We start from the raw sequence: 243793 nt of genomic DNA, 5'->3' as shown, positions 1-243793 counted from the left end.
CTTTAACCTTAAACTAGCCACTATTGACCTCATCCCATTCCTAAGAGGTCTGTCAGGGGCCTGCATAAGTGCACTATCGTGCCTACCGTCCCTGTTCTACTGTCCCCATTTATTCGTACCTATTTCCTGTATCCTTACTCATGTTTATACTTATACCTATTATCTTGTAAGCGATTGACAAATCAAATAAATAAAAGAATAAATCAATAGAGAAATTTGGTAGAGAACAGAACAAATTCCCATCACCCCTAACTGACCGGGAGCGATGGGGGATTGTATGCCGAAGTCTCTGCTGGGCACCCCGTCGGCTCCAGCTCTTCCCTCGACGGAAGGGAGCGCGAATCCCGTTCAGGACTTAAGTTTGGCCGCTCGCGGGAAGGGACCGCAGGAAAACTTCGCGGAGGCGGGAGCGGGGAGGAGAGGAGGAGGAGGAGGAGGAGGAGGCTGGCTCTGGGGAAGCCACACGGGGGGCGGCGGCGGCGGCGGCCTCGGCGATCATGCAGAGAAGCTGCTCTTTGCACCAAGCTGTGGAGAAGGTGCGCCGAGGAGCCGCCTTGCCACGGCCGTCCCGAGCACAGCAGACTGGCCCACGCTGCAACCGCAGGCGCGGCGAGCGACCCAGCCGAGTCCAGCGTCTGCCCAACGCTCCGCGGCCGGCTCCACCTCCTCCTCTTCCTCCTCCTCCGCCGCCTCGGCCGCTACCCCCCTGACGAGCCCGGACGGGCGGTCCGAGCCCCTCTGCATGGATGTCAAGGCGGCGCCCAACGGGGTAGCCACCATCGAGGACCGAATCCTTCGAATCACCGGCTACTATGGCTACTACCCCGGGTACTCCAGCCAGAAAAGTAAGGTAGAAAGCGGCGCGCACTGCGCCGGGGGCCATCCGCGCGTGGGTGCTGCGCTGCGCTGCGCTGCGCTGGGTTGCGGGAGGGCTGGCCGGCTGAAGGCGGCACACTTCCCCTCTGCCCTCTCCGTTTCCTCTAGCCGGGAGGGTTATCGCTTCATCCAGGGGTCTCGCAGGAAACCTGCGCACAACTGAGCCGCTCGTTTTGGGTAGCAGCGAAACGTCCTCGCTTCCTTTTTTTTTTTTAACCCCCTCGTGGCCTGCGCGACTTTGCTGTCGCTCCTCCAGAGATGGGTCTTTGAATCAAATAACTAAAAAAAATAAAAACCGGGCAGCGGGTAGGGCAAGGGGGTGGGAGGGAGGGAGAGGGGGGGGGAAAGTGCGCTGGATTCCGGGGGTCGAGGGGGAAGCGGAGGACGGAGAGAGGAAGAAAGTGCGTCCCCTTTCCACGCTCCGCATCTTTGGCTGGGGAATGTCCACGCCTCGGGCTGCTTCGTGATTTGCCGTGGGTGGGCGGCTGTTTCTCCTCCCACCTCCTACGAAAATGGTGGGCTCGGAGAAGAAAGGGTCTTCTTGGTGCTTGCGTGGCGTGTGCGCGCGCGTTGGAAGGAGCCAAAGGGGCGACCGCGGGAAAGGAGCGCACTGGCTGCGCATCTGCACCGCGAAAGGTGCGGGGTTGCAGTTGCACGTGCGAGAGAGAGAGAGAGAGAGACGGAATCGCGCGCACGCTTGAGGATTGCTGCATCGAGCCTTGCCTGGCCTGCCTGTGAAGGGATGGGTGGGATCGCCAGCGGGATAAAAGCTGCAGTAATAAGCGTCCCGCGGCCTCCGTGCATGTGGGAATCCGGCTTCGGGTTCGCTGCGCTTCAAAGACGACTAAGCAGAGAAGGTGTCGCAAGAGAGGCTTAAAAACTACGAGGCACGGAGGGCATGGAGAGAGGGAGATGTTTCATATGATTAAAAAGGGATCGTAGAGGGATTCCAAGTAATGGTTTGCAGGAAGGGGCAACCGTGTGGTTATTGCCTTCTTTGGTGGATAACCTGTGTACCATTTTAAGTTTCCGAAATAAACTTTTAATAGCATGTTTCCCACGTTCAGGCGAAGTGATTCATAGAAGGAGAAAGGACAAGGTCCATTGGCCCCCTTGTTTGAAAACCCGTCTGAGTTTCAAACACAAAATGAAGTTGTCCCTACAAAGTATGCAAGCATGAGCAGCACATGGAGCAAACCGCCACTCTGTTTGATGGCTTGAAGGAAGACTGATTCACAGACGCTGAGAGCAGTTTATTTCTGACCGTTTGCCACTGGCTGTTAAATGGAACAAATCGCATGCAGAGGCAATAAGAGCCTTGGTCCTCCTTTCCCACCAGTTCTGCCAAGCCTTTTCTTGGATTGTGGCCAAAGTATTCATCTTATGTGGCTTCTTAAGTTTGCAGCAATGCAGCCTTCCTATGCATATTTCAAATATTTCCAGGTGGCCTGTTTGATTTAAGCATTTGTGCCACCCAATTTATAACTCAATGGGGCAAACATATCCAACGCACCTTCCTCCTCCTATTTTCCCACAACAACACTGGGAGGTGGGTTGGGGCTGAGAGAGAGTGACTGGCCTGAGGTCCACTAGCTCAGGGGTCTCCCCAGCCTTGGCTACTTTAAGACTTGTGGACCTCGGGAGTTAAAGTCCACAAGTCTTAAAGTGGCCAAGGTTGGAGACCCCTGCACTAGCTGGCTTTTATGGCTAAAGGCAGGATGTGAACTCACAACCTCCCGGTTTCTAGCCTAGTATCTTAACCACTAGACCAAATTGGCTATTAGTTGGGATGGGATTATTTGATGGTATGAAATGAAGCATTGTAGGGAATAAGGAAGAAGATTTTGATGGAAATAATGCAAAAACCACTTCCTACACAAAAAGGGCTGAAGCATTTTTAAAGTCCAGAGTAACATTCAGAGGCAGCTCAAGCAGACACTCCTAACACACACACACACACACCGATTCGCTGGCATATAATAAAGTGGGTTTAGCACAATCAGACTTGCAAGTCATTGTTACAGTCGGTCTCAACAAAGTCGTTTTAGCTTTCCTGTTGAGTTAATTTCCTGGACTCATCTACCTAGTGGTGCTGGCAGATATGATCAATACAGGTAGTCCTCAACTTATGACCACAATTCAGCTCAAAATGTATGTTGCTAAGTGAGAAATTTGTTAAGTGACTTTTGTCTCGTTTTACGACTTTTCTTGCCATATTTGTTAAGTGAATCACTGCTGTTGTTAAATTAGTAACACGGTTGTTAAGTGAATCTGGCTTCCCCTTTGACTTTGCTTTCAGAAGGTCACAAAAGGGACTGCAACCATCATAAATGAGAGTCAGTTGTCAAGCAACTGAATATAAAGCTCATGGGCATGCTGCGCCAGTCATAAGTTTGAAAAATGGTCATAAGTCACTTTTTTCAGTGTCGTAACTTTGAACGGTCACTAAATGAACTGTTGTAAGCTGGGGACTACCTGTATGCTGTTGATACTCAGCTGTATATCTCCACCACTGTCTGGCCACAAGTGTCATTGACTGGAGGCTGTTGATGGGGTGTGTGTGTCTGAATATGGATGAACAGTGTGCTGTCCCAGCCAGTCTATGGGAATTGGATAGTTACTTAGGAATTATGAGCTGTCCCCTTAAGGGAAGGCATCACGGTAAATGTAGTTAAAGGTATCCTGGGAAATGTAGTCCAGGTCACGTGGCCACATCTGTAATCCCAATTGATCACTAATTTGACCCTCGATGGGTTGGGGGAGTTTCCCTCACTTTTGCCTGAACTCTCTAACTCATGGCAGCTTCTTTCTATCGCTACGAGATGGGTTAGGAGATAACCATCTTTTACTATGATTTCAACTATGCAAGGAATTGGACATGAGATGCATCTCGACATAACTGTGAGTTACCTTGAGGATACCTAATATAATCCAATAAAAGAAACATTGTATGGAAGAGTTTGTAGAGTTATTCTATCTGTCTTTATATTCAGCAAGTGAATCAAAGGACAGAATAGTAGGGCTTCCTAATACTGGAGTTTTTTTCCCATCCTTAATTCTGGACAGAAACAACAGGACTAGCATGCATTTGGGGCATCTTAACTGGGCTATGGCTCCATTTTGAAGAATAGGTGGTAGCCATGACCCTTTTTTGCACAACTTCCATGTTGTGCACCAATTGTGCTCCTTCCTAGGTCAGGAGGCATCTGCGTGGTCACTCAGGCCTTGGTCACCTTTTGAATAGATTATTTCTATATGCTCTACATAGGGCTATCCTGAAAGAATATCTATGTTCTGACCCAAACCTTGTTCCAAGGAAACAAAGATGAAACAGAGGTAACAGAGCAAAACCTTTTAATGATTCTTTACGAATTCCGTTCCTTCACTAAAAGTCTGTTTCAGACTAATTGTCTCTGATAAGAACAAGCTTTGCCAAGGTTGTGCAAGCCTGCCAAGAACTCTAGATAAAGTTACTAAGAAATATTTCAAACACAAAGAGTCTCCAAACACCAACCAAGATATTCCAAACGTCCACCAGGCTTGAGTGCAAAAGCTTCTTTGCTTCCTGCAAAGAACTTCGGTTTCTCAGCTGGCTTTTATCTCTTAAGGGAGGGGCCATTACCTTGCAGCCTTACTCCTAAGTCACCCGTGCTGCTGCAGCTGCTCTTTCCTTCGAGCAGCCCTGCGTGCACGCACCCTGGGCACAGGCTTCCCGGGGACCTCTTCATCACTGCTGCCAACCTCCACAATCTCCAAAGGCGGCATTCCACTCCCTGATGGTCCTGGCCCCATCCCTGCATCACACACAGGCCCCTCATCTGAGTCCTCACTCTCCGAGACCTCGGCCATCCGCACCTGCTGCCAGAGAACTACAACAATCTACGACCTTCAGTTGGTCCAGAATGTAATGACAGAGGCAATTATGGATGGGTGGAGGTTACAACTGTGCAAACTGCACTTGTTTGCTGGTGGCAGAAAAGAGTTATTAAAGGACACGAAGATTTAATCTAGCCAAGCTGTGTCTGTGGGCCTTTTGCTAAATCTAGGCAAGGAGTTCAGTTAAGCTATCATGTGTTAGATCTCTGACATACTGCCGGGTCTCCCCTGGGAAGCCTGACACGAGAAGTAGCTGTCTTTATGATGGTGAAGGTTGGGGATAAAAATACTGACCTTGCAGTCCAGCGCTCCTCAGGTAGATGACTTGACAGCCTCCTGAAGCCTACGCAGGGCTGCTCCAGGTGGCAAAAGGCCTTCACTCTTGAAGCGGCTTCAGAGGACGGTCTTCTGCAGTCTCTGAAAACTTCACAAAAGCACGGCCAGTGTCCCCTTTCTCCTGTGATTTTTCTGAACTTTGGAGGCTGTATTAGAGCAGTCCTAATGTTTACACGGCCTCTGCAGCCTCTAAAAATTACGGCAGGTGTGCTTTTGAGAATAGTTGTTGTCAGGTGTTGGTGGACATTGGTGTGTCCTCCAAAGCATTGTGGCATGTCACTTTTGACAGATGGGTCCTAGGTTTGCCATCAATTGTAAGCAGTACTGAGCTAAACAGTCCAGATAAAATATCTATTCCTTTAACAGATCTGCAGCTCGAGGTTGAGCTCGGTGCTCTTTGATTTGGTGGTTTTTTTGCAGAGATGGGTATGTTTCCCCTTGCTGCTTCCTTGGTTGGGGTATTTGTTTCTGCTTGATTGTTTGTCTGGGGTTAATCCCTGCTTATCTGGGTGCTAGATGTTGGAGAAAAAATATATTCTGGTCCAGCCTCATCAAGGAATTGCATGGAAGTTTTACCCTTATAGGATTCAGGTTTCCATCCTGCATTTAGATTAGTGTTAGATCCTTCATCAGCAAGTGAATGACTGGGGCTTGCTTGTGTCTGTGTGTGTGCTTGTTTTCTAGAGGACTCTTCTATGAGCCAGAAGGCAAGCAAATGGTTTTGTTAAAATATAATATTTCTGCGTTGGAAACTTTCAATTAATGCTGGCGCCCAGTGGCAATCGGAGCAGGCCAGTCTATTGAGGACAGCAGCCCTTTATCTGATCAGGAAACATCAGATGAGCTGCTGCTGGTTGCTTTTTTTGGGTTGTATTTTTAAAGACAGAAACCCGCATGCGTCTAATGAAAAGAGATTTCTTTTTGTACGTTGTTGCGAAATGACCCAATGCAGCTTTTATTGTTTCAGCATGATTTTCTACTCGGGCACACACTGTGATAGCCCTGGGCATTAACCTTAAACATATGCCGATTTAAGTCACTTCCAGGGCAAAAACAGAACTTCATTTGGTCAGATGGGGGGTGGGAGGAATGAGGAGGGGGAAATTGCAAAAGATTGGGCTTCTTTTGTCTTTGTTTTTCAATGAGTATTTAAACTCTGTAGAAAGAAAAGAAAGGAACAGAACAGAATAACAGACTTGGAAGGGACCTTGGAGGTCTTCTAGCCCAACCCCCTGCTTAGGCAGGAACCCTATATCATTTCAGAAAAATGGTTGTCCAATGTCCGTTTAAAAACCTCCAGTGTTGGAGCATTTACAACTTCTGGAGGCAAGTTGTTCCACGGATTAATTGTTTTAACTGTCAGGAAATGTCTCCTTAGTTCTAAGTTGCTTCTCTCCTTGATTAGTTTCCACCCATTGCTTCTTGTTCTGCCCTCAGGTGCTTTGGAGAATAGCTTGACTCCCTCTTCTTTGTGGCAGCCCCTGAGATATTGGAACCCTGATATCATGTCACCGCTAGGCCTTCTTTTCATCAGACTAGACATATCCAATTCCAGCAACCGTTGTTTATATGTTTTAGCCTCCAGTCCCCTGATAATTCTCTGTATGATCAGTAAAGTTTGTTTTCAGTAAATTAAGCAAGGATGAAAAAAGGTAGTGTTGAAAGGAACTCAAACCTTTTTTGCCATTAAAACCTTTCCTTTGTTCCCTGTCATTCAAACTTGCAGCCGTTTCTGGAGCAAAAAGTTAGAAATGATATTTGTAGCAAAAGGTAACAGGCTTGAACCAAAGGTTAAAGTTGATAAAAGGTTCAACAGCCTATGCAGGTAATCATTCCATTCAGAATGCCAGAGATTCTTCCATTAATAAAAAGCAGGTCCTTTCCTCCACAAGATTGCTACCTGCATCTGTAATGCTAATTAAGTGGGAGACGGCAGCTCAGTGGGATGCCTACTACAGCATTCCCTTTAGGAGAACCGGTCAATTACACTTTGTAAGTATTCCTAGAAAGCGGGTTGTTTCTGCTTGCTTTCAAAGAACAAAGACAAGACATTTCCTCTAAAAGAAACTACCCAGGGAACTCCTGGCCACCTCCGAATGGCTGATCTGATTCTTTGTGTGTACTGTGCTTTCCGAAATAAAAATTGCCCCTTCAAGCAAGCTGTGCCAAGGAGCGAGGACACAAGTCGCAACCGCAAGGCTAGTGGTGGGCGGAGTGGGGGGGTGAGAAGACTATTATTCCTGTTATTCTCGCTGTGGGGATAGCGAGTGGGTGTTTGAGTGGGTGTTCTGTGTGTGGGCATGCGTGCGCGCTGATGCCGGGCGAGAGCTGCCTTTGGGGTTACAGAGCTGCCGCCTCTCGCCGAACTACCCGCGCCACATGCAAAAAAGTTCTCCGTGGGGAGGAAAGTGGACCCACGTCATGCCCTGGGTCTCTTCTCCCCCCAGCTGTCAGGTGCCTGCGCGATCAGCCCAGAGGAGCCCTGCCGCTTTAGCCCGCAGCTCAGAGGATCTCATGCAGGGGGACGAGGAAGAGCCTGAAAGCACCAGCTGAGGCTTCCGTGCAGGGAGGGGAAGTCGCTGGGGAAGACCTGGAGGGGAGGGGGAGGAAATGCCTTGTCATGCGTGCTGATGCCGGCAGCAGATCATTTTGTGATGCGGTACCGGCCGTGGCACAAAAAGGTTGGGGGCCACTGCTGTAAGGAATCCAGAAAGTATCCATGATATCAATCACTCTGAGACGTTATCTCTCCAATTGATTTATTAGAAACAGATCTGGCATGTCAAAAGCAATTTCCCAAGTGAAAGTTTTTTCCTGCATTACACAGAATCCACCTTCTCTCTTCCCTTCTCTCCTCCCACTTCTACACTTCATAAATCATGAGAACCAATTAACTGCAATTGGAAATTCTTAATACTATATACAGAATAACCTTGAACTTTTCAACTCCTCTAACTCTCTAAAAAAAATTGTGGCAGCTGAATTTCAAAGCTGACACAAGCATTCTTTCAAACCTGACTCTAAATGGACCTAATTTTCCTTCCAACAGTAGTGAAATGTCTATGTCTTTTTCAGATGGTGAAGGTGGCATTTAAGACTGGACTGTTGTTGTGGCAAATAGGCAAAAATCTATAGGAAACAATTATCTAAGGCAGCCTGAGAACCTCCTATTTTTCCCCCCTCCTCCTAACTTTGGGCCTTTAAAGTAGATTCTCAGAGTGCAAGAGGATGTAACTTCTAAAAAAAAGAAGTCTGCAGGAAAGAGCACAAATCTAGCAGTCACTTCCCAAAAACCTCTTTTAAACTGACCCACCTCTTTTAGATGTTCCATCTGAACAGAGACTTATCACCAGCTCATCCCAAACTCCAGACAAATTTGAGAAGGAATGGGCACAGAATTTGCCAATGTGTAATTCATGAAAAAGCTGCCCGAGCTTTTAAGCTTCCAGTTGCTGGAAAAATGGTCAACATTTCTCCTTTGCTAGAAGGAGAAGGCAGCTTGGTAATAGCGGGAGGATGGCAGCTTGGTAATAGCCCATCAATTTCAGGCAGAAAGTTCGACCTTCCATCTTGGCAGTCTCCGAACCGAATGGCTCTCAGTAGGGATATGCATAAAACAGACAGTAGGTTTTGTTTGAAACCTGGAATAAACCAGCATGTCCTGAGAGTTTTGCTGCACCATCTGTTTGGCCCCAGTAGAGCAGAAACAAAACAAATAGTATTTTAGCTGTCCTTAGTTTTGAAGGAAAAAAAAAATCAAGAGGATTGAAGCACCGAAGATGCCACCTAGTTTGGGTAATGAAACATATGCAAGAAAATCAAGCTCAGGGAGCACCAAAGACTCCTCATTTCAACCCTGAGCTACAAATATTCTCCTTTATTGATCTTAGTGGTTTTTTATTAGTTTTTTGGTAGGTTCCCTCCTCCTTCATTCTCCCCTCTTCCTCTCAACACTTCCCTGTATGGAGTATCATCCCTCTTCCCTCATCTTCTCTGCGTCTTCCTTCCCTTCCCTTTTTTCCCTTCATCCCCCAATGTGGTTGGGTTTTTCTCTCCTCCCCATGGAGCAACATTTTGTTCTATTCCAGACCAAAATAGCTCTTTTTGATGCTGTATCCAACAGTGTTTCTCAACATTGGCAGCTTGAAGATATGTGGACTTCAGCTCCCAGAATTCCCCAGCCAATTTGCAGTACATGCCAAAATATCCGAAGCCCTCATGTTTCACTTTGGGTATGAATCACCTAAAAGCAGCTGTTGCACGCTCAGACTGCAACTGTAACTGACCAATAAAGGAGACTATTTGTAGCTTAGAATTGAAACGAGGGGTCTTTGGCGCTCCCAGAGCTCGGTTGTTTTCTTGTAGATGTTTCATTACCCAAACTAGCTAACATCATCGGTGCTAGACAATTGTATCTGAAATACCTAAAAGTGTATCTTTCCTTAATCTGGATCAAGTTCTGCTGGAGATAGTGAGAGAAGCATGTTTTTCATCTGCGGAAGAAAGGTCTTCCTTTATATTGGCCCTCCTACCACTTTATTTTTTAACAGTTTCTCTGATAAAATATAGTGATAGATAATATATAATATCCATATGGTCATAGGTAGCTTAATCTTTTACTGAAAGTGTTTTCAAGGTTCTTGGCTTAAATAGACGGATATTTTTAAATATTTTTTATCGTTGAATATTTTACCTTGAATTTCTATAATTACATACTGTTAAAGCAAGTAAATAACTCAGTTGGTGGACCAGGGACTCACCAGATTTTCCACTTCGTAGGTCATCTGTTTTTCTCATTCTTCCTATGTCACTGCCAGTTTATACTCTGATACTGTGTCTGCCTGCGTAGTTAGATTCTGTTTTGGGTTTGAGATTTTTTGTTCCAGCATGTCCTACTTCTATATTTATACAGAATCTCATTTGTCATTTTGTTTCCTTTTTTCATATTTTAGATGAATTTGTTTGTCAACATGCCCTGCTTTGTTCTCATGATCTTATTGTTTGATGCCATCTTGGGTCACCTAAGTGCTTCTGCCTGATTTCAGATCATTGATAAATAATTAAGATATTGATACAGGGAAAATATCTTATTCCTGCTGATTGTAATATTCTGCTACTCCTGTTTGAATTAGTTATGGATCTGTTTCCTTAGGAACTTTGCAAAGAAATACAAATTCTACTGTGATATGCAGAGTGAATACAATTGTAATATATCCTAAGTCCCTAAGATGCCTTTCCAAAAGGCAACTGGATTTTCTTGTTTTTTCCCTTGAAAAATGTTTTGCTTCTCATCCAAGAAGCTTCTTCAGTGCAGAACTGAAGAAACTTCTTGGATGAGAAGTGAAACATTTTCAGTGAAAAAGCCAAGAAAGTCCACTTGTCTTTTGGAAAAGCTCCTTTGGGTCAACCTTGACCTGGATGATTGAGAATCTCCATAGATAAAAGTAGCCAAAGATTTTTCAAGGGGGACTTTTGTACATCCAACAAGTAGCAATTATGTTGATAGCATAAGAATCAATCCACAAACATTTTAACATGTGCACTAAAAGGTTATCTATATATTTACTTTGTACACTTCCAAATGCAGCTATAATTTAATAGACAAAGTAAAAATGGCAAAGAAAAGGAAGCAAAGATACCCAAACTATTGACAATATTATTTTGGGAAGAAAGATGCTCAGGTGGAATTAATCTGAGCAGGAATATAGGTGTTTTTGTCTTCTCATATCTTCTGAGGCCATCAAAACAGAGTTTTCTAGGTGACGTTTTCCAAGCAGATGAGTGGAATATGGAGTTGGATGGAGGAATGTAACTTACTGTACTTCCAGTGACATATCTAACTATGGACAGCATCAAAAAATTCTCAGCACCATTAAAGTCTTTTTTCTACATATTTTTTTTCAAAGAAGCATCAGGTGATTATTTTCTAAATTATAAGCACCATGAAAGAACTTGGAAATATGGGTTTCTTAGTCTCAAGGGATGAATAATTATGGAGAAAAAAGGAAAGCATAATTTTAAACCAGCATTTATCAACATGGTACACCTGGTTGGATTGTACTAAAGTTAACCATAGACCATGTGAACCAAAAATGATAAGATTTGTAATCCTAGATATCTGGAGGAGACTGCTGGGGAAGCAACTTTCTATTTTAATTGGAGATGGGTGATTGTCTTGAATGTTATTTTGAGAGATCATAAGTGAAATTCAAATTTGCACATTGAAATTCCAGAAGGCAGTCACCAGAAACAAATAATAGTCTCAGAGAAAAAAAAAACAATGCACACAGAGAAGCATTTTTCCTATTTCATTCAAAAGATTCAGGACATCTAGATTCCTGTAGCACTCTTTAAATAATGTCAATATTACCCTTTCTGTGACATGCAGCTTTTCTTCTAATCTTTTATTCCAGGAATAAAATATTTATTTTCCAGCAGTTTCATTAAGAAGAGTTTCACTGTTTTGACAGTTTTGACAGTTTTGTAACAAAACATTTCCTTTTCTTCTCACACTATTTTTTCAAAATCTAGTAAGTTCATTTGGTTATTCATTAATCAGTTGAATTGTTTTTAATCCACTAAAAAGTTCCAGTGATCATATCTTTAAAACATGACGTTTAAAAGAAGCCAGTACTATATTAAAAAATGAGGATGGGAACTGTTCTTTTTGTAAAACATGGTCATGCACCATTGAAAAAAAAATGTGATTAGTTCCCTCAATTTATGTTGATTTGATTGAATTAAATTAGCTTATACACTGGATAATGTTTCAGTGATTGGTTGGAATTTTGACAGACTTCAGCTAGACACTAGAAATTTGTCTTTTCTGTGTCCTATCATCTCACATTGCTTCTCTGATCCTCTGAAGCTGCTGAATTATTCAGTTCGGTGATGACTCTGTCTTGGATGCTTTGACTTTCTGAGGTGAAGTTAACAAGGAACATGACCATTTTAGTGGGGGAGATCTAGGTAACAGAATACTCATTGCCATACATGTTTCAAGAATAACGTGGTTTTCTTTTCGATCCTGGCTTAAAGAATCAAGCAGGGTTCTTCAGGGTTTGAATGAAATTGTTATTCAGTAGTTTGTTGCTGTTTTGTCTTCCTATCTCCTGGGTTCTTATTGTTTTATGATGTTATGTTCCAATCTCTTTTCATTTTTGGACAAGGGTTCATATCTCAAAACAGGAAATATTCAAGGCCAGCCAGTTTATCATGCTTGTTTCTACATTAATGAATGCAAAATCAATTTTCTTTCTTATCTTCATAATACAGGTAGTCCTTGATTTACAACATTTAGTACATTTAGTGACCCAAATTACAATGGAACGACAATGGAAATATATGATTTATGACTACAGGAATGCTGCAGCGGTCAGTCATAAGTGTGAAAAACATTCATAAGTCACTTTTTTCAGTGCCACTGTAATTTCGAATGGTCACTGAATGAACTGTTGTAAGTGGAGAACTACCTGTATTTATGTCTATCCAGCTTTAATATCTAGTTGAAAGAGAGCTGATCATTTCCCCAATTCATGCATGGTTTAATTAGGCTTTAGCATTAGGATTTTATTTCAAACCTTTGGCTGCAATCTGCTTTCCTAAAATTTAAAATGATTAATGCACATAAAAAAAAAAAGAAAATAAAGCAGAAGGAGCTTCAATCATGCCATCACAGAGGAAGGGGTCAATTTATTTTCCATAGCACCAGAGGGCAGGACAAGAAACAATGGTTGGAAACTAATTAAAGAGAGAGAAGCAACCTGGAATTAGGAGAAACTTCCTAACAGTGAGGACAACTTGCCTTCAGATATTGTAGGTACTTCATCACTGGAGGTTTTTAAGAAAAGACTGGACAGTCACCTGTGTGAAATAGTATAAGTTCTCCTCCTTGAGCAGTAGGCTGAACTAGAATACGTCCAAAATCTCTTTCAGATTTCTATTCTATTCTATTCTATTCTATTCTATTCTATTCTATTCTATTCTATTCTATTCTATTCTATTCTATTCTATTCTGTTCTTTCCTATTCTGTTCTTTTCTATTCTATTCTATTCTATTCTATTCTATTCTATTCTACTCTACTCTACTCTACTCTACTCTATTCTACTCTACTCTACTCTACCTACTCTATTCTTTCCTATCCTATCCTATTCTATTCTATTCTATTCTATTCTATTCTATTCTATTCTATTCTATTCTTTCCTATTCTATTCTATTCTACTCTACTCTACTCTACTCTACTCTACTCTACTCTATTCTACACTATTCTACACTATTCTTTCCTATTCTTTCCTATTCTATTCTATTCTATTCTATTCTATTCTATTCTATTCTATTCTATTCTATTCTATTCTATTCTATTCTATTCTATTCTTTCCTATTCTATTCTATTCTATTCTATTCTATTCTATTCTATTCTACTCTACTCTACTCTACTCTACTCTACTCTACTCTACTCTATTCTACTCTACTCTACTTTACTCTACTCTATTCTTTCCTATTCTATTCTACTCTACTCTACTCTACTCTACTCTACTCTACTCTACTCTATTCTATTCTATTCTATTCTATTCTATTCTATTCTATTCTACTCTACTCTACTCTACTCTACTCTACTCTACTCTACTCTATTCTTTTCTATTCTACTCTACTCTACTCTACTCTACTCTACTCTACTCTACTCTACTCTATTCCCTGCTGGCTGACTGCTAAATGACAGCAAAGAGTTTATGTTTTCCAATTTCTTTGCTACAGTTTTGTTGTCGTTTGCATATTTGTAATTCAGGCCTCATATTCAAAATAAAGCAAATCTAGCCAAGATTAAAACCAGCCAAGTTTAGTATGTTGCATGAAAATAACAGTTAGATCTTCAACAAGCCAGTGAAGCATGTTGATTGAAGCCAAGTTCAAAAGTTGGAGTCACTAATCTTTTATGTATAAAATTAATGGATGGAAGATTCAGGTTCAGTAAGTTGTTTCCTGTTCTTGCTCTGAGAAGCTTTTAATACCGATTTCTTTCCACTGCCTTGCTTTTCCTTTTCTCCTCTCTGCTTTGTATTATGGGTGCTGGACAAAGACTGTCCATGTATTTCATTTTGTCTTTCCTTCACGGTACAAGGCACTGGGAAGAAGAAGAAGAAATAGGAAATAGACATGAATCCCATAAACACAATCCACAGGGAACTCAGCAGCATCTCAATAAAACTGTTTTATAAGTTATTTTGGGAAGTTTCTCTTCTAAAGAGGAATTTCCTCCACATAGACAATTGCATGTTTACCCTGGTTCCCAGATATTCCATGCACTGCCTGAAATAAACTGGGATCTACAAACTAACAAATTTGCTAGTCTGTGATATGTGGTAGTGCAATCTGATCTCCAAAAAGCTAAGCAACTTGGTCCTGACTAGTATTTCGGCGAGAAACCCCTTGGAAGTTAATAGCTTAGGCTGAGAAGTTAAAAAAAAAAGTTCTTGGGGCCTATAATTTGATATTGCTGCCAAGAAAATTATATGGACACATACCTGAAAACACCTACAATTCTTTACTTCTTCAAAGAATATTTAGTATCTCTTCATTTGATGGCCTATACATCTAAATAAATAATGCTGCAATACTCTTATTATTCTTTGATTTATCTAGGATAGTAAGATGCCTTCAAGTGTCATGTTAATTTGTCAAAGGTACTTATTGGCTAATGGAACAACAACTGCTAAGAATTCAGACTAATGTTATAAGGATCTCTCTTTTTCTCTCTCTCTCCCTCCTTCCCTCCCTCCCTCCCTCCCTCTCTCTTTCTCTCTCTCTCACGCACACTCACACTCACACACTAGTTAAGCCACATTTTTTCCCTCTATCTGGAGCATTTAGGTTTGAGGTAAGTCATAACAAGCCTTTTGTTTTCTATTATTTAGCTTGCTACTTGCAGCTGGGACTTTTTGTGCTGATTTAGCAAATTGCTTGTGATAATGAGCCAAATGCATTACTTTTTAAAAAATATACAAAGTTTGCAGACGAAGGCTTTTGGGACACAAACCTCTCATGCACCAACCAGCAAACTCCAATGCAGAAAAGAGGTACACAGTACTGTATATCTCAAATAAAAGGGTGAATTTAGATCAGGAAGAATACATTTTCTAATCGGGAGCCTGGGAAAAGTCGGATGAACAACCCTTGTAAGGTACAGACCATCTGAGAGGTTGCAGAATTGCCCACCCAGTTCTGAATTCAAGCCACTTGACTTATGACCACAACTGGGGCAGGAATGTCTATCCCTAAGCCTGTGGTTAAGTGATAGGATTGTGACCAATTTTATGACCTTTTTGACATGGTCATTAAGCAAATCACATGTTTGCTTAGCAAATCTGGTTTCTCCCATTGACTTTGCTTGTTGGAAGCCCTCTGAGAAGGTCCCAAATGACTTTCACGTGACCTAGGATGTGGCAACCATTTTAAATGCATACCTGTTGCCAAGCGCTTAAATTTTGAAGGTGTGACTGACTACCTATGAGATGCTTGTCTATCTGAGGACTGGTGGTAAAGGATCAGGGAAAGCGAGGTCTACTCAAGAGGAGATTACCATGATCCTCCTCGTGGCTTGCAGGTGGGAGCTATGTATATAAGTTTGCAACTGCACAGTTAGAATTTGCAGGAGTCAATTTAGTGTTCACCTTGAAAGAGATTTATCTTTGCTGGCGTTCTTCCCATGGACTTTTCTTGGTTGTTTTCCTGGAGTTTATGATTAATTATCTTGGCTTGCTTCAGAACTCTCATCAATGCGGTTTGTTTTGGTTTTCTGTTTGCCTCATTATTTACTTTTGTGACTTTAAACTGTGCCTAATAAAACAGTGAAGTTAAGTTGAAGGCCTTACCGGACTTTAATATATGTTTTGGGTTTTGGGTATTTTGAGAGACTACGGGTCATCACAGCTGTATTGTAAATCATGTAGAGAGATGATTAACTGGGAAGGGAAATAGAACTATATCAAGGAAATAAATCTTTCCAAGAACAAGATGGGAGGGTGTCTTGTTGCTGTTTGAAGAGATGGGATATAAATAAATAAATTTGATGTGCTTCATTGTGAAAGGAGCTTTGTTGGACTCAATCCCTCTTTATTATAAGCAGTACATTATATGGACATAGATGATAAATTGGGGGCTAAGACTACATGAAATGCAAGAAATAATATATAAACTTTCTATGCACAGTGAAAATCATGCACAGTAAGCAGAATTTCCATTTGATACTCCAGTAATTAAAAGTTAATCTAATTCTCTAGCTGGCAAAGCAGAACTGAAGAAAATTGAGGCAAAAGTTGCACTGGGAACCTCTGAGCACAGCATCATTATTATGACAGGATGATGTTTGTTGTCCAAGAAAATTCTCTGTTCAAATAAGAACATTGTAATAGCGCTTCTTATCCATTGGTCGGCCTGAATGCTGATCGAGTAAAAAATATTTTGATGTTAAAAATGCTGTATAAAATTGCACAATAACCATGCAGAAAACTAGAGGTTGTTTGTTCTAGCGGTTCTTAATCCTAATTATGCTCAGCTAATTTGTAGTGTACCAGACCGGTTTGTTTCTTTGACGGTCTTCAGAAAAGATCCCCATTGAAAGAATTTAAGGTAGGTTGATTTCTAATGAAAAACATGTCTGGTCTACATGCTCTACCTACAGGAGACCCTAAGTTGTATTTAAGGAACATCTCAACGGCACATCTCATTATCTCCCAGCTCCACTGAGGAGGATGAAGCTTCCAACCATGGGAATGATGTATTTTAATTATGAGATACTGGTTTGTTAGCTATTGCTTCCATATTACCTTTTTACATTAAGGTGGATGATTTTTGGTTCTTCAGCCTCCTTTCAGTGCTTCTCTCCATGAGCCTCCTGACTGTGATGGTTGAAAATAAAAGGATTTCCCCCCAGCATTACTAAGTAAAAACATATGAAAAATATACTGTACGTGCTAAAACAGGTACAGGACAGTTAAAAAATAGCAAGGATCTCCCCAAAACCTAGTCCCAGCCTAATATGTGACACAGTCTTGCTTGCTTTGTGATCTTCACCCATCCCCTCATGTTTCAAAATGTTCGGCACTCTTGTTCAATACCATTTTAAAACCATCCAAGTTTGATGTCTTGTGTTAATTAAACTCCATAGATTAATAATGCACTATATAAATGAAACATTTTCCCACTGCTTAACTTCAGCGGTCAACTTTGAAGAGAGGCAAGAAAACTTTACTGTGTACAATTTCTCAAGAACGTGTATAATTTTATAGGCCCTTATCATGCCTCCTTTGAGTTGAAGGCATCAAAATATCTGAAGCTTTATTGGGATTTTCCATCCCTTTCATTATCCTTTGTTATCCATTTAAGTATCTTTTCTGGCTGTACAACCCGAGCTGTGCAACTATCCAGTTATATACTTTCCTAGTGAGGTTGTATTATTGAGCTGAACTAATGCTTTATTTTTAATTCCTTTTCTAATGATTCCCATATAGAATCTTTTGCACAATCTGATGGATGACCTTGAAATACTGGTAATGCATTGTTTAGATATTTATCTTTCATTTGAATGTAGAGAAATTTTTTTAAAAGTGACAATTTCCCAGGGTTTGTGGGAAATGTTTGAATTGGTATGCCAGCTTCATGAAATTTATGGAAGCCCTCTTATGTCATTTTTTTGGTTGATTTAGATTACATCTTATGATTGATCACTTTGTTGCTTGTATGTACACTGAGAGCTTTTGCACTGGAGACAAATTCCATGTATGTTCAATTGCACTTGGCCAATAAAGAACTATTCTGTCCTGTCCTGTCCTTTCCTGTTCTATTCTAAACCCTTTATGTTTGAGGAAATCATTTTGGATTTCTTCACTTTATGTTATTGAAGCTCTTCACTGTGTCCCTGTTAGCATCAGTGCCTTTTTTATCTCATTATGCAGTTCATTTGAGAACAGGCTAAAAAGCAATGGTCCGAATACACATTATTAAGCAATCTCACTGGGAAAGAAGTATCCTTTTATACTTATTGTTTGGTTCCTGTTTTTTTTTAACCAGTTACACATTCAATTACTGATTCTCTAACAAACATGTCTATTTAGAAAATCATCCTGCATCAGGTGACAGAAAAGTAATCAACAGGATATGCAAAATTTTCTGTTCCATGGGAGATATAAAATATTCCGTCTTTCTTTCAACTAAATTGGCTTTTTAAGGGTTGTCTGTCAGTTTTCGATAAATGGTTTGTGGTGATCTAGACATGATCTAAACCTGAAATGGACCCATTCCATTAGTTTTATAAAGGGATCCAGGATATTCCATGAAATGATAGGACAATGAACTTAACATCCAAATTTGTGGAGAGCACATACAATAATTAAATAGGAGGAAGATGGTGAGGAAGAGTCAACTGGGGTTTTCAGTCATAAATCCTGGCCCAATAAACAGAATCATAAGGCTGGAAAGGATCTTGGAGGTTTTTTAGTCCAACTTAATCCCCAAGGCAGGAGTCTTTATATCGTTCAAAACAAATGGTTGCCAATATTTTTTAAAAATCTTCAGTGGTAGAATACACACAACTAGGAGGCAAGTTGTTCCATTGTTTGATTGTTCTCATTGTCAGGAAATTCCTCCTTATTTCCAGGTTGGGTCTCCCTCTGATAAGCTTCTTATCCTGGCCTCAGCTGCTATGGAGAGTAAATTGGCACCCTCTTCCCTGTGAACAGCCTTTCAAGTGTTAGAAGACTACAGTCATATTTTCCCTAAGGCTAAGCCTTCTCTTCATTAGGCTAAACATAACCAGACTTCTTACTATCTTTGTTGCTCTTCTCTGCATTCTTTCTAGGGCCTCAGCATTTTTTTTGCATCATGGCGAGAACTGTATTCACCTCCGCAGACTGTAATCTATTAGAGTTTTATGATGCTAAATGAGTTCACAGATAAGTAGGTCATGGTTTATGTAAGTTGTTAACTGAATCATATGGTTGTTAAGTGAATTTGCTTTCCCCCATTGGCTTGTGGGAAGGTCTCAAATGGCAATCAAGTGACTTGGGATACAGCAACCATCATTCAATATACGTCCTGCCAAATGCCTAATTTTGACCACATGGTTGTGGGGATGCTACGATGGTCATTTGTTATAAGACACCTTTTTTTTTGGTGCTGTTGTGACTTTAAACGGCCGCTAAATGAATGATTTTAAGACAAGAACTAACATAATTGGGCATCATCAGCATATTAATGAAACCAAAACCCCTTACTGACCTTAGAGGTTTTATGTGGATATTAAAAAGAGGAATAAATAATTATGCTTTGCCGGCCTTTTCACCACAAGACAAGTTCTAATAAAGGCTGTCAGGGAATTTCTCCTTCCCAGCTTCCTTTTTGAGAATAAGGTCTGATATTGTGCGTATTCTAGAATGCATGACACTTTGCTGCAAGCTGTTCAAGTATAGAAGAAAGTGAAAGGTTGAAATGAAGGAAGAGAGCAGGATGGTTCAGCATAGAGGTTCCCTTAATGATACACACAGACACACACACACACACTGTGCTCAGTTCTTGCTTAATCAGAAGCAGTCTGTCATCCCAACCAACATGCTGAATCTTGGATCACCAGAGGTATTGCTCATGTTGCTTGTTTGCTGGCAACAACATGGAGGAAGAAGGGCAATTGGTGGGTCCTAGTTCCCTAACGGAAGGGAACACAACTGCAAAAAGGCAGGTGTGCCCTGGCTTTTCTTGCAGAATTTTCTTGCAGAACCACTAGTAGAAGAAATTTCTTGCAGAACCACTAGTAGAAGAAATATTTGGATTAGAAGTATCTTCACTGTACTTGTTTTCGGATATGCTGAATCCGAAGCATCTTTGCCCATTTTGGATTAATATATTGCACCGCTCTCCCACAAAATTAATGGCATATACCCCTTGTCCCCGTCCCCTCATTCCCTCCACTCTTCCCCAAAGAGAAAGCTTTTTTTTTAGAAATGTTTTTAAAGTGCTCACATCTGCCAACTTAACCAATATATTTAAAGGCTTCTGGTCCCGAAATAGGGTTAATAATAGAGGATGCTTGGAAGGGGCAGGCAGCTTTGTGGGAGATGGGCTGTTTAGAAATGTAAATAAATAAATAAATATACAATTTAGCAACCTTGTGATTTATTTGAAGAAGGGCTTTTTGGAAGTCTCTGAATGCTTCTCAGATTAAAAATGGTGACTTCCAATTGGTCCATCCTTGTACAAATGATTCACTCATAGATGATATTGCTCTATCTTACGTCTACATCCACATCCATGTCTGTCTGTCTATCTCTCTTTGTCTGTCTGTCTATCTCTGTCTGTCCGTGTCTGTCTTTCTGTCTATCCCTATCCCTGTCCCTATCCTTCCGTCCGTCTGTCCCCCCCTCTCTATCTCTATCTCTCTATCATTTAGATCAGGGGTGTCAAACTGGCGACTCATGGGCCGGATGCGTCACCCACAGGCCACGCCCACCCCAGCTCCACAAAGGGAAAAAACATCCCGAAACTTCATGTGATGGCAATGTGAGGCTGCGAGTTTGACACCCATAATCTACATCATCATCTAAAGCTTTCTTGGTAGCTTCCAATAAAAATATAAAATAGAGTCGAAACCAAAAATACCAGTAAGAATTAAACCTTTGTTTTTATTGGGTGGGGGGAGGTGAGAGCCTTTTTAAAAGGAGACATCTCCTAAATCTAAAGACACAGTGAGCCTGTTTCAGAGGCCTTGAGGTACCTAGAAAATTCCGTGTCCTGGGTGGTAGCTGGGGGTGATAGGATGGGGGTGATAGGATGGGTAGGCCTCTCGTGCAAAAGAAGGGACTCTTTCAGATGATTAGGAAGCACATTATAAAGTGTTGGAATACTTAGTGAGACAGGGAGAAGCATAATGTTTTGCCTTAATGAGGAAGTTTCTTGGAAATGCTGCATGAGAGATGCAGTTTATGAGAAAGGATAGCTCCAAATTAGCCACCACTGCTGAGAAATAGGACTCCTTTCTCAAGCTCCATCGTCAAGCTCCAGGCTAGGAAAAGCTACTTCTTTCATCTGGCTTTAACAGGGGACCACAAAATCTCTCTCATTACGAAGCTGAGTTACTAATTTTGTTTCTAATTCTGGGCAGTTCTGCAGGATAAACTCCCAGGGTTAGCCTATATCTCAGCATTGATGTGAGTCAGGCATTGCAGGGAAGAATTACAAAAATGCTGCATTCAAATATTCATGAGAATCACCAATGCTTATTTGAAACGATAAATCCACACATTTCTTTTGTGCTTACCTAACAGTTTCCTTATAGCATCCCATCTTTTGGTCTGGGCTTTATAAAGACAATAACTGCTCACATATATGCAGGGTTGGCATTACGTACACAAATGTGGGTTGCAGTATGAGAATAAAGACAAAATATTTCCACATTCTCAAGTTTTGATTTGCCCATATGTGCCATGGAGATTAGTTCATTTTAGTAGGGAATCACAAAGAACTCTGTTCTGACGACCTCCTCCTCCTCCTCCTCCTCCTCCTCCTCCTCCTCCTCCTCCTCCTCCCAGTTTCACCATGCTGGCTAATTTTAAAAAAACTAAACATGGTTGGGTAGGTATATCAGAAATTCCCAGGACTATGTACTAGACCAGCAGCCCCCAACCTTTTGGGCACCAGGGACCGGTTCCATGGAGGAAGGTTTTTCTGTGGACCAGAGGAGGTGTCGTTTTGCATGCTGCCTCTCTCCCGTGGATGGGGCTTTGCTTTTTTGCATGGACCGGTTGCCGGCATGCCATGGACCAATGCCAGTCCACGGATTGGTGGTTGGGGACCCCTGTATTAGACCAGGGCTCTCCAAACTTGGCAACTTTAAGAGTTGTGGACTTCAATTCTCTGAATTCCTCAGCTAACCATGCTGGCTGGGGAATTCTGGGAACTGAAGTTCACGAAGCTGCCAATTTTGGAGACTTCTGCACTAGACTGAAAATATTCTAGAAGAAAGCCATGGAAAACCACTTCTGAGGTTATGCTGAGAGAGCAGAGTCTATTTTATCTTTTCCTTTCCTTTTTGTACAGCATTTTATCAATACGGGAGCTACTAGGTACTATTAGCAGCTCTGGGTCTACATGAATAATCCAAATTGATTCATTTGTGGGAAAAGCTATATATTGATTATCCCCACCTGGTCTAAAGCAGTTTTTTTTATTATTAGCATAATCTGGATGAAGGAGACATGCTCCTATGCTTCAGAAGTATGACTGGACTTGGTGTTAAGCCAGTCAAGTAAAAGAAATTTGATCCTACTTTCCTTCTCAGGCTTTCCCCCTTCTATAAGAAGTTGATGGAAGAAATAACCATCTGGTTCAGTTCCAAGCCAGGAGAAAGACATTGGAAACATGGAGGCTGATTGGAAAGATGGTTTAATGATGAAGCAGAACCACATGTGATTCTGAGCAGCTGACCAAAATGGAGTTGAGAGTGAAAGGTTTTTATACATTTTGTTCAGCTTTGCACTTGAGCTTCTGTTCCTGTGCAAAAGCATGTATTCTATTGGCTATTGTCAGACTCCCATGGGGCCATATAGGGGTTATGTAGGGGTCATAGCTGGCTCTATAGGCAAAGTACAAATCCTAAGTGTTTGTCTGAGTTACGTTTGGTTGAAGTTTGGACTGCTGTGAGGGTGATGCAATGAAGGGGTTTGTGTTCTGAAAGGGTGTTGGGTAATTCCTATTATGGCTTAATGGCTTTCATCCTGTTTTGGCTCTTGGGTGAGGGTATTTCCTTATGATACTTGTCTTCTTTCAATAAGCTCTTTATCTCGTAAGTGCTGTGGGCTATTAAGGAAAGTGGGGGTTGCTTTCTGCCTCTAAAAACATGTTTCTCCATTTCTCCCTTCGGGAAATACAGTATAATAATCTGCCTTTTCTAATATTTCATTCTTTTAGGAGGGGTGGTGGCTTCCCATAGTGATGAGCATCTTTGAAGGGTCAAGTTGCATTTTTCTGCTGTTGTGTTGATTCTTGGTTTATCAAATACCTGAAATGAGCTTCCCAAGCGTGGTCTCCCTATCTCAGTTGGAACTGCAATTTTCAAGACAAACAGCCCTCGAATTACGGCCTCAATTGAGCCCAAAATTTCCATTATTAAGCAAGACCGTTGTTAAGTGAGCTTTGCCCCATTTTATATTTTTCTCACCGCAATTGTTAAGCAAAACACTGCAGTTGTTAGTAACACAGTTGTTAAATGAATCTCTGTTGCAAAAGGTCCCAAGACACTGCCACCATCAGAAACATAAACCAGTTTCCAAGCATCCAGTGGTGGTCCTGTGACCAGGGGGATGCTGCAATATTTGAAAGTGTGAAAAATGGACATACTGTAAGTCACTTTTTCCAAACAGCTTTGAACAATCACTAAACAAACTGTTGTAAATCAAGGACGATCTGTTTTCCCAGTCAGTGTGATCAAAGGCTACTGGACAATTGTGGACGTTACAATCCCAACACACCTACAGGGTGCCTTTGAGCGTACACTAAGTGATGGGTTTTAAAGTTTGGGGAATCTAATCTTATTAATTATTAAGTTTCTCCTCCGGAAATATTGAATTGCTAACTAGGGCATACAAAACCTTTGCTAGACCAATACTCGAATACAGATCATCTGTCTGGAATCCGTACTGTATATTGGACATTAATAAAATTGAGCGAGTCCAGAAGTATTTCACGAGAAGAGTACTACACTCCTCTCTCACAACAGAATACCCTATATCACCAAGCTTGAGATTTTGGGCTTGGACAAACTTGAACTATGGACTTAAGTGTAGTACACAAAATTATCTGCTACAATGTCCTACCAGTCAATGACTACTTCAGCTTCAAGCGCAACAATACAAGAGCACACAACAGATACAAACTCAATGTAAACCGCTCCAAACTTGATTGCAGAAAGTACGACTTCAGCAACAGAGTGGTCAATGCCCGGAATGCACTACCTGACTCTATTGTTACATCCTCTAACCCCCACTCCTTTAACCTCAAACTATCCACTATTGACCTCAGCCCATTCCTAAGGGGTCTGTAAGGGGTGTGCATAAGTGCACCATCGTGCCTCCCGTCCCTATCCTATTATCCCCATTTATTCGTACCCATTTCCTGTATTCTTACTCATGTTTATACTTATGCCTATTATCTTGTAAGCGATTGACAAATCAAATTAACAAACAAATAAAATAAAATAAATAAAATTTCAGATTAAGGGAGAGGAATGCTTGAATAGCAACCTTGCCAATAGTGGGAAATCACTACTCCCTTTTGTCGTTAATCCATTTCAGTGCAGATTCCCACCTCCCCCGTAGCTTTGGTCTGATAGCTTATTCATCTCTTTATTATTTATTTCCCTCCCACATCTCCAAACAAAACCCACATGCATGCTGATTTGATTCTGCATTGCCACAAAACAACAGCAGGAAGCTTTTTAGTTGCCATTTGATGATGCCATATGAAGTCTGACATCTCTGAAGAAAGTTACTATTTTAGTTTAAGGAGGTTTTTCCTCTTATCTATTCCTCCTCAACCCCCACCCCCTGCATTTCCTTTTCAAGACATCCAACATTTGCTGAAATGTCTTTCGGGTGGGATTATAGATGGTTAATCAAGATCTTTATTGGAGCTTTTCTAGTCAATCTTCACGATACCAATTCGTTAAATCTGATTGCAAGTAGCTTTAAAACACAAAACATTTTGCCACTTTGAATATCTAGATGGGTTTCCTTGGATGCCTGGAGTGTTGCAAAAGGAAGTATAGGTACCCGACTTACAACAGTTCATCCAATGACCCCTCGAAGTTATACGCCATGTGTGACATATGATCATTTTTCCACACTGACAACCCCCATGGACACATGATCAAAATTGAGGCACTTGGCAACTGACTCATATTTATGACAGTTACAGTGTCTGTTCTGACCCAAACCTGGTTCCAAGAGAGCAAACACAAGACAAAGGCAGCAGTATAATCTTTTTACGTTTCAGCTAAGAATCCTGTTTCCTCACAGATAAAAGGCTGCTTCCAACTAATTAGCTCCAACAAGAAAGAGTCTTGCCAAGTTTTTTCAAGTCTGACCAAAAAACAACAGGTAAGAAATAGTTTACAAGAGTCTTCAAGTACCAACTGTAAGGTCCATGAGGCTGAGTTCAAAACTTCTTTGCCTTCTGCAAAGAAGGTTAGTTTCACAGCTGGCTTTTATCTTCTTGAAGGAGGGGCCTTGCAGCCTTACTCCCAAGTCGCCTGTGCTGCTGTAACTGCTCTTTTCTGTGAGCAATCCTGTGCGCACATGCACTTGGCACAGGCTCCTCGGGAACGTCCTCATCACTGCTGCCAGCCTCCACAATCTCTGAAGGCAGCAGTCCACTCCCTAATGGTCCTGGCCCCTCATCTGAGTCCTCGCTCTCCTCAGCCGTCTGTACCTGCTGCCAGCTAACCACAACAGTGTCCCCAAGTCATGTGATCCCCTTTTTGACTTTCTGACAAAGCAAAGTCAATGGGAAAGCCAGATTCATTTAACAACTCTGTTACTAACTGCAGTGATTCACTTAACAACTGTAGAAAAAAAGATCGTAAAATGGGGCAAAATTCACTTAATAGCTGTCTTGCTTAGCAACATAAATTTTGGGCTCAACTGTGGTGATAAGTTGAGGACTACCTGTATTTACAATCTGATCAGGCCTTTGCATATTACCCACAGGATATGTTGTGAGGTCTTGTCCATTGCAACCAACCACCCTTCTTCATTTGGATAGGGCAGCCTTCTCCCATCCAGTCCCTCTGAAATATTTTTGACCCCAGATCCCATCAACCCTAATTGGTATGTCCAAAGGACATATTTTCCCTGCCTTATGGGGACACTGGCCTAGGTGAGGAGTGCCAGATCGGGGAAGATGGAAAGCAAAGCATTATGGCTCAATTATGTAAATCAAGTTGACAGCGAAAAATGACAGGGGATATGGTGTCAATATCATGCAAATGGGTGGAGGCTGGATTTCCACTGTTTTGTTTATTTGGGTTTTAAAAATACTTATTCATCTTAAAAGATGGTTGGAGGCTAAAACCACATGAAGAACAGTTGCAGGGATTGGGTATGTCTAATGTAATGAAAAGAAGGACTAGGGGTGACATTATATCATCCAGTATTTGAGTGGCTGCCACAAGGCAAAGCACCAAAGCAAGACAAGAAGCAATGGATGGAAACTAATCAAGAAGAGAGCCAACTTAGAACTAAAGGAGAAACTTTCTGAAAGTGGAAACAATAAACCAGTGAGACCGTTGTGGGTGCTTCATCACTGTTAGGAATAACATAGGTTACCTAACGTAGTTTGGGTAAAATAATATATATAGACTATGATAGTGAATTTAAGTGTGTGTCACTTTAACTCCAAAGCATGTAATTTTGGGTGCGGCTGTAAATCCCCATAAGAGGGAGCAAGAGAACTTGATTGATTGCTGGCTTACTGGATTGCTTGCAGACGATGATGGATTGTTAACTGCGTGTTCTCTGCTGTTGCTGAAGGAAAGAAGTTTGACTTCTTCATATCTCTAACTGCGAAGAGATATATTACTGGACTGATATTTATAAGTTTAATGACCTCTTTTTCGACACTGGACTTTGCAACTGAATAATCCCCGGATGGACTGAACTAGTGTATGATATATGGACTGTTTGACTATGCTATAAATCTTACTGGAATAAACTATTTAACTAGCACATTGTATCTGTTTTACTGAGTGTAAGCTACAATAACGTTTATCTCACATATTTGCCTGCCTGCCTGACTGCCGTGCAGGTTCTGCTAGGGTGTATATCCCTAACAATCACTGGAGGCTTTTAAGAAGAGACTGGACAGCCATTTGTCTGAAATGGAATAGGGTTTCCTGCTTGAGCAGAAGTTTGCCCAAGAAGCTCTCCAAGGTCTCTTCCAACTCTGTTATGCTGTTAAAGGTGTGTGATGACTGCAAGAATTTACATTTGGGTTTTTTCAGTTGGCTTGAGGGAATTGAGAGAAAATAGTGCCTTGGTTTTCTTGCAGTTTTCCTGTCAAATGAGACACGAGTTGCTGCGGACATGATTTCAGTCATTGGCTGAAGGGGCAATTTCAGAACTTGTTCAGAAGGGGAGATAGAAGCTACAAATGGTCTGTAGGCATGGATTGTCCACCCACAATATATATACAAGGGGCACATTTTCAAACCAGTGATACTGTATCTTCAATGAAAAGGAATCTGTAGTAGATTGTTTTTTAGCACTAATGGTCAAGAATCAATCAGATCGCGAAATCCATAGAGGAGGTGGAGTTGCTATCTTCTACAAAAAATCCCTAAATCTAAAAAAGAACCAAATTACATAGGAACTTATTCTTCCGGAGACCGTCTGCGAACTGTCCTCAAATACCACAACCTGTCCCTCAAACTGTCCTCAAATACCACAAAATTGTAAGCGATTGACAAATCAAATAAATAAATAAAATAAAATAAGAAACTTTGCCAACCGTGCGTATTTTGGTGGAGCCTTTTAATCTTGATTTGCTCCTGCATTTACCTTCCCCTTGAGAGTTTGTCTACATTAGTGCCCTTCTCCAAAACCTGTTCCTCCACTCCACAGTTCCTCTTCAACCAGAATTTAATTAGCTGTAGTCCCTTGGACAAGACAAGAAGACAAGAACTTTTGCAAGGAAAAGGAATTGGAAAGTCTGCCTTTTGTCTCCCCTGGCATTATTAAAACGGAGGGAATCTAAAAACTGGTCCCAAATATCATTTGTTGAAAAACCAAGGAAGCCAGTTTGTGAAGGGCGGGAGGAAGAGCAGCAATTAACTGATGAATAAACTCTCTCGTTGTGAACTGCTTGCTCAGCTCTAATGAACATTTCAGATTTCTATCCTGATGCCAGCGATCCATTAAACCAGGATAAATCACAAGTCCTATCCTGTCCACTATCCCTCCCCCCAGCTTTTTGTGCTGTAATTTGTTGAGGTTGCTTTTTGCTGGCACACAAGGAGAATCTATTTTGAACTCATCTGGTTTGCAGGTATCTGTCAAAATTCTGGATTTAACTAATTATTTTTTATTTGTTCAGTCATTCTGCCAAGCTTCATTTGCAAAACTGAAAGGAGTGGAAGGGAACCAGGTCATTCATATTTGCCCTTCCTTTAACTTGAGCTCTTTTCCTTTTTTGCTTCCTCCCTTCCCTTTCCTCCACCATCAGTGAGGGTTTATGGTAAAAATCAAATAGGTACCGCCTATATAGACGGAGAGGAAACATTTAAATTCCTGGATGGAAAGGATGGGGATTAAACATGGGCTTGGCAGGACTTGGGCAGGAATCCTCATGCCATCCCAGAAAATAGCTACCTAGCATAACCTTGTAAAGAAGGTATAATGTAAACTTTTGGAAGATGCTGAGAAAAGTTGACACCAGCAATATGTCTATGGAAGTTCTCAATCATCCAGGTCATGGTTGTCTGAAAAGTGCTTTGTTTTTTCCTCTCCAAAAGGCAACTGGATTTTCTTGTTATTTTTAAAAATGTTTAGTTTCTCCTCCAAGACTTCTGAAGAAACTTATTTGGTGTGAAGTGAAACATTTTCAAAGAAAAAAATATAAACCAAGATAGTCCAGTTGCATTTTGAAAAAAAAAGAGCACCTTTAGGACATCAGCAATATTACTAGTTTGACCTGCATAAATCAACTTATGATGTTGAGATGTGGCTGTTTCTATTCCATAGACAGAAGAGATATTGGACAGCCATTTGTCTGAATTGGTATAGGGTCTCTTGCTTGAGCAGTGGGTTGGGCTAGAAGACCTTCAAGTAGGTTATTCTGTTACTTCTGTTACCTCCCACATTGTTGAGTGGGAGAGGCTTGTTGGAAGAGTTTTCTCTCTCTTTCTAGCTGGTTAAGCAAGGAAGAAAGGATTTCTCTGGAAGGCGTCTCCCCTTGTGCTGATGAAGTAGGAGCTGATGAAGAAAAGAGAGAAAGCAGGTTGGATGGATAGAGCCAGAGACGAGCAAGCAAACCTTTTGCTGAAAAGCTGGAGGTCATACCCTATCCGCTTAATAGGTGGGCTATGCACTGGATTTTATTTCAGCACTGCTACAGGTGGTCCTTGAATTACAAAGTTATGATGGCACTGAAAAAAGTGATTAAAGTGGCATGAAAACCTCTTTGCCTATAAAGCAGTTGCTGCAGAGAACAGAAGATGTTATCTGGTCCCTTTTTTAATAATATGTGTACAGGGTCCCTTTAGTTTGTTTGAACACGGGGAAGCATTTCAAACCATCACATCCCACACTTTTGGTCTTAACTAGTGCAGATTTTCCATTCCTCATTCGCATGACACTTGAAAAGCTCACATACAAATGGTAATGAGCAGCTGAAATACATGAAAGCGGAAGGAACTGAAAATAAAACTGACAGAATCATCACCGTGCCTTTATACAAACCGGTGGTACAAACCAGTGGTGCAGTAACACTAGAAATACTATGTACAGTTCTGGTTTTGACACTTCAGAAAGGATGCTGCAGGGCTGGGAAGGATGCAGCAAAAGAAATCAAATGATAAGAGCAAATGAACAAACCATTTCACAGACAAATGACTGTCCAGCCCTTTTTAAAGAGTCTCCTGTGATGGAACACCCACAATTTCTTTTTTTTAAAAAAATAAAGTTTTATTTGGGTTTTCACACATACAAAATACAAGTAAAACATCTTTTTGAAAATAACACGGTCCCGGGTTGAACTTCTTTATACAGACACAAAACTCAATTTCATGCTCCTTTTTGTGTTCTATTCCATATCTTATACTATTCTACATTTTCTATATAGTTTTCCCCTCTTTTGATTTTCTTGATTTTAATTTGATTATCTCATCTCAATTCAAATCATTATATTTATACTTTTGTCTGTTCTGTTTCAATTTCATATTATCTTTTCTCATTAAACAAGTTTTCTCCTGTAGTTACTAATTGGAGTATGACACCTTTAGATCTTTTAATTACATCCATTCAACTCTTATTTAAACTTCAATATATACCTTAAGGTTATGACCTTCAATATAATACATAATACATAACTTCCAATCGAATTCTGCTTGGTACATTCTTATAATACACACTATATTCTTGAAAAAAAAAAGATTATAAATATATGTAATTATAAACCCTCATTCCATTCCAGTTCAGTTCTATCATTAATAATCATTAAAATCTTAACATCTTTAACACGTCTTTTCAATTAAATATCATACTTCCTTAAAAACACATATAATCTCCATAATTAATTTTTCCCTTATTTCTCTTCACATATGTTTTATAAATCATTAAATATACCTTTTATTACATTTATTTATTGATAAGCATTCCACTGAATTATGATAGCTATTTTATCAGACATTTTAATCATACATTGTTTCATATTTTCTAAAATTACTTCTGTTTCTAATATAACCATACTATCTTATGTACCTTTGCAGAATCCCCTTTTCCATTAAATTTTCACCCATTATCTCTAAATAGGCCCTGTTTCTCTGTATTTTGTTTCTGTCCTTTATGACTTCTTTTCCTTTCTTTCTTCCCTCTCATCTTCTCCCTCCCCTTTTTACCCCCTTGTCTCTCTATTTCTAATTCTCTCTTCTGCATTTCCCTCTTCTGTTGCTTTCTGATTCTGATTTTATACTTATTTTTCACTCTATTTTTTTTGGAATTGTTTTTCCCAATCTTAAACTTTCCATTCTCTTTCCCCCTTTTCCTTTTTTCCCCCCATCTAAGATTACTTGTTCATTAAAGATGGCTTCTTCTTTGTCGCAATCTTGTTTCTTGTTGTTTCTCATAATTCCAAATCTCCATTTCAAAAAACTGAAATACGAAGCCAAAAGAACCTCTCCCTTCTTGTGCATCTTCTTTGTACTTTTTAAGTTCCATTTTCAGTTCTTCTAAAAGTGGAGCCATTTAAAACAGTTTTAAACAATCACCCGATTGATTTTAGTCATTCAAAACAATAACCAAGAATCCAGAAATCATCAAGTAATCCAGATAGTCCCGAGTTATATCTTCTTATTTCTTTTTCGACTTTCTCTTCCTGGGGTTTTGGTTGCGATATTTCAGTTAGAATGTATCTTTTGGAAGTCTTGTTGAGATTTGGCTATAAGTTCTTTTTTAATTCCAGGTAGTCTCCTCCCTTCCAGATCCTGCCGTTTTATTCTTCCTCTCTCCTTTCCTGTTTTCAAAAGCTTTTAATTATCCAGAAATCTTTATTATCCCTTTGACTTTTTATTTTCAGCATTAAATGCCTATTGATGTCAAAGTGGATTTTTTTCCAATTTCTTACTTAAGTCTCTTAGTTGTCAGTACAGGAAAAGGAGAAAACCCCCCAAATCTTTTCCCTTTTTTCTCTCCTTCGCAGCTTAAAAATCTTCTTAGGGAACAATGTTATTGTTTTTTAATAGTTTCAATTCCAGGGTACCTTATTTGTTGCTTTTGCTATTTGACCCGGTCAACCAAAATTTTCTCCTCTTATCTTCCTCCTGCACATTCTTTTCCGGTCGAGTTCTTCTTTGTGGTGGCCATTTCTGACCACCGCTGCAACCGCCTTTGGGAAAGGGAGTAATGGCCAGCTGGAGAGGAGAGATGTGGCTCTCCTCAACCTTGCAGGCAGTCTCCCCCCTCTTCACCACCTCTATGGGTGGCTTAGCCCCGAAGCCAGCCAGCTTGGGGCGCTCCAGCGGCGAGCACGGATCGAAGCCTCACAGAGACGAGGTTTCGGTCTGTCGCTGAAGAAGCTCAAACCGAAAGCCGGAGCACCCACAATTTCTGTAGGCAAGTTGTTCTATTCATTTATTCGTTCCATTCCACTGGCAGGAAATTTCTCCTTAGTTCTAGGTTGCTTCTCTCCTTGATTTATTTCCACCCATTGCTTCTTGTCCTACCCTCAGGTGCTTTGGAGAATAGCTTGATTCCCTCTTTGTGGCAGCCCCTGAGATATTGGAACACGGTTATCATGTCACACCTAGTTCTTCTCACATACTACATGGTCAAAATCCACCTCTTTTTAATGGGTATGCACAAGGCTGAAACTAATGTCTTGGACTTTTCAGAGCCCCTCTATAGATGTCTCTAAATAAGAGAACAATCTTATTTAGTACCTGGATAGAAGAGTGGTGTGTATGAGAAAGAGAAAAGATTATGTTGGGATGAGCATCAGTATAATTTGTAATCTTTCCCACCTACCAGCTCCCCAGAATGAAGAAGAGAAATATTTTTAATTAATATCTTTATTTCACTTAGCTGGGCCTCTTGTATGGTTAAAAGTTCAGAAATCTATTTGTTTTAATCCTGTTTTCCCAAGCAGGCCTATAGTTTCAGTTTCAAATTTGTGATGCTGATGATACCAACAGAAGCCAAAGCTTCATCTCATAGCTGGCAGTGCTAAAAATAGAATTCTCCACAGAACTTACTTATTTCATGCTCTGAAGCACCAATCATGTTTGTTTGAAGCAGGAAAACATTATGAAGTTAGCACTTGGTGCTGCTCAGGCACACTTTGGAAATAATTTACCACAGGAAAACAAATAACACTCATGAGAAATTGTGGGCTCCTGGCATGAGCAGTAATATTTATCAGCTTGCATTCTTTAACTATGCAGGTGTTGCTGGCTGCCTTTGGTAATTGCTTCCTAACCTACATTTTAAAAAAGATTTCAAAAGGAGCTACTTCAGGAAATTGGTGCCCTAGGACATTTTTAGATGGGCTGTAGGAGGTTAGTGCTCTTCCTTTTTAAAAGCAGGATCCTGAGACTTTAAATGTCCCACATTGTTCCAAACATTGTGTAGATCAGGAAGACTATTCAATGTATATCTTTACAAGGAAGTACACCATGTCCTTGCCCTATGATGCTCCACTTAGATTGAGTTAGAGTTGTTCACAGAGCCACTTCAGCCTTTCCTTGGAAGAAATGTCTCCTTTTTTTCTCCTGATATTCAGCATTTGATCTAAAGCTCTTGTTTACTTGCAGGGAGATGCAGAGGTATAGATATTTCTGTCCAAACAATAGAAGCAGCACTGTATCAGTGTGATGCAAGATCTGCCCCTTCTTTCATGCATGTGATGTCATAGCACATATTATAAAGGTATTGTAGTTTAGTTTGGTGCTGCTTTCCTTATTCCTATCCCCCCATCTCTGGGTGTGATGAAGTTCATGGAATGGGAGCAACTTCCAATCCTGTACCAGCTTTCTTTTTAAGCTTGTGAGAATATGTTAGGAAGCATTGGAAATCCCTCCCTCCCTTCCTTCATTCTTTCCTCCCTCCCTCCCTTCCCCCTCCCCTTTCCAAGTGTCTGCTGCTGGGTGAGGAATGAGCAAGGAATTATGAGATTGTCTGGGAAACTGTCACAGAATGTTGAAAATGAAGAACATGTAACTGTAGCAGAATCTCATCAATGTAGCAGAAGTTGTCAGCCCTGTATTTTGGACACATTCTATAAGTTAGCACATCTGAAGCACCTTGGTTCAAAAACTGTTGCCCTATGATGCACCATTTCACCCTGTTAAAGATAATGACGAGAGCTTTAGTAGTATATAGATAAACTGGATGGATGTTATTAAAAACCAGTCCTTTTTATATCTTGTCTGTTGTTCACACCTTCCTCTGCTGGGTGAACTGCTTATATGACCTTGGGATAAAGACTGCAAGTGTGCTCGGTGCAAGCTAAACCGAAAGATACCAACAATAGTTTCCCATTGTTTAGAGCCCTTTCTGTATTGAGGATATTCTGTAACCTTGCAACTGAGGATGAAAAAAAAATCATTAAAAAGTGTATTATACTAAATCAGGTAATCTCCTTATATAATTTAGTATTTTCAGCTCTGCACTGATATGCTGCAGTTCTGCATGTGTTGTCAGGAGATGCTGGAAAATGAACTTAGCTTTTATGCAAAGAGCACAAACCGTACCATCCCTCTGATTCCCTCTCCACGTGAAAGTGAGCAGTGATGAAAATGAATACAAACACAGCATGTGTTACTTTCCTTCCCAGCGGTAGTTGGGGGGGGGGTAAAGAATGGGTACAGGAAGCACAGCTATATAAAGCACATCTCGCTGCATTCAGTGGTGGATGAGTTCATATAACATGCTAAACCTCATTTGCTTGATTATGTGCCATCAAATTGTTGTTGACTTTTGGTGACCACATTTTTCCCCATGCTGATCTATCCCTCACCTGCACCTTTAACTCTTCCAGTGATAGCTCCATTGTCATCGCAATTGAATGTATCCGACTCCTACCGTCAGTCTTCTGTCCATTCTGTGGTTTCCTGACCTGTATAGAAGTTTCTCATGAAGACAATGAGATTTTCTGGGATTCACATTTTTCTGAGCTCTTTCCAAAGCTTGACATGATCGACATAATCAAAGGCTTTTCTATCATCAATGGAGCATATAACAACTTCTTTTTGATATTCTTCAGCTTTCTCAATTATAGAAATAATGTCTTATGTCCCTTGGCCTTTTCTAAAGACAGACTGAACATCTGGCATCTCTTTTTTTGAGGAGGGCTCTAATCTGTGTGGATGACACCAAGCATTATTTTGCTAGCATGTGGAATTAAGAATATTGTAGAATAGTTTGCACATTCTGTTAACTCTCCTTTTTTTGGCAATGGGATGTATATTGACCTTTTCCAATCTATTGGTCACTGTATCATTCTTCAGATTTGCTGGCAAAGCTCACTTAGAACCTTGATTTTTTCCCCCTTTGTTGCTTGCCACATTTTAGTGGGTATTCCACCAGTTCCCATTGTTTTTCAACTTGGTAATGACCAGAGTTCTGATCCAGCTTCATCTTCCAGTACTAGAAGTGTAAGTAGGGAATATCTTCTAAGGTATCTTGGATATCTCTACTGTACAATATTTCAGTATACTCCTTCTATGCTTGATCGCCTTTGAGTCGATCACTTTGGGGTTACACCATCCTCCTGAGTTCAGACACCTTATTAATCTTAATTTTTAGTCCCTCTCCTCATATTGTCTGATGCAGTGGTGGGATTCAATTTTTTTTTACTATCGGTTCTGTGGGCATATATGTGAGCTGTGGGCATGGCGTGGCTTGGTGGGCATGGCAGGGGAAGGGTACTGTAAAATCTCTATTCCCACCCCACTCCAGGGGAAGGATACTGCAAAATTCCCATTCCCTCCCCACTCCTAGGGGAAGGTTAATGCAAAATCCCATTCCCTCCACACCTCACTAACCTGCTTTCCAGCTCCGTTCTCCTGTGCAGGGCAACCAAAGAAGACCCAGCCAATCATCTGGGACTTGGGAGGCAGAGAATATATGGGGGTGGGGCCAGAGAAGTAGTATTTACCTGTTCTCCAAACTACTCAAAATTTCTGCTACTGGTTCTCCAGAACTGGTCAGAACCTGCTTAATACCATCTCTGGTCTGATGTCTATTCAGTGCTTGAAGAACCAAAATAAACAACAAAAGGGACAAAGGACCACCTTGTCTTGTCCTGTTCTGAGTTTTAGGTGATTTAGTTAGACCACCATTAACCATAATTCAAGTCTTCTGAGATGTATATATCAACATGATTTAATGGTCTGGTCTCCTTGCAATGGATGGTAGCACCAGTTAATCTAATGTTAATCAAGGTGTAATCTGACCATGACAAGGAGGACATCAGAAGGTCCCCCAATTTTGGATTTTATAGCCACTGCTCCAACAGGGTCTATATATGACCATCGTCCTATGTAATGTTTTGGATGGCATGGAATGGGGCCATGGCCGCCATGGTGGTCATGAACTACTGAGCTTCCTCAATCCCCGTCCCTAGAGAAGGCAGATTTAAGTCCCTAATAAACAGGATCTCACATCTGGTAACCTGTGGATGACTATTGCGACACCTTCACTCTTGCCCCAAAGTCTTGACTGATGTAACAATTGAAATCCAGCAGGGCATATAAAGGGCCACTCTACCACTTCCAGCTCTATCCAGGCCTTGGTGAAACGTCATCAAGGATTAAATTGCAGATGAGGGAGGCCTTATTATAGACTGACCTGGCATTTAGAAGCAGTCGCTGAAAGCCAAGGCCCCTGAAGTTGTGCTGAGTGGGAACAGGGGCTGAGATCAAGGGCTTCAGATGTTTCCTAATGTTCTCCTTGAAAATGCTGGGTATATGTTCAAGTTCAGATTGTGGAAACTCAATGGCTTTCTTTTGTAGCTTAGCTTAGAGCATACACATGAGCAGTTTGTGATTTGTTCCACAGCTAGCACCTGTCTGTGTCTTTGATAACTATAATTGGGCTTCTCCACCTCCTTTTAGTAATGTTAAACCTTAATCATGGTTTAATAAAAATATGGCTATATTCATATATTCATGTGTCCAAATATCCCAATAAAGAAATCATATTACAGCTTAATGTGTAGGTTTACACAACATGCTGAGACATTATAATACACTATACCACAAGCTACCTAATCCTATTTTAGCCTAGTATGTGTGCTAATTTCTTCTATGATTCCTTCCTGGATAAGAAGAAACAGAACTAATCACTCTGTTTAATTGCTTTGCTTGCAAAGTTGAAACAATCTTTGCTTTTTGTTGTACAAAACTGTCTGGGGATGATAAATACCAGAAGATTAAAAGAATGTGTTCAGTCATATTAGGAAGGAAGCTTGTAAGGCACATCTAAACATTATGAAAGGAAGCAAATCTAACCCATTTGCGTGGAGAAAGAAACTGTTTATTTCCTGCTGCCTTAAACTTTCCTTCCCTTTATGGCTGATATAATAAATATATAAATCAAGAGCGTTGGAAGACTTTTGAAAGATCTTCCTCATTCATTCTTTCTCTCTTTTTAAAGGTCATTATTCATCATTATTCATTCTTTCTCTAACCTTTTAAAATTCAGTTTTGTTTTGACAACAAAATTTAGGAAGCCCTTGATGATTCTTATTTAGATAACTACTGTGGCTAAGTAATAAAAACAGTTATTTCCTTTGATACAAAAATTGCTTCTAATAGTTAATAAACTTTCAGTACAGTAATCCTTAGTCATTGGTTGAGTATAAGTAATTATTTCCATAGAACAGTGATTATATAATCACGAATAAAAATGCCCAGATGAAACTCATCAGATTGAGCAATGATCAACTGCAGCACAGTTCAGAACAATCTGAAACTATTTTCCCAGGGAAGTCTTCTAAGTAGGTTTTATGTACCCCAAACTGCATAATTTGTCCTTTGAACATTAATTACTTTATGACTTTGAGAGCCAGGTTTTCATTCTATAGAACTAAATCCAACATCCACTTATGACAGCCTACTACAGACTCCATAAATGTCATGGATTGGGTCCAGAAGGGTTATTTCAAAATAAAATGGCCTTCCATGAGCAGGAGTTCTAAAAATTATTATTCTTATTTCATGCGAAAATAAAATAAAAAGACATTTCACAATTTGTTGCACTGTTTCAAGAAGCCTCACAATACTTTGCTTAGCTAAGTACAGGTTCCGAAAACTTCTCTTTTCACAGAAGGAATTGAATTTTTGTTTTATTTGCATATGATGCATACTTGCACCTAATCCATGCTGTGCAACATGGTTTAGTAGACTTTGTGTAAATGTTGGAAGCAGAATGTCATTGCTAGATTTCCTACTAATTTTTCCTATTAAAATTTCCTACTAATTTTTCTAGATTAAACTTCATGATGAGATGATACTCAAAGGTATTCTTCTGAATATAGAACTTTTACAATCACAAGAAGACCTGTGTTAGATCTTCTAACTACTAAATTAGTTTCTTCCTACAGAGCCAGCAAGATACCTCTAAAGAAGCACACAAGTTAAGTAGGAAAGCAACAATCTCCCCAATAATTAGTTATTAGTGATACACTGCTTCTAAATAGTCCCAATGAAGAGCAGGCCTCCTCTGGTGATAGAGTATCTGCTTTGCAGTGCCGAAGGTCTCAGGTTCTATCCCACATTTCTGTATGTTTGGCTGAGAAAGAGTTTAGTCTGAAACTCTGGGCAGCTTGTGCCGTTCAATATGAACAAAGTTTGCACAATGATTTGGATCAATTAATTTGGATCAACTAATTTGGATCAAAAACAGCTTCCATGGAATACATCTGATTGAGTGGTCTACATTGCATCTTATTAAGGAAGCTTGGAAGGTTATTCTAGTTGGTGAGGATGAAGAATCAAGGCCATAGCTATTCCAATTTGAGATACCACAGGACTCGTCTTCTTGTTATTCACTATCTACATGAAAGCACTGGGAATGCCATCCAAAATTAAGTATCATCAATATGCAGATGATAAGTATATCACCCATCCATCCATCCATCCATCCATCCATCCATCCAGTGGTGGGATTCAAATTGCTTTACCACCGGTTTGGTGGGCATGGCTTGGTGGGCGTGTTTTGCCTGACGTTCACGCGCAGCTTTTCCTACACCAGCTGAGACCTGCAGCGCCAATCAGCTGAGAGGATAAAGAAGAGAAAAGCACAGGGGCGGGTGGAGGGGGCGATCCTGCACTTCTCTCTTAGTTTTCCTCTCAACTGATTGTGGAGGATTTTTTTTCTCCTCTCAGCTGATCTTCACCTTTTTTTTACTACCGGTTCAGCTGAACCGGTCTGAACCGGTAGCATACCACCACTCCGTCCGTCCGTCTGTCTGTCTGTCTGTCTATCATTTTCTACCCCAGACTAAGATGGAGGTCCTTACTTGGGTTTGGAAATGGTGAAGGACTGGATGTAACAAAACAAATCTGAGCTAAAGCTCGGCATAAAATAGGTACTGTTTCTGGGTAAACCATCTGTCTCTACTCTAGTTCTTTTAACTAGAATTTCTAAATCTTGTCAATCTGTTTTATTCTGTTAAGTATTTGGGCATTAGTGATGGTTCTAAATGGCCTTTCCCTATTATGATCTGTAGAACATGCTTTATCTACTCTATTTTTATTGTGTTTTTTTTTTTAAATTGTTGGGATTGCTTTCTTTCATTGTGAGTTAAAACTACCCAAATTCTCAGGAGTATCATATATTTGTCATATCAATAAATATATAACTTTGTTGCAGGAAATATTGTGTTTATTTTCTCTATCTAAAATGGAGAAACATTTTAGAAACTGTGCTCTTTCATGCTTGCATCATGATGTTACATTGCAAGTACATAAAGGGTGGAATTTGCATTGCAGTGTTGTGACCTGAACTTGCCTTCTTGGCCCACTGCAGACACTCTACCTTTTAATAAGAAAGACCTTACCTTTTAATAAGAAAGTTACAGGGCTAGCTCCCCTGGGGAATCTTTCTAGAAAGGCACCACTGGAGACTGAAAGCTGCTCCCTAACTGCATAATATTTACATAATGAGCAGCATTTTCAGCTAAAGTAAAAAAGGCCAAATGTCTTTGAAGGCTTGCTTACCTTAAATTGCTGAAAATGTGAGGCAATCAATTACCGGTATATACTGTTCCTTCTCAGTATATGCATGGAAGTATGGTTTCAAATGACAGCAGAATCAACCTTTCACATACTATTCTAAATAAAGAGGCTACTGTTTGTAGGAACACTAAAAATAAAAAAGAGGTCAGTTGACCCAGTCAGTCTCTTCCCTGGATCCTAAGCACGGTTTGTAATGCAGTGGCATCCACACCATCATACACAGCAGTTGCAATGTTGGCCTATATAAAATGATACTAATACTACTCTATAAAGCCTTGGTAAGATCACACCTAGAGTACTGCATCCAGTTTTGGTCCCCACACTATAAAAAAGATATTGAGACTCTAGAAAAAGTGCAGAGAAGAGCAACCAGGGTGATTAGGGGATTGGAGACTAAAACATGAAGAACGGTTACAGGAACTGGGCTTGGCTAGTCTAGTGAAGAGAAGGACCAGGGAAGACATGATAGCAGTCTTCCAATATTTGAGGGGCTGCCACAGAGAGGAGGGGGTCAAGCTATTTTCTAAAGCACCTGTAGGCCAGACAAGGAGTAATGGATGGAAACTGAACAAGGAATGATTTAACCTGGAAATAAGGAGAAACTTTCTGACAGTGAGAACAATCAACCAATGAAACAGCTTGGCCTCGGAAGTTGTGGGAGCGCATCACTTGAGACCTTCAAGAAGAGATTGGACTGCCATTTATCAGAAATGGTGTAGGGTCTCCCGCTTGGGCGGGGGGTTGGACTAGATGACCTACAAGGTCCCTTCCAACGCCGTTAACCTGTAATCTGATACCACAGTCATGCATTCTGATCTCTGATACAACTCTGTAAATTGCACCACGTGTACGATGGTGCCAGAAAACATAGAATAATAGAGTTGAAAGGAACCTTGGAGGTCTTCTAGTCCAACCCCCTGCTTGAACAGGGGACCCTATACCACCCCAGACAAATGGCTGTCCATTCTCTTCTTGAAAACCTCCAGTTCCACATCATACATGGGTCATCATTTACCTTCTCACAGATTGCCATGCTGAGTAATATCTTTTCAGTTAATTCTACCAGGTTAATTACATAGTGGGGGTGCCAAAATGTTAAAAGTACCATTATAACTCTAAGCCATTAAAATAATTACTAATAATTTAGAAAGCCAAAGATCCAGGATTCAGAGGTCTCCTTCCATTTCTGAGGTAAAATTATCCTTGCTGTTAACAACATAAATCCAATCATGCCTTTATTTTTAGAATTTTCATTTTCTCCTTTAATCAATGACAATTGTTATAATTTTGGTGTTGCTAGAACCAATGAAATACAGATTCCTCTAATTTTCTTAAAGATTGCATTTCAAAACTTTTAGGTACAATCTGATCTTATTTGCCTGAAGGTTCCAACATAAACTGACGAACAGAAACTTTTTGATATTTTTTTTGTTGGGTTTGTATATCAGAAACAACAATGTACAATGTTTCCTTTCTCTTTCTTTCTTTCTTTCTTTCTTTCTTTCTTTCTTTCTTTCTTTCTTTCTTTCTTTCTTTCTTTCTTTCTTTCTTTCTTTCTTTCTTTCCTTCCTTCCTTCCTTCCTTCCTTCCTTCCTTCCTTCCTTCCTTCCTTCCTTCCTTCCTTCCTTCCTTTTCCTTTCCTTTCCTTTCCTTTCCCTTTCCTTTCCTTCCTTCCCTCCCTCCCTCCCTCCCTCCCTCCCTCCCTCCCTCCCTCCTTCCTTGCTCTCTTCCCATCTTTCCTTTTTATTTTTCTTTCCTCTTTCCCTTTCTCCTTTCCTGTCCCTTCTTGGATGCTCAAATGCAAAAGGGGAAACATTTCTCCTTTTCTTTTGTTTTGTTTTTAGTTTGTTTTGCTAGTCCTCTGTCAGCGAAAATAGAGCCTGGGAGGGGCTGTGTGTGCCACCCTCGGTCCGCCTGGGCTGTGTGCCGTCTCCTTGAGCTCCGTTTTCACTGGCAAAAGCACTGCGGGCTGGTGATTTGCTGTTTTAGAGTGGCCCCATGGACCAGATCTAAACACCCCTATGCTAGAACATCAAGACCATCCTGTAGGACAGGGGTGTCCAACCTTGGCAACTTTAAGACTTGTGGACTTCAACTCCCAGAATTCCTCAGCCAGCTGGCTGAGGAATTCTGGGAGTTGAAGTCCAAAGTCTTAAAGTTGCCAAGGTTGAACACCTGCTGTAGGAGATGACCAGACTGAGCCTGAGGGCAGAGTCAAACATATCATCAGTCTGGAGTCCCCATGCCTTCGAATGGAGACCTAAGTCTACTCCTCTTCGAAGTCTGTTGATTCTTATTTGGCACCAATTCTCCTTGACTGTTAGTGGATCATGTTCTTGTACAGATAGTCCTCAACTTACAACTGTTCATGGAGTGTTCGAAATTCAACCGTTCAAAGTTACAACGGCACTGAAAAAAGTGACTTATGACCATTTTTCACACTTGACTATTGCAAGCATCCCCACAGTCACATGACCAAAATTCTTACGCTTGGCAACTGGCTCATATTTATGATGGTTGCAGTGTCCTGGAGTCATCTGATCCCCTTTTGTGACCTTCTGACAAGCAAACTCAATGGGGATGCCAGATTCACTTAACAACTGTGTTACTAAATTAGCTGCAGTGATTTACTTAACAACTGTGGCAAGAAAAGTCATAAAATGGGTCAAAGTTAACACTTAACAACTATCTTGCTTAGCAACAGAAATTTGGGGCTCAATTGTCATAAGTCGAGGAATACCTGTATACAGGTTGCATGGAGTAAATTCACAGTGCTTTTGAAATCTATCCTGGCTCCTGGTTTCTTGTGCCCGACACTTACTGTTTAATTAATGCATGTCTCAGTTGTTTATATTGCCAAACAGATATTATAGATAAGTCAAATTCAACAGATCATCTCTGAAAGCTTTAAAATAACCATTAGAAATTAAGTGCCTGAAAATGTTGGTCCCTTTTTAGCCCAAACTTTCCAGTAAAATAATCTTCCTTGCTATTTTCATATTTGGGTTATTCCACAGCATAATTTCCTCATGTGATGAGGCATCAAAATGTAACCACTTATCTATTAATAACCAAATATGCCTGCTCCTTTTTTAAGCTGCAAAGATCCCTACAGTATTTTGAATAGATGGATTCTAAAACTTGCAAAAAAATTCAGAAGTATTATATACTTGCTGTTCAAATAGACCCACAGAGGGGACTAATCATGAAAAGTTTTTTTACAATTATGCCAGAACTAAAGTTTACTGATTACCTTCCACATTGAGGTAAGAACCTGTGATTCAAACATTACCAGAAAAAATTTATGACTCCATCCTTCCTCACTTCTCTTTCCTTTTTGTTATTTTGTTTTATTTTAATATAGCTTTTAAAAAACAACCAAGAAAAAAGGCAAGAAAGAAAGCCACGTAAAACTGAGCAAGAATTTTCAAAGTCACCTTAGATTAATACTATATAAAACATGCTCATAACTGTTACTGGAATCAATTCAGTGACAAATATCAAAAACCAATATGTAAGAGTTATAAATCAGAATAGTTAATCAGTAGAAATGTCTATCAAATTTAAGAAGAGTTATAACAAAATGTTATAACAATGTTTGAAAACCTTTCTTTATGAGTAACTCACTTTTCAGATGTGATGCAAATCCATGTGCAGAATTATTATTTACTTATTAGACATTTATTCTGCCTTTATTACTGTATAGGCTGAGCACTGGTTCAGTGGTTAAGATGCTGGCTCAGGTGCTGGAAAGCTGGTAGCCCAGGTTTGAGACCCAAGCACCATGTTGACAGGGTAAGCTCCCATCCTCTCCTCAGCTCCTGCTAACCTAAAAGTTCAAAAGCATGCAAATGCAAATAGATAAATAGGTACCATTTTGATGGGAAAGTAACAGTGCTCCATGACTTCATGCTGGCCACATGACTGTGAAATAACTACAGAAAGCACTGGCTCTATGGCCTTGCAACAGAGGTGAGCACCTCCCCCTGTAGTTAGCAATGACTAGCAAAGTAAAATGCCCAGGGACTCTTTTATCTTTTTAAAAATTACTTTATAAGTAACTCAAGGTGGCGATAGTTAATACTTCTTTCACTCATACATTTTCCCTACAACAACAATTCTATGTGGTGAGTTGGGCTGAAAGAGAGTGACTGGCCCAAAGTCACCCAACTGGAGATGATGGATAGATAGATAGATGGATGGATGGACCAGAGGTGTTATTCAGCAGGTTCTGACCAGTTCTGGAGAACCGGTAGTGGAAATTTTGAGTAGTTCGGAGAACCAGCAAATATCACCTGTGACTGGAGACTTTACAGTATCCTTCCCCTGCCATGCCCACCAAGCCATGCCCACAGAACCGGTAGTAAAAAAAATTTGAATCCCACCACTGGGATGGACGGATAGACAGACAGACTCCATAAACTATTTCCAGGTTAAATTAAGTTCTATATCAAACTTTCTAAAAAATAGTTATTTTTGACATTGATGCATACTCTTTCACCTTAATCTGTCATTCTTCTAAAAAAAGCAATTGTGCGTAATTTCCAGTAAAAATCATATAATATCCTGGCAGCTGTTATATATAAAGCCATATACCACAAAAGGCTTTTCAATTGCAAAAATTGCTTCAACATTCACACAACACTCTAGACTAGGCTAAAAATATGTTGGGTGGTTTTTAATTCAGTGCATTATGGGAAACATAGCCATGTGTTGGCATGTAAAACCGACTATCTCAGTAATTTGTAATACATTTTGCTTAACACAGCATATAGTGTTAACACAGCAATTACATTTGGTAACTCGGTTTAGGATTCATCTGTTATACAAGCAGCCAGTGTAAAGAAATGTTTTTATAAATCTCATTATAGTGTTTACATTCCTTCTGATCAAAGGACTGAAATTTGTAAAAATGCAGGCCTTGTTTCACTGGAACAAGTATTGCTTTCCACCCCCTAAACTCTTGTCCATTGCAGTTTAGACTGGAAGCTGGGCATTTTGTTCTTTGATTGCATTTTTAAATAGCTTTGCATGGTATTGGCATCACTTAAGCATTTCTGGCAATAAATGCCTTTCACATTTTAAATTCTGCTCTGAGGTTGCCAACTTACTTTTTTTCTGCCAGGCTTCTGTTGTTGTTTTTTAATCAACTCAAAGGAGAAATTCACCTGATGGAGTAATGCCCGGGTTAATAAAAAACATACCTCTATGTATTTTGTTCTGTTTGTTGGCTTTTGTTAGGGATCAAATCATGCATCATTTCTGTGCTATATTAGCATACTCCAAACCCTGACACCTGATTGGTCTGCATGGACCGCAACCGGATTGGTTGACTCAGCGGCTGTGATTGGCGCGCTGGGAATCTACTGCGATTGGCCGAGCCGATCGTGGGAGATTCAAAGCGCTGCCATTGGCCGCCGAGCCGCGAGCAATCCCTATATGAAGGGTTGCCGCGGCTCCAATTTCCTTGTACTGAACTGGACACAAATAAAGAGCTGAAAGTTACTATGGTCTCGCGTCTCTCTGGGAACCGATCCATCCCGATCTAACAATTTCAAACATTTGCTCTCCTAAAGCACCTCATGAGTTACACTGAAGAAAATTTTATTCAAAACTATGACCGAAGCGTTTGGGAAGCAAAACAGAAAAGTTCAGCTTTTATTTTTGGAGTCTTAAAATTTGACAGAGAGGGCTCATCAGAAGGAAGATGGATATCCGTACCAAAAAATCAGATTTAGTGTTCTGTATTGAAAATTAAACCTTTCAAAATATGGCTGGGCAGGCATCTATAGGAACTTCATCTCAGTGCGCAAAATGTCCCTCTGACAGTCTGCAAAGATTGAGTGGTTTGGAGCAGTTTCATCTCAAGAGTTTATGCTGACCCTGAACCAAATTGACTGATGATGCCAACTTCCACCAATGTGAAGATTTGCATTTTTAGGGTGATTTGGAAGGAGGGGGCAGTGTGGTCATAAATCTCCCTCAACAGATCCACCAATGCATTCATTTCCTTCTGGTGCCCCCTGGTGATAACCTTCAGAGTCATCTTATCAGTTCAGATGGGAACATAGAAAGTTTCCCGTGGGAAGGATTTTTGCAATTAATTTCAAAGTCTTGGTTCAAGTCCTGAATCTTTAATCCATTTAAAACTTTCTAAAATCAATACTTTAATCATCCATTTGCTGTATATTCACAAAATCTTAAACTCGTAATCTTCATGGATGGAAGAAAAATGTATGCAGTGAATAAAATAAAACTTGCAGTTCTGAAGGTTCTCAATTTTTAAAAAGCAGTATAAAAATCCAAAGTAATTAAGAAGTGAAGTTTGAACATTGAGGCCATAAAGGCTATGTTTATGGCTATAAGTTCAGTGAAATCCCACAAATTCTAGCTGTTTGCAAACTGACAGCAAAAAACCTCAGCTCTTGCTGTCTACTTCATAACAAGCATCTGTCTAGAGTGCTGATGGCAATCTCAAAAAATTCTTCTTTCTCCAGAGAGATTTCAATGTTCTGGATCCAACATCCAGCTGCTGATTTCAGCCATAATGTCTTATACTCTCCATTTCCTAACCAGAAGCCTCCTAACCTATGATCTCCCTCAGAGTTCTGTCTTGTTTTCTGTGTTTTGTAATATCAAAATGAAAATACTCATGACCTCCCAGAGCATTAGAACTGGGTGGCGTCACTACAGAGACGACACATAGCTTTACTCCTCTCCTTTCTAATTCAGGGGAACTATCAGTAACCTTGAACAGTGCTAAACCCAAATAATGAGCTGAATGAGAGAAGAAGCTGAAATTGAATCCAGACAAGCTGGGGTGGTGTTAACAAGAAAGAAGTTGGAGTTGGGATTTAATTTCTATAAGGAATGTTATTCCCAAGAAAAATCAGATTTGCAGTTTGGAAGGACTCCTTGATCCCTTACCTTCACTGTGGAGGTAGTCCTCAACTTACAACAGTTCATTTAGTGATCATTCAAAGTTACAACAGCACTGAAAAAAGTGACTTGTGACCATTTTTCACAGTTACAACCTTTGCAGCTTCACCATGATCATGGGATCAAAATTCAGATATCTTGGCAACTGGTTCATATTTATGACCATTGCTGTGTCCCAAAGTTGTGTGATCCCCTTTTGTGACCTTCTGACAAGCAAAGTCAATAGAGAAGCCAGATTCACTTAACAACCGGGTTACTAGCTTATCAACTGCAGTGATTCACTTAACAACTGAGGCAAGAAAGGTCATAAAATGGGGCAAAACTCACTTAACAAATGTCTCACATAAACAACAGAAATTTTGGGCTCCATTGTGGTCATAAGTTGAGGACAATCTGTACCTGCATGTTTCGCAGTTGCAAGGAGCATGTTTGTACATTGCAGTTAGAATCCCTACTGAACTAGCCAGACTTTATCCACACCTTGACTACAACTTGTCTTGTGTCTGGAAGCTGCAGTTGGTTCTCTGACTAGTGCAATTTACAGGCATCATGTGGTTCCCACACTGAAACATCTGCACAAATGTCCAGTGGCATACTGGAGACAATTCAGAGTGTTCATACTGACCTTTAAAACCATACATAGCTTAGGGCCAGACTACCTGTCAGACTGTTTCTCCTATTAGTAACCTCCCTATCTACTTAGATCAGCAAGAGATCCTTTGGGAGAAATACTAGTACCTTTTGGCTGGTATGCTGGGAAAGGCCTATCCTTGTGTTCTCCCAGTACTCTCTAAGGAGATTTATTTGCTGATAGAGAGACAATATGTATAGACAATATGCATAGGGATATAATTTCCATAATAAAGAAGCAACAAACAAACAAGCCAAACTCCAGTTAGGATATTTAGCACATTGTACAAACAAAACAAATGGAAAGAAATTATTTTATAGGTTTATTACAACTTTCCTCCTTCTGTTCAGGGAATTAATATTTCAAGAAAAGTCTGCATTGCTGCTCTTTTGGGTAAATGTACAAGTACTATTCCTCCCCCACAACCCTCCAATCTTCTTTCTTTGCAGTTTAGATTGGAAGTCTGCCAGTTTGTCCTCTGACTACATTTTTTTAAACAGCTTTCAGCAGAACTGGCAACAACTAAGCTCTTCTGTCAATAAATACTTTTCACATTTAAAACTCTGCATGGAGATTGCCAACTTGGCTTTTTGGCAGGACCTCAGCATCTTCATAAATTCTGAGCAGAGGAGAAAGTTACTTGACTAGTAAGGCCCCAGATAAGTTCAAAAACCCTCTGGGTATTTGGCCCCATTTGTTGGCTTTTGCCACAGATCAAGTCATTTGAAATGTTTCCATCCCCCACTTCAAACTGATTAGGCCCCTTAAAATATGTGTATCTCAGGTAGAAGAAAATTTTATTCAGAAAGATGCCGTTTATGTCTGAGAAGAAAAACAGAAAGGTTATGTTTTTGTCCCTGGTTGCTTTTCTCCAAATAGTCTGGAAATCTGGCAGAAAGGTCTCAGCAGAAGAAAAGTTGAATTTACTTAGAATTGTTTATTTTACAAAATAAACAAGTACTGAAAATTCCACTTTTCAAAATATTTTTAAAAGAAATAAAGGTAGGCTGCATCTCTGATTAAATATATTCCAGTTTCTAAAATTCCCAACCAATGCCCCTTACAGTTGTTGAACTACAGCTAATATCCTTTTCATCATGGCTAGCCAGCTTGTTCCTTTAGATTTTGGCAGTCTGCAGGATAGCTTCATTTTTTTCCTTGTCAGAGGGTCTGTGTGCCATTACAGATGGAAATTTACAAAGGTGGTTTAAGGGGTCCTTGGTGCTCTCTAAGCTTGGTTGTTTTCTTGCAGACGTTTCATTACCGAAGCTAGGTAACATCATCAGTGCTTATAAAGGAGTGTGTCATCTTTTGTAACGGTGGTTTACATCCATTAAAAGAAGTACAAGCAAGGCAAACAGATAAAAGCACTATTGAAAAACTGAGTAAGCTTCTCCAACCAGTTGGGTTGCCTCATTCATCACTACCACATTGTGTTTGCTATTGATTAAGGGTGGTTTTATTCAATAGCCTCTGTCTAAACCAGAGGTCCCCAAACGTGGCAATTTTAAGACTTTTGGACTTCAACTCCCAGAATTCTGGGAGTTGAAATCCACAAGTCTTAAAGTTGACAGGTTTGGGGACCCCTGGTCTAAACTATCATGGAAAAGCATAACTGAAAATATTAAAGACAGTGAATAAATAGTTAAAAAGCCCAAATTAAAAGAACAAATATAATGTAAAGGTAAATGTGTTGGACTAGGTGTAGGGAGACTTTATACAGTGGTGTTCAGGTGTGGTTTCAAGGGGACCAATAAAGCAGCATTGTATATCATTGCAAACAAGTTCCATCTTTTCTGTATTGTGATATCACATGTGCACCTCCAAATGATGGAGCTGATGTCATGACAATGTGACATTGTTTTTATCATTGTGAGAAAAGCCTTCAATCTTGTAACTACTTCTAGTCCTATTTTCTGCTACAGAAGCTCCCAGGTGACTTAGACTTGGTGACTCTCACTGAGCCAAATCTATCTTACAAGATTACTTCAAAAGGATAATATCAGAGAAAGAAATATCGTTTTCTTGGCAATTATAGACAGAGGGGGCTTTGAGGGCTTCATAAACCCTAGGGATTAATATGACCTCTTAAAACTGAAAACTCTAAAGGTTTTTTATAGATAAAAATGTGTTCTGGATATAAGTCATTTTTTTGTTTAGTTTACATTTGAATTGGAACTTATTTAATTTTGGAGTTCTTAGTACTCTCATAGTTTGATTATTTGATTGTAGATGTTTTATTACCTAATTAGGTAATATCACCAGTGCGAGTGAGTATGTAGTTTGCTGCCTGTTTATATGCAGTAGATTGTCCTGCCAGCTATGGTGGGGATGTGGTTTCTTTCTTGGTGGTACCCTGAATATTTTCTGCCTGATTGTTTATCTGGTGTGCTGCTGGGGGAGAGGGATATGTTTCTTTCCCTCCTAGGTTTTTTAATTGTCTCTTTTAATTGATATGTAAATGTAGTTTATCTCTATGTGTCTGTTGATGGCTGATTTCTCTGAATGCTGGTTCCAGGAATTCTCTAGCTGTTTTGGGTTTGGCTTAGTCTAAGGTGTTAATAGTTTCCCAGTTGTTCATCTGTGGTTGAATCTGTCCATATGTTGTTTTATTTTGCATTTTTGAAGAAATAAACCATTCAAAACTGTTATCTTTTACAAAAGAGCACATCTCCAAATGTTACGAGAAAAACGTGCCCCCCTTGTATTGAAGAAACCTCTTCCTTCAAGTGCATATAGACATGACAGTATTTAAAAACATATATATTCATAAGAATTAAAATACATATTTGCAGAAACTATACATTAAGCAAAATTGCAACAGTAAGGGATCTGTTTTTGGAAATGCAAATGGAAACTTTTCTCTCCCCTCCCCAAAATTCTCCAATTAATACAGAAACGGGATGACTCAAACTTAAGGATGGAAAAATAAAAACTGAATTTGACAGATTCACAATGAATGAGAAATTGAAATAGACAGATTCCTCCATTTCTAGTTTAGCTTTCATACTTTATGCATGATTCTGTGCAAGTTTGTCAAAAGTACAAGCTGCCAATTTTACTTAAGTATATTCTTAAGTAGGTAATTTTAACATTACACTTTTAGCGCTTCCCAGCCTTGGGGCCACCGATTCCCATCATTTCAAGCAGCAGAACAATGACATTTCTGGTTGCAGATGGTGGGATGGTAGGCACAAATGAAGATCATGGTTATTACCTCTATTATATATAAGAGAGTCGTCGGAACAAAGAGCCTCTGGTTTGGGTTCAGTGACTTCCCAGATGAAAAACAGTTTGATCCAGAACAGCTTATTCTTTAAATTCATCACACTGGGTCTTGTGCAAACAATTGTTTCCTCCAGCAGAGCTGCCGGTTTACCTTAGACATCATATTTCAAAAATGTCTTGGCCAGACTCTGCGCAGCTTCCTTGGTGTGAAGTAACTTGACAGCTGGAGAGAATCATGTTGTGAGAAATGGCCAAAGCTGTTCCGCTTCAGATCCCAAGGCTATCAAGTTGGAATTCTTTTATTGATGTTCTCTCCCTCATTCAGAGTAAAGGAAATCTTTATAATGTATCTTTTCTTTTATATACACTGAGAGCATTTGCAACTAGACAAATTCCTTGTGTGTCCAATCACACTTGGCCAATAAAGAATTCTGTTATGTTCTGTTCTATTCTATTCTATTCTATTCTATTCTATTCTATTCTATTCTATTCTATTCTATTCTATTCTATTCTATTCTACTCTACTCTACTCTACTCTACTCTATTCTACTCTATTCTATTCTATTCTACTCTACTCTACTCTACTCTACTCTACTCTATACTCTACTCTACTCTACTCTATTCAAAGGGGAAAATATGCTGAAAATCTTTGTAATGTCTCAATTTTTTGCAGTTAGAATCTTCTTTTCTTAAAAACCCCCAATGAATATATCAATGATCCATTCTATTAAATTTTGTGCATAATAATAAATTGCATCCTGGTTATTGTGAGAAAAACTTTTCTTCTTTTGCTATTAGATTATGAGAAATAATATTTCTCTGGCTCTGATATATTCATTATTTATTTACCGTATTTATCAAATGTATTTGCCACCCATTTCTTGATTTAGACAACTCTAAGACAAAGGAGAAACAGTGATGTTAATCTGGATTGTAGTCATATTGATCTCCCCCCCCAAAAGTTTTCTTACAAATGCAGGATTCACTTTTTTTTCAGATCAACCAAATGTTGATCCATTGATTGCAACAGAAATTGATCTACTGGCTCATTGCTCAGATTTGAAGTCCTGGACTGAGAGAGTGACTGACCCAAAGTCACCCAGTTGGCTTTCACGCTGAAGGCAGGACTAGAATTCACAGTTTCCTGATTTCTAGCCTGGTGCCTTTACCACGAAACCAAATTAGCTTTCAAAAATGATTGTAATATATAATTTAGTAAAATATATATTGCAGAATACAGATAGTCCCCAAGTTATGACCACAACTGAGCCCAAAACCTCTGTTGTTGAGAGTTGTTAAGTTGAATTTTGCCTATTTTAGAATCTTTCTTGCCACACTTCTTAAATGAAACACTGCAGCTGTAAAGGTAGTGAATTTGGCTTCTCCATTGACTTTGCTTGTGAGAAGGTCACGAAAGGTGATCACATGACCCCAGGACATAGCAACCATCATAAATATAAGCCAGTTGCCAAGCACCTGAATTTTCATTATGTGACCATGGTGATGCTGTAAGGGTTGTAAGAATGAAAAACAGCCATAAGTCACTTTTTCCAGTGCTGTTGTAATTTTGAACAGCACTGGACTGTTAAATGAACTGTTATAAGTTGAGGACTACCTGTGCAGACATTTCTCCTTACCCCATCTAATACGAAATGGAAGATTCTGATAGAGACAGCCTTTAAAACAGATACAAGTGTTGCATCACAGTCTCAATTATCCTTATGTGGAAACTTTCCTTTGAAACATACAGGAGTCCTTGAAGTAGCACAACTTCTCAGTAAAATGTGCCTACTTGTTGTTTCATGGTTCACTCAACTTATATTTCCAGATGCTGCATTTTTAAGAATTTATTTGTCACGTGTGAAGTTCCAAAAAGGCTCAGCTACCTTTTGTGGCATTCTGTTCCCTAAAATAGTCTCCAAAGTAGTCACATTCTGGGAAGCAGGGCAGTACAAGAATAGCTACCTCCTCCAGTTTGAGCAATTTCAACGGTAAGCTGCTTCTGACCCTGTAGGCTTCAATAATCTATTTCAAAGCTATTTTAAATGAACTGGGTCAGTAGTGGGATACTACCAGTTCTGTGTGCGTGGCTTGGTGGGCATGGCAGGGGAAGGATACTGTAAACTCTCCAGTCAGAAGTGGTATTTGCTGGTTCTCCAAATTACTCAAAATTTCCCCTACCAGTTCTCCAGAACTGGTAGAACTCCAGAGGTGGTATTCAGAACCTGCTGAATACCACCTCTGATCTGGGTGAAGCAGATACAAGAAGACTTGGGTGGTAGAATCAAGGAAATATGATAGGTGAGAATTAGCAAGTTTAACTGCAGCTATTTATCTCAATTTTAGAATGCATTAAGTATCCTTCATAGTTTTCATTAGAGAACTTTTGACAATCAGGGACAAAACATGTGTGAATATTATTGGGAATGGGCAATTGCAGGTACTGTTGGATATATTCCCTCACTCAGCTTTGAGCCATGTCAGGACAAAATTTGCAGACAGGGGTCCCCTAAGGCCAAATTGTTTTCTCTGAAGAATTGGGGAGCGGGGTGGGTGGGGGTGGATGGGAAATGGAGAAAAGCGAAGTTTGAGAAACTATAATAATAGTTAACGCAAGAGAACCATGGACCAGATAGCAATGCAGCCTTTCTGTTGATTTTCCTTCTGTACTTATCAGCTGTTTGTGTGTGAAATGGAGTAGAGCTACAGACTTTGCAAATGAGCCTATTTTAATCCCAAATGGTTTCATAATTTAGAAATGAAAAAGGGAGATTCTCAGAGATTATGGGTGAGTTGCCAACCCTCATTGCATGTTTTAGTGGGAGATGTAACTTAAGGGATATAGATGTATTTTACATAGGTAACAGTACTATTTGTGTGTGTGTGTGTGTGTGTGTGTGTGTGTGTGTGTACTGAGGCTAAAAAAGATTTTGTTGTCTTTATAACATTGCTGATAAACTATTTTGCTTAATTGCACTGAAGTTTAGAGCTGTCACTGGAATGGCGATTTCATCCTAAAAGTGTCTCTCTCTTTTTAAATCTTCTCAGAATTTCCTTGGGTCAGGTCAGTGAAAAAAAATATGCATAAAATAAACGTATCATCTAAAAACTGCAAACTAGCCCATAATGAGATTGCTCGTTTTTATAGGATTTTGATAGCACAATTCATCTTTTTTTGCTTTCAATTTAAGTTGGCATCAAGATGCCTAATGCTGTCGCTCTCAGTTTGCCAAACAACAAGGGAGTAGGGTGGGTGAATTCCTAAGGAATTCCATCAAAATTTCATCAAATCTTCAAAATCCAGAAGACCTTGAAATAGTAGTACAGAAATAATAAAAATGACTTTTTTAAAATGCCGTCTATTGGTTGACTGGGTTTTGGCAGCCGAGATCTGGTGCCTTAGTAAAGGTCGGTATTTTGAATTATTCTCAAAAGTAGATCCAGAAAAAGTGAAGGTATCACAGAGGTAGGGCCCACAGGTGCATGAATATAATGTAAAGTAACATTGCTGTGGAAACATTCAGAGATGTCATACAAAAGAGTAATTCAGATACATTCATTTATTTTCGGGTTGTGATAATGGCTAGCAGTTTCAGTAAAGAGGATTGCACATTAATGGACAATGTATTGCTATGAAAACAGATGCTAGCATGACATGGGGAGTTAAGCTATTATCCATGGAATTTAGCAAACCGTTTTTCCCCACTAGAAATGACAGAATTACATAATAATTCAGCCCAAAACCAAACAAGGTCCTTGAGATCATCTTCTAGATCAGGGGTCTCTGGCTGGCTGGGAAATTCTGGGAGTTGAAGTCCTCCAGGCTTAAAGTTGCCAAGGTTGGAGACCCCTGTTCTAGATTAACAAGTTCTATTTTATATGATAAGCTTTATCATATATGCATTTTAATGGAGAAGTATAACCCATGGGTGTGGAAAACAGTAAGGAATAAAAGAGAAATGAAATTTGGAGCTGCAGTTAATATTAATTACCTACTGGGGGTGGCTACTCACACAACAATTTTAAAGGTTAAAATAGACATTTTTACATAAAGTAATTGTGGCTGAATTGCAGCCAACTATTGTTTTATTAAATGTTACTATCAACGGATAATTATCAATATTCTTACTCTCTTTCTCACAGCCATGTAATTAAATATATTGCTGTCTTAGACTAATGTTCCATGCATCTGGTAAAAAGGACAATAATCGTGAAAACATATGCTTTGTAAGTACATTTGTTTGATTCTAAAGGGTCATCAGATCATTAAACTGCTTTTGCTGCAATTTTCCTGTGGAATCCTGTACAGGTTTACAATGAATTAAGATTTATAATATTCAGCAGGATTTATTCTTTGGTAAATCTGCTATATTTATTTCTAAAGCAATAGTATATTGGCTTACAAAGTGATCTCTAGATTTAGAAATCCTAGTTTGCACAGAATAGCTGTAGGAGAGGTGGGGAGAGTTAAATGCGTCATCAGCTAAGAGTCATTGCATTCTTACCAGCACTCCAAGTCCAACCCCTCCTGAATTCTATTGACCCTTATCTGGAGCCAATTTAGTATTGGACTTTAGTTGACCAGATTCTTGTGTAAGGGCATGAATAAATCTTCTATGCTTCAACCTAACTGGTGCTCCTTATTTTTCATGCCTGACAGTAGCATGAGCATGAGCATGAGTAAAGCTGGACTTCCTGTACATATCTTTTTGGCCAAAATATGACAAAGCTGTACTGTTCTTAAGATAGCAGGGAATGCTACATGTGGTACAAGTGTAGCTAAAGATAATAACATATTATTTTAATTTAATCTATTTAGACTCTAATTTAGTCTAGTAAAATGTATTGAAAAACATGATGCGATTGACTAAAGCCATGCTAAGCTTTAGCCTATCTGGCATGTGTAAGATTGTGATTTGCAGTGCATTGACATGAGAAACATAATTAGGAACACTTGCAAAACATTTTCAGCCAATACTGAGATACTCAAGAATGGAATTTAAATCTATACTATAAAGTTAGAATCCAAGAGGAAAAACAGGGATAGAAAGGAAGTAATAAATGCTGTGGAAAATGTTTGAAAAATGGAAAGAAGTGGTGAAATTGGAAGCATTTGAAAATAAATATGTGGTTTGCTTATAAGTTGCTGTGTGGCTTGTTTAATGTGTGTGAAGATGTCATCTGAGCCTCCTGAAGTGTTTCCTTGTGCAAAGAGAAAAGTAGTAAGTGTGAACACAAAATCTACAGGGGTGATTCGTTCATGAAAGATGCCTGGGAAGGTGTCGGCCCAATTCTTCTCGAAAAGGAAGAAGAGGTGTTTAAATATAGGAGTCTCAACTTGGTTTTGAAGTAACATTTTTACTTCAATGAAACAAAAATTCAGTGACAAAAAACTAGAATTTAAATTTAGGCGGTAAATTAGTTTCTTTTATCTGATGTGCTCCAGAATTATTGGATTTTAAATTCCATTCCTCCCAGCCTGCCCCAAATGTCTGAAGAATACCAGACTAGGGGTGGCTGTTTTATATTCATGCAAGCGTCTTTGAGGCATGACTTGAGTATATGGAAAAATAATCAAGTAATTTATTTGTCTGACAGATTTAGTTTTTATTAAACAGTCTTCAGTTATTTTGGTATTGGAAAATCCGAACAATGGTGTAAGCAAGATTTATGGGTTTGTGCTAAGAAATGGAATGAATCCAGTCCAATGAAGTATTTATACTGACTTCTCTAACCTCTAGACATGTGTATACAGCCATGCCAGCTGGAGAAAACTATCCAGAGAATGCTAGGCACGAATATGATATTAAGTGGTATTGTTTATAGCTTAAAATATTTTTGTATTTCTTCTCCATCCTTTATTAACCATGCTTTATTCTTCAGAGGCACAACTCATGGCAATTAAAGTTGTGCGAAGCATTTCAAAGGCGCTCTAAAGAGATCTTTTTGGGGCAAGCAAAGTACTTCTTGATCCATTAAAACAGCTGTGTCTTTTGGAAGGCTTGGCATGGATGCTTTGAATATTAGGATTAGGATATTGGGATTCTAAGCAGAAGATATGTGCTCCTCATTAAGGGCAGACCCTAGCTTCTTGGATAAGAAGCAAAACATCTTCATGGAAAAACAAAATCCACTTGCATTTTGAAAATGCATCTTTTGGACAGCCATGAACTAGAATCTCCCTCGATATATACCAACAAGACCAAAATCATGAGTTAACAACCAGAGGCTACACATGGCACTCAATTCTTAATGTGTGACTTTCAATATTACCGTTGTAATGAAGGGGCAATTATCAATATTGAACAATTTGAGGTCATTCTTTGGGATTTTTTTTAGCAGCCTTAAGATTGCAAAGAGTAGCATGCTTCCAAAGATCTTCTACTCTTCCTTGATCCCTCTCCCTTCAAAGTTTATAAAAGAATGTTGCTTTTGCAATTCCTAGCACTTTGGAGGTGAGAATGGTAGTTGGCTGCTTCCAGAGACCTTCTACTTTTATTCCCTCCTAACTCCTCGCCCATAAAACCCCACATACACAGGAAAAAAAGGCTTAAAACATTTCCGCTGAGTCTCCTCAAGTGATATCACTATGCCACCAAATGGCTCTCTGCAGCTCTTCAGAAGGACAGAGGCTGAGTTGCATTACCCAGCTACTCAAAGATGTCAGGTGTGAAAGATTAGGTCCACATGTGAGGGTCCAATCAAACTGACTTATTGCTAATAATTTAATTATTTTAATTTATTAATAATCTAATTTATTGCCACCTAGAGTAACCCCACAGTGAGATAGGTGGCAAATAAAGTTAACAAACAAATAAATAACAGCAATAGCACTCAGACTTATATACAGTTTCACAGTGCTTTACTGCACTCTCTAAATGGTTTACAGAGCCAGCATATTGCCTTCAACTATCTGGGTCCTCATTTTACTGAGAAAGTCCAGAAATATTTCACAAGAAGAGTTCTCCACTCCTCTACTCGTTGTAGAATACCTTATGCCACCAGACTTGAAATTCTAGAACTAGAAAACCTTGAATTACGCCGTCTTCGGTCTGATTTAAGCATGGTATATAAAATCATACATTGCAATGTCCTACCTGTCAATGAATACTTCAGCTTCAACCATAACAACACAAGAGCACACAATAGATACAAACTCAAAGTTAACCGCACCAAACTTGATTGCAGGAAATACGACTTCAGCAACAGAGTGATCAATGTCTGGAATACTCTACCCGACTCTGTAGTCTCTTCCCCAAACCCCAAAAACTTTAACCTTAGACTGTCTACTATTGACCTCACCCCTTTCCTAAGAGGTCTGTAGGGGGCGTGCATAAGCGCACCATCGTGCCTACCGTCCCTGTCCTATTGTTTCTCTTATTCTTCTTTTATTTTTCTTATATGTACCCATTTCATGTATTTACAACTATGTATACACTTATACTTATTATCTTGTAAACAATTGGCAAATAAATAAATAAATAAATAAATAAATAAATCTTCTCAACTAACAGCACCTGCTTGGTGCTAAATGAGGCTCATCAGAATTCAAAGAGGGGGCGGGGTTGTGCACTTAGTTCTCTTGTATGTAGAAGTTTTAGGCTGTTCCCTCTTTTAACTTCACCTCCAGGTTCTGCCACTCCTACACAAGGTGTCCACTCCCAGTGTAAATGCAGTTTTCTCCCCTTATTCCTGTGAAACCCAAATTGGCTTCTGTCTTGCATGCCAGCTGGGGAGCTTTCCAACATGAGCAGCTCCTTGACAAGAAGAAAGCGAGCTGCTCAAACGAGGATGTAAGCTTTAGGAACTGCCATGCCCAGCAATCTGATCATATATGAACAACTTACCATTGACTTGCTGTTCCTCTTGTTCCTGCAGCTCTACTAGGTTTTTTTATCCAGAGCAGACATTCATTCTTATCTTCTCCATTTGAGAAGGGATAAAGGATGGGAAATGTTAGTATTGCGGGATGAATCTAGCGTCTTCAGGTATGGGCTTTGGTACAAATGTGCCAAAGTCTATTCTTCTTTGCTCTATAGAAATACTGGTGAAAGAGATTTAGAAGTAGGTAAGTATGTGTCCCACCATGAATATGAAATCCTCCTGTTTTTTCAGTCTCCAGAACCTTTTAAACAGCAAACTTGAGCTGTCCATCAAGGTATCAATGGTCTTGACTAAGCTAGGTAGGAGCCTGTACAAGGAGAAGGAGGAGGTGGCGGTGGCTAAAATATGACTCCACATACTAGAGGGAGTATGGGTCCCAAAGAATGTTGATGGACAGCATGTAACACTTGGTTACACATTTTGCATTCCTGTTGACAGACATTGATTACGTCTTAGTTTTCTTTTCCTTTTTTTTTTAGTTTCAGATGAGAATCTTACAATAATTTGTAAACATGCACATTTCCCATGACATTTTTAAATTCAGTTTACAATCCATTAAAAGAGAAGCATGACAGGCTCATTGGCAAGAACATGGGACTTACGTTTTCAAAACTCTGACCTATGGCCGGTTTCATAAAGGAAGAGATGTTCCTCTTTGCACATTTGAAGACAAATGTTTTTCTCCTTAAATAGTCACTGAGACTATTTAAGGTCATTGAGACTATTTATCTTACCAATTCTTGGTAAGATAAATTCACGCTGTGCTTTTTGGGGGGATACAGATAGACTTAGTATTAGGGCTGGAATTTCTGTCACTAGGTGAGGTGGTTGTTAAGTAAGTCACTCTCGATTTTAAAACTTTTTGCTGCGGTTGTTAAGAGAATTGTACAGTTGTTAAGTAAATCTGGCTTTCCCTCACAGTCTTTGCTTGTTGGAAGCCAGCTGCGATGGTTGGAAATAGTGATCACATGACCGTGAGATGCTGTGACTGTCATCAATGTGCAATGGTTGCCAAGTGCCCGAATCATGACCACGTGATCATGCAGTGGCGGATTAAGGCTCACTGATGCCCTAAGCACCGACAAATCTTGGTGGTCCCCTCCTTAGTACATACTGTACAAATGAAGCCAAGCTTAGGCTACATAAGAGTTTTCGTGGTGCCCCCTTTGAGCTTGGTACCCTAAGTACGTGCTTAGTCTGCTTAATGGTTAATATACCATTGACCATGAGGACACTAATGGTCAATAGTGCAAGGACCGGTCGTAGGTCCTAGGTATCCAGTGCCATCATGACTTCAAACTATTGCTAAATGAATGATCATAAGTCAAGGACTACCTGTACCATGTGATTTAGGCTCTCAGTTTGTAGGAGTAAAGGATGTTGTGCAGAAACCTAGGGGGAGGACAGAGTGACTTGTGGTCCAAGATATTGAGCGGAATGAAATGGAGAAGGATAGAAATACACAGATACAAATAATCAAACGCAGCAACTGAATTCACATATTACCTAAGCTTAATGAGATTTGCTTCATTTTGGTTCAGTTTATTGAAAGAATGGATCAATTATGTCTTATAAGACATGGTTTATATACAGTTTACAACTTAGCCTGTCAAACAAACAGAGGCAGTTGTGCTTTTGGTAAATCCTAGTTAAAATAGCTGAGCACATCATATGACCCAAGTCAGTTCAAATGTATCTATTTATCTGATTTATACACTGCCTCGATATACATCAAGACACATAACAAAATCAAATCAAGTCAGAATATACCAAATGGAATGGAATGGAATAGGTAAACAGGTTTTCAATTCAGTTGTTTAAAAACCAGCTCTTTTTAAGATTGTGGAAAGCAACTGTGGGCCTCTCTACGAAGAGCATTACAGAATGTTAGCATCTCAGAAGCTCCTCAGGCCTTTCTTACCCTCATTAGCAAAAAGAAGAGAATCACCTTGAGTGGAGTACATGGAAGAGCAAACTTAGGAGATGATGATCTGTAAAGTAATGAAAGATATCTTGCTGCTGTTCTCATGCCAAAATCTCTTCAAGTGCTTTAAAAACTACTCTTCCTTCTTAAAATGAGAATTCTTTAAACTGAATGTTAGAAACAGTGCTGAAGTAGCTGGTCATTGCCTTGCAGATGTTTTTAGACTTCCTAGTCAAGTCTACAGCTGTGGTATCCCCTGGAGTTTTTCACCCAAGTATTAACAGAACCTAATATTTCTTAGCTTCCTAAGTCAGCCAGGTGCTGCCATCTGCTGATACCTCTTTGTCCCTTTTCTTCTCAAATGGAAATCAAAAAGAATACAAAGGCAGGTGTGGCATTGTAGTGTATGTGGCTAATAGTCCACAAAGGATTTTGATATTAAAAGATTTTTACATTTATTTTAGGCCTGTGTCTAAGAGTATGGTCTTTATGTGGATTTATGATTGATTAAAAAAATAGAAAATTGACTGTCTACTATACTAAGAAAACTTAGACTGTCTACTATTGACCTCACCCCTTTCCTAAGAGGTCTGTAGGGGGCATGCATAAGCGCACCAACATGCCTACCGTCCCTGTCCTACTGTTTCTTTTATTTTTCTTATACGTACCCATTTCATGTATTCATAACTATGTATATACTTATACCTATTATCTTGTAAGCGATTGACAAATCAAATAAGAATAAATGGACAATTCTTTTAAGGAAAGGTAAAAATGAGATAATCTATTACAGCATTCCTTGTGATCTGTGTTTTTTTAATTTGTTCATAAATGGCAAAGGATTTGCGGTGAGCAGTGAGGCCAGCACATTTGCTAGTTACGCCAAATTATTTAAAACCACAGCAAGGAACTTAGGAATGATTTCTTCAAATTGTGTGAGTAGGAAAATATATTTCAACATTAGGTGCCATGAGTCAGATTGGCTGCATGGTCAAATGCTGATCATTTTGATTTGTTTACAGTAATAATAACTTGCAAGTCTCTTTCAAAGACATTCCAGCAATCTGTTCAATTCAGCCACTGATTTTACCCATTGTCTTCCCCTTGCATTTGTCTCAATATTGTCCAATACTATCACTTTTTTAAAAAAAAAATATCCAACTCATATTACACAATGGAAGTATGTGTGTTTCTGCTTGCTGATCATCGCCTCGAAGAAGCATTCATTTCTTACTTGTTGTGGGACTAATTGGTTCTCTTTGCAGACACAACCACAATTCAGAAATATCGGTCTTCTTTCTTTTATTTTTCTGTGTTCAGCTTCCACAATTTTATAAAAGTGCTGGGAAAACCATATTTTAATTTTTCTGATCTTTGTTGTCACTCAGATGTCCCTAGCTTCATGATCTCTTCTATGTTCCTGAAAGCCTTCTTCTTTTAAGTTAATATTCAGTTCTCCTGCACATTATCTATTTTATTGATTCTTGAGCCCAAGAAAAGAAAGCTATCAATCAGCTTCATTTCTCTTTTATTATATCGATAAAATCTTGATAATGTATAATATAAGTCAGTCAACAGGAGTGCTGATTTACCACCAGCTTTTAAATTACTTAGGTTGCTGAGGGCTTGGCAGCATAAGGAAACAACAGCAATGATTTAACACCCAGTCATCAATACGCCACTCAACAACTAAAAAGCCACATACAATAGGCACCATATAAACACCACACACAGAATAGTCCAAAGCACACACTCTGCTACAGAAAAGTCCCCTGAGGGTGGGCTTCAGCATGAGCCCGAAAGCTCTGAAGACGAAACCCCTGGTTCCAGTGATCGATCCAGGTTGGATCCTACAATATAAGGGTTTAACCCTAAACTGGATTTTTTACTTTCCATTTTTATTTCCTTAATGAATTCAGCTAAAAACACACACAGTGGTATCATCTGCATATCTCATGCTTTAATTTGTAATTTGGAGTCTAGTTCTCACGCTTTCCATTCCTGCCCTTCTTACTCGCCCTATACATTTTAACAGAGGCAATAGTAAAGCAATGCATAGGAGTGGGAAAAAAGGGAGGTGGTTGAAGCTATCTCCATTAATATGCTGTGGGTGGTCTGAACTGACAGTGACTGATTAGGAAAGAGGACTTGCATTACAGTGAGGAGGTAGATGAAACAGAGAACCTGTGTGCAGTTGCTGGAAAAAAATTGTTGGTCGTTTAGTAAGAAACAATAAAATTAAACTGTACAATTTGTAACACATTTGCTGTGCTGATGCAACATCAGTTGGAACATTGTGCAAGTTCTGGTTGCTGCTCATAAACAAGTTCTGGTTGCTGCTCATAAACTGGGAAAAAATGAGAGAGAAGAGCAAGCAAAGCTAAATTTAAAAAAATCTACCTATGAGTTAGGCTAGAGCCTTTTCAGGTGGGATAGAATCTTCTAAGTGGCCTAATGGGGATGAATCCAGTATATATCATACAAAGGGAGCCAATTCTGCATTGTGTGGAGAAAATACAGATAATCCCCAGATTACAAGTGTTCCCTTAGTGAACATTCAAAGTTACATGATAAGCCCTGAAACGACAAATCTTGCAGCACCAAGGCAGTTGTTCGCCTTTAGGTTGCAGGCCGAAATGGAGTTTCCAAGGGGCAGATCCTGGTGCTTGCTAACTTTGCAGCGGAAACGGAGATCTGAGATTCTGAGATCGTTTTTGCTTGCTTCCTAACATATTTTATCTATGATCTCCAACATGTAAGGTTTGGTCCTAGTAGGCTCCCTCCATGCCGGACTTCATGACTTATTCAAGATGTTTTTTAATTATAGATGCTATAATTAAAAGGAAAGCCAAAAGGTTGCAAAGCAGAACAGCAGCCTTCAGGGACATTTTTACTTCTCAGAAGATCTCTGGTCCATCCACCAGAAAAACAATGCAAAACAAAGCAGAGCAAAACAAGGGTGATAGGAAGCATCTTAGAAGATGGAGATCAACCTCAGAGCTATGTTGCAGGAGCCAATCTAGGTTAATCACCAGAACCAAAGATTTAGTCTTCCAAGCTTTTGGACTCATGCTGAATCGTCACTTACCTTGTGAAGATCTAGCAAGCAGTCTCCTCTCCAGCCTCTCAGCTATGTGTGCCCCTCCAATGCTCTGTTTGGGCCTCCACAGGCCTTCCCCGGCACATTGTGGACCAAAATGGAGCTTCTGATAGGCAGATCCATCCCTCTGACACTCCATTTCATTCTTGTGCAGGCCTCCCACAGCATGTTCCAGGATGAAATGGAGCTTCCGGGGGGCAGATCCATCTCTCGGTAGCTCCATTTCAGCCTCCAATGTGCTGGGGGAGGCCTGCGGAGGCCCGAAATGAGCTTCAGAGGCGTGGATCCGCCCCTCAGAAGCTCCATTTCAGTCTGCCACAGAGCAGTGGAGGGATGCACACAGCTGAGAGGCTGGAGAAGAGACTGCTTGCTAGATCTTCACAAGGTAAGTGACCTGGCACGGCAGGTTTGGTGGGTGGGGGAAAAGCAATTGTGGGGAGCATGAGGTATTTAAGTGGGTCAGGAAGGCCTTGGGTGGTCTTAGGCAGGTGGCCTGTTCCATCACTAGGGCCCCCCATGACCTTCCCCACCCTGCAATACCTCGTGTGCACTTAACAAGACTTGCATTCGATTAGCGAATGTGTAGGTGAGAGGAGGGAGTGATCCTGTCCAAGGTACAAGATTCATTCCCACGAATCCTCTGGTTACAAATGGAATGGGCAGGCTCCATTCCATTCGTAACTTGATGACTACCTGTAGATGAAAATTGAAAAGATTTCTTCCTCTCTCCCAATGCTAATCTTCCCACCTGGTGTTAGAAGTTAGGCTTGTGTAATGATGCAGAATTTAAGATGGTTATATGGAAATACCTCATACAATGCATGATTTATACAGTGGAAATTCGGGTCGCGACCATAATCTGTTCCAGGATTATGGTTGCAATCTGATTTAGTCATGACCTGAAGCACGACCATCTGTGCATGTGTGGACTCCCCCCCCAAAATTGGCGCCACAGGGAAAATTGCCGCAGCAGGGAAAATCGTTGTGGTGATTTTCGGGTTTTCTTGAACGCCACCCAAAGATCTATTTGTGACCGGAAGCAAAACAGAAGCAAAAACTCTGGCTGTCACCTAATTTGGTTGCAAACAGAAACATTCGTGACCTGAGGCTTCACTGTATTTGTAAGTTTTATTGTATTTATCACATTTCCCCCCTCCAATGGTATACAGATTCTCATCAGCTCACAAAAAAAATAAAAACCAACAGTAAAAAAATGGAGAAACATATATACCAAAAAGCATCTATCACCAGCCCCCGTAAGCCCCTTGGAAAGCTCCATTTTAAGAAGCTTCCAGGTAATAGTCAGAATTGGGGGCCAAGTGTACTTCCTGTGGGAGGATATTCCAGAGGCCCAAGTTCTGATAACAGAAGAACAAGAGATCTCCAATCTTCAGGCCCCCTTGATCTCCCAAGGATGAATGGCAACAAGCTGCTTTTCTCCGCATAATCGAGATGGGTTGGGTTGATTTCATGGAGAGATGCAGTCTTGAAAGTAACCTAGTGCCAAGTAACATAGTGCAAAGTTGACAATAGGATGTGTGAGAGAAGAGTCATTTATTGTGATGTGGTCCCATATTCCATTGTAGCTTCTGATGAACAGTTTATTCAGGTTTCACTATCCTTGAAAAAGCAACATGAGTTGTTTTAATGGACAGTCAATAGCCCATATCAGAGGTGGTTCAAAGACAGAATTTCCAAGATGGAGGAAAACCTCGACACTTCCAGATCTTTGTCCAACTCTTAGTCACTACATCTCACAGGTACCAATCATTTTCTCTATCAAGCCTCTTCTGTTTTTTCAAACCAACTTATTAGTTTATTTTGTTTATTTTTCAGGACGGGAAAGACAAATATTTTAGAAATCTAAAGGGACACCTACCGTGTTTCTCATAAAATAAGGCCAGGTCTTATTTTTTTTGAGCCCCGAAAAAACGGCTAGGCCGTCTTTTCAGGGGTGACTTAATTCCCCCCCTTGCATCCTCATCTAGAGCACCCCGCAGGCAGCCTCGCCACCAGCCGCTCCTAACGGGTGATCATGGCGAAGCGCAGAGAGCTCCCTACTCCCACCAAACACCTTTGCTGCAGACCCAAGACCTTTGGCACCTGCCGCTGTTGCTTTCCCTTCTGCCCATTCCACCACCACGTTTGGAGTTGCCACTTCCGTGTTTGGAGTGCCACTGCCATTTGGAGTGCCGCCGCCATTTGGAGCACCGCCGCCACGTTTGGAGCTGCCGCTTCCGTGTTTGGAGTGCCGCTGCCATTTGGAGTGCCGCTGCCATTTGGAGCACCGCCGCCACGTTTGGAGCTGTCACTTCCACGTTTGGAGCTGCCGCCGTGTTTGGAGCGGTGGCGGCGCTCCAAATGTGGACATGGCAACTCCAAACAGCAGCAGTGCTCCAAACAGCGGCAGTGCTCCAAATGCGGAAGCGGCAGCTCCAAACGCAGCGGCAGCTCCAAATGCGGAAGCGGCAGCTCCAAACTCAGCAGCGGCAGCTCCAAACTCAGCAGCAGCTCCAAACGGCAGCGGTGCTCCAAACAGCAGTGGTGCTCCAAACGTGGAAGTGGCAGCTCCAAACGCGGCAGCGGCATGGGCATTTCAGAAGGGCGGCGGGCGCTGAAAGTCTTGGGTCTGCCACAAAGGTGCTTGGCAGGAGTAGGGAGCTCTCCGTGCTCTGCCATGATCGCCCATTAGGAGCAGCTGGTGGCGAGGAATTGCTGCCCACGGGGCGCTCCTAACTGCAAGTCCCCCCACTCTTCCCCCCATTTTGCATGTTTTAAAAGAGGCCTAAATTTGCGGGGAGGGGCTTAATTTCATTTTATGCCTAGAAAACATGCTGGGTCTTCCTATTGGGGGAGGTCGTATTGTTGGAGAAACACGGTAGTATTGGCTAGGCCTGTCTTTTAATTTTCTGTAATGGCAGCAATTAAATGGCCTTAGCTGAGCTCTCTAGATGAGGTCTACAGTTTCTTCAGAAAATACTGCTGCAATTATATTATAGTGTGATATTATATTATTCCAAAAAGAAAGGAAACATTGTTGGTGTTAAGCAAAGCTTCAAAGAGACAAGGTGATATGTGTGAGAGAGGCTTTCATGCTTCTCCACCAATAGTATGGTTCTAAAATTATCTCTTTTGTCTTTCCTTCCCTTCTGCCCACCCTTTAAACACCTTTTAGCCTAAGATTTAAAACTGAATCTGTAGCCCTACACTTTTCCTTCTCAACCATTCATATATTGGAGAATCTCTCACCAGAGGTCATGTGTTGTGGCTTTCTGGAGCATCTGCAATGGGGGATGGAGTATTTTGTTAAACTGCTGCCTATAATCCCATCATCAAAGCCCCACATCCTTTTACATCATTATAAGAGACATTAAAAAAAACAGCAAAGCTTTGACTGCCTAGGTGTGGCCAACATCTTGACTGATTCCGCTGTCAGTTTCTTCTAACTTGCAATTAGAATCTGGTTGATTACACTACTACCTATAGTGAACTATGTGTCAGGATTCCAGCAGTTACCCCCATTTAAGTCATAAGTCTTGAGCCAAACGTCCAAAACTTAAAAAGGTTTTATTGGGAGGTAAAATGTCTGGCATTGCCTGGATGTAGCCAACTCTGAGACACATAATTCATTGTCATCCTTGACCCTGGTTCCCCCCTCCATCCCCTGGGTGTATCCTAATTCATATTCTCCAATGGGACACGCCCATAGCCAAGAGTCATCAATCATGCTCTCCAGTTAGAATTTTGCACGGCAGAAACTTCTGTCACCTAATCACCTAGTTTATGGAATGCAGTTTCAGTTTTGCAAGCTGCTGCAATGCTCTCTTTCTGTTGGCAACTCTAAAAAGACCAGAGAAATATTTTATGAGTTGACACTATGATTTTCAAGGGTTAGGAAGGGTATCTTCTCAATCAGTGCAGCAAAAAAATTCTATTCCTCCCCCCCCACACACTCTCCATTGCCCCAGCATCACATGTAAGGACTAGTCACTTCTGATCACCAAAGAAAGCACAGAATTAGGTGCTTCTGAGTTAACTAATGTGTCATGCTTGTTAACAACGACTTAAGGCCCAGTGCAAGATGTGACTTCACCTACTGGGTATTTGATAATTGGTAACCAGGAAGGCAAGACATTCAAGAGATATGGTAAATTCACTTGTAGGCTTCTTTGAAATGGTGAGTGTGATTTAATTTATCTATTTATATTTCATCATGCCTTCAAGGTGGTGAACATACCTAATACTCCTTCCTCTTCCTATTTTCACCACAACAACCGTTTGAGGTAATTTGGGCTGAGAGAGAGACAGTGATTGGCCCAAAATCATCCATTCAGCTTTCATAACTACTGGGGTTAGGACTCACAATCTCTTGTTTTCTAGCCTGGTACCTTAACCCAAGATCAAGCTGGCTAAATTAAGCAATTCATTCATTCATTCATTCTCACGCATTTTCCTTCTGTTTCATCTGAAAATACTTAATGTGTATGTTCCTTGAGCAATAACTGAATATCAGTTCCATATGCACATATCAGTTCCATATGTGCATTATAATTCAAACTGATACACATTCTGTTACCTTTTTTAAAAATACCAACCTCATACAGTATAATATATATATATTTAATACATATTTAATATATTTAATATATACAGTATATAATATATATATTTATATATATATGGCCTTCAGCTTTGTTCGGGTATTTTCCCACGTCATAGTAGTGGTGCTTTTAAAGTTGTAGCAACGTTTCAGCAGAATCTCATCTGCCATCATCAGGCTTCTGTATTGTGTCCGTCTGTGAGTCAGACTTTTACAGTGGTTTCAGATTTAAATTTGGGGCAGCCTATTGCTGTGCCAGAATGGTTTTTTCATCCTGATTGGTTGGGAGTCTTGGTCTGTGTTTATTGGTCTCGGAGTTTGCTGTGTTCTGCTTGATTGGTGTCTCTAATATCTTCTGTCTGTTTTTGGCTCTTTTTGTATCTTGATTGGCTGGCAGCATTGTGTTACTTTATTGGAGGCCTTTAGTGTAGCTTGGCTTCGGGTAAATGGACGGCTATCATTAGTTAGGAAGCTGGGTTTCATCTGGGTGCCTGGTTGGGATGTGTTTGAGCTGGAGGTATCAGGGGATCTGTTTGTGCCCAGGTGTTTGCCTGGCTTGTGGTGTGGAGATTTTTTGTTTGTGAGTGCAGGCTTCCAAATGATTGACAGCCTGGTGGAATCATCTCTTCTATTCATGCTTTCTGGTCTTTTTTCAATCTCTATGGCTTCTCTGATGATTCTGTGGCTAGGGTTTTCTATAGTGGCTAGGGTTTTGGTGCCATTGAAGTTGATGCTATGACCTGTGGCTTCCATGTGTTGGACTAGTGAGGAAGTGTGTTCCAGCTTTTTGACTGCATTTTGTGTTCATCCAGGCAGGTGCTTATTCTTCTATTGGTCTGTCCAATGTATGTGGCCGGGCATGATGCACAGGGGACTTCAGTATATGCCTTGGTTTTCCAAGTCAATTTTGTCTTTGGGGTTTCTGAGGATGGCTGCTATTTTTCTGTCTGTTTTGAAGGCAGTCTTGATGTGGTGTCTGTATAGTATCTTACTAATTTTGTCTGTAGTGCCTCTTATGTAGGGCAGGACAGCTGTTCCATGGGTCTGTTCATCTTCTGGGTCTCTATTATGTCTCAGTGTGTTTTTGTGGATCAAGTTGGTGATTTTGCTTTTGTGGAAGCCGTTGGCTATCAATATTTTAGTCAGGGTGCATAGTTCAGTCTTAATGTGTGTCTTGTCTGCCAGGCGTTTGGTTCTAGTAATTAGTGTTTTAGCCACGGAGTTTATCTGTGCTGGGTGGTGGTGGGATTGGGCGTTGAGGTAGCGGTTGGTGTGTGTTTTCTTCTGGTATATGGTGTGTCCTAGTGTGCCATCTGTTTTTGTAGATTAGTACATCTAGGAATGGTAGTTGTTTGTTTGTTTCTGTTTCCATGGTGAACTTGATTTTGGGGTGTGCGCTGTTTAGGTGTGTTAGGAAATTGTTTAGGTTTTCTTGTCCATGGGGCCAAATCACGAATGTGTCATCGATGTATCTTAACCATAGTTTGGGTTTGAGGATGGCATTGGCCAGGGCTCTGATTCGAATTCTTCCATGAACAGGTTTGCAATGACAGGTGACAGTGGTGATCCCATGGGAGCTCCTTCTATTTGTTTGTATCTTTGTCCTTTGTATATGAAATATGTGTTGGTTAAGCAGTGTTCTGTTAGTTCCATGAGGTGTTTAGCTGGTTGGTATTTATTTTTGATGATTTCAAGGGTCTCTTTTATCGGGACTTGAGTGAATAGTGAAACCACGTCAAAACTTACAAGCAGATCTTCTTGCTCCACGTGTAGATCTTTGATCATTTCCAAGAAGTGGTATGAGTTTTTACACGAGAAGCTGCTGTTTCAGCATGGGGCTGTAGCTCTTTTGCTAGGTGTTTAGCTAGGTTTTGTAGTGGTGCTCCTCTGGAGCTGACTATGGGTCTGAGAGGTATGCCTTCATTTATATATATATAAATACAATAGATTGTTTTCTTAAGTTTTCGCGGGTATTTATATGTATAGTATTCAGCTTTGTTCGGGTATTTTCCCACGTCATTATAGTTGTGCTTTTAAAGTTGTAGCAACGTTTCGGCAGAATCTCATCTGCCATCATCAGACAGCCATTCAGAAACAGCTATGAAAGTCTGACTCACAGACGAACACTATACAGAAGCCTGATGATGGCAGATGAGATTCTGCCGAAACGTTGCTACAACTTTAAAAGCACAACTATAATGACGTGGGAAAATACTCGAACAAAGCTGAATACCATATATATACACGCACCAACGTGCCTACCGTTCTTCCTACCGTCCCTGTCCTATTGTTTCTTTTATTTTTTTATTTTTCTTATATGTATCCATGTATTCATAACTATGTTTTTACTTATACCTATTATCATGTAAGCAATTGACTAAAATAAATACATCAAATAAATAAATAAATAAAATAAATAATGCCTGTAGCAATTTCAGTTGACTTACCGGTGCTGGGTTTGAAATTTTTCATATGCACTGTTTTGAAAGAACTCTCTTAAAAAAAGTTTAAAGTCTTCATATGTGGTCACAGTCTTCGGTGGTATACTTGTTTTGAAGGGCCAGACATTTCCATTGTGAAGTGTTATCCAAAGGGGACGCCCATTAATCAAAAGCGTTATTCCACAGTCAAGTCCCAGTTTCACTAAATTGCATTCGCTTTTGCATGTTAAAGAACTCTATCACTGAGGTAAGTTAAATGGATGGGTTAAATGTTCTTAAGTGCCCTCAGCAATGCGGTGACCATGGCAGATCATTTTCCTGGGTTGAAATATATTTCCAAAGGTAGCAGTAAATTATTTTCAGGAGAAAAAAATGTGAATATCTGGAAAAGCTGAATGGTTACCGGCAATACAAACATTATCAATTGCTTTGTATCCTGTCATTAATCTTTTAAAATGGATTTCTTTGGGCAGCTATCTTGTGCACACTTACAATAAGCTTCATTAAGGGTTACTATAATCCACATGGGGACTTAATTAGAAGTAGAAGAGCATAGGATTACATTACTATTAATTTAAATTGTCATTTGCTTGTTTACCATGCAAAAGAGCTCAGAGATCTGTACACACACGCACACACACGCATGCATGCGCGCGCGCACACACACACACAAACACAATACACCTGTAAGCAATAAAAGTATTAAAAATCTTGTGGTGCAGTATTCATCCTTACACTATATAGAGATAGCTGACTATTGTATTGCTGGACTTTAGACATTTTTTTTCAATATGGGATTGTTCGTCTGTTGTTTTTTAGAAATATTTGGTCAATAGTGGAGCAGCAGGTGAGTGACTGGACAATAAGCAGAGTTAGAAAGAGAAACTGCTCAATCAGGCTTAGGGATTCAGGACACAGCCCAATGGAGGCTGTTACTTTTATATTGCCAACCCTCTGGAATAGCATCCCCCCCGAAGATCCATGCATCTCCCATTCTGATGATGTTCAAGAAGACTTGGATGTGCTCCCAGACCTTGGAGTAGGGTAGCTGTTGAGCCCTGTAAGATATTTTGTAATGCATGGATTTTCTTCTGGGGTTTTATGATCTGTATCTTTCATTGCTTGCTGCTTTTAAAAAGTAAGGTATAGAGGTTGGGGTTGGGTGGCCTCTAAATCACATTAATAAAATGAATAAAAGTAATGTAAGAAGGTCCACATTTTGAAAATGGGAAGTTTAAAGTTTTGGGTACATTCCAGGACATAAAATACTGTAGGTATCACTGGGAAGCCGTGGTATTCATAAAATAGCTGCCACAACAGTCTTGGCTAATCACCAAGCATCCATTTGCCACACACATGGTTCTGACAAATGAAGGCAATTACACATCTCCCAGGATAAAGTTGTAAGATCCAATCTGGGTGTCAGCATTTCAGGTAATACACACATAGAAATTAGAACTATGAGCAGGCAGGTTCCTCAAAGAACAGTTTTATTGGGTAGATCATATTGGCACAACTGGTGAAAGCCGACTCCTGTGGCTTTCACCTAAGTTAAAGTAAAAGATTTCCTTTCCCCCCCAAGTCACTGGTCACGCTGTCCAATCCAGGAGCTGGCTGGTTGCTTGGTTACTTCGCCACCTGTGGGAATGTCCTTGGGTTCCCACAGGAAAGTTTTATTGTTTTGGCTACAAATCCCATCTAACTATTTCCCCCCACCTCCTTCTATTGTGTGGCAGCCCTGAAGCCTCCAAGATGGCCTCAGCTATGATCACTTCAGGATTGACATTGAGTCGGTCACTGGGACCAGAAGTTTAGTCTTCCGAGCTTTTGGACTCGTGCTGGAGCCCATCCTCTGGGACCTATTTTCTTAACAGTATGTGCGAGAGAGACGTTCCCTGGGGGGTGGGCTCAGGGGTGGGCTTCAAAAAGTTCAGCAACCAGTTCTCTGCCCAGTTGCTGAGTGGGTGTGGCCTAGCAGCCTCCTTCATTATGTGTGTGGGTGGGTGTTTTCGTCTTCTCCAGGCTCTGTAGGCTTTCCTCGAGCCTCTGGGAAGGCAAAAACAGCCTCCCCCGGTCTCTGGAGGCGGAGGCCGGAAACAGGCTCATTTCTGGCCTTCCAGAGCCTCTGGGAGGCCCATTTTTTTTGCCCTCCCTGAGCCTCCATGCGGGCCCTGCATTACTTTGCATCCAAAATGGGCCCTGTGGAGACTCCTGGGAGGGATGGGGTGGGATGGGAGGGGCCAGCCAGGGGTGGGATTTGGCGCTTCTCCAAATCGGCCATAACATTAGCTAGAGTTCTCCCAAACCCGGGCGAACCCGTAGTAGCCCACCCCTGGATGGGCTCCAGCATGAGTCCAAATCCTTGGAAGACTAAATCTTTGGTCCTGGTGACCAACCCAGATTGGATCCTGCAACATAGCCCGGAGGTTGATCTCCATCTTCCAAGATGCTTCATCTCACTCTTGTTTTGCTCTGCTTTGTTTTGCACTGCTCCTCTGGGTTGATGGGTTGATGTTGGTTGATCTTCTGAGAAGTAAAATTGACCCTGCAGGCTGCTGTTCTGCTTTGCAACCCTTTGGCTTTCCTTTTAATTATAGCATCTATAATTAAAAACATCTTGAATAAGTCATGAAGTCAGGCATGCAGGGAGCCTACTAGTGCCAAACCTTACATGTTGGAGATCATAGATAAAATGTGTTAGGAAGCAAGCAAAAAAGATCTCAGAATCTCAGATCTCAGTTGCTGCTGCAAAGTTAGCAAGCACCAGCTGATCTCTGTGAAGCAGAATGAAGATGACTTCAGAATTTGCTCTAGCCAGGTGGTGTCTGCTTATTATGTCCCCGTCCCCCCCAGGAGGACAGAGACAAGGCCCAACTGCATGGGACTAGAGAGTATAAGATTCTACCACTTCTTCCTGATGAGGCTGGTTTTGTTTTCTTGTTGACTTTGATATGGTGGCTACATTTTTTTTTTAGTCTTAACTTGCTTAATTGTCAAAATTAATGTCTTAATTTTGAAGTCAGTGTGCTTCTGGTCAAAAAGCAGAATGGAGATCTTAGAATATCTAGCAAACAGAATGTCGTAAATCTCATAAGCAACACTGTGCCACAAGATTTGCCTATGTAAGTCTTGGGTCTGAAGGCAGTTTTTACTCTCTGTTTTTTGGTCCCTTCTACATTGCCAGCAATTTCACTCCCTAGATTTTCAGAAATAGCTTTAAATTATCATGATAATTCTCCCTGTTGCCAACTGCAGAAAGCTGCTCTCAAGTTATATAGATTGTCAAATAATCACTGGCCTGTCTTCACCTCACCTGCCATAAGTCCTTACATAAACACATTGTTTGCATTCCTATACATAGACACTACATTCATCTAATGCAGAAAAATATCTGAGCAGTGGATTTTAAAGCCATCAAGCCAAATTCCATGTGAAGGATTTCCTAGAGTAGTGAAAGCACAGGAATCCACGAGGGTGAGAACCCTCTAAGGGTGAAAATAAACTCTACGGAGTGACAACATTAAAAACAAAAACAAATTAAAGCCTGGTTTCACTGCTTTTCCAACTAAATTGCAGATGTACAGTACTAGAAATAAATTGGCTTAGCTCTACAGTGCTGCTAACATCAAAGTTGCTTTCAGATCAGGGCAGAATATGGGTGTAGAGATGCTGTTTGTTTTAAATATGAACTTGGCAGCCTAATATCTTACCCAAAGTATTTTAGGGCATGGGGGACTGAGGCAATGCATTGCAATCAGCTTGGGATGTTCACCAAATCACATACATACTACCAGAAGCTCAGTCCTTGCCAGTACTTAAAGTTTTCTTGCCTCTTTATATTATCTCTAGTTCGGTTTTTAAAAAAAGATGTGGAGACTCTAGAAAGAGTGCAGAGAAAAGCAACAGAAATGATGAGAGGACTGGAGGCTAAAACATGAAGAACAATTGCAGGAATTGAGTATGTCTAATCTAATGAAAAGAAGGACTAGGAGTAACATGATAGCAGTGTTCCAATATCTAAGAGGCTGCCACAAAGAAGAGGGAGTCAAGCTATTCTCCAGAGCACCTGAAGGCAGGAGAAGAAACAATGGATAGAAACTAATTTATTTATTTCACTTATTTATTTATTTTATTTATTTTGATTTGTCAATCGTTTACAAGATAATAGGTATAAGTATATACATAGTTATGAATACATGAAATGGGTACATATAAGAAAAATAAAAGAAACAATAGGACAGGGACGGTAGGCACGATTGGTGCGCTTATGCACGCCCCCTACAGGCCTCTTAGGAAAGGGGTGAGGTCAATAGTAGACAGTCTAAGGTTAAAGTTATTGGCGTTTGGGGAAGAAACCACAGAGTCAGGCAGAGTATTCCAGACATTTACCACTCTGTTGCTGAAGTCGTATTTCCTGCAATCAAGTTTGGTGCGGAAACAACCTGACAGAACAAGCCATCGGTGGAAAGATTTGTCTTCAGAAGTTGTGGTGCTCCAACACTGGAGGTTTTTAAGAAGAGATTGGACAACCACTTCTCTGAAATTGTATAGGATCTACAACTTGAGCAGCTAGTTCGATTAGAGATCCTCTAAGGTCCCTTCCAACTCTGTTATTATATATTTAGTTTCTTTGTTCCCTCTCCAAAACTTTCATGAAGCCTAATGCTAACACTATTTTGTATGTATATAATATAACATATCTGAAACCACAATGCTCAAGAAGAGCATGCTTCTAGATCAGAGGTCTCCAAACTTGGCAACTTTAAGCTGGCTGGAGAATTCTGGGAGTTTGGGGACCCCTGTTCTAGATACTAAAAACAGAGTTTGCAAACTGTGAAAAAAAGAGTGCTAACATTATGTCTTAGATTAATGCTGCAACAGATTCCTGTGATCCAATCCTATAAATAAACTGTTTCCTATAAACTGTTTCCAATAAACTGTTTCCAATAAACTGTTTCAACTCCTTCCCTCAAAACAACGCTGTAGAGGCCTGCACGCCAGAACAACTAGACACAAGGACAGTTTTCCCCCAAACGCCATCACTCTGCTAAACAAATAATTCCCTTAACACTGTCAAACTATTTACTAAGTCTGTATTACTATTACTATTACTATTACAATTCATCTTCTCATCCTTCTTTTCACCCATCTCCTCCCACTTACGATTGCATGAATGTAACTTTGTTGCTTGTATCAATATGATTTTTAAATTGGCTGTTTACTAGTATAATTTGATTTGATTGCTTATTATTATGTTTCCTAATATGGTTTGATTGCTTATTTGTACCCTCTGACTACTATTAAGTGTTATACCTATGATTCTTGACAAATGTATTCTTTTCTTTTTATGAACACTGAGAGCATTTGCACCAAAACAAATTTATTGTGTGTCCAATCACACTTGGCCAATAAAGAATGATATTCTATTCTATTCTATTCTATTCTATTCTATTCTATTCTATTCTATTCTATTCTATTCTATTCTATTCTATTCTATTCTATTCTATTCTATTCTATTCTATTCTAAACCAGAGCAAGATATCCTATTTCTCTACTTCATATAAAGTGATGACTTGCATACATATTAGAAGTAAGCCTCCTGCAATCAATGGTTCAAGCCACCAGGAATCCCCCTGTCTCTAAAAGTATGTTTTACCCTATGTGGGATGTCCTTAAAATAAAGCTTTCAAATGGTACATGCTTCAGCTAACCTTGTTCACTAAGAAAAGCTCCTATTTTCTGATACTTCTACTTGCCATCTTCAAATAGGTGATCAGCACAGTTTTTGTCTGAGATAAAAGAAATGCTATGTGTTGTATTCCAATGCTGAGCTCACCAAACGAATGGTTTATTTCCAGTAAAAGGCTATCTTCTTTTCCTGTGTAAGACAAGCTAAATTGGATACATCCATTAAATTGTCCGCAGACCAGAATTTCAACTAACTTTGGAAGGGTAGGTTTGCTGCTAAAATAAAGTGGAAAGACAGTGTGGAGGTCATTAAATTCAACCACTGCCTAGTGCATAGATCAAATTAAAGTATCCCTGGCAGTTAAAAACTATTAGGAAAGATTGTGAAATATACAACACTACCACCAAGCAAGCTACCTTCCTCGATTGTTTCTGGACTTAAGTTAAAATGCTAAAACTCCTTTAAACATCCTTAAAGTTCAGGGCCATTTTACTTGAAGGGTAGTCCCATCTGAGAAGTTGATGAACAGTTTTCTCTTACTCCATAATATACGGCACAAAATAATAATTACTAAATGAGGGGACAAGGGCTTGGTATCATATGATTAAGCCTTTTTATTAGATCTTTGGCAGAAATGTTTAATGCAATTTCCAACGAAGGAGGGCAGGAAAGATCAAAACAGTTCTCCTTTGCACTTTTGCAAGGAGCATAAATAATTATTTAAACTCTGGAGAATTTGCCAAGAGAAGCAGCTTTCATTAAAATGAAAGTGGTTTTTTCTAGTCCCCTTGAATTCCCTAATGTTGTGTTAATTCAAAGCCAAAGCATAGATTTTAATAGCAAGCAAGCCAGGATGTCGTCCCTAAAGCAGGGTTTAACTGCATATCTGTGTCCAGATTTTTCCAACCTTAATTACAAAACATAGCTGTGCTGATCTAAAATGTTCCCATGATTGCCGCCATAAGAGACTAAACAAAAAAAAGGGGGGGGGGAGCAGTTTCAATTGGCTGTGGGCTAGAGTTCAATGAATCACATCCCTGCTAGAATTTATTCAGTAGAGAATAGCTCTTCTACCTGTGTTCTTCTCTAGTAATTGAGTTCAAAAAGCTAATAGCGAGCACTAATGGCACATCTTCTTTAACTTCTTTGTCCATTTACTAATATCTTCACATTGTTGGAGGTTTTTTTTGGGGTTTTTTACAATTGTTCATTTTCTCTCTCTTTTAATATAATTGATTAAAATTATTACACACACACACATACTTTACTGCAGAGGTTGTATTCAGCAGGTCCTGACCGGTTCTGGAGAACTGGTAGCGGAAATTTTGAGTAGTTCGGAGAACCAGCACTGGCCCCGCCCCCATCTATTCTCTGCCTCCCATTGAGTCCCAGCTGATCGGCTGGGTCTTCTTTTGTTGCCCTGCACAGGAGAACGGAGGTGGAAACCAGGTTAGTGATGTGGGAAGGGAATGGGGATTTTGCAGTAACCTTCCCCCTGGAGTGGGGTGGGAATGAAGATTTTACAGTATCCTTCCCCTGCCATGCCCATCAAGCCACGCCACGCCTACCAAGCCACGCCATGGCCTCCAAGCCACACCCACAGAACAGGTAGTAACAAATTTTGAATCCCACCACTGCTCTACTGGCCTCTAACCAGCATCACAGGCTTGGAAAATCTTGTGTTTCAATAAGGTTGGAAACTGAAGTATGTTGTGGTAATTTGAACTCAAACAAATGGAGTTTTCTGCACCCATTATGAACTTTAATTCTGTGATGCCCCCAAACTTACTACTTCTAAACTTCTCTTCAGTCTGTTAAATCCTTGCTACTTTTCTCATTCATATAGAGGTTTTCTCCTTATCTGCCTGTTCTTCCACATTAACATCAACTAAACAAAATTCACCATCAGAAGAAACAGTAATGGCCATGGCCTTGGATGACTTTTAAATCATGTTAAGCCCATTCACAAGAGGACAGATTTATCAAAGGCACCTGTGTGAAACATCCATTTTTCAGCCACTGTATATTGCAGAACATTGTATTGGAGGTATTGGTAGAACAGTAAATGAAGAATGGCTGTAGGAGATGACCAGGTTGAGCCCAAGGGAGGGGTCAAATGCATCATCAGTGATGAGTCTCTTTGCACCCACCTTGAATTCCTTTGACTCTTCTAGTGCTAATTTGCTTCAACCGGTTAGTAGTTCAGATTCTTGTAGGGAGCTTAAGCTTGCAATAAATCTTCATACCCATTTGAACTGCCTGGATCTTCTGATTTTCCTGGGCTGGATATTGGATCTATTACTTCCCCATGACAAGGATGCAGAGTTTGGGGCCCCATATTGCATGTGTCACTCCAAGGCTTGGATGTGACATTTTAAATCTCTCCAAAACTTGCATGAAGATAATAGAAAGGGAACTTACTGAATATGTGAGCTTAATCATGACATTTAATTTGTTAATAGGAATATGAAATTAATTTAGATATTTTCCACGTACATCTCTACTTCAGGGTTCAGATCTTACATGTGTTTTGGAGGGGCAATCCCTGGGACTGGACTGAAAGGCTAAGGGCAATCCTCAGGCTAGAAAATGGTACGTGTCTTTGTTCTATGGACCTGAGGAAAAGAATGGTAGCTCCAACTTAAACTAAAATAATTGGGTGATTAATAATTTCTTCCCAAGACTCTAGGGCCGTGATGGCGAACTTATGGCATGTGTGCTACAGGTGGCACGCAGAGCCATTTGTGTGGGCACACAAGCCCCATCCAAACTTACCTGCACTGCCCATGTGTGTGCCTCCCAGTTGATTTTTGGCTCATTTGAGGCCATTTTCACCTTCCCGAGGCTCAACAGAAGCCTCTGCAGCCTTGGGAGGCTGAAAAATGTGCCTTCCAGAAATGCTGGAAGTGCCCCTTTTCAGCCTTCAGAGGGTCTCTGGAGCTTGGAGTGGCCATTTTTGCCCTCCTGGAGGCTTGAGGGAAGCCTCTGCAGCCTCGGGAGGCTGAAAAACGGGCCTTCTGGAAATACCAGAACTGCTGAAAGAAGCCTGTTTTCAGCATCAGAGGCTCTAGAGACTTCCCGCGAGCCTTCAGGAGGGTGAAAATGGCCTCCCTGGGCTCCAGAGGCCCTCTGGAGGCTAAAAACAGGCATTTTCAGTATTTCCAGAAGGCCCGTTTTTCGGCCACCCGAGGCTGCAAAGGCTTCTCTCGCGCCTCCAGGAGGGCGAAAACAGGCAGAAAATCAGCTGGGAGGCACGCGCATGCGCAGTGCAGGTAAGGGGGCAGGGCAGGGGTGTTGCATGCGTATGAGCCGGGTGGGCAGGGCTCATTGCATTGTGGGTACTGGTACACGCATGTGCATGCTACTGCACACGCGCACGCTTTCAGCACACCACAACAAAAAGGTTTGCCATCACTGCTCTAGGGAGCTGGTGTTAAAAGAAATTGCTGTTAAAAGACAGTTATGGGCTAGAGAGATTTGCAGTCCAAAGAATGGTATCATTTTCTTTACGCCATACTGGCTGCTTCTAAGCCAGAAGGGCTTACAGGACCGGTTATACAATCAGTTTAATAAGACTGTGCCTGCTTTTAGGGTTATATGATAAAATAAATGCAGAAGGGGAAAAAAAGTATAGAGATAAAATGGAAAAAAAGCAATGCAGCATCCCCATAGTCATGTGATCAAAATTTGGGCAAAGGGATGTATTTATGGTGGTTGCAGGATCCTGAGGTCACGTGGTTGCCATTTGCGATCTTCCCAGCTGGCTTCCAACAAGCAAAGTCAACAGGCCGCTGGATTGGCTTAACAAACATGTGAATCACTTAACAACCATGGCAAAAAAAAGGTCATAAAATCAGGCATGACTCACTTAGCAATGGAAAGGCTGGACCCAATTGTGGTCATAAGTGAAGGATTACCTGTTAATTTATTTTGTTACTCTATACGGAGAGTCAGGGTTGTGGAGGGATAATTGCTCCAATGTGTTTCAAAATGATGTTGAATCAAATGGCATTACCTGGGCATGGTCTTGCATATGCAGGCTGCATGCATGTTTATAACAGGCAGAGTGTTAAATGCATCATCAGGGGAGAAATGCATTGTCTGTATGTAAATCCAAATGCCAGCTCTACTTGAAACTGAGGAATGTAAAACCTTTTTCACATCAGTCTTCATTCTACTCTAAATCAGCCACTGGGGTATTCCCTCTCCAATACTAACAAACAAGGAAAAAATTAAGTCTCACATGCAAACACTTGATGTGGTGCTTCCAAACAGATTTTTGGACCTCCTCAGAACACTAATAGCTTGTCAGGTCTGGGAATTGTGGTTCTCCATCACAGCCTTGTCTGCATGGAAATTTATTCCAGGATAAAATATGCACATGTCAGAGAATTCTTCATGAAACTTGACTTTTTTCCTAGTCTGGTGCCAACTGTGAAGGCAGCCCTGAGGCATTAAGAATTTTAACCATGCAAATGTATAAAAACATCTCATTCAAAGAGAGGAAAAGTTTGTGGTAATCATATATATATATTTAATTGTAGTTCTGGTGGCTTGCTGAGACATTCTGAGGTGAAAGGTTTGTGTTTTAGAGGCCCCGATAATGCACAACTAACTATATCTGTAAAGGCTTAAGAATTTAAAAAAAACATTTCTGAGTGATTGCAAAAATTTGTATAACAGATGAATTAAAAGAACATTTGAGCAGTTTTAGTAGCAAAAAAGTGAGCATTCAACAATCTATCCGGCCCAAATTCCTTGAGGGAAACAGAGGTTGTCAGTTTGGCTGATATTAAAATCCTAAATGCAGGGAAACTTTGCAAAGCTGAAGGGAGTAAGGTAGCTGTACAGCTTGAATTAATGACAGTAATTCTAGAGGCAGGATGGTTGAAGAAAGAGGACAAAGGAAGCATTTGCCTGAAAAAAAAAATAGTGGAAGATGAAATATAAAAAGGTTCAGGTTTAAGGGCAGATAAACATCAACAGTAAAGTGTATTCAGATGACAGCAGGAATCAAGAGGTATGGGGTTGATTGCTATGAAATGTAGACCATGATAGGAGGAGAAAGAATAGGATGATAATGATAGTTATTGTTTCTTTGTCAATGCAGCCTTGTGAACAAGCAAATGAATCAAAATGATAGTGAGACTGAACTTTACAGATTTAACTAAATAGATCAATTCTTTTTCTGTGGAATGCTACTGTTGCTGAATGTTGTTCACTATACATAATCAAACATAATCTTTTCATTTGTATTTAGAACTATGGAGTATTATGCTTATGTGAAAGGCTGAGACAATTTTTTGAGGATGAAGCTTTTCAAATAGAGCCAGTTTGGTCTGGTAGTTTAGGCACCAGGCTAGAAACCTGGAGATTGTGAATTCTAGCCTGCCTTAGGCATAAAAGTTGGGTGGGTGATCCTGGGCCTGTCACTAACTCTCAGCCCAGCTCTACTCACAGGGTTGTTGTGGGAAAGAGGAAGGAATATTAGGTGTATTTGTTCCCTTAAGTTACTTATTACTTATTTATTTATTAAATTTATATGCTGCCCATCTTCCCAATAAGGAGTCCCTATATTTGTAAAGGTGGGACAAACATCAAATTTATAAATAAACAAGAAGTTCTCAAATGTTATTGAGTCATCAGCAAAGAATTTGTAAAATGCTATGGTGGGGTTTGTAATTTCAACATTAATTGACAGAATATCTGCTTGGTGAAAGCTGAATTAGGGTGCAATAAATTGATATATCTGGGATTGACCTTTTCTTCTTTTCTATTGAGAGGAAAGTAAAAGATAGTTGTATTAAATGGTCATCTGGTTTAAACTTATTTTGGTTTCATTAGAAAGGAGCTAAATGTCTGATCTAAATTAATAAGATGCAAATGTGTTTAGTTACTTCATTTTCTTTTGTAAATTTTATTTGAGTTTTCACAAAGAGAAAAAAAATACAAATAAAACATCTTTTTTGAAAGTAGCATAATCCTGGGTTACATTTCTTCGTACAGACACAAATTCAGGTTCATGCTCATTTTTATATTCTATTCCATATCTTATTACTATTTTTTTCTGCATAGGTTCTCCCCCTTTTTAATTTTCTCAATTTTATTTCTCCCCTCTTTTAATTTTCTCAATTTGCCTGTCCTGTTTCAATTATCTATTATCTTTTCTCATTAAACAAAATTTCTCTTGTAGTTACTGATTGGAGTATGACACCTTTATATCTTTTCCCTAAAGTTGTAACATTCAATATAATACATAACTTCCATTCGGATTCTGCTTTTTACATTCTTAAAATACACACTGTATTCTTTAAAAAAGAAAAAATTATAAATGTATATAATTAAAACAACATTCCATTCCAATTCAATTCTATCATTAATATTAATATTTATTAAAGTCTTAACATCTTTAACATTACTTTTCAATTAAATATCATACTTCTATGGGAACAATTATAAGCTTTCCATAGTTAATTCCCCCCTCTCTTCACTTATATTTTATAAAACATTAACTAATTAAAATGTTTCCGTTCCTTCCTAATTCAATTTTCTCATTTATTTTATTTCACTTATTTTATTCACAAACATTTCACTAAATTACACTATTTTATCCCTCATTTTAATCATACGTTGTTTCCAATTTTCTAAAGTTATTTCTATTACTAATATAACAGTACAATCTTATGTACCTTTACAGAATCCCTTTTTCAGTTAGATTTTCACCCATTATCTCTAAATAGGTCCTGTTTCTCTATATCTTGCTCTGGTCCTTTGTAACTTCTTTTCCTTTCATTCTTCCCTCTCTTTTTCTCTCTCCCCTTTTTACCCCCTTGTCTCTCTACCTCTATTTCTCTCTTCTGTATTCCCTTTTCTGTTGCTTTCCAGTATTATACTTATTTTTCAATTATTTTTCTTTTCTTTGGTTGTTTTTTTAAGTCTTAAATTCTCCATTCTCTTCCCCCTTTCCTTTTCCCCCACATAGAATTACTTGTTCATTAAAGATGGCTTCTTCTTTGTCCCAATCTTCTTGTTTTGCAGTCGTTTCTTGTTGTTTCTCATAGTTCCAAATCTCCATTTCTAAGAATTGAAAAACAAAGCCAAAAGAACCCTTCCCTTCTTGTGCATCTTCTTTGTACTTTTTAAGTTCCATTTTCAATTCATCCAGAAGTGGTGCCATTGTATAAATTTTTAAACAACCACCCAATTGCTTTTAGTCATTCAAATATAATAACCAAGAATCCAAAGATCACCAAATAACCCAAATACACGCAAGCTGTTTCTTTTTGCTCTTTTTTTCACTTTCTCTTCCTGGGGTTACTACCGTATATGCCGGCGCATAAGACGACCCGGCGATAAGACACCCCCAACATTTCCACTCAAAATATAGTTTGTTATATACTCCCCCTCTTCCGCACGCCTTCCACTTTTGCACCTTTTTTTTGAGGCATTTTAGCACCGTGAATGGATCCCGTGAGCCGAAAGGAGCAGCCAGCCTTCTCCCAGCTCCCAAGGAAACGAGGCTCGCACCGCCCGGGCTCTGCTGAGGTATCCGGCTGGGGCTGTCAGGAGTTGTTACGCTGGCGCGGCTCATGCGGCGCTCCAGTCCCGCGTTGCCTCGGGAAGGAAAGGCAAAAAGGAAGAGCCGCGCGGCGCTTGCAATGGCAGCAGCGGCTCCTGGTTTTGCCTTTCCTTCCCGAGGCAACGCAGGACTGGAGCCGCGCGAGCCGCGCCAGCGGTAACAGCTCCTGACAGCCCCAGCCGGATACCTCAGTGGAGCTTGGGCGGTGCGAGCCTCATTTCCTTGGGAGCTGGGAGAAGGCTGGCTGCTCCTTTCGGCTTCACGGGATCGCTTCCACGGTGCGCAAAGTGCCTCAGCCGCTGGCAGCCGCAGTGCTTCCCAATTACTATTTGCCGGCGTATAAGACGACCCGGCATATAAGACGACCCCCAATTGGAGGCATGTTTTTCAGGGCAAAAAAGTCATCTTATACGCCGGCAAATACGGTATTTAGTTGCAAAGTTTCAGTTAAAATGTATCTTTTAGAAGTCTTGTTGAAGACTTCTACTGTAGATCTCTACTGTAGATCTCTACTGTAGATCTCTACTGTAGATTCTTTTTAATTCCAGGCAGTCTCCTCCCTCTTCCAGATCCTGCCCTTATTCTCTCTCTCTCCCTTCCTGCTTATGAAAAAGAAAGTTTTTAATGTCCAGAAATCTTTATTATCCCTTTGGCATTTTGTTTTATTTTCAGCTTAATTTCCTAATTGATGTCAAAGCGGATTTTTCCGATTTCTTATTTAAGTCTCTTAGTTGTCAGTATAGGGAAGGAGAGAGAAGAAAAAAAAAAGCCAAACCTTTCCCTTTTCACTTTCCTTCACTGCTTCCGACTCTTCTTTGGGAGCGATGTTATTTTTTGTAAGTTTAAATTCCAGGGTACCTTAGTTGTTGCTTTTACAATTTAACCAAGTCAGCCAAAACTTTCACTTCTTATCTTCCTCCTGCACATTCTTTTCCGGTCGAGTTCTCCTTTGTGGTGGCCATTTCTAACCACCGCTGCAACCGCCTTCAGGAAAGGGAGTAATGGCCAGCTGAGGAGGAGAGATGCGGCTCTCCTCAACCCTGCTGGTGGTCTCCCCCCTCTTCACCACCTCTACGGGGTGGCTTAGCCCTGAAACCAGCCGGCTCGGGGCGCTCCAGCGGCGAGCCCAGACAGAAACCGCGCATGATTGTGGATTTCTATCTGTCGCTGAAGCCCTTCAAACCGGAAGTCCCCTAGTTACTTCATTTTCTGTTTGAGGACAAAGTGCTGGAGATAAGAAACACGGTGAGGTTTTAGATTTCTCTCAAATATCTGTATTTTTCTTGGGTGAGAAAGAAAATGTTCAATCTGCAGAATGATGTCCACTGAAGTGCAAGAACAAGCAAGTGATGTTCATAATGAGCTTCTGGCAAATTACATCTTATTTATCATTTCTCTCATTAACATCACGGATCCACTGTTAGACTCCTTGCAATTTGCCTACCAAGCAAATAGATTGACAGATGATGCTGTTAATATGACTCTGCACTACTTCCTATAACATCTTGATCTCCAAAGGCCTATGCAAGTGTCCTCTTCGTAGACTTCAGCTCAGCATTCAGTACCATCATTTCAGATTCTAAGTAAACTAAATCAGCTAGCTGTACCTGACCACACTTGTAAATGGATCAAGCTTCCTAACAGACAGGAAGCAGCAGGTGAAGCTAGGCAAAATCCTATCAGATACCTGTACAATTAGCACAGGAGCCCCCCAGGGCTGTGTGCTCTCTCCACTTCTCTTCTCACTATATACCAATGACTGCAACTCAAAAGATCCCTCTGTTAAAGTACTGAGGTTTGCAGGTGATACAACAGTGATTGGTCTCATTCAAGACAACGATGAATCTGCATACGGGAGATTGAACAACTAGTCTTGTGGTGCAACCAGAACAATCTTGAACTAAATACACTCAAAATTGTAGAAATGGTGTAGATTTTAGGAGAAATCCTCCTATACAACTACCTCTTACAATGCTAGACAACACAGTATCAACAATAGAGACCTTCAAGTTTCTAGGTTCAATCATATCTCAAGGCTTAAAATGGACATCTAACATCAAAAACGTAATCAAAAAAGGGCAACAAAGAATGTTCTTTCTGCGCCAACTCAGAAAGCTCAAACTACTCAAAGAGCTGCTGATTCTATAGAGGAATTATTGAGTCTGTCATCTGCACCTCTATAACTGTCTGGTTTGGTCCTGCAACCAAACAAGACAGACACAGACTTCAACGGATAATTAGAACTGCAAAAAAACCAATTGCTACCAACCTGCATTCCATTGAGGAGCTGTATATTGCACAAGTCAAAAAGAGAGCTGTGAAAATATCTACAGACCTCTCACATCCTGGACATAAATTGTTTCAACTTCTACCCTCAAAACGATGCTATAAGGCACTGCACACCAGAACAACTAGAGACAAGGACAGTTTTTCCCTGAATGCTATCACTCTGCTAAACAACTAATTCCCACAACACTGTCAAATTATTTACTAAGACTGTATTACTATTCTTCTTCTCATTCTTCCTAGTACCTATCTCCTCCCACATGACTATAACTGTATTGTTATAGTCTCAACGATCTCTATTGTTGATACTGTATTGTCTAGCATTGTAAGAGTAGTTGTATAGGAGGGTTTCTCCTAAAAGCTGCACCATTTCTACGGTTTTGAGTGTATTTATTTCAAGATTGTTGCTTGTATCTTTACAATTTATATTGTTTTATTTGTTTCTTAGTATGATTTGATTGCTTATTAGTAACCTATGACTATCACTGAGTGTTGTATCTTATGATTCTTGATGAATGCATTATTTTTTTCTTTATGTATACTGAGAGCATATGCACCAAAGATGAATTTCTTGTGTGTCCAATCACACTTGGCCAATAAAGAATCCTATTCTATTCTATTCTGTTCTATTCTATTCTATTCTATTCTATTCTATTCTATTCTATTCTATTCTATTCTATTCTATTCTATTCTATTCTATTCTACTCTACTCTACTCTACTCTACTCTACTCTACTCTACTCTACTCTACTCTACTCTACTCTAACATACACGAGATACCTGTAAACTCATAATCCTGATTCGTTCCTTCCAATAAATTCTGATCTTGATGGTACAAGTAAGATCATCCAAGTAACATGACCTTGAAAAACATCTTACCACAAATAATGACAAATGAGGAGAAAATTGACCTAAACAACACTTGATGTGTTTGGAAGTAAATATAGATGATAAAAAAAGGCCTGGCACTCAGATAAATTGGCCATCAATAGGCACTTAAACAACATCTGCATACCACTCAAAAGAGGCAATCAAACAGCTCAAAATGAAATAAAAAGACCAAATAAAAAGGCCAGTATCTACCCACCAGAAATCAAGATCCATATGAGCAGAGATTAGCACCAAGATTAATTCTAGACTAATAATCAAGTAAACAGTATCCCAATCAAGGAATTGGCAATGCAGACAAACAAGCTAATGATAAACAACAACCTAATGAATGAACCACCAAGAACACTCCCACCAACACTGACGGGGCAAGCTACTAATATATAAAAATAAGAGCAAACTCCACTCCCTTCTAGCACTGATGATGTTACCTAGTTTGGTAATGAAATATCTGCAGAAAACACCACCAACCTCTACAAATATTCCCTTCTATTGGTAATTGGAGTGTGTTTACTTACTTTTGAGCATGTGCCTGATGGTAAGATGTACAACAGCAGCTGATCAAGTCATTAGATAATGAATATAGTTTCATTCCTGTCCCCAAATCTCAGTTCCAGCTTGCACTTTTTGAAAAGAGGGGCACATGAGAATTTGCAGGTATAATGAATAAACAGGTGGGTAAACAAGCAATACAGTGCTTGTGCAGGAAAATCAGACATAAACTGAATAAGTAGCTTTTAATACAGATCCTAAGTAGCCCTAGTGGCTGTGCTAATTAGACTTTAGCTCTAGAGATATTTAAATGTTTAAATTCTAATTCTTGTACCCATTTGCCAGAATGGCTTGCTTGTAGCCTGTTTTCCAATCTGCTATTGAGGCCACCAAGGTAGGGTTGACATTCCTAACTTTTGTTTCTGTTTGTATTTTTATAATGAACTTTAATTTGAAAAAAACCCAAGCATGAATGGTTGGAAGCTTTTCCATGAAGAAAAATTAGAGTAAGTAGTTGAATTTGTGTATCTTGCTGGAACATTTACTGAAGTGGGGCGAAAGTAGATAGAGAAATCTTAAAAGACATGCTAATAGCAGGAGAAATATAATGAATATGAGTAGTATGGGTAATCCTCGGTTTACGAGCATTCCCTTAGCAAAAGTTCAAAGTATGTGATTAGCAGTCCCTAGAATTTGTGAACAAGGTCCAAAACTACAAATCTTGCAGCACCATGGCAGTTGTTCACTCTTACGAACAACCGCAGAGACTCTGCAATAATTTGTCCTGCATGTTGCTGGCTGAAATGGAGCATTATGTATTTAGAAAGAGAATAGAATAATAGTTATTGTGTGTGTGTGTGTGTGTGTGTGTGTGTGTGTGTGTGTCCAATTAAAGTGGGCCTTCCTTGCTAAAAGTTTAATGTATTACTAAATAAATCAATATTAGGACTATGCTTCAAAAATAATTTAAAACAATTGCTCAGTAAAAAAAAAATCACTCATTAAAGTTAATGTAACTCTTAAAACAGCAGAACTTGGTTTTCTGGCTCACAGGGAAGGCTGAAAATGTCAGGCTGCTTTAATTAATAGAAGAGAGATGCTGTATTAACGCTGCTCAGATCCAAAGTGTTTCTTCTGAATGATTTTTAAAGTGTGGCACCATTCTAACTGAAACACCTTCAAGGGATTTAAATGTTGCCTTACGCAATTGGCTGGGGAGAGAAGATGGCCCACTCAGTGAGAACTTTCAGCCAGGAGGAATACAATAAAGCGTTGCCTATCCCAGTTCAGCATACTCCTATAAATAAACACGATATAAATAGAAAGCATATAAATGGAGGAATGCAACAACAGCTCATGCTCCACTGATTGAATTCCTCTGCCTTACACGTATCACAAGGGCAAAGGGTTGGTAAGGTTTTTTTGTGTACCAGTCTGTTAAAAATGCTGGTGGCATAGCTTATGTCTGGCCAGAAGAAATGTTCCCTGTTGTTTTTGTACATTGATTATATAACAAGCAGTTGGCACAATGCTGCTTTTATCACTCCATTCAGGAAATCCCTCGTATGTAGGTCAAGATCTTTTTAGACTAAGATGTGTTCTTCACACTCATACCCTGGACCTTCTTTATATTTAAAGAGGTAATAGCCTCCTCCCAAGGGAAATTTGTTCCCCCACCCCAACATTGGTCTCTATACTTCCAGAGTTAGGTCACCATCATTCACCCCACTAGTGCAATGCAGCAACACACCTCTGGGCATCGCCCAATGATTGCTAACATGTACACTAAACTAAACCATTCCTGCTAAAGCAGTGGTCCCCAACCACGGGCCCCGGACTGGTACCGGTCCGTGGATCATTTTGTACCGGGCCGCCTATTTTGCTTGGGCGCCGCCATCTTGTTTCGACGGCTCTTCAGAAAGTGCTTCCGGGTGAGCTTGTTGGTCGTCGGTTGGAAAGCGGCGTTTGGGTACTGAAGGAATCCTTGTGCCTTAGTTTTGTTGAAGGGGGGTGGGCGGCTTCGAACGAAGAGCTGTCCTGATGGCGGTGGAGTCTCGTGTTACTCAGGAGGAGATTAAGAAAGAGCCCGAAAAGCCCATCGACCGCGAGAAGGTACAAAGGAGGAGTTGAAGGTGGCAGGGAGAAACGGGGGACGGCTGGCTGGCCGGTCGCTCGGATCGCCTTGCCTTGGTCGTGCGTGCTGATGCCAGTACCGGTCCATGGATCATTTTGTACATTTTGTACCGGGCCGTGGTACAAAAAAGGTTGGGGGCCACTGTGTTAAAGTATAATGGGGTAGATTGAAAGCTGACCTAATAGCTGTGCCACTTCTTGAGCTTTGAAAACTTGGAGTGCCTGGGTGCCTGTCCAAAATTTCTTGGAGGCTTCAGTGGCACTCACTGTGTTTTCAAGTGAATATTTAAAGTATTCATTGCATATGTTCATAGATTGGAAAATAGCTCCAATGTACTGTATATGTATGATCTAAGCTGATTGCCATCTGTTTACCAGCTTGGCATATGCTTTGGTTCTTCTTATAAAGACTGCAACTTTCATGTTCTGATAATTAATTGCGAAGCCCTGTTTTTAGACGTTAAGTGCATGTAAATTCTTTCTCAACTAATAAAGCTATGGTTAAATCAACTGCATATCTATGTACAGCAAGAGATAATTTAGCTGAAGTAGGAGGCTGGAAAAGCAGTTCATTGAAGGTTTCAACTGCAAAATTATTATAAAGTAGCAGCTGAGAACACTCATTTAACTAAATCACAACTAAGAAATAGGCTCACTCATATATCAGGGCCCCAGGCTTGGTGGCAAAACCATTTTTAATGTTTTATAAAAGGTCAAGCAGGATTGTGAAAATCTAATTTCTGGATGACGTTCCAGAGTGTGGGAACCATGGAAGAAAAGGCTGTCTTCCTGCACCTTGCCAAGTGGCAGTCACTCACAGGGCCTGGAGCAGTTATAAGCTATGCCCATAATGGCTCACACTCACTGGTGGGATTCAAATTTTTTTACTACCGGTTCTGTGGGTGTGGCTTGGTGGGCGTGGCAGGGGAAGGATATACTGCAAAATCTCCATTCCCTCCCCACTCCAGGGGGAAGGTTATTGAAAAATCCCATTCCCTCCCCACCCCACTCACCTGCTTTCTAGCTCCGTTCTCCTGTGCAGGGCAACAAAGGAAGACCAGCTGATCAGCTAGGACTCAAGAGGCAGAGAATAGATGGGGGCAGGGCCAGTCAGAGGTGGTGTTTTCCGGTTCTCCAAACTACTCAAAATTTCTGCTACCGGTTCTCCAGAACTGGTCAGAACCTGCTGAATACCACCTCTGCTCACGCTGCTGCATTCTGGACCAGCTGTAGCTTTTGAATGGTTGTCAAGGGCAGGGCAATGCACAGTACACGGTGGTAACCCAGACAGGAGATAACCAAGGCATGAGTGAATAAATGTAGGGTCTCTCAATCCAGAAAAGGGTGCAGTTAGTATACAAAATAGATTCGTGAAAGGACCTTCAGAACCATGGCTTTCTTTAAGTAGGAACCATTCATCTGGGAGAACCCACAAATTGTTCACTGGGTCTGTCTGGGAAAGTGAGTCTCTTTGCACAGCAGATCTGCCTAGGGCAGGGGTGTCAAACTCAAGGCCTGCAAGCTAGATCTGGCCCATGGGGTGCTTAGGTCAGGCCTCATGTTGGGGGCCACCCTGGAAACAGTGAAGGACTGGCCCACAGTGCCTCTGCCAGTGAAAATGGGGCTTGGGAGCTCTGTTTTCACTGGCAGAGGGCTGCAGGAGGCCATCACAGTTGAAAAATGGAACCCCAAAACAGATCTCTCCCTGGTCTTGCCTTCCTCTGCTGGAGACATTGGATCCTCCCACCCCCGCTTCGGCCACCACAGGTGCCCCCAACATGAGTGATTTTGAACTGGCCACACCTACCCTGGCCCTGCCAAGCCTGACCATGGCCACATGACCCCCCAACGTCAAACACAACCCTAATGCAGCCCTCAGTGAAATTGAGTTTGACACCCCTGGCCTAGGGCAATGTAATCCTAATCAGAACCAAAGTTGGAAAATTTCTAGATCTGTGGAATCCCAGAAGCCATAAGCACTCGGTCTTGGTAAGGTTGCACCATCCAGACTCCCATGGTCCCAAAGCAAACCTAGAATATGTGTATAGGTTTTACAAAAAGATCCTAAGTCAACTGTCTACTTAAGGATCTATATCAGGAGTGTCAAACTCAATTTCATTGAGGGCTGTATCAGGGCTGTGATTGACCTCGGGGGGGGCGTGGCTGACTGGGTGGGTATGGCTGACTAGATGGTCGTGGCCAGCTTGATGCCACTCCCCAAACTGCTGGCATGTTTCCTCTTTCATTGAGTAGACCCGGCTGAAGCCACACCGCCCTAATTGGGTAGATCAGGCTGAAGCTTCGCTGCCCTGATCTTTCCTCTCTGCATTGGATAGAGCGGGCCGAAGTGACGCATGTAGACCGGGATGCCCCACGGGCTGGATCTGGCCCACAGGCCTTGAGTTTGACACCCCTGATCTACATCAATACCATAAACTATGCCTGGCAAGAAATTGGCAACCAGTGTAGATCAGAGGTGGTATTCAGCAGGTTCTGACCAGTTCTGGAGAACCGGTAGCAGAAATTTTGAGTAGTTTGGGGAACCAGTAAATACCACCTCTGACTGGAGATTTTACAGTGTCCTTCCCCTGCCACGCCCACCAAGTCACGCCCACAGGACCGGTAGTAGAATTTTTTTTTTAATCCCACCACTGGTGTGGATCTTTCAGCACAGGCATCATATGATTTTCTAGCTTACGCTGGTTAGCAGTCTGCCTATCACTTGTTACAAACTAGTCACTTTCCAAGGCTAGCCCACACCTGTTATATTTGTCAAGACAGAATGACAATTCCCAAGTCGGATAATTTCAGGAAAGGATGCAGCTGCCATACCAAATGTGCAAACTTACGAGCTGCAAGGACTAACCCTTTTTGTGTAATCTAAACCAATATTTCCCACACTTTACTTCCTAATGCATTCTGAATGCCAGACCGTGTTAAACCAGCAGTTCCTTCCCAGCCTTGCCCTGGAAATGTAAAAGTGATTCTTTTAAGCCTCAGGAAGCAATCACAGTTATGCATATCTATCTTTTGCTGGGAGTATACAGTCCAAGGTTTTATACTGCCAGAAAGCAGGTTTTTACCGGCAGCGCCAAACGGTGCAGTGCTATCTATTTGAAACTAGTGGCAATCTTCTTCACAGCCTCTATTCACAGGGTAGTGAAAGTTATATGCACTTCAAAATGAACATTCAGCAGAAGTGCCCAAAGTATTAAGAGTTGCATTAGCACTTTGTAAATTAGCTTCTTTAAACTCAAAAGTTTGGGGAAAAAAATAGAGAGTGGTTGCTTCAGTGAATAAAAAGAGGCACTGAATCCCTGCAAGGTCTACTTTTTTCATAGCTTTTGTTGGTGTACCAAATTGAAGAGTTCTCTAACGTTGATGGAGACAAATATATAAAGCTTCTTACATCTAAGTTGTTACCTAATTGGATACAGTGCAGATAGAGATGAGCTGGTCTCAGATCCGGTGCCAAGTTCAGATTCTGTCTCCTTCTAAGAGTTTGCTATGGTCTCTCCAGTCTGCTGACCTCCAAATTTGATTCCAATTCCCAGCCACCATAGCATGGAAGATCAAAGCAAATGAGTTAGTGGGATTATGAATAAACAGATTGTTTCAGAGTTTGATTTCCTCCCCTCCCCCCAAAAAACAAGACATGCTGAAATGAAAATATATATATATATTTATAAATAAAAACACCACTTTATTCCCCTGAAATAAAATATCCTGTGTGCATACGCAGTGTTATCTGTACTGTGTACATATGTAAATGCTTGGCCATGGCTGTCATATATCATGTGCAGCCAGCCATAATGCAGCTGGCAAGATTTATTTCCAAGTATTAAATAATACTTAATCAGTTTTCTGGCACATTTGTAACCACACATTTAGCAGCTTCTTTGTTTTTCAAAAGGTGAGGAGGAGATTTTCTGCATCATAAATGAACTGGTATGCAATAGAGGGGAAAGGATCTATTACCGGGAAGAGATTATCGAAGCCAAAATATTTAGCATGATGCCAGATTGCCTCTGTTTTTATGCAATGCAGCATGGTGAGGGTGTGTATGTTCCAGTTGCTCATTACAAAGCAGCAGAGAACAACGTCCTAGCTGTTGTGTTTGCCTGTGCCTTGAACTGTACACCGTTTCATCAGCAGTCGAGTCACAATCATGCATGTCTAAGTTTGTTCCAGAGGCAGGCTCTGTAGCCCATCCAGTGTCTTTGCTGGAGGCGGTTTGAACTGAGATGCAGAGACTATGTGTCAAGAGAAGCAGATACTCTCAGCCAGCAGCATCTCATTCTCTTCACTTAGCCATACAATGCCAGCTTATCAGCCTAGACAACCATCAGACTTAGTACAAGGTCATCATGGGCAAGCAGACATTTCTGCTCAACTGTGCTGGATGCAAAAAGGCTTTTTGTAGCTGCCTCTCTGTGATCTCATTTTCCAGGCTGTTGATTTTCCAGTTGACCCAATGTCTACCAGGAGAGCAGAGGATTATAGTTCTGTGGAAGTCTCGGTGCTCTTTGAGTTTGGTTGCTTTCCTGCAGACATTTCAGTACTCATCCAGGTACTGACTAGACAGAACAGTGCTCTGCACTGAAAACATTACCTAAGTCAGTTAAGAAAATGTCTGTAGGAAAATGATCAAATTTAATAGAGTGCCAAGGATTCCACAATTAGTTTGTGGTTTTTTTTTGTTTATATAAACATTTTATTCATTTATATAGGTGCTTATCATATATCAAACTCTGGGGGCTCCCAATCTGCAAATCATATGAATAATAAAAGAACATAATACAAACAACCTACTCTCTGATAAACAATTTGGTTTCAGGAAAAAACTATCATGTAATCTGCAACTCTTACACTGCAAAAACATATGGACTACACAACTCGATCAGGGCAAAGCAATAGATGCAATCTACATAGACTTCTGTAAAGCCTTTGATTCAGTGGTACATGACAAACTACTCCTAAAACTAAAATCTTACGGTATTTCTGGACACCTGCATAACTGGATAGAAGTATTCCTGTCAAACAGATAACAAATGATCAAAATTGGGAGCATCCTACCAAATTCTGTACCTGTCAACAGTGGTGGCCCCCAAGGCAGTGTTCTAGGACCAAATCTTTTCATACTCTACATAAATGATCTCTGTGATCATGTTAAGAGCAACTGCGTTCTCTTCGCTGATGATGTAAAGCTATTCAACACCACAGACAATACTGCTACCCTTCAAAAAGACCTCGACTATGTATCAGAATGGTCAAACAAATAGCAACTTCAAATCTCAACAAATAAATGCTCTGTCCTACATATTGGACAAAAAAAATCAGAAAATAAAATACAGGATGAATAGTCAAGACCTTGTTGATGATCCAAACTCTGTCAAGGATCTTGGAGTACTCATCTCTAATGATCTAAGTGCTAGAGCCCACTGTAACTACATAGCCAAAAAGACATTAAGAGTTGTTAATCTAATCTTATGTAGCTTTTTCTCTGGTAATATTACACTAGTAACTAGAGCATACAAAACATTTTCTAGACCAATACTCAAATACAGCTCATCAGTCTGGAACCCACATTATGTATCTGATATTAACCCAGTTGAGAAAGTCCAGAAATATTTCGCAAGAAAAGTTCTCCACTCCTCTACTCATTGCAGAATACCTTATGCCACCAGACTTGAAATTCTAGACCTAGAAAACCTAGAACTATGACTCCTTCGGTCCGATCTAAGTATAGTACATAAAATCATATATTGCAATGTCCTACCTGTCAATGAATACTTCAGCTTCAACCATAACAACACAAGAGCAAACAATAGATACAAACTCAAGGTTGATCGTACCAAACTTGATTGCAGGAAATACGACTTCAGCAATAGAGTGGTCAATGTCTGGAATACTCTACCCGACTCTGTAGTTTCTTCCCCAAACCCCAAAAACTTTAACCTTAGACTGTCTACTATTGACCTCACCCCTTTCCTAAGAGGTCTGTAGGGGGCGTGCATAAGCGCACCAACGTGCCTACCCTCCCTGTCCTATTGTTTCTTTCATTTTTTTTAATTTTTCTTATATGTATCCATGTATTCATAACTATGTTTTTTACTTATACCTATTATCTTGTAAGCAACTGACAAAAAATAAATAAATAAATAAATAAATAAACCTTGAGCTATATATACTTTTAATTACTAATTACTAATTACTATACTAATTGTGTGATTTACTTTTACACAAAATTAGTGTCTGGAATGGTGGGAAAGGACAGATTTTCAGAAGGTAGCCAGTCTTACAAGATGATCTGGGTGTTTAGTTTGAATCCTTGGGGGCATTTCTCTATTTGTGTAGGTCGTCATTTCACTAAATTTCCCTCTGGATTTTTGACTGCAAAATGAAGTCTTTGTGTGCAAGAAAACTGAGGTCTTAGGAAGCTTTTGAACCCGAAGTTTTATTTTCTTCTTGTGATGAAGATTGATTTCCTTTGTTAACTTTATCCAATTCATTTTCAAAAATATTCTAGTGATAGAAAATCTGATAAAACAACGAAAGCCCCCACATTCCCACTTTGTGGAGGAAAAGTTTATTTTATATGGGGCAGTGTATTCAGTTGAATCTATGAAGGGATCCATGCATTAGATTTTTGGATTGATAAAAGAAGCTGGAAATGCAATTCTTTCCATCATGATTAAAAATGGAAAATATATTCCTTCTTCTTCTTTAGAAGAATAAAGCGTCATTTCCAAATATTGATCTATCAAGAGAGATTAAACTCTGAACACTGAGACAGGAAAATTCATGACTTTGGGAAGTGTTGCTGTTAAGACAGGCTGGTCTTGTAACAAAGTAGGCTCTCCTGATTTAATTGAATGAAACCTTGCGGAATATCTCTGATTTATGGCTGCGGATCCAAGAATCATCCATTCAATTTCATGCCTTGTCCAACAAAATTGACCATGAACTCCTTGAGGTGAAAAGTTGATCTTTAAACAAGCTCACACTCTCACCAAAGTTTGAGAGAGAAAATTGCATGGGAGAATAAAACTAATAGAGAACATCAATTGTGTATGTGTGTGTATGATAACTTCGATTAAACAGGGAAATAGAGATAGGATTTTGGATTGTACATCTTCATTCTGACAGGGTGAATACTCATTTCGTTCTATCTAAGACATCCGACAGAAAATACATATTATTGCTGCTTCTTCCAAGAAGTTAAAACCTATATATGCCCTTCAGCTGTGCTATAAATGTCTGGGCAAGATAATTAATACGTTTTGAAAGAGGAACATAGATTAGGGCTTTGTAGAAAAGAATCTTTTTATATTTTTTCCCCATCAGTAATCATTTAGAAATGTGTTCCAGAGAGAATTAGAATTTTGATGACATTCTGATCAACAGATTTTTTTTGTTTGTTTTCATCAGTAGATTATTTTATGCCCTTACTCTCAGATTCACAACTGCTCGTGTGGCTGTGAGTGTCCTTTCTTTCTTTATACAATAGCAATAGCACTTAGACTTATATACCGCTTTGCAATGCTTTACAGCCTTCTCTAAACGATTTACAGACTCAGCATATTGCCCCCAACAATCTGGGTCCTCATTTTACCCACCTTGGAAGGATGGAAGGCTGAGTCAACCTTGAGTCTGGTGAGATTTGAACTGCCAAATTGCAGGCAGCCAGCAGAAGTAGCCTGCAGGACTGAACTCTAACCACTGCGCCAACACAGCTCCATCAGAATCTCCATCGATGGAGATTCTCAATCATCCCGATCATGGTTGTTACAAAAGATGCATGTTTCTTTAAAAAGGTAATTGGACTTTGTTTTTCCTTGAAGACACTTTGCTTCTCATCCAAGAAGCTTCTTCAGTTTAGAACTGAAACTTCTTCACAACTGAAGAAACTTCTTGAATGTCTTCAACGAAAAACAAAGAAAGTCCAGTTGCCTTTTGAAGGGAGGGGGAAGGTACCCTTTGGGTTTTTCAATAGTGATGGTAAACTCTTTTCCTTAGAATTTTTTTAGAATTTCTCCTTCCCCATGGAATTTTTTTTTAAAAAAACTGTCCCACGATTTTGGAGAAGATTTCAAAAAGCATTTGTGTGCTGTTCCAATTTTGATTAGGAATGCCCTTGAGAACTTTGAAACTTATTATTTTAGAGTTCATCTGTTCCGCAGTAAGAGAACATGTATACATGAACAGAGCAGGATGATTGCATAAGAAAATCCCAATCTGATCTTTTTAGTGGTAGATGAAGATGTTTTTATTCTCTCAGGCCCTTTCTTTTATTTTATTATTCAACTAAAATCAATGTTGCTGCCTCACTCTTGAGATTTGGGAACATTTTTATAGGGCTGCTTTTTTCTTCTTGAGGTTTTTACGTCATTTTGTAATGTATCCTCTGTGTTCACAACAGAATATCCTGGTTTGGTAGTCCCTTAGGAAACTAGTCAGAAGCTGGGTTCTTACTATTGAAAAGAAAGAAAGAAAGAAAGAAAGAAAGAAAGAAAGAAAGAAAGAAAGAAAGAAAGAAAGAAAGAAAGAAAGAAAGAAAGAAAGAAAGAAAGAAAGAAAGAAAGAAAGAAAGAAACTATTACTACCAACCTGGTTTCCACTGAGGACATGGATACTGCATGAGTCAAAAAGAGGGCTGTGAAAATATTTACAGACCTCTCACATCCTGGACATAAACTGTTTCAACTCCTTCCCTCAAGACAATGCTAGCACTGCACACCAGAACAACTAGACACAAGGTCAGTTTTTTCCCCAAAAGCCATCACTCTGCTAAACAATAATTCCCTCAATATTGTCAAACTATTTACTAAGTCTGCATTCCTATTACTATTAATCCTCTCATCATTCCTATCACCCACCCCCTCCCACTTTTGACTGTATGACTGTAACTTTACAGCTTGTATCCTTACTATTTATATTGACTGTTTCCTAGTATGATTTGATTGCTTATTTGTACCCTATGACTATCATTAAGTGTTGTACCTTATGATTCTTGATGAATGTATTTTTTCTTTTATGTACACTGAGAGTATATGCACCAAGACAAATTCCTTGTGTGTCTAATCACACTTGCCATTAATTAATTAATTAATTAATTAATTCAGCAAGGAATGGAAGCACAAATCAAAGCAGGAGGTCACTGCTGTTAATATACCTCTTTCCACCCTGTATCTATTAATGGAAACCCTGAATGATTATAGGGATTAAAATATTTGGTCTGCCAAATGAAAGTCAAGGGATGCCATTAAAATCAGGATTGTACCCAGTGAAGACTCTAGAAAAAGTGCAGAGAAGGGCAGCCGGGATGATTAGGGGACTGGTGACTAAAATATAGGAAAAAACGGTTACAGGAACTGGGCATGGCAAGTCTAGTAAAGAGAAGGACCAGGGGAGACATGATAGCAATGTTCCAATATTTGAAGGGCTGCCAAAGAGAGGAAGGGGTCAAGCTATTTTCCAAGGCACCTGAAAGCCAGACAAGGAATAATGGACCGAAACTGATCAAGGAGAAATTTAATCTGGAAATAAGGAGGAATTTTCTGACAGTGAGAACAATCAACCAATGGAACAGCTTGCATTTGGAAGTTGTGGGAGCGTCATCACTGGAGGCTTTCAAGAAGAGATTGGACTGCCATTTGTCAGAAATGGTGTAGGGTCTCCTGCTTGTGTGGGGGGTTGGATTAGAAGATGACCTACAAGGTTCCTTCCAACTCTGTTAATCTAATCAAGAGTTCAAACATGCAAATGACTTGGATAGAACAGCCAAAGGGAAACCAGAGGGGAGGTAGGCAGACTTCTTAGAGCAGTTCCCCATATGGGCATTAGGTAAAAACATTAGGTAAAAACTGCAGTGATATCCTGCACATCAGGACATCATTGTACAAATTATTTCAATTAGGCAGTTTTTATATAATTACTAGTTTGCATCATATGCATGGCAACATCATGACACAGAACATCATTCCTCTTGGTTACTTGCAGAAGGCTGTGCTAAAACTTCATGAAATTTATTTGATTTGGGCTTAGCATGTGTGAATCCTGTCATTGTAGATTGCAAAGAATTGTTTATCATTTAAGTTATCTGTGAACCCAGCTCTTGAGGCTCAGTCAACAAAACATGGCTAAGTACACCATCATTTAGTTTGATTTGTGAATATGTATTTGGGGGGTTAAAAAGTGGTTTCTTGACACGACCATAGCCTGCATAAATGTTTGGGTGTGAAGGCATTGAAAAACTAAAGAGAATTGTTTTTTTGGAAAAATCTAAAAAGACTTAAAATTAAAATTTAGGGAAAGGAGGAAAAGTTTAGAGGGCCAACCTATATCCCACACCAGCTTCAGGTGTACCTTTATTTATGGCTATTGCTGCTCTTCATTCTGTCTTTCACACAATCTGCTCATAACAGTGAACTTGTAGAATAGAAAAGAAAAATATGTTCCTAGGAAGCTTCTCACACTGCTAGTGCCTCCAAGTGGGAAGAGAAGATGTCTCTAATATAGAGCTGGAAAAATCGCTTTTCCTTTGATGATTCTTCCTTCTATACAGAGATGGCAGGAATTTGGCAACATATGCAAGAAAACAGTTATTGTCTGAGAAGGTTGAGACTTTTGCTGGTCTCCTCTTCCTGCCCTCCTCCTCCTCTAAATTTTATTTCTTAGATTTTGCAACTCCTTGTTCTCAAAAGTGATACTGCACCTTGACCATGATTCTAACTCCATTATCTCGGTGCTTTATTAATAATCTGATAGCACTTTACAGGGAGAGATGTGACTCCATTTCAAAGGAGTAAGAACCAGAGAATCAGGGAGCATTTTATCAAGTTAGAGTACTGCTTTTGAAATGTAGGAAAAAGCATGTAAATAATAGAATTCTTTATTGGCCAAGTGTGATTGGACACACAAGGAATTCGTCTTTGGTGCATAAGCTCTCAGTGTACATAAAAATATAAGTGATGAATCATGATCATAGTCATCATAAATACATTCATCATGAATCATAAGCTACAACACTTAGTGATAATCATAGGATACTAAATAAGCAACCACAATCATACTAGGAAACTAAATAAGATAATATAGATTGTAAGATGCAAGCAATAAGGTTATAGTCATAAGTAAAAAAGGAGATAGGTAATAGGAAGGATGAGAAGAATAATAGTAATACAGTCTTGATAAATAGTTTGACAGCATTGTGGGAATTAGTTGTTTAGCAGAGTGATGGCATGCAGGAAAAACCTATCCTTGTGTCTAGTTGTTCTGGTGTGCAATGCTCTCTAACGTTGTTTTGAGGGCTGAAGTTGAAACAATTTATGTCCAGGATGTGAGGAGTCTGTAAATATTTTCACAGCCCTCTTTTTGATTCAGGCAGTATACAGGTAGGTTGGTAGCAATTGTTTTTTTCTGCAGTTCTAATTATCCATTGAAGTCTCTGTTTTGTTTGGTTGCAGAGCCAAACCAGACAGTTATAGAGGTGAAGATGACAGACTGTTGGATGTATATTTTGTGTATATTTGTAGATATTGTACTCTCTAATTGCAAATGGAGACGTGGGTACTCTATTTTTCTTATCTTCATTTTTAAGTGCTTTGGTTTTATTGTATTGTGAACAGTTGCTGGGGTGCATCCACAGTTTCGTTGTACTTGTACAATGACAATAAAGTTCTTCTTCTTCTTCTTCTTCTTCTTCTTCTTCTTCTTCTTCTTCTTCTTCTTCTTCTTCTTCTTCTTCTTCTTCTTCTTCTTCTTCTTCTTCTTCTTCTTCTTCTTCTTCTTCTTCTTCTTCTTCTTCTTCTTCTTCTTCTTCTTCTTCTTCTTCTTCTTCTTCTTCTTCTTCTTCTTCTTCTTCTTCTTCTTTTTTCCTAAATGGACACAGTACACATAGTTATTTAAATTGGAAGTATAGCTACTCATACAGTAGGATACAGCATGCCCAGGGCCCACCTTGTCTACTGTTCTGTGCCACACAGAGGCCAACTACTTACATTTAGAAAGGTCACCAACATGGATTGGGAGTTGATGATCCTATTCAACTCTTGTTCCCAGTAGCTGAAATGTAGGATGTGCTGCTTATGATTCAGGGGGTAGAATATAATCAATAAAACAAATAGCCATTTATGGCTCAATCCTATGTGAATTTGTCAAATCATTTTTTTAGAGCTACCTAAATTGATGGCTACTACCATATCTAATGAGAGCAAATTGCACAATTTAAGTATATGAGCACTCGGTTATTTGGCTGATTTTGGCCCTGGTTAATAGTTAAATGGGAAACCACCTACAAGCCATGATACTATACCACAAAGTTAAAAAAATCATCCTTTAAGAAGGCAGCGGCAAGCTATTTCCATAATACTGCTAAGAAAATTGCACGGAGGCAGTCCTTGGGAACTGAGTTTTATTTGATGATATATTAATCTTTAGTGTTGTGTAAATTCTCAGTGAATGACCTTAACAATAGGAAAACAAAGAATGAAAAATGTTTTCCTCACCACCAAAATACTAGGTAGCTCTATTTGGCCTCACCTCAAATTGCCTTCAATTGATACGAAAAAGCAACAATCACTGTAATTTTCTCTAGAAAAGAAGTTGCTTTAGCCTCTCAACTATTTTGCCTGGTCGTTCTTGCAATGGATCTACAGTAACCTTTTTGAGATGTGGTCAATCACAACACGGCACAGCATTTCAAGTATTTTCTTATCCTATAAAGGAATTGTTATTTAAACCTGCCTCATAGCCCCCCCAAAAGTTGTGCATCTGTGTCTTACACAACAAATGAAATTATGGTATTGATTAATGATGCAATTAAATAGAGGCAAAAAACTGTAATAAGGTCAGCATGTACAATGCCTTAGGCAAATTTGGGAGGAGTTGGGAAAATGGAAATCCTTAATACAGCAATTCCCCTTTGGAAAGGAGGTGAGATGATTTCAAATTGAAAAATGAAAGGAGATGATGGAAGAATTCAGAAGAAAACAAACTGTTATTGTTTGGCCTCCTTCTTTACAGGGCACTTTTCTTTCAACTTTTTCCTTCCTCCATCTCATGACTGGTTAGTTGGGCTCTCATCTTGAAGTGAATAAGTGTAGTGAAGGATCATTTCAAATTCATTTAAGGATCCTATCTCAATGGGACAAAGACAACACTTCTTTGATCTTGTGAGCCACTTCAGGTGGAGTGGTAATTCTTAGTTAATTCAACTCCAGCCAGCCAGATTGGTTTCAGTCAATTTCTCCAGCCTCCCTTTCTGATTTTACATTGTAGCTAACATATAATCCCATTCTTTTCCTTTGATAAAGCCCACTTGGCTTTGCTGTGTTATCTGCAATGTGGCAAGAGAAAGTAAGATTTCAAGTGAAAAGTATTAGGGAGGATTAGACAGAGATTAAACAGGAATTAGAATCAGAAAGCAAGAGGAAAGGAAGGAAAGGGAAGAGAAAACATGTAGTTTCCAAGAAAAATTTGTGCTAGCACTAACCTTTAGGTTATCTTTGATGTTGGATATAAGGAAAAAGAGTCATAAAATTAGAAAAAGCCACATATTTTCTTTTAATTTTCCCTTTTATGATTCTCTTGTGAAGGGGGTTATACATATCGGGCTATGCCATAATGTAGTTTTTTTTTCCTTTTTTTTCTTCCTTAGCATGTTACCTGAATCAAGGACTTGTTTGTAAAACATGTAAAACCCTACGGCAAGGATGCATAGAGTGAAACCTACCATCCCTTTTGTGGTCTGGAAGGTTCAAAACAGAGGTCCTTTATTTCCTTTGAATGATAAAAAGGGGGATCTTGAATCTTGTAGATCAGGGCTGTCAAACTTGTGGCTTGCAGGCTGGATGCACCACACACTGGCCATGCCCACCCCGGGTTTAGCAAAGGGGGGGAATTTGTGATACATCACGTGACGACAATGTGTCATTGCAAGTTTGACATCCCTGTTGTAGATGCTTCAGTTAGCCATTCCATTTTGGGGATTCCCGAACTTCCTTCCCCAAATAGGTCCTCCTGGCCTTTTCTACTATTAGTCCATAGCCCTCAAATTGATGGAAATTAGGTAGCCTTATTATGACAGAGAAGTACATTTTTTCTTCTGATGCAAAGGCTGTCTTTGACCTTCCATGGCCTTCCACCTAGGGCTGGGAGAGAGTGTGACTGGCCATAAAATCCACCAACTGGCTTAGTGCCTAGAGCAGGACAAGAATTTAGAGTCTCCCTGTTTCTAGCCCAGCGCCTACCAGCAAGATCAAGACTTGTAGGTGATATCATAATTATTGAAGTAGTTCTACCTCACCTGCAATGATCAGTGATTCAGTCACAGTCAATATAGAAAAGAAGCATAGTTTTCTATTTACAAAATGGGCAGATGACAGTAGGAAAAGAAATTCATGGAAATCCCAGTATATAGTTTCCCCTTTCCAATTGGAATGATGGCTAACCATTTATGTTTAGCATGATGGGCATAATAGTTGGACTAGGACGGCCCAGTTTCTAGTCTATCCAGTCTGTCCAAGCTACTTCACAGCCATGATTTTTTTTGGGGGGGGGCGGGGGAGGCAGAGGAGGAGAAGTGTAATATCACTGGAAGTCAGACAGCACAGATATTTAATAATTCATTACTATTGGTATTACTCTGTGCTGTCTTGAGCATCTGGGAATAAGGTGATAACAAGCAAGCAATGCACCTCAGTGGAAATGAAATTAAAAATGAGTTAATAACATGGAATTGACTCTTCCTTAAAAAGGGAAACAACCCATTTGACTAATATCCAGTAAGTATAGCTATGTGATTTTTGCCATTCAAAACTTTGTCTAAGCTTGAACTTTTAGCTGGCATTTTGTCAGACATATAATAAAAAGTGATATGTCTCTAATGGAGGGTAGTGAAATATATTTAAAATATATAATTGCATATTGTACAGTTTTCACTGTTCTTATTAAACTTTGGTTCTGAGAAATTACTTCTCCACAGACATCCAGAGATAAGACACTTCATAAGTACAGAATTGGAAAAATTAAAGTGGTTTTGTCATTTGCCCCAGATTAGTTCATTAATAATTATTTGACATTCAATTACAACCAAATTATGCCTGCTCTCACATTCCCTCTCTAAAGCTAATAATAATAGAAACTCCAAGATTCTTTATTATGTCCAGCAGTTCAATGCTGCACACTTGAAAGTAATAATACAGTTTTCTGCTTTGTTGATGCTGCAAACTGTCTTTCCACTCAGTTTATTCACACCATGCACTATTGTCAGTGAACAGCTAAATTACTATTTGGAGAAGTTCACAAGCAGAGAATAGCCCTGCTGGAGGAGCAACCCCATCTTAGTCTAGCATTTTGTTTCTCACATTTTGTCCGTTGTCTTTGGGCTGCTCAAAAGCAAGATATGAAGACATATTTCCATCTTGTCCTGCTGACCCAATTTGGAAGAAACCGTGAGTCTTTCAAGACCAATAGCCTTGTCTCCATAAATTCACCCAATTCCATTTTAAAAACTGTTCAAATTATCGGCCCTGTGTTAATGAATGTCACAAGTTAATTATATGTTATGTGCAGAACATATTATGAGTGTATTAAGAACCTTAAAATCTCTATTTAAACAAAAGAGTCCTATGAGATAACCTTCCACTTAAAACAAATGGCATATTAAAGAGTTCTGTTCATCAAAGCCCGCTGGGAGGCTAATATTTATATTACGCAGAGTTTTAAAGGAAGAAACTGCAGTTGCCCGGTAGAGTTTTTGTACTGTATTCAGAAGTTGTAGGTTCAAAGCTTGACCACTCCAAATTAGGGGACTGGAGGCTAAAACATATAAAGAATGGTTGCTGGAATTGGCTATGTCTAGTTTAATAAAAAGAAAGACTAGGGGTGACATGATAGCAGTGTTCCAATATCTCAGGTGTTGCCACAAAGTAGAGGGAGTCAAGTTATTATCCAAAGCAGGGGTCGCCAACCTTTTGGACCTCAGGGACCACCAAACTCATAATTTTAAATCCCGTGGACCAGAGACCCTGGGAAAATCCCAAAAAAAGTCTGCAGGAAAATTCGCCACCCTGTTTTCCTATCGATTGATCATTCTTTATTTGGGATCGCAGGATACCATCTCCAGCTCCGTTATCAGAGAGAGAGAGAGAGAGAGAGAGAGAGAGAGAGAGAGGGAGAGAGAGAGAGAGACTTTTGGCTTCATGCAAGGAAAGCAGCAGAAGCAGCAGAAGTCTTTCTCTCCCCCAGATGCCACCAGAAATCAGTCTTTGTGAGACTTGTTGTGCCGGCGCAGCCTCTTGGAACAGGATGCCTTGCAGGGTCCCAAAGACTCATTTCTGGTGGAGTTTGGGGGAGAGAAAATAAGACTTTTGCTGCTTTCCTTGCGTGTAGCCAAAAGCAGAAGAAGAAAGAAGTGGAAAGAAGCAGCCTGATGACCAGGAGAAACACAGTGGGGCGAGTGAGGCAAATTCCCTCCCTCCATCCTTTTCCCCCTCCCCTCACTACCTTGTGTTATTCACAATGCAAGCGACACAAGCCTTGTGTTCCCACAGGCCATGTGGGCGGCTCAGCCTTGTGTTTCTGCGCAGCCTGGATTAATTGCTTTGGGGGTGCTTTGGGGGAAACATTTCTCTGCGGACCATCAAAATTTTCTCATGGACCACCAGTGGTCCCCGGCCCACTGGTTGGTGACCACTGATCCAAAGCACCTGAGGGCAGGACAAGAAACAATAGATGGAAGCTAATCAAGGAGAGAAGCAACCTAGAATTAAGGAGAAATTTCCTGACAGTTGGAACAGTTAATCAGTGGAACAACTTGCCTCCAGAAGTTGTGAATGCTCCAACACTGGAAGTTTTAAATAAGAGATTGGATAACTATTTGTCTGAAGTGGTGTAAGGTTTCCTGCCTAAGCAGGGGGTTGGACTAGAAGACCTCCAGGGTCCCTTCCAACCTTGTTATTCTAAGGCTGAAAAGACTTCGTACAAGGTGGTGCTATTGTCAATATAAATTTCAATATTTCTGTCCAAAATGTATAAAAGGAAGAAAAGGGGCTAAATTCTGTATTGTGATTTAATCATTTTTATGATTGCTCACCACCAACAATCACTGGTTTGAGATGGGCAGTTATACAAATTAAATGAATTAATTAGAAATAAATAAATGCTGTTCCACCAAAAGGAGCCATAGATGAGAAGGCTTATTTCCACAATCCCTGATTCCTTGAAAGAAAGCATGCAGAGCCTGCCTATTCTACCAAACCTTATTGAACTGGGAAGAGGATGTGGTCCCACAGATTTCCAGGGTCTAGAAATGATTGTATATGTAATGAATACACACAAACACACACACATGCACACCTTAGGCACCTCAAAGCTTAAGTGCAACAACTTTACACTCAATTTTTAATTTGAAAGCATTGCCAGGGAAAAGTCCTCTTTCATCAGATTGAATTAGAAACTATTAGGAAAAACTGTAGAACGTTTTAGGTGAGAGGAAATAATTTTGATAAGGAAAGAAGCCAATTCTGTGCTCCAGAGCTGATGAGAGAAGCCCACCGTTTTAATTTCTCACTTTATTTCTGACGGAGACCTTGGGGAAAAGAGGAAGCTGCTTCTGGCAATAGGAATCTCATTTCCAATATCCAAATCAGTGTGTCTGTCCTCCCTTGCCCAACTACTGAAATTTTTACCACTCCCAAAATGGATAGAAATGAGGAAGAGTGTAGTCACTGGAACAATCTGCAAATAGGTAGGCTTAATTTCCCCAAATAAGTTGGATCTTATTCAAAGAATCTGGGTAATAGTCATCAGTCTGTGGGTATAGGATACCAACTTCAGCTCTATAGTTTAAGATGTGAATAGCTTAAAACTAGTTCCGTTTGTTTTCTAACACTGCAGGAAAGTGGACTTGGATTCCCCAAAGTGTAACTTTCCTGCCTGCCTGTAATCATTGGGGCTCATTGGAGTACTCTAACTTTGGAGCACCCTGACAGAAGATATAATTGCTTTGTTAATCTAGTAATGAATTTTTAATGTTTTTTCTCTTTTGTTTCTGTAAGGTTTCTGGAAAACTATGCTGAGTGGTGGCATAGAACGTTCAAAAATAAATGGCTTCATAATACTAAATTGTTACTAATGTAGAAAAAAGGTCAAAAAGCATTATAGTTGCTGGAGGAAAGCTGTCTGAAATTTGAATCTTCTTTAGTTATTATTTAGTGTAGGATCTGCTAAAGCATTTTGGACAGATGGCTATTAAATCTCTGTTTGAAGGCCACCAATTAAGGGGAACACAAGCACTTCGTGAGGCAACCTAATCTATTGGTTGACTGCTCTTAGCATCAAGAAATGCTTCCTTAATTTGTCTTCTTAATGTTTCAATTTTGACCCTGCCTTTCAGAACAACAGAGAACAGGAGAAAGAACTACCTCCTCCTCTGTGTAAGGATATACAGTGCTCCAAGTGGGGCTTGACCAAGGCAAAGTTAAATGTAATAGTTACTTCCCTCATCTGGACCTTATCTGATCAAGTAAGCTCAGTGAGCACAAAGATCCCCTCATTTCAATCCTGAGCTACAAACATTCTCCTTTATTGATCCCCAAATGTGTTTACCTTTTTAGTATCTGCATCACACTGTTAGTTCATAGACTCCAAAAATATTCAACTTGGCATTTATAGAACATCTTTTCACATATATTAGTAGCAAGCTAGAACTTCCCCAGCCTGTATTTGTACCTTTTGTGTTTTTTTTCTCCAGAGGTGCAGGACTTTACATTTGAACCATTGTTCCAACTTAGCTGTTTTGAAATCACTTATTTCTTTCTAATGTGTTAACAACTCTTTCTTGTTGGGTCATCTGCAAATTTAATATTTCATTTAGAATGTTAAACACAGGGACCAGGATAAAGCTCTTGAAGCACTTCACTTGTTACTGCTTCTGAACTGATCTGGAACAGTTTGCGAGTGCTTTCTAGGTCAGTTTTTTTCAAACTTGGCAATTTTACAATATGTAGACTTCAACCCCCAAATTTCCCTATGCTGGCTGGAGAATTCTGGGGGTTGAAGACCACACATCCTAAAGTTGTCAAGTTTTTTTGGGGGGGGTAGGGAACCTGCACTAGGTGAGTCATTGAGTCTGTTATGAATCCATCTAACAGTTCAATCACCTGGCCCATATTTAACATTTCAAAAATGAAAATTTCATGAGAAGCCTTGGCTGAATTCTTTGTCAAACCACATTATATCTACTGCATTCCCCCCAATCTATTAAGCTTACAGCTTTGTCAATAAAAGTTTGGTAATAGATATGTGAAGCAATGAAAAAAGATGCACATAAAAATGAAAGTGTTAAAATAAGTAGACAATCCTCTGTAGAAATTTCAGAAAAAGACCCTAAGCTTACCACTTATAAAAATTATGGGATAAATTGGAGAAATTTGAAGGAGCAGAATTTAAAGAGTACCTCCACAAAAAATATAGGTGAAACTAATAACATTTCTGTAAGATAAACTAGACTCAGTTGGGTTAAACATTATCCCTTATGAGAGGTTAGTTTGCTCTGTACTAATTAGGTTTGTGCTCTGAAAAAGAAATAAACCATAACAAACCTATAAAAACCCAGTAATATCTGACAGCACTGTCAGTTTAAGACACAGTCTTCATTTCCACATTTCTTTAAAATGATTACATTCGAGGGTGAAGATTCATTCTCCGAGCTTGTGGGTTGGTTTCCAAATGTTTCATTACCAGATTACGTAACATGTTCGGTGGAATTTAGGGGATGTCAGTGTTCTTCTGTTTATAAGGGCTTCGTTTGGTCAGAAGGTGATTACATTTGTGTGATTTATTTATTTTTTAAAAATAATTTCTTACATTTTAATTGAGATTTATAACCACACTTTTCTCTTGGATTGAGCCTAGTATAGAATGAAGGTATTTCATGACTCTTAGTATCTTTTTATGCATTGCTTTCTGCCTGAGTTTACACTGATTTGCTGTTTTGTTCCATGAAACACATTAATATTCCAACCCCTTGAAATGAGTTGGTAATGGTCCTCTAGCAGCTTCAACTGACCTTAAATGTGCTGAAGAAATGACAGCAGATGGAAGAGGGTTTTTTTTAATCCCTCTTTTCTTCCTGACAGTCAGTCCCAGTGAATCTGTGCAAAGATTTACCTGGAAGGGTCAAATTAATATCCTTGCTTAGAAAGATTCTTCCCAATCTGGAATACTAATTTATGTTGGTACTGCAACATCTAGAGTTCCCAACCAAAATTGTGTACTCCCTCTTTTAATATATATGCAGATTCATTACTTCTAGAAATAGTTTGCTTTATCCAAACAATAATTTGCATTCCCTTTGTTGATTTATTGCGCTAATGAATTTCTTAGTCTGCTTTTAACACTGCCGTCTTGCAAATCAGTATTAGAAAACAATCCAAGTCAGGTGTTTTGTTTCCTGATTTGCAGGGTGCAAGAAGCCATAGTTTGCAGGGTCAAACAAAACAGCCAATTGGAAGATGTCCTAAATTAGGATGGAAAGCAAGAAATTAGCATAAGAGGAAAGAAAAGGAGGAGGACACAGGAACCTGGCCAAATTGGTGTTTAATTTTACATTTGTTCCAGATATTCTCTGCTAACTGAGTGGGTATAAGAATTAACCCTTTGATTCACATACTAAATGCTACAGTGATGTAATATATATGAAAGAGGCATGGTTTGTTTTTAATCTCTTGACTTATTCTTGACTTATTTTGTGTGCCACCCAAAATTCTAACTTCTAAAAAGGGGAGATAAAAAAAGCAGGAACTAAACAACCCAGACTTAATGTTTTCATTGTCCATACAACTGAACTTAAAAAATATAGTATTATTTCTTTGCTTTCAACTGAATTCAGTTAGTTATGGTTTGTAAAACATGGCCTAGAACTTAGTGGCCTGGGGGGACAAACTGCATCTTTGCATGATGTGGAAACGTAGCCATGATTGTGCACACGTTTTCCATTATGAAATATTATATGACTGATAATTTGGTTCTCCACACACATTAACATAGAAGGCTGTTTTCAAGTTTGATGTCAGCCCTCCAAGGTAGACAGGGCCAAGAAATGGGCACAGCAAAGATTACAGGAATGTTGAATAATAGAACCTTGAAAACCTGTCCAATCTTCTCTCTCTTTCATCTTCCACTAAAAAAAAATCCTTCCATTCCCGCCAATTTCACAACTGATGAAGCTTCTTAGATGAGAAGCAAAACATCATCTTCTTCCTAAAACAAAAGTCCAGTTGCCTTTTGAAAAAAGCACCTTTGAGACAACTATGACCTGGATGACTGAGAATCTCCATAGACAATATCAAAATCTATAAGTCTTCTCTTAATGGCTCATTCAATCTTTCTCTTTTCCCAAGGTCAGCTATAAAACAGTATTTCTTAAACCTCTTCTTCTCAGAACCCCTTCCCACTTTTAAAAATGACAGAGGACCCCAAAAGAGCTTTGATTTATATGAGTTCTATTTACTATGTTAAAGATTAAAATGGACATATTTCCTGCCACTACCACTTCTCATGATTCTTTGATAGATTTTAATATTGTATTGTTTTTAAACTTGGACTGGCAAATAATTTTGGTTTCATGGACACCTGAGAGGATTTGGGGGGACCCACAGAGGTCATAGGAGCACACTTTATGAAATAAAGCAAAATAGTGAGATTGTCAACTCAAGCAAAACTCAGGCTAAATTGGTAAGGAATTCCTCCTGATCTTGATTTCCTATGCATTTAGAAACATTCCTGACTATTGTCAGAACAAGTTTTCTGCATGAAGTATTTGTGAGAGTTTTAACGTGAGAGCACATCCAGAAGGGAGCAACAAAGATGGTGAATATCTGGGAGGAAAAATATAACAGAATAACAGAGTTGGAAGGAACCTTGGAGGTATTCTAGTCCAATCCATTGCTCAGGCAGGAACCCCTATATCAAAGGTCTCCAAACTTGGCAACTTTAAGACTTGTGGTCCACAAGTCTTAAAGTTGCCAAGTTTGGGGACCCCTGCCCTATACTATTTCAGACAGGTGTTTGTCCAATCTCTTCTTAAAAACTTTCAGTGCTGGAGCATTCATAACTCCTATAAGCGAGTTGTTCTGCTGATTAATTGTTCTGACAGGAAATTTCTCCTTAGTTCTAGGTTGCTTCTCTCCTTGATTAGTTTCCATCCATTGCTTCTTGTCCTGCCTTCAAGTGCTTTGGAGAATAGATTGATCCTGTTTTCTCTGTGGCAGCCCCTTAGATATTGGAACTGCTAAGAAATGTTGAAGTTGCAGTATTAGATATATGTTGAAGACAGAAGAAAAGACTGCAGGGAGACATGACAGCTGACTTCAGGTCTCTGAAGAGTTTTCATGAAGAAGGAAGAACTGTTTATTGTTAGTCCAGAAGACAAGAGACAGCAGAGGAAATGATAGCTGGCATCAGAAACACTTCCTGAACTCTTAGCATGCCTTACCTTGCTGAAGAAGGGGAGACGAATGGGAAGACAGCTTGTAAAATTTATAGATAAAACTTAGTAGTGAAGTTGGTAGTATGGAGAAAGTGTGGGAGGATTGTAAATGGAATACAACTTTACCTGAAGCCTCTAAAAATCATCTGTGAATAAGGAAACCTTCGCAGATGTGGGTGTTGTTCAGTGGTACCTTCTTTCAAGGAATTGAGCATTGGTTGTCTTTGTAGGGGTAGCAAAGGTTTTTAATTAGGCATGGAATCTTGAGTTTAAATTTCTGTTCAGGTGTATTTGTAATATTGAAGGTATTTTACAATCCTAAATTATGGCCATGGCAAACATGAACAAATTATGAGTTTTCTAGCTCTAATTTCCCAGGTTACTTTTGATCATCTCAGCTAACGTTTTGGCTTTATCCAGAACATATGGAATCATTTCCAAACAAACACTAGACAACGGTTATTCTTTTTTCCTAAGAGCATGTGGGATTTATGTGGGCCCAGAAACATCTTACGGCTAATTTAGAAATGGTATGCTAATTTCCCATATCACAAATTATGAATTAAAAGACTAAGTACAGGTAATCCTTGACTTACAACCTCGATAGAGCCCAAAATTTCTATTGCTAAGCGAGACATTTGTTAAGTGAATTTTATGCCCATTTTCTTGCCACAGTTGTTAAATGAATCACTGTAGTTGCTAAGATAGTAACATGGTTGTTAAGTGAATCTGACTTCCTCATTGATTTTGCTTGTCAAAAGGTCACAAAAACTGATCACGTGACCCCTGGGACACTGCAACCATCATAAATATGAGTCAGTTGCCAAGCGTCCAATTTTTGATCATGTGGCCAAGGGATGCTGCAACAGTCATTAGTGTGAAAAACTGTCATAAATCATTTTTCAGTGCCATTGTAATTTCTAACAGTCACTAAATGAACTGTTGTATGTCAAGGATTATCTGCACTTAAAAACAGGGTTGCCGAGCTGGTACCATGTTGGATATGCAGACATGTAAGTTACTCTTGCTTGCCTGATGACCTTGATTCAGATACTGACTGTCACTGACTTATCAGACAGTATTGTAAGAGCTGTGGTGGTGCAGTGGTTACAATGCAGTATTGCCGGCTAACTCTGCTCTCCCAGTGCCAGGAGTTCGATTCCTTCAATCCTGGCCGGCTCAAGGTTGACTCAGCTTTCCATCCTTCTGAGGATGGAAGGTAAAATGAGGTCCTCATGGGTAAAATAAGGACTCAGATGGTTGGGGGGGCAATATGGTGACTCTGTAAATCGCTTAGAGAGGGTCTGTAAAGGACTGTGAAGCGGTATATAAGTCTTAAGTGCTATTGCTATTGTTGTAAAGGTAACATTGCAGGAGAATAGCAGTGTTGCTGAGAATCATAGGTGGTCCCTGGACTTCTTGAAGGACAGAGATGGTTTGTTCTTTTTTTTCTTACACAACAAAGATTTACCTTTGCTAATGGTCTTTTTTATCCGTACAATTACGAGAATCAGAAATTTATCTAGTCCTTTGTAACTAATCATACTTTTAATGATTATTTAGTCCTCCCCCCCCCACCCTTTTTAATAATGGTCTTGTTTTGGCTGTCCCTGGAAAAAAAAAATTCTGGTAAGCTGAAAACGCAGTGGGGTTTATTTCACATTATGAGATCCCTCTCAGTACCCAGTTAGCTGGGTCTTTTTTGATGCAGTGCTGGTTTTCAAGATTTCCCTCCCATCCTATTATATTTGACTAAGCAGCAGAAAGCCTCCCCGCTTTCCCTCCAACCTCCCCTCCCAGTATCAGACCAGAGGAAGGTTTGCAAGTTTAGTAGATGCAGCCCACATAACCTCTCATACGTTTCCGTAGCGTGAAGTAGCAGTAAATTGCATCTTTCCCTGCTGTTGTCGCCAAAGGATTGTGTGCCTGATTTGTGGGCATAGAGAGGAGTACCGTTTCATGTCAAAAGGTGCTGGCTTTCAGGAGGAGTTTGCTCCGTCTTAGAAGTTGAAGGAAGGTGTATTTGGCAATACGTGTAGGGTATTGTTTTCTGAACTGCTGGCCGTGTCAGACCGACACCGAATGCAAGAGAAAAGTATTGGCTTTGAGGTCAAGCATTGTTTGCATGTGTTGCAAATGGTTTCCCCGGGAAACAGTAGATCTGCCCTCCAAGCTTACTGCAGCATCTTCCGAACAGCATCTTGTCTCTAGACACAACAGAGAGGTACCTTTTGATATTGGGGGGGAGGGGGGGCAACCAAAAACAATCTGGAGGGAAAATGCAGAGAAGAGACCATAACATCTGCGAGTGGACGTTTCCAGAGAATGAAGAAACATACATCGAGAGTGGCACCGTTAGAACCTTTCAGTCTTTCCACATTAAATTCACCTAGATCAGACGGTAAATGCAATTTTATTTTCCTCCTATGTTATCCTTACCTAAAGAAAGGAATTAGCTGCCGTTCTGTTTTCTCTCTCTCTCTTTCTCTTTTTTTTTTCATTTTTCTTTTTGAGCCCATCTCTTCCTTTGAAAGATGACGGAAGACCATTTGTAAAATGTTTGAAAATGTAACTAAAAGATTTTTTTTTAAAAAAAAAAATTGTGATTAACAGCCCCCTAATGTCTGGCTTTTATGGTGTATAAAAACTGTTTTATGGGGGAAAAGAGATTCAGCGGAGGGAGGAAAAGTTGGTTGCCTTTCATTGTTAGTTTGCGAAGTACGAAACCAGCTCTCCCAGTCTGCCTGTGTCATCCAATAGTATTTCAGTATAAAATCTTTCCATTTTTCTCTGTTTGAAATGCTGCATTGTGTCACGACAATCTCTGAGGATGAGCTGCTTATTTGGAGGGTTTGTAGTTTAAAATAGTATTAATTTGAAGTGGGGGGGGGGGGAATCAAGACGTCTTCCTTCAACAACCTAGCAATCAATGACTTTAATGCTGCTCTAAATCTGAAGGCAGGCGATTACTCAGAGGAGCGGGGAGATTTCATCCAGCAGGTACTTTCTATATCACCTGTTTGCAGGTGTGTCTATTGGTTATGCTTATTAGTCCTCTCACTGCTCTTTTTACCACACAGTTGCAGACTTCTCTAAAGGAGGATTGTCCTTCAATGCCAGAGATTTGAGCAATTTTGACAGGAAGAGAGGCAGTCAAATATCACTTAAAGCAGTGTTGGCAATTACTGACAATGGGTTCGTATTCATAGTTGGGCTTTTGGCATAGGATCAAGTTGGCATTGTTTTTGCTCAGGGATCCATTTTCCCCTTTAAAGTTGCTCCCCTATCCGCAGCAAGGAAGTGTCCCTTGACTGTAATTGCTGCAACAGTGAGTACCATGAGCAATGTTCTAGAGAGGCTAAATATAAGATGACATGGTGGATTTACATAAATGTAGTACAGAACTCATAATCCATAGGATTCCCTGGTGGCTGAAGTTAAAACTGGTTTTCCCAGATGTGAAGTAGGGATGAAAGCAAATATATCAAAGATGCTGGACCAGGGAGGACTGTAGTAAAATTTAGAGAGAGAAGCTTATGTAAACTTTTAAAAAAATGCTTAACATTAAGAAAAGCAAAGAAAGTCTAGCACATAGGAAGGAACTTGAGCTAGTTCTTCATCAGGATGAACACACACATATGTTGATTCTTATACTTTTTAATTAGAATTATTTATCAAACAGGGGACAAAGTTTTTATTAAAGTCCGTGAAGGTAAATATATAAATTTTGAATCATCAGCACAAAAATAATTGTAATAATTAAAATTGAACTTTTCACCAGCATCGGTGCCACAGAGTCATTCAGGATACTTCCAGTTCAAACTTAAAAACAGAGCCTGGTTTACAGCATTGGGGTTTGTTTGTTTTTGTGACAAGCACAACTCATAGCTAGTTAATTTGTATTGCAAGCAATGATTTGCTAAAAGCAATGAGATAACGGAGTAAACTGTACTGTTCATAGAAGGTGAAAAAAGGAAGCATAGTCCCAAGATTCTTCCAGAATAAAAATTATTCTAGGGTTCCATGTTATGTCTGATTAAAATAAATGAGCATCATACTTACACCAGATATGAAAGGTTCCGGGTTAGTTTTGGTCTTGAGTTTTAAAATGGGTTTTGATTTTTAAAGTTCATGATAATTGTGATTTAATTCTTCCTTCTTACGTGGTCACATTATTATATGAGGTCCTGTTTTATTTAACGTCAGTGCCACCTCAGTAAAATGCAGGCAGGGCCTTGCTTGCTGTTGCTCCAAGGGTTGTAAATTCTCTGGAGAAGCACAAGCCTGGTCAGGATTTAGAAGAAGAAATAACTTCAGTAGCTGAATCTTTTGGACTGGTAAGGTTTGATAGCTTCCAAGTAAATTTTAAGATTTTTAAAGGAGAAAATGGCATTAAAAATGATATTCTTAAATAGAGGGATCTTAAAGTTGTTAAATAAATTGGTCCTTATAGCATCTCTGCAATATAACCTAGAATTGTGTAATTTAAAGATTTTATGTAGAAATAAAAAAAGAAGGACAAATTGTGTGCTGCAATGATCCTCAGTCTTTTCTCCATTTGAACTGTGCTGTTTATGTCTGACTCTGCTAATTTCTTGGTCTGATGGGCAGACTAGCAAGAATTAGCACAGTGATGCCAGCAATTGCTTGCTAGATCAGACTTAGCCTATACTCATTTAGCTGACTGTACTGTTTCAAACAGTGGCCAGCTAGGCATCGGAGCAGGAGAAATAGAAAAGAAAGTGAGGGCAGGCCACAAGGACAGAAATAAGCACAGCTGCACATCTTTTTCAACTGCACCCATAACTCAAGGAGTTACTTGTAATAAAACAGAATAACATAGTTGGAGGGGACCTTAAAGGTCTTCTAGTCCAGTGGTCACCAATCAGTGGGCTGGGGACCACTGGTGGTCCATGAGAAAATTTTGGTGGTCTGCAAAGAAATGTCACCCTCAAAGCATCCCCCAAAGCAATTAATCCAGGCTGTGTGGGAACACAAGGCTGCACCGCCCACATGGCCCATTGGAACACAAGGCTTGCATCGCTTGCATTGCGAAAAACGTGAGGTAGTGAGGGGAGGGGGGAAAGGACGGAGGGGGGGGAACTTGCCCCACTCACCCCACACGCCTGGCCTAGCCACCAGGCTGCTTCTTTCCGCTTCTTTCTTCTTCTGCTTTTGGCTGCATGCAATGAAAGCAGCAAAAGTCTTTCTTTCTCTCCCCCAAACTCCACCAGAAATGAGTCTTTGGGACACTGCAATGCATCTTGCTCCAAGAAGCTGCACTGGTGCGACAAGTCTCACAAAGACTCAATTTCTGGCGGTGTTTGGGGAGAGAAAGAAAGACTTCTGCTGCTTTCCTTGCATGAAGCCAAAAGTCTCTCTCTCTCTCTTTCTCCCCCTGAGAACGGAGCTGGAGACGGTATCTTGTGATCCCAAATAAAGAATGATCAATCGGTAGGGAAACAAGGTGGGGAATTTTCCTGCAGACTTTTTGGGGGATTTTTCCAGGGTCTCTGGTTCGCGGGATTTAAAATTATGAGTTTGGTGGTCCCTGAGGTCCAAAAGGTTGGCGACTCCTGTTCTAGTCCAACCCCTGGCTGAAACAGGAGACCGCTAAATTGATTCATGATTATCCTGTTGTGGTGGATCCTAACAGATTTGTTAAAAAAATAAGTTGCACTGGAATCAGTGGAAAGGTAGGGGACTACAATATGGTGTTTATGGACCAAGGCAAGTTCTTTGTTGCTTTTGCCATCAAAACCTCCAGGAACTACAAAATATGTTCCTATACAAATAAGCATGATGGCCAATGCTTAATTCACAAAGCAAATGTCTTCCTTAAGTATGCAGCAGCCAAAAAGGAGGGATGAATGTCAGGGCAGAAATGTGTTGACAGAAATGGGAGCTTTTTGGTCAACAAGTTACCTTTAAATTGGGAAATGTGTTTTTACATAGCGTGCGATTTGACGAAAGTACAATAGAATCATAGGGTTGGAAATGGCCCTGAAAGTCTCCTGGTCCACTCCTCTATCCAGGCATTCTCTGACTATCCTGGACAAATGGCCAGCCAACCTTTGTTTGAAAACCTCTAGTGACAGAGCCCCTATACTTTTAGAAGCTGCTGTTCCTCTACTGAGTAGTTTTCACAGTCAGGAAATTATTCCTTATTTTAAGTTTAGATCTGCCTTTGTAAAGCTTCTGTGTTTCTCTCCTATCCCTTAGCCTTCTCTTCTGTAGGTTAAACTACCCCAGTTTTTTAAACCATTCTTTACAGATTTTAATCTTCAAGCCCCTTATCATCTTTGTTGTTGCTCTTTGCATTCTTTCTTGTGGACACAATATTGCATTCCTTCTTGTGGACACAATATTCCAGGTACCCTTCAACCAAAACAGAACTATTACTCCCCGTGATCTTAACATGAAACTTTTCTTGATGCAGCTTAAATGATGCAAAGGGTCTTTTGGAAGCTACAGCACACTATTGCATAACTCGTGCTGTACCAAGACAACCAATCATTCTCCTTAACATAGCTTGATTATGTTCTGCTTTAGAACTCGATGTGCTTGCCCTTTAGGAATTATTTTTCAAGTAATTCACTCAAACTTATAATTACCATAGTTAGAGTAGGAAGTAAAAAGGATCTAGAAAAAGACCATTGAAAACTACTTCCATACTGTTTCCAAGAAGACTGCATGAATTATATGTTTATGAAGCAATGGGCACTAAGTTTAGGTAAAAAAGACCTCTCCTTTTCCATTTGGTGTGTGTGTGTGTGTGTGTGTGTGTGTGTGTGTGTGTACCCTGTTTCCCTGAAAATACGACCTGCCCTGAAAGTAAGTCTTAGCTTCATTTTTACATGTGCACCCAATATAAGCCCTACCCCCAAAATAAGACCTAATTAAGATCCTGCCCACTCCAGAGTGCATGGGTAAAAATTAAGCTAGGGTGGGGATGCGGGGGAGAGTGGAGCTGCCCTACTACTTACCTTTGGACATTTGTAGCCAGGCCTTGCACAGCCTGACTTGCTGGCCCATTGCTTCTGCAGCCAGCAAGGCTGGCAAGGCTTTCCTAAAGGCCTCTGTAGCTGATTGATCTGGAGCTCTGTTATTGGCTGCAGAGGCCTTCAGGAAAGCCTTGCCGGCGGCAGAAGAAGAAATTCCTGAAGGCCTCTGACAGCAAAAAGGAGGCCGGGGGTAACGTGCACAAGTGAGGTTAGTCAGTGGATGACATCCCTCGAAAATAAGACCTGGTGCCTTTTTTGGTGGCAAAAAAATATATAAGACAGGGTCTTATCTTTGGGGAAATATGGTGTGTGTATGTGTGTATATGTGTGTATTGTACAAATATATAAATTGAGACAGGGCAAAGGAATTTCTCTTTTACAGGTAGTCCTTAATTTACAACAGATCATTTAGTGACTGTTCAAAGTTACAATGGCACTGAAAAAAATGACTTATAACAATTTTTCACATTTACGACCGTCACAGTATCCCCATAGTCAGGTGATCAAAAATCAGATAATTGGTGACTGGCATGTATTTATGACGGTTGCAGTGTCCTGGGGTCAGGGGATCCTCTTTTGTGACCTTCTGCCAAGCAAAATCAGTGGAGAAGCCAAATTCACTTAACAGCTGTGTTACTAACTTAACAACTGCAGTGATTTGCTTAACAATTGTGACAAGAAAGGTCATAAAATGGAGCTAAATTCACTTAACAATGGTCTTGCTTAACAACAGAAATTTTGGGCTCAACTGCAGCCATACATACTCCTTCTGTCCATAGAGTGGCTGCCTCAGTAGCTGAAATGTACAGTCTACTATGCCATCATGTAGTTTGCTTGTTTATGGTTTTCCGAATCTATTTTATGTTCTTCACTAAAATGATGTTAAGCAAATCAAGAGTTACACAGAACTCAGAAACCCCAGAGAATTTCAAGACGAATGGCTTAAGCTGAGAGGACATAACCTAGTGTTTTTCATGCATTCCAAATTCCAGCTGTTTGTTAACAATCAAGTAGCAAATTGTCTATATCAGTTTTCTATGCTCCTGATGGATGACTGAAAAGTCAACTGCTTTTTCTGGCCTTGACGACACTTTCGTTGTCAGTACAAACTGCCATGTGACTCCCAGAGGGCCGGGAGTAATAGGGAGCATAGGATTAAGAAAAGTTAGAAGTATGTGTTGGAATATGGTAGCTTACCTTGATGGTGAGAGCACATCCCTGCAACGGCTTGAGTTAGGGTAGTTGAAAGAGTTTTCCAGGGTTTTCCAAAAAAGCTATGATGAAATATTCATAAGCACTTGCTCTTCAAACATCAAAGAAGAAGGTTGCTAGAGAAATCAGAATCTCTAAAGTAATGACATTTTCCTAAGAGCAGTCTGGAGGCCCTTTGCTGTTTTGGACATAGAAGACAAGGGTTGGGGGAAAGATTGACATCATTTGTCCTGGATTTGTAAATATCTAAGATTGTTCTGCATGTGAAAGGGGGGAAATGAACTACTACACAGCTCAGACAACTGGTTCGATGTTTGCTAATCTTGCATTATCTCATCGTTTCCAGTTCCTCCTGAGCTGAATTCTCTTGAAGCACATATCACTTACTACCTTTGCAATTCTCAGTGTAAATGCAAACTTTCTTTTTTAATTATGTGGACATTCTTTGCAGATCAACTTTAAATTGGCTTTACTTGCTTTTTTAAAAAAGGAGGAAAGTAAGAAAAACCCAAGTTTTCTTTAGAATCCGCCTGTGTTGTCAGTTATGAATATATTTTGTTGCATCGGGAATTATGAGGAGGAGGATTTGCAAACCAACTCTTACAGTTGCAAACAGTGAGACACACAATACTCATAAAACAGGACCATTTTCTGAGTAGTAACTGTTATTCTAAAGATAAAGTCCTGGGAAGTGATTTGCTATTGACTTTTGGGATGTCTTCATTTTCCAGTCTAGCCTACTGAATAGTCCTCATCATGTCTTGCGGTAATGAATTCCACAGGTTAATTCTGTGCTGTATTTCCTTATGTCTTTTCTAAATCTCCTTTTAATCAGCTTGGTTGATATTAACACAAAACAGATATATGTATTATTCTCGAAGTTTAGGGAGATTATTATCTGTTAGTGTCCCATCTAGCCATGTCCAGTTCTATGAAGCTTTTCAAGAATCATTTGTTCTATCTTCTATTTAAATTCCACCCATCTTTTAGGATACTCATGGTAGAAAACGTTGGTTTTCTCCTCTTAGTCTCACATCACATTAACTTCACACTAGTCCTGTAAAGTGCATTATTCAAAGCCAGAGGTAGATAAATTTTTATGTGTTGTGCTTTTCTTTTCATTTTTTTCAGCCTCCAGAACCTGCAGAGGCTGTCCGTGAAGCCAAAATGTTCAACCTGTTTTTAAGTTTTATTTTTGGAAGTTTGGGATATTAACACAAAACAGATATATGTATTATTCTCGAAGTTTAGGGAGATTAAAAAAAACACCTTACTATGTCAAAAGGCAAAAATCACACCCTTTCCTTTCAAAAGAAAACTAGAACAAGGTTTATTAAACCTCCCAAGCATTGCACTGCGAAAAATGCTAACTTGCTATCAAATTGCTGAAATGCAATCCAGAGATATTTGGGAAAATTGCAAAAATGAGGTGGGGTATTGAGTGAGATCCAAGCACAGCTAAACTACATTAAGAAAATCTGTATTACCTAAAAACAATACTGTGAAAAGGAAGCAGCATTATTTTGGATTGTGGAGAGGTAGCTGTCTTGGTCTGTAGCAGGAAAAAAAGATAAAATATTTTCATAGTACATTAACAGCCCAAAGATGTAAGTATATTATAAGGTTTTGTAGTCCAGATTCTAGTTTTATCACAGACATGAAATCTGATGCCTTCTATTTACTCAGTATCTGAAAAATGGATGTTTTTGGTATCATTTTGGTGGGGTTTTGCCTGGCAAGCATTTTCAATAATATTAGATGGAAAGAGGTAACTTTGGTTTTGCCATTTCTTTTTAAAAATTTAAAGCTTTTGAATTAGAAAAGGAGATTACTCACTGGGTCTCTGTATGACTCTGCTTTCTCACTTTTTCTCCTTTTAGTCAGCCTTTACTAAGAATAGCTCTTTTTACCCTGTTTCTAAGTTAAGTAAGATTGAATGATTTGCTCAGACTGGATATAGCAGAATTATTCAGAGGTGTAATTTTTGTTTTGCTTTTCTACATGACATACTACAGGTAGTCCTCAACTTAGGACCACAGTTGAACTCAAATTTCTGTTGCAAGTAAGATAGCAATAGTACTTAGACTTATATACCACTTCACAGTGTTTTACAGCCCTCTCAAAGTGGCTTACAGAGTCAGTATATTGCCCGCAACTATCTGGGCCTTCATTTTACCCACCTCGGAAGGATGGAAGTCTGAGTCAACCTTGAGCCTGGTGGGATTTGAACTGCCAAATTGCAGGCAGCCGATAGTCAGCAGAAGTAGCTTGCAGTACTGCACTCTAACCACTGCGCCACCAAGGCTCTTTACTTATGAAACTGGAGTAACTGCAGCTATAAATACATCAGAGAAACCTCACCTGAACATCCACTTGGAGTCTTAACTGCCACAATGGAAAGAAATCAAGGATGATATATCTCTTTACCAGCTGTGCATGTGCAACACTCTATAACGCATGGACTGTCGTATATATAATAATTGCATGCACGATCCTCTAATCTGTTCTTTTCTACAGAAACCAATAACACTATTGCATCTGAGAACCCTTTTCTAATTCTTCCATTAACTTAATCATAACCACATTGATAGATAGGAGACAAAAAGAACAAATTTTGACTTTCCATTGCTACAAAATGCATTTTCTTTCATCCACATAGCAAGCAGTTTATTTTCAGTCGCACGTGTCTTTTAATGCTTCAAGATGTTTCGATAGAACAAAAGATGAGTCAATTGTCCGTCTCTTGCTTCTGGGAAGTTTACCCGCCAAACTGATGCAAACTCTTTCTTCTCAGGTGCCTCCCGATCCTCTGTCATCCGATGCAAGCCGGGAGCCAACTGCCCCAGCACACAGACTGGCCTCCGCAGGCAGCATTCCCCTTTATCCGCTGCTGAAGATTCTGCTGCTCCCATTCTAGAGCTGCAGAGTAGAAGTCCCTCTGGATTTTGTCGGCACAGCAGAGGAGAGAGGCAGGACAGATCAGGTAGGCTTACAATAGACTTGAGTAAAATGAAAATGAAATGTAATGGGGAGAAAACCAAGGTTTTAACACAACAACAACCAAAGGTACAAGTATGTCAGGGCTCCGGCAGTTACTCCCATTTAAATCATGAATCTCGAGCCAAACTTCCAAAACTTAAAAAGGATTTATTGGGACTTAACATGCTGGCATTGCCTGGGTGTAGCCAACTCTGAGACACACCCCCTGGGTGTATCATAATTCATATTCTCCAATGGAACACATCCACAGCCAAGAGTCATCAATCATGCTCTCCAGTTAGAATTTTGCACGGCAGAAACTTCAGTCATCTAGTTACTATCTTTGAAAACATTTATGGAATGCAGTTTCAGTTTTAGCAAGGGGGAGGTCAATGACAGCTAATAGTTGGGGGTTGGGGAAGACAGCCGCTTGACCACTCTATTCTCTTTGGGGGGGGGGGGGGGGGGGGGGCCTTTTCTGTGGGCAACTCTAAAAAGACCATAGAAACATTTTATGAGTTGACAAAAGTACAGATTAGGAGAAACTTGGCTCCAAAACAGTAACCGTGAGAGGGACCTTGGAGTCCTAGTGGACGACCGCTTAAATATGAGCCAATAGTGTGCGGCGGCAGCTCCAAAAACCTAATATAATCCTTGGTTGCATAAACAGAGGCATAGAATCAAAATCACATGAACAGTGGTAGGATGCCGCCAGTGTAACAACCAGTTTTCTAATCGCGCACGTGCGCAGCTTTCAAAATTACTTACCTTCGATGTTACTTTGGGGAAATAACACAGCTGAGGTATGGCAATCCGTCCTGTGAGAATCAGCTGAGTAGATACAGGTGAGTACAGCGCAGGGGCAGGCGGGCAGGCCCACATGATCATCGGAGCGAACCGGTTTGGAGCCAGCTGATTATCGGAGCTAGGAGTTTGCCCAAACTGGTCCGAACCGGCAGCATCCCACCCCTGCACGTGAAGTATTAGTACTGCTTCATAAATCCTTAGTAAGACCAAGCCTGGAATACTGCAAAAAAAGATGTTGAGACTTTGCAAAAGTGCAGAGAAGAGCAACTTAAGATGATTAAAGGCCTGGAGACTAAAACATATGGAAAACGGTCGCAGGAATTGGGTATGGCTAGGCTAGAGAAAAGAAGGACTAGGAGTGACATGATAGCAGTATTCCAGTATTTGAGGGGCTGCCACAAAGTAGAAGAGGGTCAATTCATTTTCCAAAGCACCAAAGGGCAGGACAAGAAACAATGGATGGAAACTAATCAAGGAGAGAAGCAACCTGGAATTAAGGAGAAACTTCCTAGCAGTGAGAACAATTAACCAGGGAAATCGCTGCCTTCAGAAATCATAGGTGCTTCATCGCTGGAGGTCTTTAAGAAGAGACTGGACAGCCGCTTGTCTGAAATGAAATAGGGTCTCCTGCCTGAGCAGGGGGTTGGACTAGAAGACCTCCAGTGCCCTTTCCAGCTCTATCCTGATTGATTATCACAAGTCCATTTGTGCTTTGGGTGAAAAACCTCCTCTGCCCTGTTTCTTGGGTTGTGATCACCATTGTCCACTTTGTCCATACTTTTCTATGCTGGGGTTTTGTAGGCAAGAAGGACTAATGGGCAAAAGTGATGCACTATGTGGCCTTAGACAGATGTTTATAGCAAACTAGTTGCACGCAGAAGATCCAACAAAGAGAAGGCCTCCTCAGGATGAAACATTAATTCCACACCATCATTAGGGCACATTAGAATCAAACAGGAGCTTTCCAATGAAGAAGAGATTGGACAACCATTTGTCTGAAATGGTATAGGCCAGGGTTTCCTGCCTGAGTAAGGGGTTGGACTAGAAGACCTCTAAGGCCAGTTTATTGTATTGTATTGTATTGTGTTGTATTGTATTGTATTGTACTGTATTCTCTTCTCTTCTATTCTATTCTATTCTATTCTATTCTATTCTATTCTATTCTATTCTATTCTATTCTACCTCCAGACTAACAACTTGATTCTACCATCATAACACTAACTTTATCTACCTTGATCATGATGAGAAGAGGAGAAATAAGATTGGGGGAAAAGCTTTTCTTTGATCCTGGTGAAAGATCAGTCTTAAATCACTAGTATGACAGAGAAAGAAAGTCTCCCCCCTCAAATATAGCTTTCCCCCTTGGTGGCTTTGGCTTAAAAAACATAATAATCAGAGAGAAAGCTGTAGAAATGTGATTTTTCCCCTTTGCCTTGTGACTCTCTTATCTCACGATTCCTCTTTTGCTAATCTCTGAATTTATTTTGACTGGCTAAGAGCAAAAAAAAATATGCAAGTGTATTATTTTTTCCCCCATATTTGGGATAGCTTAGAACCAGACAAATACCTAACCAGACAAATACCAGTAGGAGGGAACCCATGAAAATAGTCAATATTTTAATTTAGGAAATTTAATGTCTGATAAATTAATCCTTTGTTTTATGGAATGATCAGAAATCAAATAATTTATTGTGAGCTATGAGAAGAAAATGAATCTAAATTTCAGTGTTTGCTGGCCCCAAAGTTTTTCTGATGGAAGAAATCTTCCCCTTTCTCTATGTACCAGTTGATTATTTATTAATTAAATGTATGTGGCTGCCTATTGCATAAGCATGACTCTGGAAAGCCGAGAGGACAAAAACAGAATTAAATACACAAATAACATAAAAATTGCAGCCAGGAACACTCTCAGCATGTCACATTCAATATAGCCAAGAAACGGGCACACCACAGTAACAGAGCCCTAAGCTTATGACAAAGCCAAATTTTTAATGAGTTGGAGAAAGCCAATAGTGTTGGGGCAACTCTGATCTTGTACCAAAGGGCAAGTGCCAGGGCAGAAAAAGCCCTCCTCCTGGGTCCTGCCAATGTCATTCTCTTGTAGATGGGACCTAGATCACACCTCTCCTGCTGGATCTGATGGGATTGGTATTCTACTGTTTATACACAGTTTACAGATACAAAATTCCTTTGTAGTTGAATTGTTCCTAATTAATTAATTTAATTAGTTGTATATCATCATGGTTAGACAAAACAATTTACATAGAAAGGTTGTCACAGTAGTAGTAGTAATAGTATAGGTGATTTCCAGGAGCTCTAACTCCTGTTCAGATGATACCTTTGCAGGTAGATCTCAACATGCAACAAATAGTGAGCAGCTCCTCCACTTCTCCTTGGTTTGTGATTCCCTTCTACTTGTCATGCACTATCCTTTTTGCAACAGTAAGGAAGAATATTATTGGAAAGGCAACTCGATGTGAGGTGCTGAATATGTCAAGTTTACCCACCCTGGAAGGATGGAAGGTTGAGTCAAGCTTGAGTCAGTTAGAATCGAACTGTTGACAATAGACAGAATTAGCCTGCAATTCTGCATTTTAATCACTGTGCCCCCATGGCTCTTATTCAGGAAAGATGGACATCAGCATTGGGTGTCTTATTTAAGGGCCCATTAAATATAAGAACTGACATCATAGATGGGAAAAGAGAAATAGTTGCTGCAAACTGTGATGTCAAAAAGATGCATTCAAGGTAGGTAGTTCTCCCCTCCACCGCAGGAAAGATTTACATCAATTCTGTTCCCCTTTTGTGACAGTGCATAATACAGAAACTTGTATGGAGGTGCTCAGATACTAGTGATATGAAAATCCCATAACTCTGATATGATGTTCTTCTAGTCTACCAGCATTTACAAAATCATGTAATTCTTGAAATCTACTTGGCCAGCATTTCCCATCTTGGCATCTTCCAGTTGTGCTGAAACAGAAGGCCCCCAAACTCACACAAACAGAAGCCACTGTTTTTGGCACCATGAACAATGCATTTTGTCTGGATGTTAACAATACTTTGAAGTGTTATAGTTTCTTGTGATTCTTCCTTTTTCATTCACCAGGACAATGCATGGTCTCCAACATAGCCTTCATTTCTTTAATTATCTTCATTGCCTCTGTTTCTAGGAGGAGAAGAAGGGACACAAACTCAAGCTGAAAACAGCAGCCAGGAGAGCCACACACAGACCCGTTGTGAGTCTTGTATATCTACATTTCTCAAGATTCTCTGGGGATTTCTAATTATTTTGTCAGTCTCATCCTCTTGGATTGGAACAACACAGATTGTCAAAATCACATACAAGAACTTTGATTATCCATTTTTCATGACTTGGTTTTCTACAAATTGGAATATTATGTTTTTCCCCGTTTATTACTCTGGACATCTTGCAACTGCCCAGGAAAAGCAGTCTCCAATCAAAAAAATCAGGTAGGTTTCTAGCAGTCTTTCCTATTTGACTTAGTCTTGTCACTTAAAAGACTTTGACATCTTTTATTCATTCAAGGGGAAAAAAGCAATTGGGGAAAAGTGTTGTAGCAATGTCAACTTGTTCAAAGAACAGAAAGTGTTCTCATTTTTTCGTTCTTGTATATATCTAATAAATTCTCCTCCTTTTTTTTAAGAATGTGTTTAAGAACCCCAATACATGGCTGACAGAGAGTTTTCCAGAACTCTTCATGAAGTAAAGTGTTTCAAAAAATGGAATAGGAATCCAAAAGAAAGTCCAAAATTTAAACATTCAGATGTTTTAGATTATTTGATGAATCCACACAATTATTATTACTTTTCTGAAAAAATATGTTCGTATGTACATTAGAGACTATGTCAGCTGCCACTTTATGCTTGCTCGTGCTTTGCTGCTTTGCGCTGAGATCCTGTCATGAACTCTGAGGAGGAGGAATGAAGGGGGGAAATGAAAGTAAGTTCTGTATCTCCTTGAGACTCTGCCTCAAGGTCACCAGCTGGAAGAAGGAGAGAGCTGTATACTAAAACGTGCTTGGACTGACCATTATAAAAACATCTTGCCTGAACCTGACTGGTTACACTGGGGTGGTCAATGAGAGATAGTTAAGGGAGGAAAAAGTAGGACTTAGGGATTTTGGCACACAATTCTCAGTTCTGGCTTTGCAATACTGCAATGCACTTGATCTCTAATAAACTATACCTTTCTCAACAAATGGAGCCAAGGATCATTTCTATTTAGAGGTTTAAGTTGTGGCAGGTCTGACAGGTGGCAAGTTTTAGCCTTTTTCTTATTTTGGCATCTGGAAACCAAAGCTCTAAAGGAAAAGGGGAATCATCGTTCAGTGATAAAATAGCACTTGCATGCAAAAGGTGTCTAGTCCAGGGACTGGTGTTCTTGTATAAAAGTAGCAGATGACAGAGAGATTATTCTTCATCAGGTACTTTGAAGGATTGTAGCTACTTAATACTACTTAATAGTGCTGAATTTGATTTTTTACAACATAATAAATTCCATTAAATATTTTAACTAGGATTAAATAGGGAATCAAGTAAGAGGGATCAATTGCTTGCTGGTTGTTTTTTTTCCCATTCGGAGAAAATTATCAACAGCTGTACCTTGAGTGGGAAGTTGAATGACAAATTCGCACGCTAGCGAGATATTATCCTAGATTAATGCTGCTCAACCTTGGCAGCTTCAGACTTCAACTCCCAGAATTCCCCAGCCAGCAAATTTTGGGAGGAAACTCACACTTCTTTAGGTTGCCAAGGTTGAGGAACTTAGTCCTAGATGTTTCCCTTGAGCATGATCCCATGTCATACGAGCTCCACTCCATTCCAGATAGGCTGCCACAATGCAATCACTACCCCATTTGGATAGGATTCCATGAAGTCTATTTCCCCACCAATCTTCTCCTGGACCATGCTGACACAGGCAAGCCTTCAATGGTTATACCTTAGGCCACTGTTATATAGACAAACCTTTTAAAGCCAAAGTGGCCAAAATCCATCTTGGTTCATTTCTCTCTTGCTCAAGACTAGCCATACTGCCCTCCTCACTTCCTTCCTTTTGGAAAAGTTTCTGTGTAAGTGCTTACTTCATTTTCTCAAGTCAGTTTCTCAGCCTTTTCAGAATACCAAAACAATATGTATGTTCGGGAGGAGAAATGGCAGAATACCCAAGCATACAGGCAGTCCTTGACTTACGACCCAAATTGGGACCAGAATTTCCATTGCTGAGCAAGATGGTTAAATGAAACGCGCCTGATTTTATGTCCGTTTTTGCCATGATTGTTAAAGAAATTGCTGCAGTTGTTAAGTGAATCCAGCTTCCTCCATTGCTTGTCAGAAGCCAGCTGGAAAGGTTGGTTGCAAATGGTGATCATGTGACCCTGAGATGATCATGTGACTTTGGGGGTGCTGCAACGGTTCAAGGACCAGTCATAAGTCACACTTTCCAGTGCCATTATAAATCAGTCGCTAAACAAATGGTTGTAAGTTCAGGACTACCTGTATTCTATTTACTTTTTCCATTCTCCCACATGGAAATACTACGGTCCCAAGTCAAATAAGTAAATTCAGATTTAGGGGGGGGGGGAAATCCATGAAATTGCAAACCCAAAAACATTTCTAGGGAGTAAGCCTGAGTGACTTCTGACAAAATATGATCTTTCTCTCACATTTGAAACTCTCTACATCAAATGTCAAATTTGCCTTCATATTTAGATGTGAATTATTATTCAGATAGCTATATTTTAAATTCCATTAGTATCACCTCTTGAATCCATTTCTTTCACTTAGATCATAACTGCAAGCAAAATATGGCTAAAAGTAAATAATGATTGATGTAGTATTTATAGATCCTAGCTGGAAACACCTTTACCACATTCTACTGTATACATAAATACTTTGCCCTTCCAGATCAGACTCTGGAAATTAATTTAGTTTTAAACATTTGCGGTGGTGGTGGGGGGAATCCTTTCTATTGTAAGTTCTGATTGAGTGGAGCCTACGACAGAGCACCATCTGCTTGCCATTCAATTAAAACATGTGAGCATATCATCATGTTTTAAAATAATTGGTCAGCCATTCTGAAGCATGACTGAAGAGCAAGATTAAAAACTTAAAAGTTATGCTGCTGTGAAATAGCAAAATATTGGGAGGAGACTTGTATCCCTCAAATGAGGAATCAGATAACAGATAATCAGAGTTGGAAGGGACCTTATAGGTCATCTAGTCCAACCCCCTGCCCAAGCGGGAGACCCTACACCATTTCTGACAAATGGCAGTCTAGTCTCTTCTTGAAGGTCTCAAGTGATGGCGCTCCCACAACTTCCGAGGGCAAGCTGTTCCACTGGTTGATTGTTCTCACTGTCAGAAAGTTTCTCCTTATTTCCAGGTTGAATCTCTCCTTGTTCAGTTTCCATTATTTTTTCTCTCCCCTCAGGGAATGTAGTCGGATCTTTGGCGATGATGGACTGACACTGAAACTCTTTCTTAAAAGAACCGCTCCCTTTTCTATTTTGTGGACTTTGACAAACTACCTATACCTGCTGGCTCTAAAGAAGCTGACCGCCACGGACGTCTCAGCCCTGTTCTGTTGTAACAAAGCCTTTGTCTTCCTTCTCTCGTGGATTGTCCTGAAAGACAGGTTCATGGGTGTCAGGGTAATGGTCTAGACAGCTTTTGTTAATGAGGGTTTCCATTGCCCATAATTTACTTTGGAGTTCTAGGACAACTATTATGTTCCAAAGCACGCATTTTTTTTGTTAAGTGTCTAGTAAGTACTCTAAATGGGAGCGGATTATCGGATTAGCAGAAATGGTTCTGGGCAATGAAGGAATTGGAAGTGGTTCAGTGGTTCTGTGGGTGTGGCTTGGTGGGCGTGGCAGGGGAAGGATACTGTAAAATGTCCATTCCCACCCCACTCCAGGGGAAGGATACTGTAAAATCTCCATTCCCACCCCACTCCAGGGGGAAGGTTACCACAAAATCCTATTCCCTCCCCAGCCTACTAACCTGATTTCCAGCTCCATTCTCCTGTGCAGGGCAACAAAAGAAGACCCAGCCAATCAGCTGAGACTCAGGAGGCAGAGAATAGATGGGGGCGGGGCCAGTCAGAGATGGCATTTGCTGGTTCTCCGAACTGCTCAAAATTTCCGCTACCGGTTCTCCAGAACTGGTCAGAACCTGCTGAATACCACCTCTGATCTCTTGAGTTCATGTCCAGCAGACTGTCATTATGAGGTTACCTTTTCATATGACTGTTTCTTGGTTTTCTGTTCTCTTGAATGCTGCCCTCAGATGGTGATAGTGAAATACAGCCACGAGCAATTAATCCATTAAGAATTAATGCATAATTCCATACCGTGTCTTGCTTTGGAATTCATGTGGGAGACATTATTACAGAAGAATTACAGGGAAACATTAAGGCTCGTATATCTCATATTCTTTGCCAATATAATAGGAGGATGTAGAACAGTGGTGCTTAATTTTATTATTTTTAATTATGCTCCATATTTAGAAACTGTTTTTCAGTTTGCATTCCCAAACATAGCATTTTACTTTTCCCATAAGAGCAGCAATCCCATTCACTTATGTGAAACAAAGAAAAGAGTGGATTTTGCAGTACGGTTCTGGTGGGAAATAGATTAGTTCTTTGCTTCTAATCTCAGAGACAAGGCAAGCTTTGGCCTCTTTCATCTGCATCCCAGATGTCAGTCTGTTTACTTAATTTCATAGAATTGAATGAAAGTGATTAAGAATGGCAGCTTATTCTTTTCCTTGTTTGCAAACTCCATCCTGGTTCCTACGACCGTGCGACAGAATTTAGGCAGCTGGCTTCGCCACAGTCTGGAGAAATAGTTTGAATTTCAACGAGGTTACATTTATAAAGGATTTTTTTTAAAATAAATAACTAAAGGTGACGAACATACTTAATATTCCTTTCTCCTCTTATTTTCCCCACTGCAGCAACCCTATGAGTTTGGTTGGGCTGAGAGTGGGGACTGACCCAAAGCCACCCAGCTGGCTTTCACGCCTAAGGCAGAACTAGAACTCATTGTCTCAAGGGTTTCTAGCCTGGTACTTTAACCACTAGATCAAACTGACTCTTTCTAAATGGGAAGGACCTTTCTATCTTTAACTGGCAAACAAGAGCATTATAAATTATGATAACTGGCACTCCAGGTCTCTATATTAAGAATGTCAGGGTGGCTGAGAGGGAAAGACTCTTGTCCATTAAATTCACTTGAAGGAAAAGCACTTTCCCTCTGCAAATTCTCTTCAGCTGAATTCTCCAGCAGAAATTAAAATAAAGGTACATTTTAAAGAAGACTTGGCTGAAAGGGCTGAGAGGAAATTAATCTTGGTGAGTGGAATGTTTAACAAAGATGATTAGGGAACTGGAGGCTAAAACATACGAAGAACAGTTGCAGGAATTGAGCATGTCTAGTTTACTGAAAAGAAGGGCTAGGAATGACATGATAGCAGTCTTCCAATATCTCAGGGGCTGCCACAAAGAAGAGGGAACCAAGCTATTCTCCAAAGCACCTGAGGGCAGGGCAAGAAGCAATGGGTGGAAACTAATCAAGGAGAGAAGCAACCTAGAACTAAGGAGGAATTTCCTGAAGTTAGAACAATTAATCAATGGAACAACTTGCTTCCAGAAGTTGCAAATGCTCCAACACTAGACGTTTTTAAGAAGAAATTGGACAACCATTTGTCTGAAATGGTATATCTGCTTGAGCAGGGTGTTGGACAGGGGTGGGATGCTACCGGTTCTGTCCGGCTCTATAGAACCGGTAGCTCTGAAGAGCAGCAGATGCCGAACCAGTTCTGTGTCTGCAGCTGTTTTGGCCCACCTGCCCGCCCGGGCTCTTACCTGTCCTTTATTTTCTGCTTTTTCAACCTCAGCTGCCCTGCATGGCACAGCTGTGGTTGAAAAAGCAGGAAAATAGTGCTGTTTCAAATGCTGCGCACCCCCGCGCAGCGCTGCTCAGCTGTCCAGGCAGCACAGCTGACGATGTTTCACACACACACGCAGCATGCATCAGACACACATGCGCATGAAGCATAATTACATAAGCAAAATTATGAAGCAAAACATAATTATGTAAATCACCGAACCAGTAGTTACATCAGTCAGATCCCATCCCTGGTGTTGGACTAGAAGACTTCAAGATCCCTTCCAACTTGGTTATTTTGTTATTGGCATATAAGGTACCTTCTAAAATAAAACAAATAAATGAAGTAATACCAGCAGGCCAAGCCAAGGAATTACATTATTATAAATGCTTACTGATATCAGGAAGATATTGGAGGGCGGGCCCCATATTTCATTGAGAAAAGACTAGCCTTTAAATATGCCAGGTAAAATTGCTGCTGCAGACCTATAAGAGGATCGTGTTCTTGTTTTCCCAAGCATAGCATGAAAATAAAATGTTCACTTTTGGGGAGTCCTATCCAATATTCTCTTTAAGCATTGTAATACATGATTAAAAGTCAGCAGTTAATCACTTTGGATTTATCTCAAAAGCTAAGGCAGTCTGGCCCTGGTTATTACCTGGGAATTCCAGATCTATTTTCTAGACTGGGAAATCAGTTGGAAATCACTTCGGTAACACTGCATGGATGCAGTGATCAGGAGTTGGGTTCATGTTCAGGACATCTTTACTTTTCAGTAAATACAAAGCTGCTGTTGCCAATTGTATTAATCTTGTCTGCATGGACCATCATTTTAGCTCCAGTTTTGCTACAACTATTTCAGCAATTGAATTGTATTGAGTAATAATATCTGGTGGAATGGAGAATAAATTCTAACAATATCCAATCAGTGCCAAAGCAAATCTTTAATTGAGGCTATTGATTGAAACGAAACAGGATCAGTTCTTTCCAAATATTTGTTCTCTGTGTTGATATCAATAGAATTTGTTTGTAATTGGGCTGTTATATAATTCTCTAGTAATCCATTTATTATTTGGAGACAGAATCTGATCAAATTGATGGCAGGCCTTTTGCATTTATGGACATTCTCAGTTAAAGACTAAGAATCTGATATTGACAAGTTTAATATTTAATTAGTGGGTCCCCAGGGCTAACTGGATTTTACCATTTTATCTGGCTACGCCAGGGCCGAGCTAAAATTTTTCCAAAGCAAAAGCTCTGAGCTCTGATCTTCCTGCTAGGCTGAGTCACTTAAAAGTTAGCTACTCACTTTCTCAGACTTCTCCCATCTCAGAGCTCCTGGTTAGTGATTTGAGCACATAGTAGTCCAAATAGATCTATATAGTACTGGTGATCTCTCCTGGACATAGTTCAAAACTGGACTTATAATCATTGTTATTTTATTAATCACTAATAAGGGAGCCAGTTTGGTCTAGTGGATAAGGCATCAGGCTAGAAAGCAAGAAACTATGAGTTCAAGTCCTACCTTAGCCATGAAAGACATCACTCTCTGTCAGCCCCAAATCACCTCACAGGGTGATTGTTGTTATGGGGGAAATAGGAGGAGGGAAGTGTGTTGGATAGGTTTGCCGCCTTGAGTTTGTGAAAATAATAACAGCGGGATATAAATGAATGAATAAATAAATAAATAAATGTCTACCTATGTTACTTCCATTAGTTCAGGGGTCTTCAAACTTGACAGCTTTAAGACTTGTGGACTTCAACTCCCAGAATCCTTCCTCCAGTCATGTTAGCTCAGGAATTCTGGCAGTTGAAGTTCACAAGTCTTAAACTTGTCAAGTTTGAAAATCCTTGCATTAGTTGATTTCTGGGCAATTAGGGACAGACAAGAGAGACAGGTTTGTATAGTGGTTTAGGCTATACTTTGTAGCTACTGGGCTACAAACCTCATCTTACGCATGAACCCAGCTGGGGGGAGCAGATACTTTATCTCAGTCCTAGGAAGGAGGCAATGGCAAACCGTTTTTGAAAAATCTTGCCAAGAAAACTGCAGAGACTAGGACAGACAGTTGACAGACATATACAAAAAAGGGAGAGCTGCTTAGGTGCAAAATTACGTGCAAAATATCAATTAAATGAACACATAAAGCCCCACATTTTGAAAGAAGTATTATGGACACACATTACTGTGATTTTAGTGATGGGGCAGCTCATTAGGCCAATAAATGCACCCACATTCTCAAAGTGAGAAAGTCGCCCCTCAACTTCCTCACATGTAGAAGCAACTAAAGAGGCAATTTTCTATATGAAGACAACCCATGCCTCGGCTACCATTTTGTGTAGCGCACATAGCAATGAATTACAAACCAAAGGCAGTATTGTCCATTTTCAGAAAAGTCTACTCAGGTTCTACTCAGAGGACTTTCCAAAATAAACCTGCTAGTCTGTTCAATGGATTTCCGTCCGGAAACTAGCTAGGTGTGGAATTATAAACTAGCATTGAGCTCAAAATTCCTACACAAAAACTTGTAACTTGACATTGAAAGTAGCATGCTTTGCATTCCTCTGAGTTGAAGCATTTGTAGGGCGCAAAAGTGCTTCAAGGTTCATAGAACATGATTTACTAGGATGGTGACAGTAGCAGCAAGGGTTTTTTTAAATTGAAAACAACAGCTTAAATTTGTTGGGCTCCACTGAAATGAGTTATTTCTTAACTCACCTGACACATAGCAGCTTTCAAAAACTTGCTACATCTTTTTCACTTGCCCTTTAAGTGTGACACTCTGTGGTTTGGATTGTTAACTTAATCTATTCCATGTTTTGTATGAGGGAAATCTGCTTGTGGAAGAAGAGAGTCAAACTTAAAGGACCTGCTTTTAATCCCAGCTCCCATCGTTTTTATTAGAATTCAAAGAAAGTCTGTTCCTTCTGCGTATGAAATACGTTCCTTCAGTTCATAGTGCAAACCTTACATTTCTGTATCCCCTTCATCTAATTCATAGGAGTGTTCATTAAAGAGAAAAGTAAATTGGACAAACCTGAATTGGTTTCATCCGTGGATTAATCAACAAAACCTGCAGTTAATTAATTAGTAGAGACAAACTCTAATTTGATGTATAAATTTTAATAACTAGTGCTGGGAGGTAAAATACATAGCAGTTCTTAAAGCTTATTTTAATGCTGGTGTGTACTAGGGGTAGTTTGTGTGCAAGTATCTAAAGCTAGATCTTTCTTTTAAAAACTGAAAATAATATTTGCTGCTCAATTCATAAGCTGTTTCATACATCCTTCAATATCTCCAAAATGTGATATATTGCATAGAATACAAAGGTTTTTGTAAAGCTGAAAAATGATTTAAGTGTGTGTGATAGGTAAAATGGAGGTAAATTGCACTGACAGCCTCTAATATCTTCATTCCCAAACATTTCCTAGGTGATATGATCAGTGTTTGACACCAAATTGGGGTATTAAAGTATTACTTTTGAGATTACAGAAACATTGTATTAGGCACTATGTAGCAAAGCTTTATAAAATAGAAGCTGGAGGAAAATATATGTGTTTGGAGGGGGGGAGGGAGGGAAGGAGGAAGAGAGAGAGAGAGAGACTAAAGGTGGCAAGTGAGGTTTTCTAGAGATTTTTAAAAAATCTTCCTTACGATTTTTTTTCCCTTGTGGGTTTCTGCCAGAAATAAAATGATGATAGATAGTAAGAGCTTGAATCAGTAAAGGGAAGTAGGAACAGGTTGCCCTTTCAGCTCTCTGCAGTAACTTATCCAGGCTTTGTTTTAAAGACCATTGCCATTATTACTGGGTTTAACTGAGTATGGACATTTGAATTAATGACACAGAGCTCTATTGTATTGAATTTGATCAATTGATCAGCACTCTTTGGGTGAATTCACAGAATATATTGGATTCTAATAGAACACAGTTGCTTCATTCACATAAATATGCTATGTCTAAGAATCATATAACATGCTAAGATTGTAACTCAGTCCTAATTATGTACTGAACTACTGTATACAGTACAAATTACCCAACTTCATTTTAGCATCCTCCAGTATGTTGTATGGTCCTAGCATGATATAAATAGCGCTAAGACTTATATCAGCACTCTCTAAGCAGTTTACAGAGTCAGTATATTCTCCCCAAAAATCTGGGTCCTCATTTTACCAATCTCAGAATGATGGAAGGCTGAGTCAACCTTGAGTCAGTCAGGATCAAACTCCTGGCAGTGGGCAGAGTTAGCCTGCACTACTGCATTCTAATCACTGCGCCACCACGTCTCAGTGATATAAACACATTGAGTTGAGGAAATAGAATTGGCTGTGGAGTCCTTGATGGAGTTTGGTTATTTGCTTGGAGATGTTGCATTATCTAACTGGTAACATCACCACAATTAGCTGAAGTTGGGTCACTTGTATACTATTAAATTGTGGTTTCATACAGGCTTCCCCAACCTGAACATTTCACCAAATGACAAATCCCAGAATTCTCAGCCTATACAGATAATGGCTGTGCCTGATCAGAATTCTAGGAATGTTTCTCAAACTTAGCAACTTTAAGATGTGTAGACTTTTAACTCCCAGAATTCTCCAGCCCGCAATGATGGTTGGGGAATTCTGGGAGTTGAAATCCATACATCCTAAAGTTGCCAAGGTTGAGAAAGACTGTCCCAAAGTATTAGGAAGCACCAGACTCATAATCATTTTACATAGCACTAGAACCATTGGAATTTGGTAGTTTTTTCACTCTGCCTCCCGAGAAACAAGCTGAAGTTTATTCCACTGTTGCATTTTGCTGATGAATGAACCTGGCTGTTTCGTGTTTTGAATCTTACTCCATAGAGCTATAATTTCTCTGACTACACAACAGTGACCAAGCTAAAGTTTATGGCTGTCAACCTGTGAAACAAACTAATCTGATTGTGAAGTAATTCTGCTTGAATGGGCTTCGGTCTAAAGTAATCTAAGAATTAATCCTTTTGATTTTCAAGAAAAGAGAACAAGGTTGCTGTACAGTCCCTCTCTGGGAGATACATAACTTGCATGACTGTTGTAGTATTATGTTCCCATTCCATGTCCCCAAATCATTTTAATATCTCTCACACGCAACACTCATCTCATCATGGCTCTTTCCACGTAATAAAGTCCTTCTACATGTCTTTCCTTTTGGATTACACAGATAGTTGCCGCAATAATGGCCATCACTGGAATTGTTATGATGGCCTATGCAGATGGTTTCCATGGCGATTCAATTGTTGGTGTTGCATATGCAGTTGGATCTGCCTCGACCTCTGCGCTATATAAGGTAGGTCTTTTTCTTACCATTTAATCCTTTTTTAAATGCATGCATAGACGAACAAAGCAAGATGGGTTTTAAAACAATGCTCATGGTTGCTTAATTCACATTCTGAGCACTTGAAGAAAGTTACAGCTAGATAATTATGTAGTGGCCTCCAAGGATTCGGCTTGGCTTCCCTTTATCAAGTCTTAATGAAATCTCTATTATTCTACAGCAACAAGATTAGCATCCATGAGTTTCCTCTTATTTTATATGCCAGCATTTTATGGCATTCAATTGTGACACACAAGCAAAACCTTAGCTTGAAAGCTAAGGGTAATATTTTCAATGAAAGTGGGGAGTTTTCAGGAATGATCTCTCTGTCACCCTGCTGAGATTCCCCAGGAGATCTTGGGGTTTCTGAATGATTCTATGTTTTACTAATCTCTCCAATTATCTTTTAGTTTAAATCAGAACTATTTCTTCTAAAATAAAGGTAAGTTAACTCAGCCTGTAGAAGTTCAGCTCCATTCTTGTGCTCCTCAGAAACTCGTTTGATTTCAGGGTACAATTGTCCAAAATTGATATTACAGTTTTCTGCCGTTTCAAACCAGTGCACACACAAAACTTGAATTATAAATTCTGACATTGCCCTCTTAAAAAGAAGAGGGAAAAAAAAATTCCTTTCACCAAATGAACATTCATGATGTAGTCCTAACTGTTTTCCATCATGACCCAAATAGTGACAAATAATTTCCATACTGCTTTTTTTACTAGGTTATACTAATTAATTTATCATAGATTTTAACATTGTAAATAAAAAGCAAATGCACAGCCAGTCGATTAATTGAAAACAAATATATGAAACAAATGACTGCATCAACATTGCAGGAATCAGGAATGTATTTGAGAGCAGTAATATCTAGTAAAAGCCCATAAAAATGTAAAATATTTCCTGAAGGAGAAAAGGTAATTAATTCAGATCTGATTGTGGCTTCCAATGATTTCCTGTTCTAATTCCTGTCACAATATCAATAGATGAGAACGTATATGGCTCAGGATTGAACTATGGAGTCCTATATGCCCTCTAAGTTTGGTTGTTTGCTTGTAGATGTTTCATTACCAAACTAGGTAACATCTCCAGTGTTGGAAGGGAGTGGGGTTTGCACTCTGTTTATATATAGTAGCTTGCCCTGCCAGTGTTGATGGGCATGTTATTTCTTCTGTTAGCTGTTTCTGAGATGCCTTTGATGTATGGCAGTCCTATCCTTAATCAAATAAGCAACCAACAAACCAATCTAGTAGTAAACAACAGCCTAATCATTTGTACAACACACTAGGTAAGGACTGTAACAGTCACTGTGTAGAACCAATAGGCAGAAAGCTAGCAGAACACATCCATGAACACCAACTAGCAGAGAGAAGACATTCTTATATGTACCCATTTCATGTATTCACAACTATGTATACACTTATACTTATTATCTTGTAAACAATTGGCAAATCAAATAAATAAATAAATAAAAATAAATGATGAACCTTAATTTCACCACACATGGATAAACTTAACCATAGTTTCCACTTGGAAACCAAGCTCAATCCAAAAACAGTTGGGAATTCCTGGAAGCTTGGCATTCAAATAAACCAGCTATCAATAGACACATAGAGATAAGCCCCATTTATACACTATTCAAAGGAGATCATAAAACAACCTAAAAAGGAAACAAAAGCACTAGAACACCACCTTGGCAGCAGTCAACACTCATATAAGCAGGGAATTAAATCCAGCAGTAAACAGTGGAGGTAGTCCTCAATTTACAACCATTCATTTAGTGACCATGACAAGTTACAACATCACTTAAAAAAAGTGACGTATGGCCGTTATTCACATTGTAGCATCCCTATGGTCACGTGATCAAAATTGAGACGCTTGGTGACTGGCATGTAATTATGTCGGTTGCAGGGTCCTGGGGCCACGTGATGACCTTTTGCAGCTTTCTCACAAGCAAAGTCAATGGGAAAGCCAGATTCACTGTAGCAAGAGAGGTCGTAAAATGGGGCAAAACGAACTTAACAACTGTCTCGCTTAGCAACCCAAATTTGGGGCTCAAATGGTGGTCATAAATTGAGGGCTTCCTGTACTCTAATCAAGGAACTACCCAGTAGAAAACAACACTCCTATGAACACTGGCAGGGCAAACTCCTTTATATAAACAGAGAGCAAACTTCACTCCTTTTTAATACCAGTACCTAGTCTGGTAATAAAATCTCTACAAATCACTAAGCTCAGAGAACACCAAGGACTCCACAGTCTTGCCACAATCTTTTTATTTTTTTATTTTTATTGGTTTTTAAAACAAACATAAACAAACAAAACATAAAAACATCAGGCCATCTTCCATATATGTACATACAGTGTGCCGGTTGGTTTACAAATTGTTTTGTGCTTCCATTTCGTAGTCTTCAATTACAATTACATTGTATATGATCTCATATTTTCAATCCAATATTAAATACATTGGTATCATTATTAATCAATCATTTGACTATACTTTTATTCATTCATGCTTTGGAAAATAATCATATTTTACTTAATTTATTTTGTGACAATTCATATTATCATCCCAAATGTATCCTAAAAACATTTTGTAGATATAATAAAAAAAGAATACATCTTTATATATTTAGTATTTTCTAAAAGTCTACATATTTCGTTACTATACTTTATTGTCTAACCATTGATAGAATAGATCCCAAACTTTATAAAATTGTTTATCATCCTGTTCTCTAATTTCAAATGTCAATCTGCTCATTTCAGCACATTCCAATATTTTCTTAATAATTTCCTCCTGTGATGGTAGTTTCTCATTTTTCCAGTTTTTAGCTAATACAATCCTAGCCGCTGTTAATACATTTACAATCAGGTATTTCAAGTCTTTACTATATATTTCAGGTAAAATTCCCAATAAAAATATCTCTGGTTTCAAATCTATATGGTTTTATGTCATTTTTTCCAACCACGTGTGGATTTTAGTCCAGTATTTTTTAGCATCCGCACAAGTCCACCACATATGGTAATATGAGCCAGGTGTCTGATGACATTTCCAACATTTTTCGGATTTATTCTTGAACATTCTTGCTATTCTTGTCAGGGGAAAATGCCACCTGTAAAACATCTTATACAAATTTTCTTTATATGCTGTTGACATTGTCATTTTATAATTTTGAGACCACAATTTTTGCCATTTCTCTAGATCAATCCCATATCCAAAATTCTTCCCCAAGCAATCATAGTTTCTTTAACTTGTTCTTCTTCTAGTTTAATTTCTAATACATATCCATACAATTTTTTAATCACCTTTTCATCGGTACCAGTCAAAATCTTATCTAAATCAGTCAGTTTATCATAGAAACCTTCTGTATTAAAATCTTTGTCATACCTTGAATGTATTTGCACATATGAAAACCAATTCATCTTTATACCTTGTTCCTCTAGTTTTTGTATAGATTTAAGTTCACCCTTTTCATTCAATATTTCACCATATCTAACTGTTTGTTCCTTTTTGTATATTATAGGATAAGAAAATGCTTCAATAGTCGATAACCAGACTGGAATTTTCAAATAACATTGTCTTTTAATCTTCTCCCAATTTAACCACAGAGACTCCTGTATATAATGTCTTCTAAAATACCCCTGTGTTTTAGTTCCTTTATACCAGGGGTCCTCAACCACCGGGCCGTGGACCAGTACCGGTCCGTGGAGCACTCTGTACCGGGCCGCAAAGAATTTTTTTTAAAAAAAATGGCGGCTTTCTTCCCTTCGGTGAATGCTGCTGGGATCGGGGATCAAGGACACAAATGAAAGAAGGGGAGGGAGGAAGCAACCGAAGCCTGTCCTGCTCTCTGGCTCAGCGGCTTCGGTTTCCTGCCGCCTCGTTCCTCTCTCAGTCGCTCTCTCGCTGCTCCACCAGCCCAGGAAGAAACTGCTTCAAAGCCGGGGGGCTTTTCCTGTCGCTGCAGCTCCTCCAGCGCCCGGTCACCCCCACCCGCCCACCAGCGCGTTCAATTCAGTGCCCGTTCTGCCTGCCTGCCTGCCTTCTTCGTTTCTGAGCAGCTTCGGCTGAGAATAATAACTATTCGCCTCTTTTTATCATCCGAAGCTGCTCTGAAGCGAAGAAGGCAGGCAGGCAGGCAGAATGGAGCACTGTGGATTGAACCGCACGCGGGGCGGGCGGGGTGGGGTAAGCAGGCGCGGAGGAGCTGCGGCGACAGGAAAAGCCACCCCCGGCTTCTTTGAAGCAGTTTCTTCCTGGGCTGGTGGAGCAGCGAGAGAGCGACTGAGAGAGAACAGGCAGACACCTGAGGGAGGGAGGGAGACACCTGAGGGATGGGGCTGAGGGAGGCAGGGCCGGCGCTCCTGAACTTGGTGGTTTGCTGGCAGGCGTTTTATTACCCGACTAGGTAACAACACCAGATGTTACCTAATCAGGTAATGAAACGTCTGCAAGCAAACCACCAAACTCAATTCTCTCCCCGGTCCTTGAAAAAGTTGTGCTTGAAACTGGTCCCTGGTACAAAAAGGTTGGGGATCCCTGCTTTATACCATAAAAAAGCATGCCACCCCAACAACAGATCATGTCCTTCTAATGTCAACAATCTAGTATTTCTTAATGTTATCCATTCCTTAACCCACGTCAAATTTGTAGCTTGGTAATACAACTCCCAATTAGGCAAACCAAATCCTCCTCTTATTCTAGCATCTTGCAAAAATTTTAACTTTATTCTCGCTTTCTTACCTTGCCATATAAATTTCAACACAATTTTATTTAAACCTTCAAAATAGTCTTTTCCAAGCCTAATTGGAATTGTCTGAAACAAATATAAAATTCTGGGTAATATATTCATCTTGATTGTTGATATTCTCCCTATTAATGACAGTTGTAAATTTTCCCATTTCGCCAAATCTAGCGCTATCTGCTGTTTAAGTTTGATATAATTATTTTCTTTTAGTGTACTGCATCTTGCTGTCAAGTATATCCCCAAGTACTTGATCTTATTCGTAACCTGAATTTTCAATAGGTCTGCCAGTTCTTCCTTTTGCCTCAATAGCATATTCTTTGTCAAGATCTTTGTCTTATCTTTATTTATTTTCAAACCAGCTACCTATCCATATGTCTTTATCTTTTCTATCAATTTTGATGTTGTTTCTAGTGGGTCTTCTAGAATAAAAACCAGATCATCTGCAAATGCTTGCAACTTAAATTCTTCCTTTTTAATTTTCATCCCTTTTATATTCTTTTCATCTCTAATATTTCTATTTAGTACTTCCAAAGTTAACACAAACAACAGAGGTGACAGTGGGCACCCTAGTCTTGTTCCTTTTCTTATATCAATAGAGTCTGTCAGTTCTCCCTCTATCATTACCTTTGCCGTGTGCTTATGATATATAGCTTCTATTGCTTGAATAAATTTTCCAGCAAAGCCCATCTGTTCCAGCAGTAACAACATGAATTGCCAATTCACATTATCAAATGCCTTCTGTGCATCTAAGTCTTGCCACAATCTTATACCATTTGAAAATTCAGAAGGCTTTTCAGAGACAGCTTATGAAAAGCACTCAGCAGTAAGCAATCATTGAGATTAGCAAGCTATAAATAACAGTTGCCAAAATCCTGCTCTTCTGATAAATTGACTGTATGTATGCCCCTTTTGCACACAGCCCACAATGCTCTACATCAGGGGTCTCCAACCTTGGCAACTTTAAGCCTGGCAGACTTCAACTCCCAGAATTCCCCAGCCAGCTTTGCTTGGAGATCCCTGCTCTACATCAGTAAAAATAATACACCAAATCAAACCATCAGCCCTCTGAGACGCAGAAGGATATAAATATAAATAATACAGCAGCATGTGTTGATCCCATTTCAGTAGGCCCATTGCCAACTTAATAAACTGCATAAGAGCGCCCTTGTCAGAGTCAGACGCTGAGGGAGAGGAGGAACAGCCGACAGGGAGTAGAGGTGTAGCTCCAGAGGTTGTGGAGGAGGCTGGGAAGGGCAGAGGCCAGCTGGGCAGTCAGAGGAAGAACCAGGCCCATCCCCTCTTCATCCTAAGACATGCAGGGAGGAACGGAGAAGGAAACAATTTGGCTTACGAGAGAGGAAACGGCCCTGATCCCCCTCATTGGTTACAGCTGGGGAGAATAGTATATAAGAGAGATGGTTGAAACACAGCGTTGCCAGAAGCAAAGCATGTTTTATTTTGGGCTGAAGTTATCTTGGTTGGCATCCTTCCAACAGACTGTGCCTTGTTATCTCTTTGAAGTTGGTAATTACTTATCCTGGTCTGTTGTAGAATTTCCTTCATTGTCGTTTGTTTTGGGTTTTTTATTTCTATCTGTTCATTAAGTTTGGACTGTATTGCTTTCTTTTAAATACTATTTTTGAATAAACTTTATCTTCAACTGAGAATTATTGAACAGTGGGGCCAAGTTGGAGGCATTAAAGGACATTTATTAACGTTTTGGATTTTGTTACATTTGTGTTACACTCCGGGTCATCACAGATGGCTGTTGCCAACCCTGAGGCCCAAATTAGATGCTATATAAAAGCACATTTAATACTTAAAGATTTAATTATCCCAGTGATCAGTATGATGAGAACAACTCACTTCAAGTTGAGGTGGTTGGAGAAAACATTGTTTTTGCATTGTTATGCGCATGTCACATAATTCTTTAGCAGATCCTTGCTGGGTTTTCAAGGTGGTTTGGTTTACATCTTCAATAACTCCAAGCTGGCAAAGCCTTTGGTACCAGGTTGCAGATGATAAAAGTAATTCAGTTGCTTTTGTCTAGGCTTTGTCTCAGGCAAGTGAGCCCCGGACTTCAGTATGACGTACCTAAACATACACTTTTCTTAACCTCCTAAGATCCAATGATTCATCATTGTGGAAACAAGTGAGAAAGTGTAAGGCCAAAGATGGATCTGAAGATCAGTCTTTGTAAATCCAAGCAATCCAGAGCTACAAGCAAAGTCTTAGTCAAAGTGGATAGCTGAACCTGGACTTTCTAACAATGGATCCCTGCCATGTGGTTCCACTGAGAGCATTTCTGCATATACCTCATGGTATTGTCCCAAGGGTGCTTTTTCAAGAGAAAGAAAGAAAAACAAGAAAGTCCAGTTACCTTTGGGACAACCATGACCTGGATGACTGAGAATCTCCATAGACACCTTGTGGTATGCTCAATTGTTCTCCTTTTTTCTTCTTAGGTTTTGTTTAAGATGTTTCTGGGAACTGCCAACTTTGGTGAAGCTGCTCACTTCATCTCTACCCTTGGCTTCTTCAACTTGATTTTCCTTTCCATCACTCCCATCATTTTGTACTTTACCAAAGTGGAATACTGGTCACCATTTTCAGCTGTACCGTGGGGCTTTCTGTGTGGAATTGCAGGCCTCTGGCTGGGTATGTGTCTGAGCAAATGTTTCAATATCCCAGTGCTTCTTTCAACTTTATTTGCAGCAGAATCTTTGGATAATTTTAGTTTACTCTTTGCCAGTTTATAAGAAAATCTAGCCTTTTCATTAAATCCAACTGCATACATTTCTGGACATCTTTTCAAATAGGAGAGAATTTTAGAGGAGGAAAGTTTATTTATTTATCAAATGTATTTACTGCCCATCTCATGATGGGTTTGGAGAGGGAGTGGTGGCGTGTCTACTCTGTTAGTGTACTAACTACCTCCAACCAACAGTTTCTCCTGTTTAGTACTAAAATGCCACTTTTTTAAAATGCCACTTTTTTACTTAGAAGTTACAAATTTGGTAGTATGTAATTCAGCATTTTGTAATACACACACACACACACACACATCTGAAGATCAAGTGCTGGATACTATAAAAAGAGGGTGGTTTGGATAAGTTTATTGAGATTTAAATGAGTTAATTTCAGCCTTGCAGGTTGAGATCTAGTTATTGTGTGAGAGATGTCTTCACTTCTCCTTTTCTTTTTTCTTTCATAGCTTTCAACATTTTGGTGAATGTTGGTGTTGTGCTTACATATCCAATCTTAATATCTATTGGGACAGTACTCAGTGTTCCTGGCAATGCAGGTACAAATGATGGATTGCAATGCTTTTAAAAATATGTATACAGATAAATGCATTTATTAGTTTCTTCTGTATTGCTAGAATAGATCTCCAGTATACTTCTTCAGAGGAAATACTAGATTCTTCATAAAATTTTTCCAAGGAATAGCACAGGGAAGGGATTACCATCCTAGTCCAAAAGGAATCTAAATTAATCAGTACCAGCAGAGAACATTCTGAGAGATGCTAAGAGTGAAGTTAACTAGATATACACCTCTTCAGCATATATGCAAATTCTAGTGGAGACAGAAACCGAGCTTTAACTAATTATTCCCAAGCACTACATAAAACGCATGTGGCTGTTTACTTCTTTGACTTTGATCCATGGCCCATTAGCCTCTAAAGTTCTTGTAAGATGTAACAGCCTCTCATCACCTTAGGCCCTGGCTGAGATGGTGTTTTGTCTGTTCCTCAGCCAAATTGATTTTCATAGCTATTAAGCTGTCTCCTGATGTTCATAAGCTGGAGCTTCAAGAAGTCAGGATGCCTAGGAATATTGCACAATGGTCACCCCAAATCAGCTATTGGCAAGAACAGATTTCTGTGAGACAGGCAGACTTTTATCCTAATTCAAACTAGTAATTCCCAGATGCTCCATATTCCACCTGTCATATTCTATCATTGCTGTGATTTCAGATGAACAAAATTGATGATACCAGTGTGTCCTATACTACAGATTCAGTGTGAGAGAGTGAAAACGATTGTTTTAACAAATTGAATTAGGGACCAAAAAGTCAGTGAAAGATTCTTCTGCTGAATTCCAATTCTTGGGGAAACCCTTACATTCAGAGAGGGCAGACATGTTGTCTGTTTTTCCATTGATTGATGGTGGCCAGCAATAATTGTGGACACCATCCAAAAATAACATCACTAAGTTGGAAACCTTTGACCCTATACACTGAAAAATTATTAAAATGGTTGCCCCTTTTGTCTCTCTTCCCCATAATTGGGTTGACAACTGGAGGAAGGATATTTTGATTAATTCTTTTTTCATTTTTTTCCCCCTGGTAGCTGTTGATCTCCTCAAACGTGAGGTGATTTTTAGTGTTGTCAGATTGGGAGCCACCATCTTCATCTGCCTTGGGTTCCTGCTATTGCTTCTTCCTGAGGAATGGGATGAAATTACACTGAGATTCATCAACAATTTAAAAGAGAAGAAAAGTGAAGAGCATGCAGAAGATGTTACTGATTCAAATGTTCACTTCCGGAGCAGGAGTAGAGCGAATGGGACAGTGTCCATACCACTGGCTTAGAGCTGGTGACTTCTTGATTGCACGACCATGTATATTCTGTGAATATGATTTAATATTTTTTTCTCACCCACTTGTACACTAAAAAGGACAGTGATAATGTTAAAACCAAGGATGGATTATAAATTTAATGCTCAACACATTGGTATGTAAATGACTTACATTTGTACGCTTGTCCAGCAGTAGGTGAAAATAACCACAATAAATTCCTTTTTTTAAAAAAAAAATCAAAACAAAATAAAACTTTTTTTTGTATTTTATAAGAGGATTCACAGGGAAAAAAAGTCTTTAAATCAAACCATAACTCAGTTTAAGAATTCAGCTGATAGATGTTGACGTGTCGCAGCAGCCTCATCATGCTTATTCTCGGGTGACACAGCCATTGAGTCTTATGAAAATTCCCTCTGGTATATCATGTGCTGAGTTGTGTGTAGTGTGTGCAAACACCATAGCAGGTTTATCCAGCCTATTACCCTTGAGCATTTTTGGAAGATGCAATCACAGCAGATCTAAATGGGTGTAAAGTTGGGAAAGGCTGAGCTGGGAAAGTACAAGATCCAAATCGTTGCTTTTCCAGTTCTGGTTGCTTCATTCTGCTACAATCACAAACACTCCAGCTTTGTCCAATTACTAGCCATAGGTGTTTGCGGGGAGGGTTAATGTGTATTATAATATTATTTGGCTTTTGTTTTGTCATTCTGGTTAGTAACAGATGTTTGTGGAGCTAATTAAGCTACCTACATTTCAGACACTGCAATTTTGACACATGCACAGATCACACCCCAACGCCAACATACAACTTGTGTCATGCTTTCTAGGTTATCATGCCATCCAAAATGAAATCGTTGCAATTTCAAGTTCTTGTAGCCTAGGTTTCCAGTTTCAAAAAAAGCCAGCATGACAGTTGTCCCAGGGTGCTTTTTCAGGAGACAACTGAACTTTCTTATTTTTTCATTTTTTTTTCTTTTGAAGACATTTCACTTCTCATCCAAGAAGCTTCTTCAGCTCTGACAGGATAGTGGGGCATGGGAGGATTTATATTCTTTGCAGAAAGCTGGTCATTTGCATCCTTTTGGAGCAGGACTGTCGAATTCCTGGCCCGCAGGCAGGATGTATCACATGCTGGCCATGCCCAAGCCCAGTTTAATGAAAGGGGGGAAAGCCCAGATACGTACGTGACACTGCCGTGATGATGCTGTGAGTTTGACACCCTTGTTTTAGACTTTAGAGAGTCGTTGAAGCCCTTGGAATAGGAATGGATTTTCAGAGGAAAAATTGCAGACTACAGGAACCAGGAGCATTCCTCAGATGACCCTGTGGACACAGATAAACCTCCAAGTGCTTACAGGCAGTGGTGGGATTCAAAATTTTTTACTACCGGTTCTGTGGGTGTAGATTGGTGGGCGTGGCAGGGGAAGGATACTGCAAAATCCCATTCCTTTCCCACCCCACTAACCTGCTTTCCAGCTCCGTTCTCCTGTGCAGGGCAACAAAAGAAGACCCAGCCAATCAGCTGAGACTCAGGAGGCAGAGAATAGATGGGGGCGGGGCCAGTCAGAGGTGGTAGTTGCCGGTTCTCCAAACTACTCAAAATTTCCGCTACCAGTTCTCCAGAACCGGTTAGAACTGCTGAATACCACCTCTATTTACAAGCATGACAGTTCTTTCATTTTTGGAAGTCACATTCTAAACCACAAAAGCTTACATAAAATACTGTGCACAACATAGAATGATACGGCAATAATTTTGTTAACTAAACTTTACGGGCTGGGCAATAGCATTTTGAAATAAAAACATCAAAACAAATCTGGCCATCCTTAGATCTGTAACTTAATTCTAGAATCGTGGAGTTAAAAGGGCCATTTAGATAACTCAGGCTGACTCACTGCTCTGAGGAGGAATCCAAATTAAAGCATGGCCAATGGCCATCCAGCCTCTGCTTGAACAGGAATGCAGGAGAGATTCCACCATGTCTTTCAATCATTCCCATTGTCAAATTGCTCTTAACTGCTTGGAAATGTTATCTTTATTCAACTGGAATTTGCCTTCCTGTAATTTAAACACCTTTCCAGGTTATTCTAGTTTGTCTGAATCCTTCTTAAGGCATAATATCCAGAACTGGTCATAGTACTCAAATCAGAGTTTAACCAAGATAGAATAAATTGTCACGGTGATTTGAAGCTGAGTTGATGCAGCCTAAGATTGTCTTTGTCAACTCATAATTCAGCATTATTCACTCTTGAAATAATCATTTTCTTATGGCCTTTTGCCGACTCCAGATATCATAGTCTTTCAATCATTAATATGAATGGATTTTTTTGTTACTTTCCTTCTACACTTACCTTGGCCCAATGCTCTATCCCAGGATTCCTATTTGATTAAAAATGCACATTTGATACAAATAATTTCACATCTCATTTGGACCACTCTTTGAAAAAGCTTAGAGTTGCACAATTATTGGGTTCAAGATCACCTGGGCAAAGAAGAAGGTAAAAAACCTACTTCTAGCTCCTTAATGACAGGTTGCATTGAACATTCTTAAGTATTATAAGTTACTAATCCAGCCTAAACTTTGAAAACTCACTGGGTGACCTTGGACAGTCACTCTCAATTCAACTTGCAATGATAGCTGAGGAATTTTGGGAGTTGCAATTCACACAGCTTAAAGTTGCGAAGGTTGAGAAACATTGACCTATGTACATGAGGTCATGCAGTCTGGTGGCGATCAGAATACTCTTATGTATTCATTTGGTGGGCTACTAAAGGTTGTGTTGACAACATCACCTAAATGGTCAGGCCTCCCAAAGGCAAGTGTTAGAATTTTGGGGCAAACAGCAAATCTTGTTTTGTTTTCTTTTTTTCCCTCTTTAAGGCCAGTCGTGGTTACGGCATCTGGCAAGAATTTGGGAGTCCTTGAATTCTAGTCCAACCTTATGGACAAAGCCAGCTGGGTGATTTTGGGCCAGTCAGTTTCTTTCAGTCCTAGAAAAGAGGCAATGGCAAACTTCTTTTGAAGCCCTTGCCAAGAAAACTGCAGGGATTTATCGGAGCCTCTCAGAATCATACATGATTAAACAAAAGCAGGGGGGAAACTAAAGAAATAGATGCATCCTTTTCTTCTTTTACCCAAACAATTGGAAATCAGACCTTATTTTCAGTGGTTTATTGCTGACACGTGTTACAATTTCTTAGGTTCTGAAGGAATCCACAGAAATGGCGGTTGGGATGAAACGGATCCTGGAAGTCAGGTCTTGTCAATTCCTGCGGCATTTTGTGCACCGGAAGGAGCCTGCCAGTGTCTCCAGCAACCAGCTCTCGGCTGCAGTTCTGGTTACCGTCTTAAAAGGCTGAGCTCAGGGAGAGGCTGATTTGCCCCATATGTGAGAAAAGAACCAGACAGCTTCTCTTGTGCAGGCAAAACTCAATCATTTAGAAGTGCAGAAATCTGCTAACTTAATTTTTGTTAGACAAAACTGCCTCTGGCCTCTAAGAATAGGAAGAGGAGAGAAAGAAAATGTAGTTTGACAAATGAGGCAGCTGCGAGATTACATTCTTCGGCACGTAAGGGACGATCTCAGCCTCTCCCTGAAAGCAAAACAAAACATGTTGTGAATAATGCAAACTGCAGAACTATCCCAGGAACTTAATGCATTTCTGAAAAGGCAGGAAAGGTGCCATCACAACAGTAACTCTTGCACCGGAGTGAAAAAGCAACCCTTTCTTGCTGTTGAAATGAATCTTCTCTTATAGCACACAATTGATGAGACTGAACTTAAAATAAAAGACCCAATGACAATCTACGATGCCTCACAATCACCATAATCTTTTAATGACCCCATCATCTCTTGCGGGGTGGAATCTGGGCAACTGAATGGAGCTAGCAGAGTGTTTAATGGCCAGGTGCCTTGTGCTGACTATGATGCATTCTTATAACCTGAAATGAACATGCATTCTTATAACCTGAAATGAACATCTCAATAGCTTGCAAAACCAACCATTCATACATCTTTATGTGATCACAGCATAGCAATGGGGTGACTTGGGAAAAACACAAGTAGTGCCATGTGTGCAATTCCCATGCCCTGGTCCTCCAGGGGAGGCTGTGGCAGCTAAGGAAAATTAGAAACCTGTAAATAAATCTGGTGCCTTATGCTCTGATACCGATCAGACAACCAACTGCTGAAATTCAAGATTGTGCCTTGTCCTGGATCACTTTCCAATTTTTCACTTTTTAAAAATCATCCCAGTAGAGGAAGTCCTTGAATTAAAACCACAACTGGGACCAGGATTTCTATTGCAAAGCAATGTGGTTGTTAATAATCCACGTCCAATGTTATGACTTATTTTTTTTGCCACAGTTATTAAACAAGACACTGCAATTTTAAATGAATCGTACAGTTGTTAAGTGCATCCAACTTCCCCCATTTACACTTCTTGTTGGAAGCTGTCTGGGAAGATCAGAAATTGTAGTCACATGATCTCATGATGCTTCACATGCTGGTTGCCAAGCATCCAAATTTTCATCATGTGGTCCCAGGGGATGTTATGACGATCATAACTACAAGAGTCATGGTGGTGTAGTGGTTAGAATGCAGTACTGCAGGCTAATTCACTGCTCACTCCAGGAGTTCGATTCTGAACGGCTCAAGGTTGACTCAGCCTTTCCATCCTCCCAAAGTTGATAAAATAGAGGACCCAAATTGTTGGGGGCAATATGTTGAACCACTTAGAGAAGGCTGTAAAGCACTGTGAAGTGGTATATAAGTCCAAGTGCTATTGCTATTGCTTCAAGGACTGATTGTAAGTAACTTTTTTTCAGTGCTGTTATAACTTTGAACAAGCAGTTGTAAGTCGTGACTAACTGTAATAAATAATTGCACATTTACGTATATTTTGATAGTTGAAACAATCTGTTATTATCTCTGATGACTACTTTTTGTTGGCAGAGAATGACTAAGAGCTCAGCAGGGAACTGAATGGCTGAATAAAGGTTTGGACTGGAATCCTAAATCCTCTTGTTTCCTGTCCATAACTGATGACAAACCATGATGTGGTTTGCTAGTATATGATAGGCTGTTGTTGTGATCCAGCTGATCGGCTGGGTCTTCTTTTGTTGCCCTGCCCAGAAGAACGGAGCTGGAAAGCAGGTTAGTGGGGAGGGAATGGGGATTTTGCAATAATCTTCCCCTGGAGTGGGGAGGGAATGGAGATTTTGCTGTATCCTTTCCCTGCCATGCCCCCCCAAGCCACGCCCACAGAACCGGTAGTACAAATTTTTGAATCCCACCACTGGTACAATCATATTGTATGTAAACCTAGCTAAATGTGTTTATTCAGTAAGCCATGATTAAATAAGCTGTGGTTTAATGTTGTACACCCAAAAGGAGAATGAGAGGATTTCAGCATTTAAATGGAAAGGGCAGAGGGAAGAATGCACATATAGCATGTAGGCTGTTGGGTCAGGAAGATGCTCTCTTCATTTTTATATCAACCCTACATAATCCAGCAGGACATAATTCAAAACAGATATGGGATCAAACTTTCAGCCTTGTATTGTCAATATTAAACCCTTATTTAGCTTGCTGCATTGTAGGAGAGGTTCGCTTATTTTTTCTGACTAACAAACATTATGAAAAGGCAGAACCTATTATGAATCATGAAGGACTTTTAATAAAATTTGTTACATAGTTGGAAAAGATTAACTTCCAGGCTCTTTCTAATTTTGGACAGTAAAAAGAGCAATCTTTTATGAACAATCAAGCAGTAAAAGAAAAGGCATTGCTTTTGTGTCAAACACAGTTGAGAAAAAATACTTAGTCCTTCACAATGAAACCCTTGAAAATAAAGATATAAAGCTGAGTATTTTAAGCTCTAACTCACTGCTTAAAGCACACCAAAAGCTCCTGATCTTATGGCAAAAACATTCAATTTTAGAGCCCAGCACACTGTGAAAGGACTAGGTGATTCATCGTCTTTTCATATCCCTTTGCCCACCTCCAAGAAGTCCCCCCTTTTTTGCCCTTACTCCCCAGCAATTATCTCCATTCAATCCGGAAAGGAGAGTTATCCACACAGTCACTACTTTGCAGTATAACTATGAAGTCGATGAAGCGTGAAGAGAGTTTTTATGTGAGTGAGTAACCTACATTGGGGAAAGTCAGTCGGAGTGGCGCAGTTCATTCTTGCTCTTTGCAGAAGGACTAAAGAGCTCACTCCAGGCCCTCCCTAACCATCAGCACCGCAACCATAGGGACAGGGGTGGGATTCAAAAATCCCAGCAACTGGTTCACTGCCTGGTTGCTGGGTGGGCGTGGCCATGGTGGGCATGGCCTACTGGAACTTCCGGGAGGGCTGTTTTTCCACCCTCCCAGAGCCTCCGCATGGACCCTGCATTTATCTTCATCCAAAATGGGCCGTGTGGAGACTCCTGGGTGGGCAGGGCCAGCTGGTCGGTTCAACTACCGATTTGGCAAACCAGATGTAAATTTAACATCCAAACTAGTCCAAACTGGCTGAATCCCACCCCTGCATAGGGAGTAGCTCATCAATGAAATGCTACACCCACACCTTTACCGGGGGGTCCTCGTGTACCTGGGTGACATCCTTATCTTCAGCGAAACCATGGAAGAACATGCTCAATTGGTCTGACAGGTTCTAGAAAAACTTCTAGCCACCAAATTATATGTGAAACTCTCAAAATGCGAATTCCACAAGGAGTCGCTGGACTACTTAGGCTACTGAATATCCAACCTGGGGATTGAAATGGACCCCAGAAAGGTGAAAGCAGTGCTGGACTGGCAACCCCCCAGAACCCGAAAACAACTTCAAAGTTTCTTGGGTTTTGCCAACTTCTATAGACAATTCATTCCGTCCTTTGCTGAAGTTGCCCTCCCATTGACAGAGCTATTAAAAACAGGCCCATCACCCACCAAACCGAAGCCGTCAATCCCTGGCTTGGACTATGGACTGTCAGAAAGCTTTCGAGGCCTTAAAACGCCTCTTTGCAGCTGAGCCCATACTCCAGCACCCAGAAGCGACCAAGCCTTTTATTGTCCAAATGGATGCAAGTGATATAGTGGTGGCAGCTGTTTTGCTGCAAAAGGATTCTCAAGGCTGACTGATGCCTTGTGCTGATGTGTCCAAAAAGCTAACAGACACAGAGCGAAGGTGGACGATCTGGGAGAAAGAAGCATTCATTGTACGATGGGCTTTGTTGACTTGGAGGCATTTTCTAGAAGGGGTGCCAGAGGCCTTTGAGGTAAGGACTGATCATAAGAACCTTGAGGCTCTAAAGATCCCTAGGAGATTATTCCAAACAAGTCCATTGGGCCCAATATTTCAAGCAATTCAATTTCAACATTAAATATATTCCCGGAGGGAAAAACTTACTGGCGGATGCTTTGTCCAGAAAACCTCAGTTTGACAGCCACCGAGAGGAAATAGTACAAACCATAATTTCAGATGCTCAATCAGCAGGCCAAGTGATCACTTGAGCCCAAGCCAACTGCAACCCCAAACACCTGGAAGATAAGCTGACTGCAGAATTGAAAATGGCCCTATTGACTGATCCTTGGTTCCTGGACCATCAAACTGAGTTGACAATGAATGACGGACTAGCTTGGAAAGGGCTTTATGTACCCACAACCCTAAGACTACTGGTACTAAAGTGTAGCCATGAATCCTGGTTGGGAGGCCACTTCGGATTCCTAAAAACACTACATTTACACTACACTACAGTTCTGGTGGCCAAAAATGAAACCTCATGTCGAAGACTACGTAAAAAGTTGCTCAATTTGTACCACAATGAAACACCGAACTGGAAAACCCACTGGCCTCCTGCAACAAGTCGCTGAACCAACCCAACCTTGGGAAGAGATCGCAATGGTTGAATTATTGTTGAATTACCTAAGAGTGAAGGGAATATGATCATTTGGACTATAATTGACTTATTCTCTAAACAGGCCCATTTTATAGCCTGCAAAGGACTTCTATCTGTGAAAAAACTTGCAAACCTGTTCATGAAACATATCTATAGACTACATGGAGTACCTTGTAGAATAATATCAGACAGAGGGGTACAATTTACTGCAAAATTTTGGAGGGAATTTCTGAAATCCATTGGTTCATCTCAAGGGTTATCCTCAGCTTTCCATCCTGCTTGTAACAGAGCAGTGGAGAGGGCTAACGCCATGACTGGGCAATACATTAGATGCTATGTAAATTATCAACAAGAAAATTGGGCTGAGTTATTACCTTTTGCAGAGGTTGCTTACAATAATGCAGTACATAGCAGCACAGAATTGACTCCATTCCAAATCAACACTGGAATGGATTTTGTCCCGATGCCAGAGTTACCTAGACAACTTCCCTCATCCATGTCCCTAACAGAATGGATGAACTCATTAAAGAAAGGATGGGAAGATGCAAAAAAAAACTTTGAAACTGCAAAAAATTATAAAAAACAGGTGGATAAGCATGGATCCCTTCAACTGCCTTTTAAAGTAGGGGACAAAGTATTTTTGTCGACCAAGTATCTTATGTTGAAACTGCCCAGTAAGAAGCTGGGTCCAAAATTCTTGGGTCAGTTCCCAATTTCAAAGATAATCAATCTGGTCACTGTCCAATTAAGTCTTCCTCGAATATTGGGGAAAATTCATCCAGTATTCCATTGTAGTTTACTAAAACCAGCTACTACCTCAATGATAAGACCACCGCCAATCATTCCCCCTAAACTGTTAATGGTACAGGGGAAAACACATTATGAGATTCAAAAAATTCTTGATTCTAGATTACACCGTGGCCGATTGCAATATTTGGTCTTATGGAAAAGATACCCCCTCTCAGATGCTAGTTGGGTAAAGAGTTGGGATGTTCATGCTGATCAATTGGTTAACCAATTCCATAAGGATTTTCCACACAAACCGAAGGGTCCTTGTGGAGGGGGGAGAGCGGGTTAAGGACAATGTGTTAACCCCTGTATCTGTTTTTTTTTCTTTTAGGAGGAAGAGTTTTCAAGGGGGGACGCCTGTCAGCTTTGAAATTCAGCTGCCACATTTTTTAAGAGAGTTGGAGGAGTTGAAAAGTTCAAGGTTATTCTGTATGGCATATTAGGAAATTCCAGTGGCAGTTAATTGGTTCTCGAGATTTGTGAGGTGTAGAAGTGGGAGGAGAGAAGGGGGGAGAGAAGGTGGATTCTGTGTAATGCACGAAAAATGTTCACTTTGGGAAATTGCCATTGACATGCCAGATCTGTTTCTAAATAAATCAATTGGAGAGAAAATGTCTCGGAGTGATTGATATCATGGATACTTTCTGGATGCCTTACAGACATTAATATCTCCTATTGTTTAGGAATGCCACAGACTTCACAAAGGTTAATGGAGATTTGGCATTCATTCATATCCAGTAAATAGGTGCTTTGTAATGAATCAGTCCCTCAAGGCAGGTTCTTTGTGAATGGACCCATCACATTGCTTAATTCAAAAAATGTCCCCAACTGGAAAAGGATACATATTCCCAATCTAATGAAAACCTTGGGATGTACTACCAATTTTATTTTTCATTTAGCCCCTGGAAAAAATAAACAATGATGTATTTTAGCCCACTTCTGAAAAATTATACAATTGGAAATTTTATAGGGTAACTTTGGGGTTACATATGCTCCACAATTCTATTTTTGCAGCCCCCAGAACAAACCCAGATTATGCCAGTTAAAATCAGTGGCAACCAATGATTTTCAGCCGTGTGATTTTTCATATTTTGGGAACAAACAGCAGGACTCTATGAGGCTCGGCAAACTTTGCAGATCATTTAATACCTGCTGGAAAGCTGGCACAAGACACAGAACTAGTGGACTTTGGCTCGAAATAGCAAGGCACTTCAAATGTTCTTCAGCTGAAGTGCATTGTCCCAGACAGGTTTCTAGCTCATAGGATTTGGTTTTTAGTTTCACTAGAATCAAAAGAATCCACCTACCAGAACCCAGGGCAAAAAGACACCAAATCACGCCATTTTAAGCTCAGTAATGAGTCCTATTCGTATTATGTACCATGGGCCTTACCACTCTGATTGCCAAAGACATCTCTGTTAAGGTAGCAGTTGCCATGACCTACCTGCCAGAGTTCCTGAGTGGGCTGAAATGGTGAGGCACCTTTCCTGCTTCAAGAGCGCTGAGTTTATAAAGCAGCAGAAACATCAGGCATCAATAAGCTATATAACGAGGGAGCAAACCTCCGCCTTCCCCAGCTCTGATGATGTTATCTAATTATGAAACTTCTGCAAGTAAACAACCAAACTTCGAGAACATCAAGGATTTCACTGTCCAATCTTGAGCTACAGATATTCTCTTCTATTGAAACAGTAAGCTAGATCCAGAGCTACATATTCCCAATTCATGATAAGCATGATCAGAGGTCACTCCAGGAGTCAAGGGAGAAGTGAACCATTAAGCAGTATAAAGACCCAGGGCTGACAAATGAACCAGACCATCAAGAGGAAGAGGTCCATCAATGTAGAAAGAAGTGAGGGACATAGGTGGTTTTTAATTTTGATAATAAATAAATGGAATCCATGTAGCACTTAGGACCTTGACATTTTTTGTGTTAGCTATTAGAATCTGAAACAAAACTCTTGAAAGTCCCAAATTTTAATCTCTAGAGCAATGTTTCTCAACCTTGGCAACTTTAAGATATGTCAATTTCAGCTCCCAGAATTCCTCAGCCAGCTATAGAAGGTGTAACTGGAAATGTTGACTGGAGAATTCTGGGATTTAACATCCATACATTTTAAAGTTGCTAAGGGTTGAGGAACACCACACCAGAGCATCTATAAAGCAACTCTCCTTTTGAGTAAGACCTTACTTCTAAAATCTTGTGCAAGAAACCCTGTTTCTAAGGTAGACTATGTATGTACTATTTGGATTTCTCATTTTTAAAGCGTGAAAACCAAATATGACATTCCAAGTAGAAGGGGCATGCTAGAACAGTATCTGACTGTTTGGGATTAACTATTCTTTGGTGAACAGAAAGAAGAGTATGTTCTCAAATTCCTGTTCTGTAATTTTTTTTTACATTGGATTCCCAGAATGCTTGGGGCTAATTTACTATTCAGATTGAGTAAGCCAGATACCCATTCTTTCCTTTGAGGAAGTTTCCAGACCAGGTCAATGTTTAACTGGACTCACCAAGTGTGGTAATGGGAAGAGTTTATAAAGGAGTTTCCATAGCAACACGTGGCCTTTGGCTCTTGATAAATGTGTGTTTTGGCACATGCGCACATATGCATATGGGGATATTCTGCAAGAAAAATGCCCTTGGAGAACTATATTAGGATATGTTGGGAATCCAGATTCATCTCAAGAAGCTATTAAAGAAATCAACAAGACAGAATACCAAAGCTGGTCTCTGTTCTTTTGTGCACCTGTCTTCCTAAGGAAATATCTTGAACTTCATTTGTGCCTTATATTTCTCCTGGATGAAAGCAAAACCCTTGAGAACAGATGCCTGCATAACAAAATGTTCTCCAGCTTTGAGGTTGGTCTTTCTCGGTGCTACCCCATTATGAGGACTGCATTGTATTATTTCTGAGGCTGGGAATGAGGTTCTCTATCTCTTTCTATGTTTAATAACTCCAAGACTGGGCTTCATCCTTCTTTCTCTTGAGGTGGAAATCAGCTCAACCCGAACTCCGAAACATGGGCTTGAATTCGTCCAAGACCCATAGGAAGGTCACCAAAGTGACACCAATGCCATGCAAAGAAAGAGAACCAAAACAGCCTAATAGTGTGACAGTTTATTCCTTCCAGACCTCGCCAAGCTCATTTGTTTCCTCATCAGGGAGACATCCAGTTCTGGAAAGACAACTTCCACCCTTGCGAGAGACATGCTATGGAAGAAATCCCACAGGTAACCTAACATTTCCTTTTATCTTTTTAAAATAGAACATGATTGACTTCTTTAAAAAAAAAAAATTCCACTAACTTCAAGGCCCTCTTTGGGTTTGTTTGTTTTTTTATCTCCTCCCCCATATCTAAAATGTGACACGATATTTTTGGAATCAAAAGTAGAACGTGAAATGTTTGAAGAAGTTTGGATTGTAGTGTCACTTTTTACCTTCATTGTTCCAGGTGGCATTAGCACATACTAATTTACAATCATTAATTTACAATAATTCTCAATTTACAATAATTCATTTTGCAACTTGCAAGTTCAAAGTTACATCAAAATCGGGAAAAAAAATCTGGCTTAGGCTGGTCCTCACACTTATTACCACCACAGCATCCCCTGATCCCATGATCAAAATTCAGGTCACATTGTTAGGAATATGAGTCACCTAACAGCTATTTGGGTTAGAAATATATAAACCAGGATAAACATTTTAAAACTGTATCTTTAAGAAAATGCAAAACTGTAATTAGGTGTGGTTTCTCAAACGGCCATAAGATGGGGCCAGAAACCTGGGTTGTTTAGTCTGAGTCTCAGAAGAGAGTGTAAGTGTATCTCTGTTTCCTTCTGTTGGAAAGTATTGCCGTTGCTCCATTTCTTCTAATTGACTGATATTACTGGATTTAATGTAAGTCTGATACTGAACTGTTTTTGACACTGGACTTTGTTACTGGATTATCCCTGGATTGAAAAACTGACTGATTTACCTGTGAATGACTTTGGATTGCTTACCTTTCTGGAAGTAAAAACCTACATTTACTGTACAGTGTATCTGTGTGCTCTGTGTGCATTATTCCAACACTACTCTCTATACGTCTCCCTGTATGCACTCATTCTCCTAACGGGGAATTACCTCAACACACATGATTGAAATTCCAGCATGTATTTAGTGTCACACTGTAGCTATTTGTCTATTTGCAGGGTCACATGGTAGCTATTTGTGACTTTCCCAGCCAACTTCCAATGAATAGTCAATGTGGGAAATCAGATTCACTTAATGATCACATGACAACTGCAGCGATTAGCTTAACAATTGTTGCAAAAATTAGTTTGATTAAATTAGGAAAGCAGCAACGAATCCTTTAGGCAGGCATATTACACAGCAAGACAAATTCAGACATATGAAATACAGTTTTTAGGAAAAGAATCAAGAGACCAATTAAAAACAAAAATGAATTGACTTAAACCAGTGTTCTTTGAACTTGGCATCGTGGACTTCACTTCCCAGAATTCCCCAGCTAGCGAGAAAGATTAAACGGGTCAGGAAGTCTGTCTTGAGCTTGAAAGAAGGTTTTTATGGATGCATTGTCACATCACCTACCACCGCTCCGGAATAAAGTCTTAAAAGTCTCTTGGAACGAGGTGCTGAGTAAATAGTCCCATGGTTCAGAGTTTAATGAGAAGCTGAATGGTAGAACTTCCCTTGCCAAGGGGAAAGACCAATTCTTAGGAGGAGGCATTTAAAAAGCAAGGAATGGGGCCATTTTAAGCTTTTTCTTGTGGATTTACCTTCTGCTTGACTGTTATGGAAATAAAAGGCTGCACCATTTGGAGTTCTGGCCCAGTTGGCTTGTGAATCAGACTGCAAACAAAATCTTGATTGGTTGATTGATTGATTAATATGAAGTGTCTTCTAACTTGCCTTTCTACTCTATATAGCATTCAAGGAATCTGACAGAGCCATCAGTTGCCTTATATTTCTTGAACGTTTATTAACAATTTTAATAATAATTTAATACTTTTGAAAATATAATTGCCAGATGTAAACTATTCCAGGTAAATCTACCTTTGACCATTGATTGATGGTAATTTTGCCAATGCTAATAGTGTTCAACTGGTGCTCCAGATGTTTTGGCATTGTACACAAGGCACCAATTACTATCTGTATTACCTTTGCTGTCTTTTGCCATGGCCATTCTACTTCAGTTTGCAGATCTTTGTATTCTGTTATTTTCTCCAGTTCTTTCTCTTCTCTTCTGCTGTCTCCAGGTACTGCCATGTCCATTACCAAGACTTATTTTTCTCTTTTCTTATTGACAGTTATTAATTCTGGGATGTTGTATGCAGGGGTGGGATTCTACCAGTTCGCACCTATTCACTAGAACCGGTTGTTAACATTCTAAGCAGTTCGGAGAACCAGTTGTTAGAAAAAATTACTGGCCTAATCCTGTAGGGAAGGCAGAAAGGAAACATTCTGGTGTTGTTTACAGAAACTGCCTCTCCATTAACCCTTATTACATTCTTGGCAGGACTAGACTTCCTGTCTCAGGAACATCTCTGGAGTTTTTTCCCCCTCTTTTGCTGGTAATTTGCTTGTGTGGAGTGACCATTCAAAGTTACAATGGCACTGAAAAAAGTGAGTTATGACCATTTTTCACACTTATGACTGTTGCAGCATCCCCACAGTCATGAGAGGCCAGGGGAGGAGATGTGTGCCTCGATGTAAGTGATATTGAGTTGGCAACACCCAGCCAATAACATGACCACCAATCTATGTCCACCCAGTCACATGACCACCAAGCCACGCCCACCACCTAAGCCACACCCACAGAACCAGTTGTTAAAAATTTGAATCCCACCCCTGGTTGTATGGTAAAATACTTGTCTGTCTGAATTTTAAAGTCTCAGAGCACATTAGCTTTTAAAATTTCTATTATTTTGTCTTTTTTATGGTTCCACTAGTTCTGGCTTGGAGACAAGTGATATTTCTTGTAGATATACCAATGTACCATTGTTGGTAATTTGTCATGCTTTGTTTTCGTTTCTTGTATTTATTTCACATTTTGTACCTATACCATGAAAAGATAATCTGTTTCCCCAAAGATAATAATGATAATGTGATTCTGTCTGGATATTTCCTTCTCCTCTCCTCGATAATCTAGCAGCATATTATTCTCTTTTAAAGATAAAAGGAAATGTACTCCTACTTTAAGTGGAGTCACTTCTCACAAGTTGAAAGACTACAGAGAATACAAATGTGTTCCGGTCATTTAGCAACAGATCCTGTATCATTTTATTATCCACAAGCACTTGCATAAACATCTGGGTTTGATGAAAAAGATTTTAAAAATGGATTCTGTTGTTTATAATGGAAAAGTGATTTCCTGCAAAAGACAGTTTGTAATTCTTTTGCAGCTGTTTTCTCACACTAATCCAGCTGAAGTGTTAGTTTTGTGAGTGTCCTGGACAGTGTCTTCATGAATCTCTATGCTACTTACTCACAAAAAGGGCCCTTGAGTAAATAGCTTTGGACTGATAAGAAGGGATGTATTATATGTAGTATTTCTCAACCTTGTCATCTCTAAGATGTGTGGACTTCAACTCCCAGAATTCCTCAGCATTGCTGGCTGGGGAATTATGGGAACTGAAGTCCATGCATCTTAAAATCGACAAGATTGAGAAAAACTGGTTATATGTATCCACCATTCCTTGTTTTTATCAATAAACTCTAAAGGCATGATAAAAAATATGAGCTGTGTTCCCCGTTCTTTATTTTAAAAATATAAAATAATCAGTCTTCCATGACAAACAAATTGTAAATAACTAATTATGCATAATCAGCTCAGATTTTTTAAATGCTTCCTTTCCTTCAAGTGCTCAGACCAAATCTGTTAGACCCCATGCAAGGAGGAGGAGGAGGAGGAGGAGAAAGAAGCATCATCAAGCAACATCCACCTCGAAGGCTTCAGGTAAGATGCCTCTTGATCCCTAGTTCCTATCTCTTACACACTGAGGCTCAATTTAAATTGCTGACATCTTGTCTCTTCAAGCCACATCAGCAAATTCCAATGAGAAAAATCTACTCCCCAAGGAGTTCTTGTTAGTGTTCTTCAATTTGCTAAAATCTCTTTGAAGGTCTGTCTCCTTCTTCACTCTCCATCAATCCCCTCCAGCATCCTCTTCTTGTTGAGAATACTTGATGAGATCCTGCTGGATGCATCTTGCTAGCTTGTTGATTCTTTTCATGTGGCCTAGTTTGCAGAGTTAGAATGCTTCATTAATGAGTAAAATTGTAAGAGGTGTTTCATGAGGAACCTTCCATTCCAAATTTTGGGCAAAGTGCTAAGGTTCTGAATGAAAAGTAGCCAATTAGGCAAAAAGGAGAGGAAACATACCTTCAAATGCATCAATGAAAGATATTGTCTCAATGGAAGCTGAAGAAGCCTTCTCTAATGAGACCTGTGTTACATCCTTAAGGTTGATTATCCAGGTCTTTCATTTTTATTGCCAAGTTTCACCCAGAGGATTCACTGACCTTGTAATCTATTCATTTCACTTGCCTATAGGGCTCCACTTCTCTCCCCCAGATAAGTCCCGCATAGAGTAGAGTAGAGTAGAGTAGAGTAGAGTAGAGTAGAGTAGAGTAGAATAGAATAGAATAGAATAGAATAGAATAGAATAGAATAGAATAGAATAGAATAGAATAGAATTCTTTATTGGCCAAGTGTAATTGGATGCACAAGGAATTTGTCTTGGTGCATAAGCTCTCAGTGTACATAAAAGAAAATATTTGTCAAGAGTCAAGAATCATAAGGTACAACACTTAATAATAGTCATAGGGTACAATAAGCAATCAAATCATACTAGAAAACAGTCACTATAAATTGTAAGGATACAAGCAACAAGGTTACAGTCATACAGTCATAAGTGGGAAGAAATGGGTGAAAGGAAGGATGGGAGGATTAATAGTAATAGTAATAGTAGTGCAGACTTTGTAAATAGTTGGACAGTGTTGAGGGAATTATTTGTTCGGGGAAAAACTGTTCTTGTGGGTCTAGTTGTTCTGGTGTTCAGTGCTCTATAGCAAGGGTCCCCAACCGCCGGTCTGCGGACCGGTACCGTCCGTGGAACAAGTCTTACCGGGCCGCTGGTTGCTGAAGCCGCCATCTTTTTTGATAAAAAGTGCTTCGGTGAGCTTTTCCGGGTAGAAGCTCACTGGAAGCACTTTTCATCAAAAAGATGGCGGCGCTTAGCGTTCTGGTGAGCTTTTCCGGGTAGAAAGCCATTTCTACCCGAAAAAGCTCACCGAGCGCTGGCGCCGCCATCTTTTTGATGAAAAAGTGCTTCCGTGAGGTCACCGGAAGCACTTTTCATCAAAAGATGGCGGCAGTTGATGCCGGACCAGGCCGCGGCGCCCAGCTGATGCCGGTGCCGGGCCGCGGCATGCAAAAAAAGGTTGGGGATCACTGCTCTATAGCATTTACAAAAGGGGAAAAGCAAAGCCTAAGTAAATGAACCAACAATTCTTTCAAGTAAGCTATAATGTGGGCTTGGACCACTAACAATATTTAAACTAGCCAAGAAGACCTGGTCATCTTAATACAGCACAGCATGAAACGAGAAATGTCACTGAAGGTTTGAGGAGTTCCTTAAATGCTATTTTTAGCCTACTTCTATACTTTCTTCCAAAATCATAAAATAATCTGGAGCACTCAAGAGAGTCCTTGGGTTATTTAAAGTGTGAAAATTGTCATATATTGTGATGGTTGCAAATTTATGAATGCCCTATTTATTTATTTATTGCCTTTTTTTCTATCAGATATCGTAATGGAAACTTGGATAGGATCTAGGTTAGTGTTTCTCAACCTTGTCAACTTTAAGATGTGTGAACTTCAATTCCCAGAATTCCCCAACCAGCAATGCTAGAGTATTCTGGGTATTGAAGTCCATGTATCTTAAAGTTGACAAGGTTGAGATATATTGACCTAGGTAATATAGGATCTGTTCAGGTGGACCAAAAGCTGTGTGGAACAACATACAAGGAACTTGTATGAAATCTTACACAATTTTAGCATTTTGTTTTTATTTTAAATTGAACAATTATCTTTTTTATACTTTTTGTATTTTCAATCGTGCATGATGATGTCTATCTATCAGCTAGAAAGACTGCGACCTCTCTGCCTCCTCTCTTTTGCACATCAACAGCATTTGCAACATTTAAGGAAACCTTTAGCTTTGTAGTGTTACTGGCTGCCACCTAGTGACTGTGCCTTGATTAGTAACCATTCTTTACAAATGCCAAAGGCAGAGGTTTCTCTGCTTGGAAAAACTCCACTGAATAATGTGGGGTGTATAATTTGGAAGTCAATGCTTATAAAAGTGCTATAACTTTTCTTTTGATTTTTCTTCTTTGTTGTAAGTCCTTAAATCTGTTCAATGTAGGATTGACTGTGAAAGACAAATTTTTATCTACAGGAATGCAAGTATTCTTCTGCGTAACACTTTGCATTTTGGATAAATAAAAACAGGTTCAACATGCAATCCTGGAAAAGGTTGTTGGGAAATATACAACAAACAGAAATGGCTGCCTGGCCAGCTATAGGTAGTTCTTGACTTAGGACTGCAACTGGGACCACAACTTTGGTTGCTAAGCAAAGGCAGTTGTTCAATGAATCACGTCCAATTTTACAACCTGGCTTGTCACGGGCATTAAGCGAATCACTGCAATGAGGTGAATTACATAGTTGTTAAGTGAATCCACCTTCCCCTATTGACTTTGTTTGTCGGAAGCTGGCTGGGAAGATCCCAAATGGCAATCACATTATCCCACAACACTGCAACTCTCATAAATACTTGCCAGATACCAAGTGCCCAGATTTTGATCATGTGACCTGGGGATGCTGTTATGGTTGCAAATGGGAGGACTAAGTCCTAAGCTGCTTTTTTAATGCTGTTATAACTTTGAAAGATCACTAAATGAATGGTCGTAGGTTCAGGACTACCTATATATCCCATTCTAGGATAACTGGCATTGAGTACCAAACTACATTGGAAGAGCTGTAAATAATTTGCCCTTTGCTACATCTGGCCAGTCTTTGTCTGATGGCAGAAACATTGAAAACTCCTGTATCAGAATGCAAAAACGTCACTGCACTTTAACCTCTACCCTCTTGAGTAGACATGAGCCACCTTGATGCCTACAGAAAAGTGGTGAAGTTAACTATGCTAATGTCATCAACCTAACAAAACCTCCCTGCCTCCACCTTTACTCTGTGGACACCACTGCTTGTGAAACTGTTAAAATGTCACAAGTTGCTATAAATTTTAATAAATGCCCTGCAGAATGAAATCTATCGAGTGATGATTTATGAGACTTTCTGGGAAAGAATGTATATTGAGGATGGTACTTCATTTCTGAAATATAGGAGATCAGGCCAGGTTAAAAGGGGGGGAGAGCTTTGATCACATGGTGGTTTAATTTTTTTGACACCGCCCCCATGGACACCCTGAGTGAAACCCTGAAGGCATCTCCTCTCTCTTTAGATCGTTTTGATCAAAGCAGCATAAAAACACCTGTTATAAACTTATGCATCTAAGTAAATTTTAAAACAACAACAACAACAATAAAGCAGCACACCGGCATTATCACTGGGAAAACATTGTGGTCATTCCAAGAAGTACAAAGAAAGAGTTTGCAATTCTTAAACAATTCTGATGCCACTGCATACATTTTAGGGGAAAAGCACAACCTTTGTCTGGCCCCAGATTTAGAATAATAGAATAAAGAATAACAGAGTCGGAAGGGACCTTGGAGGTCTTCTAGTCCAACCCCCTGCTGAAGCAGAAGATTCTGTATTATTTCAAACAAATGGTTGTCCAATCTCTTCTTAAAAACCTCCAGTGTTGGAGCATTCACAACTTCTGGAGGCAAATTGTTCCACTGATTAATTGTTCTGTCAGGAAATTTCTCCTTAAGAATAAAGGGAAATATACATGTCCCAGGATTATGTTGCGGGATCCAATCTGTGGCAGTCACTGGGACCAGCACAAGTCTAAAAACTTGGAAGACAAAACCTCTGGTCCCGGATTGGATCCTGCAATTGGTCCTTAATTCTAGGTTGTTTCTCACCTTGATTAGTTTTCATCCATTGCTTCTTGTCCTGCCTTCAGGTGCTTTGGAGAATAGTTTGACCCCTATTGTACAAAATGTATGAAAATCTCATGGATTGCAAATCTGCTCTTGAAGGGCATATTTAAATAGACTCTGCCACAAGGCATCAAGTTAGCTCACTCTGATTCCAGAGTGTTTTACTCTTTCCTTGGCTTTGCAGAAATTGGAGCCATTTATTCTTGCAGACAACATCCCTGCAGCCACATACCCGAATCTGCAAGGTGGAACAGTGATTCAGAAGGAAAAGGTAAATATTCAAAGGAAACTGGGGGTACAAGAATTGATTTATAAATAAAAGAAAGATGAGTTTGGAATTAAAGCTCAACGCTCTTCTAAAAATGTTAAACATGCCTCCTCTTCCTGCTGCTCCTTCTTCTGTCTCTTCCTCCACCATACAAAGAAAACTGTTTTGTGATCCCAGTTAAGTAGGTAGAAATAAATAGGGTTACATTTTTATTTGTAAAATCAAATATGTTAGCTCTGTTACTTGCATGTTTTAGAAATTCATGCTTGATACACAAGCCATTTATGTGTTAGTGACCTATAGTGTCACCCAGCTATTGCTGAAGTAATATAGATCCTGCCCTTAGTACAGTTATTTTTGTAGAGTACTTGGATGACTTGTTTCATAAAAGGTTTTTGTTATGTCTTTGAATCCTCTGCTTAACCTGGAAGGAACTAGAGAGAGGAGAACACATTGATAGGCATCCTGTTGGAAGAAGACAGTATTTACTGCAGATGAAGATGCTTGAAATAAGAAAAGAGGTAAACCTGGGATACTTTACTACTGGTGTAATACCATTGGAATATTTAAGGAGAAAAGTGGATGATAGAATAAATTGAGGGAGTCTCTGTTTTATGCACTGAATAGCAATTTAATGGTGTGTGTTTTGTAGAAATTTGTATTGAAGATCTCAATTTTGTAGAAATTTGGCGTATGTATAGGAATAGTTGTTTGATCTGTTTAATCATCAAGCTGGAAGCATAATAAACATATATTACTACATTAATCATGTGAAACTTATTCATTTGTATAGCAATTATACGTACATGTTTATTAAAATTTTATTTCTCAGCTAATTTATTTTTTAAGAAATTACACCTTAGAACTTTGCTCTTATTTTTAAGATAAAATAAGAACATACTGTACTTTTAAGAGTATATCAACAATGCAAACCTCTTTTTTTTAAAATAAATAAGCTACTGGCCATGATTTTCCACCAAGAATTCTCAGAAGTCTAGATGTGTTTTTTTTTAAGGTGATTAAAATTCTGCTGGCATTTTTGAAAACAACTCCAGTTTCTTTCAGAAAGAAGAATATCTCTTAAGCCATTTTGAGACCATTGTGTATCTGTAACTTATAAGGAATTATTTATCAATTCAGGCAGAACTAAAAAGGCGTCTGCAACAGGAGGCTAGGCTTAATAAGCCAAAAATGAGAGATCTTCATGTGCTGGGCACTTTTGAGCATGTGCTGGGAACTCAGAGTTCTGATGATGAAGAGCAACACTCTACTGAGCATGACAAAACATTTAATGGAAGCCATGGTAAGTATCATCAAAACAATCAATTTTGAAGTCAGCGTTGCTGATCTTTACATCGGCACCATCTTAGAACTCTCTGTAAATCCATCTACATTTTGGTGCAGTGGTCAGAACGCAGTATTGCAGGCTAACTCTACCTACTGCCATGAGTTCGATCCTGAGCTCATGGTTAATTTAGCCTTCCATCCTTTTGAGGTAGGTAAAATGAGGACCCAGATTGTTGGGGCCAATATGCTGACTCTGTAAACTGCTTAGAGAAGGCTGTAAAGCATTATGAAGTGGTATATACGTGTAGGTGCTATTGCTATTGCTATCTTCTTGCAACACGTCCCAATAGATGTAGACCAATATGCTTCAATATTAATCATTCAAGTGTGACTGAAACAAGGGTATTGATTCTAGTAATCACTAAATAGCTCACTAAATGATGCCGGAGGATGTCAGAACAAGAGATGCCCGTGAGCTCCCCGATAACTAGAATTAAAACAGGAAATACAGGTTCCAGTTGGGATGAAATCATTCCAAGAATACAGCCATAGAGGCATTGTTTCTATTTTGCACTTGGCTTTCAGATTGCATGCTGATTGACTTCCAGTATAGTAGAGATGACATAAAGTATTAGGGCCACATTGAGAAGTTCTGTGTTTATTGCTTTTTAAGGTATGCTAATCCCTTGCACATTACATGGCCAAATCCGTTCGCTAAGTTATACAACTATGCAAAACTTTTGATTAGATATGTCATTTTATTGTCCTATTGTTTTTTTTTTTCTGCTTTCCCAATAGCAAATTGTTGCATCAAACCATTTATCTTTTTTACTATACCCACCTGTAATAAAAATACTAGATCTGACATAAAGTCCTTAGCCACTTGAATGATACAGGATCAGGCATGTTGTAAAATTTGTGCCATTCCATAAGCTTTTAGAAATTCTAGGAATGGAGAGACTCTATTCCAGGTGCCACAATCTATTTCTGAATTGGAATAACACAGAATTCATTTCTAACTGTGACAAAGTGTTAGTATAGAATACTAGGTCAAAAAGTGCCTGAAGAATGGCCATAGGCGTATGTTCCAGAGTAGCTTCTCCCACGAACTGAACAGTAATCATTTTTAGAGAGATGCCTTGGGATTAATACTTGATTGTAGAATTTTTCCCCATTAGCTCTTCCTAAGTGGAAATGAGTCCTAAGTGGAAATAAGAACCTGCCTTTTCTTTTATTGTGCTCATTTCATAAAAGGAGACAATGATAGGTTTTGTGATGCTTCAAAGGCTAACAAATTAATCTTGGTTGTTTTCATCACAAAAGACTAGAACAGCCTTTCATACGTTGATGGAAAAGTGTGGCCTTTTGCCTCTGAAGAATGACACCTTTGGGAGAAAGCTAAAGTTCATTATATACAAGAGCAATATATCGGAGGTAGGCAATGTGATTTCAGACTTCAGGTGTGAAGCTCTTATATGTCTACTTAAGATCCTTGATGCCTGATCTGTTAAAATATTTTAGAATAAAAATTATGCTGATGTAACCCAAGCCAAAGCATCAACCTCTAGCATTTTATTTGCAGGAATGCTGTGGGGCCAACCTGATCTTCTTCAGAGAATTTGGTCCCCAACTCTCATAATCCCTGGCCAGTAGGGCCAAGGCTATCAATGGATTATGGTTTCTGAAGTGCTAGGTTGGGGCTAAGCTGGACCAAATCTAAGGTTTCATGTTCAGAAACCAAATCTAATGCATCACAGTTCTTCCTGTGTGTTTGTACAATATTGAAGTCTCCTTTGCTTGTTTTGTTAGGAGATTTGTGGCACAGAGAATTTCTTAAAGGACCTGGGTCACCTAAATCCCATCTGGACCAGAGAGACAAAGTGGAGACATGGCTGTGGAAACAACAAGCAACAATGGAGTCGTCTTCAGATGCTTCCAGCACTGACACCAATAACTGGAGCGATTGCAATGACAACTTTAGGAAATCTTATCGGAGGCCTGCTTTAGTGAGAACTAAGACAGAAAGGATTACCCTTTTTGATGATTTCTTTGATAAAGAACTCTAAATTATACAAGCCATGTATAAGACAGCCTTTTAGAGATGGTATTCTGACATTATTCTCTCCTTCCATTTGTAATTCTCCTATGTTTAATTCTTTAATGTCCTCTTTTCTATATCATATTATTGTTTTCTATGTTCTGTAGTATAGTTTTCTGTTGCTAACCAATATCCCCTCTGATGTTTAAACTCTATATATCTTTGGTTCTAGATTCTGTGTGTTCTTGCTGTCTGCACTCCCATTCTACAAAGTTCAATCTCTCTCTTTCTGGATTTCTTTGCCTTTTTCTGCTCTCTTGTAGCCTTCAGTGGCCATCTGGCAAAGTTCTTAATCCTTTTCAACATGTTTGTTTCCCCACTGGTTTCTTTACAGTTCCTCTGTGGAATGCCCACTGGGGAAAAAGCACCTATGTTCTGCTGGGGAAGGAGAACCTTTGTGTCCTCCAAACCTGAGGTTACAAGGTAGGGAAATGCCACAAATCCTCAATTTTCCCAGTGCTCCCTCCTTTCCCGTTGCCTCTTTTGCAGCAGGCCTTTGGCTTTCATTGCTGAATTTTTCACTTTTGTCTCTCATGATGTTTGAGCTACAAAGCTTCAAAAAAGCATGCCTTGTCTTCTTCCCTCCACACAGCCATGTGCATGTAGTGTTGTGTTATTGGCAGCTGAACTCTCCTGACACTAGGTAAAAAGATGGGATGGAAGGAGCATGGGTGTTTGCAATCTACCCAAATAGCCTGTCCTTTCACACTTTCCTTTAACTTCTTGTTGTCCGTAAGATTAGACAAGTATAGGCTTGCGATTTTGGGCTTGGACAACCTTGAACTACGCTGCCTACGGTTGGACTTAAGTGTAGTACACAAAATTATCTGCTACAATGTCCTACCAGTCAATGACTACTTCAGCTTCAACCACAACAATACAAGAGCACACAACAGATACAAACTCAATGTAAACCACTCCAAACTTGATTGCAGAAAGTATGACTTCAGCAACAGAGTGGTCAATGCCTGGAATGCACTACCTGACTCTGTTGTTACATCCTCAAACCCCCACCCCTTTAATCTCAAAGTATCCACTACTGACATCACCCCATTCCTAGGAGGTCTGTAAGGGGCGTGCATAAGCGCACAATTGTGCCTACCGTTCCTGTCCTATTGTCCCCATTTATTTGTACCTATTTCCTGTATTCTTACTCATGTTTATACTTATACCCATTATCTTGTAAGCAATTGATAAATCAAATAAATAAAATAAATAAAAGGGAAAAAGAAATAAAAGAATAGGAGTAAGAGGAAGAGGGGATAGTACGCTGCTTTTCTTCTCCTAGGCAATCCCCCAAAAACAGGGAAATAAATGAGAATTGTAGGTATTTTTCATGGCAACATATACACATTGTTAGGAATGTAAGTCACCTAATAGTTGGCTTGGAAAATATATAAACCAGGATAGACATTTTAATACTGTCTCTTTAAGAGAATGCTAAAACTGTAATTGGGTGTGGTTCCGCAAATGGCCATAAGATGGAGCCAGAAACCTGGGTTATTCAGTCTGTTCTCTTCTGTTGTTTCTGGAGAGTGTTGCCATTCGTATTGAGTGTTACTGATCATAGTTCATCTGGGATTTGATGTAAGTGTGTTACTGAACTGTTTTTGATATTGGACTTTGTTATTTGGATTATCCCTGGACTGAAAACTGACTGCTTTAACTGTGAATGACTTGGACTGCTTGTTTTGACTTTGCTTAACCATTTTTATTGGAAGTAAAAACCTACATTTTACTATACAGTGTATCTGTGTGCTAGTTGTGTGTTATTCTTCACCACTCTCATTATGTCTCCCTGTATGCGCTCATTCTCCTAACGGGGAATTACCTCAACACTGGTTATGGGCCCAGGTCATACCAGGCTCAGATAACTGAGAGTTAGTGTGAATGCCCAGTACTGTACACAGACAGCTCTTTACTGTTTAATTGTGGGTTACTATCCTGATAAAGATGGCACAAGACCCTTCAACAAGTCTATCACTGATAACCCGTTTGGATGGAACAAACTATGTTTCCTGGTCTATGAAGTGCAGTCTATTTCTGCGTAGAGAAGTTTTATGGAATATAGTTCAAGACCCACCGGATGTAAATGCTTGGGATCCAGAAAATGAGGACAATGCCAAGAAGCTTGCTGACTTTAAACAGAACAACGAACGAGCTCTTTGTATAATCGGACTAACACTGAGTGACCAGCAGCTAGTCCATATTCGTGGAGAAGAGTCTGCTGCTAGGTGTTGGGAGAATTTGAAGAGGATTTATGTTCGTGACAGTGTAGGTGCACGCATACATCTTACACATAAACTGTTTAGAGCATGTCTTCTGAAAGATGGAGATATGTTAGCTCATTTGAACTTCATGAAAAGAACTTTTCAAGAGCTACATGAAAAGGAACTGGTATTTTCAGAGCTGCATCAAATTTACATCATTCTTTCCTCATTGGATGAAAGTTATGATGATTACGTATCTTCACTGGAAGTCCTGCCCAGAGATGAACTAACATTGACTGACATAACCGGAAGGTTGTTAGAAGAAGCAAGAAGACAACTGGATAGGGATCAACTGAGAAAGGAACAACCACAAGAAGATGATTTGTTTTCAACTGCCTATACTGTAAGGAAATGTTTTTCTTGTGGGGCTAGGGGACATCTAGCTAGATTCTGTAAGAAGGGAAAATGACAGAATACTGATAATCACCAGAAGGCCAAGAAGAATGTTAGTTTAGCTATGTCTAGCAATTCAACTGTAAACCATGATTTGTGGGTTGTTGATAGTGGAGCATCGCAGTGCATTACTAAAGATAGAAAAAGGTTTGTAAAGATGTCCACGAGTAAGCAACATGTATCATTGGCAAATGGATGGAAGATGAAAGCCTCTGGTGAAGGTACTGCATATCGTTCTTGTATAAATGAGCATTTAACTATGTTATATGTACCTAAACTGAAATTTAATTTGCTATCAGTAAGGGCTTTAGTTAATATTGGTTATATAGTAACCTTTAGGGGAGATAACTGTATAATAGAGAAAGAGGGTAAAAGTGTTACTGCTAATTTAGAGAATGATTTATATGTGATACATGATGACCAGTTGCAGATAGCTAACTCAGTTTATAACAATGTTAAGCCACATGATGAATGTATACATTTATTGCATGGACATCTGGGGCACATTAATTTCAAAATGCTCAAACAAACTGTTGAATTGTCAGAGGGAGTAAAATTGAAACCCTGTAGCAAGTATTTAAACTGTAATGCCTATAGCCAAGATAAAAGCAAGGTTACTCCAGCAAACAGACTAAATGGGTTTAAGACCAAAGAACCTTTAGAGGTTGTGTTTGCTGACATAATTGGTCCTAAGAAACCCAGTTTGGGAGGTGCCTGCTATGTTTTGAGTATAATGGACCATTACTCACAGTACGGTTTCTGCTATCTCATGAAAAACAAAACAGAAACATTCCAACATTTCTTTAACTGGCTAAGGTTTGCAGAGAGAAAAATGAGGAGTAAAGTAATTACTTTAGTTACTGATAATGGGACTGAGTTTATCAACAAGAGATTCCAAACTATGTTGAAATTGGCTGGTGTTGAGCATAAACGTTCTGCACCTTACAGACCACAACATAACTCGTTTGTAGAACAAAGAGGGCAAACGTTACAAGCCATGGCTCGCACTATGTTATCTGACTCATGTTTGCCTGAAATACTGTGGGGTGAGGCCATAATGTGTAGCAATCATGTGTTAAACAATTGCCATTCACTCGTTGGAATGGCAGAAAGCCAAATTTAAGTTATTTACACACATTTGGACCTCCAGCATGGGTGCATATTCCCCCACAAGTAAGAATGAAAGGGCAACACAGGGCTAAGAAATTATTTTTTGTAGGTTACGAGGCCAACCATAGATCATTTAGATTCTGGGATCCAGGCACAGCTCATGTTTATTGCAGCGCTAGTGCAAAATTATTGAGCACGTTGGGTGGAATAAACTGGAACAAGAATCCAGCAATGATGTTATTATTGACACCAAAGTAGTCCCTAAAGTTGAAATAAGTAAACCACGAATAGCCATTAAAGAGGAAGAACAGGAGGAAGTAGAAGAACAGGCACAGGAGGAGATAGAAGAACAGGAACAGGTGGCACAGGGAAGTCCACCAGTAAGCCCTGTATTACCAAGACGTTCAACCTGAGTAACACGACCACCTGATAGATATCAGGCTAGTGTTGCATGCCAAGTGAATACAGTTCCTGGTAACTATAATGAACTGAAACTGGGCAGAGATTGTATCTGTTGTAACTTGATCAACCACCTTCACTGTGCTTCAACCAGAGGTGGTATTCAGCAGGTTCTGACCAGTTCTGGAGAACTGGTAGTGGAAATTTTGAGTAGTTCAGAGAACCAGTAGCGGAAATTTTGAGTTCAGAATACCACCTCTGACTGGCCCCGCCCACATCTATTCTCTGCTTCCCGAGTTCCAGCTGCTCAGCTAGGTCTTCTTTTGTTGCCATGGAGCTGGAAAGCAGGTAAGTGGGGTGGGGAGGGAATGGGGATTTTACAGTATCCTTCCCAAGCCACACCCACCAAGCCATGCCACACCCACCAAGCCACGTCTACCAAGCCACGCCCACAGAACCAGTAGTAAACATTTTTGAATCCCACCACTGGCTTCAACCACTGGGGCCCAAAGCCAACTCACAGAGCCATGTCTTTAGGCCCTTATAAAAGGATAGGAGAATAGGTAGAATGCATGGAAACAAACTCTCCAGAAACTTAATCATGATTATCATCATTCCTAGGCTGAGAATTCTATCCCAGCATCCTTCCGTTATTGCACTATCCCTGCGGCCTCTCAGGTTAAAATAAATGAATTAAACTCAGATTAACATTGTCTATTCCTGTCCTGAGTTTTTCAGTACAAAAAAAAGAAAATAAAATAGAAGACACATGGCTCTTCAGCCTAAATAGGAGCCACAGCAAGTTCCTGAAATTTGCAGCCCAGATTTGACAGCTCTTAATGATTATGGAAGGATGAACTGCCCTGAAACAGAAAAACAAAGTTGTGTGTAACTCTCAAGGTCAAAAAGAAAGAAAGAAAACAAAACAAAAGTGTTTTCTCTGAGGTGCTCTAATTGTCAGATGTCCAGCTTAGGCACATAGGCAGTGACAGAGAAAAGGAAAGAAAGTTTGAAGCCCTTAGAATGCCCTGTAAACTGGAATATAGGATTTGAAAGGGAGTCAGAAGCTGTCTCCTTGCAAAGTTTTTTTTTTAATTTGGTTTTTGCTCTTCCTTTAGGACTGCTAGAATGCCTTTAAAATATTTTTGCTGTTTGCTTGACTGCCTTTAGGATCCAGCTAGGAATCTAAAGGGGAGTCCTAGTTGGTTTCTGAAGGCAGTGAGGCAAACTGCAAAACACCTTGCAAGGACTCAGCTTTTGCCCCGTTTGCTGCATGTGCCGAGATCCCTAGCCAGCTAAACTGTTTCTGAGCTAAACTTTTTCTTCAGGTCCTCAAGGCAAAAACCTGCAGAAAGAGTTTCTTTGCTTGCTTCATTCCTTTCTTCTATTCTTCAGCCAGGGGTCAAGGTAAGTAACTTACAGGTTTTGTCATCCTCTTCCCAGGCACGCAGTGATTTCGAAAATGGAAGCTTTTTAAAAGAGAGAGAGATCGGAGGGCTGAGGGCTGAGGCAGAGAGTTTAGTTTCAGCAACTAATGTATTTATTTATTTATATTTATTTATTTAGCGTGTCAAGCATGTATGAGAAAACAAGTGTAAGTATGAACATAACATATAAACATAACATATAAACTGGTATAAGTATATGCATAATAAATGAGTACAAACAAGTGGATAAATGGGAACAGTAGGACAGGGACAGTAGGCACACTGGTGCGCTTATCATGCCCCCTTACAGACCTCTTAGGAATGGAGTGAGGTGAACGGTAGACAGTTTAAGGTTAAAGTTTTGGGGGTTTGAGGTTGTAACAACAGATATATAATTAATTATATTCATTATATAAGACATATAATTAGGGGAGGGGGCAGGAAGGTAAACAAGTCTATGCCTCCCAGCCTTTTTTGTAGATCAGGATCACATCTATTAAAGGAGAAAGATAACCTGTGTTATGTGTGTTAAAGGTGGAAATAAAGCAACAGGACCACCCTTTCTGACCCAGAATTTTCAGCAGGCACTGAAGACCACAAGAATTCCCAGAATAATTCATTAGGATGCATTTTGTTTAGGAATTCTGACATCTTTTTTTGAAAGGCACTAAAACATCATTTACTCAGTGGGCCTGTGGAACCCCAAATGGGAGATGGAGCTAATCAAGTGGCTGGTTTGTGTTGATGCTGCCATGGGGGTAGGGGGTGGAGGGGATTATGGGTTTTTATTATGGGGTGGATTTTTAAGCGTTGTAAGCTGCCTGGAGTCATCTCTGTGTGAGTTAAGCAGCTATATAAACTCGTTAAATAATCGGTAGTTCTGTTGTTGTTAAAGGACACTAGATTGGAGAAGCATTGGAAAAAGGATGTAATGGGATAGTGAGAGGTCATTTAATGCATTTGGCTGCCTGTGGTACAACACTAAGTGTGCTTTCTCAAAAGTAAGTCCCACTAACTTAGATGCAGGCATTTTTTTTTACAGCAAGTTTTTTTAAAAAATATCTTTAAAAAAATCTGAAGCCACTGGAAGCATGATGAACAATTTACTGTATTTTCAGCTTGCTTTGTGTTTTATTCTTAAGAATGGATAATTAAAGGGCTTAAGTTAGTAGCCACATATCTAAAGAGTTTTTACACATCCATATCTTGCAAATATGTGTTATGGTCAGTTATCGTTAGGGATTTTTGTTACAAGTGCACAACTGAAATCCTAATGATGGATGAGTCTTTGTAGAGAGTACAGTGCTTCATTCATATATGCTTTCACTTAAACAAATTTAAGCAGTTAAACAAACAGCAAACAGATTCACAAACTCTTATTTTTTTCTTTTAGATTAGCTCATCTCATAGTTTTAATATTTTAAAATAGGGAAACAATTTTATAATCAGATGATACTTTGGCAACTGTTAGAACTTGTAGCATGAACTTGTAACTTGTTGCCAAGCCTTGTTTCTTGATCAACTGACTGTGCCGTATGGTTTTTCAGTGCAGGACACCAGATATATTTTTGAACCTGAGGACAAAATTCCTTTTATTGTGGTAAAATGGTTAACCTAGATCCATTTGTACAAACTCAGTGTGGTTGTGGTAGCAATAGCAAATGTATTTTGCTTTCTTAAATTAGGCATAGATACTTCGTATATTCACTAGAAACTGGTCTGTATTTCCACAGGTTCTGCAATGTAGAATTACTATTTAAATATCATATAATCACACGAAGTTATATACATTTTGCTTAACAACTGAATTTTAAATGCTGAAAGTCAATATATTTGACTGAAATGAGTAGAAATGATGCCACATATTTGAGAACACAACACTGCTGAACAGTTCAAACCAGTATCTACAAACACGGTTATTCCATATATATAACAATACTGTAACTACTAACTGGGATAGCTGTATATTTCCCAATCTTGCAAGCCATTTAGCTCAAATGCCATTTGTAGAACATGAGTTGGAAAGTGAAGAAAGGGACTTCTGACTTCCAGTCCTTTATCACACCCGTTTTTGCTTACATCAGCAGCTAACTTCTGAATATCAGATTATAGACTTTGTATGCAACTTCATTCTATCTTCTCAGCTACTATCATTTTAGCAACTTACACCATAATTTTTTGGGGTGGGGAAGAGTGAGGAAACACATAGACAAAAATGTTTATTTCAGATTATCCAGAGAATTAGCCTTAAATCTACCTTGTGATTGTCTTTTTTTTAAAAAAAAAAAAATCAATGAATTTATACCGATAGTCAAAAAAAAATATGGTATACAACTTTTCTTAGTTTTTTCCTAGTCTGAAATCTAATTTTCTAATTATTTCATATTCCTAATTAACAGAGGTATTTTAAAACAGTGAAACCTTATGAATTAAACAATAAGAATCTTCCATTATTGATTTAAATCTTAGGGAAAACCCTCCTAATATAACAAGTAACACCTTCAAGTAACACCTTCAACATATTAATCCAGAACATGGGAACTTTGTTAACTGGAATTAAAGAAGCTCTAAAGGAATGAACACAAGAATTCTCCTGAAAACAATATTTAGGGGCATTCTCTTAATTTTTCTGGTTCACTTACAGAAAAAAAATCTAAGAAATTAAAAACGAAGTTTCCAGTCTGATGTTATCACAGGACTGCGCATCACAATTTAGCATTATTGCCCCATTCTCTAAACATTTCAATTCATTGCAAACTGGGCTTACCTGGTGGTTTAGAAGGACTTTCTTCAGTCTGACACGTTCCAGGTGAAGTAAATATTGCCAACTAGGAAGACTACACTACAGCTAAAAATGGCATGGTTAAAGTATTTGATGGTGCTCAGCATTCAATGATCTGCTGTTCAAGCGTGGTGCTGCAAACAGGGCAGAAAGTTGCTAAGAACTCAAATTCAACCATCAAGTGGATGAAAGAAAAAGGGGGAAGAAAGCTATACAAAATATATCAGGAGATAAGTGCCAGTTTTAAATTAAAATCCTTTATTTTTTTCCCAAATACAATTCACAACTTATACATAGTGGGGGAGATGCTCAGACTGTGCAAAATAAGGATGGCCTTCCTTTAAATTTGCTAAACTATCCAGAATGGGTGTTCATTTCCAAAGGGGGACTAGTGGTAAAGTCCTCTCAAATGTACAGTAACTTAAACCATTTTATAAAATAATCGATTGAACTTAACATATTACATAGTAAGGCAAACTTGAATTCTGAAGGGTTTCCTATCAATAGACGAATTATTTCCCCATGAGTTGGGATCAATCTTATGTTTTGCTTTTATATATTATATACTAATGCTGTCATTGCTGAACTGCCAAAAAGAAGTGATTTGCTTTACATATTGCACTGACAGACAGAAGTACACAGTGTAACTGGTGAAAAAGAATACAAGCTCATTTAGATTTTAAAAAGAGGGAAGAACTCAAAATCAACCTTTGGACACTCCTGTCAAATAATTCAGAAAAAAAATTAAAACTGCAAGAGATTTGGCTTTTCTAAAATAGAAAATAAAGTGAAAGCAGCTAAAGAACAAACATGGTATTGCAGTTTGAAATTCATTTTCAAGACCAAGAACTAAAGACCAAAGCATTTTTAAAACATGGAAGATAAGCATGAGTCCAAGCAGAATTTAAATTCATTTAACTGTTTAAAAATAATGGTTCTTTAGCTATTCTAGTGATAATTCGAATTAAATAAAAATTAATCCAGATTACATTAATTTGTTGTTTGCTTTTTAAAAAGATCCCCCTCTCTCTTTAAAGGAAAAAGTGCATCAGACTCCCTTTTAGCAGCTACTCAAAATTGTTCTAAAAAATAGCTTAGACTTCTTACTGTAAAACAAGGGCTTCTTAAGCTCTCACATGGGAGTTCTGTCCAAATGATAAATGAAATAATTTATTATCAAATCCAGAATTTAAATAAAAGCCATTCTTGCAAAGACAAAAAAAAAATCAAGAAAAGAAAGCATGCACTCAAATTAGCAGTGGAGACAAATATACGTTTTTCTACAGGCACTGGCAGACGCAATTTGTTACCGTTACTCGATGTAACACACACCCCACCCTACAATACATTTTTTTCATCCACTAATCACTGAGGTACCAATATTTAAGAATGGAAACTTCAATATTGAAAAATAAAACCTAAAGTTGAAGTAATTTTTATTTTCCCCAGGGAAAAAAAAAACTATGGTGCGATTTGTATGAAATGTTAGTATACTTATAGAATTTTACAATTACATTGGCTTTTCTTTCTCTCTTAAAACAAAAAAAAAATGTGTTCTGTGTACACAGGTTCTTGATAAAATGTTCACCATTTATATAACAGAAGTCAGTAGACTTGCAAATGAAAAGAGGAGCTCTTGGCTACCTATTGGCACATCTTCCTGGTTACCAAGAGGATTTGAAGTCTGAAACAACCTGTTGTAAATTCAGAACAAGATGCGCCATGCCACACAGTGCAACAATTTAGGTGCAATGCTCGATGAGACACTCACAAAGAAGAGCTGTATGGAAGTTATTATGTCCAACTGCAAAGCAATTCCACACAAATTGCATTGAATGCAAAAGATGCTGCTGCCATGTTTGTTGAGAAGAAAAGTCCTCCAATTAACGTAGCCAAAGTTTAAGACGCAATGCATCAACTCCATTTAAATAGTATCTGAACAACCTCTTGTCTCGCACAAAGCCAAGATTTTCATAAAGTTTCAATGCAGACTTGTTCGTGATCTCAGTCTCCAGGACAACCTACAAAATAAGACAAGTTTTTCAACAAGGTGTTTTTTTGGGGGGGTCTGCTTTTTAATTTATTTGCAGGACTTATATGGCTGCCTAGGCTCATGTAGATTTTAGGCAGTTTGCAAACCATAAAAATACGAATAGAAACATGCTTTCCACCCAGGTGCCAGATCAAACGGTCCCCAACTCAATAGTAGTCCAACGCTTGAGTTCCTAGCCCAAGTTGAATTGCATATTAAGGTGAAAGCAAGCTTGTTGATCAAATGTTATAGTACAGCTTGCAATTATTTATATTTACAAGTTCCCTGACATTAAAAAGACATTCCATAAGATTCTTGAACTGATCCAGGATCCAGGATCCGAGAGGTTGCTCTCTTTTAGTGTTTTACTATCAACAATCCTTAGAAGGGATCCTGATGTCATATATTTATGTTATTAAGGTATTACCAAATCATGTGCTAATGATGCTTATATGCTATTTTGGAAGAATTGGCCTTCTGAAAATTGGGATATAAATAAATTAAATTATAAGCGATCTACAGTTAGCTCACTATACTCTCAGCTTAATTTTCCACAATTACACTAGTTAATGACTGCAATAAAATTGATTTAATTGCCTAATGTTTTGTGAGGATAAAAATGGAGAGAAGGGAGGAAGCAGTTTGCATGCTGTCCTGAGTTCTTCAGAAGAAAGTTAGGGGTAAAGATAATATAATTAAAAGAATAATTTTAGCATATACAAACTTGCAGGGTCAGGTTTCTAGAACAAAGAAAGATCCTGCATTTTTTCCAATTATGGAATATAATCATTCTTTTTATGCATTTGTAAGACTTTGCCTTGAATACTATGTAAAATTCTGGAATCACGCTATTAAGAATTAAAACAGATCAGTAACAGATTCAGGAAAGAGCAATGTTGATGATCAGAAGATGTAGAAAACTAATTTCTATAAAGAAAGATTAAAGATTAGATTTAAACTTGAGAAAACAGGAATGAAGGGAAATATGATGGCACTCTTCAAATACGTGAAAACTATTTTTATTTTCATTATGTTATTTATTTTTAGAAGATTAAATCAGGTTTCTGGAGTTCAGGAGATGAAATAATGAATTCAAGTCACAGAAGGCTGATTCTGATTAAATATTGGAACAAAACACCAATCATAAGAACAGTTCAATTGTGGAACTATGTACCCAGAAAAGTAGTAGATTTTCTTCTTTAGATACTTTCAGGTGAAAGCTAAATAGCCATGTATGAGGGAATTTGGATTCTTCCAGTAAGAGATATAACTTTATGATTTAAATGTTCTATTCTAAAACTATAATTCTATGAATGTAGAATATTTGGTCTGATACCAACTATAAACAATGGCTGGTAATGACCTGACTCTCTTACGGAGCTTATAGGCAGGATTGAAAAATTACATCTGATGTGAAAACAATAGGATCAGGAATCTTTTGATTGAGGAGATTTTATTGGTGCATATTTGGGTTGCTTCATGTTTAGATTGCTGCACTTGTCTTCTTGGAGACATTCATAATTCTTCTTTCCCCCAAAGTTCCCCTGAATAGTCTTCTTTCAAGTCCAGGGTTATGGTGTCTTGGAATCAGCAGTTTCCTTTCTTGATTGCTAACATGGCATTTTTAAGAATTGAAAAAAAAATTATTTACATGGGAACGAAGTAATTCACCTGATTCTTATTAAGATTGGTAGCTTTCGGGTTAGTATTTATTTTATATTAATCAAAATAAATAGTTATGGATGTATGTGGGTTCTGCAGTTTCTTGGTGTGTTCTGTTAAATCCACATGGTGGTTGGTTACATTTGAATTGTTTTAGTTATAATCACTTTTTTTGTTCGGTTAATAGAGCCGTGAACTAAATTCTAACTATAGTGTTTTTCTTTTACTATTACATATCAGTTGATAAAGTTGCATAATAAATAATAAGTGTCAGATTTGTTGCCATATACTTGTCAGTCACAAATTCAAACCCATTGTATTGATTATATTTAATCTTTCCATAAATTTGTGCAAAAACCTTACAGGAAAATAGTAACAGGCCTATGAAGAATGGTACATTTCAACTTTGAGAAGCTTTGTGCAGTGTGTAATGGTGTGTGGGAATCACCTTGGGAGACGGAGGAAGAACTACAGAGTAGATAACTGTCGCGCAAAAGCTATCTCAGCTCAAAGAAACAAAAGGGGACGAGAAAGCATTTTAAAAGGTACCTCTCCTCGTTTTCTGGAAAGTGAAATTAATGGAGGGGAAAAATACTTTCAAACGTGCAATAAGGTGATGTTAGTATACATGGTTTGTGCTTCTTGTCTGGACTATCCCAAAGAGCTGACACCATACAGTTTCAGATTGGCAGATGTTTTTGATGTTTGATTGCCACGGCCTGAGATATTCAGTATCTTTGACAGAAGAATCAGTGCAATGACAAAGGGTAATGATGAAAGTGAGTCTCCTTGAAAGATTCCTCTTGATAGTAACCTCTCCCAATCTATTGCTATTGACTAGCAACCGTGTCTTCCATTGTGCCATTAATCTTTGTGCAAATCTTCTGATGTTTCTACTGACTCCTCTTATTTCTTAGCACTTGATTATTCAATCATGTGGTAGGGAATCAAATGTCTTCTTATAATCAAGCCATGCTACATTCAAGTTGGTTTTCCTTCTTTTGCAGTTTTCCAGAATCATCTTGTCAATTAGGAGTTGATCTTTTGTTCCTCTGCTGTTGGAGTAGTTTCCTTTCTGCTCAGGTGGAAAGAGCTTATTTTTATCTAGATGCTGCTGGATTGCATCAACTACCACACTAGTTAGCAATTTAAAAATTTGCTGTTAAGCAGGTAATTGCCTGTAGCTGTCTGGTGCTGCCCTCTCTGCTGGATTTTTCAGGTAGGTTATCCCAGATGTTAATAACTCTTCAATTTTACTTTCTTGCAGTACATTGTTAAACTGTTTGGCAACAAGTGGGTATAAACAAATCAGAAGTTTCAACCAAAATCTATGCAATTCATCTTCACCTGATGCTGACAATTCTTGATCTTCTTTGCCCTTTTCTCCACCATTTCTGCTGTTATTACAAGTTCTTTCATTTCATCTTTTTTATTCTTATCCACCTTCTTTACCCAAGCTGTGTTCTTGCTATATTTCTTTGAGTTCAAAGAATATATTCACTCAAAACTGCAGTTTCTTCCTTATCAGGTGCTGATTGATTCACTGAGGTATCTCCATTAATGGACTGATAGAAACATTTCTGATTGGATTAAAATTAGAGGTTCTACCTATAATTTTCAATTCAAATTTTGTATCTGCTAATTTTATTGGCTGTTATTTGCTACTTTATTATTTCCAGTGTCCTCTAAGCTGCTTTGTTTCTAAGTGGTATTTCTTGATTAGGTATTATTTAGTGCAGTGGTCACCAACCGGTGGGCTGCGGCCCACTGGTGGTCCACAAGAAAATTTTGGTGGTCCGCAGAGAAATGTCATCCCCAGAACACCACCCAAAGCAATTAATCCAGGCTGTGCGGGAACACAATGCTGCGCCGCCCACATGGCCCACGGGAACCCTCCCTGCCCACTCACTCCTTACCTGGCAAACTTGCCTGCTAAGTTGCTATTCCCCAGACTATCAGCTGTTCTGCTGTGCCGGGAGATTTAGATTAGCTAGAAAGCAGGAAATCACTGGATTTCTTGCTTTCTAGCTAATCTTTAGATCTTCAGCTCTGCTTAAAACTTCGCTTAGGACTGAAGATTCTATTATTCAGTGAAGACTCAGATAGCTGATGGCAGAAACACATTATGAGTTTGGTGGCCCCTGAAGTCCAAAAGGTTGGCGACCCCCGATTTAGTGTTCTTGTTTTTCAGTTTTTTTTTCTTTCATCTGTTCTAACTTACTTGAATCTGATCTCAATTTGCTAATCTTATTTTCCAACCTGATCTTTTGTTTTGGTGGTGCACTGTTTGGCTTTTTTTTCTTTGTTGATTTTGCATCCCAGGGATTACAGTTATAACTGTAGATGTACTGTTGGTTTGTTTCATGCAGTGAGCTGGTGCTTATATTTAATATTACAGCATTGGCATCTTTTAATGCTTATGCTAGCTGTTTCTTTGGAACAAGCTTCAATGCAGGCAACTTTATTATATTGTTTTTGTGCTGTTCTAGATTCTCAGTTATTCTTCTAGTTCTTTAGTTAGCGGGCTTTGTTCTTTCTGAGGCAGAATAAAGGGTGCCTGGTTTCCAAATGAAAACAATTCTATAGCTGTGCTGGTTTCATCTAACTGCCAACTCCCCTTAGTTTGCATTTATAGTCTGATTTACTTCTGGCAAGGCTTTGATTTCTTCGTACTGGGTAGACTTTTGCAATTCTTCCAATTCTGCTTCTGTGAATACTTTATTTCATATTATAAAATGATGTTGATCTGCTAGCCTCTGTTCTATTATTTCTGGATGTTGTTCTTTCCAGAACTAGTGCACTCATTTCAAAAAACCCCTTGTTGGACTTAAACTGTAATAACATACCATTATTTCTTTGTTTTTCAATCACTATATATTTGTGGCAGGTAAACACCTTTCATTCCAGTAGTTCTGCAGCTGCTAGCCCTGGTTGCTCAGCCAACAGTCCCGAGTCCTGTCGTTTATTTTTCACCAGATGTCCAGGAAATCCAACACCTAGCATGGTCTTGTTGACCCAGGTGACAACAGAACTAGTATGGGTTTCTGTAATTTCTCATTTTCATGTACTATATCCCCAAAGTACCATAACTTTTTAGTATACTATGCAAGCTCAAATCATTACTTTAGGTCACTTATATTACTATCTAGATTTGTTTAGGGTTTTTGCTCATTTATTTGCTCATGTATGTATCAGATTTCATGTATTTTTCTGTGCAGCTCAAAGAAGTCAAATTTATTCTTTGGAGTCCCAGAAAACATTGTTTTTCTGAATATATTTTACTTAAACTGAAGCCTTGCTTATATAGTAAACTGCATTTGGAAGTACAGCCTTCAAGTGAAGCAAAGGAGAAAAACAAAGTTTCTTCGAACAAAATAATTACCTCATCACAATCTCCTTCTACCATGGCGTAAATAGCTTTCTTAACCAAGTTTGTACCTGGAATACAAATGAAAAAAAATAATAATTTAAACTTCAGGTACAAATTATTACAATATGAACTAGTCTGTATCCTGATCTTCCAACACATGTATAATTTAAGAAGTAACAATTAGTAATACGATAGTCTACACATTTTAAACAAAATTGTCTCATAAGGGAAAGGAAAGGCAATCCAAACACCAATGTATTTTACATTAAGTATAAATGAGATATCATGGCACAACATTCAAAGAGCTTATTTATGATTATTCTTTAGCACTGACTTACAAAAATTTGCATAGCAGTTTCCAGAGGCAGTTTCACTTAGCCTGCCACAACATAGTGTACTGTAAAGTTAAGGAAACCAATGGGGTACAGAATAAGCTAATAAAATCATACATATTTCTTTCCTTTAATAGGTTAAATTTCTGTCCCCAGTTTCCTTTTAACCTGTGAATGTCTTATATACAGGGGTGGCTCACAAGAGAAAGCAGCCAACCTAAAGAGAATGTATTTCCCAACTATGAGGCATGTTTCTCTTGTCAACATCACTGCAGCAGAAGTGTATGAATAGGGTCGGTGATGAGTTCAAAGTGGATATCCCCAGAATAAGGACTCATGAGATGCACATAAGTATATGACAATAGCAGAGTGCTTCATTTTAAAAATTACTGATTAAAGTAATTGCCACAAAGAAAGGCAATGGTATGCAAAAATATTTACCTCAAAGCAATAGCTAACTGAAAGTATATTACTTTCAGAAAGCTTCAAAAAGATGCAACTGCTATTCTTACCTATGCCTTTTCTTCTGTATTTGGAATCCACCGCTAACATGGCTATATAACCTCTACGAAACATCTTTTTGTGCATGTCCAACTTGCAGACGATTGCACCTACGCACTCATCACCTACCATTGCCTTAAAAACAAAACAAAAACCAAACAAAACACATCTTGTAGGTTAAGGCTAACACACAGTGCCATAAAATCACCATTTTATAGACACATTTTTTAAAAAGATCCCATCTTGGAAATTCCCCAAAAGTTTACTTAATTAGTTTCTTAGAAAAGTAATATCATACTCATTGGCTTGGATGTTAAGCTGTATGAGAACAAATATCTGTCCAGACACATGCATAGTGTATTAATTTGCTATCATAAAGGGCTAATAGTAAATAAGAAACTACTCCAGAATGGGTAGATGCATCTTTTATGTATGGACTGATAGCACTCAGGGTGCCTTTCTTCTCTTTGCGTTTTTTAGTCTATGCTATTTAAGAAAGCTTCACAAATCTTCTAAGGGGCTTGTGTAAGAGGCACACAAGTTAGGAAGTTGTGCAAACTACCTTCTGTTTATAATATTTAGTACTCTAAACATTATCTTTAGCTTGTTTGGCCTGGATCTTACACAGTATTTTATCCAGTATCTCAGTGTAGTTTGAATTATTCTTCAGTGATACTTTTCTATTCTTTGAGAATGGATCTCTTATTTTTATGAGGAACAGAATTATTAAATTCTAAGTAGAAAGTACATACCGTATTTATCGGCGTATAACACGCACAGGCGTATAACACGCATCTTCATTTTAAGAGGGAAATTTCAGGAAAGCGCCCGTTTCACCCCACTCCCACCCCCGCGCAGCGCTTCAATCCACAGTGTCCCATTCTGCCTGCCTGCCTGCCTGCCTTAGTTTCTGGTTGTTTGGGAGCAGCTTCGGCTGAGAATAATAACTATTCGCCTCTTTTACTCAGCCGAAGCTGTTCCGATTCAACCATTAACGAAGGCAGGCAGGCAGGCAGAACGGAGCACTGCGGGCGGGCGGGCGGGCGGGCGGGGTGGGGGTGGGGGGAGAACGGGCGCTTCAGGAAGCCCCGCTTCTTTGAAGCAGTTTCTTCCTGTGCTGGTGGAGGAGCGAGAGAGCGACTGACAGAGCTGACCCAGAGAGAAGGACAGGCTTCGGTTGCTTCCTCCCTCCCCTTCTTTCATTTGTGTCCTTGATCCCCGATCCCAGCAGCATTCACCGAAGGCTTCTTAACATTATATCGGCGTATAACACGCATACATCATTTGCCCCCTATTTTCAGGGGAAAAAAGTGCGTGTTATACGCCGATAAATACGGTAACTGAAATACTGATCAATCACCAATTCAAATAGGAGCTATATTAGAGTTGAAATAACTGAAACATGAAAAAAGAAAAAGCCTTTGTAATTTCAACAGTCAAACGTTATGAAATGTAGATCAATTTTAAAATGTAATTTTTAGTGAGCACATTTTTAAATTTTAGGTTTCATAAAGTTATTTCTGACAAATCCATTGCATGGTTCTTTTATTCATCGATGTTGTAAGATATATATACTTTTATCTATATTTTACAGTTGTTAATTTCACAACATGTTTCTCTTGCTGGCAGATCTGACAAAAAATACTAACATCAATTTTTATCCTCCTATAAAAATGCATAACTTAGAATGTTGAAATTGGAAAAAGAATTTTTTAAAAATGTCATAAATCCTGACAAAATATACTGAATCTAGTTACAGCTGTAGGTGACATTTTAGCTTGAAACCCAACTTTCATTTTTTTCTGATCTACTTTTTGCATTAGGTGCATGCAGTATGATCAAGAAACATATACATAGTCAACCTGTATGATTAATATGATTATGCTAGCATTCAAGGTAAGCATTGCAGATGTTTATTTACACAATATAATGCTTATAGAACTGATTGTTGTAAAGGAGCATCTTTCTCATACCATGAGTCAAGATTATTGGCCAAGTTTCATGCAAGTCAAGAATAAAAACTTTATTCTGGAATCTCATTCTCAAGTGTCAGAATCCGTATTTTCACCTAAAAATGAAGCTAGGTCTAAGTTGTGTAGGTTAATTATATTTGATAAATTAAAGAAATGAGCAAGTTGTGTAGGTTAATTATATTTGATAAATTAAAGAAATGAGCATTATTAGATTCAGATTAGAACAAACTTAGACTGATCCTGCAATAATTTCTGATAGACAGAAAGGGCAGTGAAGCAGCAATAATAACTGGAAAGATCAATGCCTGAGTATTCCAAACCAGTGTTATGATAATCTATTCCTATTCCTGTGAGTGATCAGTATCAGATCCTGGGAAATCAAGAGGATTTTTTTCTGTTCTTCAGAGAAGGCAATTCTAAAAAAAGCATTTTGGTTAAAGCAGTTTGGAATTGCTTCCTAAATATTTTCTAGACATTCCAATTTATATACCTCACTACCCAAATTGAATAAAGTAAGGTATATTCACCTACCGCTTCTTGGCTTATGTTTGTCAATGCACCTTCAAGTACTTAGCTTTTTTATTTTTATTTTTTTGAAGGTACATTAACTATAATTTATTCCATTATCCCAGCCACAGAAAAACACTGCAGGCAAATCCATGAATGAGGGGGAAATCGCATATGTCATGTAAGAATCAGAGTGAATCAATAATGCAAACAGAGCAGACTGATTTCAGATTTGTCAGATTTGCTTTTGTATACCAAAAGGTATGCATTTAGAATTAAAGAATTGAGGAACTGTGTTCCATTCAGTTCCAGGGAGTACCCTTTAGGACTTTTACTTCTTCTATTCCAGTGAGTATATCTGGGAGAGTAACTTTCCAAGTATTCTAAAATCCTTAAAAGTTAAAATCAAAGCTAGCTATTCAAATACTAAAATAATACCAATATTATTACCAATGTAATACACGTTACTGCCAATATAATATCAATACTAAGCAAGGTTTGAATAATGATTAATCCAGATAATATGTGGATGTTCTTGTCCTTTCCGATTATGTTAAAATCCTTAAGAGTTAAAATCAAAGCTAGCTACTCAAATCCTAAAATACCAATATATTAATCAAATGTTTGAATAATGTTTAATCCAGATAACATGAGGATGTTCCTGAGCAATCAAAAGGTAAATAAATCCTAGTTGTCTTGAAAGTAATTTTGAAGGAAAAACTTATGTAATGATCTTTGGCCTAATTTGCAGGCAATCTATAAGGTCTCCTCATATCATAGGGATATTGATATTTTCACAAAACATGTTCTTCATAATATATGGAAAACAATCATTTTGAGCAGCAACACACCATATTATTCCATATTACATCCTGGTTGATGATAGTCCCTACCTAAAAGGAAACCCAGAAGGATAAGTTGCAGCTTTGCTTAACAGAACTTATAGAAGTAACCCTTCCGGTTCTTAATTAACTGCAATGCTACTGTGTTAACCTTTAACACCCTTCAATACTAGAATATTCATTAATAATCCAACACATCAAGATAACACTGAACACTTTGAAGGTAAACAAACATTACTATATCCCCTACACTCATATTAAACTAATAAGAATAGGACTGGCATAAAGTTTCTCAGTTATTTTCTAAGTTTTTGTTATATAGACAAACATATATAACCATTTGTAAAGGTTTTTTTTTGTCAAGTCATTTTTTGTTTTTAAAAAATCAAGACTATATTTAAAAATAAAAATAAAGTTTGTTACATTTCCAACTACTATTTTTGTAGTACTGAAATATTGTACAGTAAGTACTGAAAGTATGCTAGTACTGAAATATTGTACAGCAAAGTCTGGATTTCTGAATTGCTTTTTTATGAGACAGCATAGGGAAAAATTGTAAACTTTTCTGTACGGTCTAAGCCAGTCATTGCTTAGACTGTCTATTCATTAGCTAAACAAACAGAAATATAGAAATAGGCCTTTCTTATTCTTACATAATTGCTACCTATTTTTATTATTTTGCAAAAGGGAAAATAGATTTCAAATGAAAGCTGTAATCTGGACATAGCTCATCCAGCCAGGACAAGAGTTTCCCCAAGGAGATGCCCCTTATAAGCATTTATTTATATTACACTGATGTATTACTGATGTATTTCATTTTCTCATGCCATCCTATTTTATCCCACTCAGGCAAGTTTTCGTGTCTATTGTTCCTTTTGCCTTTGCTTCAACACCTCAAATATCCTCAGAAAGCTAAAACTTGTTAGTAGCTCGTAGGCATCTGATAAAGTAGAATGAAGACCATGTATTTTATCATTTCTCTGAAAAGATCAAATGAACTTACTAGATTTTCTCATGCTGAAAATTTTAAAAATGATTGTATTAAGAGCCTGTAGACATTAGACAAGTCAAACCATTAGGAACTTTTCTTTTGATTTGTAAAATATTTTAGAGATATCTTAAGAGAATTGACTTTCAAGTAAATATACTCTTTTTTTCCCGTTGCTTGTATGATAAGAGTTTTAAAAGGAAGGCTGCCTAACCTGATATTTGACTAAGTAGATAGCAGTTTAGTCTGCTAATAAGTAATAACAAGAAACACTAAATATAATTATCTTTTTAAAAAGAAATGTTTAATGTAGTATGGTAGAATCATTTAAGAAATCCTCCCTTTTTTCCTTTCAAACTACCCTCTCCTTACAATTATGGTCCAAGATCTATGCTCACCTTTTTATGGGAGAATGAACTGCTTTCTGTATATAGAATCATGTCTATTTAAGACATAGAATTTGGTAAGAGGCATGTTGCACATAACATGTAGGCTTTCATCTCTGAAAATAAGTTGCAATTTAAATTTTATACAATAACATTAAAATTACATAAATGGTACCAAGTTAAAATTGAATACTGTGAAGTACCAAGAAATATTCATATTTAAAATTTCCAAAATGAGTTTTTCAGAAGCATTGTAAGATTGTATTAATCCTAATTTACTTCTCAAACATTTGCTCTGTAAATAAAAAACTTTGTACAAATTTCAACTCAAATGTTTTCTAAGACATTACTACTTCTGATTTTAACTGAGCAGACATTGATATAGCAAACTCTAAAAACAAATGACAATATAACTCAGCATCCCCAAACCATTTAAAAATAAGCATACGCAATTCCAAATTCACCAAGCACAATTCAATTTCATCTTGGGAACAAAATTAGAGAGATTGGTCTTCAGTTTACACTGTACATGTGGGCAAAGTTTATGAATAATTCTGCATAATTCAAACTACACTCACACAATTACCTAGTTTGTGTATGATTTATTTCACAATTTGATTACTGGTGAATGATAGATGTGAGAATTTTGCTTACCCTATTAACTTTCTCCATATCACCCACTGCTGTCCATCCATCTCCAACACTCTTCCTTTTACCCTTCAACCTTGCAACACATTTTTAATCATGTCTGCACCCCCAACTTACCAAAAAGCAAAGCTGAGGCCAGTTGTGGATAAAATACCTATAAGTGTAAATGGAGTAGGGTTCAGACAGATCTTTGGTGATCAGTCTCATGATGTCTGGCATCTGTAGCTCGGACTCGTATCGGACATATCGTATTGTGAGGTCCCCTTTCTCCTCCTTCACTTGCTGGGGGCTCCAGGAAGTGTCTGTATGGGGACTCATGGAGCATTTTTGCAAACTGCAGGTAGAAGCCAAGGATCTCGAGAGAAGTAGCAAGGACTCCTCTTCCCTTTCCAACTCCTGGTCCTCGCCTTCCTCCAACTCTCCTCCCCCAACCAGCCCATTCCTGTCCCCAGCAGAGGGAGCAGAAGCATCATAGTGGTGACGGTGGTGTTGCTGCTGCTGCTGCTGCTGTTGGGACTGTGCAGTCCTTGCCTGGGGGCAAGGGACCTGGTGGTGGTTGCTGAGTGAAGATGGACTTGTCTCCCGTTCCCCTCCCTGGCAGGGATGCTGGGGCTCCTGCCCGTGTCCCATTGTTTTGCCAGGGCCAGCGGTGATGGTGGGCTTGCTGTTTTTCTTGCTATTGGGCGGACACTGGTTCTCGTTGCTGTTGCTTAAAACCTTGTCCTTCAGGGAGCTTCGCAAGTGCCGCAAGTCCGAACCAGCGATGAGCCCGTTGAGCTGATGGTAGTGGCGATGGGGCTGGCAAACGCGGCGGCGGGGCAGGCTCCCCTCCCGCATGCCTTCCTCCTCAGCTTCCTCCTCCTTCTCCTCCCTGCAGGAACGCCTTCCTCCTTCCTCTTCGTCCTCCTCCTCCTCCTCCTCCTCTTCAGCAGTTCCCGGAAAGGGAGAAAGGAGCGCAGCGGCGGCTCCCGGCGGCGAAGCGAGGAGGCTGCTAGGCCCGGGCGGTACCTCGGCCATGTCCTGAGGGGACCAAAAAGAAGGAGGGAAGCGAAGAGAGAAAGAGTGAAAGTGTAAGAAGAAAACGCCCAACTCTTCCCTCTTCCTTTTCCATTCACACAAACCCACCCGCGTGTTCCCTCTTCCTCCTCCTCCTCCTCACCCCAAAGTCCCTTCAGCAGCAGCCGCGGCACCTCCCGCTCCCTTTCTCCGCTCCTCCTCATCCAGCGGCCGTAAAGCGCGACTAGGTTTCCTGTCAGGCCTGGCCGCCGCGGCTCCAGAATCAGGGAGGAGGCGCGACACTTCGCGTCGTTTTACTTTATGATTGGGCCCGAGGAAAGACTGAGGGAGAGGAAGGAGAAAGGGGTCAGAGGCGTGGCTTCTCACGAGTTCCTTTCCCTCCGAGGCGACCGCGCGCGACATTTGATTGCAGCTCGCTTTACGGCTGGCCTTGCCGCTAGGGTTGGTACTGTATTGCTACTGGCTCCATTCCGCTTGCGGTGGTAGTCAGAAAACTCTATGGTCAGAAAAAGGGAGAACGAGACCGAACTTGTGGTTATCTTCCTGTAATGGAAGGCTCTGGCGACATCGGCGGAGCGGCGCAAGCGCACATTGTTATGAAGCGGCGACTAGGCGGGAACAAACTTGAGTGAGGCGGCTGTGGAGGAGCGAGTTCTGAGAGGCATTTTCGACCAGACAAGGACTGGAGTATATCACCAAAGCAGCCTATACAGCAGGGACTTTTTAAGGGGAGGCCGGTTGTGCCTTACTTATGGAGGAAGGCTCCTCCCGCTCCCCGATATATAGTCAGCATTTTTCAAAGTTGGCAACTTTTAAGATGTGTAGACTACAACTCCCAGAGTCCCCAAGCCAGCATTCTGGTAATTGAAGTCCTCACATCTTAAAAGTTGCTAACTTCGGCAAACCCTGTATTGCAGTGACCAGATTCTTCAAATGAATCAGTTGAAACATGCAAAATTATTTCCATATTTTGGGTATGGTCACTCATTTCAGCTTCATCAGACAAAGCTGGGGAGATGCCACTCTGATGAACAGAGCCAGTTTGGTGCAACTGTGAAAGGCACCAGTCCAGTGATTTTTAGCTGGGTGCCTTTAGGGCAATCCTTGTCTCTGAGCCCTGGGGGGGGGCAGGAGAGAGTGACAAACTACACCTGCAAATGTTGCCAGTTTTCTTGGGACCTGTTCCTGTAGGGGCCTGTTCCTGTAGTCACCAGGAATCAATGTAACTGGAAGCAGCCAGGAGAAATGATGGCTGTGGAGAACCGTTCAGATATACAATCTGTGCTCAAATCTGTCTGTCCAATTGGCAGGTGTATGAACCAGATATTTCATAAAATATTTGAGGTAAATCATTTGGTTTAACCTGCCTGTAGCATGCTTCCTCTAAGGAGAAATGATTGATGGTGTTTGCTGAAGTGATAAGATCTACATTCAATGGATTTGGAGAGTTGAGATGGGGAAATTTGGCCTGTTCAGTAAATTTATTTGCGATTAAGTCCCTGTTTCCTTCATTTGATTCTTATTTCCACTGAAATATCCCAACCAGGTGACTGTCATGAATATTAAGACTACAATTTTCCTGTGGGTTTGGAAGCTACCAGTTAGGAGAAAGCTACCTACCTGTTTTTCGCTCCTTTTATATAATCCTGAGATTTGCAAAATGTTTACTGCATTGTTGAGATAGTCCAAGTAATACACAGGCCATTTTGTGTGGGGGGTTTTTTCCTAAGAAAGCTTCATCTGTTCAGCTTGGAATGGCCATGTTCTTTCAGCCTGAAGTCATAAAGGTAGAGGTGATGTCAGAAATGACCTCTTGGGTGAGGTCAGCGATATTGTGCATAAAGGACTAGGAATACAGAGTTCAGGTATGGAATTCACTCCATCAGATGGTGGCAATGACCACTAAATTAGATAGGTTAAAAAAAAACACCTAGATTCATGGACTGAAATTTATCAACAGCTAATCTTGGTAGCAGTTCACTGCCGCTAAATAATTGTCATCATATATTAAATACCAGCTGCTGGAGAGCGATAGAAAGCATATTTCAACTAGCTATGTTTGTAAATTGTCTCATGGCATCTAATATGCCCCTGTGTGAAACAAAGATGGGCTAAATAGGCACTTGAAATGATTCAGCGATGTTAATCTTATGCTCAGAGTAATGCAAGTCCATTTGAAACATGTACATTTTCTATGGTGCACAACAAATGATGCTAAGTTGAATTATCATTAATATTTAGTTTGGCATTTAAAAGACACTTGTAAGCTTGAACTTATTATAAATTAATATTTCAATTTTGAGGCTGCCTAACCAAAACAACACTTTAGAAGAATAAGGAAGAACACATTAACAGAAATAATACAGCTGACAAGAAGACCAACCTCAAAATGTAAAAAGACCAATATCATCACAATCACCAAAAATGTGGGGAGGCTTGAACACTATCCTAACCCAAGACTTGGGAGAACAGATAGGTTTTTAACCATTTGTGAAAAATCAGAAGTGGGAGTAGTATGTATCTCTGGGCGGATATCATTCCAGGGGACAGGGACCATCACTGACAAGGTATGCTTCTTAAATACTGCAAAATTACATTTCTTAATTGACACACCTTGAGAATGCCCTCACCTCTCATTGAATGGATGGAAACCTACAGAAATAGCCCCTCAAGTAGCTTGATGCTGTGCAAATTATTTTTTGTTTTTCTCTCTCAGGCATGGCCTCAGTGGTTTAAAAGAATCATTAGCATTCTAAAAAAATAACCTCTTCTCATATGAGCCATTTGTACAGCTGGAGGTTTTGTAGCTAATATGTTTGCTTAATTGTACCTCTTCCAATGCCCAGACCATAGAAATGGAATTGGAGTTTTAGAATATGGTGTTTTAACAAATATATTTCACCAGGGGGCAATGTTGCATAAGATTCTTTGCATCATTTTCATTCATGGATCAGAAACATGATTTACCTGTCTGGATTATTTATTTTTAGATCATTTTGTGTATTTTGTCCATAGATACGGTAAGTTGGATTGACTGTTGTTCTAGACAGAGGCAGCTACATTTTGCCTCCTCTGTTCTGGCGCTATAATAGTCATTTTACAGTATACAAGCCACTCCTAATGGCATAATTTTGGAAATTGCTGTAGCATGTATGTTTTCCATTGCCATTTACTGGGTTTTCCCCCCCCAGCTGATGGCAGCCACAAAATTGAGAACTGGACTCCTTATCATGCATTGCCAACATTGCTGTTGTGGCACTAGTCAGGAAAAGAGCTTGTGTGGTGTTAGTTGTTTATACCTAGGCTTAAAGGCCAATCATGTCTTTTTTCAAAACATGAGCCAGGAGGGAAAGCAGCCCACTAAGTGCTATTTGGGAAAGGGCTGAGGCGGTTTATAAGGTGCAAAAGAAATAGCAATTCAATGTGGTAATATAACCTATTGATCATTTTATCATTTTCTGTAAGGCCTTTGTATAACTAGCAGTAAGTCTAGGAGATGTGGGCATTCTTGGTGGGGGTAGGAGTATCTTTGCTCAGAGTGCCTCATTCTGTTTTGATTCTGCCAGTTTAGAAGGAACAGGGAAATGGGTGAAAGTTCAAGATACACAGTTGTGCTTTCTCATGGGACTTTCCAAGCTTTCCCATGAGACTTTCTGTGGCTGTATGATCTCATCCTAGCAAGGTAACATCTGGGACTTTCCAAGATTGTGTGTTCTCATGCTGGTGAAGTAATCTCCTGTTGAGGTCATTGTTTTCTGAATATGCATACTGTATATTTTGCTTGTGTTTTTTCTCAATAAATACTGCTACCTGAGTTCTCTCAGGGTTGGCATTTTTCTCAGAGACAGTTCCCTGTGTCTCATTTCAATGTCAAACCACCATAAATGGTGACCCCGACGTGATAGCTTGGAAGGCTATACGTTTCCCGCATCCTATACTCATCGTCGCGGACGTCGACTGGGCCCTCATCTTCTTTGCTGGACAAAGATAGATTCTTTTCGTGAGTATGGGGGGAGATCTCTCGAAGGCTCAGAAAGAGCACATCAGGGAATTGAGAGGGATCATTGGGAATAGTTTTGGATTTGGAATTGGCAGTAGGGGTTGTGCTGTAGGAAAGAAAGAAATTGAGGACTTACTACAGTATGTTTGGAAAAATATTAAGTCATATCCAGAGGGAGGTAGTATTAAAGTAGAGTCCTGGAAAAAGATAGGGAAATTTTTGCACGAGGAGCCTCGTGCCCCTTCTTCAATTTTGTTAACCTGGAGGGTGATTATGGATGCATTAGCTACTTATGAACAACCGCTCCTATCACCCCCCGAAGAAGGTTTGCCGCTTTACCATACGGTACGTTTGTTGCCGCCGACGGCACCTCCAGATAAATCTGGGGGACTGTCCGGCGCTAGAAATACTTTGTCAGAGGATAAGAGTTTACCTTTAAGGGTTCAGGTGGATGCAGTTACTGCAGCTATTCAAGAAGCAAAGAATAGAGGGGAATTATCAGGAGATGATTTGGTGGAGTTTGGAGTAGAAGTTCAACTTAATCCAGTAGAAATTGTCATGGATGCTGCATTAAATCCGCAGCGGGAGTGGAAGCCTTTACAGCTCAGAATTTTGAGGGAAGTTAAGCAAGCAGCAAAAGAATATGGTGTTAGAACGCCATATACTCAGGCATTGTTAGAAGCAGTTGGTTATGGAAATAAAATGATTCCGGCTGACTGGAAAGCTCTGTTGAATATGATTTTAACTCCAGCTCAATATTTGGTGTTAGATCAGAAATGGAGACAGCTGGCAGTCCAGAGGGGAACAGCAAATGTTACCCCAGATCAGCTTTACGGAGCTGGTAATTTTACAACAGTGGAACAACAGAGAGATGGTATGCCTGAGGAAGGGTTCATTCTTCTCCCACAAATAATTTTTCAAGCCATAGGGTCTCTCCCTGACGGCGAAGGTGGTGAGAAGACCTTTACTAACATCAAACAAGGGAACAATGAACCCTATGAAAATTTCATTAGCAGACCGAAATTGGCTATTGAAAGACAAATTGATAATCAATTCGCCCAGAAAGAGTTGCTTTTTAAGTTAGCAGTAGAACAAGCTAACACAGATTGCAAAAAGATTTTAAATCCACTGGTAGCAAGTGGAGAGAGAGAAATCGCAGATTTGATTAATGCATGTAGGAAGGTTGGGAGTCAGTCTTTTAACATGGAGACTTTAGCTCTGGCTTTACAAACAGGACATGCTCAAAAGGGGAATTGTTTCAATTGTGGGAAGCCTGGACATTTTAAAGCGCAATGTCGGGCTCCTGGAGGAGGTCAAAGTCAGCAGAATAAGAGATCAATGGGACAGGGTGTTCGTCCTAAATCAGTGTGCCCAAAATGTAAGAAAGGATACCATTGGGCATATCAGATGCTCCTACAGTTTTTACTGATGGAGGGAAAGTTTTTTGGTGCTTGTGTTTGGAAAGATAAATCTGGAATTTGGCATACAAAAGTGACTTCAGAGCAGAAGTCTGCCCAGCAGGCAGAACTTGCTGCTGTAGTTTTGGCTTTTCAAAATTTTCACAATCAGGATTTTAATTTAATAGTGGATTCATTGTATGTGTATAATTTGTTACCCTTTGTAGCAGGTTCTTATTTGTCTCCTGGAATATCACCTGATATTTTAAGATTGCTTTTGTTGTTACAAGGATGTTTGGAGCAGCGTGTGAATGTGTGTTTTGTTGCTCACATTCGTAGTCATAGTAATTTGCCTGGAATTTTATCACAAGGTAATGCCAAAGCTGACAGTGCTGTAACTTCAGTTCTCACTGTCCAGCCATGGGACAGTCATAGTTATTTTCATCAAAACGCTAAAGCATTGGCACAGCAATTTAAACTTACTACTGCAGAAGCTGCTGCCATAATTCAACAATGTCCAACTTGTTCAAAGCAGGGCACGAATATCCCTATGGGAGTTAACCCCAGAGGGTTGAAACCTTCAATGATTTGGCAAATGGATGTTACTCAATATCCGCCATTTGCGCCCTGGAAATATATACATGTGACTGTGGATACTTACTCAGGATTTTTAATGGCTACCCCTCAAAGAGGTGAGATGGTTAAACATGTCATCAATCATTGCATTAAGACTTTTTCAGTTGCTGGTACACCTAAACAATGGTCTGTGGAATACAATTCTACTGGGCAGGCTATTGTAGAACGTCATAATTCCACGCTCAAGACCATGTTGACTAAATTAAATAAAAAAGGAGGGAAGCTCCTGGGGCTTCCGGCGATTCAAGATCAATTAAATCTAGCTTTATATACTTTAAATTTTTTAAATTTGTCTGGTAACCCCCCTGCGAGCGCGGCCAGCAGGCATTTTTCTTCTCCTTCTACAGATGCGGTAAGACCTCGGGTGTTGGTGCGGTTCCTTCCAGATCCGGCATGGGTTCCTGCTGAGCTGATAACGTGGGGACGTGGTTATGCAGCAGTTGAACATCTTGGTCAAATTCGTTGGGTTCCTGGTCGGTGCGTTCGGCCTGATCATTCGCAGGCACCTGTGAAGGAAGTTTCGAACAGCAGGATGGCGCATCTGTGGTTCCTGATCCTGCTGATTCTGCCTAATCTGTCCTGGGCTGCTCGGGTGCGGAGAGAGCAGCGACAGCATGTTCAGCGTGCCGGAGATTTGGGCGATGATTTGTGGACAGATAATAATTACATTAAAGATTTGCGCTCAACTGCCAAAAACTTGAACATCACCAATTGTTGGTTGTGTATGCACCTTCCTGGGAGAGTGGGAGAAGGACTAACATTGCATGGAGTGCCTTTTGAGGAAAAAGATTTAATAAAGAATGCAACCTGGAGAAAACAGTTGTCTTGTGCTACAACAGAGCAATTCCAGATCCTAACCATGGGAGGTAATCTATGGACACAAATTTCCCAAGGTCTCATCCCGCCTTTGGGAATTGCAATGAACTATAGGGATATTCATATTTTAAATAATTTTACTGTTGCTATGTTTAATGATACTATAAAGAATATTAAGATGATTAATGTAGAAATGTCTGAAATTCGTACAGTTACTTTGCAAAATCGATATGCTTTAGATATTATGTTAGCTGCCCAAGGAGGAGTTTGTGCTTTAATTCATTCACATTGTTGTGTTTTTATACATAATTATGAGCCAAACATTACAAAGACTGTTCAGGACATGGAAGATCGTATTGCTCAGCATCAATCTGGAGCTGATGGGTTTAATGCATCATTCTGGGACAGTCTGTGGTCCTGGCTTCCTGATGGATCATGGTTTCGCTCCTTATTGCAAGGGGTTGTTATTATTATTGCTATATGTATCTTATTATGTTGTTTTATTCAATGTATTCCTAATCTATTACAAATGTGTACCTCAGTCTTCCGGCGTGAGGGATCAGGTCATGAGGGAACTGTGTACTATGCCACTAAAACACCCCCTATCTTTGAATAAATAAAAAAGGAGGGAATGTGGTAATATAACCTATTGATCATTTTATCATTTTCTGTAAGGCCTTTGTATAACTAGCAGTAAGTCTAGGAGATGTGGGCATTCTTGGTGGGGGTAGGAGTATCTTTGCTCAGAGTGCCTCATTCTGTTTTGATTCTGCCAGTTTAGAAGGAACAGGGAAATGGGTGAAAGTTCAAGATACACAGTTGTGCTTTCTCATGGGACTTTCCAAGCTTTCCCATGAGACTTTCTGTGGCTGTATGATCTCATCCTAGCAAGGTAACATCTGGGACTTTCCAAGATTGTGTGTTCTCATGCTGGTGAAGTAATCTCCTGTTGAGGTCATTGTTTTCTGAATATGCATACTGTATATTTTGCTTGTGTTTTTTCTCAATAAATACTGCTACCTGAGTTCTCTCAGGGTTGGCATTTTTCTCAGAGACAGTTCCCTGTGTCTCATTTCAATGTCAAACCACCATAATTCAGTAACTGGAATTTAGACATTTTCTACAGAATTGCAGAGGAAATACATTGCAAAGCTGCACTCTGTCGGCGGGAAAGAACCACTAGTTTGGCTCAAAAGAACAGCAAAAAAAAAAAAAAAACCCTTTCAAATAAGTAGTGTTTGATGAAGAAGGAAGATGTAATCAAAACATTTCAACAACTGTGATTCAAGAACAAATTCTATGTAGAAATAATGCTCAAACTCTCTTGTGTTTCATTTTTTCCTTTATTTCCCGGGTAATAAAGTATTAGACTTTTTCTTTTCAGCTGGCTGACTAGTTTCCATCCGGCCTTTGTTTCTGCAACTGTCAGATTAGTGAAAACTAACTCGTACATGAGAGCACAGATATCCTTGCACAGCAATGAAATTCTGAACAAAAAAATAACACAGTACCTGGAGTACAAGTGTGTCATTTGCTCTGGCAATGTGCCCTGTATGGATAGGCCTCAACTTATGACCACAGTTGAGCCCAAAATTTATGTTGCTAAGTGAAATTTGTTAAGTGAGTTTTTCCCCATTTTAGGACTTTTCTTGCCACATTTGTGAAGTGAATCCCTGCAGTTGTTAAATTAGTAACACGGTTGTGAAGTGAATATGACTTCCCCATTGACTTTGCTTGTAAAAGTTGATCACATGACCCCGGGACACTGCAACAGTCATAAATGTGAGTCAGTTGTCAAGCATCCAAATGTAAATCACGTGACCAAGGGGATGCTGCAATGGTCAGTGTGTGAAAAATGGTCGTAAGTTACTTTTTTCAGTGCTGTTGTAACTTTGAACAGCCACGAAGTGAACTGTTGTTAGTCGAGGACTACCTGTACTACTGCAATTGTACAATAGTACAGTATTCTCCCTGACCTATATTGTCTCTCTCTCTCTCTCTCTCTCTCTCTATATATATATATATATATATATATATGTTTTCTGAGGTTCTCGCGGGTATCTGTATGTGGATCTTTGGTCACTCGGGTTTTCTCCCGCGTAAGATTCAAAGTATCCAGGCAACGTCTTGGCGAGGTCCCACTCGCCATCTTCAGGCTGGTGCCTTCGGCTTAGTGCTTGCACTGCTTGCACTGGCACTAAGCCGAAGGCACCAGCCTGAAGATGGCGAGTGGGACCTCGCCAGACGTTGCCTGGATACTGAATCTTACGCGGAGAAAACCCGAGTGACCAAAAATCCATATATATATATATATATATATATATATATATATATATATATATATATATATATATTGTTTTCTGAGGTTCTCGCGGTATTTGTATGTGGATCTTTGGTTATTCGGGTTCTCTCCCGCGTAAGATTCAAAGTATCTAGGCAACGTTTCGGCGAGGTCCCACTCGCCATCTTCAGGCTGGTGCTTTCGGCTTAGTGCCAGTGCAAGCAGTGTGTGACCGGAGCTGCCATCTCTCTATATATACAAGTGGTGGGGGTGGTGTGCTGGGCTGGTTGGCTGTGCTGCAGCCTCTTGATTGGTTGATGGAGTTGATGTTGGTATAATGGGCTGTGTGATGGCCTTTTGTTGTAGAGATATCCTGGATCTTGTGCTGTCATCTCCTGGGTCGTTAGCCTCTTGTGTTTTAACGGCTTGGGTAATGGGTTGTGTGATGGGCTTGTGAGTTCTTTTGTTGTGGTATCCTGGGTCTTGCGTTGTAATCTCCTGGGTCGTTTGTGTTTTGATCTCTTTTCGATTAGCCTCCTGTGTAGTAACAGCTTGGGTAATGGGTTGTGTGATGACCTTGTGAGATTTATTGCTGTGGTATCCTTGGTCTTGTGCTGTGATATCCTGGGTCATTTGCTGTGTAGTGACTTCTTGAGTTCTTGAGGTGTAATTTCTTGAGTTTTCTGATGTGATGTCCTGAGCGGGTGGCTGTGATGTAGCATTTTGGGTTTTTAATATGGCTTTGAGTTTGGGGTCTGGGTCTGTGTTCGTTTGGCTTCGAGTTCGTGGTCGTGCCACATCTTCATGGTGGGGGTCAGTTCGCTTCATGTATGGTTCAGATACCAGAACTATCGCCAAAACTGAACACCACAGCAGCAGAATAATCAGAGAAGCCATAGAGATAGAAAAACGCCCACACAGCATGAATAAAAGAGATGACACCTCCCGCTTACCAGCCATTTGGAAACCCGCCCTCATGAACAGACGAGTACCCAACATGATAAATGACACCAGACCCACACCCATGAGAGCCACACAAGATGCCACCACCACACTTCCACGTAAAAATCAGACTCACACCCACACAGAAGATGAGACACGACCACAGACCAGAAGCCGCACTGCAGCTGCATCACTACCCACTTCAAACTCCTCTGAACCATACATGAAGCGAACTGACCCCCACCATGAAGATGTGGCACGACCACGAACTCGAAGCCAAACGAACACAGACCCAGACCCCAAACTCAAAGCCATATTAAAAACCCAAAATGCTACATCACAGCCACCCGCTCAGGACATCACATCAGAAAACTCAAGAAATTACACCTCAAGAACTCAAGAAGTCACTACACAGCAAATGACCCAGGATATCACAGCACAAGACCAAGGATACCACAGCAATAAATCTCACAAGGTCATCACACAACCCATTACCCAAGCTGTTACTACACAGGAGGCTAATCGAAAAGAGATCAAAACACAAACGACCCAGGAGATTACAACGCAAGACCCAGGATACCACAACAAAAGAACTCACAAGCCCATCACACAACCCATTACCCAAGCCGTTAAAACACAAGAGGCTAACGACCCAGGAGATGACAGCACAAGATCCAGGATATCTCTACAACAAAAGGCCATCACACAGCCCATTATACCAACATCAACTCCATCAACCAATCAAGAGGCTGCAGCACAGCCAACCAGCCCAGCACACCACCCCCACCACTTGTATATATAGAGAGATGGCAGCTCCGGTCACACACTGCTTGCACTGGCACTAAGCCGAAAGCACCAGCCTGAAGATGGCGAGTGGGACCTCGCCGAAACGTTGCCTAGATACTTTGAATCTTACGCGGGAGAGAACCCGAATAACCAAAGATCCATATATATATATATATATATATATATATATATATATATATATATATATATATATATATATATATATATATATATATATATATATATATATAAAGGTGACATCACTTTGAATCTTACGCGGGAGAAAACCCGAGTGACCAAAGAATATATATATATATATATATATATATATATATATATATATATATATATATATATATATATATATATATATATATATATATATATATATATATATATATATATATAAAGGTGACATCAGCAAGTATTGCGGGCCCAATTGGCAAAAGAACCATATTGATTGTAAACATGCAGAAGCGGCCTTCATTCTGCCATGGATAGACAATAGCTAAAATGAAGATGATGATTTATATTTTGCATATGTGTTAATACTTTTTCTTTATTATTTGTTTTTGTAGCCACCCAAAGTTACACTGTTTGAAAGGGACTTATTATGAATCTAAACAAAGTAAATCACAGTAGATCTTCATCTTACAACAGGATTTCTCAAACTGTGAGGTGTACTTCCCTTGGATCCTCCCTTTGTTACTTCGTTACAATAAATCCACCTTTGCCAAAGTTTCATTGATTTCATTGTTTATTTGTGTTCATTTTTCAGTTGGGACTTTTAGGAAATGTATATAAATTAAATTTACACTAAAAGTAGATGTGATGACAAGAAGTTTAGGAGCCTCTGACTTATACTGAAGTTGACTTTAGCATGATTCATCCTGAAATATTTTTAGTTGGGAAACGTGAGCTGCATTGCCATAAACCCAGTCAATGTGTGCCTGAATATCTTGTGAAGTACTGGGGAATCACCATCCCATATATTCTCAAGGCAGTGCACATTCTCTTGTTCGTGGACCGAAACAGGATACAGGTATTCCTCCACTTATGACCACAGTTGGGACTGGAATGTCCATTGCTAGTCACTGTAATTGTAAATAGAATTGGACCCAATATTATGACAATTTTTACAGTAGTAGTTACCATTACTACTGTGATAAGTAAATCACACGGTTGTACTTCCCCCAGCTTAGTGTTGTCTGCAAATTCTACCCCTTCATCTAAATCATATGTGAAGATGTTGAAGAGTACAGGGCCTAGTATAGAACCTTGGGGTACCCCACTTCCCTCCATGACAATGTAGTTCCATTGAGGATTACACATAAGAGGGCTGTTGGTCAGCCCGTTACGAATCCATCTGATCCACATTTTTGTATGTAGTAGGACAAGAAATACATCAGAGTTCATTAGTTGCTACAAAAAGTTGTTTTAAATTTGGCCCGACTTCACTGTGTTTGTCTGTTGGTCTGAAAACTTGACTGGTGCTAAATCTGGATTTGATACATGATTCTGAGAATCTAGATCCTTTAGGACCAAGGGAGTTGTAACTAGTGTAAAATGAATGAATGAAACAATGATGCAAACTAAGTAATGAATTAACAAATTAATATGTGGAAGAGCATGAAACCAAATATGTGTAAGCTGGCAGTGGAGCACTCAAGAATTCCATGTAACGGCAGTTGCCTATTCTTGTAACAACAGACAAATAAACAATAATACTTCTAAAATCTGTATTACCATGCCGATTTTCTTTCAGCCATTTAAAAACCCGTGGATCTTATATTGCAAAAATGAACTGAGAAGAGAAGGGACCTGTTTGGCTTCTGTCTCTGTTGTGTTTCTATGGCAATGCAGAGCCAGGAAACAAGATCTGTTGTTACTTTTTTCTTTTTTGGTAAAAGCTATTTGTTTACTTTTGAATGAGATCCAGACTCACTCCAGCTGTTCATAAGCGATTACGATTTCTGTGAGGAAGAGAAATCGTTAGCCTATATTCCCATTCTGTGCAGAAACGGCAGGCTTATGTACCACGCTGTTCTGTGTTCAACTGTGTTTTCATTTTGATATAATACAGCTCTTGGCTGAGTGGAGCTGTCCAAAAGCACAGCAAAAAGCCCCAGCCAACTGGAGCGAATCTTTGGTGACAAACAATTTGTATTGAGCACATTGGGCAATTTGTTCTGAGCAGTGTGTGGTACAACTGTAGATCATCCAGCATCCTGCCTGGATCTCAGATAGTCAACTGGGCTTAGAATGTACCATTTCAAATCACAGGATGGAATGCTTCTTCATGCTAAGAGGTAACTAAAACTCAGCACTCAGGCTCAAGAAGAGCTTTTCTGGATCAGGTTCATAGTCCATCCTGTCCAGCGTTTTGTATCACACAGTGTCTTATTAAAGGCATTCTAGTAGCACAGACTCAACATGTACAAACATGTTCTGACAGCTTTTTCTGCTGTGTCCCCATGAAGTTGTCATGTCATTTTTGGCTCATGAACAAGATGGGCTTCAGTTACCCTCAGCTTAATAGCAATAGAGATAGCACTTAGATTTATATATATATATATATATATATATATATATATGGCTTCATTGTGCTTTACAGCCCTCTCTAAGCAGTTTTACAGAGTCAGCCTATTGCCCCCAACAATCTCGGTCCTCATTTTACTGACCTCGGAAGAATGGAAGATTGAGTCAACATTGAGCCAGTCAGAATCGAACTGTTGGCAGTCAGCATAATCGGCCTGAAATACTGCATTCTAACCACTGCACCACCATGGCTCCTTTTAAATAATGTTCCTTCCATTAATTTCAAAAGTTTTATCAGCAACTACAATATGTGTACATGTTGTTATATTTTGCCACCCATTCTGTCAAGAGGGAAAGTCAATTGAGCTCTAGCAGATGGAGTCACGGAGATTGTAATAGCTCATTTCTAGTAAGTCCCCTTGAAACCCCATCTCCTTGAAACCCCCCCCATCAATCTAATCTTCCATCATTTTTCTGTTGCCTCCTAAGTAGCCGGGCATTGTGAAAGGCAAATAAACTTCCTTGCTATCACTCAGAATAGCATTACACTGTAACCATGATGTGACCATGAAATAATACACTAATTAAACATAACTTACTTAAATAATGTAACTGGAATTATAGCTCTTTATTTGAAACAAACATCCTACAGAACCCTGAAATCGGTATTTTTGTTTTTTATGAAGAAAGGTAAGGAAAGTAAACAAAATTGTAAATAAAAATACTAGCTGATAATGCCTGGGGAAATAAAAAAAAGATAAGAAGGCAATTGTGGTGCATATTAAAAAGGGGCAGAGCTTTATTTAGGTAGTCATGACTGGTTTTTGATATTTTTGTCCATCTTTCCACAGACACACCAGAGGCTAGTTATGATTTAGGTGTGTTTATGATGGAATGCAATTTGCAAAGAGAAAAATACAAGAAGTCCACAAATAACAGAATATAGTCTTGCAGCCAGGCCTGTCCATTTCTGCTGCAGCAATTATGATTGGTAGATGTTTTTCTCACAATGTGCAAAAGAAGAATGAATAATTCCTTTGCCTCACAGACCCTTCACATATAACATCAAGACAGCACCGTTTGGCAGTGAATCAGAATAGAAGCAGAATAGGAATCAGCAGTGGAGGCCTTTTACAATTTTCTGTAGATGGCACTTTAACTCAGCAGTGAAGAAAATCTCTGCAGTGTGGTGAACATGAATAGGAAAACATTTGTTCATCCTCCTTCCAAATAGTAGAACTTTTATAGATCAGTCACTGAAGCTGTTATGAAGTCCTCTGATCCTGAAGTTGATGAGAAGATCCTAAGAGAGTCTTAGCATGAACCTTTGGAGGCAACAGGCTGTTGGCACCTTTAAGTGTTGAGTCAGTCTCACTGCAGGTAGCCATTGATTCAGATAGAAAAAGTCAGAGCTTGACTTTGTGAGAGATGATTCCCCTTACCATAAGCAAATTAAAAAAGATTCAGACTCAACCTGTCTGTTTGGAACAGCCTCTTCTTAATAAATGAATACTCACCTCTAATGATCTAAGTGCTAGAGCCCACTGCAACTACATAGCCAAAAAGGCATTAAGAGTTGTTAACCTAATCCTACGTAGCTTTTTCTCTGGTAATATCACACTACTAACCAGAGCATACAAAACATTTGCTAGACCAATACTCGAATACAGTTCATCAGTCTGGAACCCACATTACGTATCTGATATTAGCACAATTGAGAAAGTCCAGAAATATTTCACAAGAAGAGTTCTCCACTCCTCTACTCGTTGTAGAATACCTTATGCCACCAGACTTGAAATTCTAGAACTAGAAAACCTTGAATTACGCCGTCTTCGGTCTGATTTAAGCATGGTATATAAAATCATACATTGCAATGTCCTACCTGTCAATGAATACTTCAGCTTCAACCATAACAACACAAGAGCACACAATAGATACAAACTCAAAGTTAACCGCACCAAACTTGATTGCAGGAAATACGACTTCAACAATAGAGTGGTCAATGTCTGGAATACTCTACCCGACTCTGTAGTTTCTTCCCCAAACCCTAAAAACTTTAACCTTAGACTGTCTACTATTGACCTCACCCCTTTCCTAAGAGGTCTGTAGGGGGCGTGCATAAGCGCACCAACGTGCCTACCGTCCCTGTCCTATTGTTTCTCTTATTCTTCTTTTATTTTTCTTATATGTACCCATTTCATGTATTCACAACTATGTATACACTTATACTTATTATCTTGTAAACAATTGGCAAATCAAATAAATAAAATAAATAAAAATGAGGCTAATAAATAGCATAGTATTTGTAATCAGAACTAGCTCTTTTTGTTCATGGCCCTATATATAGGAGAAATATCCCTAGCTAAGCAGCTTATCTAACATTTAGCAGTTGGGCAGGAGTAAAGAAGGCATATGAAAAGAATACCAAGGGACAAATATTATCAAATATAGTTAACTTGACTTACATTTCACTACAATTGGAGAGTACATACAAGGCAAAGATTTCACACAAAAATAGTTTGGGGGGGATTTCAAAGACAGATCCAGCAATATCACATGAACATTCTGGGTCTAGGTTGGTAGTGGATCTATTGGGGGAAAATGGGTATCATGTCAGGGTCCTAGTTAGCTTGATGTCTTTTATCTCTGTTCTGCTTATACTCTATAAGCTAAGGGTCTTCAGTCTTGGCAAGTTTAAGACTTGTGGACTTCAACTCCCAGAATTCCTGAGCTACCATGACTGGAGGAGGAATTCTGGGAGTTGAAGTCCACAAGTCTTAAAGCTGTCAAGTTTGAAGACCTGCTATAAGCCATGCTGGGTGCGTTTTGGCTGAAGAGACAGGTGAGAATACAGTGGTACCTCATCCTTAATCGGTTCTGGGAGGTGTGATGAGTACCAAAAACAATGAGTACCAAACAAATTTTTCCCATAAGGAATAAAGTAGTGAGTCATAAAGCAGCCAATATCGGTATGTTCTAGCTTGTGCATTGAGTATCAAACAAATGATGTGTACTGGGACAAAATGTTCATGTCAAAATGTGTTGAGTACCAAATTCAATGAGTTTCAAAGCAGTTGAGTACTAGTATTATTTTGTACAAACAAAATAATAACAAGGGACATAATGCTGTTACTCCACTAACATCTCTTATTTCTCTTATAATATTTCATTGAACAGGATGCCTCATCACATGGCATGCCAACATCAGATTAAGTATGGCTCTGCCTTCTTGGGGTTACACACTTCACAATACCAAGAAATAACATGATTCATGCACAACAAGATAGGGAAGACATGTGGTTTTGCAAGCTGTGTCTTTCGTGGCATCTGGACAAAAGATAACAAAGGATAATTAACTAGTAGAAGGTGATGCTTTATGAGGAACTAAAGAAGGGCTACTTCAAAAATTCCCATGAATTTCAAAGTACTTTTGCATAGAAAAACTTACTGTAGGATACAATTCCTGATGAATTGTATCCTACGAAACTGCTGGCTTAAGTTGTCACCTAATGGCAAAGCCAGCTTTGCTAAAACCCTATATTTAAGTTCTACAATTCTGAAAGTCCCAGCAGCTCACAAAGGGAACCATTTCAAAGGAAATACAAGTCCTTCAGCATCTCCTGCTGCACATTATCATTTTATTTTCCTGCTAGTGGGAAACATGCCATATTTGCATTTTTGAGCCTGAATAGTTCTAATTTCCTGGTTTTTAATTGCAGAAGCTCAAGAGGAACATTTACTTTGTTTTCACTGAGCGGTTACACAATTATTCCCTTTCAGATACTATGTGGACCATGAACTCTAATAGGTTAGGTTTTGTTAATACAATTTGGCAGAGGTATTTACATGAAAACAGAAATCTAATGAAATTTTTAAATGAGTACATTGGTAACATAAAGTAATTACTTTTTGAGGGATAGAGAGACCCCAAATTCATTAAACTTTTTCTGAATTAGTAAAGTGATTTACTAAAGAAGCTGGGAAACAAAGGATCTATTTTGTTATTAATATGCTGCATTTTTCTAGTGGAACCTGAATGAAGGTCTCTATGTGGCATATATCTGAGCATCTATATGCTGGCTTACAAAATAGAGATCCTAGCTAACACAGGAGGCCATAAGCGTGCTTGGAACAATGCTAAATTTTGTTTGCATTTCTGACGCACTGGCCAAAGCTATCACAGAACTGACTTCTTACCACTAATAACTTATCATTAATGGAGAATACTTGATAGACCAAAGCTCTAATGGATGACAAGAGATGTTTGGACCCATCTGGGGGTGATCATGGCATGTGGATATTTGGAATGTAAAGAGAATAAATGATAAACAGCATTAATGAACAGGTGAAAAGAAATAAAGAAAAATAGATAGCTTGTGAGCCTATCAAATTAAGAGAAAGAAAAAGGATATAACAGATTTGAATAGATGATCTGCTCTTGGTGAAGTTGGTTAATACATGCAGGGAAGTGAAAATGCAGCTTTAGTTTATGAAGGAAAGATTTAAATTGTAGAATATAGGGCAGGTGTGAACTGTGAGAAAAATATTGGGGGACAGGAGGAAGAGCTGCATGCAGAGCAATTGTCAGGCAAGAGATATCTCAGCCCACAGAAGAATGGAGATGGAAAAAACATCTTAGTTTGGTCTAACGGTTAAGACACCAAGAAATCAGGAGACTGTGAGTTCTAGTTCCACCAAAGTCAGCTGGGTGAGTTTGGGCCTGTCACTTATCTCACCCCAACCAATCTCACAGGATTGCTGCTGTTGAAAAAACAGGAGGAGGAAGGGGCATTAGATATATTTGCCACCTTGAATTATTTATAAAAAATATAAAGGCTGGATTAAAACTTTCTAAAAATAAATAAATACATTTGCCCACACTTTCCCCCCTTTTTTTGTCCTAAGAGTTTGAGTATGGTAGTGTGACATAGTCACGCTGGACATAGTCAAGGTCTTTAAAAAAATCCTAGAGAGAAATAAATTAGCCAGTTACAGATGCAGTAGCCTCCCACAAAAGGCTGGTTGTGGTCAAACAGCTGTCCTCATATAGCTGTCTAGGAATGCTGTCACGAATGTGGATGAGGTAGGACTGGATTGGTCCATCTGACCCCTGCAACTGTTATAAGAGGCTGGGAAATTTGGGGTTACCCTCTGTGAATTTTCTGACAGAGCAGAATGGCTGTGTTGCTCCGGTGCCTTTCAAGGGGAGAAAGCTGAGTTGGTTGCTTTGCACCAATACAAATTTAAGAAGACCAGAGACAGAGTGTTTTGGTTTGGCCACCATTGTGCCAGTCCAACTTCTCTTAAAGTATGGAAAAGCTCTTTGAGCTGGTAGCAGCAGCTGGCTTACTGCCCCACTGTGGCAAAAATAAAATAAAATAAAATGGGATGACCAGAAGTCTGAACAATGTGTATCTACCGAAAAAAAAGCAATTGCAAAAAAATGTTACTGAAGAAAGCAAGAAACAGGTAAGCTGTAAAAAGGGCAGATAAAATGCAGAAATTTTTTGATTGATTAAAAAAAAAGGTTTGGAAGTGAGTAAAGATGAAACAAATACTGATAAACAAGGGCTCATCACCAAAATAAACAGAATTAAAAATAGGGGCAGTTACATGAGTTGGATTGAAACTGGAGTAAAAGTATGCTAGAACATAGTTTTGAGATTTATATAGAATTAATAATGATACATCAAAGACTAGAAATATGTCAAATGATGTATTTTTTTAATGTCCAAGATGAAACTGATGAAAGGAAATCATAAATACTGTACTGCAAGAATGTTGCAAAATAATTGTTAAATAATTGTTTACAAAGGGGGTTGTGAAGTTGCTATCAGTGGAGAAATTGTATCTGTTTGCAAGTGGTTTGTTTATGGAGGTGACTTGCTTTGTGACGGGTTCAACATCTGTATGATGTAGTCAATGTCTGGAATACTCTACCCGACTCTGTAGTTTCTTCCCCAAACCCCAAAAACTTTAACCTTAGACTGTCTACCATTGACCTCACCCCTTTCCTAAGAGGTCTGTAGGGGGCGTGCATAAGCGCACCAACGTGCCTACCGTCCCTGTCCTATTGTTTCTCTCTTCTTTTATTTTTCTTATATGTACCCATCTCATGTATTCACAACTATGTATACACTTATACTTATTATCTTGTAAACAATTGACAAATCAAATAAATAAAAAATAAATAAATGAAGAATGCATCGGAGCGTGATGATTGGAAGAATGCCATTTTGTTCCTATATGCAAAGAGATACATGCAAAACATACATGCAAAATTGAGAGGAGTATTAGTTTTTTAAGTGTGCCTTGGACATATGTCAGGATTCTGGCAGTTACCCCAATTAAATCATGAATCTCGAGCCAAACTTCCAAAACTTCAAAAGGATTTATTGGGAGTTAATATGTCCGGCACTGCCTGGGTGTAGCCGACTCTGAGACACATAATTCATTGTCACCCTTGACCCTGGTTTTCCCCTATCCCCTGGAAGTATAATAATTCATATTCTCCAATGAGACACATCCATAGGCAATCGTGTTCTCCAATTAGATATTTGCACGGCAACCTACTTGCTATCAGTTACCTAGTTACTATCTTTGAAAAATTATTTATGGAATGCACTTTTGATTTCCAAGCTGCCGCACTGCTCTTTCAAACCCCTTTCCCCCTCCCTTCCTGTTGGCAACTCTAAAAAGACCATAGAAATATTTTATGAGTTGACACATATATGGCAGAATTCTCATTGAAAGGGAATGAAAGATGAGAGTGGAAGATACTTGAGAAGTGTAAGGTGCCTTTATATTATAGACCCTAGGGTGTGCAGACCAGATTTTTGCTTTGCAGGACATCAGTGAGAAATGTATGAATGAAAGAGATTTTATTATACTGTACATTTAAAAAAGTGAGTAGGGTTGAATGATGGAGTGTTTTGTAGCCATGTGAAGGTTGTTGCTGAATGTTGTGGGATAAATATATGATGAAAGAATGAGAACATGGGAATAAATGGGATACTTCACTAAGTATTGTTCAACACTGAGCAGAAACACAGAGATGGCTGATGTCCTTTTGATAGTGGAATAAAAGGTAATACATGACAACTTTGTCCAATAGTCGGTCAGAATTTCTTGATATATCAGATTATCCATCTAGGGACATCTTAGCTGTTTTAAGAAGGATGGCTGCTTTCAGATGAAGTGAAGGAAAAGTTTGATGGATTTTGATCTTTCTGCGATCTAAGATCCAGGAACAGCACATAAGAAGACCTTGTAGACATCAAATACAACTGTGCAGATCTGTAAAGGGAGTCGGGGGGAGAGTTTTAAACAACAACAACGCATCTTTACATTAAAAAAATGACTTTATTGGGAAAGGGGGAGATATAGGAAAGCAACAAATCACATAACAAATTCCAAACAAAACTAGCAAAGTGTAACTATGATACTTTTACCTGGTTACTTCCTGTAGTGTTAACTAGGCTTGAAACATTGTTGAGTAGTGTTGTCACAACTCAGAAAGAAAAAAATAAATCCCAGTATCCTAGTAATGAGTGAGCCTTAAAATAATTGGGGCTGAAATAACGTTGGAAAGAAGGAAGGAAGGAAGGAAGGAAGGAAGGAAGGAAGGAAGGAAAGAAGGAAGGAAGGAAGGAAGGAAGGAAGGAAGGAAGGAAGGAAGGAAGGAAGGAAGGAAGGAAGGAAGGAAGGAAGGAAGGAAGGAGTGCATGCCATTTCTGCAGCTTTAGAGATTTCAGAATAAGATAGCACTGACCATGTCCCCACGCCAGTGTCAGATTTTGGACTTTCAAAAATTGGCAGCTACTATATAAACAGCCAGCCATGTTACACCTTCAGGACCTGATTTCTATATTGCTTTAAGAGCCTAACATCTAATAATCTTGGTCAGGACTGAACATCTCTAGTGTTATCATGAACCTTGAAGGCATAGTTCAGGAACCAAGACCACAAAAGAAAAGGACCCAACTTTCCATTTCTGAGAACGAGGAAGAAGTAATGCAGCACTTGAAGCCTTCAATGACCACAAGGTTGTCCAGGTGTCATTTCAGTTGTTCATTTGGAACTGACTGCTGCAGATGTATTCGTGTGTGTGTGTGTGCATGAGTTCATTGGAAAATACACTAAGAATTATATGATGACTCTGGATGCTCAAATATTAAATATGTAGGCTTGTGGGGGTCCCTTTATGCTATGACCCATTTATACTTTGAATAAGCAAGTCAGGTGAAAATATATCTGGGACTTTTTCTTTCTGCTTTATTTTAATGCTTTTATTAGGTTGAAGGAGTGCACATCACAAGGGCTAATTGTCAGAATCTTTAATTGTTCCCCTATGACCTCGGCTTCCCTTGTGTGATAGTGGCACACCATTGGGGCTAATGGAGAGAAAATTTGACTGTAACTCTGGCTAATGGAACACTTTCCTCCCATTTTCTCCTTAGGGTGGCTGTAGGAGTGCAACCTTATAATTGTCGCTCTTACGGTAATTGGAGGTAGTAGGAGTACAAGTAATTCCATTGTCTTTGTTGCAAGGGGGTAGGTTTATTTATGACCTATTAGATGATTCCTAGCCTACAGCAGAAATACGCTGAATGTTGCATTAGCTTTGCTTTCTGGTTGAGTAAGGGCAACCCAAAAGCTATTATTAACTTTTCTGGTGGAGGGAAAAAACACTAGAAACATAAGTCTGGAGCAAATATTAAGGCTGCTAAGCCAAAGGAAGACAGTATTTAGAGTGCCTTGAGTGGGGGAAAAATCACTATATCTTTGTTTCAAAGTCTGTATTATAATTAGTGCTTTTAGAGGGAAAGTTTACTTTCTTAAAACAAACAGAAAAACTGAAATTGTGAATTTCTTTTTAAAAAATCTTCTAATTTGCTACAATTGTTTGATCTTAGTTCCATTTAATTTATATAATTTATGGACTTCTTTGTCAGAATAAGAAAAAAGCAAAGGAATTCCTGTGGATTTTATTCTGCTAGTCATAGCCAACTTTAGGAGGCAGTGGTCACCTCCATTGCTAGGCCATTGAGCCAGTACTGTCCAAAAATATTTCCATGGTTATGCACACGATGAAACATGGAGTGCTATTAACTTCCTACTGAAGTGGTGCCTATCCAGTTTCATCCACATGCAGTGGTGGGATTCAAATAGTTTAACAACCAGTTCTCCGCCCTAATGATTTCTTCCAACAACCAGTTCGTCAAACTGCTCAGAAAATTAACAACCGGTTCCCCCGAAGTGGTGCAAACTGGCTGAATCCCATCACTGTCCACATGCTTCCAAACTGCTATCCCAAATGTGCTTTTTGAAGAGCCAACTGGACTTTCTGGTTTTTCTTTGAAGACATTTCACTTCTCATCCAAGAAGCTTCTTCAGCTCTGAAGGATGTTTGTCCTAAAGTGTATTGCTAAATGTCTATGGAGCTTCTTAGTCATCCAGTCATGGTTGTCCCAAAGGTGCTTTTTCAAGAGGCAAGTGGACTTTCTTGTTTTTTCTTGAAGACATTTTGTTTCTCATCCAAGAAGCTTCTTCAGATGGTGGTGGAATGGAATCCAGTCAGAACGCCCCCCCCCCCCCCAAGAACAAGTAGTAAAATATTTTGAATTCCACCACTGGCTTAACTCAAGCACCATACTTCATCCTGTAGGCAAAAATGAACATCTTAGGGAAGCTCACTGATATTCAGAAATAGTTCCAGTCTGAAGAAAATATGACTAGGTCTGAACGTTACACTAAAGATAAGATAGAGCAGTTCAGAGAATAGCAGTGATAAAATTAGAGGGCAGAAAATTAAGTTTAGTGGAGTAAATGAACATAGAACAGGAGTATGGATGGAACTATAGCCCTTTTACGATCTGTGAACTTCATCTCCCGAAATTCCTGAACAAGTTCACAGATTGTAAAAGGGCCATAGTTCCACATCTCAGACCTAGAATAATAGGGTTGGAAGGAATCTTTGAGACCTTCTAATCCAACCAACCTCCTATCTGTGGCAGGAGATCCTATACCTGTGATGGCGAACCTATGGCACGTGTGCCACAGGTGACATGCAGAGCCATTTGTGCCGGCACATGAGCTGTAGGCAAACTTACCTCACTGGGCATGCGCACACCTCACAGCTGATTTTTGGCCTCCCAAAGGCTTGAGGAAGGCTTCTGCAGGCTTTGCAGGCCGAAAACTAGCCCCGTTTTGTCACTTCCTTTTTTCCGAAAATACTAGAAGTGACAAAACGGGGCTAGTTTTTGGCCTGCAAAGCCTGCAGAAGCCTTCCTCAAGCCTTTGGGAGGCCGAAAAAGGCCTCAAACCGGCCGAAAATCAGCTGTGAGGCGCAGTGCAGGTAACGGGGTGGCGGGGGTGGGAGGGTGGGTGGGGATTACACGCACATGCGTGGGAGGTGTGGGGGCACACATTGCCTTCTGGATTCTGGCACGCGAGTGCAAGTGTGCAAGCGCCCCCCCCATTTTTGGCACAGGAGCCCAAAAAGATTAGCCACCACTGTCCTATACCATTCTGGATTTTCTTTGGTGGGATGCAGAGATGGGTATTCAGCAGGTTCTGACCCATTCTGAAGAACCGGTAGCGGAAATTTTGAGTAGTTTGGAGAACTGGCAAATACCACCTCTGACTGGAGATTTTACACTATCCTTCCCCTGCCCTGCCCACCAAGCCATGCCCACAGAACCAGTAGTAAAAAATTTTGAATCCCACCACATGTGATCATAGAAAAAAATAACAGAACAGAATAATAGAGTTAAATGAAGTTAAATGGACAGACCGGAATAGTAGAATTGAATGAAAGAATTGAGTACAGTATGTTTGGGTCTGAGAAAGTGTAATGTTTAGACCTGGTCATATTTTCTTAAGGTTGGATCTAACCAGGCACACAAGGAACTGCTTGTGTGAATGTGGTTTTTTTAAAAATTTGAAATGACTTAATGGTTTTCTCTTCTCAAGTGGGAGATTTGCAGAATGCATCTACTAGTGTATTTTTATGAACCTCTGTCATGTTCTCTCTGTTGGTTCCATCACAAATGTTTCTCTTAAGCATTCAGGAAGTGTTTATTGTAATTTACCATATAATTAAATGAATAACATTGTTCTGATCAAACTTGTATTTCGAGCATTACTGGTAGTATTTCAGGATTTAAAAAGGATTATTGAAATTTTCAGCTTTGGACCCTGTAACTCTATTTCTTAGGTTTCCTGCTAAGTGCTGGGTAAAAGCAATGGATGTTCGTAAGGGAAAAGGCATATGTAGGCAAGTCTGTTTTAGAAGCATCTTTCCTGTGTTTGGCTGAAATCTACCATCCCCAAAAGAACTAACAGATTCTGCATGTTTGAAGTAGAAAAGGCTACTATGTGCTGATTAGTTGGTGACTATGCCAGGAAATATCCTAATTCCTGGAGCATTATTTTTTTTAAAAATTATGAAAGAGATGAATAACAACAATTTAAAAAAATTGTAATGCCATACATTAGAATATTACACATAATTCTTGCTTTATTAGGTACTTTCTTTGTATTTGGGCTTAGGGGTGTACCAAATTTAATTTGATTTGATCATTGATTAGACATATAGAACATATGAATCCTTGTTCAGTGCAGGAATTCACTAAGTCATCTCCAAAAGGATGGCTACCTTAGTCCTATGAGATTGAATAACTTTTTCCTCTTCAATCAAGTATACCAATGAAAGAACAGCATAAGAATTGTTCCTGATATACTGGATTTCTATAGGCAAAGATTTAAAAATGAGAGATGGATGATCTGTCTTGGAAACTGTAGAGACCCAATTACAGATAGGACAACCCAAAGCCTTAATTTATTGAATTAATCAAACTTTCTGGCTCAGGCATGTGATCTGTCCTAGAGAATGGCTCTTAGCACCCTATGCACACATTTTAACCTGACATTTTATTTATATATTTATTTTATCATGCCTTTATTATTTTTATAAACAGCCCAAGGTGACAAACATACCTAATATTTATTTTTCTGCCTAGTTTCCCCACAATAACAACCCTGTGAGATGAGTTGAGCTGAGAAAGACTGACTGGCCCAAAGTCACCCAGACAAGGAACAATGGATGGAAACTGAACAAGGAGAGATTTAACCTGGAAATAAGGAGAAACTTTCTGACAGTGAGAACAATCAACCATTGGACAGCTTGCCCTCGGAAGTTGTGGGAGCGCCATCAGTTGAGACTTTCAAGAAGAGATTGGACTGCCATTTGTCAGAAATGGTGTAGGGTTTCCCGCTTGGGCAGGGGGTTGGACTAGATGACCTACAAGGTCCCTTCCAACTCTGATTATTTGTATCTGTATCTGCTTCCATGTCCAATGTGGGACTAGAATTCACAGTCTCCTGGTTTCTAATCGGATGCCTTAACTACTAGAGCAAAGTGGCTCTCCTAAAGCCTTTGAGTCATTGTTGACTCCTGGCAACTCCTTGGACAAATCAACTGTCTTTCATAAAACAGTTGCAAGAGTTGAGGGTTGAGATGGGGAGAAGGAGCAAGGGCAGCTAAATCATCTTTGGGCTCCTGTCTTGCTCTTTTTTTCAAATTAGCAAGCCACAGCAATTGATGGAGTTAGTTTCTTCTGGTGACTCTTGAAGTAATTTCTGAGCTGGTGAGCACTACAGGGTAAATCTGCCTTCTACTTTTAACCCTGTTAAGAGATAAGAAATGATTATTCTCCTAATTGCTATACCGTTACTTTATTGGTTAAATTAACATTCAATTGCAGGGGGTTTACTGTGCAATATACAATATTATTTTGCCTACTGTGCACTCAACGTTGCCTTGTCACAGCATGCCAGCAGGAGAAATCCTTTTAACAAATAGGTAAATATAAGCCTTGATGGGAAAAATAAGGGGAAAAGAAGGATAATTATTTCAGCTATGTTAGTGGGTGAAGGGGGAAAAGGGGGCTAAAAATAAATCCAAAATGCTGAAAATGATTAATCGGTTTGCAGAGGCTGTTAATTCAAGCAATGTCACAGATATTAGTGCAGCCTTTCCCAGCCAGGTTCTGAATGCAGAGGTCCTATTTAGCCTTTTCTGGAAAGGAGAGCAGGTGAAAAATTCTTCCTCATCCACAGCTGGCCTTTCCAGATGCGTTGGACTGCAACTCTTAAGAGTTTCAAGCTAGGAATAATAGTATCACAGGACAGAGCCACACCTTTTAATTCTAATTTAGAATATCCTAATTATAGATTTATTTATTTACCCTACCTTTCCACTCAGTTGAATACTTGAGGGTACTAACAATAATTAAAATGGAGAATGCAAATCAGATTTTAAAAAAAGAATGAAAAAATGATCATTTAGATCATTCTATTTTCTATTTTGAAATAGACTTATAGAAATGGCAAATCTGTGCAAGGAGTATATCAGTTTAGGTTGCAGAGGGAATCAAATGCTGCTATGTGCAAGCAATTTCTCCACACACAATTAGCACATGGAGAAATAGGATTCTAATTGTTATGCTATTTTTTTTCCTTTTGGGAAAGCCAGTATGCTGTAATGGTTAAGATGCTGCAGTTGGGGCAGGGACACCCAGTTTGTGGTTCTCCCTTCGGAAAGGAAGATGTCAGCGTTCCAGGAAATGCACCCATAGAAAGCAGGACTCTTAAGTCAGGCAAATTCCTCAAAGAACAATTTATTGGATATTTCATATTGGCACAACTGGTGAAACCTAACTCTGAAGGTTCCCACGGTTTTCACCTAATTAAAAAGTAAACGTTTCCCCTTTCCCCCAAGTCACTGGTCACACTGTCCAATCAAGGTGCTGGCCGGTTGCTTGGTTACTTCACTCCTCCCCTGACCAGCTACCTGTTGGAATGTCCTTGGTTCCCATAGGAAAACATTCTTGTTTTTGCTACAAAACCCCATCTAGCTATTTCCTCCCTCCCTGCCCCTCCTTCTGCTTTGTGGCAACCCTGAAGCCTCCAAGATGGCCTTAACCAGGTTGACCTCAGGGTTGATAGAAGCCACTTGTGTAACAGTGGTCAAATCGCTCTATCTCTGCAACACAAATAGACTTGCAACGAACAGGACAAATATTAAAATATATACATTATTTTCTGTGGGCAAGAACCTTTGTTTTATTTTGTAGGGTGAAGAATAGAATCACATACCTCTCCATCTCCTATTTAAAGTACTGTAATCCACACTCAGATTTTGGAAAAACTCAGGATGCATGGGTTTTTTCCTCAGTTGAGGAACAAAATTAGTGCTAGGATTCACAACCCAAAGACTGTTTGGGTTGTGCATAAAAAAGTGGGCAGCATAAAAAAGTGGGCAGCATAAAAAAGTGGGCAAGATGGAATGTGATTAATTCAATCACATTTAAATGTAGTTAAATTTACATTAGAGAGACAATTTGATTTAGTGGTTAATGACTTTAGGCTAGAAACCGGGAGATTCCAAGTTCTAGTTCTATGTTAGGCAAGAATCTGGGTGATTGTGGGCCAGTCACACCCTTCAGTCTTAGGAAAGAGGAGGCAATGGAAAACCACTCCCAAAAGTATTGCCAGGAAAACAGAATGAGGCAGGAGTCAAAACTGACTTGAAGTCCCACACATGTACAGACACACAAACCTGTATTAAGTTAAACACAATAAATATGACTGTGTTCTTATGTGCATGCACATACCTTGTGTGGTATTTAATGGTTTGTCTGTGGCTCAGAGTGTGATTGGGAACTATGTCCTGAGACCCAATCTAACAATATATTGAGCAGAGAATGCTCATTCAATTCTTACTATTTCATTTGGTCATATTTTTTTGAGAAACTTGTCTATTCTCCATTATCAATATCAAAATGTGTTTTATAAACCTGAGTAAAGACTGAATTATTGGCATCAGCTCTGTTACTCTTAGCCTGAGAACATAAGGATGCATTTCATGGTGGTTTGATCAGAATAGATGGCTTTTCTCCCCCCTCCAAGAATGCTGTCTTTGTTAAGGCTAAACTTGAGTTTTTGTCCCCTTCCAACCTCTAACTCCCAGCAATGAGTAACTTCAAACTAGTGGTGAAAGGATTTTTCAACAGTGTATTGCTTGTTCCAATTTGCTTTTTAGGGCCGGTGATCAGGACCGTGAAAGGAGCCTGTAAAAGGATCTAGTTCTATTAATTTGACTTGGTCATTCCTCTTGTTTAAGTCCTATTTAGTTTCCCTCATGGTCCCAGTGGATGAGCTAATTGAACCCAGAGTGCCACGTGCAGGTCTAGTGTTTCATGTCTACTTTGAGCTGTGCTTTGCTACAGCACCTGTGGAAGAGGTGAAGAACTGTGGCAAGGGGGGAATTTTCCTATTCTGGTTCATAATGGCAGCCTCGACGTTCTTTTTGAGATGAAACAGGTGGCCCTTTTTCTACAACATGCACACAACTGAAATTCTTTTAAAACATACTTTGGAATGTGGGGTATTCCACATTGATTTTTTTTTTTATAAGAGACTGTAATTTTAAGAAGAGTAAGTGGATTTTTATCCGGAAAGATGGTGCCCTCTTCTCCCCTCACTTTTGTCTCCAATGTAGTTCCATGCAGTGGTGGAATTCAACAATTTTTTATTACAGGTTCTGTGGGTGTGGTTTGGTGGGAGTGGCAGGGAAAGGATAGTGTAAAATCTCCAGTCAGAGGTGATCTTTGCCAGTTCTCCGAACTACTCAAAATTTCCGCTACCGGTTCTCCAGAACTGGTCAGAACCTGCTGAATACCACCTCTAGTTCCATGGCAATCAATATCTTCTTCTGATCCCAGACAGAGCAAACCCAATCATGATATAATAATGTAGGGATCAAGGTGTTTTCTGATTTTCTGATGTTTGAGTGTAGAGAAGAGTTCAGAACAAGGGTAAGCACCCTAATGGTAGTCATTTATAAGAGTGGCCAAAAGATGATTTCAGAATGTATGTCCCTCATTACCCCCAAACCCAGTTTGTTAATCAAGACAACCATTTATGTTTGCCTGTAGTCACAACTCTGTTCTGTTTCTGTTCCAAACAATATTTTTCCTACAAAGTCTGTACTACTTGTTTATATTTTAATATAAATACACAGTTTGTTTATTAAATCTCTTTTCCTTATTTTTATTTGGAGATTGTATTCCAACATTTGGAGAAATGTGAAAAGAGAAGCGTAATTCATTTTTGGAATAGAACTGCAGATAAGACCAGTTTGTTAAAAAGATGGGAGACAACGAAACCCTTAATAGTCTAGAAGATTTTATATGGTGATGATTTATATGGTTGGAAATGTTGGTTGTCTTGATTAACAATGCTGGGTAATTTCCAATTCGCTTTGTTTGCCCCCAGCATATTCTAAGTCAATTCCTGTACATCCACACCTACACACATCCACACACCAACAAACACACCATACAACTAGCAAAATACACAGTTAAACCTCAAAAAGAGTAAACTGATAAAATGGAACAAAAAGAGACAGATACAGAGACATGTTAATGTAAGCTCCATTCTATTTCTTCCTTTCCGATCAGTAGAGAGAAAGCTAGGTCTTCATATAATGTGGGTCCAGAATAGGGTAATTTGACCCTTAATCATTTGCACCGCAGAGGAGAAATTGTTCATCGTACCACTTTTCACTGTGTTCTTTGACTTCCATTACTGAACCTTGCAGTTCATTTGCATTTGCAGCTTTTAGAGTGATGTCATCAGTTTAACATAGGATATTGACGTTTCTGCTTCCAATTATAAAACTATCCTCATCTTATTCCAACTCACTTTCCTTGAATATCAGCATATTGATTTAATGAGTGAGGCAATGTATAGCCTAGCCTCGCTCCTTTGCTGATTTGGGGCCAGTTTATTTGACATATTTGATCTGGACTGAGGGTTCCTTTCACACGGGGACAAGAGATGTTCTGGAATTCCCAATTCCTTAAGGATATTGCATGGATTGTCATGGTCAATACAATCAAAGGACTTTCTATAAATGCAATACATGCTGGCTTCTTTTCGGTATTTCTTGGCATTAGCTGGTGTATCTGCAACAACATATCTTGTCTTTGCCTTTAAAAAAAACCAGCTGAATATCTGGCACCTCTTTTTTCATATAGGCTTCAACTCAGTGGTAGGATTCAATTTTTTTTTACTATCGGTTCTGTGGACAAGGCTTGGTGGGCAGGTGTGGCTTGGTGGGCGTGACAGGAGAAGGATACTGCAAAATCCCATTCCCTCCCCACCCCACAAACCTGCTTTCCAGCTCTGTTCTCCTGTGCAGGGCAACCAAAGAAGATCCAGCCGATCAGCTGGGACTCGGGAGGCAGAGAACAGATGGGGCCAGTCAGAGGTGGTATTTGCTGGTTCTCCAAACTACTCAAAATTTCCACTACCGGCTTTCCAGAACCTGTCAGAACCTGCTTCAACTCTGTATTGAATGAGAGCCCCAAGTTCCCCATTTGCTGTCATGGCTTGGGGGTGAATATGGACCTGGCTCAAATTTCTCCAGTCCTAATGCAACATTTTCTAGACATTCTGCTGCTCTTAGGACTTTTTCTTTCTGATGGGTTGAGGGGGAAGCTGAGAAGTGAATACCAACAAAGGTCTAATTGTTCTATAGCCTCCTGGAGCCACTTGTTGAGATGAGCAACCATAGAAACCAAATAAATAAATAGGAAAGTTGGAGATAGCTTTCCATTGTCAATTAGGTCAGGGATTTTTTTAACAAAATAATATGAAGTACTGTCACTTCCCTCCTTTGTTACTCTGCTTGAATTTTGTTAAATAAGGACACAAAGGATGTTCCAGCAATGGAGCAATGGAGCTTCAGCAAGGGAGCATCCACAACTTTGGGAGGCAAGCCTTTGTTCCACTGCTTAATAGGTGGTGGTACTTACCTCAGTTTTTTAGCCAAGGGAGCCGCATTATCCGAAGATTCTTCTGTGGTCATATGGCCAGCATGACTATCTAGTTATATATCTCCCTATCCATATCCCTAACCCTATCCCTATCCATCCATCCATCTATCCCTATCTATCTATCTATCTATCTATCTATCTATCTATCTATCTATCTATCTATCTATCTATCATGTATCTATCTATCATACGTCGATCAAATAAGTCTTAGGGGCTAGAATTAGTTTTAACGAGGCCTAGTCAAGTGTAAAAACCACACAGTCAGCCATATTGTGACAATTACTAACTGAGGGGCTAACCCTTAGAATACAGAATAACAGAGTTGGAAGGGATCTTGGAAGTTTTGTACTCCAGCCCTCTGCTTCAGCAGGATACCTTATACAATTTCAGACACATGGTTGTCCAATCTCTTTTTGAAAACCTCCAGTGATGCAGCACCCACAGCTCCTGGAGGAAAGCTGTTCCACTGATTGATTGCTCTCACTATCAGGAAATTTCTCCTTAATTCTGGGTTGGATCTCTCTTTAACGATCTTCCACCTGTTACTCCTTGACCTGCCCTCAGGTATTTTGGAGAATGGGCTGACCCTTCTTCTCTGTGACAATTATTGGAAGACTGCCACAGGTCATCCCAGTTCTTCTCTTCATTAAAGTACACAGTCCCTCACAACCGTTCATCATATGGTTTAGCCTCCAGACCCCTTATCATCTTTGATACTGACTTCTCCTAAGATTAGTAGAAATCCATAGAATGATCGTAAGGGAAGATGAATGGGTGGGAGGGAGATAAAGGTCTCCCTCAGACCTGTTGTATACAACGATGCCAACCATGGTCTTTCCACTGTGGGATTTCCCCCCTTTTTTTCATTCTGAGCTGAGGATAAAAAAATTGAAAGAGAATTCTTCCAGTGTACTTTGCAACAGCTGGTGAACTATGTGCTTCCAGTGTGTGATGGCGAGTCATCCATATTGTGAAAACAGGCTGGTTCTGCTTGTCAGATCCTAAAGGAAGAAATCCAATGGAATAAAACAGTAGGATCAGGGGGTGAAGCCATGTTCTGTGGGGCAGTGGTTCTCTAAATTCTCCTCCTCCTCAATCTTCCCACTCTTCCTCATCCGATAATAACTAAAAATTAAGTAGCCCAAAATGTTTTAAGTTTAGGCATCATTTAAAAAAAAACACACATTGAAGTAATGAATTAGCTACAGCTGAATCTGGGTTTAACATTCAAACCTCCCTATTATAATTTGCTTTAAGCAAAATAAAAATCTGTTGAATGGCATTCATTCATTCATTCATTCAAACAAACAGTTTATATAATCTCCCATCTCACACCATTGACTTTTGGTGATGTATGAAAGATGAAAGCCAAAAACAAAATGTACCAGATAGAGGCCTGAATAATAGTAATCTATATATATAAAAGCGAAATACCAGTCACACATCATCACAAACTCACCAGAACCATAAAGCCTGCAAACTTGAAATTTGGCACGTATGTTCTTCTTGGCTTCTACGTGCTCACTAAGAAAGGATTTTTCAAAATGACCATCAGAGCATTAGTATTTCCTATATTATTATTAACACGCTCTGGTGCTAAGGAGTTCTACTCACCCTCTCCACCTGAAAAGAAATCTGTCCCAAATGCAAAACACAAGCAGAGGAAAGGAGTTTCAGTTTCAGTTTCAGAGCACCAAGCAGCTTTAGTACAGAACAGTTGAGCTAAGACATGCCCAGGCTCCTTGCTGTCTCCTTCTTGCTCACACAGCAAATACTGTTTCAGTTTCCAAACACACTGATAGGATGCTAGCTAGATGAATACCAATGGATGCTGGTAGGCAGAGGCAGAATCCACTCCCTTATTTTCCTCCCCCCAAATTAAGCCCGACCACACAGTTTCATAGTGAAGCACGTGCTAGTAATAATATGTGCTAGTAATAATATATAGCATATGCTTAGTATGAAAAACATCCAGTTTCAATCCATATAAACCAAAGAATCCACCAGCAGGGCTAAGCTGAATGCCTGATCCAGGTTTCTGTGGAACATCCAAATCAGACGGCACCTGTATCTCTGGGGGAATGAGAATGACCCACTCCAATTTCCCAGATCCAGACAGAGCTTTAAGTCATCTCTTGGCTAGCCCAGAGGTGGTATTCAGCCAGTTATGAGCAGTTCTGGAGAACCTGTAGTGGAAATTTTGAGTAGTTTGGAGAACTGGCAAATACCACCTCTGACTGGCCCCACCCCCATCTATTTTCTGCCTCCCGAGTCCCAGCTCATTGGCTGGGTCTTCTTTTGCTGCCCTGCACAGGAGAACGGAGCTGGAAAGCAGGATAGTGGGGTGGGGAGGGAATGGGGATTTTACAGTGTCCTTCCCCTGCCATGGCCACCAAGCTACACCACACCCACCAAGCCACACCACACCCATCAAGCCACGCCCACAGAGCAGGTAGTAAAAAAAACTTTGAATGTCCCCACTGAGCTAGCCCTACCTTTATCTAACTTCTCCCCTGTCTCCAAGATTGGCTGAATCAGTGAAACGTGCCCCTAATCAGTAAGGAGTGCCATTTCCGTTCATCTTGACTTCTTCCACCACTGATGTACTCAGAAACCTCTCCAACAAATCCTGGACACTTTGAGAGATTTGAGATTCCTATCTGGATGGAGATTTCAGAGTTTTTTTAAAAAAAATATATGTGCTGGGGGGAGGGGAAGCACATAATTTTAACTCTAGTGCAAAAGACTTAACTTCTTGGTAATGGAGCCATTTCCCTTGGCATGGTTTGCATAATATGTTAACCTAGTCAGTCATAAAACCAGTCACATCAAACCAGACTCTTTGGTATCCTATCAGCTCTTTCAACAGGAGGGTTACTTATAATCTTTCATTACACCCATGATCCTTTTCCCATTGGCCAGACATGGCTTTGGTGCTGCATCTGGTCATGGTGGGGAGGCATTTTATGGACTTTCTGTCCTTGAAGATAAGATTTAGCATGGAGCACCTTGTAGTGTGAGCCATATTATACCTCCTTTCCTTGGAAGATTGGTTCACAATTGCTTTGGTGTGGTGTGAAGTTAAAATTGTCTTTGTTTTGCCACTTTTTAAAGTTAGCAGGTACACACAACATGCTGGACCATCACTTTATCCTAAGCTACATATGCTGGTGAGCCTAGACCTTGACACTTTCTGTGCAAGGTATAACTCCTTCAGGAGGTTCTATCTGAATCTTTCATAACTTGTTGACGTGAAATTTAGAATCTCTAATTCTTGGAGAATCCAATTTTTGGATTCCAGTTTTTATGGTTTTTATGGTAAAGACTAGAGGAGGGAAAGACTAAGGGAATTCCCAAAATTCTAGGAAATATACTTCATTATGTCATAGGCAAACCTCCCCTCTTCCATGGGTGACTACATGCTTGGCAGGAATGTGCCTCCCTCTGTGGATGCCAATCATTGCCCTCCATGGTCATTCTTTTCTTTTCTAACACATTTATCAATGAAACAGTGAAAGGCTTTCCTTCCTTCCTTCCTTCCTTCCTTCCTTCCTTCCTTCCTTCCTTCCTTCCTTCCTTCCTTCCTTCCTTCCTTCCTTCCTTCCTTCCTTCCTTCCTTCCTTCCCCTCCTTTCCTCTCTCCCTTCCTGTTCACTGACAGAACAGTGAAACATTCACTTGTCTTTTTTCTTTTTTTAAAAAAAACCTTTGATATTGGCAAGAACTCTACCACTTTCCTCTTTGTGTTGAAAAAAATGAAAATGTTTTTTCTTTTCTTTTAGTGATCCAGGAAAGTTAAGGAGGAGGGAAGCACAACAGTCAGACCCAAAGTTAATAATAATAAAGATCTGAAAATTGAAGTTGAAAGATTAGGGCATAAACTAGCCAAGATGGTCCTAGTGATTATTGGCATGCTTGATGCCATATCCAAAAATCTTTACTGGCACTTAGGAAATCTGCACACTGACCAAATTTCCATCAATAAATTACAAAAGGCCACTCTGCTTGGATCTGCATATGTACTACACCGATACATTACAAGTATTTTGAGAACAACTTTATGTGAATGAAGGCCAACAGCATATAATGAATTGGCAGCTGTAACTTCATGCTGTTGCATATATATTACTACTACTATTATATAATAATATTGTTGGATTTGTTAAGGACACCCAACTCCAAGAAGATTCTGGGTGGTATACAATAAATCCGATACATCCATTAAAATCTATGACTGTTCAGACCAAAACAACACAGAGACAAACAAACAAGCCTCAAGAAAGATTCCAAATCTACCCTAACCCCAGGCTTGGCAACAGAGCCAAATCTTAAGTGACTTCTGAAAACCAAGAAGAGTGGAAATTCTGATTAGAGCTCAGGAATTCAGGAAAGGATTTTAAAATCCTGGCTTATTTTCATATATATTATGCCAAATGCTGAGACTTCCCAAATACTTTGATACGTCTTACTTTCTATGTTGCCGGTTCTGTTTTAACTACGGAGGAATCCATACAGTACTCTGAACTTTGAAATAGAAGAAACCTTTTGGCTTTGGCTAGCCTTGCACCACTAGAGGGCAGCCATGGTCTTTGAACAATATTCGCCTTCATTCTAAAAGGGTATTTTCCACTTTTCCTAACTGCTGTTTTCCAGATCATTAAATTAACCTGTTATGGTCTATAAAGCACACTATGCAAAAAGGATAAGATGTGTTGAGTATTTAGAGCAGTGCAGCTCAGATCATGTTTGCTGCACTGCAAAAAACACTTCATGATCGGATAACTAGGCCCTGGCACCTTCTGAGGGGTGTTTGGTGGATGGAGGCCCCTAGAAATTGTGAGAAGGTCTTCCAAGCAAGTGTCTTTGCAGCAACTGGCACAGTGTGTCTCAAATTATACAGGATATGTTGGCACACTACATTATCTGAAATGGTATATTTCTTTGTGTTCAAAGTGCTTTATTTAAGAGAACACTTGAGTGATTAAAAAAATAGGCAGATGGTATGTTCACAGTACCATTGTTTCTACCCCTTAATTCCTCGCAGCAGTTTGAAAGCAAGAATCCCTGTTGTCTTTTCCTTGATTGATTTGACAGTGCTGAAGGTATATATCTTCTGCAGGTTTGAGAGAAATACACACCTCTCAAGTCCACTCCATGCAAAAGAGAAATGAAATTGGTGAATATATGTATCCCAGCATAATGTTGCAATCTGGCTCGGTCACCGGGACTAGAGTTTTAGTCTTCCCAACTTTCAGGACCAGAGGTGGTATTCAGCAGGTTCTGGCCAGTTCTGGAGAACCGGTAGCGGAAATTTTGAGTAGTTCGGAGAATACCACCTCTGACTGGCCCTGCCCACATCTATTAACTGCCTCCCGAGTCCCAGCTGATCGGCTGGGTCTTCTTTGGTTGCCCTGCACAGGAGAACGGAGCTGGAAAGCAGGTGAGTGGGGTGGGGAGGGAATGGGGATTTTGCAGTAAACTTCCTCTGCCATGCCCACCAAGCCACACCCACAGAACCGGTAGTAAAAAATGTTGAATCCTACCACTGTTTCAGACTCATGCTGGAGCTCATCCTCATGGAACTTCTCTTTGGCACACGGTGCTAGAGAGAAACTCCCCGAGGATGGGCTCCAGCAGAGGTCCGAAAGCTCAGAAGACAAACCCTCTGGTTCTGGTGACTGCCCCAGATTGGACCCTGCAGAAATGAAATTGATTCTTTGAGCCCATTCTCCTAAAACCGTTACATCGCATTGTCTTTATTTCATTGTTTGCAAAAAATCAACAAAACAAAACAAACTCTGAGTAGGTCCAGTGAAGAAGAGTTGCAAAGCCATCAAGCCACCATTCTCCTTGGAAGACCTGCTGAACACTGATGCTGAGGAGATGAGGAGAAGGGGGAGACAAGGGTCCCTGAAAAGAAGGTGGGTGGGGGCTTCTAAGGTCATAGAGATGTGACGTTTCAAATATCTGTTTTATTTTGGTTCCAAAGGTACTGCAAGTAAGCCAGAATAACTTGGCTCAGCTCTAGTAAACCACTGCTGAGTGATCGTAGACATCTGAAGCTGGTTTTGAAGTGGCCCAGAATCCTCATATGGAAGTGTTCTCGTTCGGTTTTCTTGGAATCGGGGAGAAGACAAGTTTTAGAGTCTTATTTTGCAGCATAAGGCATCAGAGCACATATATTCAGCAAACACTCCTTTAAGCCATTAGGAGGAATGGCTATTAACAAGACATTAGTGTTATATATGACACACAAAAGTGGGCAAGTGCATGTTAAAACTCACAGAGTTAGTGTTAATCTGGAGGAAACAAAAGCACTACAATGATTTGTTTTTGAACAGATGATTAAATGTGTTTCACATTTCATTTTGATATGAAATACATAATTCATAGGGTAACTATTCTGCATATGCTAAGGAATTGGTTGTAATTGATTCTGTCTCCCAATGTAACTTTTTTTTTTTTTTACCTCCAGCAACCATTTCTATAACAATACCTTTGTCAAAAATCCAAGTGAATCCATCCATCAAAAAAGAGTGCTGACTTCTAGGGTGGAGCTAAGAGTCACGGACAACCATTCTGCTAAGGAAAGACAGGATTTGTTTTTAAATTTTCATGATCGAAACAACGACAATACTACGTTTGATAATACTGCTCATAAGCTCCCCTACAAAGAATTAAAATAGCCTATACTCTTAAAATGGCCGTTGTATGCATGCAACTTCCGGCTGGCTGGTGAAGTAGTTTCTTCATTTGTGAGTCCCGGGTTTCCCCTTTTTGCCAAGGCACAGTCGGGCTTTCACCATGGGGTAGGAGGCAAGCTAGAGGAGCGATGGTGGCACAGTGGCTAGAATGCAGTATTGCAGGCTAACTCTGTTGACTCTGACTTCCGTCCTTCTGAGGTTGGTAAAATGAGGACCCAGATTGTTTCAAACTGCTCAGAGAGTGCTGTAAATCACTATATAGAGTATATAGAGAGAGCAGTATATAAATCTATTGCTAGTGCTAGATTCTCTGTCTGAATAATGGAGAAACTAACTGGTCCCATCCATTAGCAACTATAGAGCTTTTGTCTGTCATCCCAGCCAAGCAGGTCATGTACAAACATTTTGCAACTAAAAATGGATCCATACTTTTTGCACTTCTCCTCAGTCTTTCTTAAGCTCTTTTCTAGCTTTATTTAATCTTCAAGGCAGGGACTATTTTTGATCTTTGCAAAGTGGTCTGGAATGGTTTTTTTCCCAGTGGGATGACCATGTGATAACCACATCATGAAGTGATGACTGTGTAGTAATATTAACAATCATCAACATCATCATCAAAGATTGGGTACTGATGAAAAGGTAATTAAAAAACTTTATGGACATCTATTAGAATTTAAGTTGGAGGAGGAGCAAGTTAAAGAAATGATGATTGCTTGGGGGAAAAATTTTGGATATGGGATTGATTTGGAAAAATGGCAAAAATTTTGGTCTCAAAATTATAAAATGACAATGTCAACTGCATATAAAGAAAATTTGTATAAGATGTTTTACAGGTGGAACCTACCCCGACAAGACTTGCGAGAATGTTTAAGAATAAATCAGTTAAATGCTGGAAATGTCATCAGTTACCTGGTTCATATTACCATATGTGGTGGACATGTTCAGACGCAAAGAAATATTGGACTAAAATCCACACATGGTTGGAAAATATGATAAAACAACATATAGACTTTAAACCAAAGATCTTTTTATTGGGAGTCATACCGGACATATGCAATAAAGAACAGAAACATTTGATTGTAAATGTTTTAACAGCGGCTAGAATTGTATTTGCAAAGAACTGGAAAAATAACAAAATACCTATGTAGGAGGAAGTTATCAAAAAAATTATGGACTGTGCTGAAATGAGTAAACTGACATTTGAAATTAGAGAACAAGAAGATAAGCAATTTTATATGATATGGGATTTGTTTTATCAATGGTTGGATAAAAAGGCATGGTAATATAATAGACTAGATAATTTTGTGATAGAAATCTAATAGATTGATATAAAAAATAATATAGATATATATAACCACTGGTTGAAAGTATAACATAAATTTTAAGATAAAACTTGGAACATCTCATATAAAACGATGGAATAAATAGTTTAGTCATGGATGATTAATAACTGATAAATATATAAACATATGTTTGTTTGACAATGTGAAGACCGATATAAATTGTGAGTAAATGACTACAAAAGTATAGCACAAAAGATACATAACCAACTGACACACTGTATGTATATAAAATGGAAGAGGATTTTATGTTTTTATGTTTTTGTATGTGTATGTTTGTGTTTAAAAATAAAAAACTTTATTTAAAAAAAACATCATCACCAAAGATCAGTAATAACTGCTGCTCTTTGTTGAAAATTAGATCTCTTTATTTTAACTATTACTGCATAGTAGAGTTCCTCCTGTGTGATGAAATTTTACTGTGATACAAGACTACAGTACATCTTTTTTTCTTGCTCTGGTATCCCATTCCTTGCTCACATTTGCTCTGTGGATGGATATGGTGGTGTTATATTTCCTCTGTTGGTGCCCAATCTATAAGCTTCTGCAGGCCCCAGTGTGGATATTGGCTGATCTTTAAAAAGAAGAGGAGGAGGAGAAGGAGAAGGAGGAAGAGAGAGGAAGAAAGAGAAAGAGAGAAGGAGGGACAGAGAGAGGGAGAGAGAGGGAGAGAAAGAGAAAAAGAGAGAAAGAGAGAGAGAAAGAGATACGAGGAATAGACATTGTTAGCACTTGAATGTTGACCTCTAGGAATCTCAAGACTGTAGGAAATAGTAAACATTACTAGGAAAATGTAGTGGAAAATCATTTTGTTATGTATCCAGGAAAACAACATAAATGAATTTAGGAAGTCCTGAGTTCAGTTTAAGTTGGTTTTACTTTTGTGTTCATCCAAGCTTTTGCTTACTTTCTACCAGCTGCTTTCTACTAAGGATTGCTAGTCTTATGATTTCTTCTTTATGTGTTGTTATTTGATCTTCATTGTATTTATTGTAGTTATTGCAAAACAATTTAGTATGCTTAGTGCTACTGAAGCACAGGTAATAAAATAAAAAAGTGCTTAGTGCTATTAAAGTACAGGTAATAAAAAAGAAGCAGTATTACAGGTGAAGTTTTCCAACTTCATCAAATGACCATTGGGAATAAAATGGAGAAAAACCTCAGATACGTCCTTAAAGGTCCCTGCTGCAAATTACAGCAGACCCAGAAGTTCTCATCCGAGGAATGGATGCCTGAGCTTCCAGCAAGGAAATTGGTGTCCTGTTTTAGCACGAGAATCCTCTGCTGCCTTTCATACTAACCAATATAATTCAGCATCTACTAAAAAGTTCTTCATCCAGAGATAAAGTTTTTCAGGGGCTAATGCAGGAAGCACTCATCTAAGCAGCCAATTATGCTTCTATTTGATGTCAGGAAAGTAGCAGCCTAAATGGTGGATGAGTTGATGATGGGATCGCTTAGTCTTCTACCGGGGGCTGTCTCTCTATGAACTGTCACATAACTCTGGATTTGGCCATTTCTTAAAGGGGGATTTGTTTGTAAAACCCACGACACTGTAATAAGTGTTAAGCTGTTTCTGTCTCGGCTTTAAATCCTTCTTAGTTTATGTATTATTGACCCAATAGACAGCAACAGGCCCTGTGAATGTTTTCTCACCTGGCGTGTCAATCCAGATCTCATCCAGCTGCTAGAGAGACTGAAATGTGCTTGGTTTTCGGATGCAACATGAAATGACAGGCAGTGGGGAAGGAACCACATGAAGTTGTGGTCAGTTAATCAAAACCAGGCTTATCATGTCATTGGAACTAAAATGCCTTGGTAAGACCCCACTTGGAATATTGCATCCAGTTTTGGTCACTACCAGTGGTGGGATTCAAAAAGTTTTACCACCGGTTCCGTGGGCGTGGCTTGGTGGGTGCACTTTGCACATGTGCACACACCTTGCATGCACGTGTGCACCAAATGCACACTTTGTGCAGGTGCAGAGGTGTTCCAACTCACCTCCTGCAAGCCTGCACTTTCCCGGTCGCTTCAGCAGCTGCTGCAAAGCAGCTGCGCTTCAAAAGCAGAGGATAAAGGTGAATATGGGAGCCCAGGTGGGCGGGTGGGCCCAACAGGAGAGCTTTGGAGAGACCTGGTTTGGTCTCCACTGCTCATTGCTGCTACCGGCTCGGCAGAACCGGTCCGAATCGGTACAATGCCACCACTGGTTGCCATGATATAAAAAAGGATGTTGAGATTCTAGAAAGAGTGCAGAGAAGAGAAACAAAGATGATTGGGAGGATAAAATGGGAAGAAGAGTTGCAGGAATTGGGTATTTTATTTATTTACTTATTTTTTGGTCAATTGCTTACAAGATAATAGGTATAATTAAAAACATAGTTATGAAAACATGGATACATATAAGAAAAATAAAAAAATAAAAGAAACAATAGGACAGGGATGGTAGGCATGTTGGTGCGCTTATGCACGCCCCCTACAGACCTCTTAGGAAAGGAGTGAGGTCAATAGTAGACAGTCTAAGGTTAAAGTTTTGGGGGTTTGGGGAAGAAACCACAGAGTCAGGTAGAGTATTCCAGACATTGACCACTCTGTTGCTGAAGTCGTATTACCTGCCATCAAGTTTGGTGCAATTAACCTTGAGTTTGTATCTATTGTTTGCTCTTGTGTTGTTATGGTTGAAGAATTAGAATTAGAAGAACTTTATTGTCTTTGTACAAGTACAACAAAACTGTGGATGCACCCCAGCAACTGTTCGCAATACAATAAAACCAAAGCACTTAAAAATGAAGATAAGAAAGATAGAGTACCCAGGTCTCCATTTGCAATTTGAGAGTACAATATCTACGAATGTACACAAAATATACATCCATGAAGCTGAAGTGTTCATTGACAGGTAGGACATTGCAATGTATGATTTTATATACTATACTTAGATCGGACTGAAGGCGGTGTAGTTGTAGGTTTTCTAGGTCTAGAATTTCGAATCTGGTGGCATAAGGTATTCTGTAACGAGTAGAGGAGTGGAGAACTCTTCTTGTGAAATATTTCTGGACTTTCTCAACTGTGTTAATATCAGATATGTAATGTGGGTTCCAGACTGATGAGCTGTATTTGAGTATTGGTCCAGCAAATGTTTTGTATGCTCTAGTTATTAGTGTAATATTATCAGAGAAAAAGCTACGTAAGATTATGCAAGTGCTAGAGCCCACATAGCCAAAAAGGCATTAAGAGTTGTTAACCTAATCCTATGTAGCTTTTTCTCTGGTAATATCACACTACTAACTAGAGCATACAAAACATTTGCAAGACCAATACTCAAATACAGCTCATCAGTCTGGAACCCACATTATGTATCTGATATTAGCACAGTTGAGAAAGTCCAGAAATATTTCACAAGAAGAGTTCTCCACTCCTCTACTCATTGTAGAATATCTTATGCCACCAGACTTGAAATTCTAGACCTAGAAAACCTTGAATTACGCCATCTTCGGTCTGATCTAAGTATGGTATATAAAATCATACATTGCAATGTCCTGCCTGTCAATGAATACTTCAGCTTCAACCATAACAACACAAGAGCACACAATAGATACAAACTCAAGGTTAACCACACCAAACTTGATTGCAGGAAATACGACTTCAGCAACAGAGTGGTCAATGTCTGGAATACTCTACCCAACTCTGTAGTTTCTTCCCCAAACCCCAAAAACTTTAACCTTAGACTGTCTACTATTGACCTCACCCCTTTCCTAAGAGGTCTGCAGGGGGCGTGCATAGGTGCACCAACGTGCCTACCGTCCCTGTCCTATTGTTTCTTTTATTTTTCTTATATGTACCCATTTCATGTATTCATAACTATGTATATACTTATACCTATTATTTTGTAAGCAATTGACAAATCAAATAAATAAAAATAAATAAATAAGGTTAACAACTCTTAATGCCTTTTTGGCTATGTAGTTACAGTGGGCTCTAGCACTTAGATCATTAGAGATGAGTACTCCAAGATCCTTGACAGAGTTTGGATCATCAACAAAGTCTTGTCTATTCAGCCTCTATTTTATTTTCTGATATTTTTTTTGCCAATATATAGGACAGAGCATTTATTTGTTGAGATTTGAAGTTGGTTAATAATTAATTCCATGACTTGACGCAGAATAAAGAGATTGGTCTGTAATTTTCAACTAGGCTGGGGTCTCCCTTTTTGAAGATGGGGATGACCGTCTAGTCTAGTGAAAAGAAGGATTGGGGTGACATGATAGCAGAGTTCCAATATCTCAGGGGTTGCCACAAAGAAGAAGGTGGGTCAACCTATTCTCCAAAGCACTGAAGGCAGAACAAGAAGCAATGGATGGAAACCAATCAAGGAGAGAAGCAACCTAGAACAAAGGTTTCCTGAGAGTTAGAACAATTAATCAGTGGAACAATTTCCTCCAGAGGCTGTGGGTGCTCCAACACTGGAGGTTTTTAAGAAGAAATTGGACGACCATTTGTCTGAAATGGCATAGGGTTCCTGCCTGAGTAGGCAGTTGGACTAGAAGACCTTCAAGCTCCCTTCTCTGTTATTCTGCTAAAAGAACCACCATCCTGGATCTGCAGAACCTGCAGCTGGAAGCCAAAGCTTCCATGCATTACAAATTCTACTTGCCAGTTCCCCCTCCTCAAAGAGCTGCACATTGCCCTGTGGTTAGCCAAAACTTTAACCAGAAAGAACTGGAAGAGAAAAGTATGTGCCTACTTGTTGAAAGGCCTTCTGGTTAAGTTTAGTTCAGTCATCAGAACTGGCTGGCAACCCCTTCTATGTGTGTGTGTGGGGGGCAACACAGTCCTCCAGTACAGTAGTCACCAACCAGTGGGCCGGGGACCATTGGTGATCCATGAGAAAATTTTAGTGGTCTGCAGAGAAATGTCACTCCCACAGCACCCCCCCAAGCAGTTAATCCAGGCTGCGCGACAACACAAGGCTGCGCTGCCCACATGGCCCATGGGAACACAACGCTTGTGTCCCTTGCATTGCGAACAACACAAGGTAGTGAGGGGAGGGGGAAAAGGGTGGAGAGGGGGAACTTGCCCCAAGCGCCTGGCCTGGCCTGACCTGGCCACCAGGCTGCTTTTTTCTGCTTTTTCTTCTGCTTTTGGCTGTACATAAGGAAAGCAGCAAAAGTCTTTCTTTCTCTTCCCCAAACTCTGCCAGAAATGAATCTTGGGGACCCTGCAAGGCCTCCTGCTCCAAGAGGCTGCGCCAGCGTCTCTCTCCTGGTGGGTGGAGAAAAGACCTGCTCCCTCCCTTGCCCTCTCCTCCCTCCCTCCTCTCTCTCTCTCTCTCTCTCCCGAGAACGGAGCTGGAGATGGTATCCAGCAATCCCAAATAAAGAATGATCAATTGGTAGGAAAACGGGGTGGGGAATTTTCCTGCAGACTTTTTTTGGGGATTTTCCCAGGGTCTCTGGTCCATGGGAATTAAAATTATGAGTTTGGTGGTCCCTGAGGTCCAAAAGGTTGGCGACCCCTGCTCCAGAAAACAGTTCTGATGATGGGACAAGACGTAAGTGGAGATGCAGCCGTTGCATATTTGGGGAACACAGCTACAAAACCAGACTTAACCTGCCATTCGCTGTTCTATAAGGCATCAGGAGCTTCCAGAGTTGAGGCTAACATTTTTTCTCATCTGCAGTTGGAAATACGAGCAATTAAATTTGGATCCTTTGCTTATATAGCATATGATCCTACTGTTAAGATACCAACCTTCCCTAACCTATTTAATTTAACCCCTAATCCTCTCCCTGGTCAGGCAGAAAGAGAGATCTTTCACTCCCCTGCTATCTGATCTTCCTAATTCCAGATGTAAGGAATTAAATATATGCAAGCAGGATCTCTGGCACTCCCAGGGTATGCCTTGTTCACAAAACCTATTACTGAGAATATGTTTACTAAGGTTTTCTAACCACGGTAATTATCTAACGGTTGGCAAGAGATTTGTAAGAGGAACCTCATTTTGTGAAACCAGTTGTAGATAACCGACAATAAAAACAAGCAAGATTTTTATTTGCACCATGTTTGTGTGTGTTTTTTTCTTCTTCTTGTAGCAAACTTGGGTAGCCTCTTTCAGAAAACCCATCCAAAAGAAATCCTTGTGAAGCGGTTTCACCATAAAATTATTGTTTTGTTTAGGGCATCTTTATTGTAGATTTAATTTTAGCCCTTTGAAAATCCTATTGGACGAATTTGACAGATTAACGGAATGGCATGTGGTTTTAGTAGTAGTAGTAGTAGTAATGTTTTTTTTTATTTAAAATGACAATCAGTTTAGTTTTACTTCATTCCCTTAACACTGTTCAACTATTACAAAGCCTGAACTACTATTACTATTAATCTTCTCATCACCCCTCATCGCCCCTCCCCTCCCACTTGTGACTGTATAACTGTAACTTTGTCGCTTGTATCCTTATGATTTATGTTGACTGTTTCCTAGTATGATTTGATTGCTTATTGTACCCTATGACTACCACTAAGTGTTGTACCTTATGATTCTTGACTCTTGACGAATGTATCTTTTCTTTTATGTACACTGAGAACATATGCACCAAGACAAATACCTTGTGTGTCCAATCACGCTTGGCCAATAAAGAATTCTATTCTATTCTATCCATATGTGTTTTTTAATTTTAATTTTTATAGTAGATAGATAGTTACGTTATTCGTTTTATACTGGTCTATGAGTAAAATATAAATAAACGAATACATAATAAAAGAATAATTCTTAACCTAACAAGGCAAGGAAGAGGGAGACATTAATAGCTAACTCACAGCGCAGAAGGGCATTGAAATGTCATCAGCAACAGTCAGTTTGATACATTAAAGCAAATAAAACGTTCAAAATCTGTGTCATAATCCGTTCTGCTCTGGCCATGCTTGAAGAACTTGGTATTTCAGGCTAATAGTTAGAATTTGGTTTTTTTAGTTGTTCTCTTCTGAGATCAGGAGAGGGGATTCTTTTGCATCCTGGCTCCTCCCTAAGCAAAGCAACCCTTGCAGAAGGAGCCAGTGTCCGTGGCCATTTGACTGATTTTCTACGTCAGAAGCCGACTTCAAATACTGAGAACAGACAGTAATCCTGTATTTTCTTATTTTCTTTCTTTCTTTCCCCCTTCCTCTCTCCCTCCCTCCTTCCCTTGCTCTTTCTTTCTCTCTCTCTCTCTCCCTCCCTCTTCTTTCTTTCCTTCCTTCCTTCCCACCGTCCCTCCTTTTCTTTCTTTCTTTCTTTCTTTCTTTCTTTCTTTCTTTCTTTCTTTCTTTCTTTCTTTCTTTCTTTCTTTCTTTCTTTCTTTCTTTCTTTCTTTCTTTCTTTCTTTCTTTCTTTCTTTCTTTCTTTCTTTCTCTTTCTTTCTTTCCTCCCTCCCTCCCTCCCTCCCTCCCTCCCTCCCTTCTTTCTTTCTTTCTTTCTTCTTTCTTTCTTTCTTTCTTTCTTTCTTTCTTTCTTTCTTTCTTTCTTTCTTTCTTTCTTTCCTCCCTCCCTCCCTCCCTCCCTCCCTCCCTCTTTCTTTCCTCCCTCCCTTCCCTCCCTCCCTCCCTCCCTCCTTTCCTTCCTTCCTTCCTTCCTTCCTTCTTTCTTTCCTTCCCTCCCTCCCTCTTTCTTTCCTCCCTCCCTCCCTCCCTTCCTTCCTTCCTTCCTTCCTTCCTTCCTTCCTCCTCCTCCCTCCCTCCCTTCCTTCCTTCTTTCTTTCTTTCCTTCCCTCCCTCCCTCCCTCTTTCTTTTCTTTCCTTCCTTCCTTCCTTCCTTCCTTCCTTCCTTCCTTCCTTCCTTCCTTCCTTCCTTCCTTTCTCTCTTTCCTTCCTTTCCTTCCTCTTTCTTCCTTTCTTCTTTCCCTCCCTCCCTCCCTCCCTCCCTCCCTCTTTCTTTCTTTCTTTCTTTCTTTCTTTCTTTCTTTCTTTCTTTCTTTCTTTCTTTGATTTGGGAAAACGAAACACACACCCTGGTTGCATCCTGGTTGTTCCCTTAATCTCAGTTGCACTTTGTCAGAATGGGGTAACTGCTAGTTAAGTGAAATAGCCTAGATCAAAGGGGGATTAATCACCAACTGAATCCTTGCTGAATAAACCTGTCATTCAAGAAAATTATTTCCAGTGAACTTAACAGAGGATTGGGGAGGCATTTGCATAACGGGGCCCAACATACTTCAGCCAGGTTAAAAGGTTCCGAATCCATCCAAGGTTTTTGAGTTCTTTGCCTTCCTTTTGCCATTCAGCCGCCGGGTACAATGGGGTTGCCCTAATCTGATAATACAGCTCACTATCTAAATGATGTCAGGACAGCAAGTATTTCAGCGTTTGGATGAGGGATGGATCAATTTCAGTTTCAGTAACTCCTAAATCTGATTTGTTGGAATTTAAGATGTAATCCGCAAAAAGAAAAAAAAAAGAAAAAAGCCCTTTAAACTGAAAGGCTGTTTATTAACACCCCTTCCGCCTTTTTTATTTGACCTTTGTCTTAGAAACACCCACTCAGACTCATTTGCTCTGCCGTTAAGTGATGGGCACCTTCAAAGTTGTCGTTTAGAGGTAGCTTGTAAAGTAAGCAAGATAGGCAAAGAAATCTTTGCAGGAAGGAAAAAGCTAAGACGCAGTCGTATTTTTCCAGAGGTTACAATTCAAGGGATGCAAAATGTGCATTATTAGTATTATTGTACTGTTATTGGCGGGGTGGACGGACTGTTGTCTATTACAGTGATCCCCAACCTTTTTTGCGCCGCGGCCCGGTACCGGCATCAGCTGGGTGCCGCGGCCCGGTACCGGCATCAGCTGGGCGCCACCATCTTTTTGATGAAAAAGTGCTTCCGGTGACCTCACGGAAGCGTTTTCATCAAAAGATAAGCGGCCAGCGCTTCGATGAGCTTTTCCGGGTAGAAATGGCTTTCTACCTGGAAAAGCTCACCGGAAGCGCTAGCGCCGCCATCTTTTTGATGAAAACGTGCTTCCAGTGAGCTTTCTACCAGAAAAGCTCACCGGAAGCGCTGGCGCCGCCATCTTTTTTGATGAAACGTGCTTCCGGTGAGCTTTCTACCCGGAAAAGCTCACCGGAAGCACTTTTCATCAAAAAGATGGCGGCACCCAACAAGCCAGTGGCCCGGTAGGAGTTGTTCCACGGACCGGTACTGGTCCGTGGACCGGTGGTTGGGGACCCCTGTATTAGACTGTCAAACTCTTGGAAACCAACTCTTGGGTAATAGGTTGAGGTTCAGAAAAGTGTGTTTATTTTAAGTAATGTTTAAATATTATACATTATTTAAATGCATCTTTAATATTTTGATTTTAATAATGAATGTTTTAATACTCTTCTTGTTTTATATTGTGCTTTAGTAAGATGTTCTAAGCCACCTAGACAAAGAGCTGGTTGGCATATAAATTTAATAAATAACTCAATAATAAGTAAATAAATAATTTATATGGCTACCGAACTTAAATAACGCTGAGTGGATTGTGAGACTGGCGAGACAAATCTACTATAAATCTATAGTTTATATTCTTTTTTTTTTTTACATCCAACATTGTTCCAGCTGCACTTTATAACATAACGATAATAGCCTGTTTATAACTAGTGGAATCTCCACACTCCTCTTTCTTGTTAGTGTTATCTGTTAGACTTGTGGAGAGGTCTGTTATAAAGGATTCCTGTTCATTTGGGGAACTATGGAGCAGCCTTAAGGATCCTGATGAACTAAAATCGCTTAGATGCTTCACATAAATGTGCCAGTCCTAACCTGACCATTTAAACCACAATTCTACCAGACAAGAAAGAATATCTCCTAATTTTGCTTTATGCAGCCGCATCCCCCCTCCCCCCGCCACCGGTCTAAGTTTGGTTTGGGTATGTCAGGGGTAACAATTTTATAGGGTTGGCTGCATTTTATTTGCCCAAAGCTCAGCCTTTGGAAAAGCATATTTGCTTATATTTGCTTTTTTTTAAAAAAAAATCTCTCCAAACAATGCAATGCAGAAACAGCTTGACCCAATTCACTTTAAATGGAATGCAGAGGTTGTGTGTGTAGGATATCAGCTGTCCCATAACCCCCTCCCTCTTAAATCCACATCTTGGTTTAATTCATCAAAATGTTTTGCTTTGAGTGCAGGGGACATCAGGCTTGTTGGGGGGTCAGCACAGCCTGGCAGATGTTTGGCTGTGCAGCTTGAGAAATATGGACACATTCTCCCTCTTCTGCTCTCATTGATAGATGGTCTACTATAGCTTCAAATGGTTCAACTGCGCTATGCATTCTGCACGCCACACTTATACTATTAGGACACATCTCACATCTGGGGAGGCTCAGCGAATCTCAGAATCGTTTTCCTGTGTAGCAGTTATAGCTAAAGGATTAATTATGCAGTGCTGGAAGGGTAGTTCAAGTCCAGGGAGAGAACAGTGGCCCTGAGATGAGACTCTTTTGGATGCAAAAGAAAGAACGGTTTATTTTGAGCACAACAAACTGGAAAAAGATTAGAAATATAGTACACTTTAGGGATTTCTCATCTCAACATTAATAATCTAAGTCTTAGAAAGTTTCTAGTGATCCATGCTATACTTTTATGATTTAGGGCAGGGGTGTCCAACCTTGGCAACTTTAAGACTTGTGGACTTCAATTCCCAGAGTTCCTCAGCCAGCAAGCTGAGTCCACAAGTCTTAAAGTTGCCAAGGCTGGACACCCCTGATTTAGGGCGTTCCTCCTCTCTTTTTCTAATGTTTTGCTTTTGAAGACTTCTAGTTTTTTCCACTGATTTTTGTCATCCCACCTTACACTATGTGATTTTCTTAGCTAGAGAATGGCAGGGTACACAGGAAAAGAACCTTACGTGAAGAAAGTAATGACCATTCTGA

The 243793-nt window shown here is 39.7% G+C and overlaps 3 protein-coding genes and 1 long non-coding RNA gene across 5 annotated transcripts; 2 read left to right on the top strand and 2 right to left on the bottom strand.

Annotated features, from left to right (window-relative positions):
• The first annotated feature begins 424 nt into the window (after positions 1–424).
• On the top strand, positions 425–147716 carry SLC35F4 (solute carrier family 35 member F4). Of its 2 annotated transcripts, none has more exons than XM_026670072.2 (8): positions 425–845; positions 122897–123085; positions 127062–127362; positions 130343–130562; positions 137985–138110; positions 145349–145541; positions 146098–146187; positions 147235–147716. In XM_026670072.2, the coding sequence occupies exons 1-8, from the start codon at positions 743–745 to the stop codon at positions 147474–147476; spliced, it is 1464 nt and encodes a 487-aa protein (XP_026525857.1). In that variant the 5' UTR covers positions 425–742; the 3' UTR covers positions 147477–147716. The 2 variants fall into 2 exon arrangements, with proteins under 2 accessions (XP_026525857.1, XP_087808541.1); XM_087952415.1 differs by lacking the exon at positions 425–845 and adding an exon at positions 114162–114287.
• Positions 16203–39643, bottom strand: LOC148133499 (uncharacterized). Its single transcript, XR_015746912.1, has 3 exons — positions 39561–39643; positions 16912–17023; positions 16203–16526 (listed from the first exon to the last, which is right to left on the bottom strand). It is a non-coding gene; the product is annotated as an uncharacterized LOC148133499 (long non-coding RNA).
• An 11104-nt stretch (positions 147717–158820) lies between the features above and the next one.
• Positions 158821–172683, top strand: CCDC198 (coiled-coil domain containing 198). The gene is made up of 7 exons (XM_026670071.2): positions 158821–159004; positions 159135–159376; positions 163010–163104; positions 167467–167553; positions 167982–168071; positions 168691–168853; positions 170647–172683. The coding sequence occupies exons 1-7, from the start codon at positions 158946–158948 to the stop codon at positions 170901–170903; spliced, it is 993 nt and encodes a 330-aa protein (XP_026525856.2). The 5' UTR covers positions 158821–158945; the 3' UTR covers positions 170904–172683.
• Positions 172684–179554: 6871 nt separating this feature from the next.
• NAA30 (N-alpha-acetyltransferase 30, NatC catalytic subunit) lies at positions 179555–193788 on the bottom strand. Its single transcript, XM_026670213.2, has 5 exons — positions 193717–193788; positions 192675–193577; positions 187225–187348; positions 186393–186448; positions 179555–181337 (listed from the first exon to the last, which is right to left on the bottom strand). Exons 2-5 carry the CDS (start codon positions 193572–193574, stop codon positions 181200–181202), a joined length of 1218 nt encoding a protein of 405 aa, XP_026525998.2. The 5' UTR covers positions 193575–193577; positions 193717–193788; the 3' UTR covers positions 179555–181199.
• Between the last annotated feature and the right edge of the window lie 50005 nt (positions 193789–243793).

This window comes from Notechis scutatus, chromosome 1 (genome assembly GCF_049901735.1).
Source record: "Notechis scutatus isolate UNSWTSFEM ecotype Mainland chromosome 1, rNotScu1.2, whole genome shotgun sequence".
Lineage (NCBI taxonomy): Eukaryota > Metazoa > Chordata > Lepidosauria > Squamata > Elapidae > Notechis > Notechis scutatus.
This window is presented reverse-complemented; position numbering and strand designations above follow the sequence as displayed.

Bases quoted from the DNA above. Each gene is read 5' to 3' on its own strand.
- CCDC198 (XM_026670071.2), top strand. From the start codon at position 158,946: ATGAAAGCAAAACCCTTGAGAACAGATGCCTGCATAACAAAATGTTCT. The intron at 159,005-159,134 runs GTTGGTCTTTCT...CTTTCTCTTGAG, and splicing joins AAATGTTCTCCAGCTTTGAG to GTGGAAATCAGCTCAACCCG. The intron at 159,377-163,009 runs GTAACCTAACAT...CTTTCCTTCAAG, and splicing joins CTATGGAAGAAATCCCACAG to TGCTCAGACCAAATCTGTTA.
- SLC35F4 (XM_026670072.2), top strand. From the start codon at position 743: ATGGATGTCAAGGCGGCGCCCAACGGGGTAGCCACCATCGAGGACCGA. The intron at 138,111-145,348 runs GTAGGTCTTTTT...TTTTCTTCTTAG, and splicing joins CGACCTCTGCGCTATATAAG to GTTTTGTTTAAGATGTTTCT. The intron at 146,188-147,234 runs GTACAAATGATG...TCCCCCTGGTAG, and splicing joins CAGTGTTCCTGGCAATGCAG to CTGTTGATCTCCTCAAACGT.
- NAA30 (XM_026670213.2), bottom strand. From the start codon at position 193,574: ATGGCCGAGGTACCGCCCGGGCCTAGCAGCCTCCTCGCTTCGCCGCCG. The intron at 187,349-192,674 runs GTAAGTTGGGGG...TTTGTTTTTAAG, and splicing joins GGCCTCAGCTTTGCTTTTTG to GCAATGGTAGGTGATGAGTG. The intron at 181,338-186,392 runs GTAATTATTTTG...CTTATTTTGTAG, and splicing joins TAGAAGGAGATTGTGATGAG to GTTGTCCTGGAGACTGAGAT.